The sequence below is a fragment of the Sus scrofa genome, chromosome 13, assembly GCF_054392235.1.
Source record: "Sus scrofa isolate SSC_HxYL_T2T_F1_AM1 chromosome 13, Sscrofa_HxYL_maternal_Yorkshire_Landrace_v2.0, whole genome shotgun sequence".
Classification (NCBI taxonomy): Eukaryota; Metazoa; Chordata; class Mammalia; order Artiodactyla; family Suidae; genus Sus; species Sus scrofa.
The window spans coordinates 44,926,939-45,133,464 of NC_139395.1; the positions used below are offsets into that span (position 1 = coordinate 44,926,939).

Consider the following 206,526-nt stretch of genomic DNA (forward strand, 5'->3'; position numbering starts at 1 on the left):
AATATATGTAAGTCAACTAATTTCCTTGAGACTTAGTTTTCTCACTAAAAGTTTGCAGGTGATGTGTTCAGCTTACAAGGCAGTTATGAGGCCTCAGAGACTGTACAGGAAGTGATATTCATAAATCATGGCTATTACTACCATTAGTGGAGAGGAGTCCTTGACTTCTCTGAGATATTACATTTTTTAGCCCATTTCCCCAAGGGGCTCTATACTATGGTCCCTCAAATGAGAGAATTTACTTCTGTAGCAAAGACTGTTGAAAAAGGAGCATACTAGTGAGAAGAAATGGGCATCTGTCCACTCAACAAGTATTTATTGAGCAACTGCAGTGTGCCAGGCCCTATTCTTTGAACTGGATGCATCAGTGACTAAGACTAGCATTTGCTGATGGACCAGATGCAGTTGTGAGAGAGAGTAGGAAGCCAAATGCTCAGGTATTTGATGCATGAGGCTGCCATCAGTTGGGCAAGGTGGACTCTAGGAAAGACAGTTTGGTGGGAAGATACTGAGTGTGTGGCACCCCTTGGACATCCTTGGAGAGGCATCCAGGAGGCAATCTGATATGCAAGTCTGGGGTTCGGGGTGAGATTCTGGTTGGAGCTTTGTGGAAAAGGAGAAGGCATAAAGGTAGCATAAAGAAACAAAAGGCCATTGAAGAGGCTGAGGGCAGACTGCTCTGCCTTCTTGAGCCTCCAGAACAGCCCTCAGTTGCCCCCCCACCCCGCACCCTTACCCTGTTTCTCTTCATTGCCCCTGCCCTGACCTCAGAGAGTCTGGGTTCCCATGATGCATAGTGTAATTGCTCCCAGGGCCTACGTCATCAGTCTCCTCACCCCAAGTCCAGCTGGTCCAGCTCTAAGACTTTATTCACTTACTCACTTTCAGAAGCATTTAATTGACTTTCTCTCCTGTGGCTCTTACCAGAGGGTGTACTGACCCCTGCTTTGAGGTGCCTGCATATATGAAGGGACATTTAGTTGTCACAGTGACTGAGCAGGTAACAGGAGAGCTTGGTGTCCTGCAGAGGATGAACTGCCCTCCCGGGATGCAGGAGCACCTCACTGAGAAACTCATTCCCCAGCCACCTGCACTTGGGGGAGCTCAGCTGCAAGTAAACAGTACTATCTAGCTAGGGGTACAGCAGATAATACCAGGGTGGTTTGAGGATCATGAATGCACAGATGAGGCCAAGGACACTTCTGCCACAGGAGGAAGGGTAGAGAGGCTTCCTATCGAAGTGACTTTGGAGCTGTTCCTTCAAGGATGAGTAGGATTTACAGACACAAGGTGGGCAAGAATTTCAGGCAGAAGGAAGCAGGGGTTCAAAGGCAGAGGAGTATGGGTGGGCTCAGATTATGCCTAAAGAGACTGCTAAGAGTAGCAGAGGGAGTGGGTGAGTGGGAAGAGAAGGCCCTGATGGGGTTGCAGGGCCTCCTCTCCCTTCTCCAGCCCTAGAAGTTCCTCAGGATGTTGTTGATGATGTCGTACTTGGTTCTCTCGTACAGGTCCCTGGCCGCTGGTGGCAGTTTGGAGATGTCAGTTTCTGGAGGAGCCACATCAGAGGACGCAGCAGAACGCCTCACACGGGGGATCTGCAGAAGTGATGCTGGATGGTCACTCGCATCATCCTCACAGATTGCCCCCTTTCCTGTCTTATCTGTGGCCCCTCTCTCCAGGTGGGAATGAGTCTGAGGCATAGGCAGTGACATTGGTGATGAGGCTGGAGGTGGTCCCCTCAGGCCCTTCCCCTCAGAGGCTAGAGGGCCTGGGAAAGCCTGGACTCTTGTCACTCATTTCCACTCACTTTCCTGGAGGCTCCACCTCCAGCTTTAGTTTTCCCAAATGTGGGATGAGGAAGAGGGTTCCCAGAGCTCAGAACCCAGAGCAGAGCCAATGTCCTAAGAAAGCTGAGTGCCCCCAACCCTCAGAATGCCCCTTAGCCCCAACCACCAGTGTCTCCTACCCTCCCTTCCTGCCTGAAGATTAGCAGTCATCAGGGTACAGCCCTGCCTCCCACTCCACAAGCCTCTCCCCTCCCAAAGACTTGTGACTTTCCAGATGAGGAAACTGAGGCCCCACATGACAAAGTCATTGGCCTGGCAGTGGCCCCTGGGTCATCTGCGGTTCCCGGGCAGAGTGCCATCTGCCAAGGGAACAGAGCAACGGGGGCAGGGATGTGAGGGCTCACCTGCCTATTGAGTTCTCTCTCACGGTCTGGGTCCTCAGTGCATTGGAACGACAGGAGGCGAAATTGTGGCAGCATGAAGAAGGTACCATTGCAGTTCCGTTCCTCCTGTGAGGCAACGAGCACAGGGGCTGCAGAGACTGGTGTCCTTGCCAAGCTACATGAGACCCCCAGAGCCAGGCACCAGTGCAATTGCTGGGAGGCCCTAGTTAGGCTCCGTGCATGCCAGGTAAAATTAAGTATGTTCATACAAGTTATTATACGGGGAAAGGCCTCCACAAATTAGCCTCGGAGGAAGATATATTTAAAATACACATACTCACATTAAAAAAAAAGACAAAAAAATGATACACCAACAGTTAACATTGTCTCTTCCTGGGTAGTGGGGTTGCAGTTTTTGTTTGGTTGGTTGGTTGGTTTTTGTCTTTTTAGGGCTGCACTTATGGCATATGGAATTTCCCAGTCTAGGGGTGGAATGGGAGCTAGAGCTGCCAGCCTACAGCACAGCCACAAAAACACCAGATCTTACCTGCGTCTTCCACCTACAGTGAACCTCAGGGCAACACGGGATCCTCAGACTACTGAGCAAGGCCAGGAATCGAACCTACATCCTCATTAGCTGGGTTTGTTACCATTGCACCACCATGGGAACTCCAGATTTTTATTTTATTTTAGATTGCTCCTCCATATTTTGTTAATTTGCTATAATATTATTTTCCTGATTTTAGAAAAACAGTTATTGCTAGGTGGAATATGGCCCCTCCTTTCTCTTTCTCTTTTAGTAGTCTTTTTTTTTTTTTTTAGCACGTATTGCTTTTCTAATAATAATAATAATAATAAAGCAATAAGGAAAAACACAATTTTTAAAAAGGCTTCCACAGTCAAATCTCACCTGGCCAGGTGAGGAGGGGGGAAGCAAATACACACGGGCTTTGGGAGGCAGGAGACAGGAGAAGTCCTGCTGCTCACAGGGGTGGGGAGCCTAGGATGGGAGACTTACCCCGCCCTCCCTGAAGGCACATTTTCTAGGCTGACGGTGGAGGTGGAACCTGGTAGAAAAGCACACAGTCTCTTTAATCCTGAAGTTGAGTGGGATATTGGTGGTGAAGTTCTAAAGAAGCAAGAGAAAACACGTGATCATTTCCCTTTCACAGAAGAGGGAACAAAGGCAAGGAGAGAAGTCACAGTTCCAAATTGGAAGGGGCTTAGGAAGTTGAAATGTCTTAGTTGGAAAGTCTGCACTTTCTGCCTAAAGGAGGCAGCCTCTTCAAATGGCCTCAGCAGAAATCTAAGGTGTGTAGGGCTTCTGCACAAAAGACCCAGAATAGCCAAAGACATCCTGAAAAAGAAAAATGGAGCTGGAGGAATCAGGCTCCCTGACTTCAGACTATACTACAAAGCAACAATCATCAAAACCGTGTGGTACTGACACAAAGGCAGAAATACAGATCAGTGGAACAGGATAGAAAGCCCAGAATTAAACCCATACACCCAGAGCCAACTCATCTTATGACAAAGGAGGCAAGAATATACAATGGAGCAAGGACAGCTTGTTCAATAAGTGGTGCTGGGAAAATGGGACTGCCTCATGGAAAAGAATGAAATGAGAACACTCCCTAACACCATACACAAAAACAAACGCAAAAGGATTAAAGGCCTAGATATAAGACCAGACACTATAAAACTCTTAGAGGAAAACATAGGCCAAACACTCTCTGACATAAACAACAGCAACATCTTCTCAGATCCACCTCTTAAAGAGTATTGACAATAAAAATAAAAATAAACAAATGGGATCTAATCAAACTTCAAAGTTTCTGCACAGCAAAGGAAACCCTAAGCAACACAAAAAGACAACCCACAGAATGGGAGAAAATCTTTGCAAGTGAATTGACTGACAAGGGATTAATCTCCAAAATTTATAAACACCTTCTGCAGCTCCATACCAAAAAAAAACAAACAACCCCATCAAAAAGTGGGCAGAAGATCCAAACAGACAGTTCTCCAAAGAAGACATGCAGATGGCCAAAAAACACATGAAAAGATGTTCAACATCACTCACTATTAGAGAAATGCAAATCAAAACCACTCTGAGGTACCACCCTACACCAGCCAGAATGGCCAACATCCAAAAGTCTACAAACAATAAGTGCTGGAGAGGGTATGGAGAAAAAGGAACCCTAGTACACTGTCGGTGGGATTGTAAACTGGTGCAACCACTGTGGAAAACAGTATGGAGTTTCCTCAGAAAACTAAACATAGAACTAACATTTGATCCAGCAATCCCACTCCTGGGCATCTATCCAGAGGAAACCACGACTCGCAAAGACACATGTACTCCGATGTTCATTGCAGCACTATTTACACTAGCCAAAACATGGAGACAACCTAAATGTCCATCGATAGAGGAGTGGATCCAGAAGATGTGGTACATAGACACAATGAAATGTTACTCAGCCATTACAAAGAATGAAATACTGACATTTTTAGCAACATAGATGGACCTAGAAACTATCATGCTAAGTGAAGTCAGCCATACAATGAGACACCAACATCAAATCCTTTCACTTACGTGTGGAATCTGAAAAAAGGACAGACTGAACTTCTTTGCAGAACAGATGCTGACTCACATTGAAAAACGCATGGTCTCCTGAGGAGACAGTTTGGGGAGTAGGGGGATGTGCTTGGGCTGTGGGATGGAAATCCTGTGAAACTAGATTGTTATGATCATTATACAATTACAGATGTGATAAATTCATTTGAGTAATAAAAAAAAAGTAAGGTGTGTAGGGCTTCTGGAAACTAGCCAGAGGATACCACTTTATGGCTGTACCACCTTGAGTGGTCACTTCTGTCCTTGCCCCTCAATTTCCTCTTCTTTGATAAAGGAACTAGAATACTTGCCTGCATGGTCAGCTGCTAGGAGGAGATAATGGGGGAAGAAGGGGACACTGGAAGACCCTGATGCACTGCTGGTGAGACTAGTCCAGTCTTTTGTCCTTTGAAACAGCTCTGCTTACTCCTTCAAGCCCAGGGCCCAATGCAAATTGGACTCCCAGACCTCATATTTCATCCCTGGGCTCAGCCCTGAGCTGACCAGCTAGCGAGCTGTCATGCTTCAGAGAGATTACAATCTTTGTCTTAGCTTCCGAAGGGAGAAATTCTATAATAATAACAGCAGCTAATGTTAACCAAGCACTTCGTGCCTATGCCAGGCATTCTCCCCTGCCTGCCGCCCTCACAGACAGGCGTAACCTGCTCCCTCAGCCTGGGCTCACAGCACTCACCAGGTTAGGTGGTGGGATGGCTACGAGGAGGCGGAAGAGGCGCTGTCCTGGTCGCCCCTGATTGAAGAACCACAGGGCCTTGTTGATAATCTCTTCATAGCTCAGACTGCGCTGGGCCACAGACACCACTGCTGCCAAGCCTGCCACCAGCACCAATGCCCTCCAAGCCCCTGCCATTGTCCTTTCTCTGATTCACTGCCGCTTGCAGCCCCTTTTAGGTGCTACTGGGGCAGCCTTGCCCAAGGGCTACTGGCGACATACAGGGCTGGGGCCTTCCTCAAAGGGGCCTCTCCTTTCCTTCCCTAGGTACCTGGTGTTGGCAAATATTCCACAATACTGCTAAGACGCAAGTAGGATTGGGCAACAGCCCAGGGCCTTGGAGTGAGGCAGCCCTGACTGTGGGCAGGAGACCTGTGCGATGCTAGGTAAATCCTTTCGCTCTGGCTTCCGCATCCCCACCTGTGCCACGAGGAGGCCACCTTTGTCTCTGACATTCCAAGATACCATGCTGTTTCTGCCTGGCTGATTTGATTCCAGAGCAAATGTCTGGTATCCATGAATTCTGTATATGACATTTCCTCAGGTGAGAGCAGAAAAAGATGGTCCCATCTGAGGCTGTACTCAGGCTAACAACCACCATGTTACATACTGATTGTCAACCTTTAAGGATCTGGATGCCTGACTTACTTTGGAAAAAATCATAAGATCTGACCATTCATGGCTCACAGCCCCTCTCTTGAGTTTGTCCCCAACAGCATCAGAGCAGGGTTTCCCGGCTCCTGGGACAGGCAGCCCTAGGTGGCAGCTCAGAAGGGAAACAGAAAGGGCCTCCCCTACCCCTAAGGGCTCCCATTTTCCTAGGCTTCCTCAGTTACTGGGGATGTGCCTGTTAACTTTCCATCCTGCCCTTTGCCGCAGGGCTCAGAAACTGAAGAGAACAAGGCAACTACACCGTGTACCCACTGAAGCCCACCAGTGGGGAAACCAAGGCACAGAGCAACTCAAGATAATTCTTCCAAAAGCTAAGGATGGAGCTGAGAAAGTCAGAGCTGGAAGTAAGAAAAGTAGGCAGAGCCCAAAATAGGCCTCCACAGGTCTATCAGGTCCTCAAAGGCTCAGATCTCATCTTAAAATCCATGCAGGCATGGCGTAGAATGGTAAAAAAAAAAAAAAAAAACTAGAAACAACCTAAATATGCTTCAAGAAGGGATTGCTAAAGAATAAGTTATGATATGTACACAATGGAGTGTTGGTACTAATTGGAATACAGATCCATTTATTGGTGGTCGATTTTGTTCATCACAGGTTCTTGTTGAAGAGTGAGAGTTCTGCTGCAGCTGGTCTTGTGTCTGTCACAGGGAGTGTGAATAAGGGAAGATGGTGAATGCTCACTGTAGAATTCTATGCAGCAGTTAAGCAGTGATTCTCAACTGGAGAGATTTTGCCCCGTGACTCCCAGGACAATTGTCAATGTCTAGAGACATCTTTGTCACAACTGGGGAGAGGGCACAACTGGCATCTGGTGGATAGAAGTCAGGGATGTTGCTAATCACCCTGAAATGCACAGGACAACCCCCACAAGGAAGAATCATCCAGTCCTAAATATCATTAGTGCTGAGGTTAAGAAATCTCGAGACAGAGCGACCACATGGATCAATAATGTTTGGTAAATCGCATAGTGCTTGGTAAAAAGGGGAAGAAACAGAATGACAAAATGAGATATGTAACTTAACACCAATGTATATGTCCTCAAACTGATAAACATTTTATAACACCTTCAAGACACAAGTAAGAATGATTGAGGGTTGAGAGGGCAGGAAATGAGATGGGAAAAATAAAAATAAAAGCAGAGAAGGGGTTTTCACAGACCAAGGAAGAAAACTTGCCATTATAGCCCCCAGTGTTAGACATGAGTCCTTGTACAGAAAATTGTACACTGATCACTGTCCATAACAATATCACTAGCATGGTACCTGAAAGGATGTGCACTAAAATTTTTCTTTGTCTTTTTTAGGGCAGCATATGGAAGTTCCCAGGCTAGGGGTCAAATTGGAGTTTAGGCTGCCAGCCTATGCCACAGCAACACCAACACCAGATCCTTAACCCACTGCCAGGGATCGAACCCACATCCTCATGGATACTAGTTGGGTTCATTACCACTGAGCCACAATGGGAAATCTGAAAAATTTTTTTACGATAAACTACTTAGTTCTACAAAAACAATAAAAATGTTTTTAAAATATTCACATGGAGAAGTTCCCTTGTGGCACAGCAGGTTAAGGATCTGGCTTGGGTTGCTGCTGTGGGATGGATTTGGTCCCTGGCTGGGGAACTTCTATATGCTGCAGGTGCAAAAAGGAAAAAAAGTATTCACATGGAGTCTACATTTTATTCCACATTTGCAACTGTTTTTTTAAATTCAATAAAACTTTTTATTGAGATAAAATTTAGCCTTTCAAAGTAGATAATTCATAAATTTTCATAATCCCAAAAGGAAACCTTGTGCCCGTTAGCAATCACTCCCCATTTTCTCCTCCCCTTTGCCCCTGGCAATTGCTGATCTACTTTCCATCTTTATGAGTTTGCCTATTCTGGATATTTCATGTGAATGGAATCATACAATATGTGGTCTTTTGTGTCTGGTTTTGCTCACTTATGTCCTATTTTCAAGGTTCATCCATTTTGTGGATTTATTTGTTTTTATTTATTTACTTATTTTTGGCCTTTATAGGGCCGCACTCTTGGCATATGGAAGTTCCCAGGTTAGGGGTCCAGTCAGAGCTGTAGCTACTGGCCTATGCCACAGCCACAGCCATGTGGGATCCAAGCCACATCTGTGACCTACATCACAGCTCACAGCAACACTGGATCCTTAACCCACTGAGCAAGGGTAGGGATTGAACCTGAGTCCTCATGGATACTAGTCAGACTATACTAAAAGCATATGATGGAATAATATTTCATCATATGGATATACCACATTTGTTTATCCATTCATTAGTTTATAGACATTTGAGTTGTTCCCACATTTTTGCTGTTATGAATAATGTCACTATGAATATTGCCACTATGAATATTCATGTACAAGTTTTGTGGGGTTTTTTTGTCTTTTTAGAGCTGTACCCGCGGCATATGGAGGTTTCCAGGCTAGGGGTCCAACTGGAGCTGTAGCTGCTGGCCTACACCACAGCCACAGCAACATCAGATCCAAGCTGCGTCTGCGACCTACACCACAGCTCACGGGCAATTCTGGATCCTTAACCCACTGAGCGAGGCCAGGGATCAAACCTGCAACCTCATGGTTGCTAGTCAGACTTTTTTCCGCTGCACCACGACGGGAACTCCTGTTCGTTTGTTTGTTTCTTGTTTTTTTAAGGTGTCTGTACCCATGGCATATTGAAGTTCCCTGGCCAGGTATTGAATCAAAGGCACAGCTTTGACCTATGATGTAGCTGTGGCAACGCTGGACCTTTAACCCACTGCACTGGGCCAGGGGTTGAACCTGGGCTGCTGCAGAGACAAAGTCAGATCCTTAACCTGCTGTACCACAGAGGAACTCCCCTCACATACAGGTTTTTATGTGGACATTAGGAATGTAATTTCTGGGTCATATGGTAACTCTATGTTTAAATTTGTGAGGAATTGCCAAAGTGTTTTCCAAAGAGCCTATACTGTTTTACATTCCCACCAGAATTCTGTGGCATTCCACATCCTTGCCAGCAATGGTTATTGTTGCTCACCCAGATATAAACCCAAGTAATCTATCACAAAGGAGGACAGAACATACAGTGGAAGAAAGAAAGCCTCTTCAATAAATAGTGCTGGGAAAACTAGAAAGCTATGTGTAAAAGAATGAAAGTAGAACACTATCTAACACCATATACAAAAATAAACTCAAAATGAATTAAAGAGCTAAACACAAGGCCAGACACTATAAAACTCCTAGAGGAAAACATAGAACACTCTTTGACATAAATCACAGCAATACCTTTTTTTTTTTTTTTTTTTTGTCTTTTTGCTTTTCCTAGGGCCGCTCCCGCATATGGAGGTTCCCAGGCTAGGGGTCAAATCAGAGCTGTAGCCACCGGCCTACACCACAGCCACAGCAACGTGGGATCCGAGCCGAGTCTGTGACCTATACCACAGCTCATGGCAATGCTTGATCCTTAACACACTGAGCAAGGACAGGGATCGAACCCTCAACCTCATGGTTCCTAGTCGGATTCGTTAACCACTGCGCCACGACAGGAACTCCAGCAATACCTTTTTTGATCCACATCCTAGAATAATGGCAATAAAGACACAAATAAACAATGGGGCCTAATCAAACTCATAAGCTTTTGCACAGCGAAGGAAACCACTAAAAAAAAAAAAAAAAAAAAAAAAGACAACACACAGAATGGGAGAAAATATTTGCCAATGATGCAACAGACAAGGGCTAATCTCCAAAATATACAAACAATTCATGCAACTCAGCAACAAAAAAACAAACAACCCAATTGAAAAATGGGCAGGAGAGCTAAATAGAGCTTTTATCCAAAGAAAACATACAGATGGCCAGCAGGCACATGAAAAAATGCTCAATATCATTAATTATCAGAGAAATCCAAATCAAAACTATAATGAGGTACCACCTCACACCAGTTAGAATGGCCAATGTCATTGGCCAATGTCAATGTCAACAAGACAACAAATAATAAATGCTGAAGAGGGTGTGGAGAAAAGTGTACCCTCTTCCACTGTTGGTGGGGATGTAAATTGGTATAAACACTATGGAAAACAGTATGGATGTACCTCAGGAAACCAAATATAGAACTACCATATGATCCAGCAATTCCACTGCTGGGCATATATCCAGACAAAACTTTCATTGAAAAAGATACATGCACCCTATGTTCATAGCAGCACTATTCACAATAGCCAAGACCTAAATGTCCATCGACAGATGAATGGATTAGGAAGATGTAGTATAGGAGTTCTCATTGTGGCTCAGCAGAAATGAATCTGGCTAGTATCCATGAGGATGCAGGCTCAATACCTGGCCTTTCTCAGTGGGTTAAGGATCTGGTGTGGCCATGAGCTGTGGTGTAGATCACAAATGCAGCTCAGATCTGGCGTTGCTGTGGCTGTGGCCTAGGCTGGCAGCTATAGCTCTGATTTAACCTTTAGCCTAGGAACCTCCATATGCTATGGGTGCAGGCTTAAAAGAACAAAAAAGAAGAGGAAGAAGATGTGGTACATAAATACAATGGACTATTACTCAGCACCCATAAAAAGAAAAGCTAATGTCATTTGTAGCAACACGGATGGAGCTAGAGACTCACACTAAGTGAGGTAAGCCAGGAAAAAAAAGGCAAATACCATATGATATCACTTATGTGTGGAATCTAAAATATGGAACAGAAGGAGTTCCCGTTGTGGCACAGCGAATCTGACTAGGAACCATGAGGTTTCAGGTTCGATCCCTGGACTTGCTCAGTGGGTTAAGAATTCAGTGTTGCCATGAGCTGTGGTGTAGGTCACAGACTCGACTCGGATCCTGAGTTTCTGTGGCCATGGTGTAGGCTGGCAGCTGCAGCTTCAATTCGATCCCTAGCCTAGGAACCTCCATATGCTGTGGGTGCAGCCCTAAAAATAAAATAAAATAAAATAAAATAAAATAAAATAAAATAAAATAAAATAAAATAAAATAGGGAACAGATGATCCTATCTAAAAACAACAAACAAACAATCAAAAAACAGAAACAGAGCATGACCAAGAAGGGCAGACTTAGGGTTTGGGGGGGAAGAGGGGGAGTGGGAGAGATGGGCGTTTGGGGGATGCAAACTGTTATATCTGGCATGGATGGGCAATGGGATCCTACTGTACAGCACAGGGAAATGTGTGTGATCGGGTCACTTTGTTGTACAACAGAATTTGATGAAACATTGAAAATCAACTATAATGATAAATCTAAAAATAATAACTTTTCAAAACAAAACAAATGGATATTGTCTCTCTTCATTTTAGCCATCCTAGTGAGTATGAAGTGGTATTTCATTGTGGTTTTGGTTTATATTTTCCTAAGAGCTAATGATGTTGAGTGTGTGTGTGTGTGTGTGAGTGTGTGTGTGTGTGTGTATTTTTTTTTTTCTTTTTTGGTTGCGACTACGGCAGACAGAAGTTTCCAGGCCAGAGATCAAACCAGACCCACAGCAGTGACAATGCCAGATCTTTAACTGCTAGGCCACCAGGAAACTCCAATGTTAAGTATCTTTTCATGTGCTTATTGTGCATTTGTATCTCTTCTGTGGAGAAATGTCTATTCAAGTCCTTTGTACAATTTTTAATTGGGTTATTTGTCCTTGTATTGTTGAGTTGTCCACAACTGTTTCAACATTTAAGTGTTTTAGATTTCTATTGGAGGAAAAAAAAAACCTCTAACCTCCAGTAAAATCAAGTATTTAGATTTGTAGAATATTTTATTGGAGTTCCTGTTGTGGCTCAGCAGGTTAAGAACCCGATTAGTATCATGAGAATGTGGGTTTGATCCCTTGCCTCACTCAGTGGGTTAAGGATCCGGTGTTGCTGAAAGCTGCAGCTTAGGTCACAGATGCAGCTGGGATCTGGGGTTGCTGTGACTGTGGTGTAGGCCGACAGCTGCAGCCCCGATTCAATGCCTAAACTGGGAACTTACATATGCTATAGGTGCGGCCCTAAAAAGAAAATTAACTAAAATAAATTTTATTGTAGTATAGGTGACTGCATAGCCTTTATAATCACATTAAACCATAAGACTATGACATGTCTGAAGATTTGAAGTTGGAAGGCAGTAGTAGTCAGGTCTGGGAACTCAGGTTGAGGGAAGAAAGTGGGATTTTTTTTTTGAGGTAGGCTTTACAGAGTATAAGTTTAAAAAGTCAAACTCTGTTATAGCTACATAAAAATACTTCAGTAACCTGTGCTTAATAACTGACCCAGTGCATCTTCAGGACAGAGCTGTGTGAGTCTTGCCTCAACTTCAGGGTTCCATAGGCCTGGGTTCAAATCCCACCACTGCTTCTTCCCCACTGGTTCGTAGGCAATGTCTTTAGGACTCAGTGTGCCTCATCTGTAAAGCAGAAATAACAACTTTTACCTTGTGAATATGGTGAGAGGATTAAAGCTAATGTGGATGGAGGGCCTGGGCCAGTAGGCAAGGCAGAGGAAGGCTCAGGTGTGGTGGGGTTTAGGGCAATGATGGTTGAGAGATGCAGCTAAGACTGTGAGTACAGAGCTCTTATCCCTCCGGACTCTGACCAGGGGACCCGATTTTGCAAATGAGGAAACTCAGGCACTGGGATGATAAAAATTGGGCCCTGGCACAGAGCTGGTAAGTGGAGCTGCTGGATTTCAACCCAAGGTAGCGTCATCCACCATGCTGCTCTGCCTTCAGCATGGGGGCTGCAGGTCCATCCCAGGCTGCTGGGAGCTGAGCTGCAGAGGATGAGGGCAGGATTCCAGGTGGCCTGCAAGAAGTTTCTCCAAGACCCATTCAGCCTGTGAATCAACTCTGGGGCCTGAGGTTGGAGCAGACTGTGGGTGAGGCTCTGGAGGGCAGCTGAAGGGTGCAGGGAGCAGAAAGTGGACACTCCAGGGAAAAGTCTTCCATCTGCAGGAGGGAAGCGATCCCATTCAGGTGAGCAGTTCCACTGCAGTTATCTACTCAGACCCACAGAAAGCTGAGACCTGTGACTCCTGCTGAATGTCTCCACAGCTTCCATACCTTGAAAAGGTAACTGGAGGAGTTCCTGTTGTGGCTCAGTGGTTAACAAATCTGACTAGGAACCATGAGGTTGTGGGTTCAATCCCTGGCCTTGCTCAGTGGGTTAAGGATCTGGCGTTGCCATCAGCTGTGGTGTAGGTTGCAGACTCGGCTTGGATCCTGCTTTGCTGTGGCTCTAGCACAGGCCGGCGGCTACAGCTCCAATTTGACTCCTATCCTGGGAACCTCCATATTCCACGAGAGTGGCCCAAGAAATGGCAAAAAAAAAAAAAAAAAAAAAAAAAAAAAAAAAAAAAAAAAAAAAAAAAAAAAAAAAGAGAGAGAGAGAGAGAGAGAAAGTACCTGGAAAAAAAGCTTCCACAAGGCTTGGAGAATGATGAAGAAAGAAGCTGGTGGGCTCTTAAGCAAGCTCTGCCCTTCTTGCGCCTCAGCTTCCTCTTTGCTGTAACAGGGTGGTTAGGAGGTGAGCACAGATTCCAGAGACCCTTAGCCCTTGCCCAAGTGGCCTGAGCAAGTCAAGTAGGGTGAAGAAAGTAGTGTGGACACATTGGTCCCATGGGGGCACACATATGATGTTCCAGAAGCAGCAATGTGGACACAAGTTGATCCACAGACACAGAGACCTTGGGAAGGAAGAGCCTGGACCACATGTTGACTTCAGCTCTGACCTAGCAAGTTTGCCATCCTCCTGCAAGAAGTGCTGCCCAGCCTCTAGACTCTCACGGCAAAGGCTAAGATGTCTCAAAGTTCTGTCACATTTGGCTGTGCTGTTACTTACTACCTGGCATGATGCAATAGGGAGGGTTTATTTGGGCAATTTCAAAGTCCCCGTGTAACCTGGAGGCCCTCTCTATCAAGTGCCTGCATGGAGGGTGGGGGGCGGTATCCTAGGCAGAGAAGGAGAAAAATCTCACAGACACTGGGACAGGAGAGCCCCCCTCCTGCCCCCCTCCAGAATTAAACTTGGTTCTGAGGGAAAAAATAAAATAATCTCCTGGGCTTTTGTGCAGCCAATGACCCACCCCCAGGATCGCAACTGTGTTGTCACAACACTGTGGCCTCGGTGCCATCTACTGGCCAAGTGAATTTTGGGAGCTAGGGAAAGGTTCTGGTTTCCTGGGTGGACTTCGGAGATCCCCTACCTTCTTCATATTTGTAAACCTATCTTGTTGGTGTCCTTTTGGTGGAGAAAGTAACCTTTGCTCCAGGGGTTCCTGGAGGGCCTGGGACCCACTGGAGGGAGGGGTCCAGCATCACTGAGTAGCTTCTCCTTTCGCTTCTCCCATAGGAGCATCTTTCTAAAGCTAGGGAGGGGGGCCCAGCTCAGTTCCCCCCGCAGGCTCCAGGAACCTGGATGTTGACTGAGAGGGAAGGGATACAATGAGATCCTTCTGGCTCTGGCCTCTAGCCGGTTAGGTCTGAGACCAGGAGAGTGCCCCGTCCCCCTTTCCTCTTCTCCTCTCCCTTCCCCTGTGATGACAGACCTCTCCTCTGACCCTCCCTCAGAGGCCACATGGTGTTTGGGGCAGCCTCTTTCCTTCTCAATGCCTCAGTTTCTCCACCTTAATTCAGAGAGTCTGGATTCTTATCCAAGAAAGGTGGCAATGGGGGAGGGCTCCATGTTTCCTGTTTGGGTGGCAATGGCCATCCGGACATACTTCCTGGTACTTGCAGGCGGGAGTCTTTCCAGGGCATACAGACACCCAGGGTTGGAATTGCTGAGGCACAAGGGACATATAGCATTGCTGACTGAAAACAAAACAAAACAAGCACAACCTAAAAGTTGAGAATTATGTTTCACTCAGCGGACTTACAGAGAATTTAAGCCCAGAATGCAGCCTCTCAAGTAGCTCTGAAGGACTGTTCCAAAGAGGTAAGGGAGGGAGTTCCCATTGTGGAGCAGTGGAATTGAATCCGACTAGGAACCATGAGGTTGTGGGTTCGATCCTTGGCCTTGCTCAGTGGGTTAAGGATCTGGCGGTGCTATGAGCTGTGGTATAGGCCGCAGATGCGGCTTGGATCTGGCATTGCTGTGGCTGTGGCGTAGGCCGGTGGCTACAGCTTGGATTAGACCCCTAGCTTGGGAACTTCCATATGCCATGGGTGCAGCCCTAAAAAGACGACAGACAAAAAAAAAAAAAAAAAAAAAAGAGGTAAGGGAGGAGCCAGGATATATAGGAGTTCCGCCTGAGAACAAAATGTGCAGTAGAACATCCAATCACAAAAACAGGTGGATGATTTAAAGCTTTTCTATATATGGAAAGATGCAAGAGCCTGGGCTTACCGAAATCATTCCTTTGATATGGAACTTGATTACCTAGGGTCAGTATCCTGTTTGTCTCCATCCTGAATCCCCTCAGAGCACATGGGTGAGGGGAGTGGCTGCAGTGGCTAATGTCTTTATGGCACTGACATCCTTTGTTTCTTGAAATGGCAGGTTGCCTTTGTTCACAGTGTAAACCTGACTAAATGTCAATTTTCTAAAGTGGTGGCACCAATTTAATAGCCCCATCTGCAGTGGGTGAGAGTTTCTGTCGCTCCCTCACCAACACATTTTTTTTTTTTTTTTTGCTTTTTTTGCTTTTTCAAGCCAAACACGTGGCACATGGAGGTTCCCAGGCTAGGGATTGGATGACACAATCCCCTACACCACAGCTACAGCAACTCGGGATCTGAGCCGCATCTGCAACCTACACCACAGCTCGTGGCAATGCTGGATCCTTAACCCACATCCCCATGGATCCTAGTCGGGTTCGTTAACTGCTGAGCCATAAAGGGAACTCCCAACACTTATTTTTGATTAATGTATACTCATTTTTTCCCATGAGTACAAAGAGGACTTTCATCATGGTTTGGGTTTGCATTTTTCTGGTTACTGAGAAGGTTTGACATATTTCCATATGTTTTTGGCTGTTTTGGTAAGTTGCCATATTTCTTTCTTCTTTTTTTTTTTTTTTTTTTTTTTTGTCTTTTTGCCTTTTCTAGGGCCGCTCCCATGGCATATGGAAGTTCCCAAGCTAGGGGTCAAATCGGAGCTACAGCCGCTGGCTTACGCCAGAGCCACAGCAACGCGGGTTCTGAGCCACATCTTCGACCTACGCCAAAGCTCACAGCAACACCAAATCCTTAATCCACTGAGCAAGGCCAGGGATCGAACCTGCAACCTCATGGTTCCTAGTCAGATTCGTTAACTACCGTGCCACAACGGGAACTCCAAGTTGCCATATTTCTAATGGTTTTTGTTTTTTGGTTTTGGGGGTTTTTTTTGACTGCCATGCAGTGGCTTGATGTGGGATCTCAGTTCACAGACCAGGGATTGAACATCAGCCCACAGTGATAAAAGTGCCAAGTCCAGTCCTAACCACTGGCCACCAAGGAAATCCCTGTTTATCTGTCTTTAGAACTCATAAGAGTTTTTACATATTCTAGATGCTAATCCTTTCTTGCTTATATAAGTCTTATGAATATCTTCTCCCAACTTGGTCTTAGCTTTCCACTTTCTTTATGGTATCCTGTTTTTCTTTTGATATAATTTCAGACTTATACAGACAAGTTGGGAAAGCAGTGTAAAGGATCCCTTCATATCCTTTACTGAAATTCCTCAAATGTTAACATTTTACCACATTTGTATTCTCCTGTTAACCTCTTCTCTCTCATATTTATGTACATATGTTATATATATTACATATATAAAATACACACCCCCACACACCTATTCTCCCTTCTCCCCTTCCCTCTCACTTGAGAGTAAAGGGCAGGGGCAGAATGATGCATTTTTATGTCTAAAAGTTCAGTGTATATTTCCTAAAAACAAGAACATTCTCTTATATGTAAACATAAACACTGAACAAATCTCGAAATAAGGAAATTAACACTGATACACCATCATTATCTGACCTACAGACATTTAGATTTCACCCATTGTGCTAGTAATGTTCTTTGGAGCAAAAGAAAATTCCATATCGTGTGTTATTTTCAGTTATCTTTTTAGTGTCCCTTAATTTGTAACAGTATTTTTTGTGTTTCATACACTGGCATTTTTGGAGATAATTAGAGACTGCTTAATTCATAGACTATGTTTCAGCTTATGCTTGTCTAATGTTTATTTCCTCTTATATTAAGATAATATCATATTTTTAGACTTTTGGGGTTTTTTTTGGCCATGCTTGATGTGGGATCTCCATTCCCAGACTGGGGATTGTACCCAGGCCACAGCCATGAAAGTACTGAATCCTTGGAGCTCATAAGGTAATGCATTTTTGATGCCGTGTCCTTCTCAGTGTATCATACCAGGAGGCATATAATGTAGATTTATCCCATTGCTGGCATATAATGTAGATTTATCCCATTGCTGGTGATGGTAAATTTCATCACTTGGTCAAGGTGGGGTCTTTCAAGTTCTTCATATAAAGCTACTATTTTCCCCTTTGTAATTATAAGTATATGCAGGGAAATACTATGGGACTATGTAATTACCCTGTTACTTCTCAAGTGTACTGGTTTTACATTCATTGATGGTTTTCACTGAATTATTAATATGATGGTTGCTGAATAATGGTTTTCTAATTTCATCCTTGTACATCTAGTAAATTGCTTTTTACGGTAGAGAAGAGTTTTTCTCCTTGTCCCCCAATTATTTATTTAAACCTGTGTAAATTCATGTTGTCTTTTATTTGATGGGTTATAATCTCTTACTAACCTTATTTTATTTTGTTGTTCAAATTGTCCCAGATTTGGCAGATGAAGCCTCTTAAGTTGGCTCCTGTGTTTTGTAATGTCCTTTGCTCAACAGAATTTCTTAACTCAAATGAAATTTAATTTATTGATCCTCCTTCATGGCTAGGGCTTTTTATAGCTTGTTTAAGAAATCTTTGGAGTTCCCTGGTGGCACAGCAGGTTAAGAATCTGACTAATATCCATGAGGAGGCAGGTTCGAACTCTGGCCTTGCTCAGTGGGTTAAGGATCCGGCATTGCTGAAAGGTGCACCGTAGGTCACAGCTGCAGCTTGGATCAGCGTGGCTGTGGTGTAGGCTGGTGGCTACAGCTCTGATTCAACCCCTAGCCTTGGAACTTCCATATGCAACAGGTATGGCCCTAAAAAAAAAAAAAAGAAGAAGAAGAAGCCGGCATTGGAGTTCCTGCTGTGGTGTGAAGGGATCTGCATCATCTCTGCAGCCCAAGGGTGCAAGTTCGATCCTTGGCCTGGCACAGTGGGTTAAAGGATCAAGTGTTGCCATAGCTAGTGGCATAGGCTGAAACTGTGGCTTGGATCTGATTCCTGGCCTGGGAACTACATAAGCCTCCAGGAGGGCAAAAATGAAGAAGAAATAAAAGAATCTGGCATTGTCACTGCAGCAACTCAAGTCACTTCTGTGGTGCAAGTTTGCTGTGGAAGTTCCTGGGCCAGGGATTGAACCCATGCCACAACAGCAACCCCATTTGGTGCAATGACAATGCCAGATTCTTAACTCACTGTGCCACAAGAGAACTCCCCATCTTGGCTTATTCGTGTCTTACAGGAGTAAGAAAACTCCTCTAACTAGTGTACTGATTGATCAAGAGACAGAACAGGGAATTCCCATTATGTTTCAGTGGGTTAAGAACCCAACTAGTATCCACGAGTATGCAGGTTCGATCCCTGGCCTCGCTGCACAGTGGGTTAAGGATCCAGCGTGTGGCGTAGGCTGCAGAAGCAGCTTGGATCTGGCATTGCTGTGGCTGTTGTATAGGCCAACAGCTGTAGCTCCAGTTAAGACCCCTAGCCTGGGAACTTCCATATGCCACAGACACAGCCCTAAAAAGACAAAGAAATAAATAGAGAAATAGAGAAAGAAAGAAAAAAAGAAAAAGAGGGAGAGACAGAACATTCATAAAACTCTGCAAGCTCTTCTAAGGTTCCTTACTTCAAATCACTTCTCTCGCCAATCCACAAGGAGGACTGCTCCCTGACTTCAAACACTACTGGAAACATGGTGTGGAGAAGGCTCTATCAGTCAGGGTTTTCCAGAGAAACAAAACCATCAGGAGACAGATAGGTAGTAAACAGACAGACACATAGAGTTATTTTAAGGAATTGGCTCATATGACTGTGGAGTTTGGCAAGTCCAAAGTTTGTAGGCCAGGCCAGCAGACCAGAGACTCAGGCATGAGTTGATGTTGCCATCTTGAGGCAGAATTTCTTCTTTTAAGGACACAAGTCATTGGATTAGGGGCTACCTTAACCCAGTATGATCACATTTTATTGATTATATCTGTGAAGACCCTGTTTCCAAGTAAGATCACATTCAGAGATAGCTGGAGGTTAGGACTTCAACATATCTTTTGGGGGATACAATTCAGCCCTTAGCAGACTTCAATTTATTTTTTTCATCTGGATGACCAACTCATCACGTATTCACTGGTACCCCCTTTCCTCACAGGGCTGCAACACCACCTCTAGAGTGCATTAAGTGGATGTGGAAGTCTTGAGTCTGTTTCTGGGTTCTCCATTCATTTTTGAGGGTCTAATGTTGTGCTCCTAAGCAAATGCCCCATTGTTCCAATTACTCAGCTTTCTAACAAGATTTCTCATTTTGTTCCTCTTCTTTAAGACTTCTAAGGCCTTTGCTTTTCCATATAAATTTGAGAAACAGCTTGTCAACTTCCACACTTCCCAATTTTCTCCTCTGGGTTCACACTCTCTACCCCCGCCCCCCCGTCCCACAGAGGTGATTTGGCTTCTTTGGCTGGCCTAAGTCCACCAAACCCCACCCCAATTCTGCCCCTATGGTATATTCTTCACATGTTTCCTGTGTGTGTCTATACCCCAGACGCCCTAAGAAGATCTTGAAGGAGGATCTGAGTGGTGCAGTTCTGTCTCCACCCTCCCCTCTCTAGGGCTTAGGAAAATGTCCTGGGAATCCACGCCCCAGCTATGGGCCCTTCTTCCTAGTCACCACTCCCCTCCACAGGCTATCAACACAGCAGCCAGTATAACTCTTAAACTTACAGCACATTCTCTGTTCCAAATCCTCCCATGGTTCCCCAGGTCATCCAAGGAGAAGCCCAAATCCTCATTACAGTTTTTGAGACTCTACCCCTTCTGTAGCCCTTACCCATTGCTCTCTGACCCCATCTCCTGCTCTTTCCCACATCTATTTGGCCTCAGCCACCCTGGCCTCCTTGCTGTCCTTCGGGCATGCCAGGCACAGTGGTGCTTATCTACTTTGCATTAACTATTCTCTTCTTCCTTCCTTCCTTTCCTTTTTTTTTTTTTTTTTTTTTTTTTTGGCTATGCCTGTGGCATGCAGAAGTTCCTGGGCCAGGGATTCAACTAGTGACGCAAGCCGCTGCAGTGACAATACTGGATCCTTAATCGCTAGGCCGCCAGGGAACTTCTGTTCTCTCTTTCTAGAATTCGGTTCCCCGGGCTATGCCCCTGGCTTGCTCCTTCACTTCCTTCAGATCTCTGCTCAAGGAGTATCTGCTCATTGAAGCCTTCTGAGAATATCTGATATAAAAAAGATATAAAATTGTAAAAGCCCCTCTCCTCACACTCCCACCCACCGTTCCCTTCCATTTTCTTCTTACCTTAGCAGTTGCCATAACAGTTACCAAAGCCATCTCATATACTGTATTTTTTTTTATCATGGTAACGTTTATCTTCCCTCATTAGACTGTAACCTCACGAGGGTAGAGATCTGCCTGTCTTATCCGACAGTGCCTAGAAAGTGCATAGGGCACAGTGAGTGTTGAATAAATATTCATTGAATAAATGAACTAAAAGGAAGGAGACCCAGGCCCAGCCTGGACACTTTTATTTACTTACTGGGAGACCTGAGTGATCTGCTCCTCAGTTCAGGGCTGTGTTCACATCAGCAAAGTGGATCCACATTGGTAAAATGGGGGAGAACATCTGTGTGTCTGTGAGGCTGTTCCATTTCTGACAGGAGGGTTGTCTTGAGAAAGGGTTTAACTGACCTAGCTGAATGGGGTGTTGGCTGCCCCTTGTGATGGGACCTACCCTCCCTCAGTACTGTCCCGTCTTAGACTTCCCTTAACTCCCAAATTTTCCCATCTATGTGAGGAAGTATGTGCATTAGGAGAGCACTTTTAACCCCAGAGACATCCTTCTTGCTGCCTCACTTCCACTGACCCATCCTTACCCCACTGCCTCAAGACCCTCTCATGGGACCTCTTGGTCTTTGATCCCTCTCATAACAATTTCCCTTCATGTCACTGAAACCATGTGTTATGGGCTGAATTGTGTCTCCCAAGATTCATAAGCTTTGGTACTAACCCTCAATACTTCAGAGTTTCAGAGTGTGAATATACGTGGAGATGGATCTTTTTTATTTTTATTTTTTTTGCTTTTTTGCTTTTTAGGGCCGCACTCATGGCATATGGAGGTTCCCAAGCTAGGGGTCCAATCGGCCTACACCACAGCTACAGCAACTCAGATCCGAGCCTTGTCTATGACCTACACCACAGCTCACAAGAATGCCAGATCCTTAACCCACTGAGTGAGGCCAGGGATCAAACTGTCAACCTCATGGTTCCTAATCGGATTTGTTTCCACTGTGCAACGAAGGGAACTCCAGAGATGGAGTCTTTAAAGAGTTAACTAAGAGTTCCCGCTCTGGCATAAAAGGTTAAGGATCCAGCTTTGCTGCAGGTGTGGCAGAGGTCGAAGCTGCAGCTCATATTCCACTCCTGGCCCATGAATTTCCATATGCTGCAGGTGCAGCTGAAAAACACAAAAACAAAAAGAATTAAGTTAACAGGAGGTTATGAGGCCTTAATCCCATATGACTGGTGTCCTTGTAAGAGGAGATTAGGGAGTTCCCGTTGTGGCTCAGTGGTTAACCAATCCGACTAAGAACCATGAGGTTGTGGGTTCAATCCCCGGCCTTGCTCAGTGGGTTGAGGATCCGGCGTTGCCCTGAGCTGTGGTGTAGCTCGCAGACGCGGCTCAGATCCAGTGTTGCTGTGGCTCTGGCGTAGGCCAGCAACTACAGCTCCAACTGGACCCCTAGCCTGGCAACCTCCATATGCCGCAGGAGTGGCCCTAGGCAAGGCAAAAAGACTTAAAGAAAAAAAAAAAAAGGAGATTAGAACATAGACTATGAGAAGACACGGGTAGAAGACATCCATCTACAAACCAAGGAGCAAGGCCTCAGAAGAAACCAACATTGCTGATACCTTGATCTCAGACTTGTGGTCTTATCATCATTTCTCCCACCTATGAGAAGGTGACTCCAAGATAGTCCTCCAGAAACAACTTTTAAGATGCTGGTAAATTTTTCTTTTTCCTTAAAAAAATTTTTATCTTCATGGCCTTGAATTTTCTTTTCTTTTCTTTCTGTTTTTTTTTTTTTTTTGTCTTTTTGCCATTTCTTGGGCAGCTCCTGCGGCATATTGAGGTTCCCGGGCTAGGGGTCGAATCGGAGCTGTAGCTGCCAGCCTATGCTAGAGCCACAGCAACGGAGGATCCGAGCCGCGTCTGTGACCTACACCACAGCTCACGGCAACGCCGGAACCTTGACCCACTGAGCAAGGGCAGGGGTCGAACCCACAACCTCATGGTTCCTAGTCGGATTCGTTAACCACTGCGCCACGACAGGAACTCCTCTTTTCTTTCTTTCTTCTTCATTTTTTTTAATTTTGGTAAGATGTACCTATCGTAAAGTCTGTCATTTTAACCTTTTTTTTTTTTTTTTTTTTTTTCTTTTTCGGCCGTACCTGCAGCAGGCAGTTCCCAGGCAGGGGATCAAATCCTAGCTGCACCTGCCACCTACGCAGGGCAGTGCTGGATCCGGACCCTGCGCCGCAGATGGAACTCCTACAGGACTGTTTTTTAATGTCCTTCCCCTGAGTAGAGAACGCTAAGGGCTGTAGCCAGACCTGGCAGGTTTACTTTGCTCTGGAGAAGTAAACCAGTAGGCGCCCTGCCTGGAAGATCAGTGCAGAAAGACTACTACTCCCAGAAACGCTTTCGCCGCTGGCTGGAGATTTTGCCCTCTACGCCCTAGTCTCACGCGGAGGAGATTGAGCATGCGCAACGGAAACTGATCCTGGACGCAAGGCTGCGCGGACGGGGACTGCATCTCCCAGCAGGCCCTGGGGGCATTTTTTTTCATCCCCGCGTGACAAGCGACTTCCGGCGTGGAGGGGCGGTGCGGTGCGCGCGGTTGAGCCCCTGCTGTTAAAGCTAGGGAAGCTGCTGGGTGGCAGGGGGAGCGCCAGCCGCCATGGAGGCCGTTCCCCGCATGCCCATGATCTGGCTGGACCTGAAAGAGGCCGGTGACTTCCACTTTCAGTCAGCCGTGAAGAAGGTGAGTGCGCCTCCCACCCCCCACCCCCCACTTTTCCGGGGTATCTCCGTCGTCCGCCAGCGCGTGACGCCCCCTGCGCGTCCATTCTCTCCCAGGCCCTGTCGCAGGGTCGGGTGAGGCAGGAGCGGCCTCCGCTGACTTTCCTTAGCCTGGTCCACCCACGCGAGACCGCAGACCATTTTCTCTTCTCGCCCGCCCGGGGCTAGCTCCCGCTGTCTGGTTGGAACCAGCTTTTCCACTTCTGGCCCAGGGCTATCCACGGTTCCCACCAAGGCACCTCACTTCCTCTGTGTGACGCTCTGGATCTAGTTCTGCCCGCCCCCTTTTCACGCCAGGACTGTCCCACGGAGATCAGTGGGCGTCCCCCTGTGACCGTCTGGGTGGAATGGTTGTGCCCGGCGCTCGGTGCGCAATCAGTCCACGACCCGACTAGGATGAGGATGACCCACTGGAATGCTTGATCTGCGATTGGAGTTTCTCTGACATTTGATGCAATTCTCTTCTGATCTCAGAAGAACTCTAATCTGGATCCCATTTGGACCAAAAGATGCAGTTCCATGTCATTTGGGGGAGGGTTGCTGCTTTTCACGACTGCTCAGAGAGGATAAACAGTGTTGAAGCTCCTGGAGAGACCTTCGCAGTCGTTTGTTGAATCTTCATTTGGAGGGAGGAATCAGGCAGGTTTAGCCTTAATGGAGGGAAGGGAACGCTATGGCGAGATCATGTATGGCCGGTACAAAATGGGGCCAGGTTTGTCGACTGGGAATCAGGTGCTGTCTGAGGCATGTATCTACTGCCTTGGGAAGGACCACTGGTAGCATTGAGAGTAAGAGGGGAAGTGAAAAGGAAAACCAGGAGGCCCTTGGAGTTTGACATCCTTGTGGTTTTAGCACAGCGTCTGCCAAAAGCTAGATGGTGCACCACTCAGGTGCTTGAGAAAAGGAAATAGAAGAAAGAAAATTGGTTAAAAAGTAGTTTCCCAAGAAGCTCTCTCTTTCTCTCTTTACACCCCTGCCTTAGTTCAGATACTAACAGTTTGTATTCCTTTGGGTCTATAATTTAATGTCTTTGGGCATCTTTTCCCTCAGTTGTAAGACCAGGAAGTTAGATTAGTTGATCTAAAATTCCAGAATCTTGTTAGCTCTGTCCAAAACTTGGGTCTTTTCTCCATCTGGTCCTTCCTTTTTTTCTTTTTTTGGCTGCCCTGCAGCATTTGGAGTTCCCAGGCCAGGGATCAGATCTGAGCCACGGTTTTGACCAATGCCATAGCTGTGGCAACGCTGGATCCTTAACCCATTGTGCCAGGTGGGGGATTGAACCTGAGTCCCACTGCTCCAGAGATGCTGTGGATATTGTTACACCACAGCAGAGAGCTCCTCCCTCTGCTCTTTTATACAAGTACAATTGGATGAATTTCTGTAAAAGACAACAAAACTCCTTTGTTTCGTAGTTCATCCGTAACCCATTTAGAGTTCTCTCTGACCTACCCCAGTTCTTTCAGCATTTCTTCAGGGCCCAGTATGTGCTTCTGTGTTCTTCTAATACAAGTATCCCAGATTCTTTTCATAGCCACTTTTGTTCCCTTAATATTCTCTGTATGTTTGGTCTTCTATGCATTTGGTTGTGAAATTCCATCCGAACCAGCTCTCATCTTTGCCCTGTAGGGTGGGGCTGGGGCTTGTTTTTAATGTCTGTTTATTGGTTCTGTTTGTCTTTCAAGGTCCTGTTTAAGCTCTGTCTCATCCATAAGCCTTCTTTCGTCTGGATTAATCTTTCCCTTCTCTGAATCTCTAACTCTTTTTTTTTTTTTATCTTTTTCTTGGTGACAGTTATGTGCGCCGTTTACCCTCCCCCCCCACACTGAATGGTAAATTTCCTGAGAGACATCTCCATGCAACTCATAATCTAGCAGGGGCCATTCTACATAGTTGGCATGCAGGAAAATGTTTCTCAATTGACCGAATGACAGTTGAGAGGAAATTAAGAGATAGTGGCATAAATTTATGGAAATTCAGTGGATAAAATCTTAGCTCAGGAACTCCTTGGAAATCTTTTTGTTTGAGTTTAGCCTCTGATGCTCTTTTCACTCACAGCTAGCCCTCAAGGTACTACGTGAGCAGTGATTTCCCTGGAAGCCCTGGGCCTCTATGACAGGAGTTGCTCTTGAGCCATTTACTAAGGTGTTATCAGATGCTGAGGAAAAAATTCATTTCTTAGACATCAGCTCTTTGATTCCTTATTTTGAGGAAAGGGAAAGGTCCCACTATTTATTTGATAGGTTAAGATTGTGGCATGTATTTACATAAACCCACTGAAAAGGAATAGCAGTCTATGGTGGGTGGGCTGAGCTCTAGAATGGCCAGCTCCCTCAGGTGCTAGAGTGCAGAGTAGACTGCAGTAGCCACTGCACCTGGGAAATCTTCCTGACCTGGCTTCTCTCCCCAACCCTAGAGCCCACACTGTGCCTTCTGCCATGGGTAACCTTTTTCATTTCTGAATTGAGCTTCAGGAACCTTCACCAATGATTTGGAGCTTGAAGGGTAGAATTTAATTTAGGATAGTAGGGTGAAAATTGGCTCTGTTGAGGTTGATGTGTTGAGTACCATGCTGAGCCCTGAAATAATAAGAGACAGTCCTTCTTTTCATGGAATTCCTAGTCTGGTAGAGGAAGTTTAAAAATCCTATTGTGACATCAGTGGATGAGTAGAAGTATATGCAGTGTAGAGAAGTACCAGCCTAAGGAGGGGCCATTAGGAAAAACTTACCAAGGAGCTGGGTTTTGAGGAACAAGTAGGTGTTTTCAAGGAAGGTAAAGCATTTCTTTGTGACACCTGGGCTTTTGAAAAAACCTGTCATAATGATTAGTATTGGTTTTCATTCCTGATGGATATAGCTTCATTTATGGAATAATGTGGAGTAAGAACCAGGAGAACAGAAATCTGGCTTTAAATTTCAGTGCCAAGTTTTAGGTTGGGATACCTGGACTGACATAATTTTTTAATGGAGAAATACTACTAGGCTTGCAGCTTCTTACCTGTGTTTTAGAGCCCAGAGTGCTGACTCACTGGAAACTACTAATGAAGGACGACTCCTGTGCTCTTCACCAGTGAGTGATTTGGCCACAGATGTTCGTATTTGAAGTTCTTTTTCTCTTTTGTCCCAAAACACCTGCCCTTAACCAGCTGTACTTGAGCTCAAGTCAGGCTTACTTGGACTGAGGTGTTATATCCATCCCTGATTGATTCATTGATTGATTCATTGAACAAATAGTTATTAAGTGACTATTATATGTTAGCCCTGGGAGTTCAGTACTCTCTGTGATGGTGAAAATCCCTGTACTCATGGAGCTTACCTTCTAGTGATCCACACAGTAAACCATTTTCAAGGGCAGAGGTACCATAGTAGCCACCCTACCAACCAGGTGGCTTTTTGGCCTTTTCACTCTTCCCTCTTTTGCTGGATTGATCTCTCTGTATCTTCACTTTCCCAGCAGGTTCTTCCACAGAAATTGTCTGCTGTTCAAGGCCTGCTACCACTTTGCTTCATCCTGCCTCTCTAATTTAGATCTTACCAGGCCTCTCTCATAGGAGCTTTCAGCCTCTTCCATATCTGGTCATTATCCTTGTTCCAATCTTTACTGGAATTCCTTTCCTCCTGTTCATCACCCAGGTTGAACTCCTGGGTATCTCCTTGGCGTCCCTTTACCTGCCTGGCAGTTGTACCACCCTTCTCCCAATTCAGACACTCCTTTCAGTTGACCTGTACCACAGCACGAACACTCTTATTGCCTCTTCTTACTGTTCATCTTATTCACATGGAGGTAGAGCCTGGTTTTCAGGTTTGTGGAATTTTTCTCCCCTTCCAGCTGACTCTTACAAACTTTGTCCCACACATTGAGAGAGAAATTAGATGACTAGAGACCTATAAGTACCTGGCTTCTGAACAGTGTTGAGCACAGGATATTGCCAGTTGCTTGTGGTGATGACCTGTTTTTTTTTTTGTCTTTTCAGAGCAGAACCCACGGCATATACAAGTTCCCAGGCTAGGGGTCAAATCAGAGCTACGGCTGCTGGCCTGTGCCATAGGCACAACTATGCCAGATCCAAGCTGCGTCTTCAACCTACAGCACAGCTATCTGCAACTCCGGATCCTTTAACCCACTGAGTGAGGCCAGGGATTGAACCCACCACAATGGCAACTACCCCCCCCCCCATCATGACCTGTTTTATCTCTTATCACAGATTTGAAATCACTTGAGCTGGTCTGCTTAAGCTTGTCAGCCCTCTTGGGTTTATTGCAGACTGGCCCTGGGTACAGATGCCCTGGATGTTCATTATTCTCTGACTTTAATCTCTCAATCTCTCTCCCTCTCCCTCTCCCTCTCCCTCTCCCTCTCCCTCTCTCACACACACACACACACACACACACACACAAGTTCCAAGGTGGCCTAACAGTTAAGGATCTGGCACTATCGCTGCTGTGGCTTGGGCTCCATCCCTGGCCTGGGAACTTCTGCATGTCGTGGATGTGGCCAAAAAAAAAATTTTTCATGCACAAAAGTTATTTTGCACCTGACTCTTTACTTGGGAAGTTAACAAATGCTGTGTACTTAACAAGTGTTGGTTGAATGAGCTCGTCTAGTTCTAGCACCCTTTAGAGGATGTAACTTGAGTGGGTATAACCTCAGTCGTCCTCACCAGTGTTATTCAGACACTTTGAGGGGCCATTTAGAAGAAATGTGGGAGCGAGGTCTTGGTTATGTAGGGATTAGATGAGGTGAGGATGAAGGTCTGTTCTCATCCCCAGTGCTCTTGGCATGTAATTTGGTTTTGGGCTTGCTGATACCAAGGGACTGAAGATTTCCCTTGGCAGTAACATTAATCTCACTTGAAATTCAGTAACAGAACATAATATTATATTAATTAACAGTACTATATGTGGGATTCAATTTTATGTAGAGTAACCTGAGAAAGTCCTCATATTTGAGTCAATCCTGCAAGTGGAGAGAAAAAGAAATAGAGTGTGTATGGTGAATAAATGTAGTACCAACACCTGTGATGTCTTTTATTGCCTTTTCTTCTTGGGTTATTGCATTAATTAGCACTATGAAATTCTAAGATGTTATATTAAATTAAGAGCAAAAACTAAACACCCCCATCATCCGGGGGTGGGGAGGGCGCGACAAAAATACCATAAAGAAGAGAATGAGAACATGGCTTGTACCAGAGAATGTGACACAAAAGGAACATCCTTAGGTCAGGACTCAGGAAGTATGACTTGAAGTTCTACCACTGCCCTTGCTCATCTCTGATTCCCATTTTTCTAGTCTACAAAAGAATGACAGGACCCAGGATAGGTGTTTCCAGTGATCTCATCTGCCTACCAAATTCTGTGTCATTTGTTGTTTGGATTTTTGGCTGTGACTGTGGCATGCGGAAGTTCGAAAACTAGGGATTGAACCCGTGCTGCAGCAGCGACCCAAGCCACAGCAATGACAATACCAGATCCTTAACTCACTGAGCCACCAGCGAACTCCTGCCATCTGTTGCTGGGTAAGAGTAGATCGTAGAACTAGTATAGTCATTGGAACCAGACAGACCTTGGTTTAGATCTGCCTCTTCAGCTTAATAGCTGGGGTGACCTTAAGCTACTACAAAAAATTACATCACTAATCTGGGCCTCATTTTTCTCACCAGTAACACGGAACTAATAATAAACCTTATAAGCTTGTGGGAAGCAAGAGTTAATGCATTTGAGTCACTAGTACGGGTCTTGGCATATTGTAAATAATATTTTTAGTTTGGCAACCTCTTTCTCTGTTTAGGAAATAGCTCAAGTCTTATGACAGCTCTGTGAGTTAGTAGGTAATATTAACTACATTTTATTTTTATTTTATTTTTTTGCTTTTTACGGCCACACCCACAGCATATGAAGGTTCCCAGGCTAGGGGTCTAATTGGAGCTACAGCTGCCGGCATACACTACAGCCACAGCAACCAACGCCAGATTCTGCAACCTACACCATAGCTCATGGCAGTGCTGGATCCTTAACCCACTGAGCAAGGCTAGGGATTGAACCTGCAACCTTGTTGTTCCTAGTCGGTTTTGTTTCTGCTGAGCCACGACAGGAACTCCTTAACTACATTTTAGATGAAAAACAAAGAGCAGATCGCACAGCAACCCAGGGGCACAGCCAGGATTCACTCTGTCTTGGTATTTTTCTCTAGAAATGGTCTTTCCATTCATTTCCTCTCTTTTATTTTTTTATTTATTTTTTGTCTTTTCTAGGGTCGCTTCCTGCGGCATATGGAGGTTCCCAGGCTAGGGGGTCTAATCGGAGCTGTAACTGCCAGCCTACGCCAGAGCCACAGCAACGTGGGATCCGAGCCGCATCTGCGACCTACACCACAGCTCAGGGCAACGCAGGATCCTTAACCCACTGAGCAAAGCCAGGGATTTAACCCACAATCTCATGGTTCCTAGTCGGATTCGTTAACCACTGCGCCACGATGGGAACTCCTATTCTCTCTTTGAAAAAAAAAAAAAAAAAAATGTGTGTGTGTGTATATATTTATCTATTTATTTTATGTATTTATTTATTTTGTGCTTTTTAGGGCCACACCTGCAACATATGGAAGTTCCCAGGCTAGGTCAGCTATAGCAAAGCCATAGCTGAGCTGTGTCTGTGATTTAGCTTATGGCAATGCTGGATCCTTAACCCACTAAGCAAGGCCAGGAATGGAGCCCGCATCCTCATGGATAACTAGTTGGATTCCTTTCCATCGCACGACAACAGGAATTCCCTGTGTGTGTGTGTGTGTGTGTGTGTGTAGTGTATTTTTTTTTTTTGGTCTTGCTGCACCTGCAGCATACGGAGGTTCCTAGGCTAGGGGTCTAATTGGAGCTGTTGTCGCTGGCCTATGCCAGAGCCACAGCAATGCCACATCTGAGCCACATCTTTGGCTTACACCACAGCTCACAGTAACGTCAGAACCATAACCCACTGAGCAAAGCCAGGGGTCGAACCTGCATCCTCATGGATGCAAGTCTGATTCGTTTCCACTGCGCCATGTCGGGAACTCCTCCTATTTTTTTTATTAAAGTGTAGTTGATTTATAATTTGCCAATTTCTGCTGTATAGCTAAATGACTCAGCCATACATATATGTGCATTCTTTTTGTTATATTATTTTTCATCATGGTCTATGCTAGGAAATGAGATATAATTCCCTCTGCTATAACAGCAGGACCTCTTTGTTTATCCATTTTAAATGTAATGGTTTGCATCTACTAACCCCAAACTTCCAGTCCATCCTCACTCCATCCCCCTTGGCAGCTGCAAGTCTGTTCTCTATGTCTGTGAGTCTGTTTCTGTTTTGTAAATAGGTTCATTTGTGCCATATTTTATCTTTTTTTTTTTTTTTTTTTTTCTTTTTACGGTTGCACCTGTGGCATATGGAAGTTCCTGGGCTAGGGGTTGAATCCAAGCTGAAGTGGCAGGCCTATGCTGCAGCCACAGCAACACTGGATCCGAGCTGCATCTGTGACGTATGTCATAGCTTGTGGCAATGCTGGATCCTTAATCCACTGAGTGAGGCCAGGCATTGAACCCACATCCTCAGGGACTAAATCAGGTCCTTAACCCACTAAGCCACATTGGGAACTCCTGTGCCGTATTTTAGATTCTACATGTAAATGACATCATGTGGTATTTATCTTTCTCCTTCTGACTGACTTCACTTAGTATGAAAATCTAGTTGTATCCATGCTAATGCAAATGGCATTATTTCATTCTTTTTTATGGCTGAGTAGTATTCCATTGCACATATGTGCTACAACTTTTTTTATCCATTCCTCTATTAATGGACACCTAGGTTGCTTCCATGTCTTGGCTGTTGTGAATAGTGCTGCTAAGAATATAGAGGCACATTTATCTTTTTGAATTGTAGGTTTGTCTGGATATATGCTCAGGGGTGGGATTGCTGAATCATATTGTAGTTCTATATTGAGTTTTCTGAGGAACCTCCATGCTTTTTTTCATAGTATGGAAATTTACATTCCCACCAGCAGTGTGGGAGGGTTCCCTTTTCTCCATACCCTCTCCATTGTTTGCTATTTGTAGACTTAGTAATGGTAGCTATTCTGACTGGTGTGAGGTGGTACCTTATTATAGTCTTGATATGCACTTCTCTGGTAATTATCAGTGTTGATAATTTGCCTTCATTTGCCTACTAGCCATCCATATGTCTTCTTTGGAGAAATATCTGTTTAGGTCTTCTGCCCATTTTTCGATTGGGTTGTTTGGTTTGTTGTTGTTGTTGAGTTGTGTTTATTTTCTGGAGATTAAGCCCTTGTTGGTTGCATAATTTGCAAATATTTTTTCCCATTCTGTAGATTGTCTTTTTGCTTTGTTTATGGTTTCCATTCTCTTATTGTTTTATGCTTATAACTATCTCCCCACCCCCTGATATGTTTTCAGTTGACATAATTTTGTTCCTAGGTCTCATTGTTCCCCAGAAAAGGATCCTAGCTACTCCAAAGCCTGCTGAACTCTGAAGGTTCCCTGGTCCTCCCAATTCCAACTAGCTGTTAGTTGTGTAGGTGCACTTGGGTCCTGTCAATGCCATCTAATTTCTTACTCTTGATCTGTGGTGCCAAGTCCCAAGGTCTGTCTGCTAATGAGCCTTCCTTCTCAGGCTCTGTCAATATCTTCAAATCCTGACCAGACCTTTTTCTGAGCTCTGCAGAGAATGGTCTATAGAATGACTGACTGAAAGATGGTCTCTTTTACTCTAGCACCTTCAGCTGCCTTTTTTCTCTGTTCAGTGAGGGGAATGATCACGTCATAGGGGATTTTGTTAGAATTTAAAAAAAAATAACCTGTTTTCACTGACTCACTGTGTGGCGGGAGATTCATTTTTCTCTTCCCATTTTTTAGTTATATATGAGAATCATATTTAAACAGTAGAAATGGGAGTTCCTGTCGTGGCGCAGTGGTTAACAAATCCGACTAGGAACCATGAGGTTGCGGGTTCAATCCCTGCCCTTGCTCAGTGGGTTAAGGATCCGGTGGTGCTGTGAGCTGTGGTATAGGTTGCAGACACGGCTCGGATCCCGCGTTGCTGTGGCTCTGGTGTAGGCCGGTGGCTACAGCTCCGATTCAACCCCTAGTCTGGGAATCTCTATGTGCCGTGGGAGTGGCCCTAGAAATGGCAAAAAGACAAAAAAAAACAAAAAACAAGAAACACCCCAGTAGAAATGGATTGGTCTGATGTGTGGTTAAGAACAGGCCCTGAGGCCCAAATGCCCTAACTAACTGCTTTACCTCAGTTTCCTCATTTCCTCACCTATAAAATGATGACAATGATCATGTCTACCTGTTTGGTTTGTTTGTTAGGATCGAGGGACTTATTAGGCACTTGGCACAATGCCTGGCCTATGGATAGGAGATCAGTGAGTATTTGCTACTGATCTTGGAGGAGGAATGAGACAGGTAGAAGGTTTATTCCAGGGGCAGTTTGCTGGGGGCGAAGGTAGCATCTCTCTTTCCTTCACCCTTGTATGACCAGTAAGGATGGAGCTTCTTAGCCATGTCAGGCGAAGCATGGCTTTTAGGACTCAGATATCCCTTTAATCCCTTCGGCCTCTATCCCAAGGAGCTTCTAGGCTCCACTTTTACTCCTTTTCTCTAGCCTTAAGGTGAGCAAACAAAAATCTTTTGCTAAAAGGAATCAGTCAAAGAAAGGACATATTCCTATTTGTATAGTTAAGTTTTACCTTATGGCTCAGGGCACGTTTTATATTTGTGGATTTGGTAGGAGGGGGTGAGGGATTGGCTACAGAGTGAGGACTGTAAACCAAGAGCCCTTAAATGGGCTTCACAGTATCTGTGAACCTCCTAAACCTGTTGGCAGTTTTTTCTGTTTATGTGTAGTTGAATGTAGGGAGATTCTTTCATGGTCTTTATTGTATTCTCAAAGGACTGCAGAGGCTAAAAACCACTGATATAGGAGAAAGTGTTTTTTAGGTCAGCAATTCTTAAAACATTGGTTTTCCAGATTTCAGCCATACAGAAAAGTTGAAAGAATAATGCAATGCTTGGCCAAGTTCTCTCTACCTAATTTTGATAGTTATAGTGCACCATATTTGTGTTTTTTCTCTCTCCCCCCCCCCACACACACGTGTGTGTGTGTATCCCATAAACCTTTGAAAACAAGTTGTACACATCTCAGCACATCCTAAGAGATATTCTCCTGTATAACCACAATGCTATTATCACATCTAAGAAAATCCACAGAAATTTTCTACTGACTTCTATGTATGTGTGTATATGTATATATATATTTGTATATATGTATGTATTTTATTTTTTTCTTTTTAGAGCTACACTGTGGCATATGGAAGTTCCCAGGCCAGGGGTTGAATCTAAGCTGCAGCTGCTGGCCTACACTACAGCCACAGCAATACGGGATCTGAGCCGCATCTGCGACCTACACTACAACTCATGGCAACGCTGTATCCTTAACCTACTGAGCGAGTCCAGGAATTGAACCCTCAGCCTCATGGATTGCTAGTCGGATTCATTTTCGCTGCACCACAACAGGAACTCCTGTGACTTATATTTAAATTTCACCTGTTGTCCCCAAAATGTCTTTTTTCTTTTCCTTTTTTTTTGGCCCCGCCCTTGGTGTATGAAAGTTCTGGGCCAGGGATCAAATCTGAGCAACACCTTTGACCTACACCACATCTGTGGCAATGCTGGATTCTTAACCCACTGCACTGGGCCAGGGATAGAATCCGTGCTGCCACAGAGACAATGCTGGGTTCTTAACCTGATGCACCACTAGCAGGAACTCCCCAAAACATCTCTTACACTGTTTTTTTTTTTTTTTTTTTTTTTAAACTCAGATCCAGTCAGGGTTCCCATATGGTATTTAGTTGTTCTTTTTTTTTTTTTTTTTTTTTTGTCTTTTTGCCATTTCTTGGGCCGCTCCCGTGGCACATGGAGGTTCCCAGGCTAGGGGTCAATCGGAGCTGTAGCTACCAGCCTGTGCCAGAGCCACAGCAACACAGGATCCGAGCCATGTCTGCAACCTACAGCACAGCTCATGGCAATGCTGGATCGGCAATCCACTGAGCAAGGGCAGGGATGGAACCCGCAACCTCATGGTTCAGATTCGTTAACCACTGTGCCATGACGGGAACTCCTGTTCTTATTTTTTTTTTCTCTCTTAATCTGGAAGTCTCCTCCTCCCCGCCCCCTTAATGATAACTGGTTTTTCAAAGAGGCTGAGTTAATTGTTGAGTAAAATGTCCTAACCTCTCAATTTTTCTGAGTGTCTCCTTTAGTATTATTTGATTTGTTTGTCCATCCTCTGCATTTCCTGTAAAGGCAACCATTTATTGAGTATCCAGCCCATCTAATCAGGCCCCTGCCATTCTTGACACAATCATTGTTGGGGTGGGGTTGGTCACTGGTGTGACCCTGCCATGAGGCACACAGTCTGATGAATGCACATTCAGAATGTACATGGAATGTGAGGAGAATGGCAGCTAATGCTCAAGGAAGTGACATTTCAGGTGCATCTTAGTGGAGGAGGTGGGGACAACCTGTGGACAAGCATTGAGACCTGAGAGCAGTAATTCCAAAGTCCTTTTGGCTGGGTGTCCCTTTGAGCTGAAGGCTGTTGGGAGCAGGTTGTAAGGGACTATGAACTCTGCTGAGGAGATGAGATTTGGTCCTGGAGGTTTGGGGAGCCACTTTTGCACATTCTTTTCAGATTACAGTTTTTCTCTTTAGATTACAGCTCATTTCCCATAATTTCACTGTCCTGAGAAAATCAAATTTTTATTTATTTTTTCCCTGGGTGTGTGTGTGTTTCAGAAGGATTTAAAGTTAGGAGTGATGTCGGAGTTGTGTTAGACAGAGGAATCTGGCCACTAGGTGAGGGGTGGACTTGAAGGAGGTGGGATGTCTAGGCCAGAGGTGGCAAGGGGGTTAGGGAACTTTTGAGAGGTAAAACCGACGGAAGAGGGGGTCAGGTCAGCAGTTTAGAACTATGGCCAGATGGTGCAGACATAAGGTCAGCAATAGTCTCCCTTCCGCCTCTCCCTCCTCTCCCTTTCCCTGCCAGGCAGGTAGGAGTTGTCACATAACCTTCCAGGTTTCTTTGTGGCTGATTCCTTAGCCATGGAAGGGACCCCAGGGAAGGTGCGAGTGTGCTACTGGACAGAGCAGGCTACTCCTTAGCTTGTCGCACCTCCTTCCTTCTCCACCTCACAAACCTTGTTTAGAGCCTTCAGGAACCTTGTGAGTTGGGCATTGGTGCCCTTAGTGTTTGTGGAATGATTCAATCTGGCCACCTGTCGCTAACCCAGACACCAGGCAGCAGATACTGCAGCCTTAGTCTGTTGGTCCTCGGTGAACAAGGGCCCCTTTGGTCCAGGCTGTGCCTCCAGTCTGGTGAGTCTGCTCAATGTCCAGGATAGTCAGCTCTTGATCTTGAGGTGCTGAGTCCTCTTGTGGACAGGCATGCCAGCTCCCTTTCTGATGTAGGCAGTGACCTTTCCCTCTCCCCTTCTTCCATCACACATCCACAGGCCTTTCTTCAGCAATGAGGATACTGCATGTCCTTTATTTCTGTGGTGCTCTTTCCCAGCCGGGAGGGTTGAGCTGGTCTAGAAGGCTTTGTGCTCTCCCTCTTCTTTTGTTCTTCTTCCTGTATTTGCTCTCAGGTCAGGATTATGGTTGTGACCCTGAATTCAGCAAGGCTCAGTGCTTGAGGGAGGCTTGAATTTGTAGCCCATTTTGGGATGCTTAGCAGGATCCTATTCTAGCCAGCTGAGTTCTCTGGCTTACTGAGCTGGCACAATTCTGGGCCTCACAGTCCTGCAGCAGGGTGGGTGGGCCAGCCACATGTTCTAGTTGAGTCATCCAGTCTTATTTCCCATTTTGCTCAAAGGTTGAGGCTCCCCTGGTCAGCATCTTGGTGCTGCCTCATTTTTTATGGGGGCGGGGGAGGCCGCACCCATGGCATGGAAGTTCCCAGGCTAGGGGTCAAATTGGAGCTATAGCTACTGGCCTACAACACAGTCACATGGGATCCAAACCTTGTCTGCAACCTACACCACAGCTAACTGCAACGCCAGATCCCCAACCCACTGAGCAAGGTCAGGGATCGAATCTGCATCCTCATGGATACTAGTTAGATTCATTTCTGCTGCACCACAATGGGAACTCCCCATGCTGCCTCATTATTGAGCTTAGGTTCCCAGTGGCCCAGGAGAAGAGCTTGGGTCTGGTCTCCATCCTGAGTGCTGGCTGGTGAATGTGGAGGACTCAGAGGGCAGGAGTGGGAGCAGGGAAGTCTGTTCTATCCCTGATCTACAATCTTCTTTCTCTCTCTCTAGTTTGTCCTGAAGAATTATGGAGAGAACCCAGAAGCCTACAATGAAGAACTGAAGAAGCTAGAGTTGCTCAGACAGGTAGGAGGATAATATTTTATACAGGCATGAACAGAGTTGGTTTGATAGGGAGGTAAATTCAAAACCACTTGGAGCTGTGTTCTTATTTTAATTCAGTATTTTATCCTCTGTAAAAGCAGCAACATTAATTATAGAAAAATTTTGAAATACAAAAATAAAAGGCAAAAAGAAAAAACCCTATTTATAATTTTTTGTATATATATTTTAAAATTTTATTTATAAATGCTATATAAAACCAAAGTTGGATTGGACGCCACTTACATTGCGTCTGTAGCCTGCATTTTTCACTTAACCTATTGCTGTGGATGTGTTTCTGTATCAGTGAACATACAACATTTCTGATGGCCTGTGATCATTATATTGTCCCATAATTTAATCAGTTTCCTCTTAGAGATCATTAGGTGATTTCAGTTTGTCTTCATTGTAAATTTAACCCATGACAGATTTCCTATTATGGCTCAGTGGTAACGAACCTGACTAGTATCCACGAGGACGCAGGTTTGATCCCTGACCTCACTCAGTGGGTTAAGGATCTGGCATTGCCATGAGCTGTGTGTGGTGGAGGTCACAGATGCAGCTCAGATCCTGAGTTGCTGTGGCTGTGGTGTAGGCTGGCAGCTGTAGCTCCAATTTGACCCCTAGCCTGGGAACTTCTATATGCTGCAGGTGTGGCCCTAAAAAGCAAAACAAACAAATAAACAAACATAAAAAACCCTATCTATCTATATCTATATCCGTATACATATATTTTATGTCTGTATACCCTTGGGCATTGAAAGATTGTTTCTATAGGGAATAGTGGATAAAAGATGCACTTGTTTCTGTTTACACCCCCAGTATGGTAAATGCCTGCCCCTTTTCAGTTCTGGTAGTCTGATGGGTGGAAAGGTAGTTAATTTTAATTTTCAGTTATTTGGTAATTAGTAAGGTTGTGTTATCTGTCTTCTTTTAGGAGTTGTCTGTTAATGACCTTTATTTTTTTATTAGGGTATTATACCTTTTTTCTTACTAATTTATAAGACTGAATCATATATTAATGATATTGCTACTTTGTCTTGTAAGATTCAAATATTTTTCTCAGACTCGTTTTTGTTTATTGTGTTTTATTTTTTATATTTTTAAAATTTTATTGAAGTATTATTGATTTAAAATGTGATAATTTCTGCTGTAATCAGAGTGATTCAGTTTTATGTATATAAAAGCACACACACACACACATATCCATTTTTTTTCAGTTTCTTTTTTCATATAGGTTATCGCAGAATATTGAGTAGAGTTCCTTGTGCTATATAGCAGTTCTCTGTTGACCATCTGGTCCTCATACAATAGTGTGCATATGCCAGTCCCAAACCCCCAGTTCCTCCCTCCTTCTGTCCTTTCCCTTTAGTAACTATAAGTTTGTTTTCAAAGTCTATGAGTCAATTTCTATTTTATAAATAAGTTCACTTGTATTTTTTATTTTAGATTCCACATGTAAGTGATATCATATGGTTTTTGCCTTTTTCTTTCTGGCTTCACTTAGTCTGATAATCTGTATGTCCATCAGTTGCTGCAGTTGGCAGTATTTCATTCCTTTTTATGGCTAACATTCCATTGTATGTATGTACCACATCTTCTTTATCCATTCCTCTGTTGATGGAGATTTAGGTTGCTTCCATGTCTTGCCTGTAGTAAATAGTGCTGCAGCGAATACTGTGGTGCATATACCTTTTTCCCCCTTTTTATGACTGCATTTGTGGCATATGCAAGTTGCCAGACTAGGATTCTAATTGGAGCTGCAGCTGCAAGCCTTCATCACAGCCACAACAACACTGGATCCAAGCTGCATCTGAAACCTCTACTGCAGCTTGTGGCAGTGCCGAATCCTTAACCCACTGGATGAGGCAAGGGATTGAACTCACATTCTCACAGAGACTGTGTTGGGTTCTTAACCCCCAGAGCCACAGTGGGAACTACTGCATACATCTTTTTGAATTACGGTTTTTCTCTGGATGTATGCCCTGGAATAGGATTGCTACGTTATATGGTAATTCTGTTCTTTGGTTTTTGAGCAGTCTCCATGCTGTTTTCCAGACTGGTTGTACCAATTTATATTCCTCCCAACAGTGCAGAAGGTTCTCTTTTCTCCACACCCTCTCCAGTGTTTATTGTTTGTAGACTTTTTGATACTGGCCTTTCTGGTGTGAGCCAATATCTCATCGTAGTTTTGATTTGCACTTCTCTAATAATTAGTGATGTCGAGCATCTTTTCTTGTGCCTGTTGACCATCCATATGTCTTCTCTGGAGAAATATATATGTAGATCTTATGCCCATTTTTTGATTGAAGAGTTGTTTTCCTTTTTTAAATTTTAAATTATTTTTTATTCTTCCGGGGCCTCACCTGTGGCATGTGGAAGTTTCCAGGCTAGACGTTGCCATGAGCTATGGTGTAGGTTGCAAACACGGCTTGGCTATGGTGTTGCTGTGGCTGTGGTATAGTCTGGCAGCTGTAGCTCCGAATAGACCCCTAGTCTGGGAATCTCCATATGCCAAGGGTGCAGCCCTAAAAAGCAAAAAAAAAAAAAAAAATGATAATGGTGAGATCCCATGTACACTTTGCCTAGTTTCCCTCAGTGGTACAGTCTTGCAAAATTATGGTACAGAAGCACAACTAGGATATTAATATTCATTAACCTACTACTCTTTTTTTCAATATTAATTTTTTAACTATTTATTTATTTATTGCTTTTTAGGACCACACCTGCATCATATGGAAGTTCCCAGGCTAGGTGTTGATCTGAGGCCCATCTGCAACTTACACTGCAGCTGCAGGCAGCACCAGATCCTTAACCTGCTAGATGAGGCCAGGGATCAAACCCGCATCCTCGTGGATACTAGTCAGGTTTGTAACCCACTGAACCACAATGGGAACTCCTAATCCACCACTCTTATTCAAATTTCCCCAGCTTTAATTTTATTCACCTGTATGTATTTGCATTTAATTCCATATAGTTTTATCATGTGTGTAGGTTTTGTCTTTGCTTTTTTTATTGTTACGTATATTGTAAATTTTTGGTTTGTGGTTACCATGAAGCTTTGATATAATGGTCTATATATACAGGACTGTTTCAAGTTGCTGATTTTTTTTTTTTTTTTTTTTTTTATTTTCCCACTGTACAGCAAGGGGGTCAGGTCATCCTTAGATGTATACATTGCAGTTACAGTTTTTTCCCCCACCCTTTCTTCTGTTGTGACATGAGTATCTAGACATAGTTCTCAATGCTATTCAGCAGGATCTCCTTATAAATCTATTCTAAGTTGTGTCTGATAAGCCCAAGCTCCCGATCCCTCCCACTCCCTCCCCCTCCCATCAGGCAACCACAAGTCGCTTCTCCAAGTCCATGATTTTCTTTTCTGAGGAGATGTTCATTTGTGCTGGATATTAGATTCCAGTTATAAGTGATATCATATGGTATTTGTCTTTGTCTTTCTGGCTCATTTCACTCAGGATGAGATTCTCTAGTTCCATCCATGTTGCTGCAAATGGCATTATGTCATCCTTTTTTATGGCTGAGTAGTATTCCATTGTGTATATATACCACATCTTCCGAATCCAATCATCTGTCGATGGACATTTGGATTGTTTCCATGTCCTGGCTATTGTGAATAGGGCTGCAATGAACATGCGGGTGCATGTGTCTCATTTAAGTAGAGCTTTGTCCGGATAGATGCCCAAGAGTGGGATTGCAGGGTCATATGGAAGTTCTATGTATAGATTTCTAAGGTATCTCCAAACTGTTCTCCATAGTGGCTGTACCAGTTTACATTCCCACCAGCAGTGCAGGAGGGTTCCCTTTTCTCCACAGCCCCTCCAGCACTTGTTATTTGTGGATTTATTAATGATGGCCATTCTGACTGGTGTGAGGTGGTATCTCATGGTAGTTTTGATTTGCATTTCTCTTATAATCAGCGATGTTGAGCATTTTTTCATGTGTTTGTTGGCCATCTGTATATCTTCCTTGGAGAAATGTCTATTCAGGTCTTTTGCCCATTTTTCCATTGATTGATTGGCTTTTTTGCTGTTGAGTTGTATAAGTTGCTTGTATATTCTAGAGATTAAGCCCTTGTCAGTTGCATCATTTGAAACTTTTCTCCCATTCTGTAAGTTGTCTTTTTGTTTTCTTTTTGGTTTCTTTTGCTGTGCAAAAGCTTCTCGGTTTGATGAGGTCCCATGGGTTTATTTTTGCTCTAATTTCTATTGCTTTGGGAGACTGACCTGAGAAAATATTCATGATGTTGATGTCAGAGAGTGTTTTGCCTATGTTTTCTTCTAGGAGTTTGATGGTGTCCTGTCGTATATTTAAGTCTTTCAGCCATTTTGAGTTTATTTTTGTGCATGGTGTGAGGGTGTGTTCTAGTTTCATTGCTTTGCATACAGCTGTCCAGGTTTCCCAGCAATGCTTGCTGAATAGACTTTCCTTTTCCCATTTGATGTTCCTGCCTCCCTTGTCAAAGATTAACTGACCATAGGTGTCAGGGTTTATTTCCGGGTTCTCTATTCTGTTCCATTGGTCTGTCTGTCTGTTTTGATACCAGTACCACACTGTTTTGATGACTGTGGCTTTGTAGTATTTCTTGAAGTCTGGGAGAGTTATGCCTCCTGCTTGGTTTTTGTTTCTCAGGATTGCTTTGGCGATTCTGGGTCTTTTGTTGTTCCATATAAATGTTTGGATTGTTTGTTCTAGTTCTGTGAAAAATGTCATGGGTAATTTGATAGGGATTGCATTGAATCTGTAGATTGCTTTGGGTAGTATGGCCATTTTTACAATATTGATTTTTCCAATCCAGGAACATGGAATATCTTTCCATTTCTTTACATCTTCTTTGATTTCTTTGATTAAAGTTTTATAGTTCTCGGCATATAGGTCCTTTACCTCTTTGGTCAGGTGTATTCCGAGGTATTTGATTTTGTGAGGTACAATTTTAAAAGGTATCGTATTTTTGTATTCCTTTTCTAATGTTTCATTGCTGGTATACAGAAATGCAACTGACTTCTGAATGTTAATCTTATATCCTGCCACTTTGCTGAATTTATTAATCAGTTCAAGGAGTTTTGGGGTTGAGTCCTTAGGGTTTTCTAGGTATAGAATCATGTCATCTGCATACAGTGACAGTTTGATCTCTTCTCTTCCTATATGGATGCCTTTTATTTCTTTTGTTTGTCTAATTGCTGTGGCTAAGACTTCCAAAACGATGTTGAAGAGCAGTGGTGAGAGTGGGCATCCCTGTCTTGTTCCAGATTTGAGTGAGAAGGCTTTCCGTTTTTCCCCATTGAGGATTATATTTGCTGTGGGTTTATCATAAATGGCTTTGATTATATTCAGGAATGTTCCCTCTATTCCCACTTTGGCGAGGGTCTTGATCATGAATGGATGTTGAACTTTGTCAAATGCTTTTTCTGCGTCTATTGAGATGATCATATGATTTTTGACCTTTTTTTTTGTTAATGTGGTGTATGATACTGATTGATTTGCGTATGTTGAACCATCCTTGTGAACCTGGGATGAACCCAACCTGGTCATGGTGTATAATTTTTTTGATATGTTGTTGGATTCGGTTGGCTAAGATTTTGTTGAGAATTTTTGCATCTATATTCATCAATGATATTGGCCGATAGTTTTCTTTTTTGGTGGTATCTCTGTCTGGTTTTGGAATGAGGGTGATGGTGGCCTCATAGAATGTCTTTGGGAGTATTCCTTCTTCTTCAACCTTTTGAAAGAGTTTAAGGAGGATGGGCACCAATTCCTCTTTATATGTTTGATAGAAGTCACCTGTGAAGCCATCTGGTCCTGGACTTTTATTTGTAGGGAGTGATTTTATGACCTCTTCAATTTCATTTCTAGTGATCGGTCTGTTCAGTTGGTCTGTTTCTGCTTGATTCAGTTTTGGCAAGCTGTAAGATTCTAGAAAATTGTCCATTTCTTCCAGATTGTCAAACTTGTTGCCATACAGTTGTTCATAGTATTCTCTTATGGTTTTTTGTATTTCTGCTGTATCTGTTGTGATTTCTCCTTTTTCATTTATAATTTTGGTGATTTGGGTTCTTTCTCTCCTCTTTTTAGTGAGTCTGGCCAGGGGTTTGTCAATTTTGTTCACCTTTTCAAAGAATCAGCTCTTGGTTTTATTAATTTTCTCTATTGTTTTTTGAGTCTCTATTTTATTGATTTCTTCTTTGATCTTTATAATTTCCTTCCTTCTGCTGACTTTAGGACTTTTTTGTTCTTCTTTTTCTAATTCGTTTAGGTGGAGGGTTAAGTTGTCAATTTGGGATCTTTCTTCTTTTTTGAGAAAGGCCTGTATTGCTATAAATTTCCCTCTGAGCACTGCTTTCGCAGTATCCCATAGATTTTGAGAGGTTGTGTCTTCATTATCATTTGTTTCAAGGTAGTTTTTAATTTCCTTCTTGATTTCCTCATTGACCCATTGGTTTTTTAGTAGCATGTTGTTTAGTCTCCATGGAGTAGGTTTTTTCCCTTTGCTTTTCCCATGGTTGATTTCTAATTTCATGGCATTGTGGTCAGAGAAGATACTTGAGATAATTTCTACGCTCCTAAATTTATTGAGATTCGCTTTGTGTCCCAATATGTGGTCAATTCTTGAGAATGTTCCATGAGCATTTGAGAAGAATGTGTATTCTGCTTCTTTTGGATGTAGTGTCCTGAAGATATCAATTAAGTCTAACTTTTCTATTGTTTCCTTTAGGATCTCTGTTGCTTTATTGGTTTTCTGTCTAGAGGATCTGTCCATTGATGTGAGGGGGGTATTTAGGTCTCCTACTATGATTGTATTCTCATCAATATCTCCCTTTATGTCTGTTAATATTTGTTGTGTGTATGTGGGTGCTCCTGTATTTGGGGCATATATGTTGACAATAGTAACATCCTCTCCTTGGATGGATCCCTTAATCATTAAATAGTGTCCTTCTTTGTCTTTCTTTATGCCTTTTGTTTTAAAGTCTATTTTGTCTGATATGAGCGTTGCGACTCCTGCTTTTCTGTCATGTCTATTGGCGTGAAATATTTTTCCCCACCCTTTCACTTTCAATCTATATGTATCTTTTGTCTTAAGGTGAGTTTCTTGTAGGCAGCATATTGAAGGTTTTTGCCTTTTTATCCACTCAGCCACTCTGTGTCTTTTGATTAGGGCATTCAGTCCATTGACATTTAAGGTGATAATTGATAGATGATTATTTATTGCCATTTGAACCTCGTGTTCCAGTTGATTCTATGGTTCTCCATTTTTTTTTTTTTTTTTTTTTTTTTTTTTGGTTGGATGGTCTCCTGTTATTATCTGCTTGAGTGGTTTTTTTTTTTCATTTTTTGCAAATGCAATATTTGGTTTTGGCTTGTGATTGCCCTGTTTTTTAAGTATGCTAACCCCTTCCCATAAATGTGTGTTTTAGCCTGATGGTCCTGTAAGTTCAAACACTTCATTACTATATTAAAATTAAGAAGAGAGACATACATATAAACAAAAAGGGTATTTACCTCCTGACATCCCTTGCCCACATTTTATGGTTTTGATGACTCTTTTTTATTTTTTTCTTTTTAATTTTATTTTGTTTGAAGCATGTTCATGATTAAATCTGTATGCTGGCTTATTTGAGTGACTTCTCTCTGATTGCAGTTTCCTCAGTCCTAGTTCTTCCTCTTCTTCTTCTTCTTTTTTTTTTTTTTTCTTTTTTCTTCCCTTTCCTTCCTTTCTTTTTGGTTTAGAGAAGCCCTTTCAATATTTCCTTTAACCTGGGTTTTGTGTTGCTGTATTCTTTAAGTTTTTGTTTGTTGGGAAAAATTTTTATTTCCCCTTCTATTTTAAATGATATTCTTGCTGGATAGAGTATTCTAGGTTGCATATTTTTTCCTTTTAGCACTTTAAATATCTCTTGCCATTCCCTCCTGGCCTGTAGTGTTTCTGTAGAGAAATCAGCTGATATTCTTATGGGGGTTCCCTTGTAGCTAACATTCTGTTTTTCTCTTGCTGCCTTGAGGATCCTCTCTTTATCACTAACTTTTGCCATTTTTATTATGATGTGTCTTGGTGTGGGTCTGTTTGGGTTCAGTTTGTTTGGGGCCCTCTGTGCTTCTTGTATCTTGAATCCAGTATCCTTTAGATTTGGGAAGTTTCCAGCAATAATTTCTTCAAATATATTTTCCATTCCCTTATCTTTTTCTACTCCTTCTGGAATTCCTATTATGCGTAGATTGGCCCGCTTTATATTATCCCATAGGTCTCTTATATTGCTTTCCAGTTTTTTGATTCGGTTTTCTGTCTGTTGACCAGATTGAGTGATTTCCATTATTCTATCTTCCATATCACTGATTCGTTCTTCTGCATTATTCATTCTGGTTTTTACTGCCCCTAGTTCAGTTTACATCTCTGCAAATGAATGTTCTAGTTTTTCTTGGCTCCTCCTTATATTTTCTAGTTCCTTTCTGAGGGTATCTGCATTACTGTTCATATCTTCTCTTAATTCCTTCAGTATTTTCACTATTTCTCTTTTGAACTCCAGGTCTGTCAGACTGCCGAGATCTGTTTCATTGTTGACTGTTTTAGGTGAGTTCTCCTGTTGGTTTGACTGGGAGTGGTTTCTCAGCTTCTTCATCTTGCTTGTTGTTTTCTTTCTCCTGAGGGAGTTGTACTCTCCGTGATCGGGCAGTGTTTGCCTTGTCACTGCCGTGGAATATTTCCTGAGGGCTGGCGTTGTTGGTCAATCTTTTTTGAGGCAGTGTGGCTTTTCTGGAGTGTTGATAGGGCTAACAGTGTTTCTTTGAAGCAAAGGAGGACTTCCTGAGGGCAGACAGGACTGAGAGGTCCACACCGCGATGGTAGCAGATTTCACTTGGTCATGCAGAGCTTGCTCTGGTGTTTTTAGGCTGTGGGGTTCTTGCAGGGGGTTGGCGGTGTTGGGCAGCTGCTTTTTAGGGGTGCATCACCCCCTGGGGGCTGGAGCAGCTATCTGGGGCACTGAGAACCTGAGAGGCTCTTCCCTAGGGCAGCCCAACTCAGAAGGACAGCCTGAGAATGTAAGCGGATCTTTTCACAGTCTGGCTGAGCTTGTTGCAGCTTTTCTGGGCTGCAGGGGGTCCTGCCTGGAGCTGGCAGTCCTATGCAGCTGGTCCACTAGAGCATCCCCTGGGGGCTTGGGCGGGTAGCAGGGCCGTTGGAAACCGAAGAGGCTCCTCCCCGGGGCAATCCGACTCAGAAAAACCATCCAAGAATTAGGCCGATCTATTCACAGCCTGGCCAAGCTTGTTCTAGCTTTTCTAGGCTGCAGGCCTTTTCTCGGGGGCTGGTGGTGTTTGGTGCTGCTCTGCGGAAGTGTAGCCCCTCCAAAGGGCAAGCAGGCCTGTGCAGGGACAGCCCCTGCGGTGGTAGGCTTCAGGCAATTGTTGAGGCCAGCCCTCCTGGATGGCAGGCAGCCCCAGGTCCGTGAGAGCGTAGGGCGTGGCGGGGGTGGGGGGAGGGGATGCACTGGGAAGCAGAGTTTTCAGCTAGCTAGCGGGCCTGTAAGCTTGCTGTGGCGTGGGGGGTATTCTATGGGGACCCACCCCTTCTTCTCTCCCCTCCCCAGCACGGGCGCAGACCAGGCTCTTCTCCCAGGTTCCCTCTGATGTGGCTTTCCCCTTCCCCACTCCTGGAGTATTGCTCCCTTCCTCTGCGACAGCTTTGTTTTCTAGTCTCCCAGGCAGTCTCTGCCCCGTCAACTGGTTTCTAGACCTCCCAAGCAGTTTCCGCTCTGCCCCGCCCCCCTAGCCCGGGGACTAATCTCTGGAGCCGAGGTCTCGGTGCCCAGCCCCCACCCAGGCGGCGCCCTCCGGCCCTTTCTCGGGGACTAACCTTCGGCGGCGAGGTCTCGGTGCCCAGCCCCCCCCCCAGGCGTCCCCTGGCCCTTTCTCAGGGATTAACCTTCGGAGGCGAGGTCTCGGTGCCCAGCCCCCACCCAGGCGTCTCAATTTTTGGTGACTCTGCCCGTAGTTCAGATGGTCCGTTGGGTTCTTGATCGGCTTTTCCGTACTCCAACTTACTGCTACACTCTTCTTTGCATCTGGAGATTCCTCCGGTTCGTTTGATCTTTCGCCCGGTAGGTGACTTTCCAGGGTGCGGGATCCCTTTCTCCGCCGCAGTTCCCTTTCGGGAGCCCCCGTCTCGCTCGGATTCGCCTTCTCTCACTCTCCTCTTTTCTCCTGTTCTGCCCAATAATGTCACGAATTTCTTGCCGTTATTGGAGTTTAGGTTCCTCTGCCAGCGATTGGTTGCTGTTCTGTGCGAGTCATTTATTCTGTAGATGTGCTTTTTTTGTTGTGTTTGTGGGAGAGGGCGAGCGTGTCTTCCTACTCCTCCGCCATCTTGTCCTCTCTCCATCCAAGTTGCTGATTTTTTAATTTCAAATACTTCTCGAGGAGTTCCCGTCGTGGCGCAGTGGTTGACGAATCCGACTAGGAACCATGAGGTTGCGGGTTCGGTCCCTGCCCTTGCTCAGTGGGTTAACGATCCGGCGTTGCCGTGAGCTGTGGTGTAGGTTGCAGACGCGGCTCGGATCCCGCGTTGCTGTGGCTCTGGCGTAGGCCGGTGGCTACAGCTCCGATTCAACCCCTAGCCTGGGAACCTCCATATGCCGCGGGAGCGGCCCAAGAAATAGCAACAACAACAACAACAACAACAAAACAAAACAAAACAAAAAAAAAAGACAAAAAGACAAATACTTCTCGAATATCCTGCATTCACATGCCCCTCTTGATTGCTGGTTTTGATATATTTGTATGTGAATCATTTCCTATCTTTATTATATATTTGTCTTTATTGATAAGCTTTCTCATTCGTAGTTTTCTTTTTTCTAGTTGTGGCCTTTTCTTTTCTGCCTAAATAGGTTCCTTTAGCATTTGTCGTAAAGCTGTTTGGTGATACTGAACTCTTTTAACTTTTGCTTGTCTATAAGGCTTTTGATGTGTCCCTCAAATCTGAACAAGAGCCTTGCTGGATAGAGTATTCTTGGTTGTAGATTTTGTGCTTTCATCACTTTAAATATATCGTGTCTCTCCCGTCTGGTCTGCAGAGTTTCTGCTAAAAAATCAGCTAATAACCTTATGGGGATTTCCTTATATGTTACTTGTTATTTTTTCCTAGTTGCTCTGTCTCTTTGTTTTCTTTGTCTTTAATTTTGACCAATTTGATTAATATATGTCTCAGCATGTTTTGCCTTGGACTTTTCTTATATGAGACTTGTTGTGACAAGGGGGGCAGACACCAGAAGTAAAGAGGCTACAGCTCTATTACCTATAAAAAGGTCACCACACCAAAAACCTATAAAAATGAAAAGACAGAGAACTATAATTTAGATGAGGGAGAAAGGAAAAACCCCAGAAAATCAGCTAAGCAATGAGGAGACTCTCAGCCTCCAGGAAAAAGACTTTAGACTGTCGATGCTGAAGATGATGCAAGACATTGGAAATAAACTGGAGGCAAAGATGGATAACTTACAGGAAACACTAACTAAAGAGATACAAGATATAAAACTTAAACAAGAAGAGATGCAAAATAACAATAACTGAAATAAAAAAAACTCCCTAGAAGCAGCTAACAGCAGAATACAGGAGGCAGAAGAACGAATAAGTGAGGTGGAGGACAGATTAGAAGAAATTATGGATGCAGAACAGAAAAGAGAAAAAAGATTGAAAACAAATGAAGAGAGTCTCAGGGAACTCTGGGACAATGTTAAACGCACCAACATCCGTATCATAGGGGTGCCAGAAGGAGAAGAGAGAGAGAAGGGGACAGAAAAAATATTCCAAGAGAAATAGCCGAAAATTTTCCTAACATGGGAAAGGAACCACTCACTCAAATCCAGGAGGCACAACGAGTACCATATAAAATAAACCCAAGGAGGAACACACCGAGACACACATTAAATCAAACTGACCAAAATTAAAGACAAAGAGAAAATCTTGAAAGCAGCTAGGGAAAAGAAACAAGTAACATACAAAGGAACCCCAATAAGGTTATCCCCAGATTTTTCAGCAGAAACTCTGCAGTCCAGAAGGGAGTGGCATGATATACTTAATGTGATGAAAGGAAAAAACCTCCAACCAAGAATACTCTACCCAGCAAGGCTCTCATTCAGATTTGAAGGAGAAATAAAAACATTCTCAGATAAGCAAAAGCTGAGAGAATTCAGCAACACTAAACCAGCCCTACAACAAATACTAAAGGAACTTCTCTAGGCAGGAAAGAAAAGATCAGCAACAGGAAACAAAAATTCCACAAATGACAAGGCTTACCAGTAAAGGTATATACACAGTAGAGACTTGTTGTGCTTCCTGGAGTTGAGTGTTTCCTTTCCCATATTAGGGAAGTTTTCACTTATCTCTTCAGATATTTCTTCTGGCCATTTCTCATCTCCTTCTGGGACCCCTATAATGCGAATGCTAGTGCATTTAGTATTGTCCCAGAGGTTTTTTAGACTGTCCTTATTCCTTTTAACTTTTTTTCTTTATTCTGTTCCGTGTCAGTTATTTCCACCAATCTTTCTTCCAGCTCACTTATTTATTCTTCTACCTCAAGTATTCTACTTTTGATTCCTTCTAGTTTTTCATTTCTGTTATTTTGTTCATTTCTGTTTGTTTTTTGAGTCTTTTATTTCTTTGTTAAACATTTCTTATAATTTTTCAATCTGTACCTCTCCCACTCCCCAAGATCTTGAATCATCCCTATTATTATTACTCTTAAGTCTTTTTCATGTAGGTTGCCTATCTTCACTTCAGTTATTTTTTATTCTGAAATTTTTTATTATTCATTTGTTCTTTGGCTAGCTTTCTGTGCTTGTCGTCTTCTTTCTACAAGCTACAGGATTGTAGTCTCTCTTGCTTCTGTGTCTGCCTCCTGGTGAGAGAAGTTGATCTGGGGGCATACAGAGGCTTCTTGAGGGGAGGGATTGGTGTCTGTTCATTGATGGGTGGAGCTGTGTGTTGTCCCTCTGGTGAGCAGGACTGTGTCAAGTGGTGTGATCAGAGCTGGCTGTGTGCTTAGGATGACTTTAGGCAGCATCTTTGCTGATAATTGGGGTTGTGTTCCTACCCTATTGGTTGTTTGGCCTGGGGCTTCTCAGCACTGGTGCCTGCAGGCTGTTGGGTGTGGCAAGATCTTTCCAATATGCCAGCCTCCAGATCTTTCCAATATGCCAGCCTCCAAGAGAGCTCATGGCAATGATTATTCCTTGAGGCCTCCACCTCAGTGTCCTGGCTCCACGATGAGCCACAGCTGATTTTTGCATCCCCTGGAGACCCTCCAAGACTCACAGGTAGGTCTGGCCCAGATTCTTATGGAGTCCCTGCTTTGCCCTGAGACCAAGTGCACATGAAACCATGTGTGTACCCACCAAGAATGAAGTCTCAGTTTTCCCCAGTCCGGTGGATTTCCTGCATTCAAGCCCCACTGGCCTTTAATGCCAAATGCTCTGGGGGCTTCTCTTGCTAATGCCAGACCCCTAAGCTGGGGAACCTGATTTGAAGTTTGGAACTCTCATTCCTGTGCAGTAGCCTCTGTGATGTAGTTATTTTCCAGTTTGTGGATTGCCCTCCTGGTGGGTATGGGATTAGCTCATATTACAAGAGCACCCTTCCTACCATCTTGTTGAGGCTTCTTGTCTTTGAGTGTAGGATAGATATCGTTTTTGGTAGTTACCAGTGTATTTTGTTGATGATTGTTCCGCAGTTAGTTATGATTTTGGTGTTTTCATGAGAAGAGGTGAGCTCAAGTCCTTCTATTCCACCATCTTGTGTGTTTTTAATGTGAACTTATCAAGTTTTACATGTAAATGTTTAAATTAGGTCCATGTCGTCTTTTCCCTTTACAATATCTGCATTTCGATACACAGTTAGAAAACCTTTCTCACCCAAAATAGATGTAAACAGTCACTCATGTTCACCCTCTAGCACTTAAATGGTTCTGGTTTTTACTTAAATCTTTGTATGACATATATTCAAGTGCTTGATGTGGAAGGGAAGGCTCAAACTTGTTCTCTAATTTTTCTGCTGTTGGCAAATCCTCTTATGTTGAACTCATATGTATTTTAGGTCTGCTCAGAATTTCCTCTAATTTTCCACCATCTATCTTCGTCTCCAGGCCCACATTTTTTTTCTCTTGCTTTTTGGGGCTGCACACATGGCAAGTGGAAGTTCCCAGGCTAGGGGTGAATCAGAACTGTAGCTTCTGGCCTGTGCCACAGCCTCAGCAACACTGGATCCTTAGCCCACTGAGTGAGGCCAGGGATCAAACCTGCATTCTTATGGATACTAGTCAGGTTCATTACTGCTGAGCCACAATGGGAACTCTCCACAATATTTTAAGTATTATATCTACTATACATTTTATTATCTGTTAAGACTAATTCCTGATAATTTTTCTTTTTCAAGTTTTCCATGGTTATTCTCATGTGACTATTTCCCACTCTTTTTTAAAATTTTGAACATTTCTCAAGTGGACTTAGAAACTTTTTGTCATGTTACATAAAATAGTGTTGAAATTTTGTGAACTCATAATATTTACAGATATAATTAATATCTTTATGAGGTTACTTTCCTCTGTATTTCTTCAGATTTTTTTTTCAGGCTTCTTGGTATGAGTTTTCTTCATGTAGACTTTGCACATATCTCATTAAACTTACATCTGGATTTTTTTTTTCTTCTTTTTTGGCTGCCCTGTGGCATATGGAGTTCCCAGGTCAGGGATCAGATCCAAGCTACATTTGTGACCTGCGCTACAGCGGCAGCTGTAGCAATACCAGATCCTTAACACACTTTGCTGAGTTGGGGATTGAACATGTGTCCCAGTGCTCCAGAGATGCTGCTGATCCCTTTGTGCCACAGTGGGAACTCATGGATGTTTTTGTTGTTGCCATTATTGATTGTCCTTACTCCCCCCCCTTACATTATATTTTTCACCTGTTATGGTTGGTGTAGAGAAAAGTAGTTGAGCAATTTATTGTGTTATTTCTCTCTTTTTTGGAAATTTTATTTTTATTGTTTATTTTTTATTTATTTTATTGGAGTATAGTTGACCCACCATGCTGTGTTAGCTTCAGGTGCATAGCACAGTGAATCAGTCACACATATACATATATTCTTTCCCTTTCAGATTCCCTTCCCATACATGCCACAGAGGATTGAGTCGATTCCCTGTCTTGCAAAGTAGGTCCCTGTTACTCATCCATTCCATATATAGTCTGTGTCAGTCCCAATCACCCACTTTATTCCTTTCCCCAATGTTTCCCCTTTGGTAACCATAAGTTTGGTTTCAGAATCTTTGAGTCTGTTTCTGTTTTGTGAACAAGTTCCCCTGTATTATTCTTTATTAGATTCCACATATTAGTGATCTCATATGATATTTGTCTTTCTCTGTCTGACTCATCTCAGTGTGACAAAAACTTTTTTTTTTTTCTTTTTAGAGTCGCACCTGCAGCATATGGAAGTTCCCAGGCTAGGGGTAGAATCGGAGCTACAGCTGCCAGCCTATACCACAGCCACAGCAATGCGGTGTCTGAGCCACATCTGCGACCTACACCACGGCTTATGGCAACACTGGATCCCTGACCCACTGAGTGAAGCCAGGAAATGAACCCACATCTTCATGAATACTAGTTGGATTTCTTTCCTCTGTGCCATGACAGGAACTCCCCTTGGTATGATAATTTCCAGGTCCATCCATGTTGCTGCAGACAGCATAATTTCATTCTTTCTGTGGCTGAGCAAAACCCAGTTGTAAATTGTACTGTACCTCTCCATTCATTCCTCTCTCAGTGGACATCTAGCTTGCTTCTGTGTAATTCTTCTCTTTCTGACAGTCTTTCAGCTCATTTTCTTCGGTTTTCCAGGTATACAGTTTGTATGATGTACATGTAATGATTATTGCTTCTTTCCAATAGTTGTACTCCTTATTTTCTTTGCATTTGGCAGGCATTTCTAGAGCAACATGAATAATTGTGAGATTATCTATCCTTGATTTCATTCTGGTGCCTGAGGTATCAGCACTAAGCATAGTGATGGCTGTTGTGCTGGTTTGAGATGATTTGTTGCTGCATGTAGGGTGTGCAGTGGTGGTGGGCACCACAGTCTTCTTAGCTGCTCTCATCTCATGGGGACAAGAGTGTCTGCACTGTTACTCGCTTTGTTGTGATGAATTGACAGATAATAAAAACTGTAGAAAATCTGGAAAATAAGAGAAATAAATGAACAAAGCAACCATGCCCAGAGACATTCATTGTGATTGCACACATTTCCTTTTTTTTTTTTTTTGAATAATTTCATTTATGTAATTTTATTTGTTTTAAAATTCTCTTTTGCATGTTTGGAGGGCAGTTAGTCTTGCTAACTATGTATTTCAGTTAATTTTGTTTAAAGCTAGTTGTGCCATATAAAGTGCCCATTTTATTGAATAACAATATAATAAAATACATGGTACAGATATTATAGTCCAAATGATTCAGTCTACATTGTTTTTCTGTCCTTTACTCATTGTCATGACTGTCAGTTATTATGCAGTAGATAAGGGACCTGTAGGTTAGGAGAGAGTCAGATGTATTATATTTTATTATACACTAATCTTACTCTAATCCCCAGTGTAGCTATCTCCTTTAAATGAGATTTTTTTTTTTTTTTTTTTGTCTTTTGTCTTTTTTTTTTTGTTGTTGTTGTTGCTATTTCTTGGGCCGCTCCCACGGCATATGGAGGTTCCCAGGCTAGGGGTTGAATCAGAGCTGTAGCCACCGGCCTACGCCAGAGCCACAGCAACGCGGGATCCGAGCCGCGTCTGCAACCTACACCACAGCTCACGGCAACGCCGGATCGTTAACCCACTGAGCATAGGGCAGGGATCGAACCCTCAACCTCATGGTTCCTAGTCGGATTCGTTAACCACTGCGCCACGACGGGAACTCCAAATGAGATTTTTTAAAAAAAATTTTTATTATGGTTGATTGACAATGTTCTGTCCATTTCTGCTGTCCAGCAAAGTGACCCAGTTACACATAATACATATATTCTTTTTCTTACATTATCCTCCATCATGTTCCATCACAAATGATTGGATATAGTTCCCTCTGCTATATATAGCAGGATCTCATTGCTTATCCACTCCATATGCAGTAGTTTGCATCTACCTACCCCAAACTCCCAGTCCATCCCACTCCTCTTCCCCCTTGGCAATCACAGGTCTGTTCTCCATGTCCATGAGTTTCTTTTCTGTAGATAGGTTAATTTGTGCCATATATTAGATTCCAGATATAAGTGATACCATATGGTATTTGTCTTTCTCTTTCCAACTTACTTCACTTAGTATGAGAATCTCTAGTTCCATCCATGTTGCTGCAAATAGTATTATTTTGTTCCTTTTTTTTTTTTTTTTAGGGCTGCACCCACAGCATATGGAGGTTCCCAGGCTAGGGGTCTAATTAAAGCTGTTGCTGCCAGCCTACACCACAGCCACAGCAGCGCCAGATCTGAAGCGCGTCTGTGACCTATACAATAGCTTACGGCAACGCCAGATCTCCAACCCACTGAGCAGGGCCTGGGATTGAACCTGCAACTTCACGGTTCCTAGTCAGATTCGTGTCCATTGCACCATGAATGGAACTCCATTTTGTTGTTTTTTAAATGGCTGAGTAGGATTCCAGTGTGTATATGTACCACATCTTCTTAATCCATTCATCTGTTGATGGACATTTAGGTTGTTTCCATGTCTTGGCTATTGTGAATAGTGTTCACATTTCCTTTTTATTTGAAAAGCCACAATTTAAAATAATATTGCCAAAGGTGCTAGTAGACTGAATCTCATTTTAATTGATAAAAGATTTGCTCGGGTTTTATAACTGTTTTTAACCTTTCTTCATCCGTACACCAAATGCTATTTCTATAACTGATATAATAAAAGTAATCTTTCCATTTTTTAAAAATAAAAATGACAGTATTAAATACTTTCAGCCTGAACTCTTCCTTTATGCCATACCTAGAGCTAAGCTTGATCCCCAAACAAAGAGAACTGTGACCTCCTCATCTATTTTTTTTATATACTGGAGTTCCAGTCACACATTATTCATATGCTAACATTTATTGAACACTTTCTTATTGTAAGGTACTCTTTTTATTTTTTGGGCTGTGGTGTGCAGAGGCTTGATGTGAGATCTCTGTTCCCAGACTAGGATTTGTACCCAGGCCACAGCAGTGAAAGCACCAAGTCCTAACCACCAGATCACTAGGGAACTCTCTCAAGTACCTAGGCACTTTAAATTCAGAAGTGAACTCAACAGTTTCTGTGGAGTTCTTTGAGATTGTAAGTAAAATTCCTTGAGCGGAAGGACACTTGTGTGACAATAGTGCTATTAGGCCAAGTCTTCCGTGGCTGGAAAGAGGGCTGGGGAATCAGATCCTGAAAATAAGATGCCCAGTGAATGTGTGGCTTCATGGGGGATCCAGTGATTGTTATGTGAGGGTAGTAGTTCCATTTGGCAGTCTTTCTTCCATTTCCGTATGACTTAGTGAATGCCCCCCTCATCCTCTTGAGGTAGCATAGTCCTACCCCAATCATCCACACCATGGTTCCATATATAGATACAGTTACTGGAGAAACAGGTGTGCAAATCATGATGTAGGCTCAATTCTGAAGCAAGAAACTATTTTGCTGCCTATAGCATTGTGAAAGAGGTGGACACAGTTTTATCAAGGCCAAGTGCCAGTTTGCCTATTTCACTTTTGAAGAATTTGCCCACACAACTGCATAGTGAAAGGTAAGGGAGTAGTGTATGAGTCCATTGTAGATCCTCTGGATGAATATATTATTCATAGATTTCTGGATTAGTTTGAAGTACTGATTCCTGAATGGCACAGAAAATGTTACGTATCCAAAATTAACAGGTCAGTTATGTACTAAAAACATTCACTAATACTACTGGGGTTTTTTGTTTGTTTTTCTTTTTTGGCCACCTCATGGCATATAGAGTTCCTGGGCCAGGGATCTAATCCAGGCTGCAATTGCAACCTATGCCACAGCTGTGGCATTGCCAGATCCTTAACCCATTGCACTGGGCTGAGGATCAGACCCTCGTCCCTGCTGCTGTAGAGACACCATCAATCCTGTTGCGAAATGGGAGGAACTCCTAATACTACTGGTTAATTGCAAGATGGCTGCATTGGTGTGCAGTCAGTGATAGACAAGAATTCACTAAAAGCTTCTGATTTCTACAGCACATATTTATACCACTGGGCCTTCAGGTCAACCGAGCCAGTGCAGATTTCGACCCTCCAACTTCTAACAGAAACACAACGTGAAACGTGCTACTGTACAACAGTGCAGAGAATAATTAGAAATAAAATGTATTAAAATGTGCTATATATTTGTAATTCGTTAGATGCTTTAGTCTTGTGGTTGGCCATCTTCTCCCTATATCTTCACATTGTTGTCCCTCTGCATGTCTGAGGACAGTAGTCATTGAGTTAGACCCACTTGTATGACCTCATTTCACTGTTAATACCACTTTAAGGATCTGTTTCCTAATACAGTCATATTCAGAGATGTTGGGGGTTAGGAATTCAAGATATGAATTGGCAAGGGAGGCACCATTCAGCCCATAACACCATATATTTGAGGTGTTTTTTTTTTTTTTTTCTGAGAGCTCCTTTTTACTCTGTTGGTCTACATGTCTGTCTTTGTGCAAGTATCACACCATTTTGAATACTGTAGCTTTGTAATAGGTTTTGAAATCAGGAATTGTGTGATCTCCAATTTTGTTCTTCTTTTTCAAGATTGTTTTGGTTATTTGGGGGTCCCTTAAGATTCCATATGAATTTTTAGGATGGATTTTTCTTTTTTGGAAAAAAAAATGCCTTTGGGATTTTGATATGGATTGCATTGAATCCCTAAAAAGTAAACTCCAAAAAGGTATGTTAGTTCCATTGTGGCTCAGCAGGTTGAGAGCCTGAAATAATATATATGAGGATGCAGGTTTGATCCCTGGCCTCACTCAGTGGGTTAAAGATCCAGCAATGCTTTTTTTTTTTTTGTGGATGTGGCTTGGATTCAGAGTTGCTGTGGGTTGTAGTGTAGGCCTGAAGCTGCAGCTCCAGTTCAACCCCTAGCCTAGGCACTTGGATGTGCCAGAGGTGTGGCCATAAAAAGAAAATAAAAGAGAGAGAGAACGTACGTTACTTTAGGGAGGCTTGCCACTTTATTTTTATTGTTAATGTTATTATTATTTGCTTTTTAGGGCCACACCTGCGGCATGTAGAAGTTCCCAGGCTAGGGGTTGAATTGTAGCTGCAGCTGCTGACTTACTCCACAGCCACAGCAATGTGGGACCTGAGCTGTATGTGCAACCTACACCACGTCTCATGGCAGCACTGGATCCTTATATCCACTGAGCAAGGCCAAGGATTGTATCCATGTCCTCATGGATACTAGTCAGGCTCTCTACCCCTGAGCCACAATGGGAACTCCAGGCTTGCCATTTTAAGATGTCTCTCCATTTATATATGTCTTTAATTTTTTAAATTTTTGTAGTTTTCTCTACGCAAATCTTCACCTTCTTGGTTAAGTTTATTTCTAAGAAATTTATTCTTTTTGATGATATTGTAAATGACATTTAAGATGTTTTCTTTGGAGTTCCCGTCGTGGCTCAGTGGTTAATGAATCCAACTAGGAACCATGAGGTTGCGGGTTTGATCCCTGGCCTTGCTCAGTGGGTTAAGGATCCGGCGTTGCCATGAGCTGTGGTGTAGGTTGCAGACACAGCTCAGATCCCACGTTGCTGTGGCTCTGGTGTAGATCGGTGGCTATAGCTCCAATTCGACCCCTAGCCTGGGAACCTCCATATGCCGCAGGAGTGGCCCAAGAAATGGCAAAAAGACAAAAAAATAAATAAAATAATAAAATATTTTCTTTAATTGTGATTGTATAGAAACAACTGATTTTGTGTACTGGTTCTGTATCCTGCAACTTTGCTGAATTCATTTATTTATTCTAACTTTTTTGTACAATATCTAGGACTTTTGTACATATGAATTCATGTGTGTGAACAGAAATAATTTTTGGATGCCTTTTATTTCTTGTTTTTATCTGATTGCTCTGACTGGGACTTCCTGTTCTGTGGTAATGGAAGTGGTGGAAGTGGGCATCTTTGTCTTGTTCCTGATGTGAGAGGAAAAGTTCCATCTTTTGCCAATTTAGTGTAGTGTTAGCTGAGGACTTAAAAAAAATTTTTTTTTTAAGTATAGTTGATTTAAAGTGTTAGCCAATTTCTGCTATATAGTAAAGTGACTTGGTCATACACACACACATACACACATTCTTTTTTTATATTATTTTCTATTGTGGTCTATCCCAGGAGATTGGATATAGTTCCCTGTGCTACACAGCAGGACCTTATTGTTTATCTATTCTAAAAGTAATAATTTGCATCAATTAACTTCAACCTCCCAGTCCATCCCTCTATCTCCTCCCTTTCCCCTTGGAAGCCACAAGTCAGTTCTCCATGTCTGAGACTGTTTTTGTTCTGTAGATTGGTTCATTTTTGCCATACATTAGATGCCATATATAAGTGATATCATACGGTATTTGTATTTCTCTTTCTGACATATTTCTCTTAGTACAGTAATCTCTAGTTGCATCCATGTTACTGGAAATGGCACTGTTTCGTTCTTTTTTATGCCTTAGTAGTGTTCCATTGTATATATGTACCACATCCTTTTTTCTGTCTTTTTTTTAGGGCCACACCTATGACATATGGAAGTTCCCAGGGTAGGGGTTGGATCAGAGTTGCAGCTGCAGCCTTATGTTGCAGCTTGTGGCAACACTCAGTGAGGCCAGGGATTGAGAGCCCACTTCCTCATGGATACTAGTCAGTTTCTTAATCCTTTAAGCCACAACAGGGCCTTCTATGCACCACATCTTTTTAATCCGTTCATCTTTTGATGGGCTTTTAGGTTGTTTCTGTGTCTTGGCTATTGTGAATACTACTGCTATGAACATAGGGTTGCATGGATCTTTTTAAATTATGGCTTTCTCTGGATATATGCCCAGGATTGGGATTGTTGGATCACATAGTAATTCTATTTTTAATTTTCTGAGGAACCTTCACAGTATTTTCCATGGTTGTTGTACCAATTTATATTCCCACCGATAGTGTAGGAGGATCCACTTTTCTCCACACCCTCTCTAGCATTTGTTACTTGTGGACTTATTATTGATGGCCATTCTGACTGGCTTGAGATGGTATCTCATTGTAGTTTCGATTTTCGTTTCTTTAATAATTAGTGATGTTGACTGTCTTTTCCTGTGCCTCCTGGCCACCTGTATGTCTTTTTGAGAAATGTTTATTAGGGTTTTTTTGCCCATTTTTCAATTGAATTGTTTGTTTTGTTGTTGTTGAATGGTATAAGTTGTTTATATATTTTGGAGATGAGCCCCTTGTTGGTTGCATTGTTTGCAACTATTTTATCCCATTCTATAGGTTGTCTTTTTTTTTTTTTTTTTTTTTTTTAATGGTTTCTTTGGCTAGGCAAAAGCTTGTAAGTTTGATTAGAACTCATTTGTTTGTTTTAGTTTTTATTTCTATTGCCTTCAGAGACTAACCTATAAAAATTTATATGGTTTATGATGGAGGATGTTTTGCCTATGTTCTCTTCTAGGAGTTTTATGGTGTCATGTCTTATGTTTAAACTTTTAAGCCATTTTGAGTTTATTTTTGTGCATGGTGTGAGAGTGTATTCTAGTTTAATTGATTTACATGCAACTGTCCAGTTTTCCTAAGCCACAGCTTTCAGCAACACCAGATCCTTAACCCACTGAGCAAGGCCAGGGATTGAACCCACATCCTCATGGATACTAGTTGGGTTCTCATCCCGCTGAACCACAGTGGGAACTCCATCGCATTTTATCTTCTTGTCTATTTTGTCAAAAATTAATTGACTGTAGGTATCTGGGGATCTGGGGGATTTTTTTGTTCATTTGTTTTCTTTTTAGAGCTGCACTGAGGTATATGGAAGTTCCCAGGCTAGGGTTCAAATCAGGGCTGCAACTGAAGACCTGTGTCTCAGCCACAGCAGCGCTGGATCTGAGCCACATCTGTGATTTACACCACAGCTTGCAGCAACACTGGATCCTTCACCCACTGAGCGAGGCCAGGGATTGAACTCACATCCTCACAGAGACCACATTGGATTCTTAACCTGCTGAGCCACAGTGGGAACTCTGGTATCTGAGTTTATTTTTAGGCTCTCCCTTCTGTTGCATCGATGCATACATCTGTTTCGTGCTGTTTTTTGTGGCTTTGTTTGTTTATTTATTTATTTATTTTGCTTTTTAGGGCCACACCCAGAGCATATGGAGGTTTGCAGGTTAGCGGTCAAATTGGAGCTACAGATACTGGCCTGTGCCACTACCACAGCAACTCAGGATCCAAGCCATGTCTGCAGCTTACACCCCAGCTCATGGCAATGCCTGATCCTTAACCCATTGAGTGAGGCCAGGGATTGCACCCACAAACTCATGTTACTAGTCAGATCTGTTTCTGCTGTGCCACAGCAGGAACTCCTGTGTTTTTTAATTTTTTATTTTTTGGCTGCACCTGTGGTGTGTGGAAGTTCCCAGGCCAGGAATCTGAGGTGTGCCACAGTCATGACCTGTGCCACAGTTGCAGCAACGATGGATCCTTAACCCACTGAGCCACACGGGAACTTCTCCTACTCCAGTGTTTTGATTACTGTAGCTTTGTAATACCGTTTGAAGTCTGGGAGAGTTATGCCTCCTGCTTTGTGCTGTTTTTGTTTTGTGTTTTTTTTAATCCCCCCTAAGGATTGCTTTGGCAGTTCTGGGTCTTTTGTGATTCTGTATGAATTTTTGGATTATTTGTTCTAGTTCTGTGAAAAATGTCATGGGTAATTTGACAGGGATTGCATTAAACTTATAGATTGCTTTGGGTAGTATGGTCTTTTTAACAATATTAATTCTTCCAGTCTAGGAGCATGGGATATCTTTCCATTTCTTTGAATCCTCCTTAATTTCCTTTATTAATGTTTTATAGTTCTCAGAGTATAAGTCTTTCACTTCCTTGATCAGGTTTATTACTGTGTAGGTTTTTTTTGGTTTTTGTGATGTGATTTTAAAAGTGGCGTTTTGTTTTTGTTTTTGGTCCTTTGTCTTCATAGGGCTGCACCTGCGGCATATGGAGGTTCCCAGGCTAGGGATCCAATCAGAGCTATTGCTGCCAGCCTATGCCACAGCCATAGCAACGCCAGATCCCTACCCACTGATCGAGGCCAGGAATCAAACCTGCAACCTCATGGTTCCCAGTCAGATTCATTTCCACTGTGCCATGATGGGAACTCCTAAAAGTTTTTTTTTTTTTTTTTTTTTTTTTTTTTTTTTTAGTATTCTCTTTCTCATGTTTCTTTGTTAGTTTACTGAAATGCAACCAATTTCTGAATGTTAGATACAGAAACCTGTATCCTGTTACTTTGCTGAATTTGTTTATCAGATTGAGTAGTTTTTGTGTGGAGCCCTTAGGGTTTTCTATGTATAATATGTTATCTTCATATAGTGACAGTTTTATCTCTTCTCCAGTTTGTACACATGTTATTTCTTTTTTTTTTTCTTTTCTTTTTTTGTCTGCTAGGGCTAGGACGTGCAATACTATGTTGAATAAAAGTGGTGAGAGTGGACATCCTTGAATTTTTCCCAATTTTAGCAGGATGGCTTTCAGGCTTTTCTCCATTGAGTACTATATTGGTTGTAAGTTTGTCATAAATGGCATTTATTATGTTGAGATATGTTCCCTCTACACCCACTTTAGTAAGAGTTTTATCATGAATGCATTTCGATGTTGTCAAATGCTTTTTTCTGCATCTATTGAGATGATCATGTAGTTTTTGACTTTTCTTTTGTCATTGTGGTGTATTACATGGGTTGATTTGCATATATTGAACCATTCTTTTGAACTTGGGATAAATCCCACTTGGTTGTGGTATATGACCTTTTTTATGTGTTGTTGGATTCAATTTGCTGTAATTGTATTGAGAATTTTTGCATCATACTATATTTATCAAAAATATTGGCCTATAATTTTCTTTTTTGGTAGTATCTTTGGTTTTGGTATTCAGGTGCTAGTGGCTTCATAGAATGTCTTTAGGAGTGTTCTTCAGTCTTTTAGAAGAATTTAAGAAGTTTCCATATAAGTTCTTCTTCATATGTTTGGTAGAAATCACCTTTGAAGCCAGCTGGTCCTGGACTTTTGTTTGTAGAGACTTTTTTTTTTTTTAATTACATATTTGATTTCATTTCTAGTGATCTGTTTGTTCAGGTGATCTCTTCTTGATTTAGTTTTGGTGGTCTGTATGTTTCTAGAAGGTTGTCTGTTTCTTCTAGGTTGTCAAATTTGTTGGCATGTAATTGTTCATAGTATTCCCTCTCTCTCTCTCTCTCTTTAACTTTTGCAGTATCCATTGAGATTTCTCCTTTTTCATTCCTTATTTTGTTTATTTGCTTTCTCTCTCTCTCCTTGACAAGCCTAGCCAGAGATTTGTCAATTTTGTTTACCCTTTCCAGAGAATCAACTTTTGGTTTTATTGACTTTTTTCTATATTTTTAAGTCTCTATTTTATTTCCTGTGATCTTTATGATTTCCTTCCTTCTGTTGTCTTTAGGTTTTGTTTGTCATTCTTTTTCTACTTCTTTTAGGTGGTAGGTTAGGTTGTTGATTTGAGATTTTTCTGTTTTTTTCTTTTTTTTTAAAAAAGGCCTGTATCACTATGAACTTCCCTCTCAGAACTACTTTGCAGCATCCCATAGATTTTTGTATAGTTGTGTTTTTGAGATATTTTTTAATTTCCTTATTGACACATTGGTTTTTTAGTAACATGTTGTTTATTCTCCATATAGTCAGTTTTTTCTCATTTCTTTTTTGGTCTTTTTGTCTTTTCTAGGGCTGTTCCCGCAGCACATGGAGGTTCCCAGGCTAGGGGTCTAATCGGAGCTGGAGCCACCGGCCTATGCCAGAGCCACAGCAATGCCAGATCCGAGCCACGTCTGCAACCTACACCACAGCTCATGGCAACGTCAGATCCTTTAACCCACTGAGCAAGACCAGCGATCAAACCCGCAGCCTCATGGTTCTTAGTTGGATTCATTAACCACTGAGCCATGATGGGAACTCCAGTTTTTTCTCATTTCTTTTCCTGTGGTTGATTTCTAGTTTTATGCTGTTGTGGTCAGACAAGATACTTGAAGTAATTTCTGTACTCTTAAATGTGTTGAGACTAGTTTTGTCCCCCAGTGTGTGGTCAGTCCTAGAGACTGTCCCATGCGCACTTGAGAAGATGGGTATTCTGGGGAGGGGGAGGGGGTTGGATATAATATCCTGAAAATATGAATTAGCTCTAATTGTTCTATTGAGTCATTTAGGATATCTATTGCCTTGTTAATTTATTGTCCAGAAGATCTGTCCATTCATTGATGTGAGTAGGGTGTTAAATTCTTTTACTATTATTGTACCCTCATCAGTTTCTCCTTTTATGTCTTTGGGTATTCCTATACTAGGTGCATATATGTTGACGAGTGAGTATAATATCCTTTTCTTGAATTGATCCTTTTATCCTTAGTGCCCTTCTTTATCTTTCTTTATAACCTTTGTTTTAAAGTATATTTTTTCTGATATGAGTATTGTGTCTCCCGCTTTCTTGTCATTTCCATTTGCATAAAATATCTTTTTCCAGCCCCTCAGTTTCAGTCTGTGTTTATCCTTTGCCCTGTGATGGGTCTCTTGTAGGCAGCATATTGTAGACTTTTTTTTTTTTTTTAAATCCATTCTGCTGCTCTGTGTCTTTTTTTTGCTATTTCTTGGGCCGCTCCTGCGGCATATGGAGGTTCCCAGGCTAGGGGTTGAATCGGAGCTGTAGCCACCAGCCTACGCCAGAGCCATAGCAACGCGGGATCCGAGCCGTGTCTACAACCTACACCACAGCTCATGGAAACGCCGGATCGTTAACCCACTGAGCAAGGGCAGGGACCGAACCCGCAACCTCATGGTTCCTAGTCGGATTCGTTAACCACTGCACCACGATGGGAACTCCCACTCTGTGTCTTTTGATTAGAGTGTTCAGTCTGTTGACATTTAAGGTAATTATTAATAGATATATTTTTATTGCCATTTTAAACCTTGTTTTCGAGTTGATTCTATGTTTCTCCTTTGTTCCTTTCTTTTTCTTTTTGTGGTTGGATGATAACCTTTTATTTTATGCTTTTGTCCTTTTCTTGGCTTTTGTGAATGTATTGTTCGTTTTTGATATATGTTTGCTCTATTTCTAAATATCTTAACACCTTCCTATATCTGCTTCCTTTAACCATAGAGTTTCACACGTTCTAAAATAAGTCTAGATTTTTTTTTTACTTTCCTTCCTGACATTTTATGATTTCAGTGTCCTTTTTTACATCTTCATGTTTATCCTTTTACTGTTCTTTGTGTTCATCATTGCTTTCACAAATAGGTTTTTTGTATTTTGGTTTTTTTCCTTTTGATCTTTATAGTGGCTTATTTAAATGACTACTTTTCAGTTGTCATTTCCTCCATCCTGTATCATCTTACTTTTTCTAATTTAGAAAAGGCCTTTTAATATTACTTTCAGGATGGGTTTAGTATTTATGTATTCTTTTAGTTTTTGTTTAAGAAATTCTTTATTTCTTCTATTTTAAATGATGATCTTGCTGTGTAGGGTATTCTAGGTTGCAGATTTTTCCCTTTTACAACTTTGAACACATCTTGCCACTCTTTTCTAGCCTATAGTGTTTCTGTAGAGAAGTCAGCTGATAGCTTTGGGGGTTCACTTGAAATTCACTCTTTATTTTTTTCTTGCTACATTCAGAATCCTCTCCTCTCCTTGTTTTTTATTTTCTTCCTTTTTTGGGGGGGTGGGGGCTGCACCTGGGACATTTAGAAGTGTCTGGGCCAGGGATGGAATCCAAGCTGAGGCTGTGACCTGTACCGCAGCTCCGGCAGTCCTGGATCCTTAACCCACTCTGCTGGGCCAGGGGTTGAACCCATGCCTTAGCAGCAATCTGAGCTGCTCTAGAGACAGCACTGGATGCTTAACCCACTGCTGCACAGCAGGAACTCCTCTTTAATTTATGCCATTTTATCATAGTATGTCTCGATGTAGGTCTGTTTGGGTTCATCTTGTTTGGGACCCTGTGTGCTTCCTGTATCTGGATATGTGTTTCCTTCTTAGTATTTGAAAAATTTTCAGCCATAATTTCTTTTTTTTAAATTTTTTAAAATTGTTATTTCCCCCACAAATTTTTTTTCTTCTGTATAGCATGGTGACCCATTGACACATACATGTATACATTCTTTTTTCTCCCATTATCATGCTCCATCATAAGTGACTAGACATAGTTCTCAGTGCTACACAGCAGGGTCATAATTTCTTCAAATACATTTTCAGACCTCTTTTTCTTCTTCTGGGATCCCTATTATGTGTAGATTGGCATACTTTGTATTGTCCCATAGATCTCTTAAGTTGTTTTCGTTTTTTTCATGTGGCTGTCTGTTGTCTTGATTGGGTAATTTCCATTCTTCTGTCTTTTAAGCCACTTATTTGTTCCTCTGCATTATTTATTCTGCCATTCAATGTCTTTTGATCAGCTTTTGTCTTGGCAAATGAATTTTCTGACTTTTCTTGTCTCCTTATGGTTTCTAGTTCTTTTTAAGGTAATCTGCATTCCTGTTGATAGACCCACTGAGTGAGGCCAGGGATCAAACCTGCATCCTCATGGATGCTAGTCGGATTCGTTTCTGCTGCACCACTGCAGGAACTCCTTGATAGCCATTCTTAATTTCCTGAGTATTTTCATTACCTTCCTTTTTGATCTCAGTGTCCTTTAGACTACAGAGGTCTGTCTCATTGTTCGCTTCTTCAGAGGAATTCTCTTCCTTTAACTGGGAATGGTTTCTGTACATCATTTTTGCTTATATTTTTCTTACTCTAAGTTTAGGGGAAACAGTTATCTACTGTAGTCATGGAGGACTGTTTATATGCAGAAGCATCCCTGGGTGGTGACTTGTGTGCTTTTACTTTTTTTTTTTTTTTTGGCCTTAAGTCTTTTTGGTTTGGATGCTTGCTCTCTCTTTTCTTAATGTGTGCAGGCTGTTATCTCCTTGATAGGGGATGTGCAGGTGCATGGCCTGCCCATGCTTCTAGGAAGGTGGGAGAAGTGGGCATTGCCTGCAGGCAGCACCTGGTTGCTGAGCCCTTGGCAGTGATCCATGGTGAGGTGGGGGTGGTGGTGGGCTACACCTGGTTGCAGGGCCCTCAGCAGTGGCAGTGACCTCTAGGCAGGTTGGGTTGGTGCCTGGAGCCCTTGGCAGCAGCAATGGTGAAGTGTGTGCATTCTCAAGGAGGTGGGGCGACAGGTGGCACTCACTTGCATGGCCCTCTGGGGTTGCAATCCCTGGGGTGACTTGGGCGGTAGGTGATGCTTGGTCATGGGACTTTCATTGGTGGTGAGCCTCACCCACCTCTGGAGTCTGAGATGTCTGTGGCCATTTTGCACTTGCCCCTGAAGCTGACACAAGAGGTGTCCTGCAGCCTTAGAACCTGGGTGTACAGAGAAGGAAGTTCCTGTGGTGGTCCTACTCCCCAACTCTCTCACACTCCCCACTTGGTGGGCCTAGGCCTCCTCCCACACTCCCCCAGTTATGCTGTACTACTTCCTAGCCGCCTCAGGCTGTCTCTACACAACCAACCCTATGCTCTTCCTGGAACTGACCTCTGAATCTTGAGTCTCAGAACCCCACCTTTCCCCAAGTAGCTCAGGCTTTGGTGTCCAGGCCGGTGGTAACGATGGTCTGTGTGCATTTCTATCTGCTTTTCCCTCTTCAGTCTGGCTTTTGCACTTTTCTCTGAGGCTTTGAGGTTCCTTCTCCCTCCTGTCTGATCTCCCTGTCAGTTAGGTGGCCTCTCAGAGTACACATTTTTCTCTTTCACAGGTTCCTCTTAGGAGTGCTGGTCCCATCCTGATACCTTTTTTTTTTTTTTTTTCCTCTTCTCTCTCGCTCTCGTTTTTCTTTTTGTCCTACCCAGTTATGTGGAGGTTTTCTTTCCCTTTAGGGAAGTCTGAGGTCTTCTGCCAGCATTCAGTAGATGTTCTTTGAGAATAATTCTACATGTAGATTTTTTTCATTTTTTTGGAAGTGTTTGTGGGAGAAGGTGAGTGACATGGCCTCCTTTTCTGTAATCTTGATCCCCAAGGGTTTTTAATATATAGACTTTATTGTGTTGAAGTGGGGTATTTTAGGTGGCTTTTTATGTGCTTTTTTTTTTTTTTAGGGCCGCACCCGCAGCAAATGGAGTTTCCCAGGCTAGGTGTTGAATTGGAGCTACAGCTGCCAGCCTACACCACAGCCACAGGAACGCAAGATCCAAGTTGTGTCTGTGACCCACACCACAGCTCACAACAATGCCAGATCCTTAACCCACCAAGCAAGGCCAAGGATCAAACCTGCAACCTCATGGTTACTAGTCTCATTCAGTTCTGCTGTGCCACAATGGGAACTCCTCTAGTGGCTTTTAAAGAAGGTAACATTGTTCTTAAGGGGAAGAGAAAATTGTTTAAAAGGTGAATTATCATATTTGATACTTTTTTTTTTTTAGTGAGTCAGGAACTTTGTTTTATTTTTCTTTTTCAAGCCCACCCTCAGCATATGGAAGTTCCCAGGCTGGGGATTGAACTGGTGCCTCCACAGAGACAAACCAGGTGATTAACCCACAGTGGGAACTTTGCCACTCTGTTCTAAAAGTAGTTAAAAACAACTTGAATAAAAAAAGATGTTTTTTTCTTTTTAGGGCAGCACTTGCAGCATATAGAAGTTCCTGGGCTGGGGACAAATCCAAGCTGCACCTGCCAGCCTGTGCCACAGCCACACTGGATCCAAGCTACATTTGCAACCTACACCACAGTTTACAGCAACACTGGATCCTTAACCCACTGAGGAAGGCCAGGGATTGAACTTTCGTCCTTGTAGATACTAGTCAGATTCATTACCACTGAGCCACAATGGGAACTCCAACAAAGGAAGATTTTAAATAAAAATTTTTATTTATAATTTCAAAATGTAAGAGAGTATATCTTCCTCCCAAAGCAGGGATAATTAATTGGTATGTTTATATATGTAAAGAGATAGTCTTTAAAGACTATTGTGTGTAAATTTAATTTTTAAAAATGTATTGATCTCTTAGATCAGTAGAAAACAAAATTATTTATCACTGTGGTTATAGTAATATTATCTTTTATAATTGCTCACATATGACATCTTTATTCATGTGGCCTCAAGTTACTATAAGTGTCCTATCATTTCAGTTTACAGGACTCCTTTTAGCATTTCTTCCAGGGCAGTTCTAGTGATGATGAATTCCCTCAGCTGTTGTTTAGCTGAGAATGTCTTGGTTTCTCCACAGTTTTGAAGAATATCTCCTCAGTTTTGCCAGATATGGGATTTTTGGTTGCCATTTTTTTTCTTTTAGCACTTGGAATATATCAACCTACTGCCTTCTAATCCCCAAAGTTTCTTTTCTTTCTGTTTTTTTTTTTTTTTTTTTTTTGCTTTTTAGGGCCACACCTGTGGCATATGGAGGTTCCGAGGCTAGGGGTCCAGTAGGAGCCACAGCTGCCAGCCTACACCACAGCCACAGCCACGTCATATCCGCATCTGTGATCTACACCACAGCTCATGGCAATGCCAGATCCTGGACCCACTGAGTAAGGCCAGGGATCAAACCCGCAACTTCATGGTTCCTAGTTGGATTTGTTTCTGCTGCGCCACGACAGGAACTCCTCTCCAGAGTTTCTTATGAGAGATCTGCTGATAATCCTATTGAGGATCCGTTACATTTGATGAATCATTTCTGTTGTGTTGCTTTCCATATTTTCTCTCTCTTTCAACAGTTTTGTTATAATGTGTCTTGGGTATGGTCTCTGAGTTTATTCTACTTGGAATTTGCTAAGCTCCTTGGATGTTCTTATTCATGTCTTAATCAAATTTGGGAATTTTTTTGCCATTATTTCTTCCCATCTTTTCTCTGCCCCTTTTTCTCTCTCTTTGGAGACTTCCACAGTGTGTTTGAAGATCTCCTTGATGGTGTCTCACAGGTCTGTTATGCTCTGTTCACTTCGCTGTTTTTTCTGTCTATTCCTTAGACTTGATCATTTGAATTGTCCTGTCTGATTTCACTGATTCTTCCATCTGTCTGCTCAAATTTACCTTTCAATCTCTCTAGTGAATTTTTCATTTCCGTTATTGTACTTTGCAACTTCAAAATTTCTTTCCTTTTTGTTTTCTCTTTGTTTATAGTTCCATTTTGTTTCCTATGTTGTTTTCTTCACTTTCTCCACATTTTCCTTTTGTTTTTTGAGTATCTTTAAAATAGTTGTTTTAAAGTCTTTGTCTAGTAGACCTGTCATCACATCTTTTTCAGGGACAGTTTTTTGTTTTTTTTTTTTGTTTGTTTGTTTTCCTTTGAGCAAGTCCTATTTTCCTATTTCTTTATATGCCTTGCATTTTTTTTGGTTGTTGTTGCTTTTCAAAATTGGACATTTGAATCTCCTGCTTTCTCCAGGATTTGCTAAGGTTTTTTTTGTTTGTTTTGAGTGTTGTAGCCTAAAGTCTTCTTAGGTCTTTTCTGAACCTTTGCCTTCCACTGTGTAAGCATGATGACTTTCTAACATCTACTCTGCGTGTGGTTGCTTTTGAATATAGTAGTCTTCAATGTCTGGCTCCCAAAAGGGACAAAGAGGAGACACACTGGTGCTTTAAATCCCTTCGAAGTCACTTTAGCTACAAGGAGAGTGCAACAGTGGAGGGAGATGCATTGACAATGTTTGCTTTCCTCTTTGCACCTCTGAGATCAGAAGCAGCCATCATGGAATTAATCTTTGACAAAGGAAGCCAGAACATAAAATGGGGAAAAGACAGTCTATTCAGCAAGAATTGCTGGGAAACCTGCACAGCTGTATACAAATCAATGAAATTAGAACACACTCTCACACCATGCACGAAAATAAACTCAAAATGGCTTCAAGACTTAAATATAAGACAAGATACCATCAAACTCCTGGAAGAGAACATAGGCAAAACATTCTCTGACGTCAACCTTGTGAATATTTTCTCAGGTCAATCTCCCAAAGCAACAGAAATAAAAGCAAAAATAAGCCAGTGGGACCTAATCAAGCTGACAAGCTTTTGCACAGCAAAAGAAACCAAAAAGAAAACAAAAAGACAACTTACAGAATGGGAGAAAATAGTTTCAAATGATGCAACAGACAGGGGCTTAATCTCTAGAATATATAAGCAACTTATACAACTCAACCTCAAAAAAGCCAACAACCCAGTGGGAAAATGGGCAAAAGACCTGAATAGACCATTCTCCAAGGAAGATATGCAGATGGCCAACAAGCACATGAAAAAATGCTCAACATCCCTGATTATTGGAGAAATGCAAATCAGAACTACTATGAGGTACCACCTCACACCAGTAAGAGTGGCCATCATTAATAAGTCCACAAATAACAAGTGCTGGAGGGGCTGTGGAGAAAAGGGAACCCTCCTGCACTGTTGGTGGGAGTGTAAACTGGTACAGCCACTGTGGAGAACACAGTATGGAGGTACCTTAGAAATCTATACACAGAATTACCATATGACGCAGCAATCCCACTATTGGGCATATATCTGGACAAAACTTTCATTAAAAAAGACACATGCGGAGTTCCCGTCGTGGTGCAGTGGTTAACGAATCCGACTAGGAACCATGAGGTTGCGAGTTCGATCCCTGCCCTTGCTCAGTGGGTTAACAATCCGTTGCTGTGAGCTGTGGTGTAGGTTGCAGACGCGGCTCGGATCCCGCGTTGCTGTGGCTCTGGCGTAGGCCGGTGGCTACAGCTCCGATTTGACCCCTAGCCTGGGAACCTCCATATGGCGCGGGAGCGGCCCAAGAAATAGCAACAACAACAACAAAAGACAAAAAGAAAAAAAAAAAAAAAAGACACATGCACCTGCATGTTCATTGCAGCTCTATTCACAGTATCCAAGACATGAAAACAACCCATATGTCCATTAACAGATGACTGGATTAGGAAAACGCGGTATATATACACAATGGAATACTACTCAGCCATAAAAAAGAACAAAATAATGCCATTTGCAGCAACATGGATGGAACTAGAGACTCATACTGAGTGAAATAAATCAGAAAGAGAAAGGCAAATACCATATGATATCACTCATATCTGGTATCTAGTATACAGCACAAATGAACCTTTCCACAGAAAAGAAACTCATGGACTTGGAGAATAGACTTGTGGCTGCCAAGGGGGGGAGGGGGAGGGAGTAGGAGGGATTGGGAGCTTGGGGTTAACAGATGCAAACTATTGCTCTTGGAATGGATTAACAAGGAGATCCTGCTGTGTAGCACTGAGAACTATGTCTAGATACTTAAAATGCAGCATGATAGTGGGAGAAAAAATTATGTATGCATGTGTATGTAACTGGCTCCCCATGCTGTATAGTGGGAAAAAAAAGTGTGTTGGGGGAAATAACAATAAAAAATAAATTTAAAAAAAGCAGCAGCCATCAGCTGCAATCAGACCACAGATCCCTGATATTTAGAGGACAGAGTCCTTGTTGCTCATCTGGCTCCCATAGGCTGTGTGCAAGCACCACCAGGAACACATGCAAGGCTGCTTTCACAGGGCAGGGTGCTGGGTAGCTGCTACTGTGCTAAGGGCTGAAAATTCAACATAATTTACCATCCAAGCCTTTCTCTGCAAGTTTACAAGTCCTTAGGAGGTAGTTACATCAGATTGTGCCAGTGCAGTTGTTGTCTTGGTGGGAAAACAGATTTCTGGTGCTTCCTATCCTGCCACCTTCCCAGAATACCCCTCATAAATTAACTTTTTTTAGGGGGCACCCTGTTGCATGTGGAAGTTCCCAGGTCAGTGATTGAACCTGCGCCACAGCAGTGACCCAAGCCACTGCAGTGACAATGCTGGATCCTTAACCTACTGTGCCAAAAGGGAATTTCACAAAGTAATCTTTTTTTTTTTTTTTTTTTTTTTTGTCTTTTTTAGGCCACACATTTGGCATATGGAAGTTCCCAGGCTAGGGGCCAAATTGGAGCTGCAGCTGCCAGCTTGTACAACAGCCACAGCAACACTGGATACTTAACCTACTGAGCGAGGCCAGAGATTGAACCTGCAACCTCCTGGATACTAGTCGGATTTGTTACCACCGAGCCACAATGGGAAATCCCATAAATTAACTTTTTTTTTTGTCTTTCTGCCATTTCTTGGGCCACTCCCGCGGCATATGGAGGTTCCCAGGCTAAGGGTCGAATTGGAGCTGTAGCTGCTGGCCTACGCCAGAGCCACAGCAATGCGGGATCCGAGCCACGTCTGGAACCTACACCACAGCTCACAGCAACGCCGGATCCTTAACCCACTGAGCGAAGCCAGGAATTGAACCCACAGCCCCGTGGTTCCTAGTCGGATACGTTAACCACTGAGCCACGGTGGGAACTCCCCATAAATTAACTTTTAAAAAAAGATTTTATTTTGGAGTTCCTGCTGTGGTGCAGCAGGTTAGGGATCCAGTGTTGTCTCTGTAGCCCAGGTTCAATCCCCTGCGCAGCGCAGTGAATTAAGGTCCTGACATTGCCACATCTGTGGCATAGGTTACACCTGTGGCTCAGATTTGATCCCTGGCCAGGAACTTCCAGGGGGTGTTCTGCAGGTGTAACCAAGAAAGAAAAAAAAAGATTTCATTCAAACAGTTTCAAAATTAACCCCTAAGACTACCACTATTTTGTGCACACAGGGGCACATGCACATAAACCACCATCAGGCGGAGCATTGTCACCCAGCTCCGAAGCCTCTTCTAAGGCAGATCTTTATGGTGTGGGGCAGGCGGACTGCACAGAGCAGTGATCTGGAGAGAGCACCTCCAAGAAAGCTGCAGACCTGCGACTATTCCCAGCACAGGCAGCGCTCACAGAAGGACATTAGGATAGTCCCTTTCCCTTCCTGCGGCTTGAGTTAATCCATTGAAGCAGTTGGACTAGATTAGTGTTTCTTCAGTGAAACCACAGAACATACTTTCTTTCATAGAAAAATGATAATAATTATTTCAATGAAAAGAAAATTACCAGACCAGGGAAACTTCTAGACTCAACAATATAAAGTGAAAATAAAATACAGCAGTTTTAGAACTACCACTGGTCTAGTCTCCCAAGGCAATGGAAATAAAAACAAAAATAAAAATAAACAAATGGGACCTAATCAAACTGACATGCTTTTGCACAGCAAAGGAAACCATAAAAAAAAAAAAAAGAAAATGAAAAGACAACCTAATGAATGGGTTGCAAACGATGCAGACAACAAGGGCTTAATCTCCAGAGTATACAAACAACTCATACAACTCAACAACAAAAAACAACCCAATTGAAAAACGGGCAGAAGACCTACATAGGCATTTCTCTGAAGAAGATATATGGGTGGCCAGTAGGCACAAGAAAAGATGCTCAACATTGCTGATTATTAGAGAAATGCACATCAAAACTATAATGAAGTACCATTTTTCACTGGTCAGAATGGCCATCACTAAGTCTACAAATAACTGCTAGAGAGGGTATAGAGAAAAGAGAACCCTCCTACACTGTTGTTGGGAATATAAATTGGTACAACCACTATGGAAAAGAGTTTGGGGGTACCTCAGAAAACTCAGTATAGAACTCCATATGATCGAGCAATCCAACTCCTGGGCATATATCTGAAGAAAACTGTAACTCAAAGAGATACATGCACCCTTGTGTTCATTGCAGCACTATTCATAATAGGCAAGACATGGAAAAAACCTAAATGTCCATGGACAGATGAATGGATTAATAAGATGTACATATCCACAGTGAAATACTACTAAGCTATAAAAGAATGAAATAAGGCCACTCAACAGCAACATGGATACAACTAGAGATTCTCATACTAAGTGAGGTAAATCATAAAGCGAAGGGCAAATACCATATATCACTTATATGTGGAATCTAAAATGTGTCACAAATGAACCTATCTACAAAACAGAAACAGAGTCACAGACATGGAGAACGGACTTGTGATTGCCCAGGGGAAGAGGGAGGGAGTGGGGTGGACTGGGAGTTTGGGGTTGGTAGATGCAAACTATTACATTTAGGATGGATAGACAGTAAGGTCCTACTGTATAGCACAGGAAACTATATCCAATCTCTTGAGATAAACCATGATGGAAGAAAATATAAGAAAAGGAATGTATGTGTATGACTGGGTGTCTTTGCTGTACAGCAGAAATTGGCACAACATTGTATATCAACTATAGGAAATGTATCAAAGCACAGAGATGCAGAAAGCAGAGACCACATAAGTCAAGTTAACCTTTTCTCATAACTCAGTGATTTGCAATGGAAATGGAAAGTGGATATAATTTGGGAACCCCAAGCAGTTCTCTTTTCCTGATTTGCGTCTCAGTTTCCTCACCTGTAAAAACCTGAAATCGTTCTCTGAAAAGACTTTTCAGTTACTCTAGAATAAATTTTTGGTTCTATGATCCTAGGGAATAAAATTGACAATTGTGAGGGGGTTGTTGGAGGGGTGGGGGAGTGCATGTGGTGTGGAATTAGGACTTTCAGACTCTCCTGTTTTGCTCTGCTCCTGCCACATGCATGTCATAAGGAGAGTGTGACAGGCCAGGGCAGTTCAAGAGGGGGCTGCATTCTTGGTCCGATTAAAGGGTGTGGGTGAATCTCTGTGATATGGAGGGAGGGTTGCTTCAGTTGTTTCCTGAAGATGGTTTTAAGAAGTTCAAACATTTTAAATCTTTTTGTACATGCTTCAGTGAGCCTGCTTTATTTTATTTTATTGTCCTTTTGGGAGTTCCTGTCCGTGGCTCAGTGGTTAACGAATCCAACTAGGAACCATGAGGTTGTAGGTTCGATCCCTGGCCTCGCTCAGTGGGTGAAGGATCCGGTGTTGCCGTGAGCTGTGGTGTAGGTTGCAGACGTGGCTCGGGTCCCACGTTGCTGTGGCTCTGGTGTAGGCTGGCGGCTACAGCTCCGATTCAACCCCTAGCCTGGGAACCTCGATATGCCGTGGGAGCGGTCCTAGAAAGGGCAAAAAGGCAAAAAAAAAAAAAAGCCTTTTTGACTATTCAGGGCCACATGCACGGCATATGGAGGTTCCCAGGCTAGGGGTCTAGTCGGAACTGTAGCTGCCAGTCTGTGCCACAGCGAGAGCATACTCGCAGTGAGGTGTGATAAGAATGTCTAGACTGGGGAAGCCTCAACCTATGGGACAGGTCTCTCAAGGTAGCACCTTGGCAGTGTGGCTGTGGCATGCCTTATCCTCACAGTGGGCATTCTAGAGGCTTCACCACAGGGAACTTAGCATTCCTATTCAGAGAGGAGATTGAGGCCCAGAGGAGAGACTGCCAGGAAGTGGTGTGGAATAGGACTAGTGCCAGACTCTTCCTGCTCTGATGTCATGTGGGGCCCATGTGTCCCTTCTGAGTGCATTCCAGGCAGAGCCCAGTCCTGGAGTTTCCTTCTAGCCAGTGCCAGCCTGCTCTCTGCTGGGCCCCTTAGCTGATGGAATCCTGGGGGGACTCTGGGCGCTCTAGCAGGTATGGTGAGGATATGCTCAGTGCTTGTAGCCCATCCACTCTGTGCACCTGCTTCTTGGAGGGTGTATTGTCTGTTCTTCCGTTTGTTTGCACAGGGAGTTCATTTGCTTTATTGTGCTTTATTCCAAAATAGGACTAGCTTTATTGCGTATTATAATAATTGAAAGTCATTCATGGAGTTCCTGTCATGGTTCAACAGTTAACGAAACTGACTAGCATCCATGAGGATGCAGGTTCAGTCCCTGGCCTCGCTCAGTGGGTTAAGGATCCGGTATTGCCATAAACTGTGGTGTGGGTTGCAGACACGGCTCAGATCCCATGTTGCTGTGGCTGTGGTGTAGGCTGGCAGCTGCAGCTCTGATTGGACCCTTAGCCTGGAAACCTCCGTATGCTGTGGGTGTGGCCCTAAAAAGAGAGAAAGACAAAAAAATAAAGTCATTCATATAAAAGAATACATAAACAATATAAAGAATCAAATATGATTATGTATGTACATAATAAAGTATTAAACCCTACTATCCAGGGATAATTACCTAACTTTTTGGTCTGTAACTGTCTAGATTTTTTTCCTCTGTCTGTATACCTAGTTGGATATCAATATGCTTTTACAAAAGTGAAATTATGCTGTTCATCTGTTCCGTACTCTTCTTTTTCTTCAACAATGAATGTGTTAAAGCCATCTTAACATATCAGTAGAGATATTTGTCTTCAGGCTGCAAAGTATTCTCTTTTGTCAATAACCTTGACATAATTTATTTAAGCAATCCTCTTTCTTTTTGGCTGTACCCACAGCATGCATAAATTCCTGGGCCAGGGATTGAACTTGAGTCACAGCAGCTACCCAAGCCACAGCAGTGACAATGCCCGATCCTTCACCCGCTGAGCCACCAGGGAACTCCTAAACAATCCTCCTTAATGGAAGTTTTTGTGGCATCCAATACTTGGCCCTGTTCATAATGCTGTAATAAATATCCTTGCATGCTCATCTCTGCATTGGCTTTTCTTGACCTCTCTTAATGTGTATTTTTAGATACAGAAAAACATGAAATACATTAAAAGTTTTAATGCATGTTTTAAACTGCCTTCTGGAAATGTGGAACTGGTCCAGTTCACCTAGTCCTGACTAGTAGGATGGTTGTTGAATGACTGCTGGTCGCTGTGGGCTTTCTTTTATCTCTTGTGCAAATCCCTAGCTCTGATGCATATCTCCTGAGCACTTGTGGGGAGACAGGCCTGCCTGTCCTCTACCTTAAATGACATCAAGCCTGTTTCCCCCTTCTATCCCCCAGAATGCCGTTCGTGTTCCACGAGACTTTGAGGGCTGCAGTGTCCTCCGCAAGTACCTGGGCCAGCTCCACTACCTGCAGAGTCGGGTCCCCATGGGCTCAGGCCAGGAGGCCGCTGTTCCTGTCACTTGGTGAGAGCTGGCAGTCAGGGCCAGAGGCGCTTGGAAGATGCCTGGGACAGCCCAGGAGCTTTTGGGAGGTGGGGATGCGGCTCCCCTCCCCTTTCTTTTCCTTGCTGCACAGGAAGGGGAGTAGCTTGGTGTGGTCTCCCCAGGCTTTTCTCCCAATCCTGCACTGGGGTGGTAGGTCTCCTCACCAGCTCCTTCCCTCAAGATGACTGGGGTGGCCTGCCTACAGGACCGAGATCTTCTCAGGCAAATCTGTGGCCCATGAAGACATCAAGTATGAGCAGGCCTGCATTCTCTACAACCTTGGTGAGCTGCCTGACCCCTTCCATTTGGCCCTGCCTCCCAATCTCAGCTCAGCAGGGGGCCCCAAAGGCAGTGCTGATGGGGAGAAGACCTCAGGATTCTGACCCACGGCCTCACCACAGCTCTGCTGGTGCCTCTCCTCTGGGCCACAGGGAGCCACCCTGCTGGGGAGAGAGGCCCAGCTAGGCTGGCTGCCACATGCTGTTGCTGCTGTGTGTTCAGGCCAGGAGAGGTGGCCTCTCTTCTTCGACTGGACAGCCCCTGACCCCCCCTTGTGGCTTTGGGCTGCTTCAGGCTGGAGGAGAGAAGACCCTGATGGCTCAGCAGGAGGAGGAGACCCTGACAGCTCAGCTCAGCCTGTGTAGACATCTCTGAGGACCTGTAGCGCAGGGCTGTGTTTGGGAGCCCCTCTCCATCTACCCCACCCCTGCCTGGTGCAGGGTAGGAGACTGAGGGACTTGGCTGGGCTTTTGTGTTTCCCCATTTACTCCAGCTTTGGTGTCCTTGGACCAGCTGCCCCAGTTCTCAGACCCCTGTTTTTCTGATCAGGGTGGTAACACCACCCCATCTGCCTTGCCCTGGACACAGGTGTGGGCAGCCTGAGGAGCAGCCCCAGGCTAGCCCTGACCTCATGTCCTCTGACTCCCCAGGGGCGCTGCATTCGATGCTGGGGGCCATGGACAAGCGGGTGTCTGAGGAGGTGAGGAGGGCATGGGCAGCAGGTGGGACGTAGGACAGAACCACAGAGGGGTGCCGATTGTTCTCAGCCTCCAATGTGAATCCTGCCGTGTGGAGTGGACACAGGCAGCTGCCTGGCTCTGCCTCTGGCATCCTCCCTTTTTTTCTTTCCAGGGCATGAAGGTCTCTTGCACTCACTTCCAGTGTGCGGCCGGCGCCTTCGCCTACCTGCGTGAGCACTTCCCTCACGCCTATAGCGTTGACATGAGCCGGCAGATCCTCACTCTCAATGTCAACCTCATGCTGGTGAGGAGCTGCCTTTGTTGGGCCAACTTGAATCCAGGGGAGGGGGCAGATGGTGCTGGATCCCAGAGGTCCTGTGCAGATGGCAGTGAGGGACAAGCAGGGGCCTCAGCAAAGCAAGTTGATCTTTTAAGCCCTGGGTGGATGGATTAGGAGCAGGGCTGTGCTTCTTGGCGTGGGGGTGGAGGGTGCTGGATGAAGAGGAGTTCCATGTGCCCTGCCCCCTGGGCAGGGGCAGGGCCTCTTGGTGAAGAAGGGGGTGCATCTCCATCTGCTGTTCCAGGGCCAAGCTCAGGAGTGTCTTCTGGAAAAGTCCATGTTGGACAACAGGAAGAGCTTTCTAGTGGCCCGCATCAGCGCACAGGTAGAGATGGGTTGACGGTGATCCTCAAGGGAACGGAGGCTAGGCCCAGTCCCCACTTAGGGCCTGGTCCTGGCTCCCAGGTAGTGGATTACTACAAGGAGGCATGCCGGGCCTTGGAGAACCCTGACACCGCCTCGCTGCTGGGCCGGATCCAGAAGGACTGGAAGAAGCTTGTGCAGATGAAGATCTACTACTTTGCAGCTGTGGCTCATGTGAGGGCACCATGGCCACTGGGGCAGAGCTGGGCTGGGCTGAGTTGCCACAGTTCAGGAAGTAAATAGTGATATCTCTTTTCCAGCTGCACATGGGGAAGCAGGCTGAGGAGCAGCAGAAGTTTGGGGAACGGGTGAGTGAGCTCTGGCAAGGCGGGGACTCAGCACTGGTTCTGGCCTTGTTAGTGATGCTCGTGGGGTCCCTTCTTCTGTTTCACCCCAACATCCCCAGCCACTCCTCTGCTGTAAGCCTGGTGTTTCTTAGTGTTGTCCCATTTGTGCACCCTTCATCCCCAGGAATTGAGGGGGTGTAACAGGTTCCTCTGGGAGGGGCTGGCTGATTAGAGGTGGAAGCTGTGAGGTAGAGCAGGGTAGACCTGTAAGGTTAACACTAACCTTGGTGCCATGGGCTGAGCTGGCACCTAGCCACTTCCTCAGCTTCTAGTAAGTCACCTGAGGGCCACCAGGCAGGCTGGGTGGGGTGGCAGAAGGAATGGGGTCCAAGCAGAGGACATCCTGCTCTGCCCACCACCCCCTACAGGTCGCATACTTCCAGAGTGCTCTGGACAAGCTCAATGAAGCCATCAAGCTGGCCAAGGTAAAGCTGAGGGGGACCTGAGAGGACAAGGAGCAAGCCTGGCAGGACTGAGGGATGACTTGGCACTGGCCGTTTGGTGCTGAGCACCCCCGTCCCTTCCCCACAGGGCCAGCCTGACACTGTGCAAGATGCGCTTCGTTTCGCTATGGATGTCATTGGGGGAAAGTGAGTCTCTGGCGCTCAGGGTGGCTCTTAGCCCTCTTCCTGCATCATTGGGAGGAAGCCCCTAGGGCCAGAGAGCAGTGGCCCACATGGGAGGCTAGATCCTGGATCTCTGCTGATTATTCAAGACTCCCCACTCCCCCTGCTCCTGACCCCCAGGTACAATTCAGCCAAGAAGGACAACGATTTCATCTACCATGAGGCCGTCCCAGCACTGGACACCCTTCAGCCTGTAAAAGGTCTGAAGCTGAGGGAAGACCAAAGATCGGGGTAGGGGGTGAAATTGGGATGAAACAGAGACAAACTTGAGGTTTGTGTGAGCCTGGTCTCTTTGATTCCTCCCCCCTTTTCCAGGTGCCCCCTTGGTGAAGCCCTTACCAGTGAACCCCACAGACCCGGCTGTTACAGGCCCTGACATCTTCGCCAAACTGGTACCCATGGCTGCCCATGAAGCCTCATCACTGTACAGGTGGGCGGGAGGGGCAGGGCCTATTAGTCCAGTGAGGTTTCAGATGTCTTAAGAGACATAGGCTTCCAGCATCTGCTCTTTCACTTCTCCTGCAGTGAGGAGAAGGCCAAGCTACTTCGGGAGATGATGGCCAAGATTGAAGACAAAAATGAGGTCTTGGAGTGAGTGCAGGGCTCGGCTGGCAGGGGTGGTGGGTACACACCAGACCTCTGGGGTCCCCAGTGCTGCTTGCAATAGGGACTTGCACTGGCAGGTTTCCTGGCTCCACCCTCCCTGCCTGGGGTCTCCTGTAAGGTGAGTCTTGCACCTTGGGAGAAGGATGCCCATTGTTTTCAGTATTGCACTGGGCATGTTCCATGGCAGAAGTCTAGATGCAGATCTACTGTCTGCTAGGACCTCAGACCTTCAGTGGTGGGCTCTTTCACATTTGAAGGCTTGAGTTAGCGCACCCAGCACCCACCTGGTCCTGTTGTCCCCACAGCCAGTTTATGGATTCACTGCAGCTGGACCCTGAGACGGTGGACAACCTTGATGCCTACAGCCACATCCCTCCCCAGCTCATGGAGAAGTGTGCTGCTCTCAGTGTCCGGCCTGACACTGTCAGGAACCTCGTCCAGTCCATGCAAGGTGAGTGAAAGGGAGAACAGGCAGGTGGAGGGTGGGAGCATGGGAGCATCTGCTGCAGCCTTCTCGTGTACCCTGTTGACTGAGGATGGCAGTGTGCGGCACTCCCAGCATCTGGCACAGCACTCACCCCATTTCCATGAACCTCTATGCACAATCCTGACTGAGGGGGCAGTTCTGTCTCCTGGGGGATGGGCCAGATTGGGCGTCTGGTCTGACCCCCTCTCCTCTGAACATATCCCAGTGCTGTCAGGTGTGTTCACGGATGTGGAGGCCTCCCTGAAGGACATCAGGGCCCTGCTAGAGGAGGATGAGCTGCTAGAACAGAAGTTGCAGGAGGCAGTGGGCCAGGCGGGGGCCAGCACAGCAGTTTCCAAGGCGGAGCTGGCAGAGGTGAGGCGAGAGTGGGCCAAGTACATGGAGGTCCATGAGAAGGCCTCCTTCACCAACAGTGAGCTGCACCGCGCCATGAATCTGCATGTTGGCAACCTGCGCCTGCTCAGTGGGCCACTGGACCAGGTCCGGGCCGCCCTGCCCACACCGGCCCTTACCCCTGGTGAGCGCCCCTTGCCACGTCCCTGCCCTGTAGGGAGAGGGGTGGAGCTGGGGATTTCTCTGGCCTCACTGACCACTGCCGCTCTCAGAGGACAAGGCAGTGCTGCAGAACCTGAAGCGCATCCTGGCCAAGGTGCAGGAGATGCGGGACCAGCGTGTGTCCCTGGAGCAGCAGCTGCGTGAGCTTATCCAGAAGGATGACATCACCGCCTCGCTGGTTACTACAGACCACTCAGAGATGAAGGTGGGGCTGGGTGAACAGCATGAGGGAGCTGACTCTAGGCTCCACCCTTAGGTGGTGAGGCCCTGAGTGTCTGTCCTCTCCCCATTGCATGCATTCCCTCAGAAGTTGTTCGAGGAGCAGCTGAAGAAGTATGACCAGCTGAGGGTGTACCTGGAGCAGAACTTGGCTGCCCAGGACAATGTCCTCCGGGCACTGACAGAGGCCAACGTGCAGTATGCAACTGTGCGGCGGGTGCTTAGCGAACTGGACCAGAAGTCAGTGTCTGGCCCTTTGCCCTCACCCAGTCCCACTCAGAGCTGGGCTCAGCTGCTCACCTGCTGCCCCTCTGCCTGCCAGGTGGAACTCCACTCTGCAGACCCTGGTGGCCTCCTATGAAGCTTATGAGGACCTGATGAAGAAATCCCAGGAGGGCAAGGACTTCTATGCGGACCTGGAGAGCAAGGTGGCTGCTCTCTTGGAACGGGCACAGTCCACCTGCCAGGCCCGAGAGGCGGCCCGGCAGCAACTCCTGGACAGGTGGGCGAGGCTCTGGGGTTGGGGTGCGGCTGCAGCCTAGGACCCAGGCTAGGCTGACGGGGTTTGGCTCTACTTCTTCCTTACCTCGTGCCACAGGGAGTTGAAGAAGAAACCACCACCAAGGCCTACAGCCCCAAAGCCACTGCTGCCCCGCAGGGAGGAGGGCGAGGTGGTGGAGCCAGGAGACCTGCCCGAAGAGCTGCGCAGCCTGCCCCCCGACACCTTCCTGGGAGCTGCTGCCCGGCTCCACTTCCCTCCTGGCCCCTTCCCCAGCTCTGCAGGACCTGGACCCCACTATCTCTCAGGAGTCTTACCGCCTGGGACCTACTCGGGCCCCACCCAGGTGTTACAGCCCAGAGCCCCCCCGGCCCCTGGGCACCCTGCAGTGGCCATGGCACCTGGACCTCCCCTCTATGCAGCCCCAGCTTTCACCCCAGAGCTGGGCCTTGTGCCCCCATCTTCGCCCCAGCATGGTGTGGTGAGCAGTCCCTATGGGGGGGTGGGCCCACCTCCACCAGTTGCAGGCTTGCCCTCAGCCCCACCCCCCCAGTTCTCAGGCCCTGAGTTGGCCATGGGGGTTCGGCCAGCTACCACCACAGTAGATAGTGTCCAGGCCCCCATCTCCAGCCACACAGCACCACGGCCAACCCCCACCCCTGCTCCTCCCCAGCCCTGCTTCCCCGGACACCCACCACAGCCCCTCCCCATGCCCTATGCCTACCCTGTGGGGGCCAAGCAACCCCTCACAGCACCCCCAGCCCAGCACCACTTTTCTCCTGGGATCCCCACAGGTTTTTCTGTCCCAAGGATTGGGCCTCAGCCTCATCCCACACGAACGGTGTTTGGGCCCCAGCCTCCCCAGCAGCCCCTTCCACTCCAGCATCCACACCTTTTCCCATCTCAGGCGCCAGGACTGGTACCCCCCCAACCCCCCTATCCCTTTGCTCCTCAGCCTGGTGTCCTGGGGCAGCCACCACCCACCCTGCACACCCAGCTCTACTCAGGCCCCTCTCAGGACCCTCTGCCCCCCCACTCAGGGGCACTGCCTTTCCCTAGCCCTGGACCCCCTCAACCTCCCCATCCCACCCTAGCATATGGTCCTGCCCCCTCCCCCAGGCCCGTGGGCCCCCAGGCAGCCCCTCTCTCCATTCGAGGCCCTCCACCTGCTGGCCAGCCCACATCCACTCCCAACCTGGTGCCTTCACCTGCCCCATCACCGGGGCCTGGCCCAGTACCTCCTCGGCCCCCTGCATCAGAGCCACCATCATGTCTGCGCCGGGGTGCAGCAGCTGCAGATTTGCTTTCCTCCAGCCCCGAGAGTCAGCATGGAGGCACTCAGCCCCCTGGGGGTGGACAGCCTCTGCTGCAGCCTACAAAGGTGGATGCAGCTGAGGGCCGGCGGCCACAGGCCCTACGGCTGATTGAGCGGGACCCCTATGAGCACCCCGAGAGGCTACAGCAGTTGCAGCAGGAGTTGGAGGCCTTTCGGGGCCAGCTGGGTGATACAGGGTCTCTTGACGCTGTATGGCGGGAGCTGCAAGAAGCACAAGAGCATGATGCCCGTGGCCGTTCCATCGCCATTGCCCGCTGCTACTCCCTGAAGAACCGGCACCAGGACGTCATGCCCTATGACAGCAACCGCGTGGTGCTGCGCTCGGGTAAGGACGACTACATTAACGCCAGCCGCGTGGAGGGGCTCTCGCCGTACTGTCCGCCCTTGGTGGCCACCCAGGCGCCTTTGCCTGGTACAGCTGCTGACTTCTGGCTCATGGTGCACGAGCAGAAAGTGTCAGTCATTGTCATGCTGGTGTCTGAGGCCGAGATGGAGAAGGTGAGACAGGGAGGTCGGGTGGGTGCCCAGCAGGGGCCCTGGAAACATGCCCTAACTGCCTTGTTTGTTCCTCAGCAAAAGGTGGCACGCTACTTCCCTACAGAGAGGGGCCAGCCCATGGTGCATGGAGCCCTGAGCCTGGCCCTGAGCAGTGTCCGCACCACAGAGACCCATGTGGAGCGGGTGCTAAGCCTTCAGTTCCGTGACCAGAGCCTCAAGCGCTCGCTTGTGCACCTCCACTTTCCTACTTGGCCAGAGTTGTGCGTCTGTTGCCCTGGGAGGTGGTCGGGGGCTGGGGGCTGGTGTGGCCTCTCACTGGATCTGGCTCAGAGACAACCCCCCAACCCCCCCCCCCGCCTGCAGAGGCCTGCCTGACAGTCCTGGCAACCTGCTCCGCTTCATCCAGGAGGTGCATGCTCATTACCTGCACCAGCGCCCCCTGCACACGCCCATCGTTGTGCACTGCAGGTAAGTGCAGGCAGCTCCTGAGTGGTCTGTCTCTGGGGGCTCTCGGCCTGGCCTTATACCCAATTCCTGTCACAGCTCCGGGGTGGGCCGCACAGGAGCCTTTGCACTGCTCTACGCGGCTGTGCAGGAGGTTGAGGCTGGAAACGGGATCCCTGAGCTGCCTCAGCTGGTGCGGCGCATGCGGCAGCAGAGGAAACACATGCTGCAGGAGAAGGTGGGGACCTGGGCGGGCGGGAGCTGGGACGGGCCCTCTGGCCTGGGCGAGCTCCCCACCCAGCTGACCAGGCCAAACTCGCCTCTGCAGCTGCACCTCAAGTTCTGCCATGAGGCGGTGGTGAGACATGTGGAACAGGTCCTGCAGCGCCATGGCGTGCTCCCTCCATGCAGACCCTCAGCCAGCATCAGTGTCAGCCAGAAGGTGATGGAGGGAGCCCTGGAGTCTGCTGGGGACAGCTCCTGCCTTGTGGACCCCTCTTTACCCATTCTCTCTTCTCAGAATCACCTTCCTCCGGATTCCCAGGACCTGGTCCTCGGTGGGGACGTGCCCATCAGTTCCATCCAGGCCACTATTGCAAAACTCAGTATTCGGCCTTCTGGGGGCTTGGATTCCCCGGCTGCCAGCCTGCCTGGGCCTGTAGAGGCCCCAGGCCTGCCACCAACCAGCCTCCCAGAGTCCACCCAACTTCCATCCTCGTCCCCACCGCCCCTCTCTTCACCCCTGCCTGAGGCTCCCCAGCCTGAGGAGGAGCCGCCAGTACCAGAAGTCCCCACCCTGGGGCCCCCCTCCTCCTCCCTGGAGCTGCTGGCCTCCCTCACTCCTGAAGCCTTCTCCCTGGACAGCTCCTTGCGGGGAAAGCAGCGAATGAGCAAGCAGAACTTCCTGCAGGCCCATAATGGGCAGGGTCTGCGGGCTGCCCGGCCCACTGATGACCCTCTTAGCCTTCTGGATCCACTCTGGACACTCAACAAGACCTAACAGGCTTTGTCTACCTGGTCCTTACACTACTTCATCTCCCATGCCTGTCTCCCCTCTTGGAGCGAGGCCTAGTCTTACTCCCATTCCTGCTGCCTTCAGCCCTACCTGGCCCGGCCTGTACCTTTGGGGTAAAGATGCATCACAGGTCTTGGGTCAGGTTCTGCTCCTTTGTGGGACCTGACGTTTTTCAGCTCTTTGCTATTGAATAAACAGACCTGTTCTGTGGCCAGTGTCTGCCATTGCTATGCCCACTCTAGGGTGGAGGTGCTGGGATGTGGAATGAGGGCCACCCTGGTTTGCCTAAATGTGAAACAATAAACGAAGGCATCTAGCATGGGCCTGCTGAGCTTCCCCCACCCTGTAAAGGCCCCTGTACGGTTCCTGCTGGGAACAGCTCTGAGCTCAAGGTTTAACCAAGTGCTGCGGTTTGAGTACAGGGATGGAGTTTGTAAATGATGCCAGAGCTCCTCCAGGGGAAGATGCAAGCAGTTCACAAAGCCTCTAGCTGATGTCATTTAAAAAAAGGTTTAATATTACAGTCATGAGGCAGGATAGGACAGTTCAGAGGGCCTACCGGAAGACTCGGCTCTTCCTCCCCTCCCCCCAGCCCAGATCCAGTGCATTGCCCCACAGCCAGAAGGGCAGAGAGGCCCCTGAGCAGCCAGCCAGGGGGCTATGGCTGTTGCTCACTCTCAGTCCAGCTTCTCCAGCACAGAGGGCACATACACCAGGCTGAGCTCGCTGCCAAAGTTGCAGACAATAGCGGCATTGTCCAGCACCAGGATCTGGCGGGCAGGCTGGGCCTCACTGTCCTTCCCCAGGTAGACCGTCTGTAACAGGTCCCCGTAGTTTAGGTCCCAAAAGGAAACACAGCCTTGGCCACCAGTCACCAGCAGGTTGTCTGAGATGACGCCCAAGCTTGCACCACAGCCCAGGTCCTGGAAGTAAGGACATGACAGGCTCAGTGTTGGGTCCTTCCCTAAAACACCAAGAATCTTATGGCCTCCAACACGCCTACCTGCTGAATGGAGTAGAGCTTGATGCCTGTGCTGCGGTCCCAGATGCTGATGAGGTCATCAAGGCCACTGCTGATGACACAGGAGGTGGTACAGGTGAGGGAGGTGACATCCCCACGGTGAGCGAACATGTGGCTGACCCGGCTGCCAGTCAGCACATCCCACAGGCAGATGGCCCCATCTTGTCCTCCGCTGGCCAGCACCATGGTCTAAGGAATAGGCCCGGGGGGCCGGTCACTGAAGTGGAACACCTGTGTCCACAAGAGTGTCCTAGTGCCCTGGTGGGTGGGAGCCCTCACTGCTTCCTAGAGGTCCTCAGGTATCAGCTCTCAGAAGTTAGTTAGACACAAGGGCTGTGGGCCCAGCTTGGTACCCTGCACACACCTCCCTCAGCCCTCACCTGGTCAATGTACACAGTCGTGATGGCCCCTGAGTGGCCTTGCAGGGTGAAGAGGCAGCATGAGTCCTCCAGACGGAACACCTGGGGAAGGGATGGCCATAAGGTTCTGGTCAGTCTCTGGGTTTTCCAAATCAGACTTTGGCCAGGAAGTTCCTTCCACAGTTAATCCAGGACACCTCCAGCCTCTCCTTGATTGACCCCCAAATGCTTCCCACCCCCTGCTTGGCCACCCCAGTGCCCAAGAGATGGCACCAACGCTCACCCTCAGTGTGTGGTCCTGGCTCCCAGTCACAAGGCGCCCGGCAGCGGCCTTCAGGGCCGTGATGGGCTTCTGGTGTGCACAGGGCACTGTGTGGGTCAGGTGACAAACCACTGTGTCACTGCTGCTGTACACAGGGGATGTGGGGGAACTGCCCCGCCCTGGGGCCCCTGGGGATAACAGGCCAAGTGAGGGACCTCTGAGAAAACAACCTGCAGGCAGTCCCTGCACTCCACCCACCAGGTGCAGGCACCTGCCCAGCCCAGGTCCCCTGACCTCGGAACTGCAGGGGGCTGAGGGCTGTGTGGGTCTCCAAGGAGAAGAAGTCAAGGGAACCGTTGAGCCGGGCAGCCACAATCCTGGAAGAGAGAAGCAACTACCAGAGCCTCTCCCTCAGAGCCCCCAGCCTTGGGGTCGAGCGCCGTGGGGCCCTTGACAGGCTCAGCTCTGCTGGGCCTTGGGAACAGAGCCCCTGGGGGACTTGGCCAAGAGAGGAACACAGATGCTGGGGAAGAAATGCTGAAGCTGGAGGCCCAGGCTGCAACTCCCAATTATTCTCTGTGCTTGTTTCTTCCATCGTGAAATGGGGATCAACTGTACCCACCTCACAAAGTGGTCATGAGAAGTAAATAATACCTGAAAGCAGTACCTACGGAAAGTCACCTAAGATTGGAAATTAAAAAACAAAAAAGCAAGAGGGAGGAGTCCCCCTCCACAGCGTGGAGTTAAACAAAAGCTTCAGTGGAAGAGAAAAGGGACCTAAGGTTTTGGAGCCACAGCAGGTGCTACCATTTCCATCACAGAAAAGCAGCTTTGACCCAAGCACCACCCACTCCAGTTTCTTTTTCCACAAAGAAATAAGGATTTTCTCCATGAGCCGAGATTCCCAGGCACAGGCTGACAGACAGAGATGGGGATGTTTGCCTTGTGGCCCCAAACCTTTGATGTGAGTGGGGTTCAAAATCTCACTCCAGGACTTCTGTGGCTCAGTGGAAATGAACCCAACGTATCCACGAGGATGCGGGTTCAATCCCTGACCTTGCTCAGTGGGTTAAGGATCCAGCACTGCCATGTGCTGTGGTGTAGGTCACAGACGTGGCTTGGGTCTGGCATGGATGTGGCTGTGGCTGTGGCGTAGGCCAGCAGCTACAGCTCTTATTCGACCCCTACCCCGGGTGGGAACCTCCATATGCCGTGGGTGCAGCCCTAAAAAAGACAAAAACAAACAAAAAAAATCTTACTCCAGCAAAAGGCAATAAACATCTTTACTTCTGCCCATGAAATCTGAAGGGCAGAGCTGGGAAGGGACAGGAAGGAGAGACAATGAAACTTTGAGGGTTGGGCTGAGACATGAGTGAGGGCTTTCCCTAAAACTCAAAAAACCAGCAGCAGGGGAGCATTTCCATGCATGGGGGAACCATGGTGAACTTGCCTAGGCTGGAGGGTAGGTGTCAGCTAAGACCTGTGCAAGAAGCCTGGCGGTGGCTGGAATCACAGCAGCAGCCAACGGAAGTTGAGAGCTAAGGGCAAGGGGTATCCTCACTCCAAGAAAATAAAGCTCCAGCTCTAGTCGATGATGGGGACACAAAGGGTCAGGGACAGGTAGGTTGGAAGTGTTCAGCAGAGGCATCTGGTCAGGGGTGAGATCTGGGTTTATCAGCCCAGAGGTGGGAGCCTGAGCCTGAGTGGCTAGGACCCCCGACCAGGGAGTGTGATGCCACCCTGGGAATACCCAGCCAAAAGGCCTGCTGAGGAGGGAGGCAGAACAGTGACCAGCATCAAAGAAAAAGAAAAGCTTTAGCAGGATGGTTCTTCTGATAATCTATTTTTCTGTAACTGAAAACCCAGGAATCCCAGAAAGGTCAGTACTGACAGGCTAACTAGGGCAACTGTGACTTCAGAAGGCTAAGAAGGAAAACTGCTCACTCCCCATTGTCACAGTGGTCATGGGCTCTGGGAGCTGACCATGTGCCAGGCCCTATTCTAAGTGCCTCCTGTTGACTCTTTTAGTTGTCAACCCCCATCAAGGTGGACTACCGGCGGTTCACAGATGTGTGGCTTGGCATCGAGCAGAGAAGGAGAAGCTGGGCTCACACCTCAGTGTGTGGGGCTGGGACGACTAGGGTTGAGGCAGGCTTCCTAACACTCATACCTTTTGTCCAGAAAGACGAGGGCTGTGATGCCCGAGGCCACCTCCTCACTGCTACAGCGCAGCATGCCTTCAATGGCGTCCCACACCTGCAGGCCCAGAGGCTGTGAGTACCTGTGGGCTGGAGATGCCCTCAAGCCCCCTGGATACACGGCCCCTCTGCCCACCTCTAGCCGGCCGCTGCTCCGCCCCACCACGATGAGGTTGCCCTGCAGCTCCAAGCTCCAGATGGAGCCGTCTGCACTGGGGGCCCAGGTGAAGGAAGGGGAGCCCTTCTCCGGAGGAAAGCTGCCTTCATCCTCAGGGGTCTGGGGTGGCGTGGGCCCAGGCGAGGGTGGGCGCGGGGCTGGCGTGTGCATGGGAACCATTCCCTCCTCCTGATACGCTCGCTGCACCAGGCGGCTGAAGTCATAGCCTGTACAGTCCTGAGTGCGGCGGCAGCCTGACCGGTGCCGGGGCTCCGGGTGATCCAGCTCTGGGAGCCTCGGGTGTGCAGAGAAGTTGGTGTCGATCAAGCACGTGAGGTCTGGCTGGTCCCCGAAGAGGGAAGGCAGCGGAGTGCCCCGGGGACGGTGCCGCAGAGGAGGACTGTCCCCAGGCTCCTCCGGGCCACACTTCCCGCCGTCCGACAGCCGTTCCCAGCTCTCCTGAGCCTCCAACACACTGCCAACACCACTGTCCCGGCGCTGCCTGCTGGGGGCCAGAAGAGTGGGGTGAGGGCAGCAGAGATGGAAATGGGGCAGGGCGGGTGGGTTGGCGGTACCTACCCTGGGTGCGGGATGCGGGTGAGGCAGTCCCCGGTCTGTGCATCCCACACACACACGTGGCCCGCCAGGCAACAGCTCACCAGCAGCATGCCGTCGCTGGCCAGACATTCAATGTCCTGTGGGAGCACAGCACGCACATGGTATGGGCGCTGGTGCTGGCGTCTGGGAGGCCCAGACCCCTGTGCCCTCTAGCCCCACCCTCACTTACCATGAGGTGCCCTCTCAGCACCAGGGGCACGATTTCTGTTTCAGGCGGTGCATAGCCGTAGTCATCACAGGGCAGCTCCCCACGCCGCCGCCGGCCGGGCCCTGCACCAGGCTGCCCGTAGTTGCGAGGGCAGAGCACGCGGTACAGGCAGAGTAGCAGCAGCACGAGGAGGATGCCCGTGGCCAGGCCGAGTGCTGCCACCCTGCACCCAGGGAGCCTGGTGAGGCCTGCCCCGGCCCCTCCCACCAGCCGCCCCCCAACCCCCAGCCCTCCACCTCCCCAGTGGGCCTTACTTGTACAGGGTGACGTCTCTATGCGCCTGTGCCACGCCTGGCCCCTTGGGGCCAGCATCCCAGAGCCCACCCTGCGCGGGCTGCGGCGGGGACCACGCACTGCGGCTATCCTGAGGGTGCCGACCCTCCAGGGCCTCCCTCGGGTTCAGACGGAGCGTAACCGGGATGACAGGAAGCAGGCTGATATACCTGGGGCAGCGGGCAGCCTCAGCAGAGATGCTCTCAGAAGGGTCCCTCCTGCTCCTGCCCCAGACTCCCCCTATATTTTTTGCAGAGGACTCAGCTCAACCTCCAGACTCCCCTCTCAAGACTGTCTTCTCAGCGTGGGTGGTGGCAGCAGAGGTAGGTCCCTCCCAAGCCTAGCTCTGACATCCCAACCTTGCTGTCACAGACATGGCACCCAAGCCATCACTGCCACCTCTGTCACCTATCCTGGCACACAGTGGGGGACAGCAAGTGGTGTGGATCTCACTCTGGCCAAGGGGCCAGTAGCAGCCTGTGACTTTCCAGAGCAGAGACCAAGGCCTCTCCTGTGGCTGCCTGGAGCACTGGTTCCTACTTCACAAACTTATGGGTGTTTATTTGAAACGAAATGCAGAATGCAAATCAGTGAGTCTCCATCTAAGGGGAAAGGATGCTCTGAGGACAATGAGCTGACATCACCCTTCAGGGAGGTGGCACCTGGCACAGCTCAACTCACCTCTTGGCCAGTGTGATGTTGTAGTAGCTGAAGAGCGTTGGCCAGTGGCGGAAGGACAATTTCCTCCAAAGTTCCTCATCCTCAGGCCCCCAGGTTACCTCTGGGGCTGGGCTGTCATGGACGCCCTCTGCCTGACCCCCCGGCTCAGGCGGCTCCCCTGGCAATGTCTGGTTCTCAAGTAACTTCGGGGCTTCAGGTGGGAAGATGGAGAAGGCAGGGTCCGGGTGACTGGCAGGCAGCACACCACTAGGCACAGGCATGGGGGCCAGGGCTCCCTCGCCCAGCGGGCTCTGTTCTGTCACCTGGGCAGCGAGGTAGGTGCGCAGACCTGCTGGATCTGTGTACACCAGGATGCCAATCCAGACAACAGTGCCGGCCTGCAGTGGGACACCAGGTGCAGAGCAGGGTCTCTGTGAGGAATGGGCAGAGCCAACTCCCAGCATGCTCGGCCCTCATGCCGGCAAGAGGCAGCACAGGCACCTCAGGCCGTCCTTCTGTCTGTCCTTCTCTTCTGCCTCCTCAAGTCCTCCCACTACAACCTGGGCCAACTGCCCCACTGGAGGGACCTAATTAATTCCCTTTCCATGATCAGGGTTTGGGGTTCTTGCCCTAGAAATATGAGGAACAGATACAGAATTTTCCCTCCTCCAACCCCCATCTCAACTTGGGCCAGAAAGCTGCCCAAGTTGAGATCATTCCCACGTCAGCAGGGCCACAGGGACAGGCTGCTCGATCTGCTCCACAGACATCACGGGTCTAGTCATCACAGGCCTCAGCCTCGCTCCCCTCTCGCTTCAATTCCCTGGGAGAGGCCCACTGACCAGAGGCCAGCCCTGCTCCTTCTCCCCTCTGCCCAGCCCAGCAGGTGAAATAGTTTGTCCAGCATTTTCTGATGCCTACATGGTAAACCTCAACTCTAGGAACCAGTGGTTCCCTCTGAGAGCACCCTATCCTGGGTCACCCCGGGGAGATGATGACTCCTCTCCCTGACAACTCCGGCTACTCTTCCATAAACAGGGTTATCACTCCAGAAACCACTGCGGTCTGGGCAGAAGGGGAGAGTGGGCATGAGGGCCTGAGGAGCATCCCCTGCCTCCAAAGCCAATGCAAAATGCAATAGGGGCTTGAGTGCTGCTCCTTGGGGAGGGGTGCCAGGTACCATGATGAGGCGCTGTGCCAGGCGGGTTCGGGCCAGGAAGTAGATGACACGCAGCCTCTTGGGGAGCCGAAGGTTTCGGAAGGAGGATGGTTGCAGTGTGATGGTGTGAGGTGTGGCCGGCCGCACAGCCAGCTGCCTCTCGAAGCGCGCTGACCGCCCCACTGGCTTAGCTGGGGGCAGGCAGGCCTCAGGAGGCAGCCGCTTGTTCAGGTCCGCTAGCTGTTGGGGGCACAGAGATCAGGGCCCAAAGCTGCCATCCAGAGGCTTCCCACACAGGGCTGCTACCCTGCTGGAGGTCCGCACCTCTCTCACCCAGGGCTGAGGAGGAGGTGGATGGGGCAGGGCTCAGGCCACTCCTACCTCCATCCGTCGAATGTCAATGGACAGGACAGTGGTGAAGAACAGCATCTGCAGGAAGAAGTCAGATACCAGGCCCACGACGGCAAAGAGACAGAACTCCTAGGATTAAACAGACCAGGGGACACCATGACCTCACGGCCCGGCAACTAAAGGAGCAGTTCCCTGCCTGCTGGCACCTCAATCTGCAGGACAGTTTTGGGCAGGACAAAACAGAGAGAGAGAAAAGAGAAGCTAGGTAGTTCTGAACCTGGGAGTGGCCAAGGAGGAAAGGAGAGGCTCCCTCCATCCCCACAAGGGGGCAGCAGACACCGCTCGCAACTTTACCCAGAGCTGGCTAATCCCCACCCCACCCGCACCCCCAGAGAGGTGAGGCTGATCCAACTTGCAAAGCTCTGAGCCACACCAGCTTGCTACCCAAAAAGGTCCCTCCCTCCCCAATTGAGCCCCTGGCCCTGCTCATGTGCTAGGGACCAAAACCTACTCAGAGCCCAGGCTTGGCCCAATTTGGGGGCTCTCAGAAAAGCTCCCAGCCAGTGACCACAATGAGCCAATGAAGGGAAGGAGAAAGGGCAGGAGGGTATTAATTCTGCCCTAAAACTGAAAAGTAGTCTCTCTGATCCCCAGGCTCTGGGGATAGATGGAATTTCCTCAAATTAAGTTTTTAACCCACGTGCCTGTTTGAGACCTCTGGCATATCACACAGCTTCTAGTCAAATTAGGGTAAGAAGGATGGAGCACCACGGTGGCACTGTAGTCATTAGTAGACACTGTCAGCTCTAATGTCCCAAGACTGCCCCATCCTGTAGGTGCCCTCTGTGCTCTCAGCTCACCCCTACACCCCAGCAGGGCTGCCAGCCCTAGGGGAAGAAGAGGAGGGGGTGATGCATTCCCTACTCCCAACCCATCCTAGACCAGCAGCAACAGTCCAGGCTTCCAACTCAGCAAAGGTCAACTCCCACCTCTGCTAACAGCCCCACAGCTGAGCAGAGCTCTGAGTAACGGCTGGGGGCCCTCCCACAGAGGGGGCCATAGGTCTAGAAGGTGAAGGGGAGGGTAAGGGCTCGAGCCAGGAAAGGCAGTGGGGGCGCAGTTCAGGGGCCAGCTAGCTGCTACCTTGCCCACCAAGCCACCTCCTGCCACCTGGCTGAATGAGACAGGCAGCGAGGGCTAAGAGGACAGAGACAAAGGCTGCCAGGCTGGGAGCTACATCTTATAACCAGCCTTGGCTTACAGAACCCTCCTCCTGAACCAGGGGTGCCAGGAGTGCCTTGTGAGCAGTGACAGCCACATTGCCAGAAGAGGGCCCACCTCACAGGCGACGGTGGTGGCCTATGAGGCAGTGTGCCCCGCACAGCTGGGGAACTCAGCAGCTGGCCCCACCTGGCCTAAGCCCTGGAGGGGCCTTACCTGGATGGCTGGTACGAGAGTGAAGTAGCCAATGAGGATGATGCCCAGCTCCGTGGCCATGTTCTTCATGATGGACCAGCTCTCACTGCTTAGGCCTACAGAGGACAATAGGGCCATGGGGCCAGCACATGACCTCTGTCCACTGTGTCTGCTCATGCGGACATATCTAGCCTCACATGCTGCTCTTTGTCTGGCATACACAGTCTGCCAGCAATTGGCAGAACAGCTCGAGGGACAGAGCTGTGTTCTAGCTCAGGTGCCTTCCTGGGCCTGGGACTATCACTCAGTCACTTGCAAAAGGCTCTGGGCGCCCGGTGGATAGCAGCCATTTTCCCCTCGTCTCCTCAGAACCCCACATCCAGTGCAGGGCCTGGCCTCTCACAGCGGCTCACAAAGGTTTGCCCAGTGAACGAAAAGCCTGCCTCCAGCCAAGTTCCCACATTTACCTAGAGGAGGAGGTGCAAGAGTTCAGACCTCCGGGCCTCAGCAATCTTTCTTCACTTTTCCCAGAACCCCAGATCTCAAACTCCTGCCACTGAGGCTGCAGGGGGCTTTCCTGGCAGCTGTGGAGGCAGTGTCTCTAATGTGACCAGCCCTACAGGCCTGGCCTCGTGCGGTGGAGTGAGGAAGGAAGAGCATAGACCAGGTGCTAGCCTGGACATGGGGCCACCAAACAGGAGCCCTGGAGCAGAGTCTGGTTTGCTTTCTTACTAACACACGAACCAGGACAAGGCACAGTCCAGGGACTCCACAGTTCCTCAGGGCTCATGCTAACAAGCTGCCCTGTTACACTGGAGGCCGGGGCAGTAGAGGTTTCTGGGCTCTGTCGTGCAGCAGGAGGAGGCAGAGCACACTCCCCCGCTGCTCTCGTGTACCCCCACTCCCCCGTTACCTTGGGCAATGCGCAGCTTCACCTCGAGGTCCACTGGGGTCGAGACCACTGACTTGGTAAGCACCAACACATTCTCTAGCCCAATGACCACCACAAGGTAGGGGAAAATCTCACTGGGAACAGAGAGGGAGAGGGTGAGGACAGTGCTGAGGAAGGCCCCCAACTTGGCTGATTCTCAGCAGGTTTGGGTCCTGGGAGGCTGTAGGGTTTGCCACCTATAGTCAGGGCTGCTGGTGACTCCCACAGTACAGGGCAGAAACCTCACCCTTCCTGCCTACACCCACCAGGGCCTCTGTCTTCACCATTCTCAGCTTTTCAGGCAGGCTTCAAAGCCTTGCCAAGAGCCAGCAACCATCCCTATCTCCATCCATTCAGCATGGCAAAAAGAGGGATTAAAGAGCCCCCCGTGAGGCCAAAGCACAGCTCCCCGGGCCTTCCCATGCCAGACTCTGCTAGCCAGAGGAAACCACCATGGCCAGGACCCCACAGCAGCACTCCAGGCCAAGCCGTCAGGACTGCATGCAAGGGGTTAGACCAGCCTAAAGCGCTATTCACCTCTGTGGAGTAGTGTGTTTGTAGAAAAGCAACTATATCTAAAGAAAACTCTCCCAGCAATCCAGAACAGGCTTCCCCTACCAGTAATGGACTATGTGGGAAGTCTAGGCGCAAGAAACAACAGCCAAAGAAACTTCACTGGGGTCTCCGCTGTGGAGCAGTGGAGGTGGGGGCTCTGAGGAGCGCAAAGTAGACAGCTATGCCGGGAGGGGAGTGCTCAGCACTGTCAGGTTTAGGAAAGGACGTGGGTGTCCTTCGAGCAAGGCAAGTAAGAGAAAACACAAAATCGCTGTTCCTAAAACCAGCCTGACAAGCCAAGGTAGGGGACAGGCCAATGGACTGGATAGACAGGTGAGGCCCAGCCACAGCTGAGGAGACTAAAGCCTGAGGGCACAAACAGGGAAGGGCTTCCAGACCACATTTCAGAGAGAAACAGCAGAGGAAGTAAACGGTGGAAGGGTGACAAATTAGTGTGCTCATGTCTTACATCTTTTAAAAAACTTACTCTAAAATGACCTATTTTATTAGGTCTTTAATAGTAAAAAAGGAAGAAATGCACCTCCTCTATGTCACACCCACTTAAGGCTTAAGCCATCAAGGAGCAATATGCACTTGTACATATGATATATAAATACACACATACACAGCCACATACCCTTTCTCACACACACACACACACACACACACACACACGTAATAGCATATATATGTGCATAAATACACATGTATATGCATAAACACCTAGCCCATACACACACACACACAGAAATAGAAACATGAATGTACATCTATACTCATACTATATATGTATTACATATAAACACTGATATACTTTGTACATATGGATGAACACAACCAGGTAGCTTTAAAGAGGAAAAAAACGCACCATTTAAATGCCAAAATAACCACGTGAGGATATGGGGTAATAGCAAGCATCCAGTGCAGGGCAGGCCACATGCCCAGAAATGCAAGGCACTCTGGCCTGTGGGCCCACCCTGCAGCCAGTGGAGCCTGCTTGGGACCTACCCGCCGTTGAGGGTAGGTGTCAGGCCAAAGAGTGTGCAGAGCCCCACAGACATGAGCAGCGAGCTGAGCACTGTGACCACGGCGGCCAGAGCCAGCCCCCACTTGGACTTGACCATGTCGATCTTGCCTGGAGGGCAAAGAGGGCACATCAGGGCAATATCTCCACAAAGGCCCTTCTAAACTGTGCTCCTAGGAGGTGGATGTGCCCTGACATCTGAGGAAGGGAAGGCCCCAGCTTAACTAAAGAAAAGGATGGCTGTACACACTTCCCATTTCAGGGGCAGAGTGTGTCCTTTGGGCAACCTAGCCCAGGAAGATTATTGAGAAGTGAGAGGAGCCCTGGACCCACCCAAGCCCCTGCAGCTCTGGAGGATGAAGCCTTGGCTTTGGTGACCAGCAGGCATGTTCTACATCTCTGCCTAAGCCACCCCCAAAGGCAGGGAAGGGGGTTGTTCTGGAAATGCCTGTGTAGCTGGGAGAAACCACCAGCCTCCTTGCCATGGACCTACGTGTGGAGAAGTAGATGTAGGCAAACAAGATGATGTAGGTGGTCACAAGCGGGATGAGCTCGGCGATGCCTATCTCCTCCTTGAAGTGCACATGGACCAGGCTCTCCGCCCGAAGGCTGCAGTTGGGGCTGGGGTGCAGGAGCATCAGACGGGCCCGCAGGCTGCCCAGAAACCTGGTTGTGAAGCAGGGCGGGATAGATGGACCATCCCTCTTGGTCCAGAGGACAAAGACAATCCCTGGAAGGAGGGTCCGTCAAGGCTTCCTTCCTCCCCCTGTGTTGGGGGAAGCTTCTCTGTGGTGTCTCACCTTTCCTACAGGCTCCAGAGGGGGTGGGGAGAATCAAAAAGTTGGCAAAATTATCTCGGGAGCTGTCCCTTAGCACCCCTTTCCCAACCTATCACTCTACTCCAACAGCCAAAGGGCCAGGAGAGCCCAGCAGCAGCATCTTAAGTGTCCTCACTCTTGCTGGGAGCTGCCTGCGGTGCTCTGTTGGGAAGGAGACCACCTGTGGCTCAGTAGTAACCAGCTGGGGTCCCCTGCCCTCTGCTCAAGAAAGACCAGTGGAGGCACTGGGACACTGAGTTTGTCGGTCCTTCCTACGTCCCTTATTCTTCTTCTTTTTTTTAACCCCATCCCTTTTTCCTAACTAGCTGTCAGGTCATCCCCACTTAAGTGTAAGCAGACAGCATCCTTCAGTCTAAGGGATATAAACATTTCAACAGGAGGCCTGAGAACTCCAAGTGCCCAGAAGGGCATTCTGGACACTCGAACCAGAATAGAGACTACACCAAGCCTCCTGTCACTCCACAGCCCGTGAGGAGCCCTGAGTGCCAACAGCCTTACTTGGCATGGTAGTGCTGGAAGACCAAGGTAATGGTGTACGAGACTAGCCTCTTCCTGGTGTAGAGGCTCACCCCGCTGTGCTTCCCAGGAACACCGAACAGCAAGTCTGCAGACACAAACCACCAGGTGCTGACCAAGGAACGGCAGCTACTGCAGAGCCACAGGACCCCTCTCAGCCCCCACCCTGGGAAACAAGGAATAACCCCTGATCTGCCAGGATGGCCACCAAAGAGACATGGTGACCGACAAGTCCCCTTGCAGGTCCTCAAGGAATCTTCCCTGGGGGTACCTTTGAGCGTGGCTGAGGTCTGCAAGGTTTTGGGTTCATGCTGGTGGATGGTCCCGATGATATCAGGGTCAGCATGAAAGCGTTCCCGGTCATTCTGCCAGAAGTTCCCGGGGGACAGTAGTAGGCATCCATGCTCAGGAAGGATGTTCCGGAGCTTCCTGAGGCCTGGCAGCAGGTCGGTCACCTGTAAGCATACCTCCTCCAGGCTCCTGGTCCCAGAGCTGTGCAGGAGACAGGATGAGGCACCTGCCATGTCTGCTGGCACAGGACAGGCCCACTGTACTTACAAGGTCTCTTCCTTCCTCAGGTTCCCAGATGCCTGGTGTCTCAGTCGGAGGACTAGGGCAGCAGGGGAAGTTCTTCCAGGGGGTCAATAACCAAATTGTGTGGCTGCCTGGTCTTCAAAATGCATGTGCAGCTCAAAAGCCCATCACCTCCAAGGAGAGGCAAGTTCTGGGAGCATACACAGACCCACCCACCAGAACACCTTCGCTAGTTCAGCAGGCAGAGGGATAGGGTGAAAATTAAGGGGTCTGTTTTGTTCACCAAAATACCTTTCAAAGCCCTTATGAACCACTAGTCCACCACTTATGAACCACTTTCCGACACATTTCCCAATAGAATAGGGGTTGCCAAACTATGGCTCACAGGCTATATCAAGCCTGGCACCTGTTTTTCTAAATAAAGTGTTCCTGGAACACAGCCACACCCACCCCAATAAAACCCAGCAATGAGGCAGCTTGCAAAGCCAGCACACTCCAGAGAATCACTGATGGGGTAAGGTTTCAGAAGTACACTCCCAGGTAGAGCTTGCCTCGCATCAACACGGCCACCACCGTTACTCTCACATCTCACAACCCTGGGCAATGAGCCCTCTGGGTTACAAGTCAACTGGACTTCCGTCAGCCTTTCACAGGGTTGGCCCAGAGTATTCTTAACTCTGTCTGAGATCTGAGGACGAAGCTCAGGGCCCTACCTGTGCCATCTGCACAAGGCCGAGGGGAATGCAGCCACAGTGGACCCATGAGAGTGCTGAGGAAAGTGAAGCAGGCTCAGGCACCATCTTTCTCACCCGTTTGCTTTCTGTGGAGCTGGCTTACACTGGGGGCTGCCCTCCCTTTAGTACAGAACTGTATCAGGGAGGCTGTGATCCCAGAGAGGATACCTGTCTCTCAGCACGTGGTTCCGGATCTCCTCCACCAGCTGGAAGGCCCGGGACAGAGGTGAGCGGAACACGTCTACTGCCAGGAGGTTTTTGTGCCAGGGAGACACTGAGGACTTCACAAATATCTGCTGGATGTAAGCCACCGGGGCACCCACGTACTGCAGAAGAAATGGAGGGAGAGGTAGAAAGGTCAGCTCAGCACAAGAGGGAGAAACACAGCCTATGCACAGTAAACACAGCCTATGCACAGATTTACTAAGCACCTGCTATGGGCAAAGCAACATGGGGACAACAAGACAGGCCTTAGAAAATAAAGACATCCACCACTTACGAACCACTTTCCCACATATTTCCCAACAGAACGGGGGCTGCCAAACTATGGCCCACAGGCTCTATCAAGGCTGGCACCTGTTTTTCTAAATAAAGTCTTCCCTGGAACACAGCCACACCCACCCCATTACACACTGTCCACGCAGCTTTCATCCAACAGCAGCAGAGGTGTTTGCGACAGAGACAATGTAACCCACAAAGCCTAAATAAAACATGTACTATCCAGCCCTTGATGGAAAATACCTGCAGACTCTGCAATAGGCCATAAGCTCCCCAAAGGGTGTGGCCTTCTTACCCTAGTTTTGACCCTTGTAGGTCAATGGTTTTGAAGCTCAACAGACCCAGTTTTAAATCTCTACTCTCCAACTCTATGGCCTTGGAAACATTTTTGACTTCTCTGGATTTCAATTTCTTTAGTGGGCAAGGGGGATAATGACACTCATCCTATAACATCACCAAGATGTACCCACTAGCTCACACACACACACACACACGCACACACACACACTGTGTGCAGAGATAAATGCCAATGGAAATGTTAGCAATAACCGATGTGGTACATGGTTTCACCACCCACCACGACAGTCCTATGAAAAGCAAAATGATTGTCTAGGGTTTCAGGACTCAAGCAGGGTGGTACGGGATCCAAACCCAGGTCTCCTCATCAATCACACTTTTCTCACTAGAACTTGCCATGTATATTTAAAGAGCTAACAGGTACCTAAGTGACAAAATGACACATGTATAACAGGTGAGGAATGATTCCTAGTGATACATATGCCATGAAGCACCCCCCAAACAAGGTTGTGGACTAGTCGTGGTAGGGTTATGGCCAGAAGAGGATCTGAGTGGAGCCAGGATATGGGGAAGGGGCAAGGAGGGTCTCTGAGGACCATCCTGGACAGCACAGAGGAATCCTGTCAGATAATAAAGGAAATTATAGCTAAAAGGAGAAATGGCCAGGATGAAGCCCGATTTAGCCATCTGGATTTTAGCCAGTTGACCAAGAAAAGCCCCTGATTGTCTTTGAAAGGGAGGGGTGGCCGGACAAAGCAGTGCTCTGAGACCCCTAAAGTTAGACTGTCACCCAAGTAGAGAGAAGGAAGGACCTCCTATAGCCCGGAGGCACAGGCTGGAGGGAGCCAGGCCTGGCCAAGGGGTGAGGGGACTGTCCTGATGCCTGTGCTGCGATCATGGACTCGGAAGGGAAGGTATGTAGATGAAAGGAAGGCCCCCTAGCCACTTAGTGATGCCATGCTCCAGGCCAAGGTACAGCAAGTGTCAAGATGCTGAACATGCACAGCAAGTTAACACCTCTGGGGCTCCTGGGTACAAAGGAAGAACCTCTGAGTAGCCATCTGAGCCTTTATGAAGCATACATTTATAAATGGCTCTGGGGACAAAAGGCCTCACCCACTTAGTCTCCTGCACCAGACTTAGCTCACGAGAAGCTGCTGGGAGATACAGTGGTATCTGGATAGAACTGAATGCCACAGGTTCTGACCTGAACAGCAGCTCACTGTCTCAAGACACCACACAGAAGGTGGGCAGCAGCTGCCCAGAGACCAACACCCCCACAAGGAGAGAGATTCTCAGGGTGATCACCCTCAAACTCCATGAAGGACACAGCACATCACCCAGAAACAGTTGGCACTGCGGAGCCTCCAGACCCAGGTCTGTTCCCACTGGGTACAAGACTGCACATACAACCTCCTCTGCCCACAGCCTTTGTCAGATGCTTCACCCTCAACCTCAGGCCCACTGACCCTGTGCAACTGAACATTTGGTTTCCAAGCAGGACAGCTCCTTGGTCCTCCCGTCCACATCTAGCCCCCTTCCCAACCATGACCATCCAGGCCACCATTTCAACAAAGTACAATGAGCATACTACCACAACCAGGGCAGAAGGGCCATCTCACAAACTCCACGAAACACGAGTATGGAAGTGTCTTGGTTGCAATGTATATTCAACTCAGTGAACGAACACCAGTCCCAGTGCATCTTTCCTCAAGAAAGCAACTATTGCCTTTTTCCCACCTAGGCCTCTGGTATACAGAGAGCAAATGAGCCAAAGGCTTGCCCTTATCAGTCTGAGCACTGGTGTGGGGCCAGGAGTTTCCTTTGCTTGAAAGGCACTCCAGATGTGTTCTCCTTTGAGGAGAAGCCAGATTTGGCATGAAACTGCCTTCTTTTCACAAGCAGGGCAAAGCAGCCCTTAGCTAGCTAGTACATACTGGGCAGAGTGGCCATCTCACAAACACTACAAAAGAAGCGTTTGGAAGCGTCCTGGGTGCAATGGATATTCAACTCAGTAAATGAACACCAGCCCCAGGGCGTCTTTGCTCAGAGCTCTCATTCCAGGCTCTAGGGATGGCTCCAGGAGTTTCCCGGCTTAACTCGCATGCCTCCTCAGAAGTGTATCTGTTATCACCATCATCACTTTTAGGGGAGAGGATCCATAGTTTTCATAGGAATATAAAACCTCTTTGTCCTTAGACACCTCGCTCTCCTTTGACTTTGTGCCAGTCTTGGGTAAAAGCCACTGATCATTATTTTCACTCCTCAGAGAATAAGCCTCACCAGACAAAAAAAACTAGAAGTGAGCCATGCTCTCCGGCCTTGGTGGAACCTCCCTCTGCTGGTCAGCTCTTCCGACTGACTCCCAACTGAACTTTCCAAGCAGTTATTCCACATTTGTCCACTTCTTTCAAGATCTTGGTTCAGGAGTTCCCATGGTGGCGCAGTAGTAACAAACCTGACTAGTATCCATGAGGATTCAGGTTTGATCCCTGGGCTCGCTCAGTGGGTTAAGGATCCTGCGTTGCTGTGAGCCGTGGTGTAAGATGCAGACGTGGCTTGGATCCCACATTGCTGTGGCTGTGGTGTAGGGTGGCGGCTGTAGCTGCGATTGGACCCCTAGCCTGGGAACCTCCATATGCCATGGGTGACACCCTAAAAAGACCAAAAAAAAAAAATAAAGATCTTGGTTCATTCAGTCATTTAATATGATTGATATGACTATCAAACTCATTGTCCAACAGAGGTGCCCACAACCACCCTCTTCTGAGTATCAAAATTCTCTTATGGTGGTTTATTCACAGGTATTAGCCTAACTCTTGTCCTTCACTATCTGAGTTTGGGATCCCCTTGCAGCAGTCTTTAAGCAGTGCGGTTTCTTTCGGAGGTTCAGGAAACACAGGGAGGGGAGCAGTGACAGGAGCAGGGAAGGGAAGGCAGCCAACAAAGTGTGTTAGTGAGCAAGTGACCTCTGTGGATAACTGGATTTAGCTGAGTTATCCCACCTGACAGGAGAGAGCTGAGTTTACACACCAACTCCTGCAATTACTGGTTGAGGGCTGCTCCTAGGGGTGTGAATTCTCCAGCACCTCATGCCTTCTGTACCAGTGATCCTTTGACAAATGAGATGCAGATGTTGGTGACTGGAAAGCAGGCAGGCAGGCACTAAAACGGGTAGCAGGAGACATGGGCAGGACCTAGCACTCACTATGCTGTGTCCTATCAAAATCCCTACTTGATACTCAAGTGAGAGACCCAGAAACAGAAATAACACATGGCATCCTAAGTGCATGATGGAGAAAGCATAAAGGCCAGTGGAGTCCAGATGCCCCTGGGTACAGAGTGAGGAATCCTCACTAGACGGAGGCTTCTAATGTGGCCCCCCAAATTCCTACCTCCTGGGCTCATGTCCAAGTGTAACCTCCTTGAGAGTGGGCTGCACCTAGTGACTGGCATCTGACAAACAGAATATAGCACAAGTGAAGAACTCTCAATTCTGAGATTAGGTTACAACAGACTATAACCCTTCAGGCCATTTTGCTTAGTGAAATAGATCAGGCACAAAAAGACAAATACTGTATGACTCTACTTATATGAGGTACCTAAAGTAGCTAAATTCATAGTGACAGAAAGGAGACTGGTGGTTATCAGGGGCTGAGGAAGGGGAAATGTGGAATTATTGTTTAATGGGTATAGAGTTTCTGTTGTACAAAATGAAGAACTGTAGAGATGGATGGTGGTAATGGCTGTGCAATACCGTTAAAGTATCTAACACTACTGACCTGTACACTGAAAAAAGGTTAAGAGAGTAAAATTCATGTTGTGTGTATTCTGATACTTTTTTTTTTTTTTTTTTTGGTCTTTTTAGGGCCACACCCATGGCACATGGAGGGTCCCAGGCTAGGAGGTGAATCAGAGCTGTAGCTGCTGGCCTACACCACAGCTCACAGCACTGTGACCCTTAAACCACTGACTGATGCCAGGGATCCACATCCTCATGGATACTAGTTGGGTTTGTTACCACTGAGCCATAACAGAAATTCCCTGCCACAATTTTTTTTAAAGTGGGAGGACAAAAAAGACTATGGCCCCTCCACACCTCTCTTTTGGAGCCACCACTCTGAATAAGTCGGCCATATTATGAGCTGCTCCAAAAAGGTCCATGTGTCAAAGAACTGAGGGGACTTTCAGCCAACACCCAGTGAGGAACAGAAGCCTTCAGTCCAACAGCCTGCAAGGGCCTTCTGCTGGCCTATGACTGGAGTAAACTTGGAAGCAGATTCTTTCCAGTCAGGTTCTGAGATAACTGCAGCCTTGGCTCACATCTTAGTTGCAGTTTTCAAGAGACCCTGAGCTAGAGAACCGAGATAAGAAAACCAAGGCTCAGAGGGATAAAACAGACATACCCAAGGACACACAGCTGATAGGCAGCAGAGCCAGGATTAAAGCCCAGGGTTGCCTAATGCCCAAGCTGGTATATTCTCTACAGCCAACCTCCTGGGTAGCTGTGAACAAGTTCCCATGGAGAAAATGACATAGATGGAAAGGCCCAGCACAAGCAGTGCAGGAGGGGAGCTGAGGTCCTGGGGACTCCTGGAGTTTTTGGCCACCACCATGAGGTCCTGGCCAGGGCTCCCTGGAAACCTTGCGTTCAGGCTCAGGCTGCCACCACAAACACTGCAGTGCTGGCCCCGAAGCAGAGCCACCTCAGTGAACCTGGCAGGTAGTGCTTGGTATGAGGTTCAGGGTTGCATAATGACCTGGTCTAGGGGAGCCAGGTCAGAAAAGGACATCTCAATATTGTTATTATTGTTGTTACTGTTTTAAACACAATCCTTCCTTCACATTTAGAGAAAGCAACCTAGAGCTCCAGGTATTTCACTTTTATGCTGACTGACACACTCAGGGGCTCCCCCTAGAACATGACATAGGGGACTCCCATTACCCAGCTCTTCTGGAAAACAGAGCTCCTGCTCCCTGTTCTTCAGCCCTGGACAGGTGAGGGGTGTGGTGTGGTGGGAAGAGCACGTTCAGGGGACATGCCAGAGTTCAACTTCTGATCTGCCCCTGGCTGTGTGCCTTGGACGAGGGCTTCTACACTCTCCAAGCCTCAGTCCCTTACTCAGTGAAGGAAATGGGAATAGTGAGGACCAAACAAAGCTTTCACATGAACCATCTAGCAAGGTGTCCAGCCAAAAACATGTTAGTTATATCTAGTTGTATTGTTATGTCTTAAAGCTCTTAAAATTGGATTTGGCCTTAAAAGTCATTCCCTTCTCCGCTTTCATATCCCCTCACCCTCCTCCTAGGCACAGTCATCTCAGTCTACGAATTTCTCCAAGTTCAGTGAAACTGACCTTTCTTACTACTGCTTTCATCATGTCACTGCCTCTAAGGGAATGGCTTCCCACTGCCTACAGAATTTGTTTAAATCCCAGAGCCCAGGATTTAATTGGTCCCACTACCTCATCACCTACCACACTCCAAGAAAAATAACTTACTTCAGACTCCGTCTCCTCAATAAGCCGCAATGTTTCTTCATTCAACAAAAAATCTTTCTTGAGCATATAGTATTGGCAAAACACTGGGCTATACAGATTTTTTATTTTTTATTTTTTTATTTTTATTTTTTTTTTGCTTTTTAGGGCCACACCCGCAGCATATGGAAGTTCCCAGGCTAGGGGGCGAATCAGAGCTACAGCTGCCAGCCTACACCACAGCCATAACAACTGGGGATCTGAGCTGTGTCTGTGACCTAAACCACAGCTCATGGCAATGCTGGGTCCTTAACCCACTGAGCAAGGCCAGGGATCAAACCTGCATTCTTACGGATCCTATTGGGTTCGTTAACCACTAAGCCATGAAGGGAACTCCTGGACTATACAGATTTGAAAGGAATGACTTCAGCTGGGTTGTACTACAGTGCACAGAGGAGAAACAGCACACACATCTGCAAGAGAGCTGGGGAAAGCTTCCTGGAGAGCGTGACATGTGAGCTGAGGGGTAAAGACAAGGTGTGCATGCCCAGTGCACTCAGAGGGCAATTCAAGCATGAGAACCTCTGTTCTCCTGCCCTCTGCTCTTGCCAGATCTAATCAATGACAATGACGATGGTGATGGCCAGAAACATTTATCAAATGCAAGTGACGGCCCAGTCACTGCACTAAACTTTTGCATTCTTTCACTTAATCCTATGGCAATATATAATGCAGGTATAATTACTATCCCTATTTTATGAATGCAGAAACTAAGGCACAGAAGTGTTATGTAACTTGCCCAAGGTCACATGCCTGCGAAATGGAAAGTCTTCACCTTTCTGCTTTGGTGAAAACATGCCTTTTTTCAGAGGGAACTGTCCTTCCCCATCTTACAAGGCCACTGATGAGTAACTCCACACAGGGCAGGCCTACTCAGAGCATGGGACCTGCTCAGAGACCTCTCCAGAGGACACATAAAGGCGCAAGTGCAGGGTACAGCCACCATTCCACTGGGGAGAACACTTCAGCAAAAGGAGAGGAGGGAGCTAATAGAGAGACACCTCCAGCATACAAAAAGAATTACAATTCAATAAGAACTCCAAACAACTCAATTCAAAACGGGCAAAACACTGAAATACTCCACAGAGGAAGATATGCAAATACACCAAGCACTTGATTAGTCATCTAGAAAATGCAAATTTAAACCAAAACAAGATTGTTCCATACTTCTATTAGAAAGGCTTTTAAAAAAACGAACAGGAGTTCCTGTCATGGGGCAGCGGAAACGAATCCCACTAGGAACCATGAGGTTGAGGGTTCGATCCCTGGCCTCGCTCAGTGGGTTAAGGATCCAGCACTGCTGTGACCTGTGGTACAGGTTGTAGACTCGGCTGGGATCTAGTGCTGCTGTGGGTATGGCGTGGGCTAGCAGCTGTAGCTCTAATTAGACCCCTAGCCTGGGAACCTCCATATGCCCCTGGTGCGGCCCTAAAAATAGCAAAAAATAAATAAATATAAACAAACACCTCATAGTACCAAGAGCTTTAAAGCACAAAGACTGAACTTTAATGTATGGAAATTTTAAAAATAATTTAGGAGGTTGACGGACATGAAAAGAATGACACTTTGCCTCTGTAATATTCCTTCCAAAATCCCATAATCCCAGTCTAATCTAGAGAAAAACAGACAAATCCCACTTGAGGGACATTTCTCATAACTGTCCAGGTTATGACTAAGGAAAAGTAAGGAAACCGGATTCTCTTAGTTTGTATGTATATCCTTTTTCTCTCCCAAGATCCCATCCAGATACCATGTGTCATATTTAGTTGTCCAGACTCCGAAAGCTTCTCTCAGACTCTTTTTTCTTTTCATTTTTGTCTTTTTAGGGCCGCACCCATGGCATATGCAGGGTCCCAGGCTAGGGGTCAAATCGGAGCTACAGAAGCTGGCCTGCACCACAGCTATAGCAACGCAGGATCTGAGCCACATCTGTGCCCTATGTCACAGCTCACGGCAACGCCAGTTCCTTAACCCACTGAGCGAGGCCAGGGATCGAACCTGCATCTTCATGGATCCTAGTTAGATGCTGAGTGATGACAGGAACTCCAAACTCCTTTTGATTACCTTGACAGTCTTAAAGAGTGCTGGTCAGGAACCATGAAGGCCATCCTTCACCTGGGATTTGTCTGAAGTTCTCATGATTAGACTAGGGTTATGGGTTTGGGGGAGGAAGACCACAGAGGTAAAGCACCCTTCTCATTACACATTAAGGGTACAAACCATTGACCTCATTTATCTCTATTGGTGTTGACCCTAATCACCTTCTTGAGGAACTACCTGCCAGGTTCTCCACTGTAGAGTGACTCTTTCCTCCTTCTCTCCATCTGGTACTCTTTGGAAGGAAGTCACTAAGCACAGTCCCACAATCAAGGAAGGGGAACTATAATCCATCTCCCTGCTCCCTGAGGACAGAGTATCTACATACACTTTGGATTTTTTGCCCAAATAAACATCCAATGAATATCTTTTTTTTTAACTGAAATAACAGTTGGTTTACAATGTTGTGTTAGTCTGAGATGTACAGGATAGTGATTCAGATATATATATACTTTTTTAGATTCTTTTGCATTATGGGTTATCAGAAGATATTGAGCATCGTCCCCTAGATTTGTCCATTCTCCTCCACTTATTTATTCACTCATGTGGACAAAAATTTATTTTATGCTGTGAGTTATAATCCAATACTACTCTATTTATTTTGTTGCGAAAGTATTTTCCAATATTGACTACTGGGAGCTCTTTCAGTTGGTTCCTGTGTCCCTTTGACATATGCTGAATTTATTGCATTGTGTTGTTTGTATATATGTATGTAGGTATGTATTTGGCCACAGTGTGCAGTGGCCTGGTGTGGGATCTCAGTTTCCAGACCTGGGACTGAACACAGGCCACAGTGGTGAAAGCGCAAGTCTGAACCACTAGACCACCAGGGAACTCCCATGCTGAACTTATTTTACACCAAGGCCCATCTCTTCTCTCCCCAAGAAAACTGGGAGCTCCTCAGGAGCAGTGAAGCTCTATGTGTCCCCCAGATCACCCTGCCAGGCATAGTGCAGACATGAAATAAACATAAACACAGTGCTGAATAAAGGAATGAATTCAGGGATGAGGGATGTTTTGGCTCCCTGGTATGAGTAGTAGAAGCCCTATGCTGCTCAGTGCCTGAGCTTCCTAATTTTCCTTTGGAAGCCATCTTCTCTCATTCCCAGCCTGGTGATGATGATAACCAGGTGATAAAGCCAGACAACAAAGCACCCCATCAGCCACTGGGTTTGGGGTGGGGATAGGCAGGTAACCCCATTCAAAGCCAAATGGGTATCCTTTCACCCTCCCCTGGATTAGATGCTGCAAGAACATGGGGCTGAATCTGCTGCAGCCACTATTAGGGAGACAAGAGTAGAGCTGACCCAGAGAAGGCAGAGCTGAGAGAAGGACCCCTTCTGAGGTCCAAACCATGAATAAGCCCTGCCCATGGCTGAGTTATATGATCCCCCAAAAAATGCCATTTTCACTTACTCTGCTTTTAATTGAGTTTTCTATTCCTTATAATTAAAACAGTCTGTACAATTCCTGTACTGCTGACCTTCAATTTTTTATGATGGACAGTCAATGGAGGTAAGATAACTGACCCCTGAGCTGCATGACACCAGGTGACTATAGCAGGGCACAGGTCTCCTTCTCAACCTTTCAGGGGCCAGGGGCGCCAATGAGAAAATAGAAAAAAAGGACAACCCTCTAATTCCTGAACCCCCAAGTTATTTTATACACACACTATCATCCTCCCAGACCAAAGAAGGGCACTAAGAAAGTTTAAAAAGTCCACAAACAAGTAAAACTCCTAACAACTCTATCATGAAACATCTATTCTGTACCAACAGGCCCAATGGACTCTATTAGTCACAAAACATAACAAACACAGGCTATTTTGTAACCAGGAACCATCAGCTCCATTACGTGGTAAAACTGCATCAAGAGACTAATGAAGCTAAGAGGTCCCAAAGTGAGCCAAGGGTCAAGCTGGGACATGAAGTTACAGAACTGGTTTCTAACACATCAGACAATGCTCCCTCAGATGTTCATGGACAGAGTACCACTGAGCCTGGACTGTGTACTTCTTCCTGATAGCATGCATGGTGTAACACATACCCATCTTACCAGATATATCTCTATTTCAGCAACATCAGAGCCATGTTTATACCAAGTTACCTGGCTAAACTACCCGATAAATAAATGGGAAGGAATGTGCAATTACTGTCAGAGAGAAGGTGGGAGAGGAAGAGCTCTGTGCCCTGAGTTTTGGTTTTGCTCTTCAACAAGAGACTCGGCAAGCCTAGCACCAATCCATGGGACTGCAGCACAACACAGGAGGGAAGACGACTTTATCCATCCCTGGCAGGTAAAAGTTTTAGAGACAAGCTAATGATTCTTGTCAGATTTCCAAGCATTCTGGTGAGTTACATCCTGTACCTACACCCTGAAATGGAGAGATTCTTTCTTCCTCAATTACATGAGTGCTCAGCTCAGAGACAATCAACTAAGAACAGTATGGTTCAGAAGCAGCAGAAGGCTTCAGGTCAGGAGATCTGAGTTCTAATCCAGTGCTGACCCCATGTAAACTAAATTTAAAATGAGATACAACGTCACATTGGGCCCCAGCTGCCTTAACTGCAAAACAAAAACAGACGAAACCTGCACCTTTTACCTGACCGGACTGTGAGAATAAAGTAAGACTTGACAGATTTGAAAAAAACTATTAAATGAAGTTGGCACTCTGATGCCAAAACATCCTCTAGGGATGCTCAGTAGTTCCCATGACCAGCTGATGCAAGGAGGAGATGATCTGTTTGCCAGGGTACTCCCTGGCACCTGTGCACACTATGTGAGCAGCCCACAGTGTGAACCCAGACTCAGCTGGCCATCCCCACCTTTTCTAGGGCAGTCACACATCTGTCTTTTGGTGTATCCTTTCAAAACAGGAATAATGCATAACTACATGTATAACTAAATATTGTTGGTGCCTTTATAAAACTATTCAAGTATACATATTCACACATCAGAAGGTGACCCCCTTCACTCGCTCACAGAACCCCTGCCTTGGCCAGTCTGCACCCTACCCCCAGGGCTATCCTGGGTGACATGCTGAGCACCTACCCACTCTGGCTGCTCACTAGGCTCTCCTGGCTTGTGGTCAGAAGCTGAAGGTGGAGGCGAGTAGTCCTTCACAGGAGTGGTGAATTCCACAGGCCCTGTTCCTGGCAAGGGGAGTTTCAACAGTGGGTAGCTGGGATGAACAAAAAACAAAGAGAAGAGTTAGGACAGCATGGCAAGTAGAATCTGCTGAGATAACAGAGACACAGGAACTATTGCAGACGCACTAAACTCTTCCTGCTAGGAGAATGGTACAAATGTACAAAATGAGTCATAAAACATCAGTGCCAGAAGTAAACTCAGAAGCCTCTAGATCAGAATTTTTCAAACTCGGAGTTCCCATCGTGGCGCAGTGGTTAACGAATCCGACTAGGAACCATGAGGTTGCGGGTTCGGTCCCTGCCCTTGCTCAGTGGGTTAACGATCCGGCGTTGCCGTGAGCTGTGGTGTAGGTTGCAGACGCGGCTCGGATCCTGCGTTGCTGTGGCTCTGGCGTAGGCCGGCGGCTACAGCTCCGATTCAACCCCTGGCCTGGGAACCTCCATATGCCGCGGGAGCGGCCCAAGAAATAGCAACAACAACAACAACAACAACAACAACAAAAAGACAAAAGAAAAAAAAAAAAAAAAGAATTTTTCAAACTCCATTTAGTCACACCAATTCAAAAAGTAGACTGGTTGAGTATTTTTAGAGATGTAATAAAGACAAGATGCTAAAACAAAAAAGGCAACAAACTTCTGGTCAAATTAGACAGTAAGTAAGACAACAATAAAAAAAATGGTGAAATAAAAATCCAGAAGGATCCTGATTAAGAATGCTGAGCAAATTGCTCTAATTTAAAAGGACAGACCATGAAAACTGTGCATAACACACTGAAGGTGAGATTTACACTAGACCAGGCTGAAGAGAAGTCAATGGACCCTCCACACACAAAGTAAAAAAGGCTTGGCCTTACAACAAAAATTTGAAAAATTGGGAGGTCCCATTGTGGCGCAGCAGAAATAAAACTGAATAGGAACCATGACATTGTGGCTTCAAACCCTGGCCCCATTCAGTGGGTTAAGGATCTGGCACTGCCATGAGCTGTGGCGTAGGCTGGCAGCTGCAGCTCCGATTTGACCCCTAGCCTGGGAAACTCCATATGCCATGAGTATGGCCCTAAAAAGCAAAAAAAAAAAAAAAAGTTGAAAAATGAATGTGCTTTAGTTTCAAGTCTCTCACTTTTGATTTTTTTTTTAATTGGGAATTAAATTTAGTACAATGCACAAATCTTAAGTATACACTGCAATGAATTTTTATGTATGCATACACCTGTATAACCACTACCTACATCAGGCTATAAATAGCTCCAGAACCTCAGAAGGTGGCCTGGTGCCCTGGCCCGTTGAAGAGCATTCACCGTCACAAACCACTACTACAATTTCTATCACCATAAATTAGTTTTCTGATGGAATATAATTGAAATCACCAGTTTCACTGTGTACTCTTTTGTGATTGGCTGCTTTCATTTAAATTATATCTACTTGAATGGAAATGTGAACAAAATAGGCAAATTAAACTCAATTTCAACTTAAATTGTGGTACATAATTTGATTCTGGCAAATAAACTGATATTTCTGATTTAATAGTAAAAAAAAATAAAATAAAATAAAAAAATTATATCTACTAAGAGAAAAAAATATCTAGGAAGGAATCAACCTAAAGAAACAAAAGACCTGTACTCTGAAAACTATAAGACACTGATGAAAGAAATCAAAGATGACACAAACAGATGGAAAAAGATATACCATGCTCTTGGGTTAGAAGAATCAATACTGTCAAAATGACTACACTACCCAAATTTGTATGGAAACACAAAAAGGCCCCAAATAGCCAAAGCAATCTTGAAAAAGAAAAATGGAACTGAAGGAAACAGGCTCTCTGACTTCAGGACTGACACAAAAACAGAAATATAGATCAGTGGAACAGGACAGAAAGCCCAGAAATAAACCCAAGCACCTATGGTCAACAAATCTATGACAAAGAAGACAAAAACATACAATGGAGGAAAAGACGGTCTCTTCAATAAGCAGTGCTGGGAAAATCTGAGAGCTACATGTAAAAGAATGAAGTTAGGGAGTTCCCATCGTGGCACAGCAGAAAAGAATCCAACTAGGAACCATGAGGTTGTAGGTTCGATCCCTGGCCTTACTCAGTGGGTTAAGGATCTAAGTGTTGCCATGAGCTATGGTGTACGTTGCAGATGTAGCTCGGGTCCTGCATTGTTGTGACTGTGGCATAGGCCAGCGGCTACAGCTCCAATTAGACCCCTAGCCTGGGAACCTCCACATGCCGCAGGAGCAGCCCTATAAAAAGCAAAAAAAAAAAAAAAAATGAAGTTAGAACATTCTCTAACACCATACATAAAAATAAACTCAAAGTGGATTAAGGATCTAAACATAAGGCTAGAAACTATAAAACTCCTAGAGGAAAACATAGGCAGTACACTCTGACATAAATTGCAGCAATATCTTTTTGGATCCACCTCCTAGAGTAACAAAAATAAAAACAAAATTAAACAAATGGGACCTAATTAAACTTAAAAGCTTTTGCACAGCAAAGGAAACCATAAAAAAAAAGAGGAAGAAATCTTGCAAATGAAGTGAACAACAAGGGATTATTCTCCAAAATATACAAACATCTCATACAGCTTTATATCAAAGAAACAAATAATCCAATAAAAAAAAATGGGCAGGAGTTCCTGTCTTGGCTCAGCAGAAATGAATCAGACTGGCATTTATGAGAACACAGGTTTGATCCCTGGCCTTGCTCAGTGGGTTAAGGATCCAGCATTACCGTGAGCTGTGGTGTAAGTCACAGATGTGGCTTGGATCTGGCATTGCTGTGGCTCTGGTGTAGGCCAGCAGCAAGACCCCTAGCCTGTGGGAACCTCCATATGCCACCAGTGCGGCCCTAAAAAGACCAAAAAAAAAAAAAAAAAAAGCACAAGATCCAAATAGGTATTTCTCCAAAGACATCCAGATGGCGAACAAGCACATGAAAAAATGCTACCTATCACTATTTGAGAAATGCAAATCAAAACTACAATAAGGTATCACCTCATACCAGTCAGAATGGCCATTACCAAAAGGTCTACCAACAATAAATGCTGGAGAGGGTGTGGAAAAAAAGGAATCCTCCTACACTGTTGGTGTGAATGTACACTGGTGCAACCACTACAGAAAACAGTATGGAAGCTGCTCAAAAAACTAAATATAGAACTACCATAGGATCCAGCAATCCCACTCCCAAGCACCTCTCTGGAGAAAACCGTAATTCGAAAATTTACATGCACCCCAATGTTCAGTGCAACACTATTTACAATAGCCAAGACATGGAAACAATCTTCATGTCCATCAACAGAGGAATAGATAAAAGAGATGTGGTACATATATACAATGGAATATTAGCCATAAAAAAGAATGAAATAAAGCCATTTGCAGCAAAATGGACAGGACCTAGAGATTATCCTACTGGACAAAGTAAATAAACCAGAGAAATATATGATATCACTTATATGTGGAATCTAGTAAAAATGATACAAAAGGACTTATTTATAAAACAGAAATAAAGTCAAAGACTTCAAAATCAATCTCAGGGTTATCAGAGGGAAGGGAGGAATTGGGAGGGTGAAAATAACATATTCACAATACTGTACAAAACAGATGATTAATAAGAAACTACTGTATAGCACAGAGAAATCCTACTCAATAGTTTGTAATAATCTATATGGGAAAATAAGAATGGACACACACACACACAACTGATTCATTTTGCTGTACATGTGAAACTAATTAGAAGTCAACTATACTCCAACGAAATTTTTAAAAATAAATTATATCTACTAGTTCATCCGCATTGGTGCATGTAGATTATTCTTTTCTATAGATATGTACATTGAATGAACATATTACAGTGCCAAAGAACGTTTGGTCGCTTCCAGTTTGAGCTATTAAAGCTAGAGCTATTATGATAAATTTTTATACTTTTTTTTTTTGCTTTTTAGGGCCACACCCGCAGCACATGGAGGTTCCCAGGCTAGGGGTCTAATCGCAGTTGTAGCTGCGGGCCTATGCCAGAGCCACAGCAACGTGGGATCTGAGCTGCGTCTGCAACCTACGCCACAGCTCACGGCAATGCCAGATCTTTAATCCACTGAGCGAGGTCAGGGATCGAACCCAAAACCTCATGGTTCCTAGTTGGATTCATTAACCACTGAGCCATGACAGGAACTCCTATAGTCATTTTTATGTAAGCACTCTTTTCTGTTGGGAATGTTCCCAGGATAAAATTTCTGGGTTGTGGAGTATAGTTACTTGCATTCATGTTCCCATCAGCAGTGTAATGGGAGTTCCAACTGCTCCAAATCTTTGCCACCTCTTAATATTCCCATTTCAATTAATTTTAACCATTTAGAGGGGGAGGTAATGGTATCTTTCTGTGGTTTTATTTTTTATTTTTATTTTATTTTTTTGCTTTTTAGGGCTGCACCTGCAGCATATGGAGGTTCCCAGGCTAGGGGTCCAATGGGAGATAACAGCTGCTGGCCTATGCCATAGCCACAGCAACCCAGGATCCAAGCCACATCTGTGACCTACGCCACAACTCATGGCAACACCAGATTCTTAACTTACTGAGTAAGGCTAGGGATCGAACTCACAACATCCTGGTTCTTAGATTCACTTCCACCGTGCCACGACAGGAACTCCTCTCAGTGGTTTTAATGTGCACTGAATAACATCAAAAATTCTTTCGTATGCTTACTGGCCATTTGGATATGTCCTCTTTTGTGAAGCATCTCTTCAATTCTTTTAACCAGATCCAGGCCAGGGATCGAACCTGCATCCTCATGGATACTAGTCACGATGGGAACTCGCTTGTTTTTAATTGGGTCATCTGTATATATTCTAGATATGAGTCCAGAGTCCTTTATAGATCTATAAATTTCCCTCTTAGTTCCATTTTCACTGTATCTCATGTTTTGGTATATTGTGTTTTTGTTTTCATCATCACAAGGTATTTTCTAATTTCCCTTCTGATTTCTTCTTTGACCCACTGGCTATTCTAGAATGTATTACTGCATTTCCACATATGTGTGAATTTTCCAGTTTTCATTCTATTATTTATTTTTAGTCTCATTCCACTGTTACTGGAAAAGATGCTCTGCATGATTTCAATCTTTTTAAATGTGAGACTTTCTTATGGCCTAACAAATGGTCTATTCTGGAGAATGTTCTTCACTTGAGAAGAATGTATATTGGTCTAGCTGGTTTACACTGCTGCTCAAGCCCTCCATTTCCTTATGATCTGGTCTGGGTGTTCTATCCATCACTGCAAGTAGAGTATTGAAGTCTTCAACTATTATTATAGAACTGCGTATTTCTCCTTTCAACTCTGTCCATTTTGCTTCATATATTTTAGGAATCTGCTGTTTTATGTTCTGTTTACAATTGTTAGATCCTCTTATTGAATTAAAGCATTTATCAATATATAATGTCCTTCTTTGCACCTAATAACCTTTTTAATGTTGTCTGATAATAATATAGACACTTCAGGAGTTCCCTGAGGCACAGCAGGTTAAGGATCCAGTGTTGTCACTGTAGCACACTGGGTCACTGCTGTGGTGTGAGTTTGATCCCTGGCCCAGGAACTTCTGTATCCTACAGGCATGACCAAAAAACAAAAACAAAGTAAATAAACAACTTAGTCACTTCAACTCTTATTTGGGTACTGTTTAGAATGGAATATCTTTTTTCATTCTTTTACTTTCAACCTCCTTGTGTTCTTATATCTCAAGTGTAGTGTATATAAAGTGTCTTGTAGACAGCATGTAGAAGGTGAAGAAGGATTCTGGCTTTTTTCCCATTCTTTTACTTTCAACCTCTTTGTGTTCTTACATTTAAAGTGTAGTGTAGGAGTTCCTGTCATGGCTCAGCAGTTAACAAAACTGACTAGCATCCATGAGGATGCAGGTTCAATCCCTGACCTTGCTCAGTGGATGAAGGATCCAGCATTGCCGTGAGCTGTGGTGTAAGTTGCAGACACGTCACGGATCCTGTGTTGCAGTGGCTGTGGTGTAGGCTGGCAGGAACAGCTCAGATTAGACCTCTAGCCTGGGAATCTCCATATGCTGTGGGTGTGGCCCTAAAATAAATAAATAAATAAATAAAATAAAGTGTAGTGTATAATGTGTCTTGCAGACAGCATGTAGATGGATTCTGACTTTTTAAAATAAAATCTGCCTGGAGTTCCCATCGTGGCTCAGTGGTTAACGAATCCAACTAGGAACCATGAGGTTAAGTAAGGATCAGTGGGTTAAGGATCCGGTGTGGCCATGAGCTGTGGTGTAGGTCGCAGACATGGCTCGGATCCCATGTTACTGTGGTGTAACCGACGGCTACAGCTCTGACTGGACCCCTAGCCTGGGAACCTCCATATACCACAGGTGTGGCCCTAGAAAAAGACAAAAAAAATAAAATAATAAAATAAAATCTGCCAATCTCTGTCCTTTAATAGAAGAGTCTGATCCACTTACACTTAATGTGATTACTGACAAGGAAGGATTTACTTACGCCATTTAGCTATTTTCTGCACGTCTCATATGATTTTTGTTCCTCAATTCCACCATTGCTGCACCCCCATTTTTTTTTTTTTTTGGAAAGGGAGTGATTTTTTTGTAGTGTGCCACTTTGATTCCCTTCTTTTTCGATAAATTTAAAACCTTATTTTCTTAGTGGTTACCATGGGAGTTATATTATCAACAACTTACAACAACCTAGACTGAATAGCGGAGGATTTTCATGTTTTTTGTTTTTTTTATGGCCACACCCATGGCATATGGAAGTTCCTGGGACAGGGATGGAATCTGAGCAACAGCTGAGACCTACGCCACAGCTGTGGCAACACTGGATCCTTAACCCACTGTGCCACAGTGGAAACTCCCTGAATAACGTCATTATAGAGAGGTTCAACAACAAATCTGAACTGGTACACATCAAAAAATGAGCAGATCTAAACAGGCATTTCTCCAAAGAAGACATATAGATGGCCAAAAAACACATGAAAAGATGCTCAACATCACTACTAGATACCACCTTACACCAGCCAGAATGGCCACCATCAAAAAAACTACAAACAACAAATGCTGGAGTTGGTGGAAATGTAAATTGGTGCAACCACTATGGGAAAAACTAAAAACAGAACTACCACATGATCTAACAATCCCATTCCTGGGCATCTATCCGGAGAAAAACCATGATTAAAAAAGATACATAGGAGTTCCCGTCGTGGCGCAGTGGTTAACGAATCCGACTAGGAACCATGAGGTTGCGGGTTCGGTCCCTGCCCTTGCTCAGTGGGTTAACGATCCGGCGTTGCCGTGAGCTGTGGTGTAGGTTGCAGACGCGGCTCGGATCCCGTGTTGCTGTGGCTCTGGCGTAGGCCAGTGGCTACAGCTCCAATTCGACCCCTAGCCTGGGAACCTCCATATGCCGCGGGAGCGGCCCAAAGAAATAGCAAAAAAAAGACAAAAAAAAAAAAAAAAAAGATACATATACCCCAATGTTCACTGCAGCACTATATACAACAGCCAAGAAATGGAAGCAACCTAAATCTCCATTGACAGAGGAATGGATAAAGAAGATGTGGTAACATATATACAATGGAATATTACTCAGCCATAAAAAGAATGAAATAATGGCATTTGCAGCAACATGGATGGACCTAGAAATATCATGGAAAGTGGAATTAGACAAACAGTGAGAGACAAACATCACATGCTCTCACTTACATTTGGAATCTAGAAAAAGGATACAAATGAATAGTTATTCGAAGAACAGAAACAGACTCACAGACTATGAAAAACTGCACGGTTAACAAAGGGGACAGGCTGGCAGGGAGGGATGGACTGGGCGTTTGGGATGGAAATGTTCTAAAATTAGGTTATGATGATGGTTGTACAACTATAAATATAATAAAATTCATTTAATTAAGAAAATAACACACACACACACAAAAAAAGGAGTTCCTGCCGTGGCGCAGTGGTTAACGAATCCGACTAGGAACCATGAGGTTGCGGGTTCGGTCCCTGCCCTTGCTCAGTGAGTTAACGATCCGGCGTTGCCGTGAGCTGTGGTGTAGGTTGCAGACGTGGCTCGGATCCCGCGTTGCTATGGCTCTGGCGTAGGCCGGTGGCTACAGCTCCGATTAGACCCCTGGCCTGGGAACCTCCATATGCCACGGGAGCGGCCCAAGAAATGGCAAAAAGACAAAAAAAAAAAAAAAAAAAAGAAAGAAAGAAAGAAAAAAGAAAATATAAGCTGGCAAAAGACAGGATCAGCAACCATGACAATAAGACAACCAAAAATATGCAATCTGAAGAGCTTAGCTTCTTTAGTATACAAATATGTATATATATCTTTGTCTCTCCAATTTTATGTTGTTATTGTCACAGATTACACTTTGTACATTTATTTCCATTAACAAAATTTAAAATTATTGTTTACTGTATTTGCCTTTTAAATCACGAAAGACAAAGAAGTTACAAAACAAAATATACAATACTGATTATCTTTTTTTTTTTTTTTTTTTTTTTTTTTTTTGCTATTTCTTGGGCCGCTCCCGCGGCATATGGAGGTTCCCAGGCTAGGGGTCTAATGAGAGCCATAGCCACCAGCCTACACCAGAGCCACAGCAACTCGGGATCCGAGCCGCGTCTGCAACCTACACCACAGCTCACAGCAACGCCGGATAGTTAACCCACTGAGCAAGGGCAGGGACCGAACCCGCAACCTCATGGTTCCTAGTCGGATTCGTTAACCACTGCGCCAGGACGGGAACTCCCTGATTATCTTTACTACTTTTTTTTTAATGGTTCCAATTAACGGTAGGGCAGGTCCACTGGTAACAAATTTCCTTAGCTTTTGTTTATATAGAAATGTTTTAATTTCTCCTTCATTACTGAAGTATACTTTGGTTAACCTAGAACTCTTGGTTTAATTTTGTTTTTTTTTTCCTTTAAAGACTTTATAAATATGTGATCCCACTGCTTTTTGGCTTCCATCATTTCTGAGAAGTCAGTTATTAATCTATTGAGAATCCCTTATTATGTGAAGTGTTGCTTCTCTCTTGCTCCTTCCAAAAACCAAGTTTTAGTTGTTTGGAGGTAGGTGTCAAGGGCTGTCTCTGTACCTAGCTAAGGTTCTGCTGGGGGAAGCTCTGCACAATGCCTGGTTGACACCTGGGCAAAGAGTGCTGGAACTTTAGCTACAAGATGAAGGCAGGCAGTACACTGTATTTTTTAATTTTTTTTTAGGGCTGTGCCCATGGCATATGAATGTTCCCAGGATAAGTGTCTAATTGGAGCTATAGTTGCTGGCCTACAACCACAGCAATACCAGATCCGAACCGTGTCTATACCTATACCACAGCTCAGGGCAATGCCAGATCCTTAACCCACTGAGCAAAGCCAGGGATTGAACCTGCATCCTCCCGGATCCTGGTCAAATTCGTTTCCGCTGAGCCACAATGATGATGGGAACACCAGTGCATTGTATTTAAATACATTTACTTTCCACATGGTAGCTGCGCAAAACACACTGACTAAACTAAAGCAAGCCTGTTTCTCAAGATTTGAAATATTTAGAACATTTGTGAATTCCAGACTTTAAACATTCCAGCAGGAAGAGAAAGAAGGGCAGCACACTCCAGAACATCCACTTACTTAGCTTACAGTCTGTTAGGAAAAGTACACAGACCCTGAAATCCTTAAAATGGTTCATAGTCATTCTCCAACCCTGCCCTGGAGGAATACACAACTCCCCTCTTGCTTCTGCACCTCCTGGAACTCTCTTGCCCATTCTTCTCATAGATCTTTGAGGCCTCATCTGCAGTATCACTTGCCCAGGAAGACTTGCCCCTTTCCCCAAAATCTGGGTTAAGGGCTCTCCTAGGAGCCGCTGAAGTGCCCCATACTCACCTCACCATGGTTCTTATCACTGACAGTGAACCTGCCTGTTTCTGTCTCTGTAAAATGATGGTTTCCAACTCTTACTGAGCAAGTGCCTTCCATCTTTTTATCATTTAAAAGCATTACTACAATACAACAAGACACACAAACACTATACCCCCCTGGAAAATTGTCACTAGTATGTGAACACAGGCAGTCTGGTCCCAGAGTCGGTGCTCTTAACATCATACTATACTACTTTGTACTATATTTCTGTTTTGTTAGAAATTTTAAACAACCATAAATTCCTTTTAATGTAAGCAAAATAAAAACACCAAGAAAAAGATTCTACAAAAATGCAAAATGCAAGGTAATAACCACCATCCATGGCTACTAAATTTGAGACTGAAAGAAAATCTTGGAAGAAAAGTGTCATGGAGTTCCCATCGTGGCTCAGTGGTTAACAAATCCGACTAGGAACAATGAGGTTGCGGGTTTGATCCCTGCCCTTGCTCAGTGGGTTAAGGATCCGGCAGTGCCGTGAGCTGTGGTGTAGGGTGCAGACGTGGCTCGGACCCCACGTTGCTGTGGCTCTGGTGTAGGCCAGCAGCTACAGCTCCGACTAGACCCCCCCCCCCCCAATCTGGGAACCTCCATGTGCTGCGGGTGCGGCCCTAGAAAAGACAAAAAAAAAAGAAAGAAAGAAAGGTGTCAGGCAACTTTAGAAGTAAAAGCAGTCACCTTCCCAAGGTCAGAAAAAAGACTAAAGGCATTTAAAGAAAGAAGCTGTCTGGGGATTTCTACCACTACCCCATGTTACTTCCGCAAACTCATTTCTAAGACCAGATTATATCTTGGCTTATCCTTATTTTACAAAGGAAATGAACCAAGTCTCCACAACCTCCCCTGCGTTTCCTGTCTCAGCTGCACCCACCCAGCTGCTCAGGCCAAAGACTTTGATCTTGACTCCACATTCAGTTCTCAGAAAATCCTGAGGGTTCTACACCCTTAAAATGTATCCAGACTCAGCCACCTCTCACTACCTCCAGGGCTTCCACTTAGACTAAATAACAAACATCAACTCAGACTAAATAACAAACATCAACTCTTACCTGGAGTAATACACTAAGCTAGCTGGTTCAATTTCCAACTGTCAGCATTTGCATCATGTTGCCTGAGTGTTGCATTGCTGCTGGAGGCCTCTCTGCCTGAGTGAGGCAGGCCATAAGCACCAAGAACTAATGCTAGCTGGAAGCAGCCCTCAACCAGTGGTTGATTATTTTACTGTACAGATTACAGGTTGGCAAGCCACATGGTCTGTGAGCTTAGAGCAGTTTTTACATTTTTAAATGGTAAATTAAAACAAACAAACAAAACCAAAACAAAATCAAACAAAAATATGCAACGGAGACTGGATGTAGCCTTTCTACCTGGCCCTGAAGGGAATGAGTTTGCTGACCTGGTGTAGCCAGGAGTGGAACTCTGAGGCAGACCTCCTGCACCACTTCTCAGTGTCCCCAGTGAGATTCCTCTCAGCTGCCCTTGTGATAACTTGTTGCATGATGCACATTCCCTTCCATCTCACTCTCTCAGCTCCCAACCAGCTGTCATTCCAGCTTACACATAAGCTACATGTACTCAAATCCCTGTCTCAGGGGGAGCCCAAACTAAAACACTCCCCTCCCCACCAATATTAATCAAATTCTTGCTTATCCTTCAAAGCAATACTGCCTCTCTACTTCTCAACCCATAGGACTTAGGCCCCTCTCCTCTGTACTCCATGGCAGCCTGTAAACATGATTAGAGACTTTAATCCACCTGCTTAATGTAAGAAACATGTGGGGAGGGTACATGACATTTTAATTTCTTCATCCCCAATATCAGCCTTATGGAATATGTTCAAGAAATGTGGGTTGCTTATTTACCTACAGATGCTCTACCAAGGACCAGCTTCATGGGTATGCAACCTGTGTGGCTGCACAGGATGCCACATTCAGAAGGGCTCAGTGCTTTTCAACATCCTGCGATAGACATACAGAAATTTTTTTTTTTTTTTTTTTTTTTTTTTTTTTAGGAGGTTCCCAGGCTAGGGGTCCAATCGGAGCTGTAGCCACCGGCCTACGCCAGAGCCACAGCAATGCCAGATCCGAGCCGCGTCTGCAGCCTACACCACAGCTCACGGCAACGCCGGATCATTAACCCACTGAGCAAGGGCAGGGACCGAACCCGCAACCTCATGGTTCCTAGTCGGATTCGTTAACCACTGCGCCACGACGGGAACTCCCATACAGAAATTCTTAATAAAATTTTCTCTTAACCTATGTTTTATAAGTGAAATCTATCACAATGGAACATGTCCTGAGGACGTGGAATGTAGGTTCACACGTGGCCCGTCCTCCCTAGGACAAGTTCTTGACCACCAACTCCCCTGTCCACTTGTGTCCCAGGATCTGTCCTTCCCCTCTCTGTCCAGGTATCCCATTTGCTGCCACCCCAGGGGCCTGAACGCAAAAGTAAGGAGGGCTGGGTTCAGATGTGCTTAGCCAGCCGTGTCCTAGAGCAGAGTGAGGTGTCGGTCATTCTCTATCCTAGGCTGGCAGCACCAGAGCACATCTGGTGGGCATTTTGGCAACAGCAACCCTTTCACCCACTCCTGTCTGAGCATATTTTAGTATCTTTAATGGTACTTCTCTGCTTTTTGAAGAAGCAGCCCCGCATTCTCATGTTGCCTTAGGCACAAATGATGGCGCTGGCCCTACATCTCCTCCCATTCTCACTCCCAGTCACCTGTGATGGGAGCCCTGGAGACACTGAAAACATACAGAAAGGGCAATCAGAGAAACAACACTCAGAGAAGATGCTGCACAGGACATCTCTCTGGAGACATCAGGAGTGTTTTCTCTCTTCCCTTCTCAGGGGAGAACAATACAGAACTAGGGGTGGGGCAGTGAAAGACTAAAAGGGGAAATTCCTGACATCTGACCTCTCCTCTGTTTGAGGAAGTTTTGGGTGATAACAGAGTCTCTGATCTCCTACAAGACTTTCAAAGCTTTTCCGGAGCTTGTGTGTGAATTCAGGGGTAACTTCTGCTTGGCGGGGGTAAGCCCTCTGGCTTTGGAATGCTTTTGGGGGCCCAGGAGCAGCTTTGGGGCAGAGGTCAGCGGTGCTCTAGGACTTTGTTCTCTGCCATCTAGCCCAGCTCTCCAGAGCACAGGTACAGACAGGGCTGCAGTTACTCATATTTCTTTCTTATTCACAGAAAGAATATAAACATGTCGAGGAGTGGCCACGTTGGCCCAGAAAGAGAACATGTTCTATGTCCCGTGTGTCCACCCCAAAAGAGGCCATGGTGGTGGTGGGGAAACCTGAGACATGAGCAGACCAGGCAGAGAAGTTGAGAAGTGGGGCCCAGCACAACTGAGATGTCCAGCCTCAGCCTGAAAGTGCTGCTTTCCTCCAGAGAAAAAGCAGGAGGAAAGGGTATTCAAGTCTACTCTTTTTTTTTTGTCTTTTTTTTTTTTTTTTTTTTTGGTCTTTTTGCTATTTCTTTGGGCCGCTTCCACGGCACATGGAGGTTCTCAGGCTAGGGGTCTAATCGGAGCCGTAGCCACCGGCCTACGCCAGAGCCACAGCAACGCAGGATCCGAGCCACGTCTGCAACCTACACCACAGCTCACGGCAACGCCGGATCGTTAACCCACTGAGCAAGAGCAGGGACCGAACCCGCAACCTCATGGTTCCTAGTCGGATTCATTAACCACTGCACCACGTCTACTCTTAAGCCCACACACACTACAGGAATATGCTCCTTCAGGAGGTTTGAAATGGCCTCAGCATGATTCCAACTTGCTCTCCAAGTTAAAATCCACCTTCTATAACCATGAGCAGCAGGCTATGGAATCATAAGTGACCCAATGACCCTCACGTTAACCTCTGACCTGCACACAGGGTAATCCGGCTGGCCCAGCACCCAGATACTCTTCCTTTACCTCACAGAGCACCCACACCTCCCAGGGCAGGTCTGGAGCAACAGCACCCTCCACCTTGCTGGGCTGCTGCTGGGCCATGCCTTGGGTCCTAGTGGCCTAACCTCTAGGAAATGTAAACAAACACCTCTTGCCACACGGCCTACTTGCTACAAGTTTCATCAGATTTTCCCAGAGGAAAGAGCATTCATGGCTCCCAGGGTGACCCAGGGGTAATGAACAGGGTCCACTCCACAGCTCAGGTGGCTGCTAGATCCAGACAGAGGTATCAAGAGCAGCAGTCCTTTGGGTTCAAGCTGAATAAGTCTCTCATTCCAGGAACAACAAGGGTAAGTAATTAAATGGGATCTGACTATCTAATAAAACTACTAAAAGCCATCTATTAACTCCTTTGCCTTCTGCAGGCAACCTGAAGCTCTGGCAGAAGGGGGAGCTGCTCTAGATAGAAAGCTTCCCAGATAGAAGAGGATAGCAAGGCTTGTGCCCTGGGCCCATAATATCTGGTCTCCTGGCCATAAAGGAGAATCCATCTGTGGATTCTCTGATAGAACCTTTAACATCTCTGGAGGCTGAGAGACCTCAACTAGCCTTGGAAATTTTTTCCTAAGCTCGTCAGATTAAAAAAAAAAAAAAAAAAAAGCAACTGCCTTAATTCCTTTAAAAATCACATAAGAGAAAGATACTGGTTCAGGAAAATGAGTACACAGCACTAAGAATGTGATGGCATCTCCTGGTACAGGGTGACTGTAAAGACAAGGAGAAACCACACAGCCCTTAGAGGGTGGGACCAAAAGAGGCAACAGGTTCTGAGGGGTGTGCCAGGGTAGTAGGCTCCCTGTCCTTTTGTTGGGGGAGTGGTGAGCTGAATGAGCACAACCATAAACAGGAAAGGAGCTGAGGAAGATGCTACCTGCTCCTCTTATAGGGCTCGGCTCAGGTGTTCTCCTCCCAGGAAGCCCCCCTAACACTGTGCCCCTCTGCACCACAGCTAGGTCACTTCCGCTCTGCACAATATCCGATGGCGCTGCAATTATCTGTCTCAGGCTGAGATTGTGGGATTTTGAGGGGAGGGACTGTGATCCACATCACTGGTCTGGCACATTTTTTGGCATATATTACAGCCATTTTTATTGAGGTGGCTATCAAACCCAACTTTATCCTCTCTCCTCAATTTCTGTTATGTAGGGCCACTGCCTCAAAAAGCCTCTCAGTCCTGGAGTTCCCGTCGTGGCTCAGTGGTTAACGAATCCAACTGGGAACCATGAGGTTGTGGGTTCGATCCCTGCCCTTGCTCAGTGGGTTAACGATCCGGCATTGCCGTGAGCTGTGGTGTGGGTCGCAGATGCGGCTCGGATCCCATGTTGCTGTGGCTCTGGCGTAGGCCAATGGCTACAGCTCTGATTCGACCCCTAGCCTGGGAACCTCCATATGCCGCGGGAGTGGCCCAAGAAAAGGCAAAAAGCCAAAAAAAAAAAAAAAAAAAGCCTCTCAGTCCTCTGTCTAGGCAGATCCTGCCAGGCCCAGCTCCTGGCCCACTGCAGCTAAGACCCTCTTTCTCAGGCTTCTTATTCATGGAGCAGATGTCTTGCAATGAAAGATAGCAGCACCAAACAGTGTCCTTCATAAAGTTCATATCACCATGGTCAAAGTACAGATTTGTGATCTGCCACACAGACCTGCCAGTTGCAGCACATACCACTAATACCACACCACACTAGTTTCATCATCGACAAAAGAACCGGGAATAACAGCCACCCCCAAGGATGTTAGGCAACCAAATGAAACATCATGTGTGGAAGCACCTGAGGACTGACAAAGCCAGTGAGGATGAGTCTTCCTTTCCCTCCCATCAGCCCAACCCTACCCTGAGCCTCACCCACGCCTTTTTCTGAGGACTGATATTCAGCCAAAGCATCTGTGGGATATAAGGCAGTTTCCCTGCCCAGTTTGGCGGCATTTGGCCTATACTGAGTGTTAAATATTGTCATTATCATAGATATATATATAGAAATATATAGCCTCTTCCCCCATCCCATTCTAATTCACCCTGAGTTGAGGAGTCTTCTACACTTGAGTTTTCATACCAGAGGCCCCCACATCATAAATCCAATAACAGTATGTTTTGAAACATTTGCAGGATATCAAATTGTTCATTCAAACATAAAGCCTAACTGCACCCAAGAAGCTGCTACACAATCCTACATTCCCTGTTCAGGAAGCTGCCTGGTCCCACGTGGCCACACCTTATCGTCAGAAGATGAATGGCAAAGAGGAAACGTCCTCTCTTCCTGTAGCTGGAGTTGTCTTTGTGGAAGGGGAATCACAACAACTACCTCTACAACCTGAACCACACATACAGAAAACAAGTTCAGTTCAACACATTCATCCACCGTGTATTTACTTGCCACCCTCCATGCACAAAAACACATACAAAGAGGCCATCAAGGAACTGAGAATTTATAAAAGGGGAGCTGGACCCCACTCACCTCAACAGAAGACAATACGAGTGATAATAACCATGAGTGTCACCACAAACTACCACTCCAGATGTTAGAATGAAATAGAGAACACTTTTAGCTAAGATGTGGTAGAACTTCACAGACATTTTCAGTAAAGACACACAGCCTAGTAGTTCTCAGCATGTGGTCCCCAGGTCTAGGAACCTGTTTAGAGATGGACATTCTTGGGCCCATCCAGACCTGATAAAGGAGAAAACAGACTGTGGTCCAGCAATTGTTTTTTTTTGGCTACACCCACAGCATGCGGAAGTTCTGAGGCCAGGGACTGAACTCACACCACAGCAGTGACAATGCCGGATCCTTAATCCACTGCATCGCCAAAGAACTCCTAGAAATCTTGTTTGGCATGCCCTCCAAGTGATTCTGATGCTAGCTCAGGTTTGGGAACTCTGCCCTAGCATGCAGGCCAAGCCTAGAAAAGTATGATTTTGAAAGAGAGATGGATCAATTATCTTAGAGGATTCACCATCGCCATGACATGGAAGCAACTTAAATGTCCATTGACAGATGAATGGATCAAGAAGATGTGATAGGAGTTCCCGTAGTGGCGCAGCAGAAACAGTCTGACTAGGAACCATGAGGTTGCGGGTTCGATCCCCTGGCCTTGCTCAGTGGGTTAAGGATCTGGCGCTGCCGTGAGCTGTGGTGTAGGCTGCAGACGCGGCTCGGATCTGGCGTTGCTGTGGCTCTGGCATAGGCCAGAGGCTATAGCTCCAATTCAACCCCTAGCCTGGGAACCTCCATGTGCCCCAAGTGCAGCCCTAAATAGACGAAAAGACAAAAAAAAAAAAAAAAAAAAAAAAAAAAGAAGAAGAAGAAGAAGAAGGAGAAGATGTGATACACAGAGTTTCCACTGTGGTGCAGCAGAAACAAATCCAACTAGGATCAATGAAGATGTGGGTTCAATCCCTGGCCCTGCTCAGTGGGTCAGGGATCTGGTATTACTGTGAGCTGTGGTGTAGGTTGGAGATATGGCTCAGATCCCACTTTGCTGTGGCTGTGGCACAGACCAGCCACATAGATCCAACTGGACCCCTAGCCTGGAAACTTTCATGTGCTGTGGGTGCAGCCCCAAAAAGCAAAAAAATAAAATAAAATAAAAAAAGATGTGGTACATATACATAGTGGAATACTACTCAGCCACAGAAAATGAATGTCTTTTGCAGCAATATGGATACAACTAGAGATTCTCACAGTAAGTGAAGTCAGAAAAAGAAAGACAAGGAGGAGTTCCCGTGGTGGCACAGTGGTTAACGAATCCGACTAGGAACCATGAGGTTGCGGGTTCGATCCCTGCCCTTGCTCAGTGGGTTAACGATCCGGCGTTGCCGTGAGCTGTGGTGTAGGTTGCAGACGCGGCTCGGATCCCGAGTTGCTGTGGCTCTGGCGTAGGCCGGTGGCTACAGCTCTGATTGGACCCCTAGCCTGGGAACCTCCATATGCCAAGGGAGCGGCCCAAGATACAGCAAAAAGACAAAAAAAAAAAAAAAAAAAAAAAAAAAAAAAAAAAAAAAAAAAAAAAAAAAAAAAAAAAGAAAGACAAGGAGTTCCCCATGTGGCTCAGCAGAAATGAATCTGACTAGCATCCATGAGGACCCAGGTTCAATCCCTGGCCTCGCTCAGTGGGTTAAGGATCGGGCATCGCCATGAGATGTGGTGTAGGTTGAAGATGCTGCTGAGGTCTGACATTAATGTAGCTGTGGCTGTGGCTGGTGGCTGCAGCTCTGAGCTGACTTCTAGCCTGGGAACCTCCATATGCCGCGGGAGCGGCCCAAGAAATGGCAAAAAGACAAAAAAAAAAGGGGGGGGGGAATGAATATATATGTATGAGTGGGTCACTTTGCTGTAGAGCAGAAACTGGCTCTACACTGTAAATCAACTATACTTAAATAAATAAATAATGCTAGGAATAGGAAAAAAATTAACTTAGAGACAAAAGACAAGCAAATCCAAGAGCTGCATTCTCAGAGAACTCCTAATTCATCAGTTTCCGGATGTAGCCACAAGTATCTTGCACTCTGTATAACACAAATTAAAGTTTAAACATGAGTACAAATACACTACACCACGGAGAGGAGCGTCTGGGGCACAGAATGCCAGAGGTGCAGGCAACCAGAATCTATAGGTCTGGATTTGAATTCCAGTTTCCCTACTTATTAATTGTATAGACCATGCAAGCCTCTAATTCTCTAAACCACTTTGGTTACAGGGAAATATAACTGAGCTACTTCCTAAGGCTTTTATAAGGACTGATGAGAGATTTAATTACATACCTGAAGCACTAACATAGCCCCCAGCAGGAAATTCTCATTGAAAGATGTTCATCTTTCCCAGTCCTAATTAGAGAAGAACTTGGGATCATTAACAACTGAACAGTGAGTTCAGTCTTGAACCATCATTCTACAACATTAGATGTACAATGAATCTAGAAACCAGAATTCTCTCCAGAGATAAGGATAATGAGGTAGGTGCCATTCATGACTGTCAAGTGTTTTAGACCAAGAGGACTATCACATAGCATCTTACATCAAGCCTCTCCTTGGAGCTCCTCTTGTGGCTCAGTATGTTGCTGTGAGCTGTGGCGTAGGTCGCAGACGCAGCTCGGATCCTACATTGCTGTGGCTGTGGTATAGGCTGGCATCTACAGCTCCAATTAGACCCCTAGCCTGGGAACCTCCATATGCCACAGGTGCGGCCCTAAAAAGACAAAAATATAAATAAGTAAATAAAGCCTCTCTTTTTATAATGTCCTCATGAGCCACAGTCTTCAGAGTTCTATGGGGCCTTGTGACAGAATGACAGACGTGGAAAGAGCGTAGCTACAGCTCATACAATAGTCCTTGGTGAGCACAGCAAGCCCCAAGAATCAACCAGAGGTCAGAAGGAGGCTCCACATAAACACAAGAAAATGACTTGAAAGTAGAAAACCAATTCTCTGGGGTTAGCTTGCAAGATGGTGCCAAGGACTGTTCCAATGGACTTTTCTTGCAATACTCTTAACCAGGTACCAAAGGCAGCTGCCACTGTTGAGAAGAAAATTAAAAGATTATTCTTTTCAATTATCTTGCAGTTTCTTAGAAGCATCTAAATATTATTTTGAGGCGAATTACCAATAATGTGAACAAATCCGGTGACTCATCAGGTCAAAGTCAGCCTGGACTGTTTTATTTATTTTTATTTTGGTTTGTTTTTTAGGGCTGCGCCTGCGGGATATGGAAGTTCCTAGGGGTTGTCTTGGAGCTCCAGCTGCCAACTTATGCCACAGCCACAGCAACTCGGGATCCAAGCAGCACCTGTAACCTACACCACAGCTCATGACAATGATGGATCCTTAACCCACTGAGCAAGGCCAGGGATCGAACCCATGTCCTCATACTAGTCAGGTTCATTTCTGCTGAGCCAAAACAGGAATTCCCAGCCTGGACTGTTTTAGTTTAATGGCTAAACACACCCCAGGACTAGAACTCTCCACTTGGCAGCTCCAATGAACCTCGAGTTCCATTGCCTAAAAGGCATACACAGTCCAAGGGCTACAGAGCAGTCAGGGTTAGGAAATCTATTGTCTCAAGACACTGGCCCACCACATCCAAGGCACTGGAAACATACCAGCAGGCTAAGATGCAGAGCCCCGTGAAGAGAATGATGGGGATGGGGTAGGATGCACAGAGCAGCCCATGGTTGTAGAAGGCCTGAGATATCTTCTCACGCAGCCTTTCAGTCAGGGTCATCCTCAGCTGAAGTCACCTTGCTGCCATCCCGGAAAGTGACCATGGATCAGCCTGGCACACGTTGGACAGCACTGACAATGGATACCAGCTGCAGGCACCTGGCAAGGAGGGAGAAAAGCCAATTAATAATGATGACTTGACCCTGCACATAGGGTTGCCGGAGGAGGTGGCAGAGACATGGACAGGAAAGTGTATCAGGATGCCTACATGCAAGATCTGGAGATGTCAATCCCAACACACACACACACACACACACACACACACACGAACACACAATCTTGGTTGGCTTATAGTGCCTAGGAGGCAGTGTCTAAGTCAGTCTAACCAAAGAAACCAAAAAACTGTGCCTCTAGCTCTAATAATAAACTCTCAATCCTCTTCCATATTAGGCATTTCTAAATGCCTTAGAGACAGCATTTTTCTTACACATGGCACAGGAAACCACGCCTGTGTAACCGACAGCACCTTCAGCTGCTCTTGGCAAAATGGGCATTTTGGACATCCTCCCCCAGCCTCCTTTCTCTGTGCACAGGCCAGATTGAAAGAAATCCTTGGGAAAAACATTATACAGGACTGATCCCTCAAAAAACACATTCTTGCACAAACAGTGATTCCCAGATAAAGAAAGTTCAGAGGGGTCAGCCCTCAACATAAAAACACCAAAAGGCTTAGGCTTCTGATACAGAACAAATTTCACAGTGACAACAGTACTGGGTAGAAGTCTCTGCTCCTGGTCCTGCAGTTTTCCCTGGGAGCATGTGAGCACCCTCCTCCTACAGCTTACCAGGATGCTTTCTCCTTCTTTGAGTAACAGCAGCCCAGTGTGGCTTAGATAACCACCTCTCTCTACAGGATTGGGCCTAGTAGACAGTCAGTGAAGGTGCTCCTCCCTGACTCTTGTCAGGCTGGTTGGGCCTCTCTCCCTGGACTTTGACTTATGAGCAGAAAGAAGCAAGAACTGGAAAAGGTGGTAGTTATTCATCCCCAGAAGGTACCTGCTCCCAAGATCGCAGGCTACTCTGGCTCCCGTCTTTTCCTTTTTTTTGAGCCACACCCACAGCATATGGAAGTTCCCAGTTCCCAGGTAGGGGTTGAACAGGAGCTACAGATGGTGGCCTATGCCACGGTCACAGCAACACCAGATCTAAGGCGCGTCTGCGACCTACACCACAGCTCATGGCAACACTGGATCCTTAACCCACTGAGCAAGGCCAAGGATTGAACCCATGTCCTCATGGATCCTAGTCAGGTTCGCTACCACTGAGCCACAATCAAATTCTCAGGCTCTGGTCCTTTCTGAAGACATGTTCATCAGCTTTTCTTTCCAGTTTGGGAGATATTCCACAGCCTTCCAATAAGTCCTCTTTTTGTTTCTGTGAGCCGAAGTTAATTTCTCTTGCTTCCAAGCAGAGAATCCTAAACCAATAAAGTCAGAATAGAAAACTCAAGCAGAAGGGCCGAGGGATCCAGAATTCCTTTCCTTACTGAGCTTTCCAATGAAAGCCAAGTTTAAATTCACTTGCTTCACGTTACTGTTTTCTTTGGTCTGTACTATAGTGAACCTGCCCAGACATGTGTCTTGGCTGGAGTAGGCTCACTGATGAAAACCCAGGCCAAAGACATGACTCCTCAAAAGTGTGGGATCAGAAAGGAGAAGCAAAAGGAATCGTATCACAGTCAATTCACAAGAAGGAACAGCTAGCACTCCATCCACGTTCCTGGAAACACAAGTATTAAGTGCATATACAATTTTCCAAACCAAGAACCTTCTTAGGAAATATTACAAAGAACCTTCTGTGAGTCAATTCAAAAAGACAATAGATAGAGGAACCAGCAGATAACAGCTGCTGGCCCAAGAAGCAAAGGTGCTGACAACAGCTCAACCATTCACAAAGCTCACCTGGACCATGACAGGTCAAAAAAGGTCCCACAGCAGGGGACCAGCAACAGTGCTCAACACCCAGCATAAACAAGGACTCTGCTCCTATGACCCCAACCATCCAACCTGCCTCCAAACATCCATCCTGCCCCCAGTGGGGAAACAAACTCTAAGGACATATATACCTGTGGAGAAACACTCTCAAGAGGATCCCCGAAGAAAGACAATCATAAACGAGTGGTAGCTTTTCCAACCTCAGTCCTCTGCCAAGCCCCACATCTCTACCCTGAAATGTCCCTACGAAGCCCTCCAGGAAACTGTGATCCTACTAATCCCAATCTCCTTCTCAGGCCTCTTCTGCACACAAACTGGCAACACAAGAAGCAGGAGTGGTGGGATGGGTTCTCTTTACATGGAACTACTACTATGATGGAAAAAAAATCTCACTTCTATTTTACAGCAAATACAAATCTTTCTGACACGACCAGAGTCATTTTCAGCTTCCACTGATATTTATTAGTTATACAAATTGTTAATTTTCATAGCACCTGGAAAACAAAGTTTAAAAAAAAGAAAAGAAATGCAAATTTCAGTTCATTATACAGCCCACCTACCTGAAGCTACCAAGAGAGGAATTATTCATCTGTACTCCACTGTATACATTTTAATGCAAAGCTATTCTAAAACAAAATTTATCCAGCCTGAACCAAAAACCTGTCCTTCCTACACTGCCCCACACTTATAAATTTCTTTAGATCAAAATCTATAGCTCTTGGAGTTCCCATCGTGGCACAGCGGAAACGAATCCAACTAGGAACCATGAGGTTGCGGGTTCGATCCCTGACGTCGCTCTGGTGTTGCCGTGAGCTGTGGTGTAGGTCCTGGATGCAGCTTGGATCTGGCGTTGCTGTGGCTCTGGCGTAGGCCAGCAGCTGTAGCTCTGACTAGACCCCTATCCTGGGAACCTCCATATGCTGGGGATGTAGCCCTAAAAAGACAAAAAAGACAAAAACAAAAAACAAAAAAACTATAGCTCTGAATTTGGCTTCCTGAATTTAAAGAGACAATTACGAAAAGGATAGAGGCTCTGGGGTCCTGAGTGGACCACATTAAATAAAAATGTGAACCATCCTGTCAAATGCCTTTGCAGGAGTCCCCACTACAAGCAAAAACAAAGAAGCCTGTTATTAGACACCTAAATTACAGAGCTGTACACATAAAGAAACACTACTAGAACCAGGACAAAAAAACAGCCCTGAGGAAGTCTACAGAGAGGACAGGCTCAGATCAAGTCTGATCCACTGGCTCAGAAGATAAAGAACAGGAAGGAACAGAATGAGTTGAAGAGGGTATACTGGGGACAGAGGCTCATCCCACTTTGTCACAAGCTTGCTTAAGGTGTCCACGATTCTAATCCTGTCCCAAATGAGAGAATAAACGTGGAAGTTTTAGGAAAAGTCACACAAAAAATACATATTAACAGAGGACATGATTTTTTTTAACAAAGATAGTCTATTTATTTTGTGCCTGTATTCACCAAATTCTCAGCATTTAAAATCCTCTTCAACTCACACAAATTAAGAATCAACTGGAGTTTCCAACATGGCTCAGTGGTAACAAACCCGACTAGTATCCATGAGGAGGCAGGTTGATCCCTGGCCTTGCTCAGTGGGTTAAGGATACAGTGTTGCCATGAGCTGTGGTGTAGGTCACAGACTCAGCTCTGAGGTGGTGTTGCTGTGGCTGTGGTGTAGGCCAACAGCTGCAGCTCCAATGTGACCCCTAGCCTGGGAACTTCCATATGCTGAGGGTGCAGCCACAAAGAGCAAAAAAAAAAAAAAAAAAAAAAAAGCATTTGAAATATCTGATAATGCAATGTTCATTTACTGAGAAAGCCTCAGAATCCCTAGCAGGGCTGACAAAAGGTGTATTTACTGACTGACAAAACCCAGTCAGTAAAGACTGAATGAGATGACTGCTTTAGATGGCAAAGACAGCAACTCAAGACTTCAAGGAATGTGAAAAATCAAGGAAACATGATACCACCAAAGGAACACAAATAAATGGAGATCCTCCATCTGACTAATAAAGAATTCAAAATAGGTGGGGTTTTTTGTTTTTTGTTTTGCTTTTTAGGGCCACTCTTGCGGCATATGGAGGTTCTCAGGCTAGGGGTCAAATCGAAGCTACAGCTGCCAGCCTATGCCACATCCACAGCAATGCAGGATCCAAGCCATGTCTGAGACCTACACCAGAGCTCACTGCAATGCAGGATCCTTAATCCACTGGGCGAGGCCAGGGATTGAACCTCCAACCTCATGGATCCTAGTTGGATTTGTTTCCGCTGCACCTTGATGGGAACTCCCAAAATAGGTGTTTTAAAGAAGCTCAGTGAGCTACGAGAAAACAAAGACAATTCAATGAAACCAGAAAAACAAATATATGAACAAGACAAAAAGCTTCACAGAGAGGTAGAAACAATTTTAAAAAAAGATCAAATAGAAATTCTGGAGTTGTTCTTGCCCTGGCACAGTGGATTAAGGTGTTGCCACAGCTGTGGTGTACGTTGCAGCTGCAGTTTGGATTTGCTCCCTCACCTGGGAATATCCATGTAGTGCAGGTGCAGTGGGAAAAAAAGAAAAAAAAAAATCCTGGAGCTGAAAAACAAAATGAATGAAATGAAAACGGAACAAGAAAGTATTAACAGCAGAACTGATCAAGCAGAAGAAAATTCATGAAGTCAAAAATAGGTCATTTGAAATTATCAAGTCCAAGGTGAACAAAGAGAAAATAATGAAAGAGTGATGAAAGTCTACATCAATCAAAGAGTATCATCAAGAGGAACAATCTAACCATCACTGGAGTCTCAGAAGGAGAAGAAAGGGAGGAAGGGGAAGAAAGCTTTTTTAAAGAAATAATAGCTGAGGTCTTCCCAATCTGGCAAGAGATCTGAACATCCAAGTTCATAAAGCTCATAGGTCCCTGAAAGATATCTTCCAAGACACATATCATAAAACCATCTAAAATCATAGACAAAGATAAGTTTAAAAGCAACAAGAGAAAAAAATTCCTCACATACAAGAGAACCCCTGTAAGGTTATCAGTGGATTTCTCAGCAGAAACCTTATAGGCCAGGAGAGAGTGCAATGACTAATTCAAAATGCTACAAGAAAACAACAACAACAAAATCTCAGAAAGTTTCAAAAACCAAAACTTGAATTTCACAAAGAGATAGAAAAAATTTTAAAAAACCAACAATTTACATAGAATTTATGTTGTATTTACAAGCATGTATTGGGTATTTTAAGTAATCTGAAGATAATTTACAGATTATATGTAAATACTACTCCGTTTTATACAAGAGATATACACATCTATGGATTTTGGTATCAGGGGTTGTGGGTAGGAGGGGGGATCCCCATCCACCCACAGATATTGAGGATGACTGTACTCTAATACTATAATCTGGTGGTGTGTTAATCTCACAACTCTAGTATAAAGGTTAAAATACAAAAACACTAAAAATTACTACAAGTACAATAATTTCTTAATGAATAACCAATATAAAAAGATGTAAACTATGACATCAAAAACATAAAATATGGGAGTTCCCATTGTGGTGCAGCAAAAACAAATCTGACTAGGAACCATGAAGTTGCAGGTTCGATCCCTGGCCTCACTCAGTGGGTTAAGATCTGGCATTGCCATGAGCTGTGCTGTAGGTCACAGACACGGCTCAGATCCTGCGTTGCTGTGACTGTGGTGGTGCGGCCCTAAAAAGCCAAAAAACAAAACAAAACAAAAACATAAAATGGGGTGTTCTTGCTGTGGTGCAGTGAATTAAGGATCCAGCATTACGGCAGCTGTGGCATAGGTTGCAGATGTGGCTCAAATTTGATTCCTGGCCTGGGAACTTCCATATGCCACAGGTGCGGCAAAAGAAACAAACAAACAAACAAACAAAACCCTATAAAATGGGAGAGGAGAGTAAAAGCACAATTTTTGTATGCTATCAAAGTTCAGTTGTTACTAGCTTAAAATAGACCGTCCTGTCTTAAGTAATTCTCATGGTAACCACAAAACAAAAAACCAAAGCAGATATAAAAATGATAAAGAAAAGCAAATCAAAACTTACCACTAAGGAATATTCACAAAAGAAGACAGCAAGAGAGGGAAAAAGAAACAAAGAAACTATGTCAGACACAATAAGATATCTTTAGTAAATCCTTACCTGTCAATAATTACTTTAAATCTAAATTCATTAAATCTTCTAATCAAAAGGTACAAAGTAGCTGAATGGAAAAAAAAAATAAGATTGAACTACATGCTGCCCATAAGAGACTTTCAGCTTTAAAGGACACAAAAAAGACTTAAAATGAAGGGATGAAAAAGATAGTGCATGTAAGTGGAAACCATAAGAGGAAGGAGTAGCTATACTTGTATGAGACAAAACAGACTTTAAACAAAAACTTAATAAGAGATTACTTTAAAAGATCATTATATAATGATAAAGAGGTCAATTCAACAAGAGAACGTAACACTTGTAGATATGTATATACCCAATATATTAAGCAAATACTAGGAGATCTGATGAAAGAAACAGACAATACAGTAATAGTAGGGGACTTCAATATCCCACTTAAAACAAAAGATAGATTATCCAGACATAAAATCAATAAGGAAACATCTGAACTTGAATTATACTTTGGACCAAATGGACCTAGGAAACATATGCAGATTATTTCATGCAAACAGCAGAATACACATTCTTCTCAAGTGTACATGGAACATTCTCTGATATAGCTCTTAAGTTACAAAGCAATTCTTAGCAAATTTAATAAGAATGAAGTATCTTTTCTAATCACAATAATATGAAACTAGAAATCAATAATAATAGTAGGAAAACTGGAAAATTCACAAATTTGTGGAAATTAACACACTCTTGAAGAACTAATGGGTCAAGAGGAAATCTAAAGAGAAATTTTATAAATTGTGGCACAAAAAGGGAAACACAGCATACCAAATCTTATGGAATGCAACAACAGCAGTTTTAAGAGGAAAATTCATAACAATAAAGCCTATATTTAGAAAAAAGAATGATCTCAAATATTCCTTTGACACCTTAAGGAACCAGAAAAAGAACAAACTAAGTCTTCTACTTGGAAGGAAACAAAAAGACCAGAGTGGATTTAAATGAAATAGACTCTAAAAAGATAGATGAAAACAAGAAGATCTTTTTTTTTTTTTTTTTGCTTTTTAGGGCCATAGCTCCAGCATATGGAAGTTCCCAGGCTAGGGGTAGAACCGGAGCTACAATTGCCAGCCTACCCACAGCCACAGCAATGTGGGATCTGAGCCACATCTGCAACCTATACCACAGCTCACAGCAAAGCCAGATCCCCAACCCACTGAGCAAAGCCAGGAATCAAATCCGCATCCTCACAAATACTAGTCAGATTTGTTTCCACTGAGCCATGACTAAAAGACTACTATGAAAAATTAGATACCAACAAATTTGACAACCTAGAAGAAATTAATAGATTCCTAGAAACATACAACCTACCAAGACCGAACACACTGATTACTAGTAAGGAGACTGAATCAGTAATCAAAAACTTCCCTACAAATGAAAGTCTAGGACTAGATGGCATTACTGGTGAATACGACCAAACATTTAAACAGGAATTAATACCAATCCTTCTCAAACTCTTCGAAAAAACTGAAGCGGGGGAGTACTTCCAATCTCATTTTATGAGGCCAGGACTACCCGAACATCAATGCCAGACAAGGACACCACAAAAAAAGAAAATCCCAGGTCAATATCCCTGCAAAACTGGATGCAAAAACAGTCAACAAAATCTTAGCAAATTAAATGCAACAGTACATTAAAAAGATCACACGCTACAATCACGCTGGATTTATTCCTGGGATGCAAGGATGGTTCAACACGTATCAATAAATGCTATACACCACATTAGGAGAATGAAGGATAAAAATTATATGATCATCTTAGATACAGAAAAAACATCTGACAAAATTCAACATGCTTTCATAGTAAAAACTCTCAACAAATTGGGTAGAGAAGGAATGTACCTCAATATTATGAAGGCCATATATGACAAGCCCACAGCCAACATCATAACCAATGGTGAAAAGCTGAATTTCCTATAAGAGCAAGAACAAGAGAAAGATGCCCACTCCTGCCGCTTTTATTCAAACAAAGAATCAGAATCCTAGCCAGAGAAACTAGGCAAGAAAAAAATTTTTGGAATATTTAAATTGGAAAAGAAGGAGTTCCTGTTGTGGCTAAGCAGTAATGAGCTAGTATCCATAAAGATGCAGGTTCAATCCCTGGCCTTGCTCAGTGGGTTAAAGGATCCAGTGTTACCATGGGCTGCAGTATGGTTTACATACATGGCTCCGATCTGGCGTTGCTGTGGCTTAGGCCAGTGGCTACAACTCTGATTTGACCCCTAGCCTGGGAACTTCCATATGCCGCAGGTGTGGCGCTAAAAAGACAAAAAAAATGAAAAATTAAAAAAAAAAAAACATGGATTAATGTGTACAACAGAAAGTCCAGAAACAGATCCAAACATACATGATATGTGGCAAAGTGTATCATATATAGTAAACAATAGGGGATATTTAAACTGTGTTACAACAAACGCAAGGCCAATTTGGAAACAACTGTTGTACTCACAACTCACACCAAAATAAATTCCAAACAGAAAAAAAGACTAAAAGGTAAGAAATGAAGTATAAAAAGTACTATAAGAAACCACAGGATAATTTTTCATACTCTTCTATGAGGGAAGATCTTTCCAGGTTTAATAGAGAACTCAGAAGTCTTAAAAGGCCAATGAACATGACCCAGTTAAAAAACGAATTTTTTTCCATGACAAAACCATCCTAAATAAAAACATAGGAGTTTCCGTCGTGGCGCAGTGGTTAACGAATCCGACTAGGAACCATGAGGTTGCGGGTTCCGTCCCTGCCCTTGCTCAGTGGGTTAACGATCCGGCGTTGCCGTGAGCTGTGGTGTAGGTTGCAGACACGGCTCGGATCCCGCGTTGCTGTGGCTCTGGCGTAGGCCGGTGGCTACAGCTCCGATTCAACCCCTAGCCTGGGAACCTCCATATGCCGCGGGAGCGGCCCAAGAAATAGCAACAATAACAACAACAACAACAACAAAAGACAAAAAAAAGTAAAAAATAAAAAATAAAAACATAAACAACAGTCTATAAAAATACAACTAAAATTTATAATCAGTGATGAAGTACCAAGTTCCTTCATACAGAAATAATTTTTCTAAAATAATTTTTTTTTTTCTTTCGAGTCTGGGACCTACTCCACGGCTCACGGCAACGCCGGATCCGTAGCTCACTGAACGAGGCCAGGGATCGAATCTGCATCCTCATGGATACTAATCAGATTCATTTCTGCTGAGCCACAACGGGAACTCCTAAAATAATTTTTTTTTTGTCTTTTTTTAGGGCCGCATGTGTGGCATGTGGGGGTTCCCAGGCTAGGGTTGAATCGGAACTATAGCTGCTGGCCACAGCCACAGCCACAGCAACTTGGGATCCGAGCTGTGTCTGCAACCTACACCACAGCTCATGGCAACGCCAGATCTTTAGCCCACTCAGCAAGGCCAGGGATCAAACCCGAAACCTCATGGTTCCTAGTCAGATTCATTTCCTCATAGTTCCTAGTCACCACGAAGGGAACTCCTAAAATAAATTTTTAAAACACCAAAGCCCAACAGAAAAATAGGCAAGGGATACAAACAGCTTTTTCCAAGAAAACAGAAATAGTCCTTCAACTTTAAATTAATATTTCCCTTGATATGAGTGTTCATTCTATTACTCTTTTAACCTTTCTGTAGGTTGAAGTAAGAAGTCTGGAGGGAAAAAATCTACAGAGAAACTATTTTCACCTATCAAATTGGCAGCGATCAAACTGTGTGGTACCACAGTGCTGGTGTGTGTGGATTAAAAAGCACTGCCACACACAGCTGGGAGGAGATGTAGACAAAACCTCCATGGAGATTTACCTGGTAAGAGCTATCAAAATCACAAAAGCTCATATTCAACAACCCAGCACTCTTGTTTCAGGTAAGTGACCCAGCAGATGCACTTTGCCATGCATGAACTGATACATATACAACATTACCCAGTGGTGTTTGCATTAGCAAAATTTAAAACACCTTACACGTGCATCAACAGAGTTCTTTCTGGTTAAATACATTAAGGTACATCCCAACAATAGAATATTATCTAATTGTAAAAGAAAATGAGAAAGCTCTTATTTATTGATAATGAATTAACACAAACAAGCAGAGAAAAAAATCAAGGGATATAGTGTACCACTTTTCATGAACAATAAAAGAGCTCTCTGTTTATCTGTCTATACTATGCACAGAACAGCCCTGAACTGAACTCAAGAACTTCTAACACTGATTGCTTCTGGGGAAAGGATTTGGTGGCCATGGGCAAAATTCAAGGGAAACATTTCCATGTGCACTCTGTTGTACTTTTAAATTTTGTTATGTGAATTTAAAAATAATGAAATATTTTCTGTAGAAGCAGCAGCCTTCTACTTGGAGTTTCTGTATCTGTATTTACACCCTGCCCTATGTTCATTCTGACTTTCTCAGTCTCCCCTGATTGACTGTTCCTCTTGGAAGAAGGTCACAGCTGAATCACCTTTCTGTTCCCTAGAGCACCCAGCACCTCAACCTCATTTTGCACTGAACAGAAAGTCACTGCAGGTCTATCTGTTCATTGTGCTAAACTAGTCCACTGGCGCAAACAATTCATCTTTGAGGAAAAGAAGGTTTTTTTGAAAGTGGCTTTGCAAAATGGACCAATGATCAGAAAAGGAAATTCTGCCTCTCTAAGTATCAAAATTAACTAAATAAGGTGGAAGAATTTTCAGCAGACTAAGTTTACAGTACTGAAAAAAGAAAGGAGTTTTGGTTAATGAGTGAAAGCTGACTTCAGAGAAGTTGAAGCCTGAAAACGCACACATTCAAGAACATGATTACTGCCACATTTAGAATAATTGCTGGGAAGGCATAGCAGTACCCATATTGAAAGAATACCAAATTACATTAATTGGTTGTGATGGTCATCACAAATAACCATGTAGAGGATGCTGACCCTCTTCAGAATGAGCATCAACAAATATATTAAAGATTTTCTTCCACAATGCCAGCTACCAACATTTTCATTCCTTCTTGACCTGGTCACCAATGACTCACAAAGGGACTGAATCGACCACTGCTAAGACCAAGGGCAAAGAATGTGTTTTAAAGTTAGAAACAATCCAGGAGCTCAATGGGGCAACCTTGTCATTTCACAAGATAAGACCTTTGTCCCAGGGGCAGGATGCCCTCAGGCTTGGTCCCTGCTGGCAAGAGTATGGCTAGGACTACCTTCCACTCTCAATCACACATGGACACATTCCAGGTGATGCAGAATGGTGGCCCTGCCTGGTGTGGTCTGCTGGAAAGCATCATGGTTCTTAATGGCTTACCCGAAAGTGGAGATGTGATGAGTCTCTAATACTATCTCAGAAGATTTTTCTGGAGTTCCCGTCGTGGCGCAGTGGTTAACGAATCCGACTAGGAACCATGAGGCTGCGGGTTCGATCCCTGCCCTTGCTCAGTGGGTCAAGGTTCCGGCGTTGCCGTGAGCTGTGGTGTAGGTCACAGACGCGGCTCGGATCCTGCGTTGCTGTGGCTCTGGCGTAGGCTGGCAGCTACAGCTCCGATTCGACCTCTAGCCCGGGAACCTCCATATGCCGCAGGAGCGGCCCAAGAAATGGCAAAAAGACAAAAAAAAAAAAAAAAAAAAAAAAAAAAAAAAAAAAAGAAGATTTTTCTTCATTATTTATTTATTTATTTATTTAGTGTGTATGTGTGCTTTTAGGGCCGCAACCGCGGCATAGGGAAGTTCCCAGGATAGGGCCTGAATTGGAGTGGCAGCTGCCGGCCTACACCACAGCCACAGCAATGCTGGATCCAAGTCACATTTGCAACCTATGCCACAGCTGTGCAGCAACACTAGATCCTTAACTCACTGAGTGAGGCCAGGGATCTAACCTGCATCCTCACAGAGACTATGCTGGGCTCTTAACCAACTGAGCTACATGAGGAACTTTTTATTAAAAACAAGAGCTTTTAATATAAATGCTGCATGGAAGATGATACCACTCCGAACGTAAAACATGCAAAAGAGCTGTTCGTGAGGGGAAGAATGGGAAAGAGAGCCAAGAGATGAGGTGCACTTGGTGCCCTTCTACTTGAACAGTTTTTTCAACAAATTGTGCTGGGAAAAGTGGATAGCCATATGCAAAAAAGTTAAAGCAGACCCTTACCTGACATTATACTTTAAAAATTAACTCAAAATGGAAAAAAGACCTAAACAAAGATTTAAAACTACAAAACTCTTAAGAGGAAACAGAGTAAAAGCTTCAAGATACTAGATTTTCCAAGGATTTCTTGGATATGGCACCAAAAGCAGAGGCAATAAAAGAAAAACGTAGACAAGTTAGACTTCATAAAAATTAATCATTTTTGTGCACTGAAGGAAACTATCAACAGAGTGAAAAGACAACCAATAGAATAGGAAAATACATCTGCAAATCATATATCTAATAAAGAATTAATATCCAGGATATAGAAAGAATTTCTATAACTTAGCAACAAAAAAAAACAAATAACCTGACTGAAATATGGGCAAAGGTCTTGAATAGAATTTTTGCTAAAAAAGATACACAAATGGACAAGCCCATTAAAAAATGCTCAATATCACTAATCATCAGAGAAATATAAATCAAAACCATAATGAGGAGTTTCCGTCGTGGCGCAGTGGTTAACGAATCCGACTAGGAACCATGAGGTTGCGGGTTCCGTCCCTGCCCTTGCTCAGTGGGTTAACGATCCGGCGTTGCCGTGAGCTGTGGTGTAGGTTGCAGACGCGGCTCGGATCCCGCGTTGCTGTGGCTCTGGCGTAGGCCGGTGGCTACAGCTCCGATTCAACCCCTAGCCTGGGAACCTCCATATGCCGCGGGAGCGGCCCAAGAAATAGCAACAACAACAACAACAACAACAACAACAAAAGACAAAAAGACAAAAAAAAAAAAAAAAACCATAATGAGATACTACTTCACACCCACCACAATGGCTCTTATTAAAAAAGTAAAGAAACAAGAGTTCCTCGGAGTTCCCGTCGTGGCGCAGTGGTTAACGAATACGACTAGGAACCATGAGGTTGCAGGTTCAATCCCTGTGCTTGCTCAGTGGGTTAAAGATCTGGCGTTGCCAGGAGCTGTGGTGTAGGTCGAAGATGCGGCTCGGATCCCATGTTGCTGTGGCTCTGGCGTAGGCTGGTGGCTACAGCTCTGATTCAACCCCTAGCCTGGGAACCTTCATATGCTGCAGGAGCGGCCCAAAAAATGGCATAAAGACAAAAAAAAAAAAAAAAGAAAGAAAGAAAGAAACAAGAGTTCCTGTTGTGGCTCAGCGGTTAAGAACACAACATAGTCTCTCTCCAACAATTAGGGTTCGATCCCTGGCCTCGCTCAGTGGGTTAAGGATCCAGCGTTGCTGCAAGCTGTGGTATAGGTTGCAGATGCAGCTCGGACCCTGCATTGCTGTGGCAGTGGGGTAGGACAGCAGCTGCCGCTCTGATCTGACTCCTAGCCTGGGAACTTCCATGTGCTGCAGAGGTGGCCGTTAGAAGAGAAAAAAAAAAAAAAAAGTGAAACAAAAAAACAAGTGTTGGTAAGGATGTGAAAATGGTACAGCCCCTATGGAAGACAGTTTGGCAGGCCTCAAAAAATTAAACATACAATTACATATGTTATTTATGTAACTCCTCTCCTAGGTATATATCCAAAGAACTGAAAACATGGACTCAAACAGGCATCTGTACACCCACAATTATAAATTTCTAAAAAAAGCATTATTCACAACAACAGGTGGAAATTGCCTAAATATTCGTTGACAGATGAAGAGATAAATAAAATGTTCTAATTGTAGAAAATTATTTAGCCTAAAATAGGAATGAAATTCTGATACATGGTACAATAACGATGAATAGTGAAAACATTACGTAAAGTTAAATACCCCAGACACAAAAGGACAAATACAGTACGATTTCACTCATACCAGAGACCTAGAATGGGTAAACTCATAGAGAAAGAAAGAATGATGGTTGCCAGGGCCTGGAGGGAGAAGAGAATAGAGAGTTGTCTAGTGGGTACAGAATTTTTGCTTGGAATGATGAAAAGGTGCTGGAAATAGACAATGGTGATGGTTGCACAACACTATGAATAAATCTAATGTCTCTGAATGCTGTATTTAAAAATAGATCAAGTTGGAGTTCCCGTTGTGGCGCAGTGGTTAACGAATCCGACTGGGAACCAGGTTGCAGGTTCCATCCCTGCCCTTGCTCAATGGGTTAAGGATCCAGTGTTGCCCAGAGCTGTGGTGTAGGTTGCAGACTCGGCTTGGATCCTGCGATTGCTGTACTCTGGTGCAGGCCAGCAGTTACAGCCCCGATTCGACCCCTAGCCTGGGAACCTCCATGTGCCGCGAGAGTGGCCCTAGAAACGGCAAAAAAAAAAGACTAAATAAATAAATAAATAAAAATAGATCAAGTGGGAGTTTCCATCACGGCACAGCAAAAACGAACCTGACTAGGAACCATGTGGTTGCAGATTCGATCCCTGACCTGGCTCAGTAGGTTAAGGATCCAGTGTTGCCCAGAGCTGTGGTGTAAGTTGCAGACATGGCTCAGATCCTATGTGGCTGTGGCTGTGGCATATGCTGGCAGCTATAGCTCTAATTGGACCCCTAGCCTGAGATCCTCCATATGCCACGGGTGTGGCCCTAAAAAGAAAAAAAAAAAAAAACAGATCAAGTGGCAAATTTTATGTTATATATATTTTAACTCAATGAAAATACCACCAGGTAATTTTAAAAGAAAAATATAACAATGAGAAGAGTGGATGATACAAATGAAACAAGTACCTTCAAACTGAGTAAATAACAGACATAACTGATAGATACACAAGGACCGCTGAGCTCTCTTTTGTGTATATTTGAATTTTATAATAAACATTAATAAAGAGGTCGTTTGTAATGTGCAAAAAAGCATTTTCAGAATTTACTCCTTTACAAAATTTAGCAGCAATGATTATATAAGGATCAAAGACCTAAACTTAAGACCTAAAATTACAAACACTCTTCAAAAACACAGGGCAAAAGCTTCAAAACACTGGACTTGACAGTGATTTCTTGGCACACCAAAGGCACAGGAAACTAAAGAAAAAATAAACAGATTAGACTTCATAAAAAATTTTAAATTGTAGGCATCAAAAGATACTATTAACAGGAGCTCCCTTTGAAAAAGGAGTTCCCTTCGTGGCTCAGCAGAAACTAATCTGACTAGCATCCATGAGGATGCAGGTCCAATCCCTGGCCTCGCTCAGTAGGTCAAGGATCTGGTAATCTGGCATTGCCATGAGCTGTGGTGTAGGTAGGTAGCAGATGCAGCTCGGATCACGCGTTCCTGTGGTTATGGTGTAGGCTGGCAGCTGTAGTCAATTTGACCCCTAGCCTGGGAACCTCCATATGCCGAGTGCAGCCCTGAAAAAAAAAAAAAAGGATATCACTTACATGTGGAAGCTAAAATATGACACAGTGCTCCCAATGAACCTATCTACAAAACAAAAACAGAATTACAGACATAGAGAACAGACCTGTGACTGCCAAGGGGGAGGGAGGAAGGGCTGGGGGTTTGGGGTTAGTAGATGCAAACTCTTATATTTAGAATGGATAGACAGGGACTTCCCATCGTGGCTCAGTGGTTAACGATCCTGACTAGGAACCATGAGGTTGCAGGTTCAATCCCTGGCCTTGCTCAGTGGGTTAAGGATCCGGTGTTGCTGTGAGCTGTGGTGTAGGTTGCAGATGCGGCTCGGATCCCGAGTTGCTGTGGCTCTGGCATAGGCCGGCCGCTATAGCTCCAATTAGACCCCTAGCCTGGGAACCTCCATATGCCACCGGAGCGGCCCAAGAAATGGCAAGAAGACAAAAAAAAAGAAAAGAATGGATAGACAATAAGTTCCTACTGTATAGTAGAGGGAATTGTATCCAATCTCCTGGGACAGACCTTAGTGGAAAAGAATATAAAAAAAGAATGAATATATGAATATATATATATACTGAGTCATTTTGCTGTACAGCAGAAATTGGCACAACATTGTAGATCGACTATACTTTAATAAAAATTTAAATAAAAAAATGAGAGAAAGAACCTTGAGAAGCCTACTAATGGTTACTACTGGGATTATACATGATTTAAACCGTGTGTGTGTGCACGAACACATGTGCAAGTGCACACCTATTGATTTTTATTCAACATGGATGACCTGAATTTTTAAAAAAACCTCTAATCCCTCAAGAAACATAGAAACTGCAGGAAAAAGAGAATTAGAACTATAATTGAGAATACAATCTTAATTATATCATCTAAAAATAAGAAGAAAATTGATTTTTAAAAAAAGCAGTTATGTACGTATCTCTTCCTCAATTTACAATGGGGTTATGTTCTGATAAACCCATCCTAAACTGAAAATATCGTAGGTCAAAATGTATTTAATACAATTAACCTGAGCATCATAGCTTAGCCGAGCCTACCTTATATGTGCTCAGAACTTCCATTAGCTACAGATGGGCAAAATCATCTAACACAGAGCCCATTTTATAATAAAGCACTATCTTATACAATTTATTTATTTTTTATGGTCACACCTGTGGTACATGGCCTGCAGCAAATGCAGGTTCCCAGGCTGGGATGGAATTGGTGCTGCAGCTGCAGGCCTACACCACAGCTTGTGGCAACTAGGCATACTTAACCCATTGAGCAAGGCCAGGGATTGAACCCACATCTTTCACAGATATATGTCGGGTTCTTAACAATGGGAACTCCTGATTTATTAAATACCATACTAAAAGTGAAAAACAGAATGACCATCTGGGTACAGAATGGCTGTAAGTGTATCAGTGTTTACCTTCGTGATTGCCTGTCTGGGAGCTGCAGCTCAATGCCGCTGTCTAGCATCATTACTGAATGTGTGATATCTTGGACACCATGGTATAGTCAAAAATTAAGGTGGAGAGCAGCTATATTTGGAAAACTATTCTTGCCAATCTGATGAGATTCAGGGTGAAACATGTAAGCATCACACTCTGGTTTTAGAGCAGGGCTCCCAAAGGGTGGTTCCCTAGGCCAACAGTGGTAGCACCTGGTAACTTGTTTGAAATTCAAATTCAAAGGCCTACCTCTGACCTAGAGATTCTGGAATGGGGTTAAAACAATCCCTCCAGGTTATTCTGATTCACAATTAAGTTTGAGAACCACTGTTATGTAATGATGTCTCACATGGATAAAAATAGCTTATATGGTTAGGAAAGTGTATTTCTTCTTCAAACCCCATTTTGTTTTTTTTTTGTTTTTTTTTTAGCTTTTTTGTCTTTTTAGGGCTGCACCCACAACAAATGGAGGTTCCCAGGCTAGGGGTTGAATCGGAGCCATGGCTGCTGGCCTACACCACAGCTATAGCAATTCGGGATCCAAGCTGCATCTGTGATCTACGCCACAGCTCACAGCAATGCCAGATCCTTAACCCACTGAGCAAGGCCAGAGGTCAAACCCAAAACCTCACGCTTCCTAGTCAGGTTTGTTTCTGCTGTGCCACGATAGGAACTTCCCCATTTTGTTATTTTAACATAAACTCAAGAGTAAACATTAATCTATTCAATTGTGAAATGATAAGCTAGAAGATGACAAAGATATTTTTTAATTAAAAAAAAATTTTATTATAGGGAGTTCCCGTTGTGGTACAGCAGAAACAAATCTGACTAGTAACCATGAGGTTGCAGGTTCAATCCCTGGTCTCACCCAGTGGGTTAAGGATCTGGCATTGCTGTGAGCCATAGTGTAGGTGGCAGACACAGCTTGGATCCTGCATTGCTGTCGCTATGGCATAGACCAGCAGCTACAGCTCCGATCTGACCCCTAGCCCGGGAACCTCCATATGACATGGGTGTGGCCCTAAAAAAGAAAGAAAAAAAAATGTATTATAGTTGATTTACAATGTTCTGTCAATTTCTGCTGTACTGCAAAGGGACCCAGTTATACATATATATACATTCCTTTTCTCACATTATCCTCCATCACGTTCCATCACAATTGACTAGGTATAGTCCCTGAGCTATATAACAGGAGATATTTTTTAATTTGGTAGAATTCTGGAATTACTCATTTTGAGATAATGTACTAACCATTGCAGTGGAATGAACTCTACAATCTAGTCTGTGATAAGGAATCAACGTATTTGGAATTTCAATGTTTAAGTGATTTCAAAATACTCTAAGGTTGGGGAATTGCACAAATACGACTACTACAACTGCCATGTTTGCATAAACTGATTAGTCTTTCTCACTTCAGACTGAATTAACATATTAAAAACAGAAGTGGAACAAAAAAACTAACTTCTAAACAGCTATATCAGTCACTATAGCTTCAAACTTAAGGCAGGTAATACATTTGAGACAAAGACTACTGAAATACCAGATTCTCTTTCACACTCAGACTCCAATTTTTAAAGTAATCTACGACTGGTTGTTAACACAAAATAACCTTTCTCTGATCATGGAGAGTTACAATGAACTTCACTAGACCTCCAACTCAGAAACAAAGGGTTAGCACACCTTATATATATTCAGAAAATACTAAATGTTGGAGTTTCTGCTGTGGCACTACAGGATCAGAACATCTCTGCAGCGCCAGGATGCAGGGTTAATCCCTGGACCTGCATAGCAGGTTATAGGATCTGGCGTTGTAGACTTCCTGTCGTGGCTCCTTGCTTACTGAACCCGACTAGTATCCATGAGAATGTGGGTTCGATCCCAGGCCTTGCTCAGTAGATTAAGGATCCGAAGTTGCTGTAGCTGCAGCGTAGGCTGTTGGCTGTAGCTCCAATTCAACCTCTAGCCTAGGAGCCTCCACATGCTGTGTTGCTGCAGCTGTGGTATAGGTTGCAACTGTGGCTAGGATTTGATCCCTGTCCCTGAAACTCCATATGCCATGAAGCAGCAAAAAAAGAAAAAAGAGAAAATGCTAAATATCAAATAACCCAGTCATTCTTAATGTTTTTGATTATGAACCCCAAACAATGAAAATTCAAGCATATGTCCTCAATGTACGCATATTTAAATATAAATATTTATATTATATTATAAGTGTATGTGTATTATATTAAATAAATACATTTATATTTATAGCATTACCATGCTAATATGAAGTGTACATTATAAAATACATAATAGGAGTTCACATCATGGCACAGTGGAAACAAATCCGACTGGGAACCATGAGGTTGCAGGTTCAATCCCTGGCCTCACTCAGTGGGTTAAGGATCTGGCGTTGCCATGAGCTGTGGTACGGGCTGCAGACATGGCTCGCATCTGGCGTTGCTGTGGCTGTGGCATAGGCCAGCAGTTGTAGCTCCAATTAGACCCCTAGCCTGTGGGTGAGGCCCTAAAAAAAAAAAGAAAGAAAAAAAAAGAAAAATACATACTAAATTTGCTTTGTTTTGTTTTGTATTTAGGTCTGCACCTTTGGCATATGGAGGTTCCCAGGCTAGGGGTCAAATCGGAGCTGCCCCTGCCAGCCTATGCCACAAGCACAGCAATGCAGATTCTGATCTGCTTCTGTGACCTATGTCAACAGTTTGTGGCACTGCCCGATCCTTAACCCACTGAGCAAGGTCAGGGATCGAATCCACATCCCCATGGATACTAATCGGGTTTGTTACTACTGAGCCACAATGGGAACTCCCATAACAAAATTTCAATAATGATAAATTAAAAACAAAGACTGAGAGTTCCTACTGTGGCTCAGTGAGTTAAGAACCCAACTAGAATCCATGAGGATGCAGGTTAGATCCCTGGCCTCACTCAGTGGGTTAAGGATCTGATGTTGCCACAAGCTGTGGTATAGGTCACAGATGCGGCTCAGATCTGGCGTTGCTGTGGCGTAAGCCGGCAGCAGCAGCTCGGATTTGACCCCTAGCCTGGAAACTTTAATATGCCACGAGTGTGGTCCTAAAAATAAAGAATAAAATAAAAATAAACAGACTGTTTTTTGTTCTCTTTTTTCTCCTGAGACCCACGTGCACCCTGATGCTTACGCATACCCCCTCTTTGGACTCTCCTGCAAAGCTGCATAACCCAGCAACCCCACAAGCATTTTCAGGTAGTACCCCTGACCAGTCAAGTGGACAATGTCAAAGACAACAGCGAAATTTTTCTTTGACTTTTTTATAAAAAAAATTTAAGGCCGTACTCTCGGCATCAGCAAGTTCCCAGGCTAAGGGTCAAACTGGAGCTACAGCTGCTGGCCTACACCAGAGCCACAGCAATGCAGGATCCGAGCTGCATTTGAGACCTATACCACAGATTGTGGGTGAGATCCTTAACCCGCCAGGGATCAAACCTGCATCCTCATGGATACTAGTTGGATTTTTAACCCACTAAGCCACAATGGGAACACCCAATAGTCAAATTAATGTCTCCTTCCTGCTGAGTTTCATTATCTCTTTCTCAAGTCTGTGACACTGAGTTCCTCCCTTCACCCCAACACCCTCTTCTGCTACCTTTAACGTGGAAGACAATGGAGAAGACTGCGGACCAGCAGGTGCAAGAACAGCATAAAACACGGAGTCTATTGTTAGACAAACCTGGGTTTGTACCTGGCCTCTGCCTCTAACTCACTACGTGACCCAGGGCTGGTCAGATAACATCTCCAGAACTAATCAGTAAAAGCACTGATGATAACAGTGTCATCTCCCCTGGCTATTATGATGATTAAGTGAGATAAACTTATTAGAGCACCTAGCATGAAATCTAGACAACACAAGTGCTCAATAAATATTTTACCCAGAATTATTCCTTCAGGTGGCAAAAGTCACCTGGACTTTATCCAACTCAGGAAGGAAGCAAGTAACAGCAGAAGTAGCTAGGTGGTAGAGTCCCGCAGACCTGGCTTGAAAGTCTGACCCCCAAAGACAACCTGGGTGACCATGGCAACTCAGTTTCTCTATGCAGGGGAGCAGTCTCATCTGTTCGATGGGAGTGGTGACACAAACTGTACATGGAAGTACCTGTCAAATCCAGTAAAACTAACACTGGTGGCCAGCAAATGGCCACCAATGGTGAGGGTTAACAAAGATCACATAAACCTAAGTGTCAGGCCAGGGTCCTTGGGACACATTCAAAGTAAGCATCCCTGCAGTCTATCACCAAATGCTAATAAATGAAATGTGTACCAAAACTCACAGGTACAGCTCATTTCCCAACTGGACAGTTTACTTGTTCATAGATCACCTTAAGCAACTCACAATCTTTATGCCTCCATTTTCTAGTCATTAACTAGGAGATTTTTTTATACCCACCTCTCAACAGTGAACTAATCCAGATGATGGCAGAGGAGGCCCCAAAACCAGTGATTATAAAGCACATGGAGAACAATGGAGAGGTGTTGTTTTTGCCACAACAGCAAAAAGAAAACAGAAAGCTCTCAAACACCAGACTAATTCACAATAAGTGAGAAATAATCTTTTGCATTTCAATAAATGACCAAAAAATTGAATGTAGAGATAAATTCATATATATCTTGTGTTTTTTACATCATGTGCCCGGGGGGATGCTGCAAATGTATAAAATACCTACAACTTAAACTCTATCAACATACAGGTGGGGAGTTCCCGTCGTGGCTCAGTGGTAACGACCCCAACTAGTTTCCATGGGGACATGCATTACATCCCTGGCCTTGCTCAGTGGATTAAGGATCCAGTGATGCTGTGAGCTGTGGTGTAGGTCGCAGATCCTGTGTTGCTGTGGCTGTGGCCTAGGCAGACAGATGTAGCTCTGATTCCACCCCTGGCCTGGGAATTGCCATATACCAAGGGTACGGCCCTAAAAAGACAAAAAAATTTAAAAAAAGAAAAGAAAAGATACAGGTGTGGAGTTCCTGAGTGGCACAGTGGGCTAAGGATCCAGCATTCTCACAGCTGTGGTGCAGGTCACAACCAGAGCAGAGGTTCCATCCTTGGCCTGGGAACTTTCACATGAAGTGAGTGGGGTCAATACTACTAGTAGTACTAGTACTAGTACTACTACTACAACAAGTGGTCAATTAGGCATTATTCAGTAACACCTAAAACATACAGCCAAATAGACACCCTTGACCTTGACTACCTTATAAAAGCTTCCATTTTTAGCACAATACTCTGAAACGGCAGCACACCAATAAGGACACCGCACAACCAAACTCCACAAACATGTGGTGAGAAATCCAAAGTTAGCATCATTAATGAAATCTTTTCCATGTCCTCTTCACAAAAATTATTACAAAATCCCCAGAAGGAGTTTAGTCCCACAGCTCTGTCACCACGGGTGGGGGAGTAGGTGGCACAAAACAGAAAACTCTTGCCAGGAAGGGATTCTCTGCTCCCCTCGGCCAAGAGCATTTTCGCCTGTACAACGACCTGCAGTTTAAACAGTCTGGATCCAGGGCTCCCTGCAACTAATTTTATCCTGACGTTACAAGCCTGGATGACATACTGAAGAAATAAAACCACCTAAACACAGGCAACATCACTGAGCAATGTTTAGGTATAAGCAATACAGAAAACTAGAAGCCAAGCAAAACCCAGCAAAGAAGCTGTGCGTTGCCTCTTGATTAGATCTTGCAGGAAAAAACAAGAGCGGACAGCGTCCTCGAACTCTGGGAAAACCAGACATTAAAGGAGGTTCTAGAACCCGCAGCTTCCCGGGGGACCGCGGGGCCAGGGGGCACAACGGCGCGACCTCCTCTCGAACAGCGGTCTGGGGTTCCAGGGTGAGGTCTGTGGGCGCGCGGCTGGCCCCGACGGGGGGCGCGGTCGGGGTGGGGGTGGGGACGCGGTAACTCGGCACCCTCTCCAGGCTGCGGTCTCCCGGCCTGGCCCGCATGGCTGCTGGACAGCGCCCACGCCCGCTCGCCGGTGCCCCAGGCGGCCCCTATCCCGGAACTCCTGGAGCCGCGCGCCAAAGGCCCGAGCCCCGGCCCGCGGACAGAAGCCGTGTGGACGCGCGCAGCGGTACCTGTGGCGGAAACAGCTCCCGGGCGGCTGCAGCGGCGACGGCGAGGACGGGGGCGGGACACGGCGTGCGCGCTCCCAGCCCGCGCGGTCCGGTGCGTGGCGCCCGCCCTCTCTCTCCCAGAGGCCCAGTGCCCGCGCAGCTCTCCGCCCCTTCACCTCTCACCTCCTACCTTTCCCCTCCCGCCCCCGCCGCTCTTCGCACGTGCGCCCAGCGGCGCGCGCATGCGTAGTCCAGTCCTCGCCGGCGGCTCTCGCTCGCCCCCAGGTGGACATCGGCCAGTTGACCCGAGGGAGAGGGGCGGGGCAGGGTCGGCGAGCGGGGCGGGGCGAGGTGGACAGACCTGAGCACAGCACCAGAGTTTTAACCACATTACTGGGAATTAGCAAGAACATGTGCGTGAGAAGTTCCTCTTGTGGCTCAGTGGGTTGTGAACCCGACTAGTATCTATGGAGATACAGGTTTGATCCCTGGCGTCACTTAGTGGGTTAAGGATCCAGGGTTGCTGCGAGCTGCTGTGGAGGTCTCAAACACAGCTCAGATCCTGCATTGCTGTGGCTGTGGCATAGGCCGACAACTGCAGCTCGGATTCAACCCCTAGCCTGGGAACTTCCATGTACCATAGGTGTGGCCCTAAAAAGAAAAAAAAAAAACAACACATGATACCCATTTTTCTTTTCTTTTTTTTTTGTCTTTTTGCTATTTCTTTGGGCGGCTCCCGCGGCATATGGAGGTTCCCAGGCTAGGAGTCAAATCGGAGCTGTAGCCACCGGCCTACGCCAGAGCCACAGCAACGCAGGATCCGAGCCGCGTCTGCAACTTACACCACAGCTCACGGCAACGCCGGATCGTTAACCCACTGAGCAAGGGCAGGGACCCAACCCGCAACCTCATGGTTCCTAGTTGGATTCGTTAACCACTGCGCCACGACGGGAACTCCTGATATGCATTTTAATATCTAGGGCCAGTACCCTGTTTTTCTCTATCCTGAATTCCCCTCAGGATGCACCGTTGATGGGAAGTGTATGGCTGCAGTGACTGATGGCTTGACAATGGGCCACATTCATTGCTTATTTAAAATAGTGAAATGGTAGGCAATTTTTTTTTTTTTTTTTTGTCCACGAGCTCCATTTAGCTCTATCTAGCCAAAGCTCAACCTTACTTTGTGTTGCTCCCCATGGTAAATTCAAAATTAAAAAAAAAAAAAAAACTAAATGAAGTTTAGGAGTTCCCTTCGTGGTTCAGTGGTTAACAAACCTGACTAGGAATCATGGGGACACAGGTTCAATCCCCGGCTTTGCTCAGTGTGTTAAGGATCTGGCATTGCCGTGAGCTGTGGCGTAGGTTTCAGACGCAGCTCGGATCCCGCATTGCTGTGGCTGTGGTGTAGGCCAGCAGCTGTAGCTCCAATTAGACACCTAGCTTAGGAACCTCCAATATGCTGCAGGTGTGGCCCTAAAAAGAAAAAAAAAGCAAAAGAATAAATGAAGTTTAGGGATCATCCAGAAGGGATAATTCCCAGTACATAGATTCCATGCTGGGCCAAACCTCATGACATTCTTGAAAAATAGGGGCTGGGTCTATTTTACAAATAAAGAAAACTTCCTTAAGAGGGGAGAATATTCGGGAGTTCCTGTTGTGGCTCAGTGGTTAACGAATCCGACTAGAAACCATGAGGTTGCCGATTCAATCCCTGGCCTTGCTCAGTGGGTAAAGGATCTGGTGTTGCCATGAGCTGTGGTGTAGGCAGGTGCCTAAAGCTCCAATAAGACCCCTAGCCTCAGAACCTCCATATGCTGCAGGTGTGGCCTTAGAAAAGACAAAAAAGAAGGGAGAATATTTGCCCGAGGTCACGCTGATAAGTGACCAAGCAGGCAGCCACAGGACTCTGGGTTCCAGCCCACTGCTCAGCTACCTCAGCCTGTCAGGGACACAGGGAAGGGTGATTCATGAAGATAGAGCTCTGTCTTCGCAACCGCTTGCACTAATGATCATGCTCCTCATGAATTAAGCATTAGTAATAGAAGCTCACAACGTGATTAAAGTGGAAAGGGCTGCTTCAGATTCCCTCTATTTGAATTCTGGTTCTGACACACGGCAGAAGCTGCTTCGTGGCCAGGAAAATTAACTTAACCTCAGGGAAACTGGACATAAGAGTTAGGTCCCAAGATGCAACAACCAAGGAAGCTGACCTCTCTGGTTTTCAAAACAATTAAATCAGGAGTTCCCGTTGTGGCGCAGTGGTTAACGAATCCGACTAGGAACCATGAGGTTGCGGGTTCGGTCCCTGCCCTTGCTCAGTGGGTTAACGATCCGGCGTTGCCGTGAACTGTGGTGCAGACGCGGCTCGGATCCTGCGTTGCTGTGGCTCTGGCGTAGGCCGGTGGCTACAGCTCCGATTTGACCCCTAGCCTGGGAACCTCCATATGCCGTGGGAGCGGCCCAAAGAAATAGCAAAAAGACAAAACAAACACAAACAATTAAATCAGTCTGAACACATGTAAAATGCTTAGATTCCAATAAGCAGCAACTGTTCTAATAAACATGATAGTCAATAAAAATATGTAAAATCTCCAAAAAAAAAAAGTAAAATCTCCATGTTGCCTTTATTAGCTGTCAATTTCCTACCATGTGTCAGAAACCAGGGATGTACATTTATTCTCTGCACTACCAAAGTTAAATTAGCACATACCTTTAAACAAAACCATAGAGGCAAATATGACAAGGAGTATTACAGAGGTCATAATAGCAGCCAATAATAACAACAAACTGTTGAATGTTGGCTCCTTGCCAGAGATGGGCTTTACAACATATTACCTTGCGTAATCCTTATGATGGCCTTTAGAGGCAGGTAAGATACACTCCATTTCAAGGATGCAAACTCTAAAGAACCCAGAGCTTTAACAAATTGTTGAATTCATGCAGTGGCAGCATCAAACGTCGATCTGACCAACCCCAAAGCCCCTGAACTTCTGCCTCTGTGCTTCCAAGTGCTGTGAGTGGAAGGGAGTGGGATGGCAGGGAACCAGAGTAGGAATCACGAAGAGGATGATGTAGAAATAGGACCTAGCAAGGTAAGAGTTTGCCAGGTGATAAGAACAGCAGCAGTGGAGTTCCTATTGTGGCTCAGCCAGTTAACAACCTGACTAGTATCCATGAGGATGCAGGTTCAATCCCTGGCCTCGTTCAGTGGGTTAAGGACCTGGCGCTGCTGTGAGCTGTAGGGTAGGTCGTGGATGAGGCTCAGATCTGACGTTGCTGTGGCTGTGGTGTAGGCCGGCAGCTGCAACTACAATTCGACCCCTAGCCTGGGAACTTCCCTGTGCCCTGGATGCAGCCCTAAAAAAGACAAACTAAAAAAGAATAGCAGCAGTAACTAATGCTTAAAAGTCAAGGCAACCTTACATGTCATCAATTATTTGACCCTGACAACTCTTCATTTTTTTACTTTTTTGTCTTTTGTCTTTTGAGAGCCGCACCCTCGGCACATGGAGGTTCCCAGGCTAGGAGTCTAATTGGAGCTGTTGCCGCCGGCCTATGCCACAGCCACAGCAACACCAGATCCAAGCCTGATCTTTGACCTACACCACAGCTCATGGCAACGCTGGATCCTTACCCCACTGAGTGAGGCGAGGGATCGAACCCAAAACCTCATGGATCCTAGTCAGATTCATTTTCACTGTGCCACATGGGAACTCTGACCCTGACAACTCTTTAAACCATCTGAGACAGGGTTATTTCCCAATTTTGTAGATAAGGAAACTGAGGCCTGGAGAGGTTAACCTTGAAAGTAACTTGAACAAGGTGATTAGAGTCAATTACTTCATTGTTCTTTTCCCTATATGCAGACCACACACTGCTATTGACATGCACATGAGTGTCTATATGGAAATATGTTTTCATTTCTCTTGAGTAAACGCCTAGGAACTGAATGGCTGGGTCATACAGTAAATCTATATGTAACAGTTTTAAGAAACTGCCAAACTTTTCCAGAGTGGCTGCATCATTTTTACATTCCTACTACAATACATGAGGGCTCCAATTTCTCCTTATCCATGCTAACACTTGTAACTGTCAGTCTTTTTGATACAGCCTATTCATTCATTCATTCATTCATTCATTCATTCATTATGGTCATATCCATGACATATGGAAGTTCCTGGGCCAGGGATTCAGTCCAAGCTGGCTGCAACCTACACCGCAGCCACAGCAATGCTGGATGCTTTAACTCATTGCCCTGGGGATCGAACCTGTGCCTCTGCAGTGACTGGAGCAGATTCTTAACACAATGCACCACAGCAAGAACTCCGATCCAGCCATTTTAAAACCATTTTAGTGGTATTTCCTGGTGGTTTTAATTAATTTGTATTTCCCTAATGGCTAATGATGTTGAGCATCTTTTTATGTGCATTTTGGCCATTCCTATGCCTGCTTTAGTGAGATGTCTATACAGATCTATAACCATTTTTTTTTAACAGTGTGGCCAAAAAAGAAGAAGGAAAAAAAGCCAGCAAGTTCCTCAACATGGCTTATGAGGCATATAGTTCTACTACTCAAATCTAACCAGGCTAGGAATTCCTACTGTGGTGCAACGGGATGGGCAGTGTCTTGAGAGCTGAGATGCAGGTTCGATTCCCAGCCTGGCAGAGTGGGTTAAGGATCCAGTGTTGCCGCAGCTGTGGCTTAGGTCACAACTGTGGCTCAGGTCACAACTGTGGCTCGGATCTGCTCCCTGGCCCAGGAAATCCATACGCTGTAGGGCAGCCAAAAACCAGGCTAACCAGGCTAACAGAGGTAAACAAAAAATTACAGGTCATCTCCACCCACAAGTAGATGGTGAAGTATCACAAGAAATAAATCTCAGGATTAATTTTAAAATTTTAGCAACCCTAACATAAACAGCAGTTTATTAAAAATACAACAAATACCCAGTAAGACAAAACATAAGTGGAATTCAAGACTCACACAAGAGACAGAATTGTTACCATGCTGATCACATTCACAAGAAAAAGTGTCATCACCCGTAAGGCTGAGTCTACAGAATTCATGACTATCAGTTAAATTCATGAGAAAGTCTATAGAATTCAATGACTACCAGTTAAACTTTTGAAAAGGGGGATAGGAAACTGAGGAGAAACATTTCTTTCTCCTTTCACTCTCTAAGATTATTTTGTTAAACTGACTTGATAATTATTATTATTTTTTTTTTGTCTTTTTGTCTTTTGTCTTTTTGTTGTTGTTGTTGTTGCTATCTCTTGGGCCGCTTCCGCGGCATATGGAGGTTCCCAGGCTAGGGGTTGAATCGGAGCTGTAGCCACCGGCCTACGCCAGAGCCACAGCAACGCAGGATCCGAGCCGCGTCTGCAACCTACACCACAGCTCACGGCAACGCCGGATTGTTAACCCACTGAGCAAGGGCAGGGACCGAACCCGCGACCTCATCGTTCCTAGTCGGATTCGTTAACCACTGTGCCACGACGGGAACTCCTTGATAATTATTTTTAAATTAATAATTAAGATATAAAGTGTTTCCTATTCCATTAAAAACAGAAATTAAACAATAAGTAGTTTCACACCACTTTTATCTAACAATTTTTTTTTCTTTTTTGTCTTTTTAGGGCCACACTCTCAGCACATGGAAGCTCCCAGCTAGAGGTCAAATCAGAGCTGCAGCTGCCAGCCTACACCACAGCTCATGGCAATGCCAGATCCTTTCACCCACTGAGTGAGGCCAGGGAAGGAACCTCATGGATATTAGTTGGGTTTATTACCTCTAAGCCACAATGGGAACTCCACAAATTTTTTAATGCTGGTTAAAGTTATTCAAGGGAGGAGTTCCTGTTGCAGCTCAGCGGTAACTAGTAGCTATGAGCACACAGGTTCAATCCACGGCCTCAATCAGTGGACTAAGGATCTGGCATTGCCATGAACTGTGGTGTAGGTGGCAGATAAGGCTTAGATCCCACGTTGCTGTGGCTGCGGCATAGGCCAGCAGCTATAGCTCTGATTCGATCCCTAGGCTGGGAACTTCCACATGCCATGAGTGAGGCTCTACAAAGACTAAAAAAAAAAAAACCCAAACTTTACTTTCCAAAATATTACAAAGATTAATAAAATTAGGTTGATACCAGATTTTAATTGATAAATGACTAACGGTGTGGAATAGATACTATACCCATGGGAAAATACAGAAAATTATATCCTAATCATTAACCCAATGTTGGCGGAGGAAACTATAGATCACTGTTAACTGGCACCATCATGCAAAGAACTACCTAATAACATGTGATGGCCAGTCCACTCCTTCATTCAGAACTTCGACCTCAATCACAGCCTTATAAATTAACTGTACTTCAATAAAACTTTTAAGAAAAGGGAGTTCCTGTTGTGGCGCAGTGGTTACCAAATCCACCTAGGAACCATGAGCTTGCGGGTTCGATCCCTGGCCTTGCTCGGTGGGTTAAGGATCCGGCGTTGCTGTGAGCTGTGGTGTAGTTTGCAGATGTGGCTCAGATCCCGAGTTGCTGTGGCTGTGGCTGTGGTGTAGGCCGGCGGCTACAGCTCTTATTAGACCCCTAGCCTGGGAACCTCCATGTGCCATGGGTTCGGCCCTAGAAAAGACCAAAAAAAAAAAAAAAAGCCTTAAAAAAAAAGACATACAGGAGTTCCCGTTGTGGTGCAGTGGAAACAAATTCAACTAGGAATATGAGGTTGTGGGGTTTGATCCCTGGCCTTGTCTGGTGGGTTAAGGATCTGGTGTTGCTGTGAGCTGTGGTGTAGGTCGAAGACTTGTCTTGGCTATGGCCTTGCTGTTGCTGTGGTATAGGCTATCAGCTGTAGCTCCGATTAGACCCCTAGCCTGGGATCTCCATATGCCAAGGGTGTAGCCCTAAAAAGCAAAAAAAAAAAAAAAAAGACATGTAAAACTAGTGTTTTCAATAAAAAGAGAATAAAATGACTTGGCCAAAAACAAACAAATGAACAAAATAAAGAAATTCCACTTCAGGAAGTAGACTCTGAAATGTCATCATTTCTCACCTGCATTGGCCTCCCCCCTGCTTTATTTAGAGCACTTACGGTCTAGACCTATGTCTCTTAATTCTCAATTCTGTCGACTGTCTCTGTCTCCTCCACTGGAATGTCAGCTCTAGGAGGGCAGGGACCTATTTTGTCATGTCATACCCTCAATGCCTCCAGCAGCCTGCCACACAGAATGTGCTCAATATTTGTTGAATGAATAAATAATGAGTGAATATTCTAAGGAAACAAGTACTTGCCCCCAGCCCTAGATAGGTATAGCATATAAAGTTCATAACAGCATAATGTGTTTATTTTCTTTTTAGGGCTGTACCTGTGGCATATAGAAGCTCCCAGGCTAGGGGATGAACTGGAGCTATAGCTGCTGGCCTATGCCACAGCCACAGGAATGTGGGATCTGAGCCACATCTGTAACCTACACTGCCCCTTGTGGCAATGCCATATCCTTAACACACTGAGCGAGGCCAGAGATTGAACCTGCATCCTTATGGATACTAGCTGGGTTCGTTTCTGCTGAACCACAATGGAAACTCCTCTAGTTGGGTCTTAAACCACTGAGCTACAACAGGAGCTACCATAACAGCATAATTTATAATTACAAAATCACAACCCACATGCCCAGAGAATAGGTAAGCAAATTAGAATATTATGACATGATAAAATGTTGAGTAGCCATCAAACATAAAAAAATTGGTGAAAACATTTACAAATCAAGTGAAGAAATGTAATAGAAACATTCATATGTGGAGAATGCTCTGTAGTGCCTATCCATTCAGAACTGAAGCTCACATGAAGCTTGTATAAATACTGAAGAGTTAATAAAATAATTGGAGGAGTTCCGTGGTAGCTCAGCAGGTTAAGGATTTGGCACTGTCACTGTTGTGGCTCTCATTACATCTGTGGCTCAGTTTCAATCCCTGGCATAATGAACTTCTGTATGCCACAGGAGAGGCCAAGAAAAATTTAAAAAGAATCACATCATTCTTTAATAACTACTTTCTTGTAAGTTACTTCACTCATAATTTTCTAAAATTCTATGAAGTCTGAAATTTTGTTTGTTTTTTTAGGGCCACACCCACAGCATATGGAGGTTCCCAGACTAGGGGTTGAATTGGAGCTACATCTGCTGGCCTAAGCCACCACCACAGCAACACAAGATCTGAGCCACATCTGAGACCTGCACCACAGCTCACAGCAACACCAGTTCCTTAATCCGCTGAGTGAGGCCAGAGATCAAACCCACATCCTCATGGATACTAGTTGGGTTTGTTTCCACTGCGCCACAACAGGAACTCCAAGTCTGCAATATTTTGAGAAAAAAAGCAGTTACTGTTTCAGTGGGAAAACCAAAACAATAGTCAATGACTTGAGGGGCAGGGTGATAAATTGTTCCCTTTTTACAAAGACTCAAAAAATGTAAAGAAGTTAAAATTAAACAACAGATTTGAAACATCCTTAGCCCTTGTAAAGCAGTGCTATTTATGTTTAAAATAAAATTCTTTGTGGTACATACACATAAAATATATACAATGAAATGCACCCATTTTAAGAACACACTCTGAGGTGACCTTGACTGAGGGGCTGTGTGTGGCAAGTTGACGTCTACAGGACACTGGGGCAAGAACTCACGGCCTTCATTCTTCATAGGTGAGGGAGGTACTGGCTCTTCCCCATGTCCTAACCTGCCAGGAAGTGAGAACATTCTGTACTCCTCTCACCAAAGCTATGCACACCTGTGCCCTCCAAGGGGCCTCATATGGCCAAGGCTAGGGTGCCAGGCCCTTGATGGCTTGGTCTCATCCGAATGTGGGCTAGGTATGACAGAAACAGGAGGAGCCAACCTGTGAACTAGGGCAGGGAGCCAGTCTCTGGTTTCCATGGGGGGTCAGTCAATAAGGGTGGACTTCACCCAGGCTTCATTACTTACAGCCTGCCCTACAGCCTTGAGTGTTGCTTCCAAATCTCTCAAAGCCTGTTTCTTCACTGGACTAAAGAAGAAAATGACAGGAGTTCCCATCGTGGCTCCTTGGAAACGAATCTGACTAGCATCCGTGAGGACACAGGTTCAATCCCTGGCCTTGCTCAGTGGGTTAAGGATCCGGCGTTGCCATGAGCTGTGTGGTGCAGCTGGCAGATGTGGCTCAGATCCCTCACTGCTGTGACTGTGGCGTAGGCCAGCAGCTGTAGCTCTGACTTGACCCCTAGCCTGGGAACTTCCATGTGCCACAAGTGTGGCCCTAAAAAGACATTAAAAAAAAAAAAAAAAGAAAAAAAAGAAAATGACTTTGCAGGTGAGGGTAAAAATTAAATGAGACAATCCACAGGAAGCCACAAGGTGGGAACTCACTTGGTGCCGGCCAAAATTACCCAAGTTATCACCCGCCACCCAGGATAGTCTCCAGGCTGGCACATTCATATCCACTTGACTCTGAAAGGCACAACAACCAAAAACGGGCAGTTGGGGCTGAAGTGTATTTATAAGGAAGGCACCAAAGGATCCCTTTCACCCAGTTCAACATGCAGCATCTCTCTCAGCTGAGGCTGGACTGCAGATTCCTCATGGATTTTCTATACCGGGCCCACAGGAACAAAGGCAAACCATCACAGCACCGTTCCACCATCCCTGGGTCACAGTGGTGCTGGCAGTCCACTGCAAAGGTGTAAAGATCCATTTCTGCTCAGTTGCTTTATCTTTGCATCCAAAAACAACCCAAGGTAACTTCAGCTGCCCCTAAATCAGGTCACAGGACAGCAGGAGACATTCCTTTGGCAAAAAAGGACACGTTCTTGTCCTGTATCTTGTACTGGTAAGTGAGGCTCTGATCCCGCTGGGATGTGGGCTGCAGGGGTCTCCTCCACAGGACACTCAGCTAAGTGACAGAGAAAAGAATGAAAGGGGAAAGGCCCCCTGAGTATCTGCTCCACTATGAACCCTTCCCGCCTTCTCCATGACCTTCAGTGAGGTCATGTGCCATGTGGCAATGGGATCAACTTCCAAAACAAAGCTTATTACCAGTCACCTAAAAACAAAGGTTTCCCTGCTAATACAATAGTAATGTTTGGTCATTCTAGAAAATATGAGATAGAGAAAAGTAAAAGGTAGAAAAAAAGTCATCCAGAGAAAAACCATTAAAGTATTACGTATTTGCCTCTATCTTTTTTGTGTGCATGTTTTTTCTGTTTGTTTGTTTGTTTACTTTTTGGCTAGATGAATTTTAAAAATCAATCCATTAGAATGTGTACATTCAATTCTGAGGCACAGCAAGACACCAACCATGAGAACGGCCTTTCAAAGTCTCTATTTTATTTTACTTTATTCTTTAATTAATTAATTTATTTTTTTGGTCTTCTCTGGGGCTGCACCTGAGGCATATGGAGGTTCCCACGATAGGGGTCTAATAGGAGCTATAGCCACCAGCCTATGCCACAGCTCACGACAATACCAGATCCGTAACCCACTGAGCAAGGCCAGGGATCCAACCCGCAACCTCATGGTTCCTAGTAGGGTTCGTTAACCACTGAGACACGACGGGAACTCCCAAAGTCTCTATTTTAAAAGGAATGGTCTCTAATTTAAAAGTCTCTATTTTAAAACTACTGGTGGCACAGTAGTTTAAGGATCTGGCAATGTCACTACTGAGGCTTGGGTCTGATCCCTGGCCTGGGGAACTCCTACATGCTACAGGCATGAAAAACAAACAAGCAAAGAAGCAAAACAGTGTTGGCCTGAATATACAAAGCCTGCTTCGGTCCTGCAGAGAAATCCTGCTGTTTACTAGCAGGGACCCTGCCTCTCACTACAGATTGCCATTTCCTCTTCAGCAGCTCCACTTTGGCCACAAATAGATCACCAAAGAAAATCTGTCCTGTGCACGGAATGAGTACCACCCAGAGTGGATTCTGACTTGCATTCATACAACTTCCGAGGGCTCCCTTCCATCTAAGAGCCCACCCAACCAGACCACCCCATGAGCCAACACTACCCTACATGCAGTCTAGACTCAGGGGAAGTGAGCAGCCACTGCCCAGAAAGCCCATGGCCCCAGCTCCTGCGTACCTGCCCATGCACATCCTTGCAGAAGCCGGTGGCCAGACCCTCAGCCCGAAGGATCAGGTGGCTCTGGTGACTAAGGCCATTCAGCAGGATGTCATTCTCCTCGTCCTCAGTGTCTCCACTGTCATGCACAAGGGCCACTATGTTTCCCTGCAACAGAGACCACAATGGGGGCCTGCTACAGATGCAAGCTTCCTCTCACTTAACTCCTATAGCTGGATTCTTGGGAAATGGACACCACAGCTGTTAAATATTTTGTTAAAATCTCTATATAGCAAAATCTCTTTTTGCCTCATAATTTGACAATGACAGTTACATCCTAGCCCTGTATTACACCTTGTGATTATTATTACTATTATTCTTTGGCTGCACCTATGGCATATGGACATTCCTGGGCCAGGGATGGAAATTGAGCTACAGCTGCAACCTACGTCACGGCTGTGGCAATGCTGGATCCTTAACCCACTGCACCACAGTGGGAACTCTGCACCTCAATTTTTAAGGTGTTATACCCATTACCTCAGCCAATCTTCAAAATATTCTTAGAGGGATAATGAGGTGTGGCAGAGCTGGGACAGCCAAAGTGCTACACGTGACCAGCCCCATTAAGGACAGTACCAGGCATCCTCCAGGGACTTATTTTTCAGCAATGGCAGGTAGTGGAGAGCAGGGTGAGTCAAGTGAAAGATTTCTGGGCCTGCCAGAGTAAAGCCAAAGCCCCAAGCAATTAAACAGGAAAGATCACTCCATCCAGGTGAGGCCTGGACTTGTCTGGGCCTGCAGAGGTCACAGGCAGGAGCACAGGGAGCATGCAGGCCATCACCTTCCATTCCCAGCACACAGTGGCTCTGCAGTAGTGGATGAAGTCCAGCACCGCCACTGCCCCGACACCCAGGCTCAGCAGCACACTGAGGTCGTCCACCAGCAGCACGGGGCACCTCCATGCCGCCTCCCCATTGGCCACGGGCTTCAGGGCATCCTGCACAAACTCATACAGCGGCTGCAGGTTCCCAGCACTGGCCTCCCTGGAAAACAGGGCAAAAGTCACCAGAGAGCTCACTTACTCCACAAATGTTTATGAGACTGAGCAGCACACAGGAGAGGGGAAGGAAGGAAATGGATCAGAGTCCTTGGCACCAAGGGGTTCATGATATGGCTAGAAAGAAAAGGCATGCATGCACACATGAGTACATCTACTTCAGTTCAAATATCCCGAGGGTGTTCCCGTCATGGCTCAGCAGTTAACAAACCGGACTAGGATCCATAAGGATGTGGCTTTGATCTCTGGCCTTGCTCAGTGGGTTAAGGATCCAGCATTGCTGTGGCTGCGGTGGAGGGCAGCAGCTATAGCTCCAATTCGACCCTTAGCCTGGGAACCTCCATATTCTTGAGTGTGGCCCTAAAAAGACCAAAAAAAAAGGGGGGGGGGTATGAAAAGCTCAGCAGCCATGCAGTGTCCTGGTAGTGAGAGGTAGAGGTTTAAGGGCTGCTTGTGTATGTACCAAATCCAACCTGTTTCTGACACAGCAGGCCCCCACCTTCAACTCCCCAATGACTACAACAGTGATCTCCTAGCTCCTGTGGGGGCTCAAAAAGCATCAGAGCCCAGGGCCCAGACCCCCATGCTCCAGAGCTGAGCCCCACTAATAGCAGGAACAACAGTGCCCCATGACCTGGGCTCACATGTGACCAGGCCTACCATTCAAAGACAGAGTGGTTCAGAGATGCAAAGGGCTGTGCACAAAGCCACACACACAGGGTTGGGGCATGTGGCTTTCCAACTCCACACTGCCTAAGGCTGGGCCTGAGGGCAGGCATAGCAGCGTGGTGGGGGGTTCCCCTATATCTGTAATGCGCTCAGTTTGTGGCTGATACTCATAAAGGATGAGAAGCAGGAAAACCAGCCTCAGAATACAACTGGCAGTTGGCAACCTTTTTCTTAAAGGGTCAATAATAAATATTTCAGACTTGTAGGTCACATGGCCTCTGTCTCAACTCTCACCTCCTCTGCTGTAGTGCCCAACAGCCAGGGACAATATGCAAACAAACGAATGTGGCTACTCCAACAAAACTTTATTTACAAAAACAGGGAGCTGGGCCAGAGCCCATAGTTTGTTGACCCCTGTATCAAGCCAAGAACAGAAGGTGTGTGCTAGTGCTCTGAGCCAGGGTTGGAAAAACCAGCAAAGCATACTATTCTGCTATACACTCAGCAAATAATGCTTTTCCACAGCTTTGGGGACAGCCTTACACCCTCTGGCCCACAGTCAGAGCCAAGGACCCTCTATAATGCTGCAACGCCACAGAAGTGTCTGACTCCTGACCAAGCAAAAGGAATCACACACAGCAACCCTGGGCTGGGCTACCTGTCAGGTGTGCACTCTGGGCTGGGCCGCAGGCTGACTGACCTGAGGAACTGCAGCGGGTGTGGCTCCTCCTGAGGCCGGAAGAAGATGTCCATGGCAGACTTGAGGCCCTCAAGAAACACAAGCTGCCCGCGTTCCCGTGCTATGGTCAGACTGACCCCCTACGCGGAGCAAAGAGGAGAGTGAGTTTCTGCACCTTTCAGGGAACCCACCAGAGAGGCTAGCCTCTGGCTCATGAGAGGACAAGGGACTCATTCCAAACCCTACAGATGTGTGCCTGTCTGCCCAACACAGGGGCCCATGTCTCATCTCCCCTGGGTGTTACACACAATCCCTGCTCTGTTTTCATATGTGCATTTACATTTACCTGTCATATTTTTTAAAAACTTATACTCTTTTGCTTATATGTTCATTTTTATGATTACCCAGTACTGGTTTTTAATTTACAATAGTAATATGAGGTTTCTTTTTTAAGAGCATGGATTTACAAAATTAAGCACATTTAAAAATAGTAGGGGAGTTCCCTGGTGGTCTAGTGATTAGGAATTAGTACTTTCACCACCGTGGCCCAGGCTTGATTCCTGGTCTAAGAACTGAGATCCCACATCAAGCCACTGTGTGTGGCAGCCAAAAAAAACACCCACAAAAAATAAAAACCAGTAAGTAAACGATAACAGTAAGATAGTGGAATGATGACAGTCTCTGTTGCAACTACTCAACTCTATCACAGAGTGAAGGCAGCCCTAGACCATTCATAAACAAATGGAGGTGGCCCAGAAATCAGGGGGTACAAGCATAGTTGGTTGTCCCCTGCTCTAGACCAGCACGCCTTAAATATGGGTTTTCGTAAACCAATCAATTGAGAATCTCTTGAGGAGTTCCCGTCATGGCTCAGTGGAAGCGAATCTGACTAGTATTCATGAGGACACAGGTTCCATCCTTGGCCTCGCTCAGTGCATTAAGAATCCGGCATTGCCATGAGCTTTGGTGTAGGTTGCAGACACAGCTCGGATCCTGCGTTCCAGTGGCCATGGTGTAGGCCAGTAGCTGCAGCTCTGATTAGACCCCTAGCCTGGGAACCTCCATACGCCGCAAAAGTATGGAGGAGGTCTCTTGAGATACCTGATTAAAATGCAGACCCCTGAGCCCCACTCCAAATCTCTAGGACCAGAAGCCTTGGGGGCAGGGCCCAAGAATCTGCATTTCAGCTAACACCCAAAGATGGTGACACCATCTAAATGTGCAACCCTCAGTTCTGTTTGTGCAGAAACAGGTGACATGGAACTCAGTCTCCTCATGCCTCCAGACCAGGCCGCAATCACTCATTCACACACCAGTGTTCACTATGCAACACCATTAATTAGCAGCAACAGCCGCCCTGGCAAGAAAGATGGTCTTGCTCACCTTGGCTCTTGCCCATCATTGTACTGATGTAAGAGCAAGAGGATGGATGCTCACAGTCCACTACTTTGCAAGCCCAGTACCATGCATGCCATTACTGTTGTGTTGATGATTCGAACAGAAAGAGCAGCCAATCAAGACGTGAGAGTACATAGCTTTCTCATCCTTAAGCTAATACTAGAGCCTCACGGATCTGGAATGTAACATGCATTCCCTGACAAGACTGCTTTCCCTGAGCTTAGGCTCTGACCTCAAACATAGGAACTCTCTTCTCTGCAAAGGATGAAAAAGAAGGACCCTACCCTTCTCCGGCTTTTTCACTGGTTTTACCCCATCAGAGAAGAGGCAGTGACATGGTCTAACAGTTAAGACTGATACTTTAAAGATCACCTCCTGGAGTTCATGTCGTAGCTCAGCAATAACAAACCCGACTAGTATCCATGAGGACGTGGGTCCCATCCCTGGCCTCACTCTGTGGGTTGAGGATCTGGTGTTGCCATGAGCTGTGGTGTAGGTCGAAGATGAGGCTTGGATCTGGCACTGCTGTGGTTGTGTCTGTGGCTGTGGCTGTGGCTGTGGCATCAATTGGACCCCTAGCCTGGGAGCTTCCATATGCTGTGGGTATAGCCCTAAAAAGACCAAAAAAAAAAAAAAAAAAACAAAGATCACTGCCTGATCTCTCCCTCTCTGGGGCTGACCTAATCAAAGCAACTCCCCCAAAAAAGCACAAATCACCTAGTATATCCACCTGGTTACAGGTCACAGGTAATGGCCCAGGAGAGACCCAGAGGTTCACCAGCCTCTTGGCTATTTTACTCTTGTTTGCCTGCATCTAAAGGGATAAGGGCCAAACCAAGATGATGTGAGGGGCAGGTGACAAAAGCACCTCTCCCTACAGTTGGTCTTAAGCCTTAGACTTAGGGAAAGTCAGTGGCACTCAACTTAACAGCAAATCAAGCTGTGATCTCTAACCCAGTAGGATCAAGATTAAAGCTCACACTCAGGAGGGGAAAACCTTAACTGGTCCAGACTCAGTTGAGAAGAATTTGATTCATTAACAAGAGATCTGGTTCTACAAACTATAAATTAACAAAATGTTCAGAAATGAGGCCTTAGCAGATAAGGGATTTGAGATCCCACGACTTCCTTAGTCTTTCCCTTGCTAAGTCTCTACAACCCAAATAGGGAAGCCCAGCCTGAGAGCACACTCACACACTCCTGGCACACACGCTCACTCAGGGATAACATCACAGAGGTCTGAAATATTTACCAGCTTCTGTCCCACGATATTGTAGTGACTGAAGGACTGAGTGAGTGCCACAAAGCAGACTTTACAATGAGCTGGAAAACAAAATAAACTGATCTTTAATAAAGTTTCTGCCTACAGTGTCTCCTATACTTCATACCTCCAGAAACAAAAACATTGAGGCAGGTCTAGAGACCCAGAGGCCTTGTGACCTGACATACCCAATTTTATTCTAAGACATATTTAGATGTACTTTTTTCATATTTAATAATTAAACCTTATTTCATTAACTCTGAAATATACCTCTCCTTTGAGATGTAATACTAGGAACCTTAATTTTTTCTTTTTTTTCCCATTTTTTTTAATTACTCAAATGAATTTATCACATCTGTAGTTATATAATGATCATAACAATATGATTTCACAGGATTTCCATCCCACAGCCCAGGCACATCCCCCCACCCCCCCTTAATTTCTTCTATTGAAAGTAAATTCCCATCGCAGCTCAGTGGTTAAAGAATTCCACTAGGAATCATGAGGTTGCAGGTTCGATCCCTGGCCTTGCTCAGTGGGTTAAAGATCTGGCGTTGCCGTGAGCTGTGGTGTAGGTCGCAGATGTGGCTTGGGTCTGGGGCAGATGTGGCTATGATGTAGGCCGGAGGCTATAGCTCCAATTGGACTCCTAGCCTGGGAACCTCCATATGCCTCGGGTGTGGCCCTAGAAAAGACAAAAAGACCAAAAAAAAAAAAAAAAGAGAGAGAAAAGAAAAGAAATTGGATAGTTCCCTGGTGGCGCAGCAGGTTAAGGATCTGGCATCGTCACTGCTGTGGAACAGGTTTGACCCATGGCCTGAACTTCCGCATGACACAGCCAAAAAAATACAAAAGCAAATAAATTCTTTGCTTAAAATGTTATTATGTATGTATGTATTTTTTAGGGGCAAAGGTGCAGCATATGGAAGTTCCCAGGCTAGGGATCAAATCAGAGCTGCAGCTGCTGGCCTATGCAGATCTGAGCTGCATCTTCAACCTACACCACAACTCGTGGCAACGCCAGATCCTTAACCCACTAAATGGAGCCAGGGATCAAACCAGCATCCTCACGGATACTAGTTGGGTTTGTTTCCACTGAGGCACGACGGGAACTCCTATACTATATGTTTAAAAAAAAGAAAATAAATTAACGTTTTGGGTTTTTTTTGGGTTTTTTTTTGTCTTTTTGTCTTTTTTTTTTTTGCTATTTCTTGGGCTGCTCCTGCGGCATATGGAGGTTCCCAGGCTAGGGGTTGAATCGGAGCTGCAGCCACCAGCCTACGCCAGAGCCACAGCAACGAATTAACGGTTTTTAAAAAATTACCCTTTTACTAATTGCTTGTTGGTTTTCAGGAATATGATTTTTTAAATTAATTATTTATATTTTTTGGTCTTTTTGCCTTTTCCAGGGCCGCTCCCGTGGCATATGGAGGTCCCCAAGCTACGGGTCTAATCGGAGCTGTAGCCACCGGCCTACGCCAGAGCCACAGCAACGAGGGATCCGAGCCACATCTTCGACCTACACCACAGCTCACGGCAACGCCTTGAGCTTAACCCACTGAGCAAGGCCAGGGATCGAACCTGCAACCTCATGTTTCCTAGTCAGGCTCGTTAACCACTGTGCCACAATGGGAACTCCCTGGAATACAATTTATTTTTTAAACTGGACTTATATCCAAGAGGATAAAAGGGGAGCACAAAGGAGCACTAGCTACATTCTGACATAATTAATTCTAATAATTTATCTGCAGACTCTCATATTTTTATAAGCTATTAGTAACATTATCTGGAAAGGAAAATAACTTTTAAAGCTGTAAATTATTACAACTATAGTGCCAAAGGTCCACCCTATATCCTGGCCTGGCTCAGTGGGGGCTCAAGGAGAATCTATAAGTCTTTTTCTCATTTGGCTGTTTTCTTCTTCTAATTGATTTCCATGTGTGAATTGTAGTGCCCATGCTGTTTTCTTCCCTGTATTCTTTAAGAAATATCTACTGCCTGAGACATAGTGTTAATGAGTGGAGTGCCTAGAGTCTTCAAAATACTCAAGGACTGAAGCTCTCTTGTCGTGCAGAAGGTCAAGGATCCGGCATTGTCACTGCAATGGAACTTTCATGTGCTGCAAGTACGCCAAAAAAGAACCCAAAAAACAAAAACACAAGGACTACGGAGCAACTAATCAGGGCACCACACAAGGACCTCAGGGAGGTAGTGCCTATGCAGTGGCTGGAGAAGCAGAAGGCAGGACCTGGACACAGTGAGCACAAGTCGCCCTCTGGCAGAGTTAGGGAAAGAACAAAATGGCCCAGTAATGAGTTACCTACTAAACAGCCATCTGGCTAGCTACCTAAACACCAAAGCCTTGGCTAGTTAATACTATTCCTATTCCTTCCTAAAACAGGCTTTTTTTTTTCTTTTGCCTTGTTTTTTTTTTTTTCCCCTCCAGCATCAAGGAGTCCCATACCTTTGAGGTAGAAGGAGAGAAAGTGATGCACAAGGAAACTGCCATCAGTCTTGACATCACAGAGTAGAGTCAGTTTCCCCTAAAAGTTAAGAACACAAAAAAGATGAATTAGACTCCCTGGAAGGAGGTCAGCTGAGTGTTGAAATCGAGTTGATTGTGTTCACCCCTAAATTTCCACACCTGGAGACTGTGTGTCTGTGCGTGTGTATTTAACCAGAAAAAAAAAAAAAAAATCAGTCAAGGAGTTCCCATGATGGCTCAGCAGTAATGAACCCGACTAGTTCCATGAGAACTCAGGTTCGATCCTTGGCCTTACTCAGTGGGTTAAGGATCTGGCATTGCCATGAGCTGTGGTGTAGGTCACAGACACGGCTCAGATCCCGCACTGCTCCAACTGGACCCTTAGCTTGGGAACCTCCATATGCCACAGGTGCAGTCCTAAAAAAAAGGAAAAAAAAATCAGTAAAAATTATGGAAAAACCAAAAATTAAAGTGATCACTCATTATGGACAAGCGTATCTCAGCCTTCATGTTTCCCAAGGCAATAAAGAATAAAATCCTTTCTTGTCTTCACTCCTGACCAGACTTGGGGAAATGAGATCCTGAACAAAGGCTGTTACCATCAGAAACTAATAAAGGAGTTCCCGTCGTGGCACAGTGGTTAACGAATCCGACTAGGAACCATGAGGTTGCGGGTTCAGTCCCTGCCCTTGCTCAGTGGGTTAACGATCCAACGTTGCCATGAGCTGCAGTGTAGGTTGCAGATTCAGCTTGGATCCAGCATTGCTGTGGCTTTGGCGTAGGCCAGGCTGGCAGCTACAGCCCCGATTTGACCCCTACCCTGGGAACCTCCACATGCCGCGGGAGTGGCCCAAAAAATAGCAAAATGACCAAAAAAAAAAAAAAGAAAAGAAAAGAAACTAATAAAAATCACTGGCTGCCAAGACTGGAAGGGACCCTCGAAGAGATCATCTGATACAGTTTCCTCCTTATCTCTAGTCCTGATTCCAATTCTGTCCCATAGGTAGAGGAAAGGGAAGAAGTAGTTGTTGATAGGGATCTCCAGTTACAAAGCTCTCCTTCTAAAGCCCTGGAAACTGCTTCAGGCAGAGCTCTGAACATGGAGAGCCCTGGAAAGACCTCCAAAGATGGTCTCTGCAATGCCTGGCTGCCCTGCTCATCTCTAGTTCCTTGTCAATGACAGGGAAGGTCATCACTGTGCTGTTGTGCCTGTTTTTCATTTATAAAATATGAAAGATCACAATATCAGCCTTTGCGAGCTACCCTCAGCGCTGTCATTTCCTGGTGCTCACTTGTATTCTCCATTCCTTCACTGTGGCCCTGAGCTTGGACTTTGGAGGTGCTAGTAGTAACTGGCAAGGTAACCAACACCATCTGGAGGCTTGGGCAGACAAGAACCGCGGGGCAATTAAAATGCATAAGGATCTACTGAAAACTATTTGCTTGGCGCTATTAAGTCATAAAAAGGCTTTACACCCTCGGTGTCTTGGCTGCCGGAGGAGCTTACCATTTCATTAGGAAAACAATAGTTGTGAAATAAACCAAATATGTTCCTAGGAGAGGTAACACTTGGACTAAAATGTAAAAATTTTAGAGATGGCCTAGAGCGCGGGAAAGAGGGTGTTGAAGCTGTGGTGCTAAAGGTGGGCTGAGAGCTGCTTGAAAGAGCACAATTAGAGACCATAAGGAGGAAGAAGCGCAGCAGCGTTCAGTGCGATCCGCCAAGCGCTCCCGGGCCAGAGGAAGGCTCAGGACGGTTAAGAAGCGGGTCCCATGAGAAGGGTAGAGGGTGGAACTCTCCTCTCCTCTCGGGCAAGCACTTTTGGGCGCCAGGACGCCCACCTTATTGAACATGCATAGAGCTCGCTGGTACACGTTTGTGAAGTTAAGCCAATCCAAAGGTTGGATATGCTTCCTGTGAACCTCAAGGGCACACACGGCCTTTGAGAAGGCGCAATAAGGTCGAGATGCCCACGTTCCGCAAGCCCAAGAGTCCTGTCCAGTCCCCCAGTGGGCCCTCCGCGGACTACAATTCCCAGGCACCCCCGCACCTCCGGACCAACGTGTAATTTCCCACAGGTCAGAGTGCGCTTCATCCGGGTACGCCGTCTTCCGCCATGCTCCCGGGACCCGCCCATTTCCTGACGACCTTTACCTGCTCCACCTTGTCAGGACTGGTGTTGAGAAGGTTACTGAGTTCCGAGAACATTCTCAGCTCTGCGAAGGAGCGCCCTGGACGAAGAGATGGGGCTGCGGCAGAGACGGCTGAAGCTGGAGAGCGACACCCACCACTCAGGCCCGTGCGGCAGGAGCGCGCATGCGCAAAGCCTCTTCTAAGATCCCGCCGCAGCCAATAAAGCGAGCGCCCGGACCGGGCCGCTGCCTGCGCAGGCGCCGCGACGCGCATCCGGAGCCAGGGGCCAGGGGCCGGGCGCCAGGCGCCTTGGACAGTGGTTCCTTTGCAGGCCCTTCGTAGGGGCTCCCCAAGGTACCAGGCGACTGGGCCTCTTCCTCCTTCCCTTGGCTGCGCTCTCTCCCCAGCCCAGGACCTCTGGACTGTATAGCCTGTCGAGCTCCTGTAGTGTGTGCCACATTTCTAGAAGCTTGGCTACATCGCCTAACCAGAGGAGGGAAGATGCCCGCCTTCGTGAAAAACAAAAGACAAACATAATCAACACGGAATGGGCACAACATTGTAAATCAACTATACTTTTTGTTTTTAATTAAAAAATAAACGTGAAATGATACATTGAAAAGTTCTATGGAAAAAAGAAAAAGCATACAAGGAAGTAACAATGGGGTATGGGTAGGTTTCAGAATTAAAGGTGTTGTCAGGGTAGGGTCACTGACCAGATATGATTGGAACACGCCCTGTATGCTCCTCCTCGGGGCTTTCGCCCTGTTTCCCCCTCGTGGAATGTTCTTTTCCCAGATAATAAGCCGTTCAAAAAACCCCCGCGTTTTTTACGTCTTTACTCAGCTATCACCTTGACAGACCTTCCCTGAGCATCCTATTTAAATTGCAAACTGTCCCTTTCCCAGCACTTCTTATCCTTTTCACCTGCTGTTATTTTTTCTGTAGCTTTTATATGTATAGTTTTTGTTCTAGCCCAAGCAACCTCAGATCCCCAGAGACAAATCTGTAATTCGACAAAATTAAGTTTATTTACTCATTGTAGTGAGGGAGATAGCACACAAGCAGAGAGCCAGGAACCTGTCACCAAGCAAAGGAGAGAGTTGTATGACGATGTGGGGTTCAAAGGGAATTTAAATGAAGCACAGCTGCATGTACACGAGTCAAAATCTGGCTGGGACTGCAAAGCAGACCAGGGTCTCCATGGAAACTACAAGATTAGGATAGATTTGGAATGCAGTCATGATCTAAAGCTCTGCACCTGGGCTGGAAACTGAGGCTGCCTCTGTGTCAAAATCACTTAGATCCTCTAGCCAAGGGTGGGATGTTTCATGATTACTGCTGTGTGAAAAAGAAGGCAGGCCGTGTTATCCAGGAGCTACTTTGACACAGCTAGGTCTCAGTGTTTCCCTGTTGAGCATAAACAATTTCACAAAACATCAACATCAATTGATTATGATGGATGAAGACAAAACTAGACCGCTCCATCACTGTGATGAACACGAAACATGAACATTGTCTAAGCCACAAACAAAACATTCCCTCTCCCAGCTAATAAGAGTGCTGCTTGGAGTTCCTGTCGTGGCTCAGTGGTTAATGAATCTGACTAGAAACCATGAGGTTGCAGGTTTGATCCCTAGCCTCGCTCAGTGGGTTAAGGATCCGGCGATGCCGTGAGCTGTGGTATAGGTTGCAGATGCTGCTTAGATCCCGAGTTGCTGTGGCTGTGGTGCAGGCCGGTGGCAACTGCTGCTTCTCGGAGGTCCTGTCATGGCAGGGTGGAAACGAATCCAACTAGGAACTGTGAGGTTGTTTCGTCGCAGACTTGGCTCAGATCTGGAGTTACTGTTGCTGTGGTGTAGGCTGGCGGCTGTATTTCTGATGAGACCCTTAGCCTGGGAACCTCCATGTGCTGCAGTTGAGACCCTAAAAAGACCAAAAAAAAAAAAAAAAAAGAAAAAAGTGCTGCCTCTCTACCACTGACATAGCCTCATTCTAGTTGGCCCTCCATATATAAGATTTATTAAGATACATAATCATAGAATTAACATCTATTACTCAGCCACAAAAAAGAATGAAATAATGCCATTTGCAGTGACGTGGATGGACCTAGAGATTATCATACTGAGTGAAGTAAGTGAGACAGAGAGACAACATCACATGATATCACTGATGTGTGGCATCTTTAAAAATGATACATATAGGAGTTCCCGCTGTGGTGATGTGGGTTAAGGATCCAGTGTTGCTAAAGCTGTGGCATAGGTCAAAACTGGGGCTTTAATTTGGTCCCTGGCCTGGGAACTTCCATATGCCTCAGGTGGGGCCAAAAAAAAAAAAGATACAAATGAACTTATTTACAAAACAAATAGACTCACAGACATAGAAAACAAATTTATAGTTACCAAAGGGAAAGAGGGGGAGGAATAAATTAGGAGTCAGGGATTAAGATGTACATTACTGTATATAAAATAGATAATCGTCAAGGACCTACTTACTATATAGCACACTGTATTCAATATCTTGTAATAACCTATATTCAAGATTTTCTGGAGTTCCTGTTGTGGCTCAGCAGTAACAAACCCAACTAGTATCCATGAGGATCAGGATACTAGTTTGATCCCTGGCCTCACTCAGTGAGTTAAGGATCCAGTGTTGCCATGAACTGCAGTGTAGATCACAGCTGCGGCCTGGATCTGGCGTTTCTGTGGCCATGGCTAGGCCAGGAGGTGTAGCTCTGATTCAGCTTCAGCAGGGAACTTCCATATGGCCCTTAAAAAAATTTTTTTTCTCCAGAAGTTGTGAAGTTTTTCTTTCACATTTGTCTTTAATCATCTGTAATTGATTTCTGTATTTTCTGTGAAGTAAGGGATACAGATCACTTTTAGAAGTAGCATATTTTGGAGTTCCCGTCATGGCTCAGTGTTTAACGAATCCCACTAGGAACCATGAGGTTGGGGGTTCGGTCCCTGGCCTTGCTCAGTGGGTTAAGGATCCGGCATTGCCGTGAGCTGTGGTGTAGGTCACAGACGCGGCTCGGATCCCGTGTTGCTGTGGCTCTGGCATAGGCCGGCGACTATAGCTCGGATTAGACCCCTAGCCTGGGAACCTCCATATGCCGCAGGAGCAGCCCAAGAAATGGCAAAAAAGACAAAAAAGAAAAAAGAAAAAAGTAGCTTATTTTGTTTAACCTTGCTATAATTTAATCAATATTGTCTTGAATTTTTAGATAAAGTTAGAGAAGAATAGGTATCTTTTTCATTTAATATATTGCCTCTTCCTGTATCCATTTTCCTTTCAGTATTGATGGGTTAGTTATAGGTTTTTCCTATTACAATGAAGACCCTCGTGAATATGCTCAACCACATTTCTTTCTTTTCTTTTCTTTTCTTTTTTATTTATTTATTTATTTTTTTTTTGGTCTTTTCTAGGGCCGAACCCACGGCATATGGAGGTTCCCAGGCTAGGGGTTCAATTGGAGCTGTAGCCACCGGCCTACGCCACAGCCACAGCAACTCGGGATCCGAGCCTCGTCTGTGACCTACACCACAGCCCACGGCAATACCGGATCCTTAACCCACTGAGCGAGGCCAGGGATTGAACCTGCAACCTCATGGTTCCAAGTCAAATTCGTTAACCACTGAGCCACGATGGGAACTCCTCAACCACACTTCTTGGTACAAATGTACAAGTTTCCCTGGGGTATGTAGGGCATGTAGGGTAAATTTACCATGAAGCTAATAAAGCTCATTTTATTCATAATGTTGTATTCCTTTTCTAAAAGAGAATTCCTCTCCCCCAGTGAATAAGCCTCAGGTCTCCAAATACCTGTATTTGCCCCCAGTCATAGTTTATGCATGTACTAGACCAATGTAAATATGGAAAATTCCAACAGATTTCTTGCAGGAAATTGGGTCAAAGGGTATTGGAAGGACTGAAAGAACAAAAAGAAGAAGGGGGTTTTACATAGCAGTTAAGAAGTTGGTAATGGCCCCTGGGCTATAGTGCCCTCCTCTGTATGGAAGGGGCAGGAAGCCTGACAACTCCACTTTCCAGACTGCTTTGCCAGCTGGTTGCCACTTATATTCAGCCAGGGACACACTGGCAGTGGACTGGAAGACAAGAAGAAGAAAGAAGCCATTTTTCCTGCTGCTGCGACCTCTTTGGGCAGCATTGGCAGCATTGGCAGCATTGGCAGCTGACTGTGGGCTGTGGCAGGGGTAGGGAGTTTCAGCAGCAGCTGGAGGGTAGGCTCCTGGGTCCTAGCAGCAGCAGTGCTTTCAGTGGCTACATGGCTCCTGTTGCTCCTTCTCTGTCCAGTCTTGTCACACCCTCACTCCACCAGATCTCTAGAACCATTTTAACATAGAGGTTTCAGCCAGACAATTTTCTTTTTTATTCTTTCTTTGCTTTTTAGGGCCACACCCCCAGCATATGGAGGTTCCCAGGCTAGGGGTCTAATTGGAGCTATAGCTGCCAGCCTATACCCCAGCCACAGCAACACCAGATCCGAGCTGCATCTGTGACCACAGCTCACGGCAACACCGGATCCTTAACCCACTGAGTGAAGCCAGGGATCGAAACCGCAACCTCATGGTTCCTAGTTGGATTTGTTTCCGCTGGGCCACGATGGGAACTCCAGTACAAAAATTTTCTTTCTGTTAGTTGGGCCTTCCCAGCAGCATTCCCTTCCCTCCCCAGCAGGAACCCGTGACTGTGCCCTGGACCTCAGAGCTTTCTGGCAAACACCCTCTGTATCTTCATGTTCTCCTCCCAGGAAAAGCACCTGCTGTACAGCTGTCACCCTAGGTGCATCCTTCAGCCCTACCTCCCCGCTCTGGAAGCTGCTGACCATGGCTGTTGGAAAACACCAGACTGCCCTGCCCCAGCCCCTCTCCAAACACTGTTGCATTTATACCATAGTTTCCCTTTGCTGTCCTGTCTCTAAGTTGATAAAATGTTTCTCCAAGTGCTCCTTGGAGACTCCTCCACTGCCTGTGACAAAAGAGTTTTTATAGTTCCAAGCCCTAGGTGGATCTGCAAAACCCACACACTGCAGGCAAAAGGGAAGCAAAGCAGAAAGAAGGTTTGGGTAATCTCCCACACGTCCACCAGAGAGCAGCAGACACCAGCTAAAGCTGCCGTGCTGACAAGCCTCAAGCATTCATTAACAGCTGTATTCACAGGCCTTTGGCGGCGGTTCCTGATCTTTGGCGTCCTCACCTCCCCCGTTCCCGAAGCCCCGCCATAGACCCTTCGAGGTCATACCACCCAGACTCCCTATCCAGAAGTCAGTTCTGCCAGGGTTCACTTCAGCTACGCAGAGCGCCCTCCTCTGGTGACTGTTTGAAGCGGGGGTGCTGGAACCCTGTGATTTCCCGGTGGTTTCTGCCCTGCATCGGGTGGGGACATTCTGGCAGAAGATCATTGCTCTCACTCAGTGGGTTAACGATCCAGCGTTGTGGTGAGCTGTGGTGTAGGTTGCAGATGTGGCTCAGATCTGGCATTGCTGTGATTGTGGTGTAGGCCAGCAACTACAGCTCCAATTCAACCCCTAGCCTGGGAATCTCCATATGCTGTGGGTACAGTCCTAAAAAAACCCCCCTCCAAAAAAAAAAAAAAAAAAAAGAAAGAAAAGAAAAAGAAATAAAAGGAATCTAAATTGGAAGGGAAGAAGTAAAACTGTCACTGTTTGCAGAGAACATGATACTATATATAGAAAATCCTAAATCCTAAAAATGCCACCAGAAAACTGCTTCAGCTCATCAATCAATCTGCTAAAGTTGCAGGATACAAAATGAACACCCAGAAACCTGTTGCATTTCTATACACCAACCAAAAACTATCAGAAAGAAAAACTGGAGTTCCTGTCCTGGCTCAGTTAGGAACCCGACTAGTATCCATGGGGACGTGGGGTTTGATCCCTGGCCTTGCTCAGTGAGTTAAAGATCCGGCGTTGCAGTAAGCCGCAGGGTATGTCACAGACATGGATTGGATCTGGTGTTGCTGTGGCTATGGTGCAGGCCGGCAGCTGCAGTTCAAATTTGACCTCTACCTAGGCCAGGAACTTCCATATGCCACGGGTACTGCTATAAAAGCCAAAAAAGAGAGAGAGAGAGAAAGAGAAACTAAGGTAACAATCCCCTTTACAGTCACATCAAAAAAGAATAAAATACCTAGAAATAAAACTACCTAAGGAGACAATAGACCTGTGTTCTGAAAACTATAAGATGCTGATGAAAGAAACTGATAGATGATGCTGATAAAACAAAGCAGATAGAAAAATATACCATGTTCTTGGATTGGAAAAGTCAATTTTTTTTTTTTTTTGGTCTTTCTGCCTTTTCTAGGGCTGCACCCGCGGCATATGGAGGTTCCCAGGCTAGGGGTTGAATCGGAGCTGTAGCTGCCGGCCTATGCCACAGCCACAGCAACACCAGACCCGAGCCACGTCTGCGACCCACACCACGGCTCAAGGCGATGCTGGATCCTTAACCCACTGAGCGAGGCCAGGGACCGAACCCGCAACCTCATGATTCCTGGTCGGATTCGTTAACCACTGCACCACGACGGGAACTCCGGAAGAATCAATATTTTTATTTTAATTTTTTTGTCTTTTTGCCATTTCTTGGGCCGCTCACGTGGCATATGGAAGTTCCCAGGCTAGGGGTCGAATCGGAGCTGTAGCCGCTGGCCTACACCACAGCCACAGCAACGCGGGATCCGAGCTGCGTCTGCAGCCTACACCACAGCTCACAGCAACGCCAGATCCTTAACCCACTGAGCAAGGCCAGGGACCGAACCAGCAATCTCATGGTTCCTAGTCGGATTCATTAACCACTGCGCCATGACGGGAACTCCAGAATCAATATTTTTAAAATGACTGTGACACCCAAGGCAATCTACAGATCCAATGCAATCTCTACCAAATTCCCAATGGCATTTTCACAGAACTGGAACAAAAAGAGTTTTTAATTTGCATGGAAACACACAAGACCCTGAATAGCCAAAACGATCTTGAGAAAGAAAAATGGAACTGGAGTAATTGTGGTCCCTGACTTCAGATTATACTACAAAGCTATAGTCATCAAAATAGTATAGTACTTGCACAAAAGCAGACACAGAGATAAATAGAAAAAGACTGAAAGCCCAGAAATAAACCCACTCACTTATGGCCAATCTATTTATGACAAAGGAGGCAAGAATATACAGTGGAAAAATGACAATCTCTTCAATAAATGGTGCTGAGAAAAACTGGACAGCTACATGTAAAAGAATGAAATTAGAACATTCTCGGAGTTCCCATCGTGGCGCAGTGGTTAACGAATCCAACTAGGAACCATGAGGTTGCGGGTTCGGTCCCTGCCCTTGCTCAGTGGGTTAACGATCCAGCGTTGCCATGAGCTGTGGTGTAGGTTGCAGACGCGGCTCAGATCCTGCGTTACTGTGGCTCTGGCGTAGGCTGGTGGCTACGGCTCCGATTCGACCCCTAGCCTGGGAACCTCCATATGCCGAGGGAGCAGCCCAAGAAATAGCAAAAAAAAGACAAAAAAAAAAAAAAAAAGAACATTCTCTAACACCATATATAAAAACAAACTGAAAATGGATTAGAGACCTAAATGTAATAAGACCAGCTACTATAAAGTTCCTAGAGGAAAATATAGGCAGAACACTCTGACATAAGTCGTAACAATATTTTTTTGGACCTGTCCCCAAGAGTAATGAAAATAAAAATAAAAATAAATAAATGGGACCTAATTGAACTTAAGCTTTTTTTTGCACAGCAAAGGAAACTGTAAACAAAATGAAGGAGTTCCCTGGTGGTTCAGCAGGTTAAGGATCAGGTGTTTTCACTGCTGTGGTTTGGGTCAGGGCAATGGCTGAGGTTTGATCCCTGGCCCTGGAACTTCTGCATGCTACAGGCATGGCCAAAAAAAAAAAAAAAAAAAGAACAAAATAAAAAGACAACGTATGGATTAGGAGAAAACATTTGCAAATGATGTGACTGACAAGGGATGAATTTCCAAAATATACAAAGACTTCGCACAACTCAATATCAAAAAAACAAACTGGGAGTTCTCTGGTGGTCTAGTGTTTAGGATTCAGCACTTTCACCACTGAGGCCCGGGTTCAAGCCCTGTCTGGGAACTGAGATCCCACATCAAGCCAATGCATGCTACAGCCAAATAAACAACTCAGTCAAAAAATGGTCAGAAGACCTACTACACAGACATTTCTCCAAAGAAGACATACAGATGGCCAACAGGCACATGAAAAGTTGCTCAGTATCACTAATTATTAGAGAAATGCAAATCCAAACTGCAATGAGACAGAGACCTACTAAAGAGGCATTTCTCCAACGAAGACATATGGATGGCCAACAGGCACATGAAAAGAGGCTCAGTATCTTTGATTATTAGAGAAATGCAAATCCAAACCTCACAACAGTCAGAATGGCCATCACCAAAAAAATCTACAAATAACAAATACTGAAGAGAAAAGCGACACTGTTGGTGAGAATGTAAACTGGTGCAGCCACTATGGAAAACAGTAGGGAAGTTTCTTTTCTTTTTTTTTTTTTTTTGTCTTTTTTGTTGTTGTTGCTATTTCTTGGGCCGCTCCCGCGGCATATGGAGGTTCCCAGGCTAGGGGTCTAATCCGAGCTGTAGCCACCGGCCTACGCCAGAGCCACAGCAACGCGGGATCCGAGCCGTGTCTGCAACCTACACCACAGCTCACGGCAACACCGGATCGTTAACCCACTGAGCAAGGGCAGGGACCGAACCCGCAACCTCATGGTTCCTAATCGGATTCGTTAACCACTGCGCCACGACGGGAACTCCCAGGAAGTTTCTTAAAAAACTAAAAATAGACTTATCATTACCCACCAATCCTTCTCCTGGGGGCATATCCAGAAAATACAAAAGCTCTAATTTGTAAAGACTCTGGAACCCCAAGATTCATAGTAGCACTATTCACAATAACCAAGACATGGAAGCAACCTAAATGTCTGTCAACAGGCAAAAGAATAAAGAAGATATGATACACATATACAACGGAATATTAGCCATTAAAAAAAGAACAAAAGAGTGCCATTTGTAGAAACATGGATAGACCTGGAGATTGTCATACTAAATGAAGTAAGTCAGACAAAGACATATATTTGATATCACTTATATATGGAATTAAAATATGATACAAATGAACTTATTTTCAAACAGAAACAGACTCATTGACATAGACATATATATCACCTTCCGAATGCTCTCCTTACAATATGATGTTGACACTGCAATAGGAGGTGATGTGGGGGTGGGGGTATCTATGATGAGTTCTGTAATTGCCTTGACCAAGAGGACGGCAGAAGTGACATTATGTGATTTCCAAACCTAGGTTAAAAAAAAAAAAGGCAATTGGTTTCCACCTGGCTCTCTGCCAGACATGTCCCTTTAGAGCCCTGACAGCTACATAAGATCTGGCTGCTTTGCAGATGCTCTACTGGAGAAACCAAGTGGAAAGACCACAGAGAGACAGCGGGAGAAGTCCAAGGAGCCCCAGCTGGGCCGTCCTACAGCTGTCTGGTCTAACCCAGGCCAGACACCAGATATATGAGTGACAGAGCCTTCAAGAAGGTAATCCCAGCCCATCCGTCCCACTTGTGGGGCTGGGGCTCCCTGTGTTCCTTCAAAGAACAGGCTTGGAGTGTGAGAAATCTGGTGGTCCCTCCTCAACTTTTTTCCTGTCTCTAAGGTTCTGTAAGCCAATGAGAATACAGTCCTGAGAATAAAAGCACCTTGTTCTGAGTTCTGAGCCCTAATCCTCTTACGCATCACCAGCGGAAAGCCGGAGCGGGTGGCAGCAGGGCTGCTCTGATTTCCCTGCCAGCCGTCCCTCGTCCCACACTCTGGTGCCAGCCCAGTCCCATCACAAAGGGCCGGTGCCCTGGCCAATGAAGTGCACAGCTGAATGGAATCGCCGCCCAGGCCTTTGATGACAAAGTGATCAGACCATGAGCTCTGGTCGGGGCTAGACAGTCCTGGAAAGTCTGAGCTCCTACCCACCCAACATCGACAGGCCAGTTCAGAGCCCCAGGTCTGCCCAGTGTGACCTGGCCCAGTGGTCTGCTGAGCCTCCCCTGGGAGCCCAGACTGCTCCTCCAGTGATAAGAGGGCCTTTACTGGGTAGTCATGGGGTCTCTCTGGGCTGATCCATCCCTTTAGGAAGTATATCAGAGACCAGCTCTCAGCTGAGGCTGACAGGGTCCTGCAGAGGTGGGTGGTAGGACTCCCAGCCAGGGTTTCCTTGGCCAAGGAGTGGAGGGACAGACACTTCCAACAAGGCCAGAGGCACCAGAGAACCAATGTGGCTGTGGGAGGGTGCACCCAAACTGTCTGACTCCCAGGGAGGCTGGGCGAGGCTGCATGGACTTTGGAGATGGGCAGGTGGCTGGGAGAAGAGGAGGAGACAGCCCCTTTCAGGAGGAAGGAGCCGCAGCCCTGCGGATGGCTTTCTGAGGGTCTGGGGAGGGTCTAGCAATGGCCACATGAGACCCTGCAAAGCCGTAAACTGTGCTGGGGGCCCAGGAGCCCAACACCATGGGGGCCCACAGCCTCCACGCACAGAGCCCTACACAGAGAACAGCTCCCAGCACACTGTGGGCTGCCTCCCTTCCTACTCCCTCCTGAGCCCACTCTAATCCCACCTCCATCCCACCATCCCCTGGACCTGCTCATTCAAGGTCACCAGTGATCTCCACTCTGCTAACCCACCATCAGGTCCCACCGCCATTGTCTCGGTTGAGCATCAGCATGTCACACAGAGTAACATTCTTTGACATGGTTCTTTGGCTCATTTGCCTACTGGTCCTCCTGCCTTCCTGACTGCTCCTTCTCCTCTTCCTTTGCAGGTTCCTCCTCTTTCCCAGGATCTCCTCACTATGGTGGGTCCCAGGGCACAGGCTTGGAGCACACAGTAAAACAGTTACAGCCAGTGTGGAGGACTTTCTGCTTGGCATCAGCAAAAGAATAGACCCCTTCTTCCTCCTACCCTCACAGCCCTGATTCACCACTGGGACCCTGCTCAATCCCCATCCTGTGCTCCAAGCACAGCTGCCACATGGTGCACCAGTGTCTTCACACAGTAGCCACAAGTGTGGCTTAGAGCAGAAAGGCCAAAATAGCTCTCCGAAATTTCTCACTGTACTTGACACTCGTCACATACCATCACAGCCACTTCACACCCCTGTGGATCCATCCATTCATTCATTTGTCATCACTCACTCAGCCCACCCAGATTCACTTCTCCTGAGCCCCATGGGAAACACAATGAGGAAGCCTTCACTGAGGAACCAGAAAATAATCGCTGTGCCCAAAGGATAGATTTTTTTAAAATAGAAATTTCAAAATATCTTTTCCTAAAGGATTAATAAAAGTATAAACACTCTGCCTAGGTGATGAAGATATTTGAACAAGCAGATATGAGAGTTAAGAGATAAGAAATACCAGTCTGAAAAAAAAAACTATAGAAATGTCCTATTAAATATTGTATGTCCCTCTCTCTGTACACTTTGTAAAAACAGTAGAAGACATAAAAAAAATCATATAGGGTTGTATACTTGGGAATAACATGACTAAGCTCATGTTTTTTCTTAAGAAAAAATGTACAGTTTTTCTTTTTTGTAAACCTAATAAACATCAAATGCTGTTGAAAATTAAAAAGAAATACTGGCTTGAAGTGTGACATCTTGAGTGAGTGGCTCTGTAAAATAGTCACTTTCCAGCAGTGCATTCTCAATTAACTTCACTGATCTTCAGGTTCCCATTCAGCATAAAAAAGAAGTCCTGCCATTTTCGACAATATGGATGGACCCAGAGGGTATTATGCTTTGTGAGAAAAGTCAGACAGAGTAAGACAAATACCATATGATCTCAGTTATATGTGGAATCTAAAAAACAAAAAACAAACAAAAAAATCAGACTCATATATACAGAAAACAAACTGGTGGTTGTCAGAGGAGAATGGGGTGGAGACTGGGTGAAATAGGCAAGGGAGATGAAGAGACACAAACATCCTCTTAAGTTATAAAGTAAATAAGTCATGGGGATGTAATGGACAGCATCAAAAATGTAGTCGAGTCGAGGAGTTCTCATCGTGGCTCAGTGGTTAACGAATCCAACTAGGAACCATGAGGTTGCAGGTTCGATCCCTGGCCTTGCTCAGTGGGTTAAGGATCCCATATTGCCGTGAGCTGTGGTGTAGGTCGCAGACGTGGCTCGGATCTGGCATTGCTGTGGCTGTGGCATAGGCCAGCGGCTACAGCTCCAATTAGACCCCTAGCCTGGGAACCTCCATATGCTGCAGGAAGCGGCCCTAGAAAAGTCAAAAAGACCAAAAAAAAAAAAAAAAAAAAAAAAGAATGTAGTTGATAATACTGTAATAACTTTGTATGGGGACAGGTGTAGGCTAGACTTATTGTGGTGATGGATTCTGTAATATATTGAATATCAGATCACTATGTTGTACACCCGAAACTAACATAATATTGTACGTCAACTAAACTAAAACAAAAAACAAAAAACAGAAAAGGCAATGCCTGCGTACATCTGAGGGTTGTCATGAGAATGAAATGAAATTATGCTGTTGAGTACCTTGCATAATACCTGGCTCGACAGCAGCTATTATGAAGTCTATTAATCACAGTTCAAGAAAGCTTGAGCAATTGTGCATTACTGTGAGAGTATATGCCGGTCATCCGAGGGTTAAGCAGAAACCTTCCAAGTTTTGTCATCCAGCCCTCTGTTGGGTGACAGACTCCTATCTGCAAACATGCCAGAAAAGTCAAGATGGGATGCAGGCCAGTGGCAGCCTCAGCTGACCCCACAGGGAGGTCTGGAACCAAAATGGCTAGCAGGGTTGTCTGGCATTGGGCCAAGAAGGCCAGTTTTTTTCACCCCCGTTTGGATCAGTCATTGGATGTGGGCCACCCTGGGCAGGGGGGTGACCTCAGGCAAGGTGGCTCTGTGCAGCTGGGACAGTGCCTGAGGGGCTGGCAGCTGTGGAAGGTTTGCTGCCACAAATGCCTTCCTTGGGGGGATCTGGGCAGTGCAACTCAGTCACCACATGGGCAGGCACGTGGCAGAGGTGGGCTGGAGGGACCAGCAGGACCAGCCATGTGGAGGGGCATGCAGAGATGACGGGAATAGGGCAGGAGGGTGACTGACAGGGAAGGCCAGCCTGGCGCTGGACCCTGGGCAGCTGGAGCAGGGCTGGAGGGTGGGGGACGTGAGCCATCGCAGCCTAAAGTGCGCTGGGTAACCTGCCACCTAAAGCCCAGCTAATGGGCCTGGAAAGTCGACTAGCCACCCCAGAAACAGCCGCATGGCAGGAGCTATACTGTTTATAAAGCGCTGTCCACCTTCCCCTGCATCATCAGCTGGCCCTCAGCACCACTAAGCCTGCACCCTGGGACCAACGAAGCCAGAGAATGGGACACCAAGTGGCAGGGCCAGGCTCTGGGGCTGAGAGGTGCCTTATGAAGGGCACAGCTGGGGTGAGAATGGAACACTCAGCAAACATCCAGATGGTGGAAACATGAATACTGAGCTCTTGTGCGGCTCTGGAGGGCAGAACTGCGGCTTGTAATAATCCTAACAGGCTAGAAATATGAAATCCAGTTTCCACAAGGCCCCGTCTAGCACATGGGCCCCCAAACCCAATGGAACAGGTACCAGCTCAAAATGACTCAGCAGAGGGGTATGTGATGCTGGTCGTGGGAACAAGGCCAGTCAGCGAGGCCCTCAGATGCATGCAAGGAGAGTTCTGACTATCTTCATGGAGCCAGGGGTCCTCAGAGACAAGCGACATGCCTTCTCAGGACCTCTCCCCTCCAGACCACATGTGGGACTTAGGACCCCAGAATCTTTCTTCCAAATGGCCCCAAGCCTGCGTGTCAAGCCCACCTGTCAAGCCCTCTTCCCTAGGATGTAGTTTGAAAGGCCAAGGGGTGTGAATGAAGCCAGGACATGCCAACTGAGCTGCTCCATGCATGTTCCCGAAACATCCTGCATTGAAGGTGGAGCTGGGTAAGAGGGCAGGGACCAGGCTGGGGGCGGCAGGGCTGGTCTCCCAGCCTCTCCGCATTTTGGAGCAGATCTCTGAGTCTAAGAATTAAATTCTAAGTTCAGGCTTAGCCTTCCAAGTCATGGGCAAGGTACGAAGATCAGAGTAGAGGTTTTCTCATTGAAGGGTTAGCTTGAACCATAACTTGTGAACTTTGAGGAGTTTCCATTGTGGCTCAGTGGTAAGGAACACAGCTAGTATCCATGAGGATGCGGGTTCGATCTCTGGCCCTGCTCAGTGGGTCAAGGATCCAGCGTTGCTGTGAGCTGTGGTATAGGTTGCAGACATGGCTCAGATCCTGCATTGTTGTGGCTGTGGTGTGGGCCAGCAGCTGCAGCTCTGATTCGACCCCTAGCCTGGGAACCTCCATATGTTTCAGGTGTGGCCCTAAAAAGCGATATAAAGAAACAAACAAGTAAACAACAAATTAACTAACTTGTGAACTTTGAGACACGGGTCTGCCTGGGCCCTGTGAATGCTGGGGTGTGTGTGGGACAAGTGGCCCCTTTGGGCTCATACCTTGGGTACAGAGACCCCTTTGGGACCCCCCCAGGATGTTCTGAGAAGAGCACCTGGGCAGCAGCCAAGAGAGCTGTCACATGAAGACAGCTGGAGAGGCTGAAGACATTCAGCCAGGAGAAGGTTCAGGAACAGCATTCTGGTTGTCTTTTGGTCGTGAAAAGATCATCAAAGGGAAAAAGAGACCGATTCATTTTAAGTGCACACTGAATAGAACTAGGACCAGGAGGTGACACAGGGAAGAAAAATGACCCATTTAATAAGGCAGAGAAGGCGGGAGAAGGAAAACAAAAAGGGATGGACCACAGCAGCAGGTAGCAAATGCCTTCTTGCTGAAGGAGGTCTAGCTGTGCTGGCTCAAGGTCTTTGGGGATTTCCTAGAGGTGATTCAAGCCACAGCTAGAGGACTAGCTGATAATTAAGTTTTTCCCCACCTGACAGGCTCTCCGAGTATGACTGATGAAAAGCATGATGCAAGCCTCTCACAGACAAGGTGTCCCCTAGTCCTGTCAGGTCATGCATCTGAAAACTCTTTCCATTTTCCAGGAAGGGTAAGTTGAGGCACAGAAGAGAGAAATCACAGCACTACCTGGGTAATCAGCTTTTCTCACTAAGCTTGAGAGGGGACCTGACATCTACTTTTGTTGGCCATGTTCTCATCTACCCTTTTGTGGATTTGGCAGTATCCCTGGGGGTGTGACAACTCTCACATGGACACATCTTCATGAATGCCAGAAGCCAGAGTCCTGTGCCTGGTACTTGGCAGCACCCCGGTGGCCAGAAGAGCCAAAAGAAGGTCTTTTTTTTCCTGTGGGAACTCATTGCAGTTGCCAGCAGAGCGAGGAACAGAGCCATGTCACTTGGCTTTCTGGTGGTTACTCCTGGCAACCTTGCCCAGGCTTGTGGCCCTGGGCAGGGACCCAGTCTACCCCAGGGCTTCTGTTTCTCCATCTGTAAAACAAGGGTGAACTCCTGCCCTGGCTGGCCGGATCAGGAAGCTTGCCTCCTCCTTGAGAGGGCGAAGCAGCAGCCAGAGCAAAGACAAGTAAGAAGCAGGGTCCGCCGCCTCCCAAGAGAGGCCCAATTAGGGCAGTGAGCGGTTCCCACCAGAGGCTCTGGCCAACCCTCAAAGCCGGCCGCGTGGGCAGGCAGCAGCAGGCTGTGTGACTAACGATGGCAGCTTGAGCCGCCCTCTGGGCCTGGCCTCGGGAACTTCCAATGAACACATTAGTGCCAAGGGAAGGCAGGCCAGCTCCCTTTCTTCCGTAGGGAAGAGGTGATAGGGAGACAGCACGAGCACACCCAGCGATGAGCAAGCAAAGCCAAACAAAGGGTCACACTTTGGAGGCCTCCTGGGACATCTGCACAGGCCTCTCCTAGGGGCCCTAAAGACAGGCATCAATCATTACACCCTGAGATTCTCTGCCCTATTCCAGGCCCAGGGGCCGTGGATGCAAAGAAGAAACTTCCCTGTTACCAAACCAGAGTCTACTACTCACTCATTCATTCATTTATCTCTTCAACAAAGACTGGCCCCTACCTATCAAGCCCTGGGCCATGGCTGTGAACAAGACAGTCAGGATCTCCATTATCAGAAAATACATATGGAAGTCAGACAGAAAACAAATAACCCAACAGTGAAAAGCAGAGAGGCAACAGAGCAGTTATGATCACTGACTCTGGAATCAGAAGGCCTCGGTTCAAATCCTAGGACCAACTCTACCTTCTGACCATTTCACCTCTGTGCCTCAGTTTACTCCTGGAAAGTAGGGATGATAAAAGTGACGATTGCACAGGGTAGTTATAAAGATTAAATGAGTTAATATTTGTAAAGTACTTCAAACTGTGTCTGGTATATGATAAATACCAATAAATATTTATAAAATAATGTCCAATAGTAATAAATCTTATGATGATCCTGAAGGGGAAGATGTGTGTGTGTTGGGGAGAGGCACATTAGAGAAGGTGAAAGTTGAAATGCTTTTGGCTTCAATAGCACAAAATCTGGAGACTGGGCATCTCCAGAGCTAGCCAGGGCCGATGCTAAATTTCTTTGAAGAACTGGCACTTTCTATCTCTCTAGTCTGTTACTCTTAGCCTTGTCCTCAGGCTAGTGCCCCTCAGAATATCAAGATGGCTGCTGCAGTGCCAGGCATTGCATTCACGCATGACATATTCACTGAAGAGACTGTCTCTTTCTGATGGTAGGAACATTTCCCCAGCAGAAATGAATCCAACTAGGAACCATGAGATTGCGGGTTTGATCCCTGGCCTTGATCAGTGGGTTAAGGATCTGGCGTTGCCATGAGCTATGGTGTAGGTAACAGATGAGCCTCAGATCTGGCGTGGCTGTGGCTGTGGTGTAGGCCAGTGGCTATAGCTCCGATTAGACCCCTAGCCTGGGAACCTCCACATGCCGTGGTGTGGCCCTAAAAAGAAAAAATAAAAACAATTTTCAAACTAATACTGTCAAAACATGGAATGATAAAAATAATCATTTCTCATTTTGTAAGCTGGGGAACTGTAACGAAGAAAAGTTTAAAGCACTAACTTAACAGTGGGTTTTTCAAAGGATATTGTTTAAAGATTTTGTTAGGTATTGGATAGAAGTGCAGTGTTTTGATAGGAAAAAAAAGTTAGGGAGTTCCCTTGTGGTGCAGAAGGATCCAACATTGTCATTGCAATCAATGGCTTGTGTTGCTGCTATATTGCAGGTTTAATTCCTGGCTTAGGAATTTCCACATGCCATAGGCGCAGCCAAAAAAAAATTTTTTTTTAAATGTGCAATGATAGAGTTCCCACTCCGGCACAGTGAGTTAATGATCTGGCTTGTTTCTGTGGTGGTGCCAGTTAGATTCTGCACCCGGTGCAGTGAGGTTAAGGATCTGTCAAAGGTCATAGTTCAGGCTCAGATTTGATCCCTGGTCTGAGAACTTCCACGTGCTGCGGAGGTGTTGCGGGTGGGGGAAGGTCAATGAGGAAACCTGAAAGATCGAAAGAAAGAATGAAAAAAGGAACACAAACCAAAGATAAAGTGCATAGTAAGGGGAGAGATTTAAATTCAAGTTTATCAGTAATTGTAATGTAAATAGACTAAATGTTACAGTGAAAAAAACCAAAAATATTTCCAGACTGGCAAAACCACCCATATGCTATTTACAAGATGAACATCTAAAACAAAAGGATGCAGGAAGGTTGGAAATAGAGAATGAACGAATATGCTCTTTGCCAGCACTAACCAAAGGGAAGCTGATATAGCTATGGTTACTCTGGCCAGACAAAAGGGCCGAAGTCATTGCAACAGATATAGATGGTCACTTCATAATGCTACAAAGGTTGAATTCACCAAGAAAATTTAACCATTCTAAATTTGTATACATTCAATAACATAGCCTTGTGTTTTGTAAAACAAAAACTGATGTAAATTTAAGGAGAAATAGACGAATGCACAATTATAATGGGAGATTTTTAACCCATCTCTCTCATAATCATGGAAAAACCAGACCAAAAAATCATAAAGAGATAGAAGAGATAAATAACATTAGCTAATTTGAACTAACTGGCTTATACAGAACACTAAAATCCAAACTGCGGTTATTCTTTTCACACATACAAAGAATGTTGACAAAATATGGCCATATATGATCCATAAAGCAAATATTAGCACATTTAAAAGGACTGAAATTATATAATGTAACTCAAAAACAATTACAAAATCAGACAATTCTCCTGTGTTTGAAAAGAAGAAAACAGGAGTTCCCGTCATGGCTCAGTGGTTAATGAATCCAACTAGGAACCATGAGGTTGCAGGTTCCATCCCTGGCTTTGCTCAGTGGGTTAAGGATCCAGCGTTGCCATGGGCTGTGGTGTAGGTTGCAGATGCAGCTCGAATCCCGCATTGCTATGGCTGTGGTGTAGGCTGGCGGCTACAGCTCTGATTCGACCCCAGGCCTGGGAACCTCCATATGCTGTGGGTGTGACCCTAGAAAAGACAAAAAGACAAAAAAAAAAAAAAAAAAAAAAAAAAGAAAGGAAAAAGAAGAAAACATACTTTTCTAATAAGCAAAGGGTCAAAAGAAGAAACTGAATAACAAAAATACTGCATATTCATATACTAATAGAACCATAATGAGATACTACTTCACTTGCACAGCAATGGCTATAATCAAAAAGACAGATAATAACAAATGTTGTTTAGTATGTGAAGAGATTGGAACTCTCATAAACTGCAGGCAGAAATGTAAAATGGTGCAACCACTTTGGAAAGCATTCTGGCACTTCCTTAAAAGATTAAACATGGAGTCACCATATGACTCAACAATTCTACTCCTAGATATCTACTCAAGAATGAAAATATGTTCACATAAAAACTTGGACACAAATGTTCATTGTAGCATTAGTTATAATAGCCAAAAGTAGACAGAAATCAAATGTCCATCAATTGATTAAAGATTAAACAAAATGTGGTATCCATACAATGGAATATTATGTGAACATAAAAGGAAGTATTGATACATGCTATAGCAGAGCCTAACCTTGAAAACACTACTTAAAAGAAGTCAATCACAAAAAGACATATTATATAACTGCATTTTTTTTCCTTTTTCTTTTCTTTTTGCGTTTTCTTGGGCCACTCCCTCGGCACATGGAGGTTCCCAGGCTAGGGGCTGAATCGGAGCCATAGCCACCGGCCTACACCAGAAACATAGCAACACGGGGTCCGAGCCGCGTCTGCAACCCACACCACAGCTCACGGCAAGGCAAGGCCAGGGATCGAATCCGCAACCTCATGGTTCCTAGTCGGATTCGTTAACTACTGCACCACGACGGGAACTCCTGTATGATTGCATTTTTGTGAAATATCCAGAATAGGCAAATCTACAGAGACAGAAAGTGAATGAAAGTTTGCTGGGGGCTGGAGGAAGTGGAAAAGAGGAATAAGTATGGAGTTTCTTTTTGGAGTAATAAAGATGTTCTAAAATTGATTGTAGTGGGGTTCCCGTCGTGGCTCAGTGCTTAACGAATCCAACTAGGAACCATGAGGTTGCGGGTTCGGTCCCTGCCCTTGCTCAGTGGGTTAAGGATCTGGCGTTGCCATGAGCTGTGGTGTAGGTTGCAGACGCGGCTCGGATCCCGTGTTGCTGTGGCTCTGGCGTAGGCCGGCAGCTACAGCTCGGATTCGACCCCTAGCCTGGGAACCTCCATGTGCCGCAGGAGTGGCCCAAGAAATGGCAAAAAGACAAAATAAATAAATAAATAAATAAATAAAATAAAACAAAATTGATTGTAGTGATAGTTGCATAACTTTCTGAATATACTAAAAACTATTGCATTGTATATTTATTATTATTTTAAAAAATGTTTGGCCATGCCCACAACATGCAGAAAATCCTGGGCCAGGGATAGAACCTATGCCACAACAGCAACCCGAGCCACAGCAGTGCCCACATAGGATCTTTAACCTGCTGTGTCACAGAGGAATTCCACAAACAGCACATTCCTAAACACATGGGTAAAAGAAGAAATCTCAAGAGAAATTTAAAAATATTTTGAGCTAAACGAAAATGAAGACAAAACTTATAAAAATTTATGGAATGCAATGAAGGCAGTTTTTAGAGGGAAATGTACACCATTCGATATATATATTAGAAGAGAAGGAAGATCTAAAAGCAATCATCTAATTTTCTTATTTAGGAAATTAGAAAAAGAACAAATTGAACCCAAAGTAAGCAGAAGAAAGAAATAAGAATAAGAGCAGAAATCAATGAAATTAACAACAGGAAAACAATAGAGAAAATCAATAAAACTAAAATCAGCTTCTTTAAAAAGATCAATAAAATCAATAAGCCTCTAGCCAGGCTAAGGAAAAAGTAGATAAATTACTAATATCAGAAATGAAAGGGAGTTCCCGTTGTGGCTCAGTGAGTTAAGAATCTGACCATTATCCATGACGATATGGATTCAACCCCTAACCTCGCTCCATGGGTTAAGGATCCAGCAGTGCTGCAAGCTGCTGTGTAGATCACACATGTGGCTCAGATCTGGTGTTGCTGTGGCTGTGGCATAGGCTGAAGCTCCGATTTAACCCTTAGCCTAGGAACTTTCATATGCTGTAGGTGCAGCCCTAAAAAGAAAAAGAAATTAAAGAAAGGACATCATTACAGGTCCCATGGAAATTAGATAATAAGGGAATACTATTGGGAATTCCATGATTGTCTAGAGGTTAGGACTTAGCACCTTCCCTGCTGTAGCCCCGGTTCAATATCTGGTCTGGGAATTGAGACTATATATATTTATATTTATATTTACATTTATATTTATTTTAATGTATATATATTTTGTTTTGTTATGTTTTTTTAGGGCTGTGCCAGCAGCATACGGAGGTTCCCAGGCTAGGGGTGGAATTGAAGCTGTAGCTGCTGGCCTATACCACACCCACAGCAATGTGAAATCTGAGGCACGTCTGCGACCACAGCTCACGGCAATGCCAGATCCTTAACGATCCCAGCGAGGCCAGGGATCGAACCTGCATCCTTTTTTTTTTTTTTTTTTTTTGTCTTTTGTCTTTTTGTCTGTTGTTGTTGTTGTTGTTGTTGCTATTTCTTGGGCCGCTCCCGCGGCATATGGAGGTTCCCAGGCTAGGGGTTGAATCGGAGCTGTAGCTGCTGGCCTACCCCAAAGCCACAGCAACTCGGGATCCGAGCCGCGTCTGCAACCTACACCACAGCTCACGGCAACGCCGGATCGTTAACCCACTGAGCAAGGGCAGGGACCGAACCCGCAACCTCATGGTTCCTAGTCGGATTCGTTAACCACTGCGCCACGACGGGAACTCCGAACCTGCATCCTTATGGAGGCTAGTCAGATTCATTTCCACTGAGCCATGATGGGAACTCCCATTTATATATTTTTTAAGAAATACTGTAACAACTCTATGCTCGCAAATTTGATAGTCTAGATAGATGAAACCAACTAATTCCTTGAAAGATGCAATCTGTCAAAACTCACACAAGAAATAAATGATCCCAGGAGTTCCTGTTGTTGTGAACTACAGGAAGAAATTGAGTCAATAATTAATAACCTTCCAAAACAGAAATCACTGGGGACAGACGGGTTTACTGGTGAATACCAAAAATATTTAGGGAGGAAAAAAAGATACTAATTTTCTACAATCTCTTTCAGAGGATAGAAGCAGAGTGAACACTTCCTAACTCAGTCTATGAAGCACCAATACTCTAATACCAAAACCAGACATAGACATTATGAGAAGAAAATTAGAGATTAATAACTCTCATGTACATATAGCAAAATATTAGCAAATTGAGCCCAACAATGTATAAAGTTATACACCATGACCAAATGAGATTTATCTCAAGTGTCCAAGGTTGATTCAACTTTTGAAAATCAACTACTGTAAACCAAAATTCAGCAGACTAAAAACCAAAAATCACATGATCATATCAATAGATATAGAAAAAGAATTCAACAAAATCCAGTACCCATTTATGATAAAATCTCTCAGTAAAATAGAGGGGAAATTTCTCAACTTGATAAAGATTATCTACAAAACCCCCCTGCAGCTAACATCTTATTTAATGCTGAGAAATTTGAAGCTTTCCCACTAATATCAGGAACAAAGCAAGTGTGTCCCCTCTCACCACTCCTTTTCAACATTGCTCTATAAGTCCTTGCTAATCACTAAGAAAAGAAAAGGAAATAAAAGGCATACAATGATGTGAAGTTAATGTACAATAGTCAGTTGCTTTTCTATATACTAACAATGAACGAGTGGAATTTGAAACTAAAAACATAATGCTATTTATATTAGCACTCCCAAAAAAACCAAAATACTCAGCTATAAATCCAAAAAAATGTGTACAAGATCTATATGAGGAAAACTACAAAACTCTGATAAATAAAATCAAAAAAGAACTAAATAAATGGAAAGATAGTTCATGTTCATGGATAGAAAGACTCAATATTGGAGTTCCCATCATGCTGCAGTGGTTAACGAATCTGACTAGGACCATGAGGTTGCAGGTTCGATCCCTGGCCTTGCTCAGTGGGTTAAGGATCTGGCGTTGCCATGAGCTGTGGTGTAGGTCACAGATGCGGCTCGGATCTCGTGTTGCTGTGGCTCTGGTGTAGGCCGGTGGCTAAAGCTCCAATTAGACCCCTAGCCTGGGAACCTCCATATGCCATGGGAGTGGCCCTAGAAAAGGCAGAAAGACAAAAAAAGAAAAAGAAAAAAGAAAAAGAAAAAGAAAGAAAGACTCAATATTATCAAGATGGCAGGTCTTCTCAACTCCATCTATAGATGTAGTGCAATCCCAGGAAGTTATTTTATGGACATTGACAAACTGATTCTAAAGTTCATATGGAGAAGCAAAAGACCCAGAACAGCCAACGCAATATTGAAGTAGGAGAACAAAGTTGGAGGACTGACCTACTCAACCTGAAGACTTACTATAAGGCTGCAGTAACCAAGACAGTGTGGTACTGGCAAAAGAACAGATAAATAGATCAATTGTACAGAACAGAAAACCCAGACATAGACCCACATAATTTTTTTTTAAATCTTTTTAGGGATGCACCTGCAGCGTATGGAAGTTCCCAGGTTAGGGGTCAAATTGGAACTGCAGCTGTTGGCCTACATCACAGCCATGGCAACTGCAATGCATGATCTGAGCCACATCTGTGACGTATACCGCAGCTTCTGACAACGCCAGATCCAACCCACTGAGCAAGGCCATGGATCAAACCTGCTTTCTCATGGATGTTAGTCAGGTTCGTTAACGCTGAGGCATGATGAAAACTCCGACCCACAAAAATAAAATCAACTTGTTTTTGACAAAGGAGTGAGGGTAAGACAAGACAGCACAGATAATCTCTTCAACAAATGGTACTGGAATGACTGGACATCCACATGCAAAAGAATCTAGATACAAATCTTACATGCTTAACAAAAATTAACTCAAAATGGATCATAGATCCATGTGTAAAATACAAAACTATAAAACTCCTAGAAGGTAACAAAAGTAAAAACCTAGACGACCTTGGATATGGTGACGCCCTTTTAAATACAACACTGTCTATGAAAGAAATAATTGGCAAGCTGGATTTCATTAAAAGAGAAAACTTCTATTCTGCATTTGACAGTATCAAGAGAATTAGAAGAAAACCCACAGACTGGGAGAAACCATTTGCATGAGACACATCTGGTAAAGGACTATTATCCAAAATATATAAAGAACTCTTGGTAGAAGAAGAAGGAATACTCCCAAAGACATTCTATGATGCCACCATCACCCTAATTCCAAAACCAGGCAGAGATACCACCAAAAAAGAAAACTATTGGCCAATATCATTGATGAATATAGATGCAAAAATTCTCAACAAAATCTTAGCCAACCGAATCCAACAACATACCAAAAAAATTATACACCATGACCAGGTTGGGTTCATCCCAGGTTCACAAGGATGGTTCAACATTCGCAAATCAATCAGCATCATACACCACATTAACAAAAAAAAAAAGTCAAAAATCATATGATCATCTCAATAGACGCAGAAAAAGCATTTGACAAAGTTCAACATCCATTCATGATCAAGACCCTCGCCAAAGTGGGTATAGAGGGAACATTCCTGAATATAATCAAAGCCATTTATGATAAACCCACAGCAAATATAATACTCAATGGGGAAAAACTGAAAGCCTTCTCACTCAAATCTGGAACAAGACAGGGATGCCCACTCTCACCACTGCTCTTCAACATAGTTTTGGAAGTCCTAGCCACAGCAATTAGACAAACAAAAGAAATAAAAGGCATCCATATAGGAAGAGAAGAGATCAAACTGTCACTGTATGCAGATGACATGATACTATACATAGAAAACCCTAAGGACTCAACCCCAAAACTCCTTGAACTGATTAATAAATTCAGCAAAGTGGCAGGATATAAGATTAACATTCAGAAGTCAGTTGCATTTCTGTATACCAGCAATGAAACATTAGAGAAGGAATACAAAAATACGATACCTTTTAAAATTGTACCTCACAAAATCAAATACCTCGGAATACACCTGAGCAAGGAGATAAAGGACCTATATGCTGAGAACTATAAAACTTTAATCAAAGAAATCAAAGAAGATGTAAAGAAATGGAAAGATATTCCATGTTCCTGGATTGGAAAAATCAATATTGTCAAAATGGCCATACTACCCAAAGCAATCTACAGATTCAACGCAATCCCTATCAAATTACCCATGACATTTTTCACAGAACTAGAACAAACAATCCAAACATTTATATGGAACAACAAAAGACCCAGAATCGCCAAAGCAATCCTGAGAAACAAAAACCAAGCAGGAGGCATCACTCTCCCAGACTTCAAGTAATACTACAAAGCCACAGTCATCAAAACAGTGTGGTACTGGTACCAAAACAGACAGACAGACCAATGGAACAGAATAGAGAATCCGGAAATAAACCCTGACACCTATGGTCAATTAATCTTTGACAAGGGAGGCAAGAACATCAAATGGGAAAAAGAAAGCCTATTCAGCAAGCATTGCTGGGGAACCTGGACAGCTGCATGCAAAGCAATGAAACTAGAACACACCCTCACACCATGCACAAAAATAAACTCCAAATGGCTGAAAGACTTAAATATATGACAGGACACCATCAAACTCCTAGAAGAAAACATAGGCAAAACACTCTCTGACATCAACATCATGAATATTTTCTCAGGTCAGTCTCCCAAAGCAATAGAAATTAGAGCAAAAATAAACCCATGGGACCTCATCAAACTGAAAAGCTTTTGCACAGCAAAAGAAACCAAAAGAAAACAAAAAGACAACTTACAGAATGGGAGAAAATAGTTTCAAATGGTGCAACCGACAAGGGCTTAATCTCTAGAATATATAAACAACTTGTACAACCCAACAGCAAAAAAACCAATTCAATCAACGGAAAAATGGGCAAAAGACCTGAATAGACATTTCTCCAAAGAAGATATACAGATGGCCAACAAACACATGAAAAAATGCTCAACATCACTGATTATAAGAGAAATGCAAATCAGAACTACCATGAGATACCACCTCATACCAGTCAGAATGGCCATCATTAACAAATCCACAAATAACAAGTGCTGGAGGGGCTGTGGAGAAGAGGGAACCCTCCTGCACTGTTGGTGGGAATGTAAGCTGGTACAGCCACTATGGAGAACAGTTTGGAGATACCTTAGAAATCTATACATAGAACTTCCATATGACCCAACAATCCCACTCTTGGGCATCTATCCGGACAAAGCTCTACTTAAAAGAGACACATGCACCCGCATGTTCATTGCAGCACTATTCACAATAGCCAGGACATGGAAACAACCTAAATGTCCATGACAGATGATTGGATTCGGAAGAGGTGGTATATATACACAATGGAATACTACTCAGCCATAAAAAGGAATGACATAATGCCATTTGCAGCAACATGGATGGAACTAGAGAATCTCATCCTGAGTGAAATGAGCCAGAAAGACAAAGACAAATACCATATGATATCACTTATAACTGGAATCTAATATCCAGCACAAATGAACATCTCCTCAGAAAAGAAAATCATGGACTTGGAGAAGAGACTTGTGGCTGCCTGATGGGAGGGGGAGGGAGTGGGAGGGATCGGGAGCTTGGGCTTATCAGACACAACTTAGAATAGATTTACAAGGAGATCCTGCTGAATAGCATTGAGAACTTTGTCTAGATACTCATGTTGCAACAGAAGAAAGGGTGGGGGAAAAACTGTAATTGTAATGTATACATGTAAGGATAACCTGACCCCCTTGCTGTACAGTGGGAAAATAAAAAAAATATATTAAAAAAAAAAAGAACTCTTAAAAACTCAACAATAAATACACTTGATTTAAAAATGAACCAAAACCTGGAGTTCCCATCATGGCGCAGTGGAAACGAATCCAACTAGGAACCATGAGGTTGTGGGTTTGATCCCTGGCCTCGCTTAGCGGGTTAAGGATCTGGCATTGCCATGAGCTGTGGCATAGGTCACAGGTGTGGCTTGGATGTGGCATTGCTGTGGTTGTGGCGTAGGCCAGCTGCTACAGCTCCGATTAGACCCGTAGCCTGGGAACCTCCATATGCTGTGGGTGCAGCCCTCATAAAGACAAAAGACAAAAAAAAAAAAAAAAAAAAAAAAAAAAAAAAAAAAACCCTAACCCTTAACGGACCTCATCAAAGATGTACGGACAACATATAAGCATTTGAAAATAATCCATATTATTTCTTATCAGAGGAATGGAAATTAAAACAATGAGATACCACTAAACACCTATTAGAATGACCAAAATCCAGCGCACTGACAACACCAAATGCTGACAAGGATATGGAGCAATAGGAACTCTCATGCATTCTCATTCATTCTGAAGAGAGTTTGGTGGTTTCTTACAAAACCAAACATACTCTTACCATATGGCTTAGCAATTTTGCTCCTTGATATTTAACTTACAGAGTTGAAAACGATGTCTACACAAAAGCCTACACCAGGAAGTTTACAGAAGCATTTTTCATAATTGTCAAAACTTGGAAGCAACCAAGATGTTCTTCAGTGGCTGTACCAATAAATATGTTGCCCACCCAGACAATGAAATACTACTCACCTCTAAAAAGAAACCAGCTATTGAGCCATGAAAAGACATAGAGGAAACTAAAATGCATATTACTAATTGAGGAAATCCAATATGAAAAGATTACATACTGAAAAGCCTACAACTATATGGCATTCTAGAAAAAGCAAAATTATGAAGACAATAAAAAATCAGTAAGGAGTTCCTGTTGTGGCTCAGTGGTGAACAAACCCTACTAGTAACCATGAGGATACGGACTCCATCCCTGGCCTCACTCAGTGGGTTAAGGATCTGGCATTGCCATGAGCTGTGGGGTAGGTCGAAGACACAGCTTGGATCTGGTGTTGCTGCGGCTGTGGTGTAGGCTGGCAGCTGCAGCTTCAATTCAACCCCTAGCGTGGGAACTGCTATGTGCTATGGGCGCAGCCCTAAAAAAGAAAAGAAAAAAAAATTCAAGTAAAGCAAAACTTAGGGTAAAAGCAAAAGCAAAAAAAAATAACTTAGAGTAAAATGTATAGTCTTGATATGGGTATATTAGAAAAAAGAAGACCGAAAGATAATGAGGCAAGCATCTGTAAAGAGGTTAGAAAAATAACAGCAAAATAAATCCAACGAAAGTGAAAGAATGAAAATAACATAATAAAAGCAGAAAATAATGAAACAGAAAACAAATACACAACAGAGATGGTAAACAAAAAGCCAAGAAGTTGGCTTTTTGAAAGGACTGATATAACTAAGCTTCTAGTGTGACTAATCAAGAAAAAAAAAGAAGGCACAAATAACCAATATTCGGAATACAAATGGGGACAGGACTATAGATCCTGAAGACATTAAAGTTACAAGAGGATACTGAAAACAATATTATGCCAAACATTTTTGACATTTTAGGTGAAATGGACACATTTCTAGAAAAATACAAGTTATCAAAATGGACACAAAAATACAAAACCTTAACAATTCTGTAACTGTTGTAGAGATTAAATCCATAACTAAGAAAACATTCTACAAAGCAAATTCCAGGCCTAGATGGCTTCACCGGTGTGGTAGAACATACCAGCGAGGAAAAAATTGTGCCAATATTAGACACTCTTCCAGAGATTATAAAAAGAGGGTAGACTACCCAATACATTTTATAAGGTTAACATAACCTTGATACCAAACATTGAACAAAGATACAAGAAAGGAAAGAAACAGGCCAACCTAACTCAGGAATGTATATGCAAAATATCTAAAAATACATGTTATCAAATTTAGCATAGCACTAGAATGAAAGGTTAATGCATCCAAGCAAGCTATATTTATCTCAAAATTACAAGATTGGTTTAGCATTTGAAAAGAATCAATGTAATTTTATGTATTAAGAGGATAAAAGAGGAAAATTACATGATCATCTCAATAGATGCAGAAAAGCTTTTGATAAAATTTAACATTATACAAAGTAAAAACCTTTAGCAAACCATGAATAGAAGGAAACTTCTTTAATTTGATAAGTGATATCTCAAAAAAAGGCTACAGCAAACATTATTTTTAATGATGGAAGGCTAAAGTCTTTCCTTTCGAGATTGGCAATGACTTAAGGATGTCTACTCTTGACGTATCTATTCATAATGTACTGAAATGTTTTGGCTATTTCAATAAAACAAGGAAGAGAATTAAAATGTATAAGGATAGTAAAGGAAGAAACAAAACTCTTTATTTAAAGATTACATGATTATATACCTGCATAGAAAAACCAAAAGAATCTATATATAAATCATTACAAGTGTTTATCAAGGTTGTTGTATGTTATATATCACCAATATCAATTGGTATTAAGTATGTTTCTGTATAAAATATAATGAATCAGAAAATTATAACCTCTGAAAAGACATCACTTACAATACTATAAAAACACCAAGTACCTGCAAAGAAATCCAACAGATAGTTTTCATGAAGAAAACCATAGAAAAATATTAGAGAAATTCTAGCAGACCCAAATAAATGGAGAGATTAGACTATGTTGTTGATTAGACAACTCAAGATTGTAAAGATTAATTCTCTCTAGATTTTCCTATAGATTCTACCCAGTTCCCATTACAAAATCTAAGGGATTTTCATCTATGTTTTTGTTTGTTTTGGTAGAACCGGGCAAACTGGGACTAAAATGTATGTAAAAATACAAAGGACTCAACATTGAGAGACACTTTGAGAAACAAAGTGAGAAGACATGGACACTGATTATCTAGGCTCAGGATGAACCTAGAAACACAGTGTGACTGTAGTGCCAAGGTAGACAAATAGACTGAATAAAGTGAAGAACTTAGAGTTAAACCCATTCGTATACATACATTTGAACCATGCAAAAGTGACACATGGTAGCCTTTTCAATAAATGATGCTGGGTCAACTGTATATCCACTTGAAAAAGAAAGAAAGAAATTGGATCCCTACTTACAGTCATTTACAAAAATCACTTCCAGGTGGATGACAGGCAGCAATGAATGTGCTGATGAATGTTTAACAACTAGCACCCCAAGTGTAACAATCCCTGACTTTCAGTGTTTACTGAGTTCATGTTATAAATACTTCTATAATGGCATATTCCAAGTAACCAGTGTAAGGTCATTGAATACCGAGTATGTAAAAAATAAAAAATACGCAGAAGCACTACGTAGATGGTATTACCAACATACGGATTCAGTTGACGTAAACAGCAGGAAGTGATGAATTTTGAGCATTTATTACCTTTTTTTTTTTTTTTTTTTTTTTGGTCTTTTTGCTATTTCTTGGGCCGCTCCCGCGGCATATGGAGGTTCCCAGGCTAGGGGTCGAATCGGAGCTGTAGCTGCCGGCCTACGCCAGAGCCACAGCAACTCGGGATCCGAGCCGCGTCTGCAACCTACACCACAGCTCACAGCAACGCCGGATCGTTAACCCACTGAGCAAGGGCAGGGACCGAACCCGCAACCTCATGGTTCCTAGTTGGATTCACTAACCACTGCGCCACAACTCCTACCTATTTTTTTTTTTTTAAAAAAAGCTTTTTTTTCTGGCTGTGGCATGCAGCAGCTTAATGTGGGATCTCAGTTCCCAGATCAGGGATTGCACTTGGTGAAATGAGTTAAATCCTAACCACCAGACACCAGGGAATTCCCATATTACCTTTTTAAAAATATAATTTATTTATTTATTTACAGGCTAATTTTTAGTAACAGCCGTGTTTAACAGCTGGCTTACAAAATACATGAAAGTGTAACAACTTTCTAATGAAAAATATGAGCCACTTTTAACATATGACAGATTTTAGATCTGAATGTGAAAAGCAAATAATAGTTTTTTTTAAAAAATATGGGGAGTTCCCGTCGTGGCGCAGTGGTTAACGAATCCGACTAGGAACCATGAGGTTGCGGGTTCGGTCCCTGCCCTTGCTCAGTGGGTTAACGATCCGGCGTTGCCGTGAGCTGTGGTGTAGATTGCAGACGCGGCTCGGATCCTGCGTTGCTATGGCTCTGGCGTAGGCCGGTGGCTACAGCTCTGATTGGACCCCTAGCCTGGGAACCTCTATATGCCGCGGGAGCAGCCCAAGAAATAGCAACAACAACAACAACAACAAAAAGAGACAAAAAAAAAAATGGAATTATCCTTCAGTTTTAAAAAATTTATTATGAAAAAAATTATTTAGGAAAATACTTTCATGATCTCAAGACAGGGAACAATTTCTTCTTTTTTGGTTAGATTTGTTGAGGTGTGTGCAGAAAAGAGTTAACATAGGCCTGAGCCTGTAAAAGACCTGCTTACAAGATTGGCCTTTGGCTAGTGTCTAGGAATTTAGGCTTTGGAGGGTTCTCACTGTTCCACACTATTCACTGTGCTTAAACTGTTCTGCAAACCATGTAGTTTATGGGGAATACCTGCTTTCTCTCTGGGAGACTGGAATTTTGGTACATGCTAAGCAGTGAGTGCCTACATAACCAGTTTCCAATAAAAATTCTGAGTCTCTTATGAGCCTCCCTGGTAGACACCAATTCAAATGTGTTGTTCCAGTTTATTGCTGGAGGAATTAAATGTGTCCTGCATTGACCAAAACTTCTGGTTTTCTGTGGATTTCTCCCTGTGTGCCTTTTCTCTTTTCTGATTTTGCTATGTGTCTTTCCACTGTAATAAATCTTAGCTGTGAATATGACCACATGCCCAGTTGTATAAACCCTGTTATGAATCATCAAACCTGGGAATGATTCTGGAGAGAATGACACATTTTTAAAGTTTAAAGTTTCGTGAGTTTTGGTAAAAGTATGCATTTGTATAGCCATCATCACAAGCAAGTTATAGAACATTTCATCACTTCCTTATATACTTTTGCAGACAATTCTCTCCCTCTACCCTCAGCCCCTGG

The 206,526-nt window shown here is 45.1% G+C and overlaps 4 protein-coding genes and 1 long non-coding RNA gene across 11 annotated transcripts; 1 reads left to right on the plus strand and 4 right to left on the minus strand.

Annotated features, from left to right (window-relative positions):
* Nucleotides 1-299: 299 nt before the first annotated feature.
* Nucleotides 300-5,664, minus strand: LOC100736951 (15 kDa protein B). Of its 2 annotated transcripts, XM_003483171.5 has the most exons (4): nt 5,476-5,664; nt 3,189-3,299; nt 2,192-2,296; nt 300-1,595 (listed from the first exon to the last, which is right to left on the minus strand). In XM_003483171.5, the coding sequence occupies exons 1-4, from the start codon at nt 5,650-5,652 to the stop codon at nt 1,455-1,457; spliced, it is 534 nt and encodes a 177-aa protein (XP_003483219.1). In that variant the 5' UTR covers nt 5,653-5,664; the 3' UTR covers nt 300-1,454. The 2 variants fall into 2 exon arrangements, with proteins under 2 accessions (XP_003483219.1, XP_084844527.1); XM_084988401.1 differs by lacking the exon at nt 3,189-3,299 and having other exon boundaries at nt 852-1,595.
* A 17,690-nt stretch (nt 5,665-23,354) lies between these two features.
* Nucleotides 23,355-85,721, plus strand: PTPN23 (protein tyrosine phosphatase non-receptor type 23). 4 transcript variants are annotated; one of them, XM_084988153.1, is made up of 26 exons: nt 23,355-23,534; nt 36,943-37,017; nt 75,678-75,779; nt 77,069-77,196; nt 77,423-77,499; nt 78,147-78,196; nt 78,349-78,480; nt 78,761-78,841; nt 78,922-79,053; nt 79,140-79,187; nt 79,595-79,651; nt 79,758-79,816; nt 79,973-80,052; nt 80,168-80,282; nt 80,378-80,443; nt 80,764-80,909; nt 81,151-81,462; nt 81,551-81,705; nt 81,808-81,959; nt 82,042-82,221; nt 82,318-84,052; nt 84,128-84,312; nt 84,416-84,520; nt 84,596-84,734; nt 84,825-84,938; nt 85,017-85,721. In XM_084988153.1, exons 4-26 carry the CDS (start codon nt 77,159-77,161, stop codon nt 85,494-85,496), a joined length of 4,638 nt encoding a protein of 1,545 aa, XP_084844279.1. In that variant the 5' UTR covers nt 23,355-23,534; nt 36,943-37,017; nt 75,678-75,779; nt 77,069-77,158; the 3' UTR covers nt 85,497-85,721. The 4 variants fall into 4 exon arrangements, with proteins under 4 accessions (XP_084844279.1, XP_084844278.1, XP_020924389.2 ...); XM_084988152.1 differs by having other exon boundaries at nt 84,825-85,721; XM_021068730.2 differs by lacking the exon at nt 75,678-75,779.
* Nucleotides 44,711-48,987, minus strand: LOC146397298 (uncharacterized). The gene is made up of 2 exons (XR_014823160.1): nt 47,761-48,987; nt 44,711-47,448 (listed from the first exon to the last, which is right to left on the minus strand). It is a non-coding gene; the product is annotated as an uncharacterized LOC146397298 (long non-coding RNA).
* Nucleotides 85,722-86,005: 284 nt separating the features above from the next.
* On the minus strand, nt 86,006-154,260 carry SCAP (SREBF chaperone). 3 transcript variants are annotated; one of them, XM_005669481.4, is made up of 23 exons: nt 154,124-154,260; nt 130,900-131,119; nt 110,807-110,936; nt 99,495-99,652; nt 98,330-98,550; nt 98,041-98,146; nt 97,197-97,369; nt 96,688-96,814; nt 95,107-95,219; nt 94,215-94,309; nt 92,808-92,906; nt 92,448-92,666; nt 91,289-91,665; nt 90,589-90,777; nt 90,296-90,497; nt 90,088-90,203; nt 89,488-90,010; nt 89,324-89,409; nt 87,448-87,530; nt 87,175-87,341; nt 86,913-86,993; nt 86,515-86,721; nt 86,006-86,434 (listed from the first exon to the last, which is right to left on the minus strand). In XM_005669481.4, the coding sequence occupies exons 2-23, from the start codon at nt 131,019-131,021 to the stop codon at nt 86,189-86,191; spliced, it is 3,840 nt and encodes a 1,279-aa protein (XP_005669538.1). In that variant the 5' UTR covers nt 131,022-131,119; nt 154,124-154,260; the 3' UTR covers nt 86,006-86,188.
* Nucleotides 154,261-162,613: 8,353 nt separating this feature from the next.
* Nucleotides 162,614-175,072, minus strand: ELP6 (elongator acetyltransferase complex subunit 6). Its single transcript, XM_003358419.5, has 7 exons — nt 174,899-175,072; nt 172,723-172,801; nt 170,250-170,320; nt 167,621-167,739; nt 166,036-166,237; nt 165,216-165,362; nt 162,614-164,028 (listed from the first exon to the last, which is right to left on the minus strand). The coding sequence occupies exons 1-7, from the start codon at nt 174,950-174,952 to the stop codon at nt 163,900-163,902; spliced, it is 801 nt and encodes a 266-aa protein (XP_003358467.3). The 5' UTR covers nt 174,953-175,072; the 3' UTR covers nt 162,614-163,899.
* Between the last annotated feature and the right edge of the window lie 31,454 nt (nt 175,073-206,526).

Bases quoted from the DNA above. Each gene is read 5' to 3' on its own strand.
- ELP6 (XM_003358419.5), bottom strand. From the start codon at position 174,952: ATGTTCTCGGAACTCAGTAACCTTCTCAACACCAGTCCTGACAAGGTG. The intron at 172,802-174,898 runs GTAAAGGTCGTC...CTTAACTTTTAG, and splicing joins GTCCTGACAAGGTGGAGCAG to GGGAAACTGACTCTACTCTG. The intron at 166,238-167,620 runs GTCAGTCAGCCT...CCTGTTTTCCAG, and splicing joins CACCCGCTGCAGTTCCTCAG to GGAGGCCAGTGCTGGGAACC.
- SCAP (XM_005669480.4), bottom strand. From the start codon at position 131,021: ATGACCCTGACTGAAAGGCTGCGTGAGAAGATATCTCAGGCCTTCTAC. The intron at 96,815-97,196 runs GTAGGTCCATGG...TTTGCCCTCCAG, and splicing joins CTACATCTACTTCTCCACAC to GCAAGATCGACATGGTCAAG. The intron at 89,410-89,487 runs GTGGGCAGAGGG...CTGGGCCTGCAG, and splicing joins GGAGCAGCGGCCGGCTAGAG to GTGTGGGACGCCATTGAAGG.
- PTPN23 (XM_021068727.2), top strand. From the start codon at position 23,451: ATGGAGGCCGTTCCCCGCATGCCCATGATCTGGCTGGACCTGAAAGAG. The intron at 37,018-77,068 runs GTAGGAGGATAA...TCTATCCCCCAG, and splicing joins AGCTAGAGTTGCTCAGACAG to AATGCCGTTCGTGTTCCACG. The intron at 81,463-81,550 runs GTGAGCGCCCCT...TGCCGCTCTCAG, and splicing joins CACACCGGCCCTTACCCCTG to AGGACAAGGCAGTGCTGCAG.
- LOC100736951 (XM_003483171.5), bottom strand. From the start codon at position 5,652: ATGGCAGGGGCTTGGAGGGCATTGGTGCTGGTGGCAGGCTTGGCAGCA. The intron at 3,300-5,475 runs GTGAGTGCTGTG...TTGCTTCTTTAG, and splicing joins CCATCCCACCACCTAACCTG to AACTTCACCACCAATATCCC. The intron at 1,596-2,191 runs GTGAGCCCTCAC...TCACTTCTGCAG, and splicing joins AGAGAGAACTCAATAGGCAG to ATCCCCCGTGTGAGGCGTTC.